This window comes from Nomascus leucogenys, chromosome 3 (genome assembly GCF_006542625.1).
Source record: "Nomascus leucogenys isolate Asia chromosome 3, Asia_NLE_v1, whole genome shotgun sequence".
NCBI lineage: Eukaryota > Metazoa > Chordata > Mammalia > Primates > Hylobatidae > Nomascus > Nomascus leucogenys.
Genome location: NC_044383.1, coordinates 19,154,511 through 19,381,499, shown reverse-complemented (window position 1 = coordinate 19,381,499; position 226,989 = coordinate 19,154,511). Strand labels below are relative to the sequence as shown.

At 46.1% G+C, this 226,989-nt stretch overlaps 3 protein-coding genes across 16 annotated transcripts; 2 read left to right on the top strand and 1 right to left on the bottom strand.

Moving 5' to 3' along the window:
• Positions 1 to 4,667: 4,667 nt before the first annotated feature.
• Positions 4,668 to 48,452, top strand: TDRD1 (tudor domain containing 1). Of its 2 annotated transcripts, XM_030806814.1 has the most exons (25): positions 4,668 to 4,989; positions 7,797 to 7,855; positions 15,971 to 16,115; positions 18,220 to 18,325; positions 19,064 to 19,124; positions 19,906 to 20,010; positions 20,235 to 20,414; positions 20,929 to 21,072; positions 21,578 to 21,749; positions 23,105 to 23,191; positions 27,419 to 27,586; positions 27,696 to 27,803; positions 28,706 to 28,876; positions 30,182 to 30,424; positions 30,798 to 30,935; positions 34,363 to 34,473; positions 35,229 to 35,399; positions 37,398 to 37,673; positions 38,188 to 38,307; positions 39,407 to 39,523; positions 42,880 to 43,047; positions 43,900 to 44,127; positions 44,734 to 44,780; positions 44,862 to 44,949; positions 48,421 to 48,452. In XM_030806814.1, exons 1-25 carry the CDS (start codon positions 4,668 to 4,670, stop codon positions 48,450 to 48,452), a joined length of 3,567 nt encoding a protein of 1,188 aa, XP_030662674.1. The 2 variants fall into 2 exon arrangements, with proteins under 2 accessions (XP_030662674.1, XP_030662676.1); XM_030806816.1 differs by lacking the exon at positions 48,421 to 48,452 and having other exon boundaries at positions 38,200 to 38,307; positions 44,862 to 44,954.
• Positions 48,453 to 56,113: 7,661 nt separating this feature from the next.
• Positions 56,114 to 113,184, top strand: VWA2 (von Willebrand factor A domain containing 2). Of its 2 annotated transcripts, none has more exons than XM_030806805.1 (14): positions 56,114 to 56,432; positions 65,523 to 65,584; positions 71,673 to 71,747; positions 72,942 to 73,075; positions 79,491 to 79,600; positions 90,995 to 91,189; positions 96,172 to 96,305; positions 96,974 to 97,106; positions 100,803 to 100,858; positions 103,243 to 103,350; positions 104,671 to 105,243; positions 107,655 to 108,206; positions 108,951 to 109,076; positions 109,933 to 113,184. In XM_030806805.1, the coding sequence occupies exons 2-14, from the start codon at positions 65,533 to 65,535 to the stop codon at positions 110,028 to 110,030; spliced, it is 2,346 nt and encodes a 781-aa protein (XP_030662665.1). In that variant the 5' UTR covers positions 56,114 to 56,432; positions 65,523 to 65,532; the 3' UTR covers positions 110,031 to 113,184. The 2 variants fall into 2 exon arrangements, with proteins under 2 accessions (XP_030662665.1, XP_030662670.1); XM_030806810.1 differs by lacking the exon at positions 56,114 to 56,432 and adding an exon at positions 56,477 to 56,734.
• Positions 113,185 to 113,517: 333 nt separating this feature from the next.
• AFAP1L2 (actin filament associated protein 1 like 2) lies at positions 113,518 to 222,880 on the bottom strand. Of its 12 annotated transcripts, XM_030806798.1 has the most exons (22): positions 222,557 to 222,838; positions 216,964 to 217,017; positions 158,898 to 159,026; positions 151,846 to 151,920; positions 150,430 to 150,524; positions 148,260 to 148,261; positions 144,494 to 144,653; positions 141,794 to 141,884; positions 134,190 to 134,395; positions 132,495 to 132,674; positions 129,019 to 129,108; positions 127,085 to 127,169; positions 126,464 to 126,568; positions 123,351 to 123,562; positions 120,969 to 121,114; positions 119,991 to 120,102; positions 119,101 to 119,349; positions 118,849 to 119,017; positions 117,914 to 118,069; positions 115,884 to 116,077; positions 115,642 to 115,764; positions 113,518 to 114,746 (listed from the first exon to the last, which is right to left on the bottom strand). In XM_030806798.1, the coding sequence occupies exons 1-22, from the start codon at positions 222,570 to 222,572 to the stop codon at positions 114,720 to 114,722; spliced, it is 2,676 nt and encodes an 891-aa protein (XP_030662658.1). In that variant the 5' UTR covers positions 222,573 to 222,838; the 3' UTR covers positions 113,518 to 114,719. The 12 variants fall into 12 exon arrangements, with proteins under 12 accessions (XP_030662658.1, XP_030662636.1, XP_030662608.1 ...); XM_030806776.1 differs by lacking the exons at positions 144,494 to 144,653; positions 148,260 to 148,261 and having other exon boundaries at positions 118,849 to 119,014; positions 222,557 to 222,880; XM_030806748.1 differs by lacking the exons at positions 144,494 to 144,653; positions 148,260 to 148,261; positions 216,964 to 217,017 and adding an exon at positions 138,234 to 138,317 and having other exon boundaries at positions 222,557 to 222,880.
• Positions 222,881 to 226,989: the final 4,109 nt, after the last annotated feature.

Here is a 226,989-nt window from a genome sequence, read left to right as displayed (position 1 = left end):
GTATTGAGGCGCTGACTGTAGATTGACAGCATGAGTTACTAAGTAAGGACAGCGTTATGAAAGACTCTCAGGTGTAACACACAGCAGCATACTGAGGATCCAACTCAGTGTCTTAAGAAGATGACTATATGCTAGTTTTATGGTTTAAATATTGCTGTGATCCTTTACTTGATTTAGAATTAAGTTACCACATTTTTGGAAAAAAGGTTTACTATTAGGTGATACTTCAGTCTTAAAAATGTTTTCATCTATAAGAATGATTCATTCAATATAATTTGGAAAATGAAAAAGACAGTGAAAAAGATATCCTCATCAACCCACCTACCCCAGAATACTCATTGTTATTTATAATGTAATATATTTCATTCATGTTTTTTTTAACCTGGAGTTTTTATTTTCTTTTGCAGTTATAATTATGTTGAATATGCAGGTTTTTTACTGCTTTTTCATTTGCCATTCTAACACATTTTACAGTGTTTCTGGAAACTAAGATTCTGAATGATAGTATAATAGGCTGTTTATTAAAGGCATCACAGTTAACTTTTTTTTTTTTTTTTTTTTTTTTTTGAGACAGTCTCGCTTTGTTGCCCAAGCTGGAGTGCAGTGGTGCAATTTTGGTTCGCTGCAACCTCTGCCTCCCAGGTTCAGGCAATTCTCCCACCTCAGCCTCCTGAGTAGCTGGGATTACAGGAGCCCACCACTCCTTGGCCTCCCAAAGTGCTGAGATTACAGGTGTGAGCTACTGTGTCCGGGCCTTTTTTGCTATTTTAAATGGGACATTTTTATATATAGGATTTTTTGGTATTTAGGATTATTTTAATGGCATGATTTCTAGATGTAGATGTACCAAGTCGGTGGCTAGGAAAGCTTTTAAAAAACCCCATAGATATATACGTATATATTTCTAAATTGCTTCCCAGAAAGAGCATATTAATTGATACTCCCTTCAATAATGAGTGGCTTAATTTTTTAATTGCACCCACTAGGCAGAAAATGCATACTTACTTCAATTTTAATTTTTTTTTACTGTAAATAGGGTTGAATGTTTTTCCCCTTATGTTTATGAACTTATCTTCTTCCTCTCTGCATTCTGTTCATGGCTTTTTGTCATTTATTTTACTGTATTGATTTGCCTACAAATAACAGCTTATTTGATGCCTCAGCGTGTCTCTGCATAGGCGAACCAGAGCTGCAGTGATGACATGAAGGAACTGCCGGACACACTTGGCTCTGCATTTTCTCCTTCACCATCCTCAGGCTGTGCTTATTACTCCCTGATTACAAAATGGGTGATAAGTCTCCAGGCCTCAGGACCGTGTTGCAGGAAGAAAGGGGTGAAGGCCTGTGCTAGCCACATCTGTCCCTGTTCTTCAGGGTAGGGAAGAGCTTTCCTAGAAGCCCCCTCAGGAGAACTCTGTGGCCAGTATTGTCGCTAACTCTAGCTGGCAAATCAGAGGTTGAATAGCGTTTAAGTCTGCTACAGTGTCTAGAGGTTCTTAATATTTATCCCACTTTTGAAAAGGTATCAAATTTGTCATCTTTGTGAGAGTATTTCCTGGACTCTTTACTATTTTGGTAAGTTTTAATTGTCCCATGGTTATGTTTGCTATCATTTCCTTTGTGATTTTTTTAACCACTTTTAAACTAAAGAAACCCTTCACCCGTGGCCACTGCAGGCTGATTCTCTGTGAAGCGTAATCTGAGATGGAGATTTGTGTGTATTGTGATGAGTGGATATGGCCTGTATAATACTAGATTTTTTGTAGTCGAGGTGGTTTTTGCAGTCCAGTATATACTCAGTGTTGGAAAAAAAGGAATGTTCTTGGTTGTATTAGTCCCAATTAGGTCAAGTTTATTGTTACTCATACAGTCTTCACTATTATTGCCTGTTTTCTGAGTAGTAGTTGTCTAAGATAGATGTGTCCTAATCATAGTGGACTGAATTTTTTCTCCTTCAGTCAGGTTTTGTTTTACACACCTCAAAACAACATTAGAATGATTCAAAGATTCCTGGCTGCTTTATCTCCTTCGAGTGTTTGTTTTTTGTTTTTGAGACAGAGTCTCATTCTGTTGCCCAGACTGGAGTGCAGTGGCATCATCTCAGCTCATTGCAACCTCTGACTCCTGGGTTCAAGTTATTCTCCTGCCTCAGCCTCCCGAGTAGCTGGGACTACAGGTGCATGCCACCATGCCCAGCTAATTTTTGTATTTTTAGTAGAGACAGGGTTTCACCATGTTAGTCAGGTTGGTCTCGCACTCCTGACCTCAAGTAATCCACCCGCCTTGGCCTCCCAAAATGCTTGGATTACAGGCGTGAGCCACTGTGCCCAGCCTGTATTTTCTTAAATCAATGTAAAATATCTTCACGTGTCTCAATAGTTTCTACCTTGAGTTTGATTTTATGTGCTACATTAACATTACATCTTTTTTTTTTTCTTTTATTTCAAGATAGAATTTTGCTCTTGTTGCCCAGCCTGGAGTGCAATGGTGTGATCTTGGCTCACTGTAACCTCCACCTCCCAGGATCAAGCCATTCTCCTGCCTCAGCCTCCCGAGTAGCTGGGATTACAGGCGTACGCCACCACGCCTGGCTAATTTTTTGGATTTTTAGTAGAGACGGGGTTTCGCCATGTTAGGCTGGTCTCAAACTCCTGACCTCAGGTGGTCCACCTGCCTTGGCCTCCCAAAGTGCTTGAATTACAGGCATGAGCGACCGTGCCCGTCCTAACATTACATCTTTTAGTTGTTTGCATAGTGCATATTTTAGTCCTTTTATTTGGAACCTTATAATATAATTTGGTTATATGTGTGCCTTTTGTGTCTAACATTTTACTGAATAATTTTCTCCGAGTTTATCTCTTTTTTCTCTTTTAACTAAGACTAACTCATTGATACTTGGATTACTTGGGCTTGATTCTGTCATCTTACTTGATGTTTTCTGTACTTGAATTTTTTTTTTCTGTTGGATTAAGATTTCCTGTGATTTTTAAGTTATGTATTCTGTTTCTGTTTGGGAAATATTTTAATGGACATTATTTGTATTTCTTATACAGAGTCTAAACTTTATTCCTCCCCCACCACCACCTGATTCCCCTGGAGTTTTTTTGTTTCTTCGTTTTTTTGAGACAGTCTCGCTGTGTCGCCCATGTTGGAGTGCAGTGGCGCAATCTCAGCTCACTGCAAGCTCCGCCTCCTGGGTTCACGCCATTCTCCTGCCTCAGCCTCCTAAGTAGCTGGGACTACAGGCACCCGCCACCACGCCTGGCTAATTTTTTTGTATTTTTAGTAGAGAAGGGGTTTCACCATGTTAGCCAGGATGATCTCGATCTTCTGACCTCGTGATCTGCCTGCCTCAGCCTCCCAAAGTGCTGGGATTACAGGCGTGAGCCACTGCGCCCAGCCTTATTTTTCTTTTGTAATTGAACAACATTGCTCTCTTATTACACAAAACATTGCAGTTCTCAGCCTGTCCCTTCAGTTTAGGCGTGCTTATCCATACAGTTTTACTTCCCCTGGCAGCTGCAGGATCTCCCCCATCGCTGCCCACCTGCAGTCATTCTGTTAGGGATCTTCTCAGGGTCTGGTCCAATAAGAGTTCCCTACCTTCGAGGGTGCCTGTATATTTTTGTTTTTATTTCATTATCTTGTCTGTATTCTCATTGGATTAGGTTAAGCCTAATTTAAAATAAGAAATGAGATAATAAGTGTAGGACACCAACTACTATTTATTTTTTTTTCTATTCAAGACCATGTTAAACAACATTTAGATATTACTCATGCCAGTTTCAGCTGCGACATTTTTCCTCCCGCTCAGCCATTTTGGGAGCAAAGCAATCAGTCACTACTTCAGAAAGAAGGGGTGTTTGTCCCTTTTAATTCCTCTGGGCAGGGCACTTAGAATTCTTTAAGAGTAACGGAAAAACAAGCCAGCATCTTTTCTGGATAGAGGTTTCTCAGAGACACTTTGTGGCAAATTAAACTTGGAAAGCTTGCAACATTTCCAACTTATTTTCAGAGAAAGATGCATAGATAGGTCCTTAAAAGCAGTAGGTGTAAATTACAATTTGTGGAAGTTCAGCTGGAGATGATCAAAGCAGAGGCCTTGGCAAAACGGGAGGGAAGAGGGGTCAGCTGAGATGGATTGTGAAGCCTGCGCAGGATGGTCAGGCAGTGAGCGCGAGGGCATTCTGGGTAGAGGGTTCAGCATATTCAAGGATTGGATGTAGCATAAAGTAGGAGAGGGTAGAGGGATTCTGAGAAGGTAGGTAGGTGACGACATGATTTAAACACACCTCTTCCGTTGCATTTTGCCATTAAGGTGTAAGCTTTAGGTTGGGAATATTTCTTTTAAAACATGAAAGACCTTTTCAATTAGTGTTGCCTCAGAAGCTTTTAAAAGTAAGGAATGGTGTTGAATGCTGAGATTTTTGATTTTTCATGAGTTGGTCTGTTGATTTCTGTTAGGGTTCATACTTACAGAGAACTGGTGTTTTTCTTGTGCCTTGTCGGCCAAGTTTTGATGTCATGGTTATATCTGCTTTGGAATCCTTTTATAGGCATTATCTGTTACATAAATATATTTGAGAGAATTCCTCTGAGCCTGCAGTTCTTCTGAAATTTTGAAATTAAAAGTTGTCTCTTAAATACATTTCTCTCCTTAGGCCTCGATGAGTGTTAAATCGCCATTTAATATAATGTCAAGAAATAATTTGGAAGCACCTCCTTGTAAGATGACAGAGCCATTTAATTTTGAGAAAAATGAAAAGCTTCCACCACATGAGTCTTTAAGAAGTCCTGGAACACTTCCTAACCACCCTAATTTCAGGCTGAAAAGCTCAGAGAATGGAAATAAAAAGAACAATTTTTTGCTTTGTGAGCAAACCAAACAATATTTGGCTAGTCAGGAAGACAATTCAGTTTCTTCAAACCCGAATGGCATCAACGGAGAAGTAGTTGGCTCCAAAGGAGACAGGAAAAAATTGCCAGCAGGTGAGTGAAAACCACAGGCTTCCTACTTCTTGATTCTCATGGTTTCTGTGACTTACCAGAAGTATATATAACCACACACCAGTGGGCTATTAACAGAACAGGCACGTGACTACCTTACCGTATTTGCATTTCATTATTAATTTAGAAGGAAAAACCAGATACTAAGTGGCTACCTTTGGCTTCATTAATCTCAGAAAAAATTCCTGGGGAGAGAATGAGCTTTTTTCCCCACAGAGGACTATACTAGGAATGTAGAAAGGAAACACTCTGGCTTTTTTATGGGTGTTCTAAAGATTGACCATATCTTAAAAATACTGTGCAAACTTTATGCATATATCACAAAGATATAGCCAAGATTTTAACTGATTTCATGTGATTTATTTTATCATTCCTTTAGTTCCAGTTCTAAAAACCTTTCTTGGCTGGGCGAGGTGGCTCAGGCCTGTAATCCCAGCACTTTAGGAGGCCGAGGTGGGCAGATCACGAGGTCAGGAGTTCGAAACCAGCTTGGCCAACATGATGAAACCCCATCTCTACTAAAAATACAAAAACTAGCTGGGCGTGGTGGTACAAGCCTGTAGTCCCAGCTACTTGAGAGGCTGGGGCAGGAGAATCGCTTGAACCTGGGAGGCAGAGGTTGCAGTGAGCTGACATCATGCCACTGCACTCCAGCCTGGTACAGAGTGATACTCTGTCTCAAAACAAAACAAAACGAAAAAAAAAAAAAAAAAAAAACCTTTCTAAGGAGGTTAGGACCTGGTAGAATTTAGCCTCTTTGAAGGTATATGAGATGTGGTCTTTTAACATGGTGATACAATTCTCAGAATGTGCCCTTGGGCCTCTGGGCTTCACCCAAGAGGTCAAAATTGTTTTCCTCCAGTATTTGCCTTTTCTGCTATGCCAACTTTATACTAATGGTGCAAAAGCAAATTATTAGCTCAGCTTAAGGCAGGAGCGCCAACCTGGGTGAGGGCTCATTGAGTTTTTCATTGTCATGCACTTACAGTTAAAAGAAAAACCAGAAATGCCAATTTCAGTTAAAAATGCCCTTGATTGAGCAGTAAAAAGTATTCTGTTAAATCTTGACCATTGTGTGCAGTATTTTTAGTATTTGGGTAATGAAATGGGAATTACTCCTTTTATCTTCTGAAGTAGGAAAAGCATGTGTGCAATTGAGTTGTAAGCTGAAGAGAAACTCTCTTCTTGGAACATACTTTTTACTTGAACACATGGAGGACACACTGGTTATTCAGACTTACCTAGCAAGCATTTTCTCAAAAATTAACAAAGTGAGCCCTTTACTTCAAGGAAAACAGCTGACAGTATTTTGTCAGTGACAGTTCAAGCTTTCAAGCAATTTTGGATTTTAGGAAACTTGTGTCTGCCACTTTGAGCTTAAGGACTTCCCAAAACAGACTTTTCTGGTGAGATGCATGGTGATATTAACACATGAATATTAATATTTTTATTTTTTTTAGAGACAGTCTCACTCTGTCACCCAAGCTGAAGTGCAATGGCACAATCGCTCACTATGGCCTCAAACCCCTGGGCACAAATGATCCTCCTGCCTCAGCCTCCCAAAACCCTGGGATTACGGGCATGAACCACCACACCAGGCCCTAACACATGAATTTTTGCTATTGCATAATGAAATGTGTCAACATTTGGAAATGCTGCATAACTCAATGAACCTGTCTTTTCCAAATGACCAATGCATGGTATTGCAGTCATGCATGGGCAGAAATCCAAAGTGCAGGATAATCAGTGAATTCTAACGTAACAATATGAGAAGTTCCTTGACGTGGTTTTAGAGTTCACGTTGCTTCTAACCCTATACCACTTGTTTTGGTGTACTATTAAAGGCAAATATCCACAATTAACAGAGGAGAACATTAAGTATTCCTCCTCCTTGCAAATACCTGTCTCTGGGAGGCCAGACTTTTTTTCAGATACCAAAACCAGAAGCAACATTTCACTGAGTGAAGGCAAAAGCTATATATGAATCCAGCTGTCTACTGTTAAGCCATCATTAATGATATGCAAAAATGTGTAATTCTTCTATATTTTGTTTTGAAAATATAGTTTTTAAAAACTACCAGCATGTAATGCATTTATTTTTAAACGGATGTTTAAATTTAGTTTTAATTTCTGATAACAGTAAATATTGATTGAAATAAGCCATGTAAACAAAAGCTCTGTAGGGTCCTCAGCTTTTAAGAGTGCAGAGGGTTTCTGAAACCAGAAAATTTGAGAACTGCTGCCTTAGTGAACGGAGAAAAGTTCACAACGAGAGGAGTACTAGTCAAGAAAATTTTGAACAAGTTCTTTTATTTATATATATATATATTTTTCAAGATGGAGTCTCACTGTGTTGCCCGAGCTGGAGTGCAGTGGCACTATCTCAGCTCACTGAAACTTCCGCCTCCCAGGTTCAAGCGATTCTCCTACCTCAGCCTCCTGAGTAGTTGGGATTACAAGCGTGCACCACCATGCCCAGCTAATTTTTGTATTTTTAGTAGAGACGGGGTTTCACCATGTTGGCCAGGCTGGTCTTGACCTCCTGACCTCAAGTGATCCATCTGCCTTGGCCTCCCAAAGTGCTAGGATTATAGGGGTGAGCCACCGTGCCCAGCTAAGTCCTTATTTTTTGTTGGGAAAAGTAGGATGTTGCTTATGTTCTGGTGTAGCTATAAGATCATTGTGGTATAGCCCTGTTACTTGAATATCACCTAATTACACTATTTTTCATTATAAGCAATAAAAAGTATTATTTGGCTTTTATTTGAAATTGTGTTTTTCCTCCCCAGGAAACTCGGTGTCACCACTAAGTGCTGAAAGTAATTCACCACCCAAAGAAGTGAATACTGTAAGTTATTTTATTGTGTGTGTGCTTGTTTGGGTAAAATATTCTAAACATGTTTTATTTATTGAATAAAGAAGTGTTCAATTGGTAGGTATCATTCAAAATCAAATATTTTTTCTTTTATGTACATTTTTTAAAAAAGAAAACTTTCTTAGGTTATTGTAGATTCACATGCAGTTGTAAGAAATAAGGGAGATCCTGTGTAGTCTTTCACCTATTTCCCCCATGGTAACATGCTGCGGAACTATAGTACAGTATCACAACTGGGTTAGTGATACTGACACCATCAAGATACGGAACATTTCCATCACTACAAGCATCCCTTATATACCTTGTTGCTTATGTTCTGGTGTAGCCAATCCACTTTTCCTTCTGCCCTTGCCCTCTTAATCCATAGCAGCCACTGGTATGCATATTTCGACTATTTTGTCATTCTTGAGAATATCACATAAAAGGCTACATACAAACAGTATGTAACCTTTTGGGATTGGCTTTTGTCATTTCACATAATTATCTGGAAATTGATCTAGGTTGTATCCATCAATCGTTCTATCCTTTTTATTGCTGAGTAGTATTCCATGGTGTGGACAACTTGTTTAACCGTTTACCTATTGAAGGACACCTGGGTTGTTTCCACTTTCTGGCTATTAAAACTAAAACTCTGTATCCATTTATGTACAGAATTTTATGCGAACATGTTTTTAATGCTCCAGGATAAATGTCCAGGGTACAATTTCGGGGTTGAAGAGTAGTCGCATACTTTGTTTTACAAGAAACTGCCAAATATTTTCCATAGTGACGGTATCATTTTACATTCTTACCAAGGGTGTATGAGAGCTTCAGTTTCTCTGCATCCTCATCAGCATTTGGTGATGTCGGTATTTTTATTCTACCCATTTTCATCACAGATGTGTAGTACTATCTTGTGGTGGTTTAACTTGCATTTCCTTCATGATTGATGATGATAAACATCTTTTCATGTGCTTATTTGCCATCTGTACATCTTTTGTAAAATGTTTTCATGTATTTTGTCTATTTTCTAATTTTTTTTACCGTTTTGAAAGTTCTTTATGTATTTCAGATATTAGTCCTTTGTCAAGTACGTGATTTGCAAATATTTTCTCCTAATCTGTAGCTTGTCTTTTCATCTTAATAAAGTCAGTTTTTCCTTAATGGATTGTTTTTGGTGCTTTTGGTGTCAAGTTTAAAACTCTTTGATACTCTGGATCCTGAAAAGGGTTCATTTTTTTTCCCAAAAAGTTTGATAGTTTTCCTTTTTTTTTTTTTTTTTTTTTTTTGAGACGGAGTCTTGCTCTTTCGCCCAGGCTGGAGTGCAGTGGTATGATCTTGGCTCACTGCAACCTTTGCCTCCCAGGTTCACGCCATTCTCCTGCCTCAGCCTCCCGAGTAGCTGGGACTACAGGTGGCTGCCAGTATGCCTGGCTAATTTTTTTTGTATTTTTAGTAGAGATGGGATTTCACCATGTTAGCCACGATGGTCTTGATCTCCTGACCTCATGATCCGCCTGCCTCAGCCTCCCAAAGTGCTGGGATTACAGGCGTGAGCCACCGGATAGTTTTACTTGTTACATTTAAGTTTTGATCCATTTTCAGTTACAGTTAAGACACTTAAGTTTTTGCCTATGGATATTCAGTTGCCCCAGTGCCATCTGTTGAAAATTCTCTTTACTGAATTGCTTTCGCACGTTTGCCAAAATTCAGTTGGACATACTTGTGTCGGTCTAGTCTAAGTTACTTATTTTCTGTAGATCTATGTGTCTATCTTTCCAGTACCACACAGTCTTGATTCCTGGAGCTGTGTAATAAATTTTGAAATTGGGAAAAGTGATTCCTTTCACTTGATTTTTCTTTTTTAAAAAAATTTTTAACTATTCTAATTCCTTTGCCTTCCAACTTACAGTTTAGAATAATCTCATCTCTACAAAAAATATTGCTGGGATTTTCATGTGAATTGCATTAAACCTATATATCAATTTGGGAATTATTGACATATTTGCCGTGTTGAATTTTCCAATCTATGAACATAGTGTTTCTCCTTTTATGTAGATCTCTGATTTATTTTGTAGTTTTTAGCTTACAGGTCCTATGCATGTTTTGCTAGATTTACACTGAAGTATTTGATTTTTTTGAGTAATTGTAAATACTGTTGTATTTCTGTCCCCATGTTCATTATTAATATGTGGAAATACGATTGGTTTTTGTATGTTTATCTTCTGTCTGTGACCCTGCTGAAGTCTTTTTTTTTTTTTTTTTTTTTTTTTTTTTTGGAGACAGTTTTGTTCTTGTTGCCCAGGCTGGACTGCAGGGCTGCTATCTCGGCTCACTGCAACCTCTGCCTCCCTGGTTCAAGCGATTCTCCTGCCTCAGCCTCCCAAGTAGCTGTGACTACAGTCATGCACCCTCATACCTGGCTAACTTTTGTATTTTTTAGTAGAGACAGGGTTTCACCATGTTGGTCAGGCTGGTCCCCAGCTCCTGACCTCAGGTGATCCACCTGCCTTGGCCTCCCAAGGTGCTTGAGATTACAGGCGTGATCCATCAGGCCCAGCCATTGAAGTCCTTTTAAGATCCCTTGCACTTTTCTACATAGCCAATCATATCATCTGCAAATAGGGACAGTTTTATGTTTTCTTTTTCGATGTATATGCCTTTGATTTCCTTTCTTGCTTTATTGCATTTACTGTAGGAACTTTCAACACTAGGTTTGAATCAGAATGACAGTGGACACCTTGCCTTGTTTCTAATCTTAGGGAGAAAGCATTCAGTCTTTTACCATTAAGTTTAGATGTAGGTTTTTGTAGATGTTCTTTATCAAGCTGACAAAGTTTTCTCTAGTCCTACTTTTCTGATCCTTTTTATCATGAATAGGTGTTGAATTTTGTCAAATGCTTTTTCTGCATTGATTGATATGGTAGTGACTTTTCCTTTAGTATGTTAATCTGGTGGATTACATTGATATTTTGAATGGTTAACTAGCCTTGCATTCCTGAAATGAACTCCACTTGGTTGTGGTATACAGTTATTTTTATGTATTGCTGAGTTCTATCTGGTAATATTTTGATAAGGATTTTTACATAAGTTTTCATGAGAGATTTTGGTCTGTAATTTTCTTTTATACTGTCTTTGTGTGGTTTGAGTATCAAGGTAATATTAGTTTCATAAAATAAATTGAGAAGTGTTCCCTCTTGTGTTTGCTGGAAGAGAAATTGTATAGAATTGGTGTTAATTCTTCTCTAAACATTTGGTAGAATTCTCCAGTGAAAACCATCTGGACCTGGAGATTTCTTTTGGGGGAGTTTTAAAGCTATGATTCAGTTTCCTTAATATTTATAATTAAGGTCTATTCAAATTGTCTGTTTCATATTGTGTTTGCGTTTTATAAGGAATTTGTTCATTTTGTCTACATTTTCAAATTTATGTGTGGAAGTGTTTGTTGCCAGTATTATTTTCATGTTAGTGGTGACTGTAGTAATGTTCCCTGTTTTATTCCTGATCTTGGTAATTTCTTTCTTTTCTTTTTGTCTGTCTTTGCTACAGATTTGTGTTTTATTGATCTTCCCAAAAAAAAATAGGTCTTTGTTTCATTTTTTTTCCATTTTTTAAAATTAATTGATTTCCTTTATTGTCTCTTCTGCTTTTGGGTATTTTTTTTGTCACTGTTGTTTGGGGTTTTTTTTTGTTTGTCTTTTTGGTGGTTGGTTGGTTGTTTCTTTTTTTTTAGACAAGGTCTCCCTCTGTCATCCAGGCTGGTGTGTAGTGGCACAATCATAGCTCACTACAGCCTCGTACTCCTGGACTCAAGCAATCCCACTTGCTGAGCCTCCTGGAGTAATTGGGACTACAGGTGTATGCCACCACACCTGGCTATTTTTTTTTTTCTGTAGATATGGGGGTCTTGCTATGTTGCCAGGCTAATCTTAAACTCCTGTCCTCAAGTGATCCTGCCACCTTGGCTTCCCGAAGCGCTGGGATTACAGGCATGAGTTGCCCTGCCCAGCCTCGGTGTATCTTTTATTTATCTTCAAATTTCATCTTTAACTCATGTATTATTTAGAAGTGTATGTTTTAGTTTCCAGGTGTTTGAAGATTATTAGTATTTTTTCTGCCATTGATTTCCAGTTTGAGTCTATTGTGGTCAGAGAACACCTTCTGAATCGTATCAGTTCTTTTAAGTTTGTTGAGGTTTGTTTTATGGCTCAGGATGTGGTCTTAGTATACATTCTCTTGGCACTTAAAAAGAATGTGCCTTGTCTGTTGTTGGGTCAGACGATCTATAAGTATCTAATAGCTCCTGTTGGTTGGTGATGTTGAGTTCTGTCCTCTTGCTGATTTTATATCTAGTTATGTCAATTGTTGAGAAAGTATTAAAGTCTCTATAGTCCTGGGTTGTCTATTTTCAATTCAGTTGGGCTTCATATCTTGTAGCTGTGGTTCATGCATATTTAGGATTGCTGTGTCTTGTTGGGTTGACTCTTCTGTCATCATAATGTCCCTCTCTCTGGTAATTTTCTTTCCCTGTAATCTGTTTTATCTGATATTAATGCAGCCGCTCATATTTTTCTTAACATTTACGTATTTTTCCATCTTTTTACTTTCGGTCTGTCTATATTATATGTAAAATGAGTTTCTTATAGACACCATATATTTGGGTAATGTTTTTTAATTCACTAGGACAGTCTGTCTTTCAGTTGGTATGCTTAGACCGTGTACGTTTTATGTAATTGATACTTGAGAGTTTATGCCATTTGTTTTGTTTTGTTCTGTTTGTTTTTCCTGCCTTCTTGTGGGTTACTTGAATACTTTCTGTAATTTTGATTTTTATCCAGTGTTTTCAAGTGTGTATTTTTGTATACCTTTTCCAGTGGTTGCTCTACATATGTCATCATGTATACACATGATAGTTATCATTTTACCAGTGTGAGTATAGTGCAGACACCTTACCTCCCCATACATTTCTTTGCCTTCACCCATTTACGTCTTACGTATTCTATCTCAGATTTAGAACTCCTTCAGACAGTTTATCATTTTTGCTCAAACTCTCAAACATGATTTAGAACGCTCAACAGGAGAAAGTCTATTGTACTTACTAATAGGTTTCGTTTATCGGGTCTCGAACTCCTGAGCTCAGTCCTCCCACCTCAGACTCACAAAGTGCTGGGATTACAAAGTGAGCCACTGAGCCTGGCCTATTGTGTTTTTCTTCTCTATTTCAGTGTTCCTGCCTTTATCATTTCTTTTCTCTTTAGAGAACTTCCTTAAGCCATTCTTTTAGGATAAAGCTACTGGTAACAAATTCTCTTCATTTTCTTTCATCTGAAAAGTCTTGATTGCCCATTCATTCCTGGAGGATATTTTCCTTGGATAAGTTTCTCAGATAACAGTTTTCTTTCAGAGCTTGAAAAATGTTTTGTCACTTCTGGCCTCCGTGGTCTCTAATGAGAAATCTGTCTTTTTAAAGATACCTTACTGCCATGTAGCTCTTTGGGTCTCCAGGTTCCTAGTCAGCCCACCACCTCCTTTCCCACTTTCAGATCACCTTATGTTTGTTTTATATATAAGTTCAGGGTTTTAGTTTATCTTAATAGAAGGAATTTTAAAATTTCCCACCCATACAGGTAAGGGATTATTTTCCTCTTTCTGCTTTCAAGCTTTTAATTTTCAGAATTTTAAGATGTGTCTTGGTGTTTAGTCTCAGTTTACTCTGGGGCTCACTCAGCTTCTTGAATTAGTAGATTTGTATCTCCTACCAAATTTGGAAGTTTCTAGCAGTCTTTTTGTTTTGTTTTGTTTTGTTTTTTGAGACAGAGTTTGGCTCTTGTCGCCTGGGCTGGAGTGCAGTGGCGTGATCTGGGCTCACTGCAACCTCCGCCTCCTGGGTTTAAGCGATTTTCCTGTCTCAGCCTCCCAAGTATCTGGGATTACAGATGCCCTCCACTACACCCAGCTAATTTTTGTATTTTTAGTAGAGATGGGGTTTTGCCATGTTGGCCAGGCTGGTCTCAAACTCCTGACCTCAGGTGGTCCCACCTGCCTCAGCCTCCCAGCTTTGGGATTACAGGCGTGAGCCACCGTGCCCAACCTCGGTAGTCATTTTTTGAATACTTCTCAGCCCTACCTTCTTTCACCTTTCTGAAGACATGAGTACTAGATCTTCTGTTGTAGTCCCACAGGTCCCCCAGGCTATTCATTTATTAATTCATTTTCACTCTGTTGTTCTGTGGTTCTATCTTCAAGTTCACTGATTGTTTCCTCTTTTCCCTCCATTATGCTAGTGAGCCTGCTATTGTGTTTTGTATTTTTGTTATACTTTTCAGTTTTAAAATACCCGTTTGGTTCTTTATATCTTTTGTTTCTTTACGGAGACTCCCTATTCATTTGTTTCAAGCCTATTCATAATTGCTTGTTAACATATTGATGACTGCTTTAAAATCTTTATAGATAAATGAACGTTTTTGGCATCTTGATGTTGGGCGCTTGATTTTTTTTTTCCGGCATTTGTTTGTGATCTTCCTGATTCTTGGTGCAATGAGTTATTGTCTACTGAATTCTATTGAAACTGGGATATCTTGGGTATTATGAGACTTTTTTTTTTTTTTTTTGATTGAGTCTCGTTTTGTTGCCCAGGCTGGAGTGCAGAGGCATGATCTCGGCTCACTGCAACCTCCGCCTCCTGGGTTCAAGTGATCCTCGTGCCTCAGCTTCCTGAGTAACTGGGATTATGGGCATGTACTACCATGCCTGGCTAATTTTTGTATTTTTGGTAGAGATGGGGTTTCGTCATATTGGCCAGGATGATCTTGAACTCATGGCCTCAAGACATCTGCCCACCTCAGCCTCCCAAAGTGCTGGGATTACAGGCGTAACCCACCACACCCAGCCTCTGTATCTTATTTAAACTTCCTGTTTTAGCTAGCTTCCTCTGACACTGCTCTGGCTGCTAGTTTGTTACTGCCAGGTTTGGGGTATATGTCCAGGTTCCCTACTCAGCCTCTGATAATCAATTGGAGAGCTCTTTCTGTTGGGTGAGGATGGGAGTTCCAGCTTCACAAGAGGCCTCAACTCATTGCTTTCTGGCTGACAGTGGTGAGTGCCTCATTACAGCTCCCCATCTGGTATCTAGTGACACGGGTGGAGAGAGGGCCGACTGAAGGAGAGGGTATTAGGAGGGACTAGTTAGTATTGAATGGTGGTGTAAAGTCTGGACTCTACACTAGGTCTTTTCTGACACCACCTTGGTTGGGGTGGGAGGGGGGCACTTCATTGCTGCCAGGTGGAAATCCACATTCCCCATGTGGCCTCCGCAGGGAGGGATGTCATCCTCCCACTTCAGGGATAAAGTGTTGGCACCCTATTCTGTTGGCCTTCTCTCATGCCACACTTGGGAGCAGGTTGGGGCACCTCATTGTAGCCTTGTGAGGGTGGAAATCTTGGCCCCATACTCTCCCTTTGTGGGTGGGAGTGGGGCCACAGTTTTGTCTGTGGTGTTTGGAGTAGAGCAGTTAATGTTAAGTTTTCTGTCTTGCTGGTCTGCCTCTTTTCTCGTCCTTTGGCTAGACAGAGCAGGTTTTTAATTTTTTCTTTTAAATGATGAAGGTCTCACTATGTTGGCCATGCTGGAGTGCAGTGACCATTCACAGGCACTATCATAGCTCGCTACAGCCTTGAGCTCCTGGGCTCCAGTGTTCCTGCCTCCTCAGCCTCGGAAGTGGCTGGGACTGCAGGTGCCCGCCACCACACGCGGCTAGAGAGCAGGCCTTTTCTTGTTGGAGCTTTTATCATCTCTGCCTTTTAGTGTTCCTGGGTTGCTGGCTTCTCCAGCACCCAGTCTGGTATATGTGAGGCAAAAAGAAAACCCAGACATCTTATTGCCATGTCGCTCTTTGGGTCTCCAGGTTCCCAGTCAGCCCACCTCCTCCTTTCCCACTTTGAGTCACCTTATGTTTGTTTTATATATAAGTTCAGGGTTTTAGTTTACCTTAATAGGAGGAATAAGGAAAAGTACATCTACTTGATCTTATCTGAAGTAGTCCCAAACCTAGTATGTAAGTGGAAAAGTTATTGCCAAATTCTAACATTGCTCCTCTTTGTTCTTAATAGAAGCCCGGAAATAATGTACCTCCTGCAAAATCAAAAAAACTAAACAAGTTGGTCGAGAATTCCTTGTCCATAAATAATCCAGGGCTCTTCACCTCCTTAGGACCTCCTCTTCGCTCCACAACTTGCCATCGCTGTGGCCTGTTTGGTAAGCATATTGTTCTTAGGTGTCTGAATTCTTGTTCTATGTATTTGCAAAACATTTTTATTGTGGCAGATGATAAAACATTAAGTGTAATTAGAACAGTGTCCCCATGCCACACACCCGTCTCAGCCTCAGCAGCTGTCAGCATCCTGCCGTTCCTCTTCACCCATCCCTTCCCGTTCTTCCTGCTTCCTCAGTGGATTTATAGCTTTTTAGAGGAAGCTCACATGCATTGAAATGCACAGACTTACATCCTTGTCATAATATAGGATGTTTCTGTCTCCTCAGGAAGTTTTCTCATGTCCCATCCCAGTCCCTACTTCTGAGAAGCAACCATTGGTTTTCTACTCATGAAATAATTTTGCCTGTCATAGAATTTCACATAAGTGGAATCATACAGCATGGACTCTTTTGTGTCAAGCTTATTTCATATACAATAATACTGTTGAGGTTAATCCATGCCGTTGCACATACCATTATTTTTTGTTTCTTGCTGAATAGTATCTCATTGTACGGTTATACCACAGTTGAACTGTTCTATTGATGAATATTTTGGCTCAGTCCAGCTTTTGTCTGTTATGAATAGAGCTCTCAACATTTTTGTACAAGTGTTCGTGTGGACATATGTTTTCATTTATTGTGGGTGCACAGGTAGACACAGAATGACTGAGTCAAAGGGTAGGTGTGTGTTTAACCGTATAAGAAGCTACCAAACCATTTCCAAGGTATTGTCCCATTTTCTTTTCCCACTGGGAAGGAGTTTTGGTTGTTCCACATCTCATCCACATTTGGTGTTTGCGTTTTTAATTATAGCCCTTCTCGTGGGTAAGTTGGAATTGTCATACGCCTCTCGAGTTCTAATTTTTCAGTACATAAGTCTTACTTGCATAGCATTTACCAGTTTACAGTTAAATTTGCAGTGCTCTTGTGATCAATGATCTTGAGCAGTTTTTTCTGTTTATTACTGGCTATTTGGATGTGTAACTTTTTAAAAGTTTATTTTAGGATGGAAGCATTTGAGGCCAGACTGGTTGGTGGTTACTTCTTTGTGGGTTTTTGTTGTTGTTTTTGTTTTTTAGATAATCTGTTTCTTTAGCATGAACACTGATGGGATTTTTTAAAAAATCCTTTATTTCAAGATCTCCCTGGGTTTTTCTAGGTGTGGTTCTCATTGGTTTTTTTTGTTGTTGTTTTTCATGATACACAGCCATTTCAGTCGCTTGTACAAGTCTGTTTTCACTACAAAAAAGTTTTGTTTACTTTGCTTGATCTTGGCTCACTGCAACCTCTGCCTCCTGGGTTCAAGCGATTCTCCTGCCTCAGCCTCCCAAGTAACTGGGACTACAGGTGCCCACCACCACACCGGGCTTATTTTTGTATTTTTGTAGAGATGGGGTTTCACCATGTTGGCCAGGCTGGTCTCAAACTCCCAACATTAAGTGATCCACCCTCCTTGGTCTCCCAAAGTGCTGGGAAGTGCTGGGATTACAGGCGTGAGCCACTGCATGTTTTTCACCATTACTTGCTGCTTTTTTTTTTTTTTTTTTTTTTTTTTTTTTTTTTTTTTAAAGACAGAGTCTCACTCTGTCACCCAGGCTGGAGTGCAGTGGTACAGTCTCAGCTCACTGCAACCTCCACCTCCCGGATTCAAGAGATTCTCCTGTCTCAGCCTCCCGAGTAGCTGGGATTACAGGTGCCCACTACCACGCCTGGCTAATTTTTGTATTTTTAGTAGAGACAGGGTTTCACCATGTTGGCCAGGCTGGTCTCGAACTCCTGACCTCAGGTCATCAGCCTGCCTTGGTCTCCCAAAGTGCTGGGATTACAGACGTGAGCCACTGCACCTGGCCACTTTCTGCTTTTATAACATGTATTCTGAGGTCTGTTAGGAAACTCAGTTATGTGACCCAGTCTGATCTCCCTTTTTTTAATCCTTGTGGTCCTTTTTTCTCTGTATTCTGAGAGTTTAAAAGCATAATCTGAACACCTAATCCTAAATAGCACAATTCTCTTCTTGCCATGGTTAACAGAATGATATTTGATAAAGTGTGGACTTTGAGAATGTCTTGATCTTCATCTGAACTATTTTGTGGGTGGTGTTCTCTAGGATCAATGAGGTGCTCTCAGTGCAAGCAGACCTACTATTGCTCCACAGCATGTCAGAGAAGAGACTGGTCTGCACACAGCATCGTGTGCAAGCCTGTTCAGCCAAAGTAAGGATTTATGATCTTTTTATTCATTAAGGATTATGTAAAAGGTTCTGATACAGTAAGCATCCAATTAGTTAAGCAGACCACAACCAAGTAGAAGTTACTTTTTCTTAAGCTCTATAACAAAGTGTACAAATCTGAAGTGAACAGCTCTATGAACTAATTTTCATGTGTATCGTTTTACCAGGTAGTACATGTGAAGATTTATAACCTTCAAAGGGTTTTTCTTTCATGTTTAGAGCTTTAGAATGCCTTACTTTTAATGATGTGACTTTCCTGGATTTTAATAAGTTTGGAACTCTTACATGCCTCGAGTTGTGTTTTTATTTGTAAATACATAAATTGTATGACATTTACCAGTTTACAAAACAGTTTCACATATGACCTCAAAATTCTGTGTAAGTAATGTAGGGAATTATCTCCATTTTACAGATAAGAAAACAGGCTTGGGGATATTCTGTCTGTCTCTGTCCCTCCCCTCCTTCCCCTCTCCCCCTCTCTCTGTCTCTGTCTCTCTGTCTCATTAGGTGGCTTTTGGAAGAAGCACACCTATGCACACACAGGGTGTGGAGCACTGTGTAGCCAGCACTGGGGAGTTTTACATTACCACTGTGATTCTGGAAGAAGCTGTTTTGCTCTTTCAGGATTTTGTTCATTGAGAATTTACCATAATTGTGGTTGATAGCCCCTATGTTAACTGCCTCTGTAGTATAAATATTGTAATCTGTTGCTTTGTTGCAGTTTCCACAAACTTGATAATAAATCATCTATTGAAACAAAGGATGTGGAGGTAAACAATAAGGTATGGTATACTTTGTCTTTAAATTTTGAATGACTCCTCTTTATTGAATTAAGAAGATGTAAGATAAATATTTTAGGCTTATTTCTGTATCTTATCAATATTTAAAAGCAAGTTTCCTATTATATAACTATGTACACCATAGTGATACAATCAGGGGTTTTTGAGAATTCATCTTTTTTTTCAAAAAGGATGTGGCAGTATCTCAGTGTAAAATCATGTGGATTAATCCTGCCTCTGCCGGTACAGGTTTTAGCTTTATGTGCTGTACTCTGATAGGGCCTAGTTATCTATCTAAGGATTTTTTCCTGATAGTAGTTCCCCATTTGGACAACAACATGGGCTGAATTATTTGTAATCCGAAAAACATCTGTCGTGTCCAACTCATATTTATGAATAATTTTTAGCTTGCTTTAGCTGCTTCTAGCCTCTACTTAAAAAAATGTGACTTCAAGTATTCATTCTTACAGAAAACATTAACAAGTACAGATTTAAAATAATACCTCCACCACCACCACTTTCATTTTTTTTTTTTTTTTTTTTTTGAAATAAAGTCAACCTTCTCTTCACCCGCGTGGCCTTATTCTTGGGTTATTCCCAGTGCTGTGCCCACTGCCTGTGGACAGTGGGTTTTAGTGACTCTTGGAGGCCTTCCCTATTTCTGTGTTCTTTTGTTCAAGCCTAAGAGTCAGGATATTGTGACTGCGGTTCCGGCATGTAGTAGCCATAGAATCATTGAAACGTGCTTTTAAGTAACTCACTTCTGTGGTATTTTTCAAACCAGAGTGACTGTCCACTTGGAGTTACTAAGGAAATAGCCATTTGGGCTGAGAGAATAATGTTTTCTGATTTGAGAAGTCTACAACTCAAGAAAACCATGGAAATAAAGGTATTTGTTATTCTTCAGTCTCCATAGACAGAGATCCAGAGGACTGTATTTATTCTCGTTTCCTATTTTTGAGTTCATGCGGTAGCTACAAAACATAATCTGATTAAGAAACATTGCAAAAACTGTCTACAATGCTGTTTGTGTCTTAGTTACAAAGCTTTAAGAAATTTACATTTCCTTGTGTGCCTTATGAATTATTCCTCTTTTTTTTTTATCTTTGAAAGGGTACAGTTACCGAATTCAAACACCCAGGGGACTTCCATGTGCAGTTATATTCTTCAGAAGTTTTAGAATACATGAACCAACTCTCTGTCAGCTTAAAAGAAACATATGCAAATATGCATGAAAAAGACTATATTCCTGTTAAGGGGGAAGTTTGTATTGCCAAGTACACTGTTGATCAGGTAACCCGTAATGAAATGAATTATTTAAAACGTTTGAGCTAACTTTGCTGGTATGAACTGAACACCAGAGCTTTTAATGATGCATGACAAGGCTTAAAGCCAGCCTCTGATCATCCTTCTGTTCCTCTTCAGTATCCCGTGCTCTGTTCACCTTGCTTCCTCCCTGTCTTACTCCTCTCCAACTCTGTTTACGGGTTCCTGAATTGCTGGTTGTAGCCCAATGGCTAGTCTCAGAGCTTGTGTTTGATTTGGGAAGCTGAGGCATTAGTGTGTGATAGTCTTATGGGATAGAAATAGCTTTGGAATAGTTGTGCATATTATTAATAACATGTCCTAACTAGACAATTTTAGGGATTTCTTAGCAAGATTCTTAAAAAATTAAGTTGGCTTATTAATTGAGTGCCTCAGAACAGGAGCCTTGCCTTTGCATGTTCTATAGATTGATTGAGGGTTTTTAAATCTAAGATTGTGAAATGCTGTTATGAAGCAGAGTACCATTACGTTTCACTTTCAGACCTGGAACAGAGCAATCATACAAAACGTTGATGTGCAGCAAAAGAAGGCACATGTCTTATATATTGATTATGGAAATGAAGAAATAATTCCATTAAACAGAATTTACCACCTCAACAGGAACATTGATTTGTTTCCTCCTTGTGTGAGTCTCTTTTACTTTCTAGATTTTTAATAGTGTCCCAAAGGAGCTGTTGTCAATGTTTTGATGGGCACAGTGTTTGCTTGTTCTGTTCTGCTGTGTTATTGTACCTGTACTGTGTAAATGAACACTCATGGGCTATCTTGACCTTACTTAGTTAACTACTGCCCAAGGTGAGAAGCTAACATTTTTAGGCACATCTTTTTAATTTGCTCTTCAAAATAATCATTTCTATATTATAGTATCTAAAATTGGTCTTAATTTATGTATAATTGAAGGATAATTATTCTTTCATAAATTTCTCAAGCTTCAAGTACCAAAAGTAAGCATTATGAATACAGTACTAACAGAGGCTAATAATAATTATACATAAAATTGTCTATCTGATTAGTACTTGAAGTTTTGTGGTAAGTTTTCAGCATGAAATACATTCTTTTATATACAAATAATTAGAAAAAATCATTTTTAAATGGTAATTTTTGTAAGTAACCTGCATAAAATTTTTCAGGCCATAAAGTGTTTTGTAGCCAATGTTATCGCAGCAGAAGGGAATTGGAGTAATGATTGTATCAAAGCTACTAAACCACTGTTAATGGAGCAGTACTGCTCCATAAAGATTGTCGACATCTTGGAAGAGGAAGTGGTTACCTTTGCTGTAGAAGTTGAGCTGCCAAATTCAGGTAAGATCTGTCTTTTTAAATTGAGTACTTAATAGGATACGTAGTTTCCACCTGTTTCTCAAGAAACAGAAACATCAAGTGAGGCCAGGTAAACTGCCCTCTGGAGTCATTCAGATTGTGACTGAACCCATTCTTGAAATTGGCAGTTTGTCAAAGATGTGGCACAAATTCATAGAATTAGGTGGCTGGCTAGATTTAGACTTCATGTGGGCGTAACAACTATGCCTTTAATAGAGCCGTTATAATATCTACTCCTGAATACTGGCCCCTTTATTGAGAAAACTCTTGAAGTTCTCTGAATTCATTCGTCCTTATATCAGTTCTTTTTCTTGGAGTAACCTTCACAGAACTGCATTTGGCTAGTACATAGTAGCTAAGCTGTAGAAATGGAAATGCTTTGGAATTCTCTTCTTCTCTTCTTGCCTTTCACCTGTTTGATAAATGACTTCTCACAGTGTGATGGGTGCCTCCCAGTTTCCAGGGTATCACCCCTGTGCTTTCAGAGATCTGGCATCATGGCTGATTTGGTAGAAAATCAGCTAATCCCTTGTGAAATTAAGTAAAAAATCTGTTGTTTGCTATGTTTCATGTTATGGTCTCAGCTTTTGGATGTTATTTCAGGGAACTTGAAGTTTGGGTCCATGCTGACCCTTGTTTCAGCCGTACTTATGTCTTAAATTTATTTCCCATAAACAGTGGTCATTCTAAGCATATTTGTGAGGTGGTAAACGAATCTTTCATGTTCTTCAGGATTTCAAAGTGAAATATTTTAGTTAAAATTTCTGTCAAATAGAGAGTAGAAGACTGGTTACCAGAGGCCGGGAAGGGTAGTCGGGGGCTGGGAGTAGGTAGGGATGGTTAATGGGTACAAAAAAAAAATAGTTAAAAAGACTGAATAAGACCTACTATTCGATAGCACAATAGGGTGACTGTAGTCAATAATAATTGTACGTTTTAAAGTAACTTAGACTGTAATTGGATGATTTGTAACTCAAAGGATGCTTGAGGGGATGGTTACCTCCTTCTCTGTGGTGTGTTTATTTCACACGGCATGCCCATTTCAAAACATCTCATGTAACCTATAAATATGTACACCTACTATGTACCCACAAAAATTTTAAAAATTATATTTCAGAGAAAAAATTCTGTCAAGTGACTATGGTAATTTTGCCTCAGTTTTTTTAAGCTGGGCATTACCATAGCTTACCCATAGGAACTGAACTGGCAAAACATATACCAGCCTATTAATAGCTATGAACGTGGGTTGTATGATTGACTTGTTTCTTCTTTATGCTTTTCCCATAATTCTTTGTATAGTTTCTCAATGGAGGCATATTTTCTTAATCACTTTTTAGGAAAACTTTTAGACCATGTGCTTATAGAAATGGGATATGGCTTGAAACCCAATGGACAAGATTCTAAGAAGGAAAATGCAGATCAAAGTGAGTATAGATTGATATTGAGTGGTATAGCGACTTCAGTTATTGAAGACCATCTACTTACTAAACAAAGGCACAACTTTAGCACTGTTAAGACTTGTTAACGATAAACATTCTATGAGCGATTTAAATATGCTATTTTATATTTAGTAGTATATCATTTCTAATCTCAATCTTCCTGCCTGTTCTCCTCCTCTGTCCATTTTCCACATGAATCCTTAACATGGTAATCATCAGATATGAAGTATTAAATATCATAGCACTTTAGAGTTAGGGCTTTTTTTTTTTTGAGATGGAGTTTCACTCTTGTTGTCCAAGCTGGAGTGCAATGGCATGGTCTCGGCTCCCTGTAACCTCCACCTCCCTGGTTCAAGTGATTCTCCTACCTCAGCTGCTGGAGGAGCTGGGATTACAGGTGCCTGCCAGCACACCCAGCTAATTTTTTGTATTTTTAGTAGAGACAGGGTTTCACCATGTTGGCCAAGCTGGTCTTGAACTCCTGACCTGAGAGTGATTCACCCGCTTCAGCCTCCCAAAGTGCTGGGATTACAGGCGTGAGCCACTGCACCCTGCCAAGTTAGGGCTTTTTAGCTCACATTTCTTAGTTTGTTTTTCTTCCTTCTTGGGTATTCCGCCAGTAATTAATAGGGCTGTAAAATTCTGTTCCAGTAGGACAGTGTTTCTGACGATTTTTTACTTCTGTAAAAACTTGTGTTTGTGGTTTATTTAGATAAACAAGAGAACCAAGAAATTTCGCTTTCAGTATTTTATTTCCTCATTGCCTAGTCACCTGTGTTTTGTATTATGTTTTTGATCCTTTACTTTGCTCCTATACCGATTGCTTTAGGAGTAGATATAATTCATTGTCTCTTACTCATTCATCCAGAGGTGGTTGCTAGATTGACAGTGCCATGGTTGGACACATCCGGTCACATAAGCACACTTGAATCATCCTTAAATCTACCTTCTTACCTCCCATCCTTTGCCCTAATTGGTTGCCAAGTCTTTGATTCTTCTTTCCAAGTATCCCTCATGTATGTCTTTTTTATTTCCTTCCCTACTACCATTTTCTTAGCTCAGGAATCCTAATCATGGACAATTGAAACATTTTCCAATGTCACAGTTTATCTCCCTATCTGTATTCTTAGAGTATTTGCCTATGTGATATGCCTGAGAACACATATCTTGGTGGGACAGCTCTGATGAAAAGCTTTCAGTTCTTTGTCATTTGGAGGAGGAAACCAAACAGTTAGAGGTCTAGTGGTAGTCATGGTTGAAACCGTAAGTTCTGGTGCAATAGAGTGAGGAAGAATGAGGAAGAAGAAGCTGGGGCCTGCAACATGGAGTGAGGAGCTATAATGGGAAAGGTGGGAACAGAATGGGAAAAACCTTGCCAGAGCAGCAGAGGGTACATGCTTCCAGGAGGGGGAGTCATCAGTAATATCATGCTGTGAAGGTAAATTCATGCTATGAAGGTATCCAGTGGAAGGAACAAGAAAACCACTGAGCAATATCTTCTTCACTTAAGGCACTGTGAAGGTGCCTTCATGAAGGCTAAGGCCAGTACAGACAAGCAGAAGAAATTATATGGGATAGAGAAATTAGGTGTGATAGAGAAAGTGCAGGATGCAACGGAGACAGGTGGGAGGGTACCTAAGACTTGCAGTGAAGCCATCTGGAACTGATGGTACACAGCAGGAAATAACCAGGTGCTGCCGGTGGGGAGTATGTTGCAAGAAAAGGAACATGTGTTAAGGTCTAGAGATGAGAAAAAGCATGATCAGGCCTGAGAAACTGAAAAATAAGTAGGGCTAGATTTGACCACTGGTGAAGAAGTATAGGATGGGGAGGTAAGCTAGAGCAGATCATTAAAGGTCACAGGAGCTGTGTTAAGGGGTTTGGACATGATTCTGAAGCCAACATAGAGAATGGAGGCTTGAGACACCTCTGGATTCAGCTTGTTGGATTCAAGTAATGTTGGTGGGTATGGGAGAATCAGATTTGGAAGTCAGAAAAGATGAGATATGGGATATTAAGAGTTCCCTTTAAACTGCCTTCTTCAAAATTTAGCTGTGCCTCTGTCACACAATTAAATCAGTCCTCCTGTCCTGCCCCTTCTTGACCTAGCCTGGCTTTAAGCCTTTACAACTTGGTCTCTAATGTCAGCATACCGAGCTAGTGACATCACCATGCTTTTGTCCCCTCTCCTCCTCCTGTGTTCCTAAGCCCAGCTGCACTCAGCCTGGCATTATGATTGTGCACCCTCTTGTGATATTTATGACACTGTAGCTCCTGATTGAACATCTTCTGTCTTCTACAAGATTTAGAATATCTAGATGCAAAGACTGTGGCCTTTTACTTAACTACTTCTCCCCATTGCTTAGTATGGCGTCTGACATACATTAGATGTTTAAGATACATTTTTTTTTTTTTGAGGCGGAGTCTCGCTCTGTCACCAGGCTAGAGTGCAGTGCTGCGATCTCAGCTCCCTGCAACCTCCGCCTCCTGGGTTCAAGTGATTCTCCTGCTTCAGCCTCCCAAGTAGCTGGGACTAGTAGGTGGGAGGTGCGCGCCACCATGCCCAGCTGATTTTTTTGCCTTTTTAGTAGAGACGGTGTTTCACCATGTTGGCAAGGATGGTCTCCATCTCCTGACCTCGTGAGCTGCCTGCCTCGGCCTCCCAAAGTGCTGGGATTACAAGCATGAGCCACGCCTGGCCAGATATAATTTTTAAAAGCTGGCACAGTGGCTCGCTTCTCTAGTCCCAGCTACTCAGGAGGCTGAGGTGGGAGGAGGGCTTGGAGACCAGGAGTTTGAGGCCCCAGTATGCCATGATTGTACCTGTTAATAGCCACCACACTCCAGCCTGGGCAACATAGCAAGACCTCTTAAACAATAACTCATGGAGGATCTTATGATGGACCCATGCAGCTGAATGGAACTACCCAGATCTCCCACTCCACCTATGTACACGTGAAGAAACAGAAGCTGACTGGTCCAGTGGGTTACCTTAAGCCTGGAGACAGAGAACCAGAATCTCAGCCCCCTTACTCCAGTTTAGTGCTCTTTCCACCATTATGCATCCTGTGCTGTGAAACAACAGGACAGTGGTTCATTTTGCATGCTATTAAGTTTTTCTCTTGCCTTCTTCCTTATGTTGTGATTTCTTTTGGAAACATTTTAAGAAATGGCTTTTAATTTGAGCCTATCTCTTAACTTTTACACTTGAGATCATTAAATTTACTTTGGCTACTGTTCTGAGCCAATTATCCATTTCAATGGGATTTCTAACATCAACAATCCATTGTAATACATTCTGAGAGGTCATTCCTAGATAGCAAATTCCCTCCACTTTCTGTGGTCTATCCCAGCCTCCCCTTGGTCTTCAGAGTCAACCTATAGGTTCACGGTGAGAACCATTTCCTTTAATGGTCTGTAAACTAGATAATTATTTTCTCATATTTCTGTGTTTAAAACAATGAAGTCAGCCTTAGTTTTATGTGAATGATATCTTATCCTTTAGTTCCTTAAAGCAGTAGTAGTTTTTGTCTTCCAGGATTCTGTTAAGTTGCCATAATGTCTCTAAGTCTCAATGCTAAAAATATATGAATAGTTGGAATTTTATAAACCATGTACTTTTTTCATTTCTGTGAGTTTTGTCTTCTGAGTTATTTTCCATTGTGCTTTTGAAGCCTTTCCTTCTTAAACTCTTAGGTTAGCCCTAATTATTTTTCTCTTGACTTGTGACTAATGTTGCTTGTATCTTTTTTGAACTGTTGAATGCATTTTAAATTTCTAATTATTTTATCCTAATAAATTGTTCCCTATGGGGTTTATCATTTTCACTTTACAGTGAGTAGGTCCTAATCTAATCTGATGTGTTTCTACTTGAGTATAATGAGATGATATGTATTCCAAATTACATTTTCTTGAACTCTTTTAGGGACTATAAAGAGTGTATTATAGAGTGTTTTAATTAGATCTGAACTTGTCTTTTATAAGTCGCTGATTTTCTTTCTTGGACCATTCTAGCTTTTGGTGACATCGAAAACTGCCCTTATTATAAACATTTATTATTGGGAAGAAGAAACACCATGACCTCTCAGACTGCCATCTTCCAGGAACCTTGCAGTCATAGTCATATTCTTTTTAAAATGATTAAAGCATGCATAATTTTTTTTACTTTGGATGAAAACAGAATGGCTTATTTTTCTGTTTTCTTCTGATAAGGTGATCCTGAAGATGTTGGAAAAATGACAACTGAAAACAACATTGTCGTAGACAAAAGTGACCTAATCCCGAAAGTGTTAACTTTGAATGTAGGTGATGAATTTTGTGGTGTGGTTGCCCACATTCAAACACCAGAAGACTTCTTTTGTCAACAACTGCAGAGTGGCCGTAAGTCAGCTTTCTTGATTTGCTCTGTGAAGCTAAAATACTTTGAGACTTGATATGTAGAAATAATGTATAGATATGTATTTCTTTAAGATGTGATCTTTATCTGCAGGAAAGCTTGCTGAACTTCAGGCATCCCTTAGCAAGTACTGTGGTCAGTTGCCTCCACGCTCTGATTTTTATCCAGCCATTGGTGATATATGTTGTGCTCGGTTCTCAGGTAAGGACAGAGTATTACTGATTTTTAAAATTTATTTTTATTTATTTTTTACTTACAATTGAGTAAAAACCATTGAAACAGAGTCTTTGGTTTGCACTGATGGCTGGATTTAAAGCTTGAATATTAGAGTGAACCAATCATGTTTTTAAATAGATCAAATTAAATTGGTTGAAAGGAGTGTGGTCTGACCTGGGTAAGGGCAGAGCACCTGTGTGTGTCAAGGAGGTGGAGATAAAAAGGAGGTATTTTTGGTTATTTTGTCAACCTTTTGGTTTGGGGGACTGGTAAAGATAATGCGGTTTAAGCTAATAGGTGGATGTGGAACCTCCACGGGTTCATATCTTCACCGGTTTTATTGAAATAGCAAGAGGGCCTGGAAGTGTGGAGCTGTCACAGTGCAGCTTTTGGACGGTACAAGTTCTGCCTTGCGATAACCAGGTTCTGTTACTCTCTGCCCAAGAGAGGCCCAGTGGCCTCATGGAAGGGGAGACGCAGTAATCCTTCAGTAAATTCATCACTTGGTTAGTGGAGTCTGGTTGACTCATGCTTGCCAGGTGTTTTAAAACTAGTCTTGCTATTGAATGCTTCATGTATTGATTGAGACCTTGTGATTCACATGATCAGGATATGTTCTCTATCCTAATGAGCTAACTCTACTGGAGAGACAAGGCATGTAAACTAATGATTACTGTGTAAGATGTAATTACTATAGTAAGCTATTCATATTACATTTTAGGAGTTGAAGGCTTCTGATAAGCAAAATTAGCAAACATATTGTTCTATAACCTTGATATCTATTAAAGAAAAATCTATAAATGACCATCTCTAAGTTAAGGAGGAAAGGTTTTTGTTTACAACTACAGTGGAAAAATCATTTGAGATTGAGTCTCTCCCTTTTTCAGAGGATGATCAGTGGTACCGTGCCTCTGTTTTGGCTTACGCTTCTGAAGAATCTGTACTGGTTGGATATGTAGATTATGGAAACTTTGAAATCCTTAGTTTGATGAGACTTTGTCCCATAATCCCAAAGTTGTTGGAATTGCCAATGCAAGCTATAAAGTGTGTACTAGCAGGTATGAAATTTTTATAGCCTCCATATTCTTTAAAAAATCTAAAAATGAAGAAACATGAAAAGATACATGAAATAGGGAAAAGCTGCTTCTCAAAACAACATCATGATCAGATGCTTAAAAGTTACTATATATGTCATTTATCCCAAAGAAATCAGAGATTTCTTTCCATGTCAGTTAGTTGGCTTCATTCAAACATACCATAATTTAGAAAGAATATCCTATCTCAGAAGGGTATTACATTTGCAGCATATCCAAGATCTTTTCCTTAGGCCCTGTTGAAAAATGTAGTTACATCCCAAAATACTTCCTTAGGCTACATTCCCACAGGTGGAACGGGTCAGTAAGTCTCCTTCTTTTCATGTTTGTGATACATATTGTACATTTTCTTCCAGAAAGGGTTGACCTAGTTTACATGCCCAACGAAAAAGTATGAGAGAGTCCATTCTTGTACACACTGGTGCATCAAAGGGATGCTTCTATATTATTTCATCCCGGCCAATTTTGATGAGCTAAAGGTGAAATCATTTCAATTTGCCTCATTACCAGTGAGGCTAAACATTTTTTTGTAAGTTACTTGGCCCTTGCATTTCATAAACTGACTGAAGCATAACTGTTGGATTGCTGATTTGTAAGTGCCCTTTCAGTGTTGAGTTGTAAGTGCCAGCAATGTTTCATATGTTAATATAAGGGACCAGTACTTCTTCAGAGATTGTTTTATACTTTTGTTTATGGCTTTCTTAATTTTATTGGGCTATAATTTTCCTACCTACCATAATGTTCACTTTAGGTGTTAACTATACAATTCAGTAATTCTCAGTAAACTTACTGCGTTGTACAAACATCACCGTAATCTGATTTAGAACATTTCCATCACCCCGGTATGGTCTCTCGTGCCTATTTATGGTTAGTCCTTGCTGCCCAGGTAATGACTAATCTACTTTCTGGCTCTGTAGATTTGTGTTTCTGGACATTGTGTATCAGTGGAATTACGTGGTTTTTGTTTTACATATTATAGAAGCTTTTTACAAGCTTTTTCTTTTTTTCTTGGTAGAGATGTGAGTCTGGCCATGTTGCCTAGGCTGGTCTCAAATCTGCCTTGGCCTCCCAGAGTGCTGGAATGAGCCACTGCACACCAGCAGGCTTTTTCTTTGTTAAGTATGCGTTCATTTTTATGTTCTTCTTAAGTGACACGTTTCCATTCCAGTGTTTGCCATAGGTTTCTAAAGTTTAACTTGGGGAAATTAGGAGCTAAATTTCTAAATGCTTTAAGAATAATTGTAACATTCATTCAAAATTCTTTGTTAGGAGTAAAGCCATCATTAGGAATTTGGACTCCAGAAGCTATTTGTCTCATGAAAAAACTTGTACAGAACAGAATAATCACAGTGAAAGTGGTGGACAAGTTGGAAAACAGTTCCCTGGTGGAGCTTATTGATAAATCCGAGACGCCTGATGTCAGTGTTAGCAGAGTTCTCGTAGATGCAGGCTTTGCCGTGGGAGAACAGAGTATGGTGACAGATAAACCCAGTGACGTGAAAGAAACCAGTGGTAAGTCAAATGTTTACTGGATAATGCCTGTTCTGGAGTTCAGATGGTTCTATAAATAAATAGTTTCTTGTACTTATAAAAATAATTTGTGTTGAATGCCTTTCATCTTTTTAAATCAAGCATTCATCTAAATACTTGTAAGAATGTTTGAAAAATAAGATTTTGTGGGGAGTTTTATAGGTTGCCAGCAGCTGATGATCAGAAATGTACATTTGAAATTTACTTAGATAATAATTTATTGTAAGACTGACTTTAAGGTTAATATTCCTATAAAGGCACTTAAAAAGTCAGTGGAAATTCAGTTCTTTAAAAGCAGATTCCTCGCTACATCCCTCCTCCACTATGTCCATTTAATGTTTAATTATTTTCACAGTTCCCTTGGGTGTGGAAGGAAAAGTAAATCCATTGGAGTGGACATGGGTTGAACTTGCTGTTGACCAAACAGTAGATGTTGTGGTCTGTGTGATATATAGTCCTGGAGAATTTTATTGCCATGTGCTTAAAGAGGATGGTAAGTTGATTCTTGTCATTTGTTTCTTTTTACAAATACATTGGCATAGATAATAACTTCACATGAGTTTGTTACTAAGTGATAAAATACCTCTTTCCAAGAAGAGCCAAGTGGGTATTTGTATTTCCAAGAAAGATTTGGTTATACTTAGTTAGCTTTTATTCTCTTTTAAGCCATTATTTCTATTTTCAACAATGCCTCCTTATATTTAAACCAGTTTACATTTCATAGAGTATCTCCTAAATTCATTTACAGAAATTAATTCGGCCTGGTATAGTGGCTCACTCCTATAATCCCAACACTTTGGGAGGCTGAGGCAAGAGGATGACGAGGCCAAGAACTCAAGGGTGCAGTGAGGCTTGATCATACCCGTGCACTCCAGCCTGGGCAGCAGAGCTAGACCGTGTCTCTGGAAAACAAACAAACAAACAAAAAACAAATTTAACTTGTGTTGAAGTATTAGTGTAACATATAGATACATGTGTATATAGGAGTACAACATAATGAATTATCACAAACTCCACACACTTGTATAACCAGCCTCTAAGTCAAGCAATAAAACATTACCAGTATCTCAGAAGTTTCCTTCCTATCCCCTCCCATCATTACCTCTTCTTTTTTTTTTTTTTTTTTTTTTTTTTTTTTAATGGAGATAGTCTTGCTCTGTTGCCCAGGCCTGAGTGCAGTGGCACAATCTAGGCTCACTGCAACCTCCACTTCCCAGGTTCAAGCAGCTCTCCTGCCTCAGCCTCCAGAGTAGCTGGGACTATAGGTGCGTGCCACCACGCCCAGCTAATTTTTTTTTTTGTATTTTTAATAAAGATGGGGTTTCACCGTGTTAGCCAAGATGGTCTCGATCTTCTGACCTTGTGAATCCACCTGCCTCAGCCTCCCAAAAGTGCTGGGATTATAGGCATGAGCCACTGCACCCAAGCCGCCACCTCTCTCTTTCAAAAGTAAACATCCTGCTTTCTAATAGCATAGATAAGTTCTTCCTGGTTTTGAACTTTCTAGAAATGGAATTACACACTATGCGAGCTTCTGAGCCTTGCTGCTGCCCGCTCCACTGTGAGATTGTTACGTGTATCTGTACCTTGTTTTTCTTTGCTGCATAGTGTTCCATTGTATGTTACATGTATCTGTATCTGGTTTTTCCTTGCTGCATAGTGTTCTATGAATTGTATTGCAGTTTCTCTACCATTGGACACTTGGCCTGTTTTGCTTGGGCTGTAAATTAGTGTTGCTGTGAACATTACAGCATATCTGGTGCACATGTGCAGGCATTTTCATGGAGTCCATACCTAGGAATGAAATTATTAGGTCATAAAGGGTGTGTAAATTTGCAGCTTCCCCATCTACAAAGGCCAGTTTCTGAAGTGATTAAGAAACATCTAGTTGCTCCACATCCTCACAAACGTTGTGTGTTTTCTTTTTCATTTGAGCCATTCTGATGAGCATCATTGATCTTAACTTTTCCAAATATTGGTTTTTCTTTGTCAAATAAGGACATTAAACAAGATAACTAAGGCCCTGTCTGACCCCATAGTTGTGAGATTTGTCAATTCTTCATTCAGAATCATCTGGTTGGTAGGCCACCATTCCATATAGGATAAAATTTACAATTTTGAAGTTGCTTTTTATTTTTAAAGGTGATTATACAAACATAAAACTTCTAAAGATGAAGAAGGAAACATGAAAACATGTTTCAAAAGTTACAAAAGTGTATATAGTGGAAAGTAAATTTCCTGGTTCCTCTTCTCAATTTTCCAAATATTTTTTCAGAGATACTCTATACATATGCTTGTATGAGTATATATAATCCTTTTCTATATCTATAAATAGTATAAAATGGTAAGTAATTTTTGCATTTTTTCTTCCACTACATTTTGGCTATCAGTTCACATACTGTTTTCTCCAGCCTCTTTTTAAATAACAGTTTTTATTTCGGAATAATTTTAGGTATACAGAGAGTCACAAAGATGGCACACAGAGTTCCTATATATGCCTCACCCAGCTTCTCCTGTAGTTAGCATGTGATCGTGGCACATTTGTTCCAACAAAGAGACCAACAGTGGTATATTACTATGAACCGAACCCCAAACTTTATTTGGTTTTTGCTAGATTTTCCACTAGTGTCCTTTTTCTGTTCAGGAGCCACTCTGTGATACCCCATTGCTGTTTAGTGTCTATTCTTTTTTGCGGCTACATGGTATTCCACTGTGTGGGTTTATCCTAATTTAATTAACCTAAGTTAACATCTGGTTGCTCCACATCCTCACAAACATTGTGTGTTTTCTTTTTTGTTTGAGCCATTCTGGTGAGCATCATTGATCTTAACTTTTCCAAATCTTGGTTTTTCTTTGTTAAATAAGTACATTAAACTAGATAACTAAGGTCCTATCTGACCCCATAGTTGTGAGATTTAACCTAAGTGTGGATAAATACAGGATTAGTGGTTTCCAAGCTTTTATTACTAAAACAAATCCTTGTACTATGATTTTTACTTTAGGAGTAGATCCCTGGGACAAGTTGCTAAAATTGTAATGAGAGTATTAGGTCAAAGGAATATGTGTGTTTGTGCTTTTGAGAGCTAGTGTTCTTCAGAGGCCAGCCAAACAATCCCCCAGCAACAGAGTGTATCATTATCTATGGTGTGTCCTTAAACTTTATTTAGGCTAATCTGAAAGGCGAAACTTCTGAAACATAAGAACTTATTTTCCATTTTAGTAAATGAGCCTTTGTCACATTCTTAAAAGGCATTTGCTTTTCTTTTACTCCTACTAAGTAGTTGAGATCCCTTCTGCATTCAGAAGCTCTCCATGGTCTGCATTTTGCAGAGACAGCTCCAATGTCTCTCTCCAGTGGCCACTTCTCCACTTCTGTGCTTCTCTAGCCTGCTGCCCACTTTTGGTTGCCTAATTTCATAATCCTGTCCTTTGTCTGAGAGCCATGTCTTCCTTCTGGAAATACCCTCTCCTTCAAATGTGACGTACTTTGAATTTCTTTATGAAACCTCCAGCACGCAGAGCTCATGAGCTCTGACTTCTTATACGTTACCTGTGCCATCCATTTAGTGATTATAGTCACTTTCAGGACAGCTTTTATGTAGCTTCTGTATGGGCTTGTATGCTGTTTTCTTATCTCCCTGCAAAGTTCATGCTTTAGTGTACTGATAATCATGCTCTAATTGTTTCTTTTTGCCCAGTAAATCGTTGGTGTTGGGTTTATTGAAAGTATTAACTAAATAACAACTTATTTGCCCAGTAGTTTTTTAATAAGGAAAAGCATTGGGTAGACTTAATAGTAGTTTAGGGAGGCACCTGTCTTGATCATAAAAATCACATTTTCTGACTTTAAAGGAAAATCTATGTTGTTTATTTTTTAATATGTTCTTAATTTTTTAATCCTATGTGTATTTTATTTTCAGCTTTAAAGAAACTCAATGATTTGAACAAGTCATTAGCAGAACATTGCCAGCAGAAGTTACCTATTGGTTTCAAGGCAGAGATAGGACAACCTTGTTGTGCTTTTTTTGCAGGTAAGTTGCAATTGATGTAATCTTGACTTTTAGAACCTTATATTTCTTAACATTCAACCCTTATTTTTAGTACACATTTTCTTAATGCTTAAGCAAACATTTTTCATGGCCAAGACTAAATGAATGCTTACGATGTCATGTGTTTTTCCTTCTCTTTGTAACAAGGAACCTCCAAGTGATGCTTTCTTGCCTAAACTTTATTAAACATTGTTTTAATGCTTTTCTTTCCAGAATTTCTGGTAATATTAAAATAAGTTAGCTCATGGAAGAGCTGTTCACAGCAGGTTCATTGTTTCTTCTGGTTACTATAAGTATTTACAGTATTTTGAAACAGTATTTGAGACATCTTCATTACAATAATTTTTTTACTATTTACTACTTACATTATTTTACCACATAACAAGTAAAATCATCTGAGCCATTAGTGCTGAGTATTATACATCTCCAAAACTGACAGGTATATTCAAGTCTTATCTTCACCTTCACACTCTGTTTATTGGATAGGTTATGAATGAAATCTTTAATTCATATCAAATGTAAAAGTATGGCACTATACATTTTGGAGATAGTCTAAAAATAGATTTTGAGAATTCATTCTAGAGATTTTCGAATTTTGAAAAATGAAAGGCATGATTTGGGAAAGTAAGCAAATTTATTACCTACTTTCAGACAAAGGGTGGCTTTTTTCAAGATAAGTAGTTCAAGTGTTGATAGAAAGGAAATGTTCCATGTCACAAACTGTGTGTTAAACCTAGGTGATGGTAATTGGTATCGTGCTTTAATCAAGGAAATCTTACCAAATGGACATGTTAAAGTACATTTTGTGGATTATGGAAACATCGAAGAAGTTACTGCAGATGAACTCCGAATGATACCATCAACATTTTTAAACCTTCCCTTTCAGGGAATACGGTGCCAGTTAGCAGGTATGGTATACAATAAGAAACTTTCTCAACTTGCTAATACTTGGGGTATATAATCTAAGTGTTAATATCTACAATGTTAACATTTTGTGTGAGTTAGAAGATCCTGCTTCATATTATAAAACTTAGAAATGTATTTACAATATTGACCAAAACGTCCAGTGTTGTCAGAGTAGGGAAGCGCCTGCTTTACTGACCATGGGAGTAAAAACTGCACGATCTTCTGGAAGGCATTGGCAGGATTCCTTAACAACCTCCAGTGTTCATACCTTCTGACTTAGTAATTTTGCTCTTAGTAATTTATCCCAGAGAAATCCAGGAATTGCACAGAATAGGTTACAAAAATAATTATTACACCGCTGTTAATAATGGCAAAATAACATAGTCAATAATAGCGGATTGGGTAAATGATCCATAAAATGGACAATGATAGTACTTATTTCGTAGGGTTGTTGGGAGGATTAAATGAAGGTTTAGGACAGGGTCTGGCACTCAGAGTTCTGCATGTTTAGCTGTCTATTGCACAGTCATTAAGATGATGTTAAATATGTGTTATTGATACGAAGAATTGTTCGTGATTTAAGTGAAGAAAACAGGTTATAAAAGAGTGTTGTGATGAAGACAGTAGACGTCAGAGCCAACTGCTGCTTGCTGTCTATGAGACGTTTAGGCAAATTATTTAAACTTCCTGTGCTTCTGTTTCCTCATCTGGAAATTATTCCTACCTTCCTCAAAGAGTTGTTAAGAGAAAAATATAAAGCACTTAACAGTTTTTGGCATTATACCTATAGTAGCGGTTATTATAAAAACTTTATAATAGAATATAAGAATGTGTGTATATGTGCATGTGTGTATTTTGGACATCTGCACGTAAAAATTATGGATGGTTAGATTCCAAAATGTGAACAGTGGTAAAGTCAGGCAGCATAGATGGATTTATTTCTTCTGCTAATCTGTTTCTATTTATTTTATAATATGTTTCAGATTATTGTTCTTTTTTAATTTTTTTTTTTTTTTTTTTTTTTTTTTTTTTGAGATAGGATTTCACTCTTGTTGCCCAGGCTGGAGTGCAATGGCGCAATCTCGGCTCACTGCAACCTCTGCCTCCCAGGTTCAAGCAATTCTCCTACCTCATCAGCCTCCTAAGTAGCTGGGATTACAGGCATGTGCCACCACGCCCGACTAATTTTTTGTATTTTTAGTAGAGATGGGATTTCTCCATGTTGGTCAGGCTGGTCTTGAAATCCTGACCTCAGGTGATCCGCCTTCCTCCACCTCCCAAAGTGCTGGGATTACAGGCATGAGCCACTGTGCCCGGCCCAGATTATTGGTCTTAATTACCATATTTTATTCCAGTGCTGCTTAAATTATGGCCCCCAAACCAGCAACATCAATATGGGAACTTGTTAATAACTGCAGATTCTCAGCCCCCACCCCAGACCCAGACCTACCAAAATTAGAAACTCTGGGTAGGGCCCCACAGTCTGTGTTTTAACAAGGCCTCTAGGTGATTGAGATACATGTTGAAGTTTGAAAATCGCTGCTAAGAAAACGGGTGTAAGCCAAAATTATCCAAGAAAAATAATTTTTGCTTATATAGTGAAAAACATTTTGAAGTTATTAGAAAACTATCCACAAAGATGGCAGTATATCAGCTGACATCTTCTACCAGCATAATGGTTAACTCATGATTTTATACATAACAGAACATGATGGTGAATTCTAAAACAGTACTCCTTTTTCTATTGGAAAATGCCCGGTAAAGATATGTTAGCAGAGAATGTAAGGAAAGATCCTGAGCCTCCTGAAACCCTAGAGTGTATTAGCAAATGCATTATCTCTAAGTCAGGCATGCAGGATGTAGGTGTATAATTGAATATTGAAGATACTCAGGATTGCTGACCTGAAAGTAAACTTGGCAAAGACCTGGTCCTGGGTACTACTAAAGCAAAAATGAAACTTGTTCATAGGATTCTTTTTACTGCTGTCCTTATTTTCCAGATATACAGTCTAGCAACAAACATTGGTCTGAAGAAGCCACAACAAGATTCCATATGTGTGTTGCTGGGATAAAATTGCAAGCCAGGGTGGTTGACGTCACTGAAAATGGGATAGGAGTTGAACTCACCGATCTCTCCACTCGTTATCCCAAAATAATTAGTGATGTTCTGATTGATGAACATCTGGTTTTAAAATCTGCTTCACCACCTAAAGATTTACCAAATGACAGACTTGTTAATAAACATGAGCTTCAAGTTCATGTACAGGGACTTCAAGGTAACATTTTAAAACCATTTATTTGTTTAAATGTGTTATTCTTTGCTCTCAGAGACTATGAAAATTTTTCCATCATAAATGACAATTTTCCTGTAGAGATATGCTTTACGGACATAGATTAGTAGGCTAATATTAATTGTATTATTATTAAATTATTGAAAAAACATTTCAATGTATTTATCAGATAAACATATACAGAGATATCTCACTTAGAAGCATGAGTAAATTTTAAGAATTATATTAAATATTTGACAGAGATGGAAACATACAGAAATATACTACAGGAGGGTAATAGTTCAAGGATTTCATTGTAGACTGGACTTTTTTGTACTGCCCACAAAATCCCTCAAATAGAGTAGATTGTTTTGTGAAAAAATACAGATTTTTATTTTGGGGATTTGGAAATGTTGATAATCAATTGATGAACAAATGATTGAATTAAATATGTTACTGAGGAAAACAACAGTAAATTTTTTTTTATTCCGTGTGAGACCTGTGTTTTGTATGTTTCCAGCTACCTCTTCAGCTGAGCAATGGAAGACGATAGAATTGCCAGTGAATAAAACCATACAAGCAAATGTATTAGAAATCATAAGCCCAAACTTGTTTTATGCTCTACCAAAAGGGATGCCAGGTAAGAAATCACAATTTGAGACATATTTATGCTCATCTTTTAAACTGTAAAACAAAAGTGCTGGTCTCGAATTCGTTTGGGAATGAAGGGGAGAAGAGGCTCACTGTTTTGAGGAAGAACTGATTATAACGCTTAAGGCAAATTTAGTTACGAAACACTAGCGGGAACATGAAGGGAAGCCCTACTACAGTCAGCACCTACCTGCCCAGTAGCCTGGTCTACGGCATTTTATAACAAAAGTGTCCTTAATTACTGTATAATTTCTTGTTTAAAAGACACATCTATATTGAATCATATTTACTGCTTTAGATATATCAAAAGACTTTGTAATCCATTCATAATCATAGCTTTACTACACCTTGGAGATGTAGAAAAATGTTTCACAGTAGAACGAATCTTGAAGAAAAGTAGCATATAAAAATTTATTTTTAATTTTCCTTTTGTTGTTTCATGGAAGTTGCAATTAAGGAATCTCTTAAATGTGTATGACTTTATCCTTGTAGTATCTGAAGTGCAAGTTGAGTGCTGTCTTTTTAGAATAATTTGCAGGCACTTTGAAAGCTGAAAAAATGAAACTTTTGTTACAAATTTTCAAAGTTAGAACTGTGGTAATGCCAATAACTGCTCTTAAATTTATCTCTAATACTACAAAAGGATCTTTGTGTACTAAAAAGCAGAAGCTTAGGGTTATTTGATCCTGACAACATGTTGTATGATGAATTGGAAATGCTATTAAGGATAATTTTATTAAGTATAACACTCACTGAAAAGTACACTAAACAATTGTGAAAATACAGCTTAATAAGTTTTCACAGAGTGAACAAACCAGTATAACCACCTTGATTAAGCAGTTGATCCACCGGAGGCTTCCTCCCTGCCCCCTCCCAGTATTGATTGCATCCCTTCTGCAAATGGCAACCAATAGTGGGTATATTTATTTTCAAGTATAATGTATATTTTATATACATGTATATATTTTAAATATGTATATTTTAATACACAAAGGGTTTTTGGATTGATTAACTTGCCATTCTTTTGTATACTGTTAATGGTAGCACTGGAAATTTTCTTCACGAAAGATTGCTTTTATATATTTTAGAAAATCAGGAAAAGCTGTGCATGTTGACAGCTGAATTATTAGAATACTGCAATGCTCCAAAAAGTCGACCACCCTATAGACCAAGAATTGGAGACGCATGCTGTGCCAAATACACAAGTAAGGTTCTTTTAGGGAAAATATTTGAGGAAAGGTATTTAGTCTGTTTTGTTCTACATGATACTATGTAGATTTTGGTATTTTAGCTGCATATTTCGTTTGGTTTAGGGAGAGAAATTAAGGAAGGCAGTGTTGTGGATTTAATTCATATGTTGATCATTCACCTTTTCGATTCTATGTAGATTATTTTTAGTCAAGGATATCGGTAGATTTCTGCAAATTTGTCAGTACTTACAGATAACCAGCTCGAGATAACCACACTATTCTAGTGGATCAGTCATGTTACATTTATTTATGGAGGGGTTGCAAAGAATTCATAGGGTTCCATATGTGAATGTAATGTACTAAAAGAAGGATGAAATGCCTCAGGGAGTCAGGCTCATTGATGAGGGTATACTTTGATCATTCTCCATTTTAATACCTCATTTTAACAAATTTCCTATGCTAATATAAATAACACTTGGATTTGCTTCTGGGATCAAGGTTAAGTGGGAGTGGAGCCAGGTTACAGTGCTGCTTCATGGTCCACAGTCAGGTCCAATTGGCAGGCCTGTTACTGGGGGCATGGATAAGCATGGCTCCTGCCAGTCCCTGGGCAGAGATGGCTAGTGTGGCAGGATGGCAGCCACGTGGGGCTACAGTTGAGTTCACCTGGGGACAGGGCTGGTTTCAGTCAGTAGCTGGGAACAAGGTCTTGAAAGTCTGCCACTGGGGCACGGGCCTGTCTTCTCAAAGAGCCTTCCTCAATCTTGGGCTCCAGTGGCGTTTGAAAACCCCCCATCTGGATCCCAAACCTCTCACAAAGGCATTTTTGTGGTTAGATGGGCACCAAATTGTTTTTGTTGGGGGGCACAAGTTGGGGACCTTCAAACTTCATGGTCTTGCAGATATTGCACACTAGTTTTGTTTTTCTTTTGTATGAGAACTGGATCTACACTTGCCCTTTCTTCCCAGGATAAATCACAATTTTTGGTTCTGTAAGTATTCTGCCTTACTTCATTAGGACTGCATAAGCACTGTTCAGAGCTGAGCTGTGTAGTGTATTACAATTACATTCTCTTTTGCCACTTTTGTTGTTGTTAGTGTTCTATAGACTGTCACTAATTATTTCCAGTGCTCTGCATTAGTGCAAATTCCCTCAAAGAACACAACATGTACTTTCTCAACTATTACCATATTGGAGGCATCTTCAGCCTTCAGTCTGCTCCTGTACAGGCTGTTTGTCCCCCAGACCTGAGCTGTTATCCTGGGTTTTTCCTCACCATGCTGAGATAGTTTCAGCCCTGACCCTGTTGTTTCCTGGACGGCGCTTCTGCCCCCCACACCGTGTTAGCTAGATTTCTTCTTCCCTCGTCCTACCTTGTTTTTTGGATCCCCGACTTCCCTTTTGATTTACTCCAGTATTTGGGTGGATCCTGTCGTCCAGAAGCTGAGAAAAGGTGCATGTAAGACAAATTTTCTGTTAACTCCCGTGTTTGAAAAGGTCTTTAGCCTAATAATTAATTGATAGGTTGCCTGGATACAGAATTCTAGATTGGAAATGGTTTTTCACTTAAGATTTTGAGGCACTGCTTTTATTGTGTTTTAGCTATTGGTGTTTCTGGTCAAAAGATTAATGTTATTCCGGATTCCACAAACTTCGTATGTTTTTTCCGCCTTTCTGGAACTATTAGTATTCTCCTCACCTGTTTTGAAATTTATGATGTGACCTTAGTATGGTGTTTCTTTTTCTACCATTTTGCTGGACACTCAGTGGGTGGACCCCTTAAGTCTAGAAATTCATGAGCTTCAGTTTGAGAAACTTTCCTGAATTAATGCTTTTAGTTCCCTTTGTTTTCTGTTCTGTTAGGAGCTTCAAGTCTTCTAATGCTGAATTTGAACTCTTCTGCTAAATGTCCTCATCTCTCTTTCATCTTTTTTGTTTTTAAAGAGATTTCCTCAATTTCACCTTCCAACTTTTTAAATTTAGGTTTTCATTTCTATCACATTTTTAATTTCAATAGCTTTTTTGTTTGTTTGGTTTTTCATGTATATGTGTTTTAATACTACCCTGTTCTTTCAAGAGTGGAATGTCATTTCTCCAAGGATGTTACTGTCAGTCTTCTAATGTTCATTATCATCTTCCTCCTTGGTTTCCTGCCTTGGTTTCCCTAAGGTCCTGTTTTGTTTTGGTCTCCTCTGTGATGTTAGAGGCTTTCTGCAAATCTCTGGTGATCCTGTGCTGTTCCTGTATTTAAGATGGGGCACTGAGAAGTTATTGGGAAGTTGCTTTGAGAATGGGCAGGGGCTTTTCCACTGGTGGCCTTCACTGTGGGTGATCTGGCTCTGCCATCTCACTGCAAACTCCCAGTGTCACCATCTTGATGGGCTGTCACATGGGCTGGTGGCCTCCTGTCTGGAGTGCACAGCTTGCCTGCCAGTGTTAAACTCTCCCTGGTCTGCTCTGCCTCATGTTCTCCAGTCCATGGCCTCTGTGGTTCATTCTCTCAGGAGAGGAAACCTCCAGTCTTCTGCCCTCAAGTAGCAGCATTATTAAAACATGGGAACATAAAGCTCACCATTCTCTTTAGCAACTTTAAAAATAGGTGTTATATGTAAATGAGTGTATGAACCAAAGCCTGTTGAGATGTCTTTGCAAGTAACTCTGCTTCCTTGGCCAATCTTCATTTCCAACTCCATCTTAACTCCTACTTTTGAATGTGTAGCACCTTCAGGGGTTGGGGATTTGTGATGTGAGCTGGGATGCTTCTTGGCTTCCCCACTGCCAACTGTGGTTGAGCTACCATGGCTCTACTAAATCATTTTCATTCAGGCATCTGCTTTCCCCCTTCCAATATTCTGTTGTCTTTTCTCTTGTTCTTTATTTTACGCGTTTAAAAAAAAAAAAAATCTGGCCGGGCGCGGTGGCTCACGCCTGTAATCCCAGCACTTTGGGAGGCTGAGGCAGTAGGATAGCTTGAATTCAGGAGTTCAAGTCCAGCCTGGGCAGCATGGCAAGACTATCTCTACCAAGAATAAAAAATTAGCTGGGCATGGTGGTATATATCTGTAGTCCCAGCTACTCGAGAAGCTGAGGTGAGAGGATCACTTGAGTCTGGGAGGTGGAGGTTGCAGCGAGCCAGGATTGTGCCACTGCACTCCAGCCTGGGCTACAGAGCGAGACCCTGTCTCAAAAAAAAAAAAAAAATTCTATTTTTCTAGGAATGTAGAGGTAAATGCTTGTATTTAATTTGAACTGTAACCAGAAATTTTGGCATGGATTTTTAAGGCTGATGTAAATATAACTGAATAACCATCTTAAAGTAGGAGGAGTCACTGACTGTAAGTTCTTACCTGAGATTTCATTCTATTTTCAGGTGATGATTTTTGGTATCGTGCAGTTGTTCTGGGGACATCAGACACTGATGTGGAAGTGCTCTATGCAGATTATGGAAACATTGAAACCCTGCCTCTTTGCAGAGTGCAACCAATCACCTCTAGCCAGCTGGCGCTTCCTTTCCAAATTATTAGATGTTCACTTGAAGGTAGACAGCTAAGTCACTTTCCAATTTAGGTTTCTGGGTATTTTTTTTTCCTCTTTATGTTTCATAGCTCTAAGTCTGAATCAAATGGATGGATATTTCCAGTAACTGCCTTAATGTTTTTAAATATTAAGAGTTTTCAAGTAAGTTTCATATTCTTTACTCTATATCGAATTCTCACAAAAACTATACTCAGTCAGTCTTTGTTTTATAGATTAGTTTCAGAGGGCCAGGGTTCAGAGATTCGGTTTTGCCTCTGGTTGCTAAGCTAGTAAGTGGCAGGGCCACGATGTGAAACGGTGTCTGGTGTCTGTGAACCAGGGTGTCTGACCTCTCATTTGGGGTCTTTCTGCTTTGTCACATCTCTCTTTAGGGACTAAAGGCATTCACATGACACCATTTTTGGCTACCTTATGAATGATAAATCTGCATATATTCAACTCCTTAGTTGGAATTTGAATAAAGTAAACAAAAATACTTAAAGTAGCTTTTTACTGTCGCTCCTGATGTCCTTATGCAGAGGACTTGCAGATAATACCATACCGATTGCTTCATGGTCCTCTCAGGTTTTGACTCAGAGTTGGAAAATTATCTTTGTTTCCCTGTTGGAATATATGAAGGACAGATGTGTCTGTTTCGTGCCCTCTGGTCCAAGATTAGGGCTTGATGCCTTGTTAGGTGATCAATCAATATGTATTGAATAAATTTGCCTTTTGTAATGCAACAGCAGTAGTACATCAAGACATACCTAAATCCAGCTGAAGTCCAGTAAGCCTTTTGCTTATTATTAGATAATTTATCTAAATTCTATCTTTTTAAAAGGGACTAAAATACTGTAATATCAATTTTTTCCAGGATTAATGGAATTGAATGGAAGCTCTTCTCAATTAATAATAATGTTATTAAAAAATTTCATGTTGAATCAGAATGTAATGCTTTCTGTGAAAGGAATTACAAAGAATGTCCATACAGTGTCAGTTGAGAAATGTTCTGATAATGGGACTGTCGATGTAGCTGATAAGCTGGTGACATTTGGTCTGGCAAAAAACATCACACCTCAAAGGCAGAGTGCTTTAAATACAGGTATTGTTTTCAAGTGTTATTAATAACAGATGTTAAGTGTGAGGAATAACAGATAATCAATTTAGTTGACTTGACCTTTTCTAACTCCCCATGCCATACTCTCTTCTCCTCTTCCACAAATCCAGTGGCAGGGTTCTGATTCCTGTGGCTGCCTGGGAGGGCCGCCTTGATGGAGGCAGTCCTCTGAGTCCAGATAGTCCTTAGATCAGACTTGTCAGCACTGCTGTGGGAATTGACACCAAGAGCTTTGAAAATGCCAGGCATTCTGTGTGCTCCTTATTTCCTATCTATCTATCCTGATCAAAATGAGAAGTCATATTTTTGAGATTCCATCTTCCTGGTACTTCGTAAGATGTATATTTGACAGACCTGGCCTCAATCAAAAAGAGAGATGATTGACAAGCAAACCCTTGGAGACATGGGTTGTTAATGTGGTCAAATCCAGACCATGGTAGTAGATAATCTCAAAGCCCAAATGGATCCATCCAGGTCTTTGTAGTCGGAACCCATGCGCAAGGGGGAGAGCTATCTTATATGTTTACACTCCCAAGTTTTTCTTCTTTACATTGTATGTTATCTAATGGCTTATTTTTCTTGTACTTTTAGAAAAGAGGTATAGGATGAATTGCTGCTGCGCAGAGTTACAGAAACAAGTAGGTAAAATTTCCTTTAAGTGAAGTTATACTCCTAACGTTTTTAGAAATTAAATCATATGGTTTCTTTTTCACCCACAGGTTGAAAAACATGAACATATTCTTCTCTTCCTCTTAAACAATTCGACAAATCAAAATAAATTTATTGAAATGAAAAAACTGTTAAAAAGTTAAGTTAAATTGTATGTTTTCGTCTCTTCTGTGATCACCAATAGGACATCTTCAGGCATGTTTTCAGGACAGAGCTAACGGAGCGGAACCTATTGTAAGGCTGTACTTTTGTGATTTAATGATCTGAGGTTTGGTCATAATGCTCCTGCTGTTTTTGTAGGTTTACCTGATCGTTTTCCTTTGCCACTGCTAACGGAACTGAACCCCCATGGGTATTCCAGTTGTAATAGCCTTTCCTTACTGTTGGTTGGTTTTGTGAATCCTATGTTATTGATATGTGGAGGGACTTGTAAAACTTGTTGTGACATAAAGCTTAGCCTCAGATTTTTTGTCTAGATCTGAAATTAACTCAGATCTCACTTATGCACATTGCTGTAAATATGTTTAGCACTTTTTGCGAGGGGTATCTAAGGGGCCAAGAACGGAAAGTGGGCTGCACTGAGGGTATTTTTCATTTAAAAACAAAACATACTCCCTGCTTTTGGCTGTGGTGATTCTAGTGTCTAAAGAACATACTGGTGAGTTTTAAATCAGTGTTCCTCCCCACCCCCATTTTTTAAATGTCTGGGATCCTTTGTTGTAAGACGGATCTCAGAAATAAATTTTTGATTAAGAGCCAATTAGAACTTCTGATCAGGCCTGGGGGTGGTGGCTCACACCTGTAATCCCAGCACTTTGGGAGGCTGAGGCAGGCAGATCACCTGAGCCTGGGAGTTCGAAGTCAGCCTGGCCAAGATGGCAAAACACTGCCTCTACTTAAAATACAAAATTAGGTGGGCATGGTGGTGCACACCTGTTATCCCAGCTACTTGGGAGGCTGAGACAGGAGAATCGCTTGAATCCAGGAGGCGGAGGTTGCAGTGAGCCAAGACTGCTACTACAGCCTGGGGGACAGAGTGAGACTTTGTCTCAAAAAAAAAAAAAAAAAAAAAAACCAACAACAAAGAACAACTTCTAATCTCAGAATAAAGTTGTCTCTCCTCACCACTTTGAGTTGTTAGAGTTCCAGCCAAAAGCAAAGGAACTTTGATTTACTTAATATGTGCACTTTTGTTGGTTAACAAGTTTATGTTAGACTGTTTGGAAATAGTTCAAGAGGTGGTCGTATTACTCTTCATGAATCTTTTATGGGTATAGTAACTCTCAAGTAGGAACCAACTGCCAACTGTGTTAAAACATATCTTTCATGTTGTAATAGACTGTTTCTTTGTTTTCTAAGAAAGGTCAACTGAATTATAAGCTAAATGTAATTAATGCAAGATCAACTATCTTGATTCTCATGTTTCGTTTCACAAATTTTGGGTTATGACAACTTTCAGTCCTTTCTAATATATTGTCTTAATACTGACTGTTTTGTATGTTTGAGCTTAAAATCTTAATCTTTTTTTTGGAGACGGAGTCTTGCCCTGTCACCCAGGCTGGAGTGCAATGGCGTGATCTCAGCTCACTGCAACCTCTGCCTCCCAGGTTCATGCAATTCTCCCACATCAGCCTCCCGAGTAGCTGGGACTATAGGCACACCCTGCCACGCCCGGCTAATCTTAAACTTAATGGTGATTTTGATTTCATAGATCAAGGAACATGCAATGACATGGATTTCTGGAATTTAGTCCTAGTACCAAGTCACTATATATATATACATATATATATATACATATATATATATACATATACACATACATATATATACATACATATATATACACACATACATATATATACACATATATATACATACATATATATACTATATATATACATACATATATATATACTATATATATATATATATATATATATATATATATATTTTTTTTTTTTTTTTTTTTTTTTTTTTTTTTTTTTGAGACAGTCTCACTCTGTTGCCCAGGCTGGAGTGTAGTGGCGCGATCTCGGCTCACTGCAACTTCCGCCTCCCGTGTTCACGCCATTCTCCTGCCTCAGCCTCCCAAGTAGCTGGGACTACAGGTGCCCGCCACCACGCCCAGCTAATTTTTTTGTATTTTTAGTAGAGACAAGGTTTCACCACGTTAGCCAGGATGGTTTCGATCTCCTAACCTCGTGATCTGCCCTCCTCGGCCTCCCAAAGTGCTGGAATTACAGGCGTGAGCCACCGTGCCCAGCCACCAAGTCATTACATTTTTAACCAAGTTGGTTGGCCTGTATGTTCTTATCTGTGTAATAGGCCTTTTTCCTAAGGATATTGAGAGTGCTTACACATCAAACTTAAAGTGAAATTTCATTGGTTTTTGATAGATTTAAGAGAGGGCTTAGTAGCTTTCAAAAGAAAACTTGATTTAAAGCATAGTAGTTGAACTGGATTTTTCCTTACTGTGGGAATAAATAGATATTGTATTTACATTTGAATACAGTGCAATACCTTGTGTTTGGGTAGTGCATATTTACAAAGCATTTTTACATCTACTCACATACTTAATCTTCACAATGCCCTTGAAAAGAAAGTAGGACCCATTCTACAGTTAAGGAAGCTGAGGCTCAGAGAGGGTTACATGACTGTCAAAAATCACACACTGGCTGAAACTAGGTCTTACGACTCAAAACAGTTGTCTCAACTTCCCTTAGCTGCTACGTGTACAGTATCCTTTTAGATCAGATCAGTTACATAGGGCATGAAACTAGAGGGTTACATTATTAGGAAAAAATGAAGTACATGGTTGCTTAAGCATTATTTCATTGTGAAAATAGAGCTGAATATTTACTCCTTTAAATTATTCTTTGAGATAGAATGGGTGTAAAAATGTTATTTTGGCTGGGCATGGTGGCTCAGGCCTGTAATCCCAGCACTTTGGGAGGCTGAGGCAGGCGGACCACATGAGGCCCGGGAGTTTGAGGACCATCCTGGCCAACATGGTGAAACTTTGTCTCTACTAAAAAAAAATATAGAATTAGCCAGGCGAGGTGGCGTGCACCTGTAGTCCCAGCTACTGGGGAGGCTGAGGCAGGTGAATTGCTTGAACCCAGGAACCGAAGGTTGCAGTGAGCCGAGATGGCGCCACTGCACTCCAGCTTGGGCAACAGAATGAGACCCTGTCTCAAAAAAAATAAAAGACAAACATGTATTTCATCATCTCTGGAGAAATTTAATTGTTAGCAATTTAATTGTAAAATTGCTAAAACAGAAGTGCTGTGGTGATATGAACATAAAACCCTCTGTAATCTGTTGCTCAAGTGATGTTTCAAGACACAAGTTAATGTCAGATATCTTTTATATATAAGGAGAGTGCAAACAACTATATGTTATATTTGTGAAGGGGAGTATAAACAGCTATATTTAGCATATATTATGCTATGTTACAGTGGTCATTTATTTTCTTAACTGACAGTTCTGACTTAAATGCGTAATTTCAGTTAAAAGTGAATATTTTGTTTGCTTATATTTGAAATTAAAAGCCATAGCAATTGAGTTTTTGTATAAGGCATAAAGATAGTTGGTTTTTTTCTTTTTCAGCAACAGCCTCTCTTGGAGGTAAACCCTTATGAGACAGGAAACAGCAAAGGCTAGCTTTAGGAGAGAAAGTACAGTAGCTGGTGTTTTTATTTATGGGAACCTTTTCTTTGTCCACTTTCTCTGTAATGACCTTCTATCCCTCCGTTTTTGCCTGCCTGCCCTTCTTCTGTTAGGTTGGTGGTTTTTATTTTCCTCTAAGTTCCTTCCACCAAATAAGTATTACATAAAAATTCATACCAAATCAATGAGAATACTGGCAAGGAAGGAATACATAAGGGATTTCTGCTATATATGTAACTTTTTATTACTTAAAGATACTGAAGGAAGGCCAGGTGCAGTGGCTCACACCCAGCACTTTGGGAGGCTGAGGTGGGAGGATCCCTTGAGGCCAGGAGTTCAAGGTTACAGTGAGCTATGATAGTGCCACTGCACTCCAGCCTGGGTGACAGATTTTGTGTTTAAAAGAAAAAAAAAAAACTAGTTAGTGGGTGAGTTTTATTTTCTGTCCATTTGAAATATTTTGTAATATTCCCTGCATTCTCTGTCATCTGCCTCTTCCATATAATGTCCTTTGCTTTTGTGTTTCTTTGTTATCTTTTTCTGTTCACTCGGAGGTCATCAATTTCTTTCTCTCCGTCCTTAATTGGATTATTTTTCTTTTGGCCTTTGGGCACAGAGTCTGACCTCTGGATCACTCTAACTGGAGAAGGAAATTTACGTTCCCTCTCCTGCTGTGTCCACAACCTTAGAAATCTGTAGCTAGATTTTTGTTGTTATAGATAGAATTTACTGTTTCTGAAACCCAAATACAGTTATCAGTTTAAGATTAAAAAAAAAAATGAAGAGTATTTATTTTTCCTGAAGCATATAAAATAATCTCAAATTCTCCTAAACCACACATATGCAGAATTATGGGCCGGCTGACTTTCCTGCCAACCCCAAAGTTTGAATTTTTTTCATGATTTAACTGTCAGACTATGAAACCTAAGATGTTTCTCACCAACTCATAGCAGATACTTAAAAGACTTTTTTTTTTTTTTTTGCTTTTACTGGCAGTGTATGTTGTCTAATCTGTTAAATGGGATATTTCCTCATGTAAAAAGTTGTTAAAACACTGATGTGTTTCTGTTAGATAAAAGTTCACGCTGCTTTGCCCAATAAAATTATTTCACTTCCCAACCAGCTTTCTCTTGTTTTCTTATTGCAGGCATTTTTGCCAATTTCCTTTTCTTTCTTGTACATACTGGGAAAATTAGAGGATTAATGTGTTCATACTGTCTGCTTTATTGTAACCACAGAGGAAATAACAAGAATATGTGATCACACAATTGCCGTTTTATTAAGTAAAATTAGGGAAACAAGTCAAGGAACACAGAAAAATCAGGAGTCATTGTTTGTCTTCAAATTGTAACATTTTATCCTATAGTACTAGACATTTGAATAGGAACTTTTAATTAAATGGAATTTAATATTATTTGCTGATTTAGCTAATTTGCCTTGTTCTCCAAAAGAGACTAGTATCTATAGCACTAGCCTCACAAATAGAGATATGGGTTAAATGTCTCTTGGATTAATTAGACATACTGGATCATCAGGTCTTCTTTCTGAGTAGATTTAACATGTTTCTGATTTTAATTCATGCATGTTTCATTTGTTCAATGAATATTTGAGCTCCAGCTATGAGTCTGACATTGAGGGTATGTGCCAGATTTCTTATTAGGGCCAGCATAGCTCTGTCATACCAGCTGATATGTTCTTCACATCCCCTCAGAATATCTGGTTTGGTCATAAATACAGTAGAGCTTCAGTTTTCAGATCCCCTCAGAATATCTGGTTTGGTGATAAGTACCGTAGAGCTGAGACCATGTATCTGAACAAATGATTTAGTCTTGGGTGGAGGCCTTGTAAATATTAAGATAAATCTTATCCAGTTTTCCAGGGAGGAGATTTCTATCATAAGAACAGTGAACTGCTGGGGGTTGACAAGGGGAAAAGGGGCATATTTGATATGCTTCTTGTTTTGCTAAAATTCTTTTGCTGCAGCTAGAAATGTAAAAGTCTCAAAATTGTGAATGAGGATTAATTACTATTCTGAAATTGATCTCTCTTGCTATGTAATAACAGCTCCGGAAACCAACACGTGAAGAAACCAACACGTGAAGATCCTCACCAGCGGGACCCTAAGCTGCCAAATTCCCAGAGAGAAATTAAGTCGTTGTGAGGCTCACTGCTGAGAGACTGTCAGCCACGAGCAATAGATCATTAGTGTTACTAATAGGCTCCTCACCACCACAGCTGCCTGGATTTGGCAAGTTGAGCTCTTCCAGGATCAGCCAAAGAGGACACCTGGGCTCCTCACCATGTAGGTGGTTTTGTGGCCCGACTTGCATCCAAACAGCTCTCAATACACACAAAATTGTTGGAGTGTTTTTTGCTTTTTCCAGATAAAGGGAATTGGAGGGCAACCTGTGGTTCTAAACATGCAGTTAAGAAAGAATGGTAGAATGGTTTTGCTTGCCGGAATTAAGGTGGTGAAGTTCTGTTAGAAGTAAGGTTACTGCCCAGTCGCACAGGGTGAGAACTGCAGATGGCTCACCCAGAGAACCAACCATTAACGTTCTGGTATTGCCCTGATGTATGCGCTGCAGTCTGATTTTCCTAGGAAAGTTCTTGCATTTTGGCTATAGTTTCAGGTAACCTAAAACTGGCTTCATTTAAGGTGTTAGCTAGCTGCCAAGCCTTAGCCGTTTTTTCCATGCTTGCTTGCTTCCCTTAACACCCCGAGGGGATGCTATTTTTAACACCTTGTGGTGTTAACCTTTTGATGAAGAGGCCCCCATCTCCTGTGATGAGAACCTTCCAGGAAGTGAGACAGACTCTGATGCTTATTATAAGGCAGGAGCCTACTCTGCCTCCAGAGTACACCCAGATGCCTCTAAATGTGTTCCATGAATACTTATGTTAAGGCAGACATGTGATGACTAAAATTCATGATACTGGGAATTTGGAGAGGATATGGAAATAACATGGAAGTATTGACAGTCTGAGGTAGAGCACTTAGAAAGTTTCATATGTTGGCTGAGTGATTATTACACAAGCCTGTGCCTTTGTTCCATGTTTACTTGATTCAGCCAGAAAGCACATTTCCCAAAAGCAAATCCAATACAACTTTGTGCATAATTCTCACTGTCTTAAGTAGGAGCTGGGATGGATGCATTAACCCTTAGAACAATTGCTGCCTATTCCATACCTAAGTGGCTTTGGCTTAGAGATGGCAGTATTTCTGCTCCTCATGTCCTGTGTCTCTCTCTGCCCCCAACTTTGTTCTCCTTGTTCTTGGCTCCACAGTTAAGAGACCACAGACCAAATGGAGCTCTGGCTTAATTTGCTGTTTGTTGAGCACTTCTGAGTCAGGCTCTTTGTTTCCTGGGGGATGGTTTCTTTGCTGTTTAGTAGGTACTGTTTCCTGTTCTTTTATTTCTCAATAAGAGGGCTCTGGTTAGTGGCTACTGTGTGGCTTCTGGAAAATATAGAACTCTTGCAGCTCTATTAAGCATCCTCCTTTTTGTCTGTTCCTTTTCATTTGAGGGACTGGATCAAAATTTTAGTTGGGATTCTAGAGTTAGGAACTGTTGTACCCATCACCCTTTATATGTCAGGAAACTGAGCAATCAAAAGTTATCTTTTCTGTGTTATGAAGCCAATAGGCAGGAGCCCCCTAATCTCTGAAGCCACAGTCACTGTACTACAATGGGTGCCTCTGGATGATGCATGTCACCGAGTACGGATGTCTCCATTTATCCCTGAATGAAATTCAGTCACCTCTGTGTTTACACTGTCTCAGTTTACACTAAGACTGTGTTTACACCTCTTGTGTTTACAACTGAGACACATGGGACAGGGCAACTTGAGAATTAACATCATAGAAGTTGTCAACTGAAGAATGAGAAAGTTCATGAATTTGGAAAGGAGAGCTTTATTTTTCATAAAGGGTGGCCACTGGCAGGGTAGCCATTGCTACAGTCTGGGAAGTGTAGCCTCCAGCCAAAAACCAGAAACACACTTCCAGGTTGGGAAAAATAAGGAATTTATGCTGAATGGAGTGGCCAAATACACAGTAAACTATAGGAGGAGTCATGAATATTTATGAAAGATGTACATGTGCAATTAAGCTTCATGCCTCTTGATGGGTTACATGTACAAAAAATGGTATTAGCATGATTCTGGGGTGGAGTTTTTGGCCCTCTTGGGTCAAAAGGTGAAGCAGAGGACACAACCCTCATGGTGCATCTTCTATAGACTAGCCAAAACCACTCCATGGTCCGTTGTCTCTTAGGAAGGAGTGCTGGTTGCTTGGTTTGTTGAAACCTTAAAAGGAAGGGGCAGCATCAGGTGGTTGGTTCGTATCAACAGTAGAGGCCAGGCGCAGTGGCTCACACCTGCAGTCCCAGCACTGGGAGGATTCCTTGAGTTTGAGGAGTTCAAGACCAGCTTGGGCAACAGAGCAACACCTCATCTCTACCCAGAACAAAAAAACCACCAGTGCAATGGTACATGGCTGTAATCCCAGCTACTTTGGAGGCTGAGGTAAGAGGACTGCTTGAGCCCAGGAGGTCAAGGCTGTGGTGAGCTATGATTGTGCCACTGTACTTCAGCCTGGGGGATACAGTGAGACCCTCAAAGATAGCAGGGATGGAGCAAGTCTCCCAAAGGGCCGGTTTCTGTTTAACCCTTAAGAAAGAAGCCTGGGTACTGTGGCTCATGCCTGTAACCTCAGCACTTTGGGAGTGTGAGGTAGACAGATTGCTTGAGCCCAGGAGCTCAAGACCAGCCTGGGCAACACAAGGAAACTTCATCTCTACCAAAAAAAAAAAAACCTGGTGTGGTGGCACGTACCTGTAGTTCTAACTACTCGGGAGGCTGAGATGGGAGGATTAATTGAGCCCAGGAGGTCGAGGCAGGTCTTGGCTTCAGTGAGCCAAGGTCATACCACTGTACTCCAGGCTGGGCAACAGAGCAAGACCCTTTCTCAAAAAAAAAAAAAAAAAAAAAAAAAACCTAACAGCCGATAGTGAAGGAGCGGGTATAACAAGCTATGTCCCACCTCCCTTCCAGTCATATCCGGGAACTCCGCTTTTAAGATTTGTCTGGATAATTTAAGGTCAGGAGGTCGAGACCAGCCTGGCCAACATGGTGAAACCCCATCTCTACTAAAAATACGAAAATTAGCCAGGCCTGGTGGTGGGCACCTATAATCCCAGTCACTTGGGAGGCTGAGGCATGAGAATCATTTGAACTGGGAGGCGGAGGTTGCAGTAAGCTGAGATCCAGCTACTGTACTCCAGCCTGGGCAGTAAAGCGAGACTCAGTCTTAAAAATATTTCTCTGGGGTCCCCTCGGACAAGAGGGGGTCCTTTCAGTCAGTGGAGGACATGGGATTTTATTTCTGAGGGCATTTACTGTGTAAGTTACCAGGCATTGGGCTGCAAAGATGAATAAGGCAAGCTCCTGGGAAGCAAGAAGCTTACATGCCCCTTAGAATGATGGTAATTCATAATAACTTTATTTTTTAAATCCTTGTAAATCTTCACAAAGGAAGGGATGTCATGGATGACAAAAGTAGCTACCCAGCTTTCTGCATAAAAAGCCTCCACCCCTGCTGGTCACCCACTCAGCACTCACCAGGGCCTGCACCACCTGCCTTCCCTCCTGCCAGAGTGCACACCCGGGACAGACTGATTATACATTGATGTGAAGAAGTCTGAAGCAACAGGTATCTTCACTGTATTTATACTTTCAGTTCTTCATAATCATGGAACGAAAATGTGAAATCCCCCCCCGCCCCCAATTAAAGACATGCCAAATACTTCAGGAACAACTAGGATTGAAATTTGGCTTCTCCAAGGTAAGCCTGATAAGGCCAAAGTATGCTGGTACCTGTTAAACAGCATAAAGGGTACAGGGAGAGAGTTGTCAGGTAGAATTTCCACTTCCTTGAGGACCTGGGATCTGCCCTTGTTGGACATCTCTTCTGGAGCAGCACAAGCCACTCACCCTATGTGACTATATAGCACTTAAAAATGCCTCGAGTCCAAATTGAGATGTACTTGTGAGTATAGAATACAACAGGATTGGCCAGGCTTGGTGGCTCACGCCTATGATCCCAGCATTTTGGGAGGCTGAGGCGGGTGGTTTACCTGAGGTCTGGAGTTTGAGACCAGCCTGGCCAACATGGCAAAACCCTGTCTCTACTAAAAATACAAAAATTAGCCGGGCATGGTGGCGTGCACCTGTAATCCCAGCTACTCGGGAGGCCGAGGCAGGAGAACCGCTTGAACCTGGGAGGCAGAGGTTGCAGTGAGCCAAGATCATGCCATTGCACTCCAGCCCAGGCAACAGAGTGAGACTCTGTTTCAAACAAAACAACAAAAAAGGACTTTGAAGACAGTATAAAACATCTTTATTGATTACATGTTGAGATAATGTTCCAGATGTTTAGGTTAATACTGAAATCCAGCTTGCCTGTTTCTTTTCACTTTTTATTAAATGACCACTACAACATTTAAAATTAGACACGTGGCTTGCTCAGTATTTCTCTGGGGCAGTGCTGATCTAGAGGCAGAGACCATTCCTCCCCAGCAGTTAGACCTCAAGACTAACTGCTGTCCCCTGCGGGGATGACATGGTGGTGGTACATTGTCTGCTGCTCTGGTGTGGCCCTGTTTTTATTTTTGGGTGCTCAGTAAATGTTACTGGGAGAAATGAATTACAGGAAAAATGAGTCCTTCCCTAGCCTCTTTCAATGAGGTTTGCAACATTAAAGTCACCATGGGCCACTTTCACTGGAAGCTGTCAGTGTCAGGAGGTTTGGAAATTTAACTGAGAACTACAGACTGGAAAGGTGTAAAGCAAATTATTTTCCTATCAAATTGACATTTACAAGAATAATGGGAAGGAGCATGGAAAAGAGGAAGCAGGTCAACCTTCCTTGAGGACAATTTGATAATATGCATCAAAAGTCTTACGTTGTATAAAACCTGTATCCTACAAATTTATCTTTTCGTAGTTTATTCTAAGGAATTAATTGGACAAAAGCACAGACATCTAATTGTATTGTTAAAATTGAAAGTTTAATATTCAACAATAGGTTAAATACATTAGGGCATTATGTAGTGGCTCAAAACATAGACATTCAAAAAAAGGAAGTGGAAAACCTGAGTAATGTACAGCTTGTGTGGAATGAACTAAAAACATATAAATTTTTGCATAGGTAGAATGACATTAGAAGAACATATACCACAATGTTAACAGTGATTATCTCTGGGTGTTGGAAAATGATTGATTTGTCAACTTTTTTACTGTTCTTTCCTTTTTTTTGCAATGAACAGGCATGCTCTGGCAGTTTTTAAATGAAGTATGGAAATTATGGATTGTGCAGTCACAGTCAACGTTCATTGAGAGCTTACTTTATATAAAGCATCATGCTCGGCATTGTGCTTTGTGGCATTTGAATTTTTAAAAATCAAACGCCCTCCAAACTTAAGGATGATAGCCAAAAGGTCCGCTTATTACCCAACTGCAATAATAGGAGGGACAAGTAATTAAAAGGCAATTGCCATGACAAATAGAAAAGATGCCAAAGTCAACATTTTTTCAAGGAGCTATAAAGCCCGCGGAGGAGTCAGCTGATGGCACAGTGTTCGCTGCTGCACCGCTCAGAGGCTGGGTGACCCGCGTGGAAGTAAGTACTTTTTTATTTGCAGACCTTGGCCGATGCCGCGTTAAAAAACGCGAGGGGCTCTATGCACCTCCCTGGCGGTAGTTCCTCCGACCTCAGCCGGGTCGGGTCGTGCCGCCCCTCTCCCAGGAGAGACAAACAGGTGTCCCACGTGGCAGCCGCGCCCCGGGCGCCCCTCCTGTGATCCCGTAGCGCCCCCTGGCCCGAGCTGCGCCCGAGCTGCCTGTGAGTAGAGCCGCCCGGGCCCCGAGCGCTGGTCGCCGCGCTCCTCCGGGTGAGTCCCAGCCCCGAGTTGGCTCTGGCGTCCGGGTACCCGCCAGTGCCGGCTGCCGATGACTGATTCACGCTCCCAGGACTGGGGCCCCCTCTGCCCGGCCACCCCTACCCAGAGCACCCGGGCTGCGCGGCCCCGCCGAGGGTGCGGGCTTTGTTCGCATTGTCTGCGCGCACCTGAGCGCGGCCTTCCCGGGACGGCGGCGTCGGGGGAAGAGCGCACCTGGCGCGCGCCTCCCTCGTAGCCACTCGCGGTCCGCCCCAGGTGAGCTGGCGGGGTTTTGGGAGGGGTGCGGTCTGCAGGTAAGTGAGTAGGGGCTCCGGGTACAGGGGTGGAGGAGGGCATGTATTAAACCCAAGCTGCCCTCCTGGCACAGTAGCGGGGCCTCCTTCCCTGGCGGCCGCGGAAAGGGACTCGCCCTTTGAATAAAGGCTTTGGTGACATGCTCGCCTCCACCCCACACCCCACTACAGGACATATACAGGTGTTAAGGGGACTTGGGGCAGTTTTCCCAGGCAGAACGAGTGCCCCCAGCGAAGTGTCTGCAAGCAGAACCTGAGAGGGGCCGGCTGCCCCTTGAGAGTCCTCGCGCTTGGGCAGTGGGAAGTCCAGGGGTTTGCCGTTCTGGTGACTTCCGCCACCTGGCTCAGCCCTGCTTCCTGCATGTCTCCTTCCCTTCCAGTAAGGCTAACAAAACTTTCCCTAGCTAAGCCGACCTTTCCCTCCCTCCCGCCTTGGGCCCTTGGCCACCTGCTGGGACGGTGAATGGGAGAGTCTCAGAATTGAACCTTGAAAACTTGCTGGGGGCACCAGACAGAAGAGAAGGGAGGAGGCCACCTTGTTGCTTGTGATTGTGGAATCAAGGGCTCCAGCTGAGGGGGGGCCTTGGTGATGGGGACCCCATGCCATGTGTTTGATGTCTTGGAAATTGGAATAATTAGAAAGTGTACACTTTTCAAATTATAAGCTGCTTTAAGTAAAACCCCAGAACCTCTAAGTGTTTTATAGATTCAGTCCCAAAAATTCAAGGTCTCTTTTGCTGTCAAGGTGACACTATATTAAGAAATGTCGATTTATTGAAGAGTCAGAAAAGGGAAGAGGTCAGAAAGGTACCACTAGAGTTGACAAAAGCCACAGGCATGAATTTGTCAATGCTGCTGGCTTTCAGCATGCTGAAGCCATCATCTCTTGTGACTGATGGGAGTTCAGAGCTCCTCAGGCCTTACTCTTCTTTTGTAGAAATCCAGCCCAGAGCCATCTCCTAGTAGTATAAGAATTTCTCAGACTAGGTCCCCAGGCAAATCCCAGGCTGGAGAAGAGGTTTGCTTTCCTCATCATCTCTGTCTGGCTGAAAACCATCAGTGTATTTTCATTAAATCTGGTTTTTGGTCTACTGTATAGAGATTACAGCCACTATTTCCCTCTCTTCAATAGGCACAAGCCCCTGGGATATCTGAATCATAGTCAGAAGCCCATGTTTTTACAGATGAGGAAACTGAGACCCAGTTTTAGAATGTTAAGTTCAAAGCAAAATTGAGCAGAAGGTACAGATTTCCCATATACCTCCTGTCCTCACCTATGCACAGCCTCCCCCATTATCAGCATCCCCCACTGCCGTGGTACATTTGTTCCAACTGATGAACCGACATTGGCACATCATTATGACCCAAAGTTCACAGTTTGCACTGGGGTTTGCTCCTATTGTACATTCTATGGCTTTGGACAAATGTAAAATGACATAAACCTGCCATTATGGTATCAAACAGCATAGTTTCACTACCCTAAAAATCCTCTGTGCATCCCACCCTCCCTACAACACATGGTAATCACTGATCTTTCTACTGTCTCAATAGTTTTACCTTTTCCAGAATGTCTTATGATTGGAATCATGTAGTATGTAGCCTTCTCAGATTGGTGTCTTTTGCTCAGTAATACACATTGACATTTCCCCTCCTGGCTTTTTAATGAGCATCATAAACAACAGAATAGTTATTTGGCAGTGATGGCATCATAAGCTCCTGGTGAAAATGCCTTTTTGTTAATAACTCCCCTGATGTGTGTGCATCTTACAAAGCATTGTCCTTGGATCCTCAGTACCTGGAAGGGTACTGGGCACAGGGCAGATGCTTAATAATTTTTACTGGATAAATGAAATTTCATATAATTATAGCAATGAGAGGGTCAGCAACACTATGAGGTTTTAGAACAGTGGTCCTCAAACTTGCAGTTCACATATCAGTAAATGAAAACCTAGTTTAATTGGGAGAGCTGCAGTGGAATTGCTCATTTTTAATTTTATCCAATAAGGCTATTTTAAAATCAAACAAATTCCCACCCCACCCCCCATCATCAAGGAGGCTACTGGAAGTCTCTTGGTGATTGTGTGTGTGCATTCCCTGCAAAATGTTTCTGTATAACCCCACGGCAGCACACTGGAACAGCTGAATACATTTGAAGCCCCTTCCTTTGTGTGCCCTTTCATCTTCTAAACAGCTCTGGACTGCTTACTTTTCCTCTTCCACCCACCACATTACCTGTTGACTTTCCTTGAATGTGACCCTCAGTCCTCCCCTTCCTTTGCTGATCATGAGTCTCTTCTCTTGAACTAGATTTCTCTGCTCTCAAATTAGGAAACTTTGCCCTTGCCCTGGGAGCCCTCGCATCATGGTTTCATGGGATCCTGGCAACAACCTTTCCAGGGAAACAGGATGGATGGTTTTACCTCCATTTTAGAGAGAAGGAAATTGAGAGACTGAAGTGGAGGAATTTACCCAGGAGGCTCATGCTCAGGTGTCCTGCCATCAGATGGTTGCTCTTTCCAGTGCATCTGTGTACCACATGCCTCCTAGTACCAGGTGCATCTGCATGCCGATGCCTCTGTGTACCACGTGCCTCTGCATACTGCAGTGCCTCTGTGTACCAGTAAATCTGTGTGTCAGTGCCTCTGCGTACCAGTGCATCTGTGTGCCACATGCCTCTGCATACTGGTGCCTCTGTGTACCGCGTGTCTCTGTGTACCACACACCTCTGTGTACCAGTGCATCTGTGTACCGTGTGCCTCTGGTCATAGCTGAGAAGTCCTGGGCTGGACTCTAAGCTTGGGTTTTTCTCGCTCTGTGGCCTTGGGTCTCATCTTCTCCAAGACCATTTCCTCATCTATAAAAATGGAAATGATAATATCTACCCTACAGGTTATGGGTGTTGTTAAATGAAATGAATATATTAAATGTAATGAGAAACTTTTAACATCATTTATTTAGAAAGCATTTTACTATTTAGCAGAGACTTCTCTACCCTGTCTCGCTGGATCTTTACAACACTGGGGGAGTTTATGAAACTGAGATTCTCCCCATTTGGCAGATGAGGAACTAAGGCAGGGGAGGTTGTCGCTTGCAGTCACCCAGCTGCTAGGAGCAGAGCTAGGTTGGAATCCTGTCTCTGGACTTTGGGTCCTGTGTGTGTTCTCCCACACCTCAGGGCTAATCCCATTGTCCCATACAGTGAAATCGGGTTGTGTACAATTTAAAGCATTTTCAAATATCATCCATCAAAACAAACATGAACTCTCTTCTGGCTAAAAATGTGTCTGCAGATGCAGAGAGTGTGGGAGGGCTTGTGATCTATGCCCATCTTCCCAGCTTTTCTCCCTAACCCTCCAGGGAGTTCGCAAATGGCATGTTGCCCATTCCTTGGTGCTGACTTTCGGTTGTCAGGACACTGGGTTCTGAAAATTTACTAATTCTTTTAGGGGGAGCATGACTTTTCCCAAGCAGCTTTTTAAATGCTCTCTCTGCCATATCAGACTAGAAATGTGTCATCTACATCCGTTGACACTCTGAGCCTGAGCCAAATATTTTGCCAAAGTTTACAAGGAAGATGATTGTTACAGCAAAGACTTCCCCACCGGAGATTTTTACCTCTGATTTTAGTCTTCCCATTCAGGTGTGTACTGTTCTTATAAAGGGCTCAGATTTCCATCCTGCTGATTTGGAGGAGGCTGCCAAGGGCTAATCTATTTGGGGTTGGAATTGCATTTTGTAAGGAGGTAGAAATGGTTTCCTCTTTTTCCCTACACTCATTTCATTTCCGATGGTAGAGAAGGCAGACATTATCCTGCAAAACTGCCTTCAGCTATCCCCAATCGGCTCTTCTTTTTTTAAAAAGTAGCTGTGTATTGGCTTTTATTTCTTCCTGTGTCACGGGAAATGTAATTCCTGGGTAGTGCACAGTGGAAATTTTTGTGGCATCCTGCAGCAGACTTCACATGCCTGCTGTCCCAAGTGCAGGTGGTGCTGCGTGGAACCAGGATCTGAAGGCCACACTCTGATGAGATCGGGGGCATGGGGAGCATCTACATCCATGGATGAGAACTCCAGAAGCCAGGAATAACACGTGGGATTAGCATGAGTAATGGAACAGAAGGGAACAAGGTGATGAGCGAGGTGTAATGGAAAAGGCTTGGCAAGGCGTACCTGAGAATGGGTGGTCTGTTCCAGCCCCTGGCTTGCAGATCACTCCCAACTACTTTGTAGGAAGCCAGAGGGCCCTGGTAACTCTCATCTTATGCCGGATGGAGTGTGGGAGCTGCTGGCAGGTATTAGCTGGGGGAGAAATTGCCAACGTGCAGGATTCAGGGTGGCAGATTTTTAAAATTATGCTTCTGTGCTTCTGAACTGCCCCCTAGTTCATAGCCTGTTTTCTGGATCCTGGACTTCTGCCAGAGTGTCGCCTTTTACCGGCAGCCCCAACACCTCTCCCTTGTTGAACGTTCTGTGGCAGCTTCCCCCAGAACCGGGAAGGTGACGCTAGGAGGCCAGAATGGAATCTGATCCACTGATTAGCTGTGTAAGCTGGGGCAGAACACTTCACTTCTCCATGTCTCAGCTTTCTCACCTGTGAAGTGGGGATAATACACCCTCCCTGGCTGGCTGCGAGGATTAGGAGAGAAGACATGAAGGGCGGAGCCTGGTGGCAGGCACACAAAAAATGCTCATTACATGGTAGTAGCTGTTGATTTTTATTGTGGAATTCACCCTTTAAAAAAAAAAAAAAAGCTTTCCAGGTGTAGGGCTGTATTTTGGAGGTCAAATTAGTATTGTAGGAAAATTTTGATATGAGAGGGGAATGAGCTGCCTATTTGAGATGACTGGATGGGAATAGAGTGCAAACAATACTTCACCAGCATCGCAATAGCGTTCATTTCATTAATCTTGGTATAAAAAAGAATGCAGTGAGCACAGTGAGTGCAACGATGCCCTGGAAGGGTCCCTCTAGCCCTCCTACAGGAGGTATTCTGGTGCTTTGTTTATCTAGCAAGCAAGGACCTCCCCTACTATACATCAGGCACATGCAGGTCTCTGGAGCTCCAGCAGAGATTAGATACAGTCTGTAGTCTCAGGCATTTGCCACCCGGCAGTCAAGACAAACGTATCACTGGGCAGTTTCAGCGTGGGCTGTGTGACAGTAGGGGTTGTATTGAGGGGGACGGGGAGGGAGGTGCTGCAGAGGTTGCAGAATCAACACCGTCTGATTGATCCAAACAGCTAGGAGAAGGCATTTGACATCCTGTGTGCATTTGCAGATTGCCAACATACATTCTATTTTAATGAGCAGAAACTTGGGCGACTCTGGAAAAACATGCAGCTGGGCAAGCAGAGGCACATAGTGGATCGAGATCAAGCTGCTTAAGTTGGTCTCATAGCACGGAGGGAAGGGGCCTGTGTTTACTGGGTGCCTTGCTATGTGGCAGGAACCTTCTGTACTTCCTTCTACTTTATCCTCACAGCAGCCTGGGGAGGTGGCTGCCAGAATCCTTGTTTTATAAATAACAGGCCTGAGCCTCAGTCTCCTGCCAGTGCCCAGGGTCGGAAGCTGTAACTCCATAAAATCATCCTGAACCTAAGGAATAGAGACAGCATTGAAAAGCTCTTCACCGCATCCTCGATGCCTTGCCGTTGCCTGACTCACAGGCGGCAGGTGGGGGCTTGTTCTGCCTCTGTGGTGTGGAGTAAGAGGGATAAAAAAAAATGTCCTTAGGGGAAAATGAGTCTTTCTTGCTGGCATGCGCAGGGCTGGAAGCTAGCAGGAAGTGTGTGCTGCAGGCCAGTATCCTTCCCGTCACCTTTCTCCCTTTGATCGTGTCTGGAGAGCTCCTGACATACTGGCTCTTGCCATGTTAGGTGTCTGATTTTCACTTAGATCAGGAGAAGACTTGAGCCTCTTAGTCATTTGAAGCAGGAAGACCCTGCACGAAGACGCTCAGCTGGCAGGGACATTTGTTTTATAATAGTTTGTTTTAGGACTGCTTTGAAATCCAAGGAGCTCTATAGACAGTTCCAAGTGGTGCATATTCTAGAATTAGGTAGAATCTGGTGGCATCATGGAAATAACCACACAGTCTGAGAATATTGGGTGGTCAGTACATGCTCCATCCTCCAGGAGGACCACTCTCTGTGGCACCCTGGCCTACCGGCCCCCGCCCCCCACCCGAGATGATTGGAGGTCGGATGCATGGTGAGAAGGTAGATTTCTGGAGCCTTGGTGTTCTTTGCTGTGAATTTTTAGTTGGGAAGCCTCCTTTTGAGGCAAACACACCAAGAGACCTACAAAAGAATATCATGGGTTGGGCTGGGCACGGTGGCTCACGCCTGTAATCCCAGCACTTTGGGAGGCTGAAGCGGTTGTATCACCTGAGGTCAGGAGTTTAAGACCAGCCTGATCAACATGGTGAAACCCCGTCTCTACTAAAAATACAAAAATTAGCTGGGCGTGGTGGCGCATGCCTGTAATCCCAGCTACTCGGAAGGCTGAGACAGGAGAATCACTTGAACCCGGGAGGCAGAGGTAGCAGTGAGCCGAGACCATGCCATTGCATTCCAGCCTGGGCAGCAAGAGCGAAAGCAACTCCATCTCAAAAAAAAAAAAAAAAAAAAAAAAGAGTATCACAGGTTGAATTCACATTCCCTGACTGTAACAGAGGGACCCAGGGACCTCATTTCAAGACTGTTGAAGCATAATCCCAGCCAGAGACCAATGCTCAGAGAAGTACTTGAACACCCGTGGATCACAGCAAATTCATCAAAACTATCAAATTCCCAAAACAGAATCAACTAGCAAACGGTCTTAGGAATCATGCAGGGGGAGAAATCCTTGAGCCTGGGCTGCTGTATAACCTGTCAGGAACATGCTACTGAAATTTATTTTACCATTGACTGCCGCCCTCAATCTAGAGCGCTACAAGAAATATTTGTTTTACTGAGCACCTGACAATGCCTCAACCTCCCTATTCAGAAAGCTCCACATCAATAAACATGACACTCTGAAGTGAAAGTAGCCACGAGAATTGTGCTACTTACACTGGTTCGTAATCTGGAGGCAAGGTTCCACTGCAGCCGCCCCCTCAGCCTGTGCCACACATGGTGTCCTCCCAGGAGACAAATCCAGAGTGTGGCTGTGGGGAAAGTGACCACTTTGCCCTGACTCGATCGGTTAAGGAGCTGTGCAATAACCTTCCCAGTACATGAGTGTGTCACTTATTGGGTTGGCCAAGCCTAGTAAAGCTGTTGGAATGAGAATGTGATTCTTTTTAAGTGTGAAAGATTTTTGGACAGATTTGTATTTTTTCTCTGGTGGCATTCCCTTAGGAGTGTTCTGTGTCTGTCCAGCACCCCGGTAGGCCTGGTTGGGTTTCCAGTTCTCCTTAACCACTTATCTCCCAGATGAGAGTGTATGAAATAGGAACACATGCTCTACCTCCATTTAGGGACTTGCAACCTCTGCATCCCGGGTTCAAGAGATTCTCCTGCCTCAGCCTACCGAGTTCCTGGGATTATAGGCACCCGCCACCATGCCTGGCTAATTTTTTGTATTTTCAGTAGAGATGTTGTTTCACTGTGTTGGCCAGGCTGGTCACAAACTCCTGAACTCAGGTGATCCACCGGCCTTGGCCTCCCAAAGTGCTGGGATTACAGGCATGAGCCACCATGAAGGGCTTATTTTTTTAAAAAAAAAAAACATTGGAGTTATGGCATGTGTGTAAACTTTAAATATGCAAGTAAGTATGTCAAAAAAAAAAAAAAAAAAACCACGGAGCTGGATGTATCTTGAGGTCCAAACATCATAGGTCCACGATGGAGGCAGGATCCAACGGGACTTTTAAAACCATAAGACAGCTTAGCCACGTCGGGGCCCTTCTCTTCACTTTGTAAGGGAGGAAGCACAGCCTCTCTCGAGGTCACAGGGCACCAGGATGAGGACTAGGGCGCCTGGGTTCATGTAGGCTCTCTGCCACCATGGGGCAGGTGTGGCTCCTGCCTGGGTGGTGAAGTTTTTTTTAAAAAAAAACTTCTTAAAAAATAATTTTTCTTGGCCAGGTGTGGTGGCATGTACCTATAGTCTCAGCTACTCGGGAGGCTGAGGCACAAAAATCACTTGAGCCCCGGAGGCGGAGGTTGCAGTGAGCCGAGATTGCGCCACTGCACTCCAGCCTGGGCTACAGAGTGAGACTCCATCTAAAAAAAAAAAAAAAAAAAAAAGTCCTCCTCCTTCAGCCAGATTACGATTTATAAATAATTTAGATGATTAGTGGATAATTTAGATAGTGCAGGCTTTCTTCAGATGTTGTCTTCTTAGCTAGGGGAAGGTTTGTTAATAGCATTAGAAGGTTTCAGGAGATGAGGACATTGAAAATCAGGTCTTCAGCCTGTTGAATTCTAACTCCTCATGAAGAAATGGAGACCCTGAGAAAGGAGTGACTGCCCAGGGTCACGTGGCTAGTCAGGGCCCAGGCAGAGCCAACACCCAGGCCTCTTAACTCTGGGGAGAGCAGGAGAGCACACCTTCCCAGGGCCTGTGGAGGGCTGGGGTGCATTTGGGGGTGGATGACAGAGGTATCTTGGGGAAGATGTTAGATTGGTGTTTAAAACCAAAGTAATTGGAGTAAAGTCTTCCAGGCTACTGTAGTTATTGTGCTGAGGGTTTCTAGGGTTATATCTGTGACCTGGAAAAGGCTGAGTTGGCATCTTGTTTGGCCGTGTGACTTGGGGCGTTCACAGAACTAATTGCTGATTCTTTCTTTTGCTGTCCCTGTAGTTATATCAACATGCCCCCTTTCCTGTTGCTGGAAACCATCTGTATTTTCCTGTTTTCCAGAGGTAAGATGTGTTTATTGGTGATGGGGAAGTACTGGGGTGTTGGGTAGGGGGGTTGCTTGCTTCAAATCCTGTTGATTTTCAATTGTAAAGGTCTCTTGAATCCACCTGCATCTCCCCTCCGTGGCCACCTCCCTAGTCCAAGCCATGTCATCTTGTGCCTGGACCACTGCAGTAGCCTCCTGCCTGGCCTCCCTGGGTGCCCCGGTCCTCCTCCAACCCATTCTCCATGCAGTGGCTATTTCTTTTTTTGTTTTTGAGTTCCAGGGTACATGTGCAGGATGTGCAGGTTCATTACATAGGTCAATGTGTGCCATGGTGTGTGCCATGATGGTTTGCTGCACCTATCAACCCATCACTTAGGTATTGAGCCCAGCATGCATTAGCTATTTATCCTGATGCTCTCCCTCCTCCACCCCACCCCTCGACAGGCCCCAGTGTGTGTTGTTTCCCTCCCCGCGTCCATATGTTCTCATTGTTCAGCTCCCACTTATTTTATTTATTTATTTGAGACGGAATCTCTGTCACCCAGGCTGGAGTGCAATGGTGCGATCTCTGCTCACTGTAACTTCCGCCTCCCAGGTTCAAGCGATTCTCCTGCCTCAGCCTCCTGAGTAGCTGAGATTAGAGGCACGCACCACCACACCCGGCTAATTTTTGTATTTTTAGTAGAGAAGGGGTTTCACCATATTGGTCAGGCTGGTCTTGAACTCCTGACCTCAGGTGATCTGACTGTCTTGGCTTCCCAAAGTGCTGGGATTACAGGCGTGACCCACTGCGCGCAGCCCTCAGCTCCCACTTATAAGTAAGAAAATGCAGTGTTTGGTTTTCTGTTCCTGCGTCAGTTTGATGAGGAGAATGGCTTCTAGCTCCACACATGTCCTTGCAAAGGACATGATCTCGTTCCTTTTAATGGCTGCATAGTATTCCATGGTGTATATGTGCCACATGTTCTCTATCCAGTCTATCATTGATGGGCATTTGGGTTGATTCCGTGTCTTTACAGCGGCCATTTCAAAATGCAAATCGGATCATGTCTGGACCCTTCTTTACCCCCAACTAAAACTTTTCAGTGACTTTCTGTGGCTCTTAAGAGGCTTTGTCTCATCTTACCCTGTGGCCATCATGAGTCCCCTCTGCGCCCTCTGCACCACAGCCCACTCTCCTTCCAGTTCTGCCCTGCATCCTTGCTCCCTGCCACCAAAAAGTTTCTGAATTATGTTGCCCCTCTGCTTGGATCACCCCCTCGCCCCAACACTGCCACCCTGGCAAACTCCTCCCCATCCTTTGGCCCCAGCACAATTCCCCTGGGACCTCCTGATCAAGTCACATCCCCCTCTTCAAACCCCTTGTAGCCCTTGCTCTGTAGCACTTAACACAGATAAGAGTTTCGTGTGCATTTTTTAAAATGACATCTTTTCCATAAGATGTAAGCTCCTCAAGGAAAGAGACTGTACATTCTTTAACATTCTTTATTCACCACTATATTATTTCAGGGCCTGCACTGGGCATGGCTCATGGTTTATGCTCCAGAAATAGATTAATGAATAAATAATGGAGCAAATCCACTTTCTTTTTACTTCCCACTTTGTCCCTTTCAAGTTCTAGTCTCTTTGAAATATGAGAAGGTAGGAAGGAATTGATGTGTCTGCAGATTGTTGTCTTACAAGTAAGAACAGGTGGACTGGGCGGCCAAGCTGTCCCAGCCTCCTGAGGTTCGGGGTCCCCTTCTGTAAAGCCAAGGGGTTGCACAGTGGCCTCTGGGATTCTTTCTTGCAGTTCCTCCCTGGTCTGTGTTTCCATGAGTAGGTATTTGTTCTCTGCTGAATTGGCTACTGTTAATACCTGCCCGTTTCCTGGAACCTAGCGGGGATCAGAAAGGCTGTTGGAAGTTGAGGGCTGGTGGCTCCAGCCTGGCTGCCCAGCCCACCTGTTTCTCTCTGTCTCTGAGCCAGGTGGGGTGGATGGGAAGTGTAACACAGCAGCTTCATGGCCAAGGGGTTGGGGAGTGGTGAGATGTGTTTGGGGCCAGGGCCTGAAGAAAGTCTCTGGAGTCCCGGGCACAGTCCAGGTTCTGTTCCAGCTTGTCATGGACCTTTGCCTTCTGTGGCCCTGTCCAGCCTCCAGATTGCGATCACATGCACTTGTTCTGATCATCCTTGGGTTGTACAGATGAGGCAGGGGAGGCCCAGAGAGGCCCTGTGACTTGCCCAAGGTCACACAGCTATGTAGCAGACATGAGACTAACACCCAGTTCTCCCTACTCCTGGGCTGGCTGTACCACTCAGCTTCTCTGGAAAGATAAGAATGTACAAAAGTTCTCTCTAAGACTTGGCTGTCACATCTGTAAAGTGAAAGAATTGGACTAGATTAGTGATTCTCAACCCTGCCTGCTCAATAGCGTCACCCATCTTGCAGACTGAAGTTCCGGAGCCCAGGCAGCTGGTCTTTAGAGGGGGCTGCCGACTTGGTTGGAAAAAGCAACAGCAATCATACATGAAGCAGCTGCCTGTTGAGGGGGAGCCTCTGCAGTCCTGAGGACATTTCACAGGGAACACTGGGGATGTCACCCAGGCTCAAGGTGAGCTCACCTGAAGCCTGGCACCTGCCATGACAGCTGAGCACAGGGCCCAGAGGCACAGTTAGTTAGCTGAGTAACATCTTTAGTGAGTGGTCTCTGCTCACAGAGCTCCCCTGCCTTCCCATCCTGGGGAGATGGCTGGCCTGCCTTCAGCTGGAGAGTTTGCTGGTAAGATATTTAAAAAGAAACTGTATTTTTCTGTTCTCTGTGGGGTCTTTAGGATTCCTCGGCTACAGGGCCCTTTGTCAGGAGAATAATTCATGGACTCAGCTCAGGAAACCTTAGTGCCTGTGTGTTTATGCAGAGGGCTGGGCGAGGCTCTGTGGAGGACTGGGTGGAAGTGTTTCTGCCCTCAGGGAGCTTCTAGGCAGCAAGGTGAGGGGCTCGTGGGAACAGCACTGCATTATGGGGTGGGTCACAATGGGCCCAGGAGTTGGCTTGGTCGTGATCTCTGAATGCAGTGAGCAGAAAGCCTGTAATTTTTTTTTTTTTTTTTTTTTTTTGAGATGGAGTCTCGCTCTGTCACCCAGGCTGGAGTGCAGTGGTGCACTCTTGGCTCACTGCAACCTCCGCCTCCGAGGTTCAAGTGATTCAACTGCCTCAGCCTCGCAAGTAGCTGGGATTACAGGCACCTGCCACCACACCCAGCTAATTTTTGTGTTTTTAGTAGAGATGGGGTTTCACCCTGTTGGCCAGGCTATTCTGAAACCCCTGACCTCAGGTGATCCCCACCGCCTCAGCCTCCCAAAGTGCTGGGATTACAGGCGTGAGCCACCCCGCTGGCCTGTTTTTGTTTTTAATGCTGGCCCTGCCTCTGTCCCAATAACTGGCATTTTTTTAATGCAAGTAGATTTTTCTTTTCTTTAATTTTGTCTACTGTCTTTCTTTCTAGTCTAAGTCTTGTTTCTGTCTCTGGTGGCAAAACAGCTGCGGCAGACTGTGCCAGATCTAATGAGAGAGATTTGTCTGGCAGCTTTTGGCTGTGGAGCTGACTGCTGGCTTAGCACATTAACTTAGAATCTCTATGAGTAGAGATTGAGGGGAGGAGGGAGTATTAGGTGAGCAGGAACTGTCTGCTCAAAGAGATGGTATGGGGAAAGACTAGTTTAGTTTGCATGGGGGACTAGTGAACGGGAAGGAGCCGGGAAAGACAGAGCTGGAACCAGCCGAGGGGGTGCTGAGTTAGCAGGTTGACCAATAACGTGGGTCATTGGTGTCACTCCCCCAGACTGAAACCCTCTTTTGGCATCCCTCTTGTCATCAATTTCCTGGCAGTTGCAAACCTTGAGACCAGGTGCCCTGTACTGTGTGATTCCTCCTGGCCTCCCTGCTGAATCTCCTTCACCTCTCTCCACAGCAGCCCCCATGCTCATCTGCCACTCAGGTTCAAGCAGTTCTCCTGCCTCAGCCTCCCGAGTAGCTGGAACTATAGGCGCCCACCAACACACTCGGCTAATTTTTGTGTTTTTAGTAGAGATGGGGTTTCACCATGTTGGCGAGGCTGGTCTTGAACTCCTGACCTAAGGTGATGGGCCCACCTCGGCCTCCCAAAGTGCTGGGTTTACAGGTGTGAGCCACCCTGCCCAGCCTGCTTGTGTTCCTTCATCTGCCCCACTTCTGTGACCTGGCCACTCCTGGTCTCTGCCCCCCTAACTTTGTTTCCTCTGTGCTTAGTCACTGCACATTGACATTTACAAAGCATCTGAGTGTACTTCTCTTCTGCCGCAAGACACATACCAGGTGCGGTTGCAGAGAGGATGTTGGCTTTTCCAAATGTCCCTTCTGGGGACCCCTTATTGTCTTCAAGACTTCCATCATGGTTGGCTCACTGTTCAGCAATCCTGTGGCCTCCTCAGTGTCTTACCTCCGCCCTCCAATTTCATTTCCCCTCCCCTCCCCTCCCCACCTCTCCCCCCTCCCCTCCCCTCCCACCTCTCCCCCTCCCCTCCCCTCCCACCTCTCCCCTCCCCCCTCCCCCTCCCCTCCCCTCTCCCCCTCCCCTCCCCTCCCACCTCTCCCCCTCCCTCCCCTCCCACCTCTCCCCTCCCCTCCCTCCCACCTCTCCCCCTCCCTCCCCCCTCCCCCATCTCCCCTCCCCCCCCTCCCACCTCTCCCCCCCTCCCACCTCTCCCCCTCTCCCCCTCTCCCCTTCCCCTCCACCTCTCCCCTCTCCCCCTTCCCCCTCCCACCTCTCCCCCTCTCCCCCTCCCACCTCTCCCCTCTCCCCCTCCCACCTCTCCCCCTCTCCCTCTCCCTCCTCCCCTCTCCCCTCTCCCCCTCCCCCCTCCCCCTCTCCCCTCCCCCTCCCACCTCTCACCCCTCCCCCTCTCCCCTCTCCCTCTCTCCCCCTCTCCCCTCTCCCCTCTCCCCCTCTCCCCTCTCCCTCTCCCTCTCCCCTCTCCCTCTCCCCTCTCCCCCCTCTCCCCCTCTCCCCCTTCCCTCCCCACCTCTCCCCCTCTCCCACTCCCTCCCCCCTCTCCCCTCTCCCCCCACCTCTCCCCCTCTCCCCCACCTCTCCCCCTCTCCCCTACCTCTCCCCTCTCCCCTACCTCTCCCCCTCTCCCCTACCTCTCCCCTCTCCCCTACCTCTCCCCCTCTCCCCTCTCCCCCCCCTCTCCCCCACCTCTCCCCCTCCCTCCACCTCTCCACCTCTCCCCCTCCCCCCACCTCTCCACCTCTCCCCCTCCCCCACCTCTCCACCTCTCCCCCTCCCCCCACCTCTCCACCTCTCCCCCTCCCCCACCTCTCCACCTCTCCCCTCCCCCCACCTCTCCACCTCTCCCCCTCCCCCACCTCTCCACCTCTCCCCCTCCCCCACCTCTCCACCTCTCCCCCTCCCCCACCTCTCCCCCCTCCCCCCTCCCCCCTCCCCTCCCTCTCCCCTCCCCTCTCTCCCCTCCCCCTCTCTCCCCTCCCTCCTCTCCCCTCTCTCCCCTCCCTCCTCTCCCCTCTCTCCCCTCTCTCCCCTCCTCCTCTCCCCTCTCTCCCCTCCCTCCTCTCCCCTCTCTCCCCTCCCTCCTCTCCCCTCTCTCCCCTCCCTCCTCCCCCTCTCTCCCCTCCCCTCTCCCCTCCCCTCTCCCCTCTCTCCCCTCCCCTCTCTCCCCTCCCCTCTCCCCTCTCTCCCCTCTCTCCCCTCCCCTCTCCCCTCTCTCCCCCTCCTCCTGGTTATTACACCTGACCTGACACCTCTCCCCCCTCTCTGGTTATTACACCTGACCAGGGACAAAAGTTTTCAGAATCACAGGCTCTCTAGAACCCCACTGTGTGTTAGTTTTATTCTTTCTCTTTGAACTACTCACATTTAAATACAAAGATATCTCATAGAAGTGAGGTAATTTGGGGGGTTTCTTTATGTTATCCGTCTGGTAATTTTTGAGATGCAAGAATCATCACTCCCCCACATTCTAGGTTTCTCTGCTGTTCCCTTTTTAGTCCGGTCACTTAAGGTGGAGATTGAGCCTCCTCCCCTCTCAGCATTTTAATGGTTGCTTCTGGTGTTTTCTCTCCTAGTGCCCCCATCTCTCCCTCTCCAGGAAGTCCACGTAAGCAGAGAAACCATCGGGAAGATTTCAGTTGCCAGCAAAAGTAAGCCCAGGTTCTTCTTAACCCTCCAGATGCCCACTCAGACCTCTGTGTGATGGACTGGATGAGAACCGTGTTCTCCCAGAGAGTTTCTGCCCCTTTCCCATCTTCCTTTCATACTCTGGCCAGAGTCATTTTCCCCAAACAGGGATCTGACCAAGTCACTGGGTTTAAAAACAAACAAAAGTGGGTGCCTGTAATCCCAGCTACTCGGGAGGCTGAGGCAGGAGAATTGCTTGAACCCAGGAGGCAGAGGTTGCAGTGAGCTGAGATGGTGCCATTGCACTTCAGCCTGGGTAACAAGAGGGAAACTCCATCTCAAAAACAAAACAGCTCAGTAAACCTTTTTTTTGTTTTGTTTTAAAATCAGGGTCTTGCTCTTGTCACCCAGGCTGGAGTGCAATGGCACAGTATCAGCTCACTGCAGCCTCGACCTTCTGGGCTCAAGTGATCCTCCTGCCTCAGCCTCCCAAATAGCTGGGACCATAGGCATGCATCACCATGCCCGGCTAGTTTTTGTGTTTTTAGTAGAGATGGGGTTTCACCATGTTACCTAGGCTGATCTTGAACTCCTGAACTCAATCTATCCGCTGGCCTTGGCCTCCCAAAGTGCTGAGATTCCAGGTGTGAGCCACCATGCCCAGCCTCAGGAAATCTTTATTATTGAATTACTTGGCCTGTGCCTCAAGGTTTTCTGTTATCTGCTCACCAGGTAACAGGGGGTGACTACTTGCCATGTCCATCTCCCACCATATTCCTTCCTCTTCCACCCTCATCAGTATCCCTCCACATGGCTGCTGTTACTGCTACTGAACTCTTGGGTAACATGGCCTCACATATCAGGGTGCCTGTGTCCACACTAGATTGCGGTCCCCCGAGGCCTGGGACCAAGCCTTTTCAGTGCCGCTCACTGGCCTAGCAGACCCCCTCAGAGAGCTTAATTGGTATTGTTGAACTAGGTCCTTCCATTATTATAATACAAAGGCTTTCATGTAAGGGCCCATTTGTGAGCTTCACACCCATGGTGCGTGTGCTGCCTGCTTCAGAGGAGGGCTGACTTCTGCAGGTTAGTTCTCCCCTTTCATGCTAAGAGGGGCAGCAGCCTGGCCCACTACAAGGCTGTTTGTGCCTTCACTCTGCTTCAGAAGTGAGACCGACTTGCTACTGGTTGTCACCTGTCTGTCCCGCTCTCCCTAGTGATGTGGTGCTCGGCTGCAGTGGACATCCTGTTTTTGTTAGATGGGTCTAACAGCGTCGGGAAAGGGAGCTTTGAAAGGTCCAAGCACTTTGCCATCACAGTCTGTGACGCTCTGGACATCAGCCCTGAGAGGGTGAGTGCAAGTCTTGTGGGTGTTTGTGTTAGGGCGTCTTCTGTGACAAGGGACAGAAACCAGGTCTCAAGCAGAGGAGGCATCTACTGGCTTGTGGAGCTGGGAAGATCAAGGGGCTGAATACTGGTTCTTGGCATGGTGGGATCCAAGGGCTGAGTTGAGGCTATAAGGCATCTTTCTCTTCTTTTTTTTTTTTTTTTTCTTTCCTTCTCTCAATTTTGTTTTCTTTTCGTTGACTTCCTTCCCAGGCAGGTTTTCCTGACCTAGCCAAGTTGTCCTGCATTGTTCCTCAAACTAGTGACCCTGGTAAAAATTAGGGGCACTCCTTACTCTGTAGAGCTGGCCAAAGTCCCAGGGAGGGCTCTGATTGGGCAGGCCTAGGTCACATGATAATCCACTAACCAATCACAGCAGTCAGAGGGAAGAGAGTTTCTGGCCAGACCTCGGTCAAGAGCTCCGCCATGTTTTGGGGGTAGGGAGTGGATTTGACTTTCCTCTAGAAAGAGAGGTTGGATTGTGTTTGCAGAACAATGGGAAAGGGAAAGCATGCTAAGCAGACTAAAGCTGTTACTACCTCAGCGGACTGAATATGAAGCACAGCTCCTACTCTCTCTTGCACTTGAGAGGAACTACTCCTGCTTGAGTGGATCCAGCCGGTATCCTAATTTCTTGTTCTTCAAATATAGGTCTTAAATATAGCAGAGTGTGGTAGCTGTGGCTCTTATTTCTAAAAGGGGCATTTTTTTTTTTTTTTTTAACAATCCAGTAGAAAAATGGGCAAGGAACACAGACAGTTCCCAGAAAATGAAACACGCAAGGCCTTTAGGCATACGAAAAGAAGCCCACCTCACTCACTCAGAGGGTCAGCAAACCCTGTGCCTAACATACAGTTTTTCACTTACTGAGTTAGCAAAAAAATCCTAAATTTGGTGAGGTGCTTTATTGGCAAATCTTGAAAAAAAGTGGTGTTCTCATACGCTGCTGGTGGAGTGTGAAATGGTGCAGCCTCTAGGGGGGAGTCCAATAGTATTCATCCCAGTTACAAAGGCTCGGACCCTTTAACCCAGCAATTCTACATAAAGGAATTTTTTCTACAGTACACACGCCCATGCAAAATAGTACCCATACAGAGTTATTCATTGCAGCATTATGTGGATAAACTGTAAAAGATTTCAGAAAATCCAGATGTACACTGAGGGGGGACAGATAAATCCATTATGATGCATTCATATATTGAAACACTAGGCAGGTCCAGTGAGTGAGTGAGGAAGCTCTCTGATATGGAAAAACACCAGAACAAGTGAAGTGTCAAAGTAAGGCACAAATGGTGTGTATAATATGTTACTTTCTATGTAAAAGATAAAGGGGGATGAATGAAAATCTATCTTTGTTTTTTTTTTTGTATCTGTATACACTCTGGATGGATTTGTAAGAGGCTGAGGACAGTGGTTTTCATTAAGGGGGAGGTTGGGAAGTCAGTTGACAGGGCACAAGGCCAGAGGGAGACTCATCAATACAGACTTAAATATTTTCTGGATTTTGAATCACGTGAACCTACTCAAAAGTCAGCTTAAGGCCGGGCGCGGTGGCTCATGCTTGTAATCCCAGCACTTTGGGAGGCCAAGGTGGCGGGTCACGAGGTCAGGAGATCGAGACCACGGTGAAACCCTGTCTCTACTAAAAATACAAAAAAAATTAGCTGGGTGTGGTGGCGGGCGCCTGTAGTCCCAGCTACTCGGAGAGGCTGAGGCAGGAGAATGGCGTGAACCCGGGAAGTGGAGCTTGCAGTGAGCCGAGATCGCGCCACTGCACTCCAGCCTGGGTGAGAGCGCGAGACACCGTCTCAAAAAAAAAAAAAAAAAAAAGTCAACTTAAAAATTAAGAGAGGTCGGGCACGGTGGGTCACGCCTGTAATCCCAGCACTTCAGGAGGCCGAGGCAGGTGGATCACGAGGTCAGGAGATCGAGACCATCCTGGCTAACATAGTGAAACCTTGTCTCTACTAAAAATACAAAAAATTAGCCGGGCATGGTGGCACGTGCCTGTAGTCCCAGCTACTCGGAAGAGTGAGGCAGGAAAATCGCTTGAACATAGGAGGCAGAGGTTGCAGTGAGCTGAGATGGTGCCACTGCACTTCAACCTGGGCGAGAGTGAAATGCCATCTCAAAAAAAAAAGGTGTAGCCTGGAAAAGCTGTCATTACTTGGATGAGAGACCGGTTGCATACAGGTTAAGGAAGGAAGTGGTTTTCCAAGATAACATTCCTAGATTAATCCTAGTAAAACCTCTAGGATTTAGGAATATACATGGCTTTTAATGAGGGCCAGATCTTCTGCAGAATGGTGTGTCATTTGGGGAGCTGGAGCACACTCCCTGGACCTTAGACCATCTTGCACCTGGGGACACCATAGCAGGCATCATTTAATCTAGGCACAAGCAGCCCAGAAGATTTCTAACCATGATGTTAACCCAGCATAGACCCTAAAAGGGCCAGGCAAGAAGTGCCATTCCCCCACCATCCTCTGCACAGGACCGTGCTTTTAAAAGGGTTCCTTATCAAGTGTCACTAGTTACTCACAGAGGAATAACATAAAGACAAGTAGCATGAAGATTAAATACTGTTGACCTTGGCATTGATGTAGTGTGTCCTGAAATGAGTAGCCTGGAGACCCTGGGGTTGGCTAGTTGGGAACGAAGGGTCCTATGGATTAGTAGTACATGTTTCACAGATGAGGGAACAGGCTCAGAGAGGCTAAGTGACTGCCGAGGGTCACACAGCAACCTCAGGAGAGAGCTAAGTATGGAAGAACTGGGGCTTTTGACTCACAGACCAGGACTTGCTCCATTAGGCCATTTGTCTTGACCCTCAGAATTGACACCCTGTTATCACACAGCAAATGGCCAGCAGTGTGGCAGTGTATGTGTGTGTGTGGAGGGAGTGGTGTAAGAAAACCGTGACAGGAAATTTCCTGGCTGATGCTATTGGGAGCAGATCCCAGAGTTCAGGAAATTTAACCTGGGCATTGCTGGACCACATCTAGAAAGTGTCATTGAGTTCTGGGGGCTGACTTCTTGGTTAGACATGGGCCAAACAGTCAGTGCCCATGAGAGGGAGCCAGGACAGCCAGAGGCCTGGAAACCTCTATGAATGAGGGAACATGATTATCATTTTCAAGTGAAAGAGAGCAGACAATGGCTCTGTTTTTTAAGGGTAGAATCTGGGTGTTCAGGGAGTTAGATTTGGGCTTAACTTGAGAAAAGCTTTCTCGCAGCAAGACTTGGGAAGCAGAGGAATTGTTTACTTGGGTGAGTGGATTAGTGTCTTGACCTCCAAGGTCAGATGGACCCCTTGGCATGCTGCAGAAGGGTTTTTGCATGAGGGCGATTTAAGATGGTTTAGTCTGACTTGTAGCTTCAGGCTTTATGTTTTTGCTGCTGCATTTTTTTGTATTCTCTTTTTGTTGTCTCCGTGTACAAGGGATTTCATTTGTGCCGTGTTTTACTTCCTTTAACTTTAGTTTTCAAGAAGAAATATCAAGTAGCTGTAAATTAAGACTTTTATGGATGCTGTGTTGTTAAGGTGGATTTAAGGTGTTTGAAGTCTTCCTCTTAACACTTAAAAGCTGAGAGGTTCACTTCCTGGCTCTAATGTAGTGACTGGGGCAGAGTGATTATGGCTGGTGAGATAGCTGGGCGGGCCTGTTTCTGAGCGTACAGTAAACTGAAGATAAAAGGCAACTATTTTGTTCCCAAGTCACCAATTAAACAAAATGCTTTAACTACTGACTTAAGCTGCTTCCTTCTTGTTTTGAAGTTCTGTTTCTTCCTGTTTAACTCAAGTAAATACACCCAGCTGTTGGTCTCAGGGGAGGTTATTTTTTCAACTAAGTAATTCATTCACATGAGTTCAATAAAAAGATGTACAGTGAAAAGTCTCCCTTTCACCCACACATTTTCCATTTGCTCTGTCCCTCAACTTGTGTTCTTGAGTCCCCTCCGGAATCACTTTGTGCAAATACAGGCAATATGAATAAATATTCTTCTTTCTCCCTTACTACACAAAGGGTAGCCTACCATACACATTATTCTCTCATGCCTTTTTCCTCCTCACATTTTCATGGAAATCTTTGCATATCTGTATACAGGTATAATTTTTTTACAGATCATTAAAATGTTTCATCATAAGGATTTATCGAGGTCTAATTAACCCCTATTGATGGATATTTGATGTTACAAATAAATTGTGATCTTGTAAATAACATCATTTCACACATAAAAGTAGGATACATTTCCAGTAGCCCTATGCATTTTTTTAAATTTTATTTTTAATTTTCAATAAATATTTAAAAATTGCCTTCCATGGATGTTGCACCAATTTACATTTCTACAAGCAATGTTTGAGAATGCTTGTTTCACCCTGTAAACATTGTATATGGTTTTTTGCTAAATGGATGGGGAAAAATGCTATTTCATTATGGTGAGGCCAGGTATCTTTCCATCAAAGAGTTATTTGTATTTCCTGTTCTGTGATCTCTGTTCAAATCTTTTGCCCATTTTCTGTTGGATTGTTGGTCTTTTATATGTTGATTCCCACACACTTTTTTATATATTGAGGAAGCTAACCCTTTAACATGAATTGCACACAATTTCTCCATTTTGTCTTTATTTTTTTATGCCATTAAGGTATGTTTCGTCCTGCAGAAGTTGTTTTTTTCTTCATGCGATCACATTTATCAATCTTTCCTTTATGCCTTCTGGATTTTAAGTAATAGTAAGATCTTTTTACACGTTGAAATTTTAGAAATTCTCCTGAGTTTTTTTTAGAACTTTCATATTTCGATTTTTCACACCAAAATCTTGAATTCATTTGCAGTTTATCCTTTATTTTTTGTAGATTGCTCTCCAGTTGTCCCAATATCATTGACTAGATCATCTTTTCCCCCTGGTTTGAGATGCCCCTTTTTAATCACACACTAACTTCAAGGAAAACCTAGGAAGCACTTCCTCCCAGAAGCTTCTTCCTGAGATCACCTACTGGTCCGTCTTCCTGTGTCCGTCTCCCCCATGTGTCCACTGAAGACTGAGATTTCTTTCTGCTTAAGGTGCCCAGCAGCTCCTCCCCAGAGCATCCTGCCTGCAAAAGGGAACCCCACCCAGCTGATCCGGAGCAGATGCAGCCGGCCTGGTGTGGCAGGGCGTTTCCGTCATCTCCCACGTCCCAGGCCTGTCCAGGGAACGGCAGCGAGGGAATTCAAGTGGGGAGCAGAGGGCAGCATCATTGCTTAAATATGACTCACTTGGCCTATTTGCACTCTTGGTCAGAACTAGGGTTAGTTTTGAGAATAGTAACAGAGAATGTTGTTTCTCCAGGGGTTTTGGAGAACCAATGATTAGGAGCAGGCCTTGGGCCCTTGGGAGGAAACCTGAATGTTTGTAGCCTTCTCTGCTCAAGACATGCTAGTGCCTTAAGGATCCAGAGAGCGACTTTATTCGGTTTCCTTTCTCCAGTTTTGCAAGGTATTAGATCTCCTATGGCCTCCTCAGTTAGGACACAAAATCTATGTGGATTCACCAGTGTTCTCTTTCATTACAGAAGAACTTCAGCCCCCGTACAGGTCGTCTCAGTTGTAGATGCTGATTGTCCCCCAAGTCTGACTGTGGTCTAGAGACCTGGCCATTCTCTAGCTTGGCTGGGGCAGGTCTGGCGGGGCTGACCACCCAATGAAGGACCGGGTTGTGGGATGGCTGTGGTTAGTGATGAGTTATCAGTGATGGTAGCTGTGGTTAGCTTCTGCAGCAGCCCCAGTTGGGTCAGTAAGTGTTTTGCTGCTGGCCTGTGCTGGCTGCTTAGAAGGCAGGAGGTATAACTGGGCCTTAGGGAAGACTATAGGCACAAAGTCCAATGGCCTGGCTGCCTTTCTTACTAGTCCTGGGCGAGTAAGCATTTGCCTTGGGCCAGAGGTATATATTCTCCACATTAGGGTTTCTCCAACCATCATATGGGTGTTAATAGTGCCTCTGTGGATTAAATGAGATAGTGCCTGAAACTGCTCAAGACAGCACTTGCAGCTAGGAGGCAGTTGGTAAAAGTGAGCAGAGACCCAGCCCTAAAGATGCACAAGCTCAGCTGAGAACACTGCCAGAATGTTCAGCTGCCTAGCAGTAGGTAAGTCAAGAAGATTGAATTGGGGGTCATCAGTGCAGAGCACAAACAGATTTGGCTGTTTTTTTTCCAGGTTCTCCAAATGGGTCTTTGGAACCTCCTTCTAGGGAGACTGGAGAAAGCTCTGGCACTGGTGTTTGTTGAGTGGATGGGAAGCAGGGTTGTTAACCTTTCTTGCCCCTTCTTTCCTCTTAGGAATGTTTTTGACTCAACCCCAGTCTTGGGGCCCTGAGCCCCGTGTCTCCTACTGCAGGTCAGAGTGGGAGCGTTCCAGTTCAGTTCCACTCCTCATCTGGAATTCCCCTTGGATTCATCTTCAACCCAACAAGAAGTGAAGGCAAAAATCAAGAGGATGGTTTTCAAGTATGTATGATCAGATACTGCTGTGGTTAGGGTGAGGCCAACTGCTCTTAAAATTGCTCCCTTGAAGAGTTTGGTCCTGCTCCGGGCTCACAGAGAGGACTGTGGGCTGCTTTCAGGAGTCCAGCTGGGCACAGCTGGTCACATGAATTCCATTCTCAAGGCTGCCCCTCCTTATTGCATGATAATGTCCCAGGTAGGAATTTAAATGCAAGTTAAAAAATTGCTGCTGTGATGTATAGTTGTCAGTTACCTGGGAGAGAGTGCTATTGAATGTCACAAATGGGGTTAAGAGCCTGGAGGAATAGGAGGAACACTGAGTCTTAATCCCATTTCTGTCCCTTGTGACCACTGCAGCTTGGACAGTTCACCACACTTCTCTGAGCCTCATTTTTGTGGTCTAAAAAGAGTAAGTGCCCCCCTGTTATTGAGAGTGCTTTAAAAATTATGAATATCTGGTTATGTGCTCATACATATACACACCTTATGTGTTAGTCTGTTCTTGCATTGCTATAAAGAAATACCTGAGGCTGGGTAAATTATGAAGAAAACTTTTATTGGCTCATGGTTGTGCAGGCTGTACAGGAAGCATAATGCCAACATCTGCTCCTGGTAAGGGCCTTGGGAAGCTTCCAATCATGGCGGAAGGCAAAGAGGGAGCAGGTGCATCACATGGCGAGAGCAGGAGCAAGAGAGAGGAGGACGTGACACACATTTTAAAACAAGCAGATCTTATGTGAACTCACTCATCACCAAGGGATGGTGCTATGCCATTCATGAGGGATCCGCCCCCATGATCCAGACACCTCTTACCAGGCCCCACCTCCAACACTGGATTACAGTTCAACATGAGATTTGGAGGGGACAAACATCCAAACAATATCACCCTCTAAATATATATATAGTCATATGTTTACTTACATTATAAGTTAGCTGACGTGTACGTCTGAATATGATGTGTGTTTATGCTCATATGTTTTTATACACTTATATTTTGTGTATATTTTATGTATTATATATACATATAATCTATATGCATGTGATACATATATGCATATATACATATGCACATATTGACACGTACATGTATATACATACACACGTATATATAATGTTCTTCACAAGCCCTCACAGAATAATGACTTTGATTTGCCCCTTGCCACTCTGGGCTCCTGCTGCCCCTTGTACTAGTGTCCACTGAAGTCCATGGTCACAGCCATTTATGGCTGTCTCCTCCCATTGCAAAGGCTCTGAGCTCTGAGGGCCTTTTTCCAGTTGCAAGCCTCTGTAGGTCTACCAGTGCTCTCAAAAAGCCTGAGGCCCCGCAATGGGTACAGCAGGGACTCTGGGAGCCCTGCAGGCCTCAAGAATGTCCTAGTAACCCTCACTGACTTTTATCTTAGACTATCTATCCCAGCCCTTTCCTCTGCCCTTGAACAGATTAAGGGGCAAATCATCATGCAAGAAAGTACAAAAGGAAAGAGCTCATTAATATGTGTTTATAAAATACAGTAGTGCACATCGGCCTTTTCTTCTTCCCCTGGAGCCTTGTGCCCCTGAGGCCTCCAAGAATTGGCTTCTTACAGAGAATGGTCTCAGCCTTGCTCCATATCTCTGACTAAGACACACAGTGCAGGGGCTTCCTCCCGGGTTTGTGGAATCACTCTTTGCTCTTCGTATATTTAGGAATACTCACTCTGTTTTCGAAGCACAGTCTTACTCTGTTGCCTAGGCTGGAGTGCAGTGGCACTGTATTGGCTCACTGCAACCTCCACCTCCCAGGCTCAAGCCATCCTCCCACCTCAGCCTCCCAAGTAGCTGGGACTGCAGGCATGCGCCCCCACACTGGGCTAATTTTTCTATTTTTGTAGAGATGGGGTTTCCCCATGTTGTCCAGGCTGGTCTTGAACTGCTGAGCTCAAGCAATCCACCTGCCTTGCCCTTCCAAGGTGCTGGGATTACAGGTGTGAGCCACAGTGCCTAGCCAGGAATCTGCCCCCCCCCTTTTTTTTTTTTTTTTTGAGACAGAGTCTCACTCTGTTGCCCAGGCTGGAGTGCAGTGGCACGATCTCTGCTCACTGCAAGCTCTGCCTCCTGGGTTCACACCATTCTCCTGCCTCAGCCTCCCGAGTAGCCGGGACTACAGGAGCCCCCCACCACGCCTGGCTAATTTTTTGTATTTTTTAGTAGAGACGGGGTTTCACTGTGTTAGCCAGGATGGTCTCGATCTCCTGACCTTGTGATCTGCCCGCCTCTGCTTCCCAAAGTGCTGGGATTACAGATGTGAGCCACTGTGCCCGGCCAAATCTGCACTTTTAAAAGGCCTCTCCCCACCCTCCCCTGTGACTGTTATACACACTAACTTTTTGAAAACAGCTTTATGGAGATATATTTTATATGCCATAAAGTTAACACATTTAATGTGTACAATTCAGTAGTTTTAAATATATTTACAGAGTTAAGCAACTTTTACCCTATTCTAATTTTTGAACATTTTTATCACCTCACAAAGAAACCTCGTAAGTAGACATTTTTCCAAAGAAGATAGACAAATGGCCAATAAGTACACAAAAAGACTGTCAACATCATTACCTGTTAAGGAAATGCAGATCAGAACCTCAGTGAGCTACCATGTCGTAGCCACTACAGTGGCTCAGAGACTGACAAAAACAAGTGTTGGTAAAGCTGGGGATAGGAAGTGCAGCCCTCATCCATTGCTTGTGGGATTGTAAGTGGTGCCTGCCACATTGGAAAAAAGTTTGGCAGTTCCTCAAAATGTTAAACATACATTTAGCATATGACCCAGCAATTCCATTTCATGAGAGTTAAAAACACATGCACGCAAAAATAGTTGTATGCTAATGTTCATACCAGTGCTGTTTATAGCAGCTCCAAAACAGAAACAATACAAAATATCCAACTAATGCATGTATAAACAAAATGTGGTATATCCCAAACAATGGAATACTATTCAACTGTAAGAATGAACGAAGTACTGATTCATGGTACAGCATGGAGGAATCTTGAAAACATTAGGCTAAGTGAAAGAAGCCAGGCATAACAGGTCACATACTATATGATTCCACTTTTTTTTTTTTTTTTTTTTTTTTTGAGATGGAGTCTTGCTCTGTCGCCCAGGCTAGAGTGCAGTGATGCTATCTCGGCTCACTGCAAGCTCCGCCTCCTGGGTGCACGCCATTCTTCTGCCTCACCCTCCCAAATAGCTGGGACTGCAGGTGCCCGCCACCTCGCCCGGCTAATTTTTTTTGTATTTTTAGTAGAGATGGGGTTTCACCGTGTTAGCCAGGATGGTCGCGATCTCCTGACCTCATGATCTGCCTGCCTCAGCCTCCCAAAGTGCTGGGATTACAGGCGTGAGCCACCGTGCCTGGCCAACTTTTTTTCTTTTTTTGAGATGGAGTCTCATTCTGTTGCCTTGGCTGGAGTGCAGTGGTGTGATCTTGGCTCACTACCACCTCCGCCTCCTGGGTTCAAGCAATTCTCCTGCCTCAGCCTCCTGAGTAGCTGGGACTATAGGTGTCCGTCACCACACCTGGCTAATTTTTGTAATTTTAGTAGAGACAGGGTTTTGCCATGTTGGCTAGGCTGGTCTCGAACTCCTGACCTCAGGTGATCCACCTGCCTTGGCCTCCCAAAGTGCTGGGATTAGAGGCATGAGCCACCATGCCTGGCCACGATTCTACTTTTTATAAAGTGTCTAGAATAGGCAAATCCATGAAGATAAAAAGTGAATTAGTCATTGCCAGGGGCTGACGGGAATGAGCAATGGCTGCTAATGGTACAGGGCTTCTTTTTGGGGTAAAGAATATGTTTTGGACTTAGATAGTGGTGATGGTTGCACAGCTTTGTGAATACACTAAATATCAGTGAATTGTACACTTTAAAAGTGTGAATTTTATGTTATATAAGTTATATCAATAAGGTAGTTTAAAAAAAAAATTTACCCATTATATGCAGTATGCATTTTCAAAGGAAAAAGGCTGTTGGTTTAAGTTTAGGGCTAAAAGTCAAAGACCATTTGAGTGACTTTGACTCAAAGAATTCAGCTCTGCTCTTGTCTGAAAACCTAACCAAATCTCAAAGAATTGGTACAAAAAGGAGCAAGGAGCATTAGAGATCATCTAGTATGTTTTCCCTCTCTTATTTTACAGAGGAGGATATTGAGGCCGAGAAGAAACAGGGGCCCTGGCCAGAACCAGTGGGTTACACTGCCAATCCAATAGGCCCCACCCAGCTGTCCTTTCCCACCTCTCACCACGCTCCCTCTCCTACACCCCCCAGATGATTAGTTGAGCTGCTTTTCAGCTGTGTTGAGGTCATAACTAAGGGCTTGAGAGCATTATTTATGGCATATGAAATGGAGAGACACACTAAGATTGAGGACATTGAGGGTGGAGAATGAAGACTTCTTATGTGTCTGAACAAGGTCAGCTCTTCTGGGGCTGTGTATGATTAGCACTTACGTTTCCTAGGACAACTGTAAGTGACAACAAACAAGGAAAGGAGGCACTGATTTTTGGCCCCAGTTGTGGAGTCACTGAGGACACTAAAAATGAAGACAGGCTGTTATGAATCAGAACGGAGGAACATGGGCCAAATGGGAGTGATGACCTCCCCGGGGCACTTTGTTCTTTTCCTACAGTGAAGTTTTGTTTTTAAATTTTAAACTTTTGGCCGTGCGCGGTGGCTCACGCCTGTAATCCCAGCACTTTGGGAGGCCGAGGTGGGTGGAACACAAGGTCAGGATATCGAGACCATCCTGGCTAAAACGGTGAAACCCCATCTCTACTAAAAATACAAAAAATTAGCTGGGCATGGTGGCGGGCGCCTGTAGTCCCAGCTACTCAGGAGGCTGAGGCAGGAGAATGGCGTGAACCCGGGAGGCGGAGCTCGCGGTGAGCCGAGATCGTGCCACTGCACTCCAGCCTGGGAGACAGAGTGAGACTCCGTCTCAAAAAAAAAAAAAATTAAACTTTTGTAGGTACATAGTAGGTATATATACGTATAGGGTATGTGAGATGTTTTGATACAGGCATGCAATGAGCAATAATCACGTCAGGGAGAAGGGGGTATCCATACCCTCAAGTGACAGTGAAATGTTAGATGCTTGACTGATTAGGACAGCTTGACCCAAACCCAGGACACTTGCTTTCCAGACCAAGGCAGTCCCCCAAAAGTATGTTTTGAGGTAGTTAAGAAACTACTCTGACAACCACCTTATTGCTACTTTGCAAGAAGTTTAAAAAACATTGCAGTCAAACCTTCCAACATTGCACCCCACGATGACATAAAATCAAGATAAGACCTGGCTGGTGATTGGTTCCTGAATGCACAGAGCTCCTGGCCTGCTGGCTGCCTGGGCTTGCTCATTTCATTAATCTCATAGTAACACAACCTTGTGTTTACTGTGACTGAATTTTTTGGACTCCCTCCATAGCTTTGTCTCCACTTTACCTTGGCACAAAACTGTTGATAGCCTTCCCTGGCCCCTTTCAAACCACATTAATGTTTAAATATGGCTTTTAGGTTAGTTAGAATTACAAAGCATTTTGTCCTTTTTTTTCCCCCTTAATATTATTTGGTATGTGCTTTTACATAAAGCTGTATTATTTTTCATGTTGATCGTTTTTAATGATTATTTAATAATCCAAGTTCAGCTATCACAATATATTTAATTATTCTCCTAAAAGGTAACATTTAGGTTGATTCCAGAATTTTTGTCTATTGCTGAAAAAAAAAGCTGTAATCAACATCCCTGTACCTACAGTGGGTTTTCTTTTCTTTTTTTTTCGTTTTGAGATGGAGTTTCGCTCTTGCCACCCAGACTGGAGTGCAGTGGCTCGATCTCAGCTCACTGCAACCTCTGCCTCCCAGGTTCAAGTGACTCTCCTGCCTCAGACTCTCCCGAGTAGCTGGGATTACAGGCACCTGCCACCATGCTGGGCTAATTTTTGTATTTTTAGTAGAGATGGGGTTTCACCATTTTGGCCAGGCTGGTCTTGAACTCCTGACCTCAGGTGATCCACCTGCTTCGGCCTCCCAAAGTGCTGAGATTACAGTTGTGAGCCACCGTGCCAGCTGGGTTTTCTGACGAATTATTATTATTGTTATTGTTAACAGGGTCTTTCTCTGTCACCCGGTCTGGAATGCAGTGGGGCAATCTCAGCTCACTGCAACCTCCGCCTACCTGGTTCAAGTGATTCTCCTGCCTCAGCCTCCCGATAGCTGGGATTACAGGCCCCCGCCACCACACCTGGCTAATTTTTTTTTTTTTTTTTTTTTTTTTTTGTATTTTTAGTAGAGATGAAGTTTCTCCATGTTGGCCAGGCTGGTCTCAAACTCCTGACCTCAGGTGATCCGCCCACCTCGGCCTCCCAAAGTGCTGAGATTACAGGCATGAGCCACAGTGCCTGGCTTCTTATGAATTATTTTTCATAGCCTGTTTCATGGCCTGCTGACATCAGAATGACCTGCAGGGAGGTGAGGGAGGAGGGGAGGGAGTGCTGGTTTGAAATCTAGATTCTCAGGCCAGGTTACAGACCCACCAATTTGGACTGTCAGGGAATAGGACCTGAAAATCTACATCATTAAGTCTCCTGAGAGATTTTTATGAACACTAGAACTTGAGACTAGACTCAAAAGATAAACTTCTTACAGTAGGCCGCTGTGGGTTCATTTTGGTAACAGCCACCCACTAGGTCCTCAGAGGCGCTAGACCCAGCATTTCATCCTCTAACAATACTATTTATTTCCCCTTTTAACATGGAAGGAAACTGGGACTCAGGTCAAGTAACTTTTCCAAGTTTACCTGCTAAAATGTTTCAGAACTAATATTTGAGCCCCTCCACCTCTGGAACTCATGTTCTTAATTGCTTGTCTGCACTGATAGCAAAATGTTTTGATTCTAGCCCTCCCACCGCCCCCCTCCAAAAGTTCATGCATGGCAATCATAACCCCCAAGACAGTAGCTGATCTGTGAACCTTCAACTTGCAACCTAGTTTAGTTCAATTTGAGAGAAATTAGAAAAATTCTGCTGACACTCTGGTCTCGGAGCCCCCTGTCTGGGTTCAAGTCCTGCCTTCACCACTCATGAGCGGCATAACCTTAGTTTAGACTGTTCTCTGGACTCTCCTATTCCAGAGAGCTGTGGTGAGAATTATATGAGAATATGCTGAGCATATATAGGTAAACATAGGTTGAGCACAGCGCCTGGCACACACTAAGTGCCCAGGAAATATTAGCAGTTATTATCACTATTCTCTGAGTGGGGTTTCCTCGTGTGTTAAATGTAGAAGTAGACCCTGAACTCAGAACAGACTCTTAGGCAGAAATGCTTCCTGGAGTAAGCGAAGGGATTTTTTTTTTTTTTTTTTTTTGAGACGGAGTCTTGCTCTGTCTCCCAGGCTGGAGTGCAGTGGCACGATCTTGGCTCACTGCAAGCTTCGCTTCCCAGGTTCACGCCTTTCTCCTGCCTCAGCCTCCTGAGTAGCTGGGACTACAGGCACCCGCCACCACGCCCGGCTAACTTTTTGTATTTTTAGTAGAGATGGGGTTTCACCATGTGAGCCAGGATGGTCACGACCTCCTGACCTCGTGATCTGCCTACCTCAGCCTCCCAAAGTGCTGGGATTACAGGCGTGAGCCACCGCGCCCGGCTAAGCAGAGGGATTTCTTCTCACTTTTCAGAGGTCAAGGCATGGGGAATCTCACCTTACCTTGGTTGCAAGCCAGCAGACAGTTTTCTTGTGGGAACCCTTAACAGGGTGCTGAGGTAGGGAGGGTGACAGCATTGGTATCACTGTGCTGAGCAACATGAAGGGTAAGTACTGTCAGGTCTGTGCAGTGGGCAGCCTGGGCTCTCATGTCCCTGAAACTTAATTTCTCCATAACCACAGGCTGATGGTTGTGAAGAGGGAGGCCCAGACCCATTAGAAAATCTGGATGGGCCAGGCACGGTGGCTCACGCCTGTAATCCCAGCACTTTGGGAGACCAGGGCGGGCAGATCACCTGAGGTCAGGAGTTTGAGACCAGCCTGGCCAACATGGTGAAACCCTGTCTCTACTAAAAATACAAAAATTAGCAGGGCATGGTGGCTGGCCTGTAATCCCAGCTACTCAGGAGGCTGAGGCAGGAGAATCACTTAAGCCCAGGTGGTGGAGGTTGCAGTGAGCTGAGAGTATGCCACAACACTCCAGCCTGGGTGACAGAGTGAGACTCTGTCTCAAAAAATAAGAAAACAAAATCTGGATGGAATCTAAGCCTTCCCCTGAAGGTGGTAGATGGAAAGGAAAAACAGTTTAACTCTGAAGGGGCCAAGGGCCCTGTGAGAAACAGAACAGAGTATGGGGAACAAGTACTTTTTCTTTTCACTCCTGAAGCTGTGAGCCTGTAGGAGTGGTAACGATCAGATGGACTACAAGGGAGGGGAGGCTTTGGGGAAAGAAGGCAAGGACTGGTTGAGAACCTCAGGATCTAAGAACATAGCCAGGAGGCCATAGGGCTCACTGGCCAGTGGGTATAGGCGCAGGTTGCTTCAAAGCCACCGAAGCACCTTGGCTTTGGATGAGAAGAAAGTCTTGTGAACATTTAAGCAGGACAGTGTAGAACAGGGGTTGGCAAACTTTTTCAGTAAAAGGTTGTATAGTACATAATTTTAATCTTCAGGCCAATGGTCTCTTTGTAGACAGTACATAAATCAGTGCGTGTGGCTGTTTTCCAATAAAACTTTACAAAAATGGACACCAGGCCAGATTAAGCTGACCCCTGGAGAGGAAAGAGCATCGGCTTCAAATTCAGTGAGACTGGGCTTAAACTCCAGTTCCGACCTCCACTAGCCAGATGAGAGTCAGGTGCCTTCAAGAGTATGTAACTATCTGTTTAAGAACTTGGGCTTTGGAAGTGAAGGGCCCTAGGTTCAAGTCCTGCCTTCACTACTCATGAGTGGCATAACCTTAGTTTTGACCCTTCTCTGGACTCCTCTATTCCAGAGAGCTGTGGCGAGAATTATATATAATATGCTAAGCATATGTAAATAAACATGGGTTGAGCACAGCGTCTGGCACATGCTAAATGCCCAGGAAATATTGCCAGTTATCACTATTCTCTGAGTGGGGTTTCCTCGTTTTTTAAATGTGGGTAAGATTAGTACCTTTTACCATGGATGTAGGGATTACATTCAGTAACAGGGGTGTGTGTGTAGTGTCTGGCACAAAGTAAAATGTCAGCACTAATGTTATCCTTTAGAAATGGAAGCCATTCTGCCCTGCCAGGAGCCCTGGAGGAACACTCTTTTTAAACACAAGAGCTCTTTGGTGAAGGAAACAGTATTAGTGGAAATCAGAATCGGGTTGGTGGTCTTGGGTGTCTAATGTGTGATCCAGCAAGGAGTGAGAGGAGTTGGGGGCGCTTGGGAGTCAGTGGCGTGGGTGTAGTCTTCCTCATCGAAGATTCATCCATGTTGGTATGCTCTGTTTTTCTTTGATAAGCCCGTTGCCCAAGCCAAACTCTGCTCGCTAGCTCTAGAACACAGGTTGCATTGCTTACCTGTGTCTTTGCTTTAACCCCTTCCTGTAATCAGAATGGCCTCTTCCTTTCCTCATCAGCTGATTCACTGAGACCCCATTTAAAAGCTTTTTCCCCTCTGAAGCCTGTTCCCTGACAGCTTCACCCCACAATGAATCTGCTCCTCCGAATTCCTATTTGAGTCCTTGCATTCCTGTTTACTTGCTGTCTTGTAGATCCCATTTCTTCAACTAGACTGGGAGTTCTTTAAGGGGCGGGATCGTGGTTATACTTCCTGGTCTCCATTTCACTATCTAGTGGATCCACAAGTAAATACTCACGGGTTGAAAAAAAGTAACTGAATTTTTAACCCATGCAAATGTCAATATATATATTGTAGGCAAGACTGTTAGTTCTAGGAGTTGTCAACTCTTGTTGACATTTTTTAACTTTATGGAGCATCGCAAAGAAAACTGTCCTTTAAGGGCTTGCTTAAGTTAGAAAGCAATAAAAGCGAAGAATATTCTAGGCCTGGTCCATAAATCCTTCCCAAGCACAATCTTCATGCTCTTTCCTTGTCTTCCTGCTGAATGGAGAGCATTTTGAGAACTGAGGAGAAGGTGGAACCACAACATGAAGGGAGTCTGGATTCCTGAGTAGCTGCTTGGAGGGGAGCCAACAAGGAGAGATGCCTGGGCAGGAGGACTCATGTCAGACTTGCGTGAGAAATAAAACCACACACACGTGCACACACACACACGCACGCACGCACACACACAACAGGTAATGCCCATGCCTCTTGTCAGTTGGATGTTTTCACATGAGAAGAATGACCATAGTTAGGGCTGAATTAAAGGTAGGCATTGCCTTAATTTATGGTTAGTACAATCTGAGTGTAAATGTGTCCCCCATCTAGAGTCTGTGGTTAGTCACTATTTCAGAATAATGCTCCCACAGAGTTTTCTCTGTGTGTACAGTTGATAACCACAGTAATTCCATCAGCCTCGCATTGTTGATCATGTTTGCATGGGCTACCATCCGCTGAATGGTTTGGCTGCAACAGGGACTGACTCAAAATTCAGTAACCTAAAATCCACTGTAGTGAGTCATTATTTTCTGTCCAGCTGACACTCAAAGCTTGCAGTCCTCTCTCTGACAGGACGCTTACAGGAGCCTCCTAATTTGAGATTTAGCAGAGTTCCTGCTCTGGGATTCCAGGATCGGTCAAGAACTGAGCTGTGAGGATGAGAGAATCTCAAGCCACAGCAAATAGAGGACCATTGGCATCCCAATGAGATGGGACCCCTGTAACCTGCCCTGATCTGGAGGTGGTCAGACAGCTCAGCCTTCCAGCTCCCAACCCTGAATTTGGACATGGCCCACAAAGGCCTGGATCACAGAAAAGACTCTCATCACACACTTGCCTTGAAGCCCTGTCTTTCACTCTTATGGATCCTTCCTCACACAGTTTTCCTAAGCTCATTTATCTGTTTTCCCAACCCAAGATGTTGAGCCGTAACAAGAAGGAGATGATGCAGGGATGAGGAGATGGGAGGCAGGTGTTAGACAAATGACAAGAGCTGTCAGCCCAGGGTCGTCACTCGGGGAGGAGAAAAACACACCCAATACACAATGACATTATGATAGAATACAACAGAGATGTACAGGGTGAATCTCAAGTGTATGGAAAAAATAATTTCTGTTCATTGTTGTTGTGGTTTAGATGGTAGAACTATCACTTTCAGCCTCTGCTAGGAGAAAGCGACCTTTCGCTAATAACGGAAGAGCTCTTCGATTTCAGACTCTCATCCCAACTTCACCTCCCCACATCATTCACTTTTCTTCTTTCTTTTTTCCTTCTGGGTGTGCACAGAGGAGGGCGCACGGAGACGGGACTTGCTCTGAAATACCTTCTGCACAGAGGGTTCCCTGGAGGCAGAAATGCCTCTGTGCCCCAGATCCTCATCATCGTCACTGATGGGAAGTCCCAGGGGGATGTGGCACTGCCAGCCAAGCAGCTGAAGGAAAGGGGTGTCACTGTGTTTGCTGTGGGGGTCAGGTTTCCCAGGTAAGAGCCTCAGTCACCCTGGATCAGCCCTCAGGTGGTCAGCCTGGGGATCGTGACATGGCCATGGGAAGGGAGGGGACTGGAAGAGCCGTCCGGGTCCTTCCCCGGATCTGTCTTTTCCTCACTTTGCCATTTTGGCTCCAGTGCACAGGAAGCTCCAATCTTTGGGAGCCTAAGCATTTGCATTGACTTTGGTTTTGTTTGAACACTTGGTTGCAAGTACCAGAAACTGCTGAAATTTATTTGGGCAAAAATGGAAATTCATGGAGTGATCTCATTCACTGGGTGGGATGGGGGTCCCTTGGGGCGTGCAGGAGCCAGGGACTTCAGTGTCATCAAGATTCTTCCACATATCTCTGCTGTTCTCTGCCTGTTGCCTCCTCTCTTACCCTGACTTTATTAGCAAGCTGGAACTGGAGCTGTGGACGGTGCCCAGCTCACGTCTTCAGAGCTCCACCCTGGAGAGAAAAGACCCCTTTCCACAGTTTAACAATCCAATAAAATATTCTAATGAGCCTGAGGCAGAGCCCACCCTTGGGGCCAAGGGAGTAGGAGTCTGGCTGGCCACTCCCCCTTTACCCCATTTGTCTAGCTGCTGGGCAAATAGGTTTTCCTAGAAGAGAGGAGGGTACAGATCCTTAATGCTCTCAGACCAAAAAATGGACGGCACTTATGCCATGGACCAATAGTTATTGTGGGTGTTAAGTGAAATGACTCTGGTCTGGGCACTGTGTTTGTGCACAGAAATCTCTTTATTTTAGTACGTTATTTAATTTCTCAGTTAATAAATCCAGGGTTGTCTTTCTCATGCTGGGCATTATTCTAGTTGCTTAGAATACAGAGACAGTAATACAAAGTCCCTGCCCTCATGGAGTTTCCATTCTCGGAAAGGAGCTAGATAATAAATAAATACATAATATAATTTCAGGTGGAAGTAAAATGCAAAAGGGAAAAATAAAGTAGGGTAAGAGGCTAAAGAATGATGGGGAATAGAGAGGAAAGCTATTTTAGATCGGGAGGTCAGTCAAGGCTTCTTTGAGAAATTGATTTTTGAGCAGAAACTTGAGTGAAGTGAGGAGTAAGCCTTCCAAATATCAGGGGAAGGCAGGGCAAGGCAGGCAGGTGGATGGCAAGTGCAAAGGCCCTGGGGCAGCAGGTAGGCTGGTGAGTAATAGGAAGGAACAGCCAGACGGCCAGGGAGGGGTGGAAGCCCAGCAGGCAAGTGGCAGAAACACAAGAAGTAAGGGTGGAAGAGCCAGGAGTCAGCCACGGAGACTTGGTGGGCATGGAGAAGATGTTAGAGTTTATTGTGAGTAGGATGACAGCCTTTGGAGGGTTTTAAGCAGGGGAATGATATCTTCAGAGAATCACATTGGCTGCTGTGTATGAAATAGACCGACAGGATAGGGGTGGGAGAGGAAATAATAAGGGGAGAGGGGAAACTGATTAGGAGGTCTTTGCCGTGGCTCACGAAAGAGATCATGGTGGCTCCTAGAGGGAAGCAGCTGCAGCCTCACCTTAGGATATGTTTGTTTGTTGTTTGTTGTTGTTTTTGAGACAGCCTCGCTTTGTCACCCAGGCTGGAGTGCAGTGGCGTGATCTCTGCTCACTGCAACCTCCGCCTCCTGGGTTCAAGCGATTCTCATGCTTCAGCCTTCTGAGTAGCTGGGATTATAGGTGCATACCACCACACCTGTGCACACCACCACACCTGGCTACTTTTTTTTTTTTTAAATAGAGATAGGGTTTCACCATGTTGGCCAGGCTAGTCTTGAACTCCTGGCCTCAAGTGATGCACCCGTCTCAGCCTTCCATAGTGCTGGGATTACAGGCGTGAGCCACTGCGCCTGGCGTTGGCTTAGGATATGTTTTGAAGGCAGAGCAGTGAGCGGCCGCCACTGAATTGGAGGTGGGTGTGTGAGAGAATAATTGAGGATTTTGACTTGAGCCCCAGAGTGAATAGTGGTGCCATCTCCTGACATGAGAAAGATGACAACGGGGGAAGAGCACGGGACATTGTGTTCTGTTTCAGACAGAGGAAGTTTGAGGTGCACATCGGACAGCTCAGTGTGGGAGCCGAGCAGACAGTTGGGTGTGAGAATCTGGAGCATGGAGGAGGGGACGGGCATGGAGATTGAAGTTTGAGGTGGTTTTTAAATCTGATATAAGGTCATCTAGGTAGTGGGGACAGGGAGAGATGACCAACGGCCAGCAAGTGCAGGTCGGAGAGAGGAAGAAGATAGAGTGATGGAGACTAAAGAGTGGCCAGTAAGGTGGGGACATCCAGGATTATGCCATGTCCTGGAAATGGTGATGACATCATTGTCATCAATCATTGTGATCAGCAAGTTGGCATTTAACACAGCCTGCCTTAGCCTTCATTGGCTCGTTTTGTCTTCTCAAATATAGGCAATACAAACTCCTGGAGAGAGGAGAGAGGGACTTTGCCTCATGGCCCTCTGCCCGCCGTTTCCCACATTGTGCCAGACACAGTGCCTTGAGCATAACCATTGCCAAAGATTCGTCCATGAGGGTAGAACCTACCACACGGTGGGAATCCCTGTCTCCTTCCAGTGCTTTCTTCTTCAGCAGGTAGCTGGAACAGTGCCTCTCAAACTGTCAGGACCAGTCCACCCCCCGCCACCCAGATATACCATGGACTGATAACTTTTTAAAAATACAATAAAAATGAGGCCGGGCATGGTGGCTCATGCCTGTAATCCCAGCACTTTGGGAAGCCAAGGAGGGTGGATTACTTGAGGTCAGGAGTTTGAAACCAGCCTAGCAAACATGGTGAAACCCTATCTCTACTAACAATATGAAAATTAGCCAGGCATGGTGGTGGGTGCCTGTAATCCCAGCTACTCGGGAGGCTGGGGCAAGAGAATCACTTGAACCCGGGAAGCAGAGGTTACAATGAGCCAAGATTACGCCACTGCAGTCCAGCCTGGGTGACAGAAGGTAACTCCGTCTCATAAAACAAAAATGAATTAATTAGGGGAAAAATGAAATAAACACAATATAAATTCAAATGTTTATTATTTGATTCAGCAGACATAAAATGACGGTCTCATCGCTGTCCAGTTAGTTTGTCAGTGCTTCCTCTCAGTGTCTGCACTTGTCCCCTGTGCACCAGCATTTAATGCTAAGGAGCTGCTCTGCCCACCCATTGCCCTTTGAGCAGCCCTGGCCTGGAGAGATGAGAAGCCATTCTTGGGAGGAGGATGGGCTGAGCTGAGAGCCATGTAGGGCTCCCAGGACCACCTGACCCACCCCTCCCAACTCCCACTGAAGGGCTGAGTCACTGTTGCCCACTGGTTCTCAGCGTGTGCTCCCTGGACACAGTATCTTCATCACCTGGGAGCCTGCTGGAAACGCACAGCCTGGGGCCCCACACTACTGAATCCGAAACTCAGAGTCAGAGAGCCTTGGTCTGCCCTTCATCCTGCCTTCAGTGACTCTGATGCCCACCAGAGTTTGAGGGTCACTGCCAAGGGCAGCGTGAAACTCTACAAGCAATAAAGCAAAAAACTGATACTGGTTCAGTCTCTTTTCTACTTTTATTTTTTTTTTTGAGACAGGGTCCCGCTCTGTCACCCAGGCTGGAATGCAGTGGCACGATCATGACTCACTGCAGCCCTGACCTCCTGGGCTCAAGTGATCTTCCCACCTCAGCCACCCAAGTAGCTGAAGTAGCTGGGAATACAGATGTCTGCCACGACACCCAGCTATTTTTTTTTTTTTTTTTTTTTTTTTTTTTTTTTTTTTTTTTTTTTTTTTTTTTTTGTAGAGACAGGGTTTCATTGTGTTGCCCAGGCTGGTCTCAAACTCCTAAGCTCGAGGGATTCTCCCACCTCGGCCTCCCAAAGAACTGGGATAACAGGCATGAGCCACCGCACCTGGTCTCTTTCCCCCTTTTGAGCCCCTTCTCTGACAGTTCTCAGCTCTGGCTCAGCATCTGAATTACCTGGCAGCTTGTAAGAAAGTCCATTGCAGGGCTGGGGGGCTCTGGGGCTGGCAGCACTGCCTACAGATCGTGGCTGTGCAACGCCTCCCCTGTGCACATGTGCCCTCAGGGCTCAGTCCTGGGAGGAGAATCTGTTTTATGTGCATTCAGAGGAGAATGGGAAGTTTTACATACCTGAATTTTAGAAATGAATGGGATTTTTGCCCTATCGTCAAACCTTGGTCCACCCTGATGACTTTTCAAGGACAGCATTCTTCTAGATGCATTACTGACATTACTGTGTGTCTTTTTTTGGGGGGTTGGGGGGACAGAACGTCACCCTGTTGCCCAGGCTGGAGTGCAGTGGCACAATCTCAGCTCACTGCAACCTCCGCCTCCCAGGTTCAAGTGGTTCTCCTGTCTCAGCCTCCCAAGTAGCTGGGACTACAGGCGCCCACCACCACACCCGGCTAATTTTTGTATTTTTAGTAGAGATGGGGTTTCATCATGTTAGCCAGGCTGGTCCCAAACTCCTGACCTCAAATGATCCACCCACCTCAGCCTCCCAAAGTGCTGGGATTACAGGCGTGAGCCACCACACCCGCCCTGCCTGCGTGTCTTCTTAAAATGAGGTTTCTCAACATCACTTAACCCTTTCTTCATGTCCTAGTGTCACCATCTGCACATCATTTTCCTCCTGGCACAAACAATGCTGCCCTATGGCTATCGAGGTGTGCTGGCCGCTTCCTCTAGATGGCCTCCTGTTGCTGGCCTTGGAGTTCTTACGTCCACTGTTTATCATTCTTCAGTGTTTTTTCTGTTACCAGCTGTGCTTGTTTGTTCTTTGCGTGCTGTCACCTAGAACCACTTTCTTTCATTTCCATTCTGGTTAACTGTTTTCCTCACCAGCTATGGGTCTGACAAAACCAGACACTAAATCTGTGCTGCCATCCACAAGGAACCCACGGCCTAGGAGATGAGCGGGCAGGAGGAGGGTGGGTACAGGACCACAAGCTGTCACAACCCCTTGGCACAGGTGGGAGGAGCTGCATGCACTGGCCAGCGAACCGAGAGAGCAGCACGTGCTATTGGCTGAGCAGGTGGAGGACGCCACCAACGGCCTCTTCAGCACCCTCAGCAGCTCTGCCATCTGCTCCAGCGCCAGGCCTGGTAAGACCTTCCAGCCCGGAGGGAGTGGAAGTGCCATGTGGGGTCGGAGAGGGATCCCTGAGGCAAGAGGTCGGGACCCAGGAGCCTTCCAGGGAGGGAGAGCAGGCAAGAGAAACAGACCAGCAGCCTCCACCCTGGGCGCTCTGCATCTCCCTGTGCCCTGCCCTGTGGGTTTCCCAGCTGGGAGCCCCGAGCTTGTCTTCGTGGAGGTAGAGGGCCCAGGGCTTGAGACCCAGATTTAGTAGGTTCCCTGTCCCCTGCTCAAGAGACAGAGCCAAGTCTCCTCCCCCTGCCTTGGACCACACAGAGGAGCACAAGGAGGCTTTGTGCTTGGTGCGAGATCCCTGCATTCTAGTCATCCTTGTCAGGGTCCACCCAGGAGCCAGAGTGATGACGTTATGTGGAATGTACATGTGTGCACATTATGTAAAAACTGTGTGGGATGGGGCCCAGCAGAGGAGATGCTCAGAGACTGGATGCCCCGCTGAACAGGCAGAGCAGGGCCCCTCACCCGGAGATGTGCCCAGACCTGAGAGAGCAGAAGGTGGCCAGCCTGGGGGTGTGGTGGAACCTCCCAGGAGCGGGAGCAGCTGCTGGGGAAGTGTGTGTGGCGGGAGGAGGTGGAACCCTGTCTCCTCCTTGGGTGCGGGTGTGTGTTGTATACACAGAATGCAGGGTCGAGGCTCATCCTTGTGAGCGCAGGACGCTGGAGATGGTCCGGGAGTTCGCCGGCAATGCCCCGTGCTGGAGAGGATCGCGGCGGAGCCATGCGGTGCTGGCTGCACACTGTCCCTTCTACAGGTTTGTCTGCGCGGTCTGGGCTCGGCCTGGGTGGGGATGAAGGCCCCCCACCCCCAAGCTGCGGGGAGGATAGCACTTTGGGGCCCTGCCATGGAGATTGTGACGGGGATCGAAGGAGACCTGGGAGGGAGCCAGGGACATAGCCATGGGAGAATAGGGAGAGGCACAGCTACTCAGTGTCAGCATCCCTTAACACAGCCCAGGTACCCAGGGCGAGCGCCAGTGGCAGGGTCACAGGCATTCTGGAAGGCTGGTGAGTGAGCCAAGCGCTGGCCCTGCAGGACAGTGGTCTGCACTTGTGATATTGATTTGGCAATTTCGTTCCTCTGAGCACCAGTTTCCACATTACGGGGGCTGAGTGAGGCAAGAGGATCGAGATCCTCAGATGAATTCCAGTCAGGGAGGCTGTGGGATGCTGGGTTCTTCGGGATTGGAGCCCAGGCACCCAAGAGCACCTGCTGCCCAGCCGCCAGCTCATCCCTCCCAAACACCCCCCGCACTGTTCCTGGGCACTTTCTTTAGACTACCTGCCATTCAGCACCTCTGTCCGGAGACCGGTGACCCTGACACTCTCCCTTTCTGGGGGCCTGGGGCAGTGTTGGAATCAGCTACATCTTTGCCCATTGGTCCTCCCCCAGCGATGAGCTCACAGCACAGCAAACAGCAGTGAAATGGATTGGCTGAGAAGCCTCAGGGCTGTGCTGGGCTGATGCAGAATCCAAAGACTGTTTCTCTGGGAAAGGCCAGCCCCCTACATGAGGGTCAGAGGAGATGAGGCCTCATGCCACGCCGGGGCCACCAGAGGCTCTCCTCAGAACCCAAGCTCTCAAGTGAAAGGAGGAGTTGATTCGAAAGGAGGAGTTGATTGATTCCTTGGTGGCCACGTTCTAAGCGCCTGCTCAGAGCCAGGCAATGTGCGATAAGGAGACAGTACAGTTGCTGCCCCCAAGGAATCGTGGTCTAGAGGGGGGCATTGGAAAAGGAGACCAGCAGCCACCCTGAGGCATCCTAGGTGCTGGGATGGAGTCTGTCCTCTCTGGGATGTCACAGAGAAGGGGCTGCTCGAGCAGTTTTGCAAGATTTGGAACTGTGGCAGTGGGCAAGGCGCTCAGAGCCAGGAGCAGCTGGGAGAGGCTGGTGGCTGCAGTGTATACTTCCTGGGCCTTGCATTCAGACTCTGCTGTCAGGCTGCTGAGTTTTTAATCCTAGCAGCACCACTAGGGAGCTGTGAACTTACCATTGCATGTTTCTACGTTTGAAAAGGGGTGTGATAATAATCATACTTGCCCTACAGGGTTGTTGAGAGCAGGCGGTGATTTAATAGGTAGATGCGTTAATATTGCAGGCTCCTAGAATGAAGCATTTGGGAGCTTTTCACCCATTTCTTCACTCAAGAAATACCCACTGAGGGCCTCCTGTGCCCCCGGCACTCACCCAGGTCCTGGGAAATCAGAACCAGCATCTCAGAAACACATCTACCCTCACAAGTTGACACTCCAGTGATGGAAGGCAGGCATTCCAAAATGAATACAGAAAATAAAAGTGGTAGCAGTTGCTGTGGAGGAACACAACAGCAAGATGGGGATGCGGTGGGGTAGGCGGGGGGTTGGGGCAAGGTCACAGTTTGCAATGGAGTGGCCAGGGAGGGCCTTGCAGAGCGTGTGGCATTTGTGTCCAGACCTGAGGGAGGTGGGGGGCAAACTGTGTGCAGGTCCCTGCAAAGCCCTGTTGGTAGTGTCTGCTCTATAAATGCCGATTCCCAGGGAGGCCTGAATCAGGGAGGGGGAAGGGCCCAGGGAGCTTTCTGGGCTAGGACTTGTGGCTTTATGAGGTCACTAGGATAGACATAGAAGAGAAGACGATTCCTCTTGAATGAGCTGGCAGTTTGGCAAACTTTGTCTTTATTATAATCATTTGTTTCAGATAAGGTCTTGCTGTGTCACCAGGATGGAGTACAGTGGCAGGATCATGGCTCAGTGCAGCCTCAAACTTCCAGGCTCAAGTCATCCTCCCATTTCAGCCTCCTAAGTAGTTGGGACTACAGACACACACCACTGTGGCTGGCTAATTTTTTAAGGTTTTTTTTTTTTTTTTTTGTATAGATGGGTCGCACTATGTTGCCCAGGCTGGTCTTAAACTCCTGAGCTCAATTCCTGCCTTGGCCTTTCATAGTGCTAGGATTACAGGCGTGAGCTACCACGCCCAGCCTTGGCAACCTCTATTTCAGCAACTCCATGAGCTCTGAATTGACTTGGCGTGTACTCCATTTCACCCCAGGGAAGACCCTGTCCTAGAGGAGCGCCTGATTGGCCTGCCCCTGTGTGGGTAGCCCAGGGCGGGATCTTGTTGGAAGAAGCCTTATTTGGAGAACTTTAGGGAATGTTTCTGCCAAGGCCCAAGAGTCTCCTCAGGTGAGGCCATCCCAGGAGCTGCTGCCAACCCAGAGTGGGGCTTTCTGCCCCCAGATGAGGAACTGCTCCTGTGGCAGCAGGGCACATGGCCCCGGAGACTCAGCAGAGGCGAGGATGAGGCCCACAGGGCAGAGTGGGGGGATTTGGAGTCATGGGCAGGGTTGGGACCCCAGCTTTGCTGTGTTCCAGTAACTGTGTGACCTCAGGGGCCCTAAGTCAGCCCTCAGAACCCATTTCCCTATCTGGAACATGGAGGGAACCATCTCTTCAGGTAGTTGTGGTTCATGGAACACCGTCAGGTGGAAGCCACCCCAGGAATGGTGGCTGCTGTGTTATCACAGAACATTAGTTCTCCAGCAGACCTGAGAAGTCATTAAGTCCAGTGGCTTACATGTCTTGACCTGCAGAGCCTCGTGTGGACACTTGTTGTGCAGACCAGATAGAAGCAGCACACCTGGGGTGGAGGGGGCGGGGCTGGGGCACTGTGGGAGGCCTGGAGCCTTGTTCCTTCAGTCCTCTTCTCTCCGCATTGAAGCTTTAAGGAATACAGTTGAAAACTGCAGATAGAATTACTATACAAAGAGGAAAGTGAAGACCAGAGGAGGAAAGTAACATGTCTGTGGTCACACAGCCAAAATCCGGTTGCCCAGTTCCCAATATTTCTCTCCCTACTGCATTGTGAGCCTCAGAAAGTAACTTATAATAAAAAGCTGTTGCTACAGTTTGGGGTTTTGCCTGTGGATGTCTCTAATTTCAAATGTGATAGCCAGCTTATGTTACCTTTTTTTTTTTTTGAGATGGAGTCTTACTCTGTTACCCAGGCTGGAGTGGCAGTTGTGCAATCTCAGCTCACTGCAATCTCAGCCTCCTGAGTTCAAGCGATTCTCTGGCCTCAGCCTGCTAAGTAGCTGGGATTACAGGCACACGCCACCACGCCCGGCTAATTTTTGTATTTTTAGCAGAGACGGGGTTTCACCATGTTGGCCAGGCTGGTCTCGAACTCCTGACCTCAAGTGATTTGCCTACCTTGGCCTCCCAAAGTGTTGGGATTATAAGCGTGAGCCACCATGCCCAGCCTATTTTTTTTGTTACTGGATAGTTTGAAACATTCCCTACTATATGTGCAGAGAAAAGTTAGGGTAGAACCAAGAAAGAAAACCAGGAAGTCTTTCTTATTTCTGCATTGGAATCTTCTATCAGCTTTTGGTGTTGTAAATCATCTTCTGTTTTCTGCCCTCCCCTTACACCTCTGATCTGTCTATAATTCTGTTTCCTTGGATTGTAGCTGGAAGAGAGTGTTCCTAACCCACCCTGCCACCTGCTACAGGACCACCTGCCCAGGTATGGTCTGCCTCTTGGATTTACCGGTTCTTTCAGGGCCCTGGGCCCAGGCTGCTTTGTAAAGTGGCTTTTACAATCCTGGGACAGAGGGTGGGGTTGTGACTGGCTCCAGGGCAGAGGGATGGGGCACTTGGGGGGCAGAGGAGAGTATGCTCTTGACTCCCTCAACGGTGTTTGCTCATTAAGAATGGAGTAGTGGCTTTGGGATTACTCCCCTGAACCAGTGTTGTGTGCATTGGTGAGAGGCAGAGAGGCAGGCATCGAGCACCAGCTTTGCAGATATCCTCAAAGCCAGCACCAAACTCAGGGCAAGATACCTGAGTGATTTCCTCCTCTATAAAATGCAGTGATGTTTGTCCGATGTCTGGAAGCCCATTTCCCTCCTCCATATGAAAGGGGGGCATCGTATATGATGTCCTGGTGAAGATTCAGTAGATAATGCCCGTGGAAGTAATCCCTCAGCTGTAAAATCCCAAATTAACGTGAGGAATCATCGATGCCATTATGCATCATTCAGCATGGTTCCCCAGTGTGCCCTCACTGTCCGTCACCATCCCTCACCTGGGGTGCTAGTGACCCCACTGACCTGGGAGCTCGAAATTGCACTTGAATGTGTAGGTGTCAGTCCTGGGGTGGATTCGCTACTCCCGATGAGTAGGCCATCTCCCGGAATGCCAGCAGTTAGACACACAGGCAGGGTAGCGAGCAGTTAGACACACAGGCGGGTAGCGAGCAGTTAGACACACACACAACACAGGCGGGGTAGCGAGCAGTTAGACACACAGGCCGGGTAGCGAGCAGTTAGACACACAGGCAGGGTAGCGAGCAGTTAGACACACAGGCGGGGTAGCGAGCAGTTAGACACACAGGCAGGGTAGCGAGCAGTAAGACACACAGGAAGGGTAGCGAGCAGTTACACACACAGGCAGGGTAGCGAGCGTCCCTATTTGGGGTTAGGTGATCCCTTCAGTATGTTCTCAAGGTTTACAGTTCCAGCACCACGGCCTCTAAGCATAGGAGAATCTGAGAGTGGAGCTGTTTCTGCTCAGAAATTAGGGTTTGAGAACTTAGGGTTTAGAAACTAGAGTGAAATGGCTTTCAGTCCCAGCTTTGCCTCTTACCAGTGATCTGACCTAGGGCATGTGACTTCTATTCATTGAGCTTCAGCTTCCTCATCTGTCATATAGGGTTTTTATAGTTCCTACCTAAGGTTGTGACAATGAAATGAGACCATGCGTGTATTGTGCTTAGCACGGTCCCCAGCACATAATAGATGCTCAGTTAAAGGCCACTGTTGTCAATGTCAGTGAGCCCCCAGCTATTTCCACAGTCTTCTGGCTGATACAACAGTAGCCCCAGTGAGGTGCTTAATCTTAGCCTTAATCTTTTCTGCCTTTGAAAAGTCTATACCTTAATTACAATGATGTGGCCATCAAGAAACAGATTAATATTTGTAAGCAAAAAGGACAAGAAAATGCCAGTCCCAATTGTGACCACACTCAGCTGCTTATCCAGCCCTTGGAATACACGATCACATGAAGACTCTGTTTTGTTTTCTGTAACCCTGGGAAAGAGGTCATGTGGTTTTAGCTGCATTTTGTAATACTTGATAAGGAAAGTGGTGAGATGCTCAGGCATGGACCACAGGGAATCATAGATCAGACACTTCAGAATGGGCCAGATTTGACACAGGCTGTGGTTTCCAGTGTAAACTTTCAGCTTTGAAGAGGACTTGCTCATAATTTGCGTCTCACATCCAAAAGTCAATACTGTCATTAGCTGCTGGGGAGTGTTTTTTTAGTGCTGAGACTTTCTGCGGATTCATTCATTTAATCCTCACAATAACCCCACAGAACAAGTTCAGTTCCCATCACTCCTTTTTAGATGAGGATACGAAGATGGGAGAGGTTAATTAAGGTGCCGGAGGAAGTGCAAGAGGCCATGTTCAGTGCTGAGCAGCCTGACCGCAGGATCCGAAGGCTGGTGTGTTTTGCTGTGCCAGGTGCAGAGGCCATTAAGACAACCCTGTGTAGAACTTAGAAGACAGGGCCCCATTGGCACCACAGCTCTCTCTCAGTCTTGAGGCAGCCACACTTGATGCTACGGGGAGCTTCCTCTTTGTGAAGCTCCAGTCTAACACCAGTTCATCACACAGGGCCTTACCAAGCCTGCTACAGAGCATCCTTTACCACCTGTGCCCAGCCCCTCATTTATGAACTCGGCAGTGCTTTCCCCTCTCTGCTACAGGTTTCCTGGTGGACTGTGGGGGAAGGGAGGGGCTGGCCACTGCTAGAACAGGAAGCCAGCTGCACCCACACCTCTGGCAGTCCTCTCCACTCCTCTGTGCTGTGGTGCTTAGCGGTTAATAGGCATCTCTCTGATAGGCCCCTGTGACTCGCAGCCCTGCCAGAATGGAGGCACTTGTGTTCCAGAAGGACTGGACGGCTATCAGTGCCTCTGCCCGCTGGCCTTCGGAGGGGAGGCTAACTGTGGTAGGTATGCCCCGGCACTGCAAGACTGACCACTGGGGAGCAAGGAGAGGACGGGCTCCCCTTTTCACTGCACACCCTTCCAGCTGCTGGGTACAAACTGGCCCTCGAGCCATCTGCTTTCCAATGCACCACTGGTCTGCAGTTCACATGGTGCAGCCTCAGTGCTCCGTGAGTACATAATTGGGGTGGCTGAGCTCTGGATGAGACAGTGGCTCCCAGCTTATTAGCTGCAGAATGGTCATTGCTCGAAGTTTGAGTGCTGCCCAGCCCAGCTGAAGGCAGGAGTCTGCCCAGCCCAGCTGAAGGCAGGAGTCCACCCAACTCTGGCTCCCAGTCCTGGACAGAGTCTTTTCTTCTCTATTCTATGAAAGCAGAGCAAGGAGCCCCAATTCCTTTTGATTTTAGAGGTGTGAAATGAAGATGATAGTAGGCTTTACCTCACTGGGTGGTTGAGAGTTTTAAATAAGATTATGCAAAGTGCTTAGTACCATGCTTGACGCATATAAGGGCTTGCTGAATAATAACTTTTTTTTTTTTTTTGAGACAGAGTCTCACTCTGTCACCCAGGCTGAAGTGCAGTGGTGCAATCTCAGCTCACTGCAAGCTCTGCCTCCTGGGTTCATGCCATTCTCCTGCCTCAGCCTCCCCAGTAGCTGGGACTACAGGTGCCCGCCACCACTCCCGGCTAATTTTTTGTATTTTTAGTAGAGACGGGGTTTCACCATGTTAGCCAGGATGGTCTCGATCTCCTGACCTCGTGATCCACCCGCCTCGGCCTCTCAAAGTGCTGGGATTACAGGTGTGAGCCACCATGCCCGGCCTGAATAATAACTTTTAAAAACGTGATACTGGGTTAGTTGAAGATCTATATGAAAACAATTGATCTTGACCCTGTACCTCACAACCCTACCAGAAGTCAATTCTAGCGTGGCTATAGACCTCCATGCAAAAGGCAAAGCAGTGAAGCCTGTAGAAGCAAATACAGGAGCATGTCTTCATGATCTTGAGGTAGACAAAGATTTCTCAGAACACACACAGGACTAACCATAATGGAAAAAAGTGATAATATAGATGGCATTTTTCTTTTTAAAAAGTGGCTAGATGGACAACCTTAGTGCCAGGAGTGCCATGTCTGGCCTTGTCTCTAACTCTGTGACGAGCACCAGTCACTTAAGCTCAGGGGCCCACAGTTTCTGTGCCCCATCTCCCTCCTGGGAGGGAGTTTCTCCTGCCCTGCATGGTAGTTCAGCATCTCAGGTGGGACAGATCGCAGGCCGCATGGCCATGGCTTGACAGTGGGTGTTGCTGTGATCCCCGCAGCCCTGAAGCTGAGCCTGGAATGCAGGGTCGACGTCCTCTTCCTGCTGGACAGCTCTGCGGGCGCCACTCTGGACGGCTTCTTGCGGGCCAAAGCCTTCGTGAAGCGATTTGTGCAGGCCGTGCTGAGCGAGGACTCTCGGGCCCGAGTGGGTGTGGCCGCGTACAGCAGGGAGCTGCTGGTGGCAGTGCCTGTGGGGGAGTACCAGGATGTGCCTGATCTGGTCAGGAGCCTCGATGGCATTCCCTTCCATGGTGGCCCCACCCTGACGGGCAGTGCCTTGCGGCAGGCAGCAGACCGTGGCTTTGGGAGCGCCACCAGGACAGGCCAGGACCGGCCACGCAGAGTGTTGGTTTTGCTCACTGAGTCACGCTCCGAGGATGAGGTTGCGGGCCCAGCGCGTCACGCAAGGGCGCGAGAGCTGCTCCTGCTGGGTGTAGGCAGTGAGGCCGTGCGGGCAGAGCTGGAGGAGATCACGGGCAGCCCAAAGCAGGTGATGGTCTACTCGGACCCTCAGGATCTGCTCAACCAAATCCTTGAGCTGCAGGGGAAGCTGTGCAGCCAGCGGCGGCCAGGTAAGGTCCCAGTGCCTGACCCAGGGCCGCTGGTCAGTGGGCAGGTCCTTCCTCCTTTTGGCCACCACCTAACCATCATTCTCTGCCAGTTCCTCTTCTAGGGGCTGAAACCACAGCCCCACTCTTTCAGGTACCAGTCACATAAATAATTTTCAGTTTACCTGTCAATAAAATGGGACTAATAGTAGTACCTCCTGAGAGATCTTTAGTGAGAATTAGGTAAGATGGGCGGTGTACATGCTTAGTACAGAGTAAGCACTCAGCAAACTCTAGGTGTTGCTGTTATCATTATTAATCACGATTTTATTATTGTTGTTACTAAGAGCTCTGAATCTACTAAGCAGGCTCCAGAGCAGCAGCTTCCCAGCCCCTCTGATGGCAATCCACAGAAGTGCATTCCTGGTGCACACATGCAGATGTACGCACACACACACACGAATGCACGTGCATGCGCACGTACTGGTGCAGCCACACACAACTGAAACAAACGCTTCCTGAGAGGATACTTACCCTGTCTGCCTGGGATGCATTCTGACATTTTTCTCTTCTGTTCTGTTTTGCAAGCCATGAAGTTGATTTTTTATGACCCCTATTGGAAGGCACTCTAGAGAACACTGTCCCCATGCAGAGGCCTGGCCCGTGGCCAGAGATGTAGTAGCTGAAACACGTCCTTTTTTTCTTTTGAGACAGGGTCTCTCTCTGTTACCCAGGCTGGAATGCAGTGGCACGATCATAGCTCACTGCAGCCTTGAACTCCTGGGCTCATGTGATCCTTCCACCTCAGCCTCCAGAATAGCCAGGACTACAGGTGCACAACACCATGCCCAGCTAATTGTTTTATTTTTTATAGAGAGGTGGTCTTACTATGTTGCCCAGGCTGGTCTTGAACTCCTGGGCTCAAGCAATCCTCCCACCTCAGCCTCCCAAATTGGAGGGATTACGGGCTTGAGTGAAATGCGTCTTTTACAGGGCTCCTGGAGTTCTCCCTTGGTAGGTGGGCGTGGGAAGCTACAGATGTGATTCTGCTTCTCAGCCCTGATGCCACCACTCTCTCCAAGGCGAGAGGCTTTCCCTCCTGTAAGGGGGAAGGACAGGGATTGGCTGCCCACTCCCACCCTGCCCCTCCAGGCTGGTCTAAGTGGTTTTGTTCTGCTTGTTTGGTTGGATTTTTTAAAAAAAATAATAGTTGTAGATTTATAGGAAAAAAAGTTGACAATAGTGGAGAGTTCCCTATACCCCACACCCAGTTTCCCTCCTATTAACACCTTGCATTAGCATTAGCATGGCACAGTGTTACCATTAATGAACCAGTATTGATACATTATTATTTAGTGAATCCATGCTTGATTCATATTTGTTTAGTTTTTACCTAATGTCTTTTTTCTGTTCCAGAATCCCATCCAGGACCCCACAGTACATGTAGTCAGCCGCCTTCCCTGTAGCTGTGATAGTTTCTCAGACATTGCTGGTGTGGGAGTGGTTTTAAAAACCAATAATCAGAGCATCAGCTCCTCTAACTCCATACTTAGAATTTCCAGTGGTTCCCCTTTGCACTTGAAATAAAACCCAAACTCCTTCCCCTGGCTTCTGAGAGCTCCCTGTAGCCTGGTCCCCACAGGCCTCTCTGCATCCCCTGCACGGGAGAGGCCTTCTGGCTCATACTTACTTGTCTTTCAGTTCTTAGGTGAAATGTCACCTCCCCAGAGAAGCTCTGAACCCTTCTCCCAGTCTTGTTATGTTACCCTACTGGTCTCTCTCGAAGTCCCCTGCTTTTCCCTCCACGCTGCCGACATCATTTGTAATTCTGTGTTCATTTCATGTCTGTTCCCCTAGACTGTCAGCCTGTTGACAGCAGGCATGGGCCCATTTTGTCCATACAGCATCTAATTAGTGCCCTGCATACTGGGGATGGATGAAGGCACAGGTGAAGATGTTGTCACAAAGGGTTGCCCACAAACTCCATGGGTTACATAAGACAGGAACTTATTTCTCTCACGTACAGTTCAGAGGTGAGTGGCCTGGGCCAGCAGGTCTTGGTCATCTTATGGCTTCCTGAGGTCCAAGGTCACCATTTCTCAGCCAGCAGGAAGGGGGAGAGGGGAAGTGGAAGGTAAGCAGCTTCCAGCTGCATGAGTTTGAAATTGATCAGGTCCGTCAGCTAGAACTTAGACACGTGGCCACCCTAGCTGCCAGGAAGGCTGGGAAATGTGGTCTGGCAGGCACTCATCTTCCTGCTAATATTCTAGGAAAAGTGCTGTTCTGTGGCTAAAGGAAGAAATAGAGGGTGGATTCTGCAGTGAACAGAGCACCCTGGCTGACCTGGGCCCTACCCAACCTGGCAGTCCCTGGGTCCCGTCGAGGGGCTCTCACTGGCAGATCCACTGCTGAAGCCCCTCTGCTTGCTCCTGCAGGGTGCCGGACACAAGCCCTGGACCTTGTCTTTATGTTGGACACCTCTGCCTCAGTAGGGCCCGAGAATTTTGCTCAGATGCAGAGCTTTGTGCGAAGCTGTGCCCTCCAGTTTGAGGTGAACCCTGACGTGACACAGGTCGGCCTGGTGGTGTATGGCAGCCAGGTGCAGACTGCCTTCGGGCTGGACACCAAACCCACCCAGGCTGCGCTGCTGCGGGCCATTAGCCAGGCCCCCTACCTGGGTGGGGTGGGTTCAGCCGGCACCGCCCTGCTGCACATCTATGACAAAGTGATGACTGTCCAGAGGGGCGCCCGGCCTGGCGTCCCCAAAGCTGTGGTGGTGCTCACAGGCGGGAGAGGCACAGAGGATGCGGCCGTCCCTGCCCAGAAGCTGAGGAACAATGGCATCTCTGTCTTGGTCGTGGGCGTGGGGCCTGTCCTAAGCGAGGGTCTGCGGAGGCTTGCAGGTCCCCGGGATTCCCTGATCCACGTGGCAGCTTACGCCGACCTGCGGTACCACCAGGACGTGCTCATTGAGTGGCTGTGTGGAGGTGAGTGGGGGAATCCACACCCTCAGGGCTGCCCCCATGGCAGGCCCTCAGCCTTAGCCTTCACATACATCATGACAAGGATGGCAGCTCTTCCCAGCTACTGAGCACTTGCTTCCCAAGTGCCAGGTTCTGTGCTAAATGCCTTGCTCACATAAAATCCTACAGTAGGCATAACCATCCCCATTTGACATTTAAGGTACAGAAAGTTTAACTAACATGGATACTCCCTCCCAAACTTGAGAATGTATGCATTCCCTTTAAACAGAACACACTTTTAGAATATCCACAAGCTTCCTAAGGTTCTAAAGATCCCACATTGACACTGACTTGGGCAGTGACAGAGCCCAGAGCAAACAGGACCAGGCCAGCCCAAATCCAGTGACCTCCTCTTCACCTTCTTAAAAGAGACAGGAGAATCACTTGAACCCGGGAGGTGGAGGTTGTGGTGAGCCAAGATCGTGCCATTGTACTCCAGCCTGGGCAACAAGAGCAAGACTCTGCCTCAAAAAAAAAAAGTCTGCCATGTGTATGGCACATCTGAGCAATGGACTCTCCATGAGTCTGTAGGAGAGCTGGGTCTTACTAATCTAGCCAAGTGGCATGCAGCACCAACCATGAGCTACCAGGGCAAAGGGAGACATGACTCTAGTAGCCTTGCACCTCTACTGGGCTTACTTAGGGTAGGGGTCTTCGGGTCTAACCCGTGCCTGGCCGGCCTGGTGGGTGTGGTGTTTTCCATTGTAGAAGCCAAACGGCCAGTCAACCTCTGCAAACCCAGCCCGTGCATGAATGAGGGCAGCTGCGTCCTGCAGAATGGGAGCTACCGCTGCGAGTGTCGGGATGGCTGGGAGGGCCCCCACTGCGAGAACCGTGAGTGGAACTCTTGCTCTGTATGTGTGAGCCAGGGATGGTATTGCGAGTCCTGCCAAGTCCCACAAACTCAGCTGAAGGCAGGTTCTAAAATATTCGTTCAGTGGAAGGAATTATTCAGTCATTTACCCACGAAACATTTAGTGAGTACCTCCTGTACCCCAGGCATTGTTCTCAGTGCAGGAACATAGCAGTAAACAAATGAATAAAACTTCTGCCCTCATGGAGCTTCCATTCTAATGGGAAGACAGACAATAAGCAAATAATACAACATGTGGTGTGGTAGACGGTGCTAAGCACCCTGGAGAAAGTCATGACAACTAGGAGGGAGGCCACGGTTAGGAGCACAGTGGATCCAGGGGACAAGGATGCAGACGGAGGCAGGGATGGGTAAATGCGGTGGTGGGAGCTGCTGGAAGCTCTTTTTGGGGTGCTTTTTGTTTGCTCAGTAAAATGGGAGGAACAGCTAAGTGAGGACGAGGAGGCAGTGCTAGAGGTTTGAGAGAAAAGAAGTGACTGTCAAGGGTAACAGATTAGGACCTAGGGAGTGATTGTTGGGAGGCATTAGAGGTCCACTTATGGCTCCTGTTCATGAGTTTGAAGTTAGAACAGCCAGAAATGAGAAGACAAGTCCAGTCGGAGCCTTGGTTTTTTGGCCATGGGCAGAGGTTGGCTTCCTAAGGCCAGAGAGAAGCTCTGGAGGACAATCAGATGGGGTCTCTGATCTGGCATCTTCTGCTGGGGGCGAGGTGGGTTGTAGAGTAAGAGCAGGACCTGAAGGGGTCCTTAGAGGCTGCTGGAGGGCTGAGAAGGGGATGCAGACACTCCTGTCCTCAGAGTTCACTTCCTTCCCCAGGATTCTTGAGAGGAGATGCCCCCGAGGCACGTGGCTCCCGTGCAGGAGGGCAGCAGCCGTACCCCTCCCAGCAACTACAGAGAAGGCCTGGGCACTGAAATGGTGCCTACCTTCTGGAATGTCTGCTTCCCGCTGTGGCCAGGACCACTATTCTCACTGAGGGAGGAGGATGTCCCAACTGCAGCCATGCTGCTTAGAGACAAGAAAGCAGCTGATGTCACCCACAAACGATGTTGAAAACCTTTGATGTGTAAGTAAATACTGACTTTTTGCACCTGGTGTGCCTTGTTGAGGCTATGTCATCTGCCACCTTTCCCTTGAGGATAAACAAGGGGTCCTGAAGACTTAAATTTAGCGGCCTGTCTGACGTTCCTTTGCCCACAGTCAATGCTAGCCAGAATGTTGTTGACACAGTAATGCCAAGCAGAGGCCTTTACTAGAGCATCCTTTGGACCGCGAAGGCCACGGCCTTCCAAGATGGAAAGCAGCAGCTTTTCCACTTCCCCAAAGACATTCCGGATGCATTTGCATTGAGTCTGAAAGGGGGCTTGAGGGACATTTGTGACTTCTGGCGACTGCCTTTTGTGTGTGGAAGAGACTTGGAAAGGTCTCAGATTGAAATGTGACCAATTAACCAGCTTGTTTGATTATGGGGGAGGGGCTGAGTGTGCAATTGGCCCAGGTCTGGAGGGGCCACCTGAAATTGTTCTGAGTCGTGAGCAGTGTCCACTTGAAGGGTCTTCCTTTCAAAAGAGGCTACGGCCAGAGACTGTGGCTCACGCTTGTAATCCCAGCACTTTAGGGGCTGAGGCAGGTGGATCACCTGAGGTCAGGGGTTTGAGACCACCCTGGCCAACATGGTGAAACTTTGTCTTTACTAAAAATACAAAAAGCAGCAGGAGGTGGTGGCGGATGCCTATAATCCCAGCTACTCGGGAGGCTGAGGCAGGAGAATGGCTTGAACCTGGGAGGCAGAAGTTGTAGTGAGCTCTCACCACTGCACTCCAGCCTGGGCCACAAGAGTGAAAATCTGTCTCATAAAGAAAAAAATGTACTTAGGAGGGGTTAATTGTGGCGTGTTTATGGAATTCTTTCCTTATTCTGCTTTTAGTGGGGCAAAGAGAAGTAAGATTCTTAAACTCAAAAATACAGGATAAAGAAACTTACAGAGATTTTGCTTTTTAAAGCATTGATCTTATGCTGTCTAGGTTTTAGTTTTGTTTTGCTTTGCTTTTCTATACAGTTTTTAAAGAAATATTTCAAGAAATGTTGGTTATTTATTAAACAGGGATATTTGTACCTATGTGGCAAAGAGGCATATTTGGAATATTCTCTGGTAAACTAGATACTTACTTACCTATCCCTGCAGTGTTTAGGAATTACTTCTTCTCCTTGGTTATGTTGTTTAGAGTTGGATTTTCAGTAGAAATCTTTCTAGAGCTCTGACATAACTCCAGACACTTTATCATTTTTCTTTTTTTTTGAGATGGAGTTTCACTCTTGCTGCCCAGGCTGGAGTGCAGTGGCACAATCTCGGCTCACTGCAACCTTTGCCTCCCAGGTTCAAGTGATTCTCATGCCTCAGCCTCTTGAGTAGCTGGGATTACAGGCACATGCCACCACACCTGGCTAATTTTTGTATTTTTAGTTAGGGTTTCACCATGTTGGCCAGGCTAGTCTCGAACTCCTGACCTCAGGTGATCCCCCTGCCTTGGCCTACCAAAGTGCTGGGATTACAGGGGTGAACCACCGTGCCTGGCCCGTTTTTCTTTATAAATATTTTAACATAATGTTTTATAGACAAACATTCAAGGGTACTTTGGCTTCAAGAACTTCAGGATTTCTGGTGCTAGAAAAGTGCTTGAAGCAGTATCACCATGATTTTAGATATTAAAAAGTCTGGTGTACCAGACATTGAGTCATAATCATCTATATTCAAGGGATACTTTCATTGATAACTTTGTTATTATGCTGCCCTTCACAGAAGACAACGTCTGGGGCAGGATCACATGCTCCCTAGCAGATGCTGATCAGTGATGTTATAGAAATTACATGAATGCATTGTCTTTAAACAGCAGTTTAACGATGTTATAATGTAGGCTTTTTGTCTTGTTCCGGGCTGGTATTTGGGTGCCCTGATTGAATTACTTGGATTTAAACAGCAAACTGTGGGCTCTGGACTTACATAGTAAAGGCTTTTACTATTTCTTTGTAGGAAATGGGTTTCTTGCCTTTGAAACATTTTTTCCCCTTTTGTAGTGACAGTGCCACTGAATAGTTCAGCTTTTGTCAGTCCCCCAGGAAAGTGCTATCCTATGGCCTAACTAGCCAAGCCTTTTTTCTTTCATTTAAAAGAAATTAGCTTTAATTTTTACCTTTAATTACTTATTCAAATAAGACAGAAATATATTTTCCTTGCAATAATTAAAACACTGCATATAGGCCATAAATTTCCTTATTTTCTCTGGACGATCCTGATTCCAGTCATCTTATTGAATACCCTAGTTCTAATAATTGACTCTTGCTTTTCTAGAGAAATATTTCCAAATGATGCTAGTTTTGTCTCTTCCTTTTAAAGTTGTATATCACTTCTTTTTCTTGTCATTTTGCATTGCCTGGGACCTCCAGAATAATGTTTCATGAAGTAGCATGTATCCATATCTGGTTCTTGACTTTTTCATCATTATAATTGTTTTCTATGGGTTACTTATCAGTTTAAGAATGCTTAATTCCTAGATGAACTAAGAGTGTTTATTATGTGTTGAGATTTATGGTATGCTTTTTCTTCTTCCTTCAAGATAATGCATTTTTTATATTTAATCTGTTAATGTGATAGGTTATCCATTTGTGTATTTTCAGTCATTGAACAACCCTTGATTTTTTTGGATAAAACTCTATTTGGTCATTATGCATCATTCTATAAACCTGCTGAATTTTTCATTTGCCAACGTTTTATTTCAGATTCTTTTAATCTGTGTCCAACAATGAGATTTGTTTTCTTTTGCAATTTGTTTTGAATTTTTGGTATCAGAGCTATACAAACCTTTTATAATGGAAAATACATATTTCTCAAACTTTTACACTGATATAGTCATAGTATTTTCTTATAATTTGAAAAATCTTGTCAGTATCTGTATTAAGGCCTCCATTTCAGTTCTGCTATTTCATATTGCCTTAGGTTGTCTATTTGTCTCTTTAATGAACCAGATTTTGGTTTTGTCATTTTTAAAATAAACACATTTATGCTATAAACTTCCTTAATTACTACTTAGGCAACCTTCCCAGTATTGGTATGTTTATTTTTTCCCAAGAATTCTTTAGGAGTATATTTAACTTCTGGGAGTACTGATTTTTCATTCACTTATATATGATCAATTTCTGCAGATGTTTCCTGTGTCTTTGGTATGTTGTTAACTGTACAACTAAAATTTGCTTTCAGCCTTATCTGTGCTCTTTGATTCAAGGAGGCTGAGTTTCCTGCTAGGATCCCATCTTGTAGTTCAGTGTGTAAATAACCAAAACATTTCCTCCCTTGAGAACCCCCCAGGCCCTGCCCCAAGTCATTTCATGAACTACAAGGAAAACTTCAAATACAATGAACATTTTATTTTAAAAAACCTAACTCACCACTTGGTAAAAGGTCACCAAATGTTATGAGAGAGGAAATAAGAATAAAAAAGACCTTTAGTTCTCAGGAACAAGTGTTAAAGAACTGATACACAACCCTTCAGAAATGAGGCAGAGATAATAGATGAAATGTTTCAACCTGTGTTAAAAAAAAAAAAAAAATGCCATCAGAGGAAAAGACAGGGGCAGCACAAGGAACAGCACTGCCAATTTTAAGAGGGCGATCACCCTAACCAAAAATCACCACTTTGTTCTTGGAAGGGGAATGAACATTAAACAGAACTTAAAATCAAGGACTATTTATATTAAATAACTCGTCCCTTAAAAATGGCCCGACCACAGCAATGAATCTGTAAACACAGTAATTTTTTTTCCCCTACAGTAAAGAGTCAGTCAGTTTAATCTCAAAAGATACTTTTCACTGTTCTAAATGACAGGATTTTAAGCATTTTTTTCCTATATATAATACAGCATCACTTAAAATTTTATTTAAAGACAGTTGATTCAGGCCTGCCTTGGACTGGAAAGAAGTCTTTAACTTAGTGGGATCAGTGCTTCAGCTTGGTCCCAAATATTTTCCCCCATTATTGTTTCTCAAAACTCATGTCATAGATGGTTTTACAGATGATGTCAATGCTGTTTAAAATCACTGAAGACTGAGTTGGGCCTGGTAATATTGGAGAGAATTGAAGGCAAGGATGGTTTAATCCCCAACGGCTAAGTATTGGATAAGAGATGATGGCCAGGAGTTTAGGTCTTCTCACTCACCAAAGCCACGTGACCCATAAGACAGGGCCCTGCTCCCTTGATTCATCTTCCACCAAAGTCTAAACACGAGGTTTTCACTATTTAAAAATCTTAGTAAAGCAATTGATGACAACTTGAAAAAAGAAAGAAACACAGAACATCCCTAAATACAACATCTTGTTTACATCCAATAGACTTAGGTCTCCAAAGAAGCCTCCTTTTTGTTGTATTATTTCCTTTGGCTCTGAAAAGGGACAGAGCCTCCTCTTAGCCAAAGCTCTCCATTCACAGTACCTCAGTCTTTGCTTTTTCTTCTAAACAGACTCACCCTTTCGCAGAGTTTTTGCTTTAACAAAGCAGGATTGTCACCAAGGTTCACATTGACATGAGAGTCTTTAGATGAAGCTTGTTTTCTAACTTGCTCCTTTCTTCTCCCATTCCTAGGGTACCATTCAAATACCAGCACCCACCCCCCACAAAAAGATAGTTAGATATCCACTGTAACAACCTTGATATACATGGAAAAAATGTGAGAAAAACTATTTTAGGCATAGAGGTGACAAATGTTTCCAACCCTGTGTGTTCATCACTGCTTAGAGTGCCTATTCAGAGATTTTGAGACTGTGGCACAACAGCGAGTGCCTATAAGTGATGTCTCTCACAGCAACAAGGGAATGGAGGTTCAGATGCTTGCATGGATTTATTGGCTAGCCATTGTTGTGGGACTTCCAAATATCTCCAGCAGGTAAGGAGGATAGGAATAAAGAGCAGAATTTTCCAAAAGCAAAGGCAGCCCTAGGCATGTTCTTTAGTGTACAAATGAGTAAATGATTAATGATACTTTTTGACTAGCCATCAGGGAGAAACCCCATCATAGCATGGATTCCTCATTCACAACTTGCTGAGAATTTTGCCACTAGTTGGGTGGGCAACTTTGGGCAATTCAAACCACCTATGTGAGTCTGTTTCTTTAGTTTTAATGGTAGAAGTCCTGTGGAGTCACTGACTTTTTGGTTTGAAAACTCAGTCATAATCTGTCCCTGAGCTGCAGCTGTCCCCCTGGAATCTACCCATAACTGTGTGGAGGGCAAGAACTGAAGCATCCCCAAGCTCACGGGGAAGGACACTTGAACCAAGTGCAGGCACCTTTCTGGTTGGTCAGTGCCAGAGACTGAGCCGAAGGCACAGCAAAGCCACTGCCCCTCCTTGGTGAATGCCAAGCCCTTGCTCAGAGCTGGTGCCAAAAGCCACAAAGCACCACCTGGGTCAGAAGATGGGCCCCTACCTTAGTGACAGTTCTACTGGCCCCAAGGGAGGCTGGGAGTCACTGCTTACCTTGGCTTTCTGGAGGACAGTGCCTTTGCCTGTGACCATGACCGAGAGAGGCCTGTTCTTGAGTGTGGTTGCAGAGTTGACTGGGGTACAGTCTGGGGCAGAGGCGGGTGTGACAGCTTTGGGCTATGGTTACAGGAGGAGAGCAAGGGCTGAGTCAAAGGGAGGGAGATGTGACCCACCTGCCCCAACCCATGTCCAGGGAGCCCTGCAAGCAGCCCAGAGGCCTTGGCTCTAGCACTTACACGGGGGCTCACGTTCTCCAAGTGGGTGGTGTCCACGGTGGTGCCTAACGTCACAGGCCCTGCCTCAGCCTTCTTCAGGTTGTCCTTCACCTCCATGATGCTGAGCTCCAGGTCCACACGCCTGCTCTCCTCGCCCCGGCACTCCTCGTCAATTTCCTTCAGCTTCTGCTCCAGGCTGGCCAGGACTTCCTTGTCTGGAGAGAGAATTATGCAGGCGTCAGAGAACAGCATCTCAGCCCAGGCCAGGGAGCCCTGCTGAGTGGAGGCAGGATCTACATACCCCACCACCCAAGAGGGACCACAGGTCTGGCCCCAACACTTAGAGCCAGGAGGGGCCTGTATGCCAGGGCAGCCTGGAGGCCTGCTCTAGCTAGCATTCTGCAAAGGCTGGGAGGCTCCTGGGGAGGAGAGCTCTGGCTTCACTAAAGGGCATGAGTCTGAGGCCTAAGTCCATTCTTGTAGGTTCTCAGAGACTCTTGGTTGTTTTGACAGTGATCCAAAAGGGTGAGGGGCTTTATTCATGGCCCGTGGAGGAGGGCTGGGCAGCTTGACCTGCCCCGCCGAGTTCCCTCAATCCTCTGGCTTCCCTAGGCCTAACAGAGCAGGAGTCCTCAGCCCTGGCTCCTCCTCTTAACCCTGGACCTCTCAGGTTGATGCTGCCACACCATGAAATGATGCCTAGGGCCTGTATCTTGGAAGCTCACAGCTGGAGGAAAGGATGGTGTCACATATGTACCACATAGAGTCCTGAGCACAGGGCCACTGTTTAAGAAAAATTCACAGATGCTATTGAAGGACCATCTCTAAAGAGGGAAGGAAAAGAAAACGTATACTAATAATGTTTTGAAGATTGGGAGTTTAAAAAAATACAGTTCAAGCTGGGTGTGGTGGTTCATGCCTGTATAATCCCAGTACTTTGGGAGGCTGAGGCAGGCAGATCACTTGAGGCCAGTTTGAGACCATCCTGGCCAACATGGTGAAACCCCCATCTCTACTAAAAATACAAAAATTAGCTGGACATGGTGGCGGGTGCCTGTAATCCCAGCTACTCAGGAGGTTGAGACAGGAGAATCGCTTGAACCCGGGAGGCAGAGGTTGCAGTGACCCAAGATCACACCACTGCACTCCAGCCTGGGCAACAGAGCAAGACTGTCTCAAAAGAAAAAAAGCCAGTGGGTGACTTTGCACCCTCAAGACCTTCCCTCACCAGTCAGCTGAGTTTGTCCTCAAACCTGCACTGCTGCTCTTGCTTGTTCATACACCTCTACAATTTAAATAAGCACAAAGTTACTCCATGAAAACTAAGTCAAATACTTTGGAAAGGTTCTAGAAGAGGACGAGGCAGGTTGCAGCTGGGAATGGTGGCTCACACCTGTAATCCCAGCACTTTGGGAGGCCAAGGCAGGTGTCCCTTGGGCTCAGGAGCTCTAGACCAGCCTGGGCAACACTGCAAGACCCCATCTCAATATTTTTTTAATTTTGAAATTTTAAATGCAGCAGATTGCCAGGAAACAGCTGTCAAATGATATGAGTGTGATGTGGAAGATAATCTAGAAAGACTTCTTGACACGTATCTTACGTTTTTGTTGACTTTAAAGAAATGAAGGCTGATGCGTTAACAGGTGTAGGTAACGCATGAAGGATGACATGAGACTCCAGTCAGCTGACCAGAGCTCAAAAAAACTGCAGTGCCAGGTCCTCAAAAGATGGGCCAAGGAATATGCACTTAAGTGACAATAAAACACGGCCTATGCATAATCCTATAAAACTTCCTCCTATAACTAGCTTTTATGATGACCTGCTGGTCCTATTGATGTTCCGTCAGAGGCTTTCTCTCTGTGTCCAGGAGAATGACCTTTCAGACAGGATTGGAACAAAGGACACACAAGGGAGCACCCACCCAGGCCAAGGGTTGAAGGGGCCAGGGCCCACTGATTGGGAAGGCAGGTGACAGCCAGATCTTCCGCCAAAAAGTTAAGCCTACACAGCCCTCTGAGCTGAGGGTCCCTCCCCACTGGGGGTTCCCTTACCTGTGCATTTCAGTAGGGTTTCCTTTAGCTCTCGTTTCTCTTTCCGGAGCTGAGCCAGGTGTCCCCGGATTTCTTCCTTCTTCTTTTCAAGCCTCTCCTTCTCCTCTGTGTACCGCTTCACCTCAGCTTCTGTCCGATTCTTGCCAAGCTTGATCTCTACAGACCCAGAGAGGGAAGCCCCAGGTCAGCACAGCTGGATCATGAGGGCTGTCCCCAGTCTACTCCCCAGGCTCAGATAGAACCTGGGGCTTTGGCACAAAGCCCTGCTAGGCTGGATGCCAGACCTGGACAGGTCCCTCCACCTCTCTGAACTTGTTTCCTAATCTGAGAAGAATGGTGTGATGGTTAATATTGAGTGTCAACTTGATTGGATTGAAGGATGCAAAGTATTGTTGCTGGGTGTGTCTGTGAGGGTGTTGCCAAAGGAGATTAACATTTGAATCAGTGGACTGGGAGAGGCAGACCAGCTCTCAGTCTGGGTGGGCACCACCTAATCAGCTGGCAGCGTGGCTAGAATAAAGCAGGCAGAAGAACGCGGAAGGACTTGACTTGCTGAGTCTTCCCCAGCCTTCATCTTTCTCCCATGCTGGATGCTTCCTGGCCCTTGAACATCAGACTCCAAGTTCTTTAGCTTTTGGACTCTTGGACCTACACCAGTGGTTTGCCAGGGGCTCTCAGGCCTTTGGCCACAGACTGAAGGCTGCACTGTCAGCTTCCCTACTTTTGAAGTTTTGGGACTCAGACTGATCCACCACTGGCTTCCTTGCTCCTCAACTTGCAGAAGGCCTATTGTGGGACTTGACCTTGTGAACGTGTGAGTCAATTCTCCTTAATAAACGCCCTTTCATATATGCATCTATCCTATTAGTTTTGTCCCTCTAGAGAACCCTGACTAATACAGATGGAATCGGGCTAACTTCTCCAAGCACAAGTACCTGCACTGGTCACGCGCAACCTGTCCTTCACAGGTGGGCTGGCACCAGGTGAGGTGGCCACCACGGCCTCCGGGCAGCTTGGTGGGAAAGAGATTCTCTGCTGTTCAGTCTGGATTTTGATGGTGGTGATTCTCAGGGAAGCCTCCTCTGGCTCCAAACTCTCCAGCTGCTTTGGGGGAAAGCAGACCTGACTCAGCTGACTGAAGGGGCATGGGAAGGTGGTCTGGCTGTCCTGCAGGGGAGGGCCTGTACCTGTTCTCCCAGATTCTCTGGACACTTCTTTACGCAGGGCTCATCTGGGGTGGGACCTGGGCCTGGGTCTGCAGGGAGGGCCTCGGTCGCATTGTCCAGGCAGGACAACGTCGGGGAGGAGGCCTGGGCCTGTGCACTGCTGGGGCCGTGCAGAAAAGACTTGACAGGTGTGAGGTCCAGGTACACTCGGTCAGATTCTCTCTCATTTGGGTCATCCGCAACAGGGGTGGCTTCCTCGGTAGGCTCCACCTGCAGAAAAGAGTGAGTCTGGGGCATTCACCATTACCTCTACTCCCTCAGCTGTGGAGGGGGCACCAGCCCTGCCTCACAGCTCTGGTGCCCACCTCACAGTGTTCCCAAGAGATCTCCCTCCCTCCTGGGGGGAGCCCACTGGTTAAGTCCTAGATATGTCACTCGAGGTGGAAGACCCAGACAGAGCACTTAACTTCCCTGAACCTTATTTCCTCATCTGTAAAGAGGAAAAGAGCAGCACCTTCCCAAAAGGTGATTAAGATTCAAGGAGATCATCTGCAAGAGGTCCTCAGCTCAGCACAGGGTTCAGTGCCCAGCACATGGAAGCTGCCATCGGTGTGATCATCCCACTCAACAATCGATTTGGACCTGGAAGCCTACTGGTGCCTCCACTCCCAATCCCACCACCCACTCCTAGCCCTGACCAGAGTGGTTCACCGGTGTTTCATCTAGCAAACTGCACAGCCTCACATATAGGAGACAGCCTTGTTGCGCTTAGGTGTCTGCGCTAATGGCCTGGTAGGTGACTCAGAACCCACTCATCTCAGGGATACTCTAATGATCTCTGGCATCCAGGCATTGAGGTTTGTAGGAGGAGGGCTGGAGAGCCCCAGGCCGCTGCCTGGCCGGGTCCTTACCGCAGCTGTGAGCTCCGACAGTTCCACGTCATCATACAGCTCCTCCTGGAGGTCCTGGCTAGGCAGGCCATCGATGTAAGTGTTGGGCTCTGAGAACTTTCTCTGCATCAGTCTGGAAACAGGGCAAGGTGGCATGCATGAAGCAGCCGGGGCAGGGCGGCGAAAGCACCAGACTCAGGATTCCCAGTGATGAGTGGCTGCCGTGAAAGTGGTGGCCACACAAGAGATCTGGGGGCTGACACTCACCTCCGTGGATCTGAGGGCACCTCCTCCCTCTTTTACCAGTGCCTTCCTCCTGGAATTCTTGGTTCAAGATTTTCCTCCCAGAAAGACAACCTTCCCTTGCCCATACGCCTCATCTTAGGACCCCTTTGCCATCTTCTCCCCGATTCCTCCCTTCTAGGATCTCCTTCCAGGAACCACAACAAAAAACCCCTTCTCATTTCATCTTCACCATACACTTGGGGTGGCGCAGGCCAGACACTGTCCCTGTTTGGTCCATGAGAAAACTGATTGTGTTTCAGTGGCTCGGCCGGCTTCCACGAGACTGGCTCTACCACCCTGACCAGAGAAGGCCTCTCCCTCAGCCCCAGTTTGCTCATCTGGAAACAGAAGCACTACCCCCTGACCTGCTTTTCTCCAGGGTGTGCTGGAGACCCAGTGAGGGATTCACTGGAAGGACAAGGAGGAGGTCAGGAAAGGTGACAGCTCTGCCTGGAGGAGCTGGAGAATCTAACTGCCTCCGAGGACGCCAAAGCCGCCCCCGGGGCCCAAAGCCTGGCTCGGCTCCTTGCTCTTAGCTCAGCTCCTGGCTCTTGGCCAGGCCTCCCTGAGGGCCACTCCTTGGCTTCACATCTTCCTGCTGGTGGGCAGAGTGGGGTGGGACCCTGTGCTCCCTGCTGCCCCTGACTCTGACCCAGGGCCTACAGCATGGCCAGGAATAAGACAGTGTACAGAGGAAGGGCCCAAATTACTCACAAGAGAGAGTTTTTGGCCGCACTCACAATACAGGAAACCCTATCAGCATCCACATAGTCGTAGGTGAACTCTTCTGGGTCTGTCTTGGAGCCTGACTCGGAGAGCAAGAGACCCAGCCAGTGGCCCATTTCCTCGGAAGACTTGGCCTGGAACGAGGCCGAGAGAGACATGAGCAGGGCCGGGCAGTGCTGCCTGATGCCAGCCCCTCCCCACCAGGCCATGACCGTACCCCTACCCCAGAGCCTGCCCACGAAAGCCTCTGTAACAGCCCGGGGCTGTGCTCCTCCTGTTCACCAGCCTATCCCACCCCCCAGTGGCCCCAGATAATATTTCCTGTCAGTGACATCTTGATGCCACCTCAATAATGCTGTGGACTTTTGTCCCAAGGGCCATGTGAGATGTATATACATTGTGTTTCTAGGAGGTGAAAACATCACCAGGTGGTCGCTATTAAAAATTGTTAGTGACCAACTGTTAATAGTTTTTAAAATGATTTTTAAGTTGTATGTCTTTTAAGTTGACACTTGTATTTTATGAACAATGCATGTCATCCCCCTAATCCCATATACAACAAGACTTCCTGGATCCCCCAAAAATAACAACATTCAAATTTATTTTTGTTCGTGGCTTCAGTAAAGTCGGGACATCTTTTAAATGCCTTACACTAGCTCAGCTGCTAAATCGTGATCAAAATCCCAGTGAATTTGGTTTTTTTTTTTTTCCCAGGGGACAATGCATTCTAATCAAATTCATCCACTAGGTGCCTCAATTAAAATGTCCACATTGTTTCTTACCTTTATAATGAGGAAAACTGCCCATTTAATCAAAGCTATAGGTTTATTTTCATGAGGAAAATCAGCCCCCTTTGGTATAACCCATAGCTCCATCACATTTGCTGCTACATTCTCTTCATCAAAGAGGCCATGATGAGCAGAATTTGACAGTTTGTTTCCTTTTCCCAGTTTTTTTTTTTTTTTTTTTTTTTTTAAGACAGAATCTTGTTCTGTCACCCAGGCTGGAGTGCAGTGGTGGGATCTTGGCTCACTGCAGCCTCTGCCTCCCAGCTTCAAGCAATTCTCCTGTGTCAGCCTCCCAAGTAGCTGGGACTACAGGTGACCACCACCACACCCAGCTAATCTTTGTATTTCAGTAGAGACAGGGTTTCACCATGTTGGCCAGGCTGGTTTCAAACTCCTGACCTCAGGTGATCCGCCCGCCTCAGCCTCCCAAAGTGCTGGGGTTACAGGCATGGGTCATCACGCCCTGCCCCCACTTAGTTTCAACTGGATTCTAAATACAGCTTTTCATGGGCCTCCCCTAGTCCAGGCTGCATCTCTGCCCTGGACAGCTGTGACAGCTTCCTAACACGTCCCTTCTTGCCCCCTCCCATCCACTCCCACCCCAGTAGCTGGAAGAAACATCTCAAAACCCCAATCTGAGCTTGCCACCCTCCCCTGAAAGCCATCAGGGCTCCGTTGCTCCTAGGATCAAGCCCTGTCCCTTCCCCTCCAGCCTGTCACCCAGCCACCAGTACAAATCTATAGCACCCTCCCCACTTCTTTCCAGCCATTGTAGCTCAGCGATTGGCTGGGTAATTTGCTCAATAACATCACACTCCCAAACTAGGATGTAAGTGCCACAAGGACAGGGAGCCCACATCGCTCTTGTCCACCATATTCCTGTGCTGAGGAGATATTTGTTGATGGGGAACCTCTGAATGGATGAATATAAGCTACAAGCTGGACCCTGGGAAGCAATTGCGATGTGGGTCTTTCAGCCACCAGAGGGCAGGATTGGAGCAAAGTTTGGATGAGGACCTCCTCATCAAAGACTAAGTGAACGGGCATTCACGCGCAAGTGTGTGCTTCCATGCGTGGAAGGGACTCGATCTCCGCCTGCCGCAGCTTGCAAGGCATTATGTCACTTCTTATTTTTGTAAATGTAACATCACATCAAACGGAGGATGGGGAGTGAGAGGAATGCAATTGTATCACAAAGCGGATTTTTTCCCCCAGATAAGCTCTAACAGTGTGGTTTTTACGTACTGGGCCTAGAAGCTCTCCCAGCTGGTGATACCCAAACAAAACAACACCCACTTTGAATCCCCAGCAGCTTTTCCAGTAGCTCGGGGAACTAAAAATACTCCTCCTGCCCTAAGTGCAGGAAGTAGCGCATGGTTCCACTCTTACGACGCAACCACTCTGAGGTCAGAAAAGGAATGGAAATTTTTAAAAATGCAAACAATCTCAGGCAAACGAAGTAAAAATAACACGCGGGGACACTGATTCTCCCTTAGTAGGATTACAGTCCTGGAGACTGGCAGCAAACAGCCACCATCGCCACACCCTGGCTGGCCCTGCTCCCCCTGCAGGCCGGCGGTACCTCAAGCTTGGCCAGCTCCTCGCCCTTGTGGAGGATGCGGAAGGAGTAGAGGTGGTCGGGGCTGGGATCTGGGACCACCTCGCAGCCCACCAGGCTGAGGGGTTGCTGGGCCACCTTGCTCCGATTCCGGTCCTGGTAGAAGTGCAGGTGATTGTCCCTGACAGAGCACCAGCGAGACTTCCACTGGCTGTTCACCAGCACGTTCAGGTAACCTGCAGGAGGAAGTGCAGATGCAGGAGGGGACAGGGCTGCAGGAGGGGACAGGGCTGCAGGAGGGGCAGGGCTGCAGAGGGGACGCAGATGCAGGAGGGGCGGGGCTGCGGTAGGGCATACAGATGGCGGGGGCGGGGCTGCGGGAGGGGACGTGGATGCGGGAGGGGACGCGGATGCGGGAGGGGACGCGGATGGGGAGGGGACGCAGATGCAGGAGGGGATAGGGCTGCAGGAGGGGATGGGGCTGCAGGAGGGAGCGGGGCTGCAGGAGGGAGCAGGGCTGCAGGAGGGGACGGTGCTGCAGAAGGAGATGCTGATGCAGGAGGGGATGTAGGTGCAGGAGGGGATGGGGCTGCAGGAGGAGATGCAGGTGCAGGAGGGGATGCAGGTGCAGGAGGGGATGCAGGTGCAGGAGGGGATGCGGGTGCAGGAGGGGACGGGGGTGCAGGAGGGGACGCAGGTGCAGGAGGGGACGCAGGTGCAGGAGGGGACGCAGGTGCAGGAGGGGATGCAGGTGCAGGAGGGGACGGGGCTGCAGGAGGGGACGGGGCTGCAGGAGGGAGGGCTGCAGAAGGAGATGCAGATGCAGGAGGGGACGCAGATGCAGGAGGGGACGCAGGTGCAGGAGGGGACGCAGGTACAGGAGGGGACGCAGGTGCAGGAGGGGACGAAGGTGCAGGAGGGGACGCAGGAGCAGGAGGGGACGGGGCTGCAGGAGGGGACGGGGCTGCAGGAGGGGACGGGGCTGCAGGAGGGAGCGGGGCTGCAGGAGGAGATGCAGATGCAGGAGGGGGTGCAGGTACAGGATGGGTCGGGGCTGCGGGAGGGGACGCGGATGCGGGAGGGGACGCAGATGCGGGAGGGGACGCAGACGCGGGAGGGGACGTGGACGCGGGAGGGGATGCAGATGCAGGAGGGGACGGGGCTGCAGGAGGGAGCGGGGCTGCAGGAGGGAGCGGGGCTGCAGGAGGGAGCGGGGCTGCAGGAGGGGACAGCGCTGCAGAAGGAGATGCAGATGCAGGAGGGGATGTAGGTGCAGGAGGGGACGGGGCTGCAGGAGGGGACGGGGCTGCAGAAGGAGATGCAGGTGCAGGAGGGGATGCAGATGCAGGAGGGGATGCAGGTGCAGGAGGGGATGCACATGCAGGAGGGGATGCAGGTGCAGGAGGGGACGGGGCTGCAGGAGGGAGCGGGGCTGCAGGAGGGAGCGGGGCTGCAGGAGGGAGCGGGGCTGCAGGAGATGCAGATGCAGGAGGGAGTGCAGGTACAGGATGGGTCGGGGCTGCAGGAGGGGACGCAGATGCAGGAGGGGACGCAGATGCAGAAGGGGACGCAGATGCAGAAGGGGATGCAGATGCAGGAGAGGTCAGGGCTGCAGGAGGGGATACAGATCCAGGAGGGGACACGGGTGCAGGAGGGGATGCAAGGGCAGGAGGGGACTTGGGGGCAGGAGGGGATGCAGGGGCAGGAGGGCTGGGTGTCTAGGTGTGTCCTGGGCTGGCACTGCCTCCGGGCTTCCTTAGAGTCCCCCAGAATCTCAGCTTTAGAACCCATCAGACACCTTCCCTGTCCTAAGGGATTGGAAGCTGCCCTGAGCTTTGGCTGGCTGAACCAGGCAATAGGGCGAAAGTGCACAGCTACCTTCCTGCCTGGCCCAGTGCCAGACACACAGTGGGGATCATGCATATCGCCAAGCCACATTAACACAAAGTGGAAGAATTAGGGACCAGGACTGAGATGCCACACACACCCATCACAATCCTCTGTACCCAAGATAACTTTGGATCATGAGAGGTGGGATCTCAGATCTGTTAAGCACCCCCAGTCCTGGGAAGGAGAGCAGCTGTGTTCTCTCTCAGCCCTCCCCTAGCCGCAGGGAGCATGCTTTACTGCTGAGTAGACATCCAGCAATCACCCAGCCACATCTCTTAAACAGTGACTCACAGGGACCGAGCTCCCAGGCCAAACATCATGCCCCCTGAGGCCACTGCCTGGCACCCTGGCTGGAGAAGCAGGAGAATGCAAAGACACACCTCCTAGCCCACCCCCACCACCCTGCCAGCCTCAAAACACAAGAAAACTCAACTGGGACTCAGGAAGGGAACCCAGAGATGGGACAATAATGGGCTTCAGGCCCCTGGAAGGATGATCCCCAATGTGGGACCAGCTTGGGGATCAAGATACCAGTCCCATCCCAAGATATTTCCCAAGAAAGGCTTATCGCTCCTCCTAACCTCAGTTTCCGCAAGTATGAGCGAAGGCTGTAGAGATGACCTCCAAGAGCCTACCTGCACCCATACCCTCTGAACCAGTACAGGGTTCTCACTGTCCCCTTCATAGTCTCGGTTGTTCCCATTTCAGAGTCATTGCTCCTGTCCACAGGCATCATTCCAGCCCATTCCACTCCTACATGCCCCTCAAGGCTCAGGTCCACAAAGCTATCTCTGACCACAGGGCAAGAAAAGTTCTCTCTGTCCCTGAGTCCTGATAGCTACGAAGATGGCACAGTGCGTGCTTGTGGGTATAAAATCATCACCTCCCCCAGGCAGGCTGTGAGCTCTCAGTACTGTGCCTGCCATCCTTCTGCTTGGTCCCCTTTTAACCTATACCCCGTGAATATAGATCAAATGAACATCATTTTTAAAAGAATACTAGGAGGACACCAATCAGTTACCCTTCACTTCCACAAAGTCCCCAACATTGCAGCAAGAGAGTTGGATCGGGCATAAAGAACTGCCTGCAGTAACAACAGACGGGAACCTAAGGACTGCAGGCTCTCCATCCCTAGAGATGTTTACGGAAGACCTAAAACCCCCTGCCTTCACTGTCTGAGCTTGCCTTCCTGCAGGTTCCAGCCCAGGGAATGAGCCTGTGGTCCCGGAGGTAGCTACAATTCTTACTGGACGTCTCGAGGGACCTCTCCACAGGCTCCAGTGAGGTGGATTTCTTCCTGCCCAGATTCATTAGGTTGCTCAGTTTGAGGCCAGCAGAACATTTCTTCTTGACTGTCAAGATGAGACAGAAAGCAATTCGTATTGCACGTGGTCCACCCATGTGCCCACGAGAGATGGAAAACATAGCAAACCCATTTCCACTCCATCCACCCATCCCTCCCCGCTACTATGCGCACACATATGCACACACACACACACATCTCCCCAAACCAGGACCCGCAGGCCAGAGTCAGGTGTCCTTAAAGTCACACACTCAAGACGGGTACATAGACTTCTTATAGAATATGCAACTACTTGAGAATCTTTACACACTACTGGCTCAAAGAGATTTGAAATAGGGTTAGCAAACAAGAAGAGATGGAAGAACATTCTATCCCCAGCATTTCATGAAGCTTAACTTCAATTTGGCTGAGTCTCCCTTTTTCCTGGATCTATCAGCAATATTTCCGAGTGGTTTATTAATGGGAGGCCATGTTAGAATCAGCTGCTAAAACCCATTAGGGCTGAGCCTGACAGCCCAGCCTCACAGCCTGGGACACCATTCCCCTCCCAACCACACGATGTTACCGTCTTTGGTTTCTGGGACCTCAGGGTGGCCATCCACGGAGCTCCCATACTCTGAAGCTGACAAGTACTTCTCAGCTATATCTGGCTATGGACAAAAGAGACATGAATGGGGATCACTGGCTGGAAACAGTTACCTTGGAGACCACAGTTTAAGGGAAAATAATAGATGGCTCTTGGTTGTATGCCAGAAGGCAGCTGAGCAAACCCCTGCCGGCCACCTAAATGGCAGAATCCAGGTCACTGGTAGGACATTGGCCCACCTTCTAAATGGCTGCTCAACCTGATGTGACAGTGACCCTGTAGCCAGTGGGCAGGGCGAGCAGGCTGCTCAGGGGTGGCATTAGAGTCTGCGTCCCCGATGACGTTAACTGTCAAGCTAGAAACCACTCATACTGAGAGTGTGAAGAAGTCTTTTGAGAGCTGACTGTTCTAGCAACGTGAGCTGGTTCGTCTGCACAGGAGCAGACCATGTGATCTGAGTCCTGGCTGGAGCATTCTGCTGCCAGGCCGGTGCCCGAGTTAAATGAGCCTCTCTGAGCCTCACTCTGCATGTGTCACATAGGGATGACATCCCTGTCTGCTCACAGGGGTGTTGGGGACTCAAGATGATCCCTAGAAAAGTGTAGCTGCTGCTACTGTTAGAACATGAAACCCTCAGAATATTCCAATCAAGCTGCGTTGAGAGAGTCACTGACTCCAGACCTCTAGAAAACAAGCTGACAGTCTCCCAAGCAACAGGACTGGCCTTAGGCAGGGTCCAGGGCCAGCAGTCCCTGGCCAGGGAAGCACTGCATGCCAAGTCTTTGAAGAAAACCCATATTCGTTCCAACTTTTGTTTTCTTGTCAGTGGCCAAGGAACAAATGAGACAATGAAAAATGGCCCCTCCTGAGTCACTCTGGAATCTGGAAGGACTGTGGGCTATTTCTCCGTGTGGGATGACCCGTGCCTTCTGGAGAGTAAGTGGCCTCCTTTCTGCTCGAGCCCTCTGTGTGCCTCTTGCTTTCCTCCCTGCTGGGGTGGGGACCCCAAGAGGAGCCACAGTGACATTCTGGCTGTTCTGCGTGTGCCGACGCTTCAGGACACCTACCTGCAGGTGCTCAGGGACAGGAAATGTGACCCCACAGATGACAATCCTCCTTTTGGCCAGAACCTAATTCAACTTTTTCAGCCTTGACCTTTAAGCCTAAAGCTCCCCGCAAGCACCATGCAAATGAGGACTACAGCCCTTTGGTTGCAGTCAGCCTTGAGACAGTGCCCCAAGCCCAGAGGCGCTACTGAGGAATAAGGGGGAAGGAAGTGCCTCATAAAATCAGTCTCCCTACTTAAGAATGCAGGCCAAAGTGACTTTTGTTCCAATAAAGCTTCCCCCTGTCGCCCCACCCACCCACCCCCAGCACCTACAAGCAAGAAAACATTTTAGGTCTGTATCCGTTCCTCCATCTTCCTGCCAAGCTAGAGTTACTCCTCTTTTCCAAGCAGTGTACATTTCTTTTTCTCTTTTTTCTTTTTTTGAGATGGAGTCTCCCTCTGTCACACAGGCTGGAGTACAGTGGCGCTATCTCAGCTCACTGCAACCTCCGCCTCCTGGGTTCAAGCGATTCTCCTGCCTCAGGCTCCCGAGTAGCTGGGATTACAGGCACCCACCACCACGCCCGGCTAATTTTTATATTTTTAGTAGAAACAGGGTTTCACCATGTTGGCCAGGCTGGTCTCGAATCCCTGACCTCAGGTGATCCACCCGCCTCAGCCTGACAGCCTGTAATCCCAAAGTGCTGGGATTACATGCGTGAGCCCACCCTGCCCGGCCTCAAGCATTGTGTGTTTCTTATTAATTGGACTGAAATATAAAAACGAAGCTCCCAATTTTACACTTTTAATTTTTACAGAGAAAACATGGAAGGGGACTCTCCCTCCAGGCAGGGCAGAGGCTTACTTTCTGGCAGTTAAAGCGCTGGGCATCCGGGGTGTACTGGTTTCCTTCAGATGCTACTTCGGAAGGCAGGCCGCTCACTTCCTGGATGACCTGAGGCGAGAGGGAAGCCATCAGCAGAGGCTGAGGTCCTCTGGCCAGCACTCACAGCCAGGCCGAAGCCAGGGCTCCTGCAGGTCAGGGGAGAGCGGGTGGAGGTGAGAGAGAAGATGAATTTCCAAGGAAGAGGACTCACCCCTACCCCAGCCCCAAGGCCTGCATGTGGCCTCGGACCCAGCTGGGCAGGCTGCAGTGGGGAGGGCTCGTTGTTCAGGCTCCTTTCTGCAGGTCCCACACGTTCATGGGCATGCAAGGGGGGCCTTGGCAGCAAAGGCCAAAGATGACCACAGCCACCAGCCCAGGGCTCCGCGAGCCCCTTTCCTGCCACCATTCCAGGCAGGGCTACTGTTCTGTTGCAGGCGTGACGAACAACTGCCTTGCTAGACAGTCCTCTGGCTTTTCAGAGGTCATGCAACTCTCTGTGGAGTCTCCACGCTGCCTGAGGAGCAGGCCTGCAAACTGCCTTGTTCCAACCACCCACTGGCTCTCCCGACTCGCCTGCCGCCACCCACCCACCACCCTCCCTCCTCTGGGAAGGGACCTCTTCACTGGCTTCATTGACCAGTGGAGGAAGAGGGTCTCTCTGTAAAGGCTGGACACAGAGAGGCTGTGCCTTCTGAAAGCGTTCTTGTCTTTGAAACCCCGAGCAGAGGCTATGGGGCAGGGGTCTCAGGAAGAGGGCATGAGACTCTGGGAAGGGAGGCTGGGTCCGGAAAAGGATGGGTGGGATTGGGCAGTCAGAGGAACAGAGCCTGGGCTGGTGGCAGATGCAGAAAGTCAGCAGTGGCTCTGACTAGGCAAAGCATTGCCTCAGTCTGAGCCAGGGGCACTCCCTTCTTCCCGGGGGAACTCCCAGGGCGACCAGAAACACACTATCCACCTGGAAGCCCTTTGGAAATGCAGAATTAGTTAGAGTGACTTCAAAGATCCCCCTCTTTCAGTCTATGCCTAGAGTAGTTTGTGGAAACGGGTTTCAAATCAGAAGAGCCCAAGAACTCCAGTTCGAGACTGTGGTCCACACCGAATATGCAACCCAGTGTCACAGGAAGAGCACAGGCACTAGAGTTGGCACCTGTGTGACATTGAGCCCGAGCCTCAGCCACCGCATCTGTAAGCTGGGTCAATACCTTTGCCATGGGCCAGCTGCGAGCGCTTGTGTGTCAAGTACCCAGCACAGGGCAGGCACATGGATTACCATCCCTATTAGCTTGGGCCAAATACATGGATGCCCCTGCCCAGGGAAAGTGCCACTAAGCCAGGAGGAGTTCAGGAGTGGGGTGGGGGCAGGGTCATGCTTCCCGGGAAGAGCCCTGCCTTGTGCCTTCCTTTACCGGGACCCTCGTCCCATAGTCAGCATCTCCCGTTTACTGTCATATGCCTGTCTTACCCTGGGCATGGGTGTCAGTATGCAGAATTGGGACACAGAGGCCCAAAGAAGGTCGATGGGCTTCATAAACCCAACGCAGCTAGGTGGAGAGCCCATCAGACAGGTGGACCAGCCCCCACTGCCAAAGCGCAAGAGTGGGCGGCTTCTCAGAGCAGGCGTTTCCAGCCAAGTCCACCTCTGTACTTATCTGGACAGGGGAAACGGTCTCTCTGTGGAGGCCGGACACAGAAAGTCTGTGCCTTCTGAAAGCGTTCTTGTCTTTGAAACCACCAGCAGAGGCTATGGGGCCAGGGGTCTCAGGAAGAGGGTGTGAGAGTTTGGGGAGGGAGGCTAGGGGCCAGGGAGAGGATGAGTGGATCTGAGCAGTCAGAGGAACAGAGCAGGGAACTGGGGGCAAGAGCAGAGTGTGTGTGTGTGTGTGTGTACACACATGCGCAATGCATGCATGAGCAAAAATGTGTATGCAAATGTGCATACGTGTGCATTTGTCCATGTGTGTATAAATGTGTACATGAATCTGCATGTGTGCATGTGTGTGTGCAAATGAGTGTGTGTGTGTAGTGGGTAAGGCAGGAGACTGGGGTAAGAAACCAACAGCCCAGAGCTCTGGGTCCTAATCAGCTCTGCAGCCCAGGACAAGCCCCCCACTCCCTCTGGGCCTCAGTGGTCTTACCTGTACTATCCAAGTTTCATGGAGCACTCAGTATATACCAGGCACAGTGCTAAGCACTTTGTGCACATTAAAGGATCCAGCCCCAAATCACTCAGCTAAAAAGGGGTGAAGCCAGGATTTGAACTCAGAGCCCTGGCTCTTAAATGCCCAGGGCTGGCCTTTCAGAGCTTGTTAGCTGTCTCAGGAACCCCACCCCAAGTGGAGATCTGTGAAGCCAAACCATAAACCTGTCTATGCAGTTGCCTTTCTTTTTCTATATACCACTGTCTTTCACCACTTGAAGACTTTGCAGTAAAGATGGAGACACCTGTCAGCACCTTCTAGAATCTTGGTTAGGACAGGCCTGGCATTTCCAAAACAATTAGTGGGTTTACAAAAACAGCCTGCCTGCTCCAAATCTAGGGTACTCAGCCTAGGGGTGGACCAGTGCCTCAGGCGGGTACATTTTGGTCATGTTTTACCAAGGTGGTCCAGATCTGTTTCTGACAGGCTCACCAAGGTGGTTATGTTTAGCTGGGTGGCAGGTGGAGTGGGGTGGGGTGTGAGGTGGATAGAACGCTTCTGGGCTGAAGTGGTTGTGATGGGAGAGGAGGCAGCAGGAAGGAGGGGAGGGACAGCAGGAAGGAGAGGAAGGGCTGCTCTGGCTCTCACTGGCCTCACCAGGGTCCCTGCTCGGTTTGGAGGTCCCTCTGGAACTGGGGATCCATTCCTGGTGCACACTTTACACCTGCTGGAAGCATCAAGCCCAGCTTTCACCTGGGGCAGGCAAGCCCCTCCCCAAATGCCTCATCATCACACCCGGGGACGCGTGGGCAGAGTGGGCCATGTGCATTCGTGGTGGGAGGAGGCACAGCACTGTGTCAGATGGGCCTCGGTCTGAGAACCAATGCTGCCACCACTTGGCAGACGACTTTGATCCATCACCTCCACCCTTTGAGCCTTAATCACCACTACTGTAAAATGGGGACATTAACATTCCCCAGCCATCCCCAGTGTGGTTACATGGGCTAAAGTTGCTAACAGTCCTTGGTCTATGGCAAATATGTGGCAAATGGCAGCGACGTGTACTCTTCTTTAACAAGGAGGAGGGGGAAATGGATTTCAACTGCACCCAAGTCCAGGGTACTGGGGATTCAGAACTAGCAGCAGCATGCTGTAACCCATTTGCAGAAGACAGATTGCTACCACTTAGAACACAGGAAGCCCTGCAAACTTGAAGGATCACAAATCCTCTACCCCTGACCCTATCATCCATCCCTTTAGAAAAGCTGGGGGCCACAACTCTAGGAACCCCTCCAAGTGGCTCGGTGTCCCCCTCACCCTGAGCCACTGCTCAGCCTGGTCCTTGCTCTGCAGGCCCAGCACAATCACGTCGGCATTCATCGGCGTGATCTTCAGCTTGTGCTCCTTCTTCCGCACTTGCTTCTCCTTGTGAATGACACTGCTGCCCAGTAGGTTCACATCCAGCTGAGGGCTGTGGTCCTTGGAGGATTTGTAGCACTGGAAGGAAAGAGAGAAGATACACCACTTTGCCGTGGGTGCCGGGCAGAGGTGATGTCTGCAAAGGAGGGGCCGCTGGACGTTGCAGGACTCACCAAGAGCCTGACTTTACCCAGCAAGACTAAGAGGCTGGACACCCCGAAGCAGGCCTGGAGCCTTAACCTCAAATATCAGCAACTCCTGTTCTTCACATCAGATTGTCCCTGTCTCCCCTCAAGCCTCCTTCTCACTGGCCTCAGCCAAGAATGCTCCAGGATGCTGCTATCCAAAAGGCTCAAACTTGCCCCAGGCCCTGGGGGGCCTAAAATACATCCTCTGTGTTCACCTGTCAGTTCTCCAAAGTGGACAGACTTCCACCGTTTCTCCACCTGTCTGTATTGCTTGCTTGGCTCCTGGAGTAAAGGGTCCATAAGGCACAAAAACTAAGCTTCTTATCTGCCTAGTTAGGAAGATGATGTGTTAACAAAGAAAGGAAGTACTCTCTTCCCCTACCAGAGAAAATACTTTACCCCTTGGCTTCCCATTTGTAAAATGGGGTTACAGGGTTGCTTAAAAGGATTACTTGAAATAACATTGGCACGGAGCAGGGCCTGTTGTAACCAGGCAAGAAAAGGTGTTTATAATAATTCCGTGGAATTTCAAATCAGGACACGCAACTGGGAATTTTAATTTAAAATAGCAGGAAACAGGACTGTTGTCAGAGTAATATCTGGTTCCTTGCTGGGTCTGGTCTTGTAATCAGTAATTCAAAATATTGTTGCTTCTGAGAAGATACCTAGCATTCTCATGCTGCACAGATAAAAACAGTAGGCAGGGTCGGGCGCGGTGGCTCACGCCTGTAAACCCAGCACTTTGGGAGGCTGAGGCAGGCAGATCACAAAGTCCGGAGTTTGAGTCCAGCCTGACCAACATGGTGAAACCCCGTCTCTACTAAAAATACAGAAATTAGCCAGGCATGGTGGTGGGCACCTGTAATCCCAGCCACTCAGGAGGCTGAGGCAGGAGAATCACTTGAACCCAGGAGGTAGAGCTTGCAGTGAGCCAAGATCGCACCACTGCACTGCAGCCTGGGCGACAGAGCAAGACTCCGTCTCAAAAACAACAACAAACAAACAAAACAAAACAACAAAAAACAGTAGCCAGAATTGGTGCTGGGCTGGAGGAGCCTGACTGGACTCCAGCAGACAGGATGTGAAAAAGGACCAGGGGACAGAAAGATGTATCTGTCTCACAAAGAAGAGGAGGATGGGATGGGGATGGGGGAGGCGGTGGTAGTCACAGCCGCCTTTGAGAACTTGATGAAACTACTAGACCTTTCTGGCATTCAGAAAAAGTACATTCATCCATACACACAAAATCCTCTATACAATTTCAGATAAGGGAGAAGTTCAAATCTCCTGATACAAACAAGATCGAAACCTCTGGGGTCAGGGACCATCCTGTCCCTCCTTCCCTGTCCCTGCCCCTTCCCCAAGGAGAGGAGCCAGGGGACAAGACAACGTGAGGCAGACCTACCAGAAGCCTGTTGTCCTTGATGACACAGAGCTGCTTGGCCCACTGTCCCAGCCACTTCTTGCGCCACAGGAAGGCGCAGATGCGGGCGTCGCGCATCAGCTCGATGCCGGCCTCTGGCGAGGGCCACTGGTAAGGGGCCGACTTGCCCTTGCTGCCATCCTCTTCATCGTAGGACTCGTAGGAGCTGCTCACAGCCTCTCCGTCCTCTGCAAGGAAGACCAGCTCGGTCAGGGCCCCACGGGGCAGGGGACAGTCCTGAAGCAGCATCGCTGGGGAGGGCAGCAGGCAGGAGCAGCAGCAGCCAGACCACAGCCCTTGACTCTCCCTGCCCTCAAACCAGCTCCACAGCCACCAGCCAGATCCCAGGGCTGGCTTTCCTGCCCCCAAACCCCTCAGCAAGGCTTCTTGGATGCCGCCTCTGGCCACAAAACACAAATAACTTAAGACCAAAGTCTCCCTTTTCTTCCTCAAATCCTGTCACTCCCAACTCCACAGAAACCCTGAGAAGACACTGCCCCACAGACCAACTGTCTGCTCTTGACAAGGCCAGTTCTCCTACTCGGGGCCTCTAATTCCTCAAATGAAAGCTGAAGGGCATGGGGTGGGATGTTGCCAGGCTCTCCCAGGCCTGGCCTCTGGCAGTCCAAGGCCTCAGGAGGAAGAGAACGCCATCCACGCTCCACCTGAGCTGTATGCGAGGCAGTCCTCTGATGGCCGCTGGCCTGGCTGGGCCTGGCTCAGTCCTAGATCTGGGGAAGGGGCTGTGGCTCCTCAGAAATAAAAGTCCAAATAAACTACAGCAGGAAACACTTTCTGGGGAAAGGGGCCACCTTCTTACTCCCAAATACCCTCTCCCAGTCGTAGCCCTTCTTCAAACCTCCACTCATATCCTCCACAGACACTGCTTGCCCTCCCTCCCTGCCTAATACCTCCTGGCACAAATGGAGCTCCTTTTACTAGTTTCTAACTTAAACCCTCCCTCTTTTGTTTTGAAAGAATCCCAAAACTCATCAGAGCACAAATCATGCACGATTCTACGCACACCCCAACTGCCTCAGTTTCTAGTTTCTGCCCCCACCACCCTGCAAGAGCTGTTCTGTTCCCAAGTCCCACTGCTCTATTCAAGGACAAAACAAAAACCATGTGAAGAAAAATCATTAATCAGTTCATCTGTCCATCGATTGATCGATCTCTCTGTCTCTCTATTCATCCATCCATCTATCCCTGAAAAGCAGGGCATGGAGGAAAGGGAACCTCAGGATTTCAGTCCAACCCCTGGCACAGGAGTCCTGTCTATCATAACCTTGATGCTCTGCCCGAATTTCCTGCAGAGGGCTCACTATCTCCCGATCCCTGGATACTCCCATTCCCGGCAGCCCTGTCAGTTAGGAAATGGACTCAGCATCTATTTCCCTGACTTCTGCATGGCAGTCCTTGTTCTGTCCCCTTGAGTCAGGCTGAATGACACTCTGCCTTCATTCCCATGACACCCTTCCGCAGAGGACCAGCCCATAGGCCCGTAAGTCTTGGCAGAAGAATCCAGAAGCCCTTTCTCCTATCTGTATAGCTAGATAAAATATTGCTGATTTTACTAAGAAGCACATTTGATTTTACTAAGAAGCACGTTTGATTTTACTAAGAAGCACATTTGCATTAGAATATAGAAAAATGGGATGAGGCCCCTGCAATAGTTATTCTAGCAACAGTGCCAGTGAAAATGTGTTTTAATATTTCTAAAAACAACATTTTAAATATTTTAGTATCAATTTTCTTTAAAAGCCGTGTGACACTACTTCTCTTAATGGCTTAATATAAAAGTGTATAATTTATGCCTATTAAATAAGACTGAAAATAGCAGTATTACCCAGGATGGAACCCTGAACTCTTAGATTACAGGTGACAACGTAAATTAACACAGGCTTCTCAGAAAGCATCCTGGCAGCCTGTCTAAAGAGCCATAAAAAACACCCGTACTCTTTGATCCAATAATCCCAGTCCTGGTATTTTATCCTAGGAAACTAGTTTTTTAAAAAGAGAAGGGACCAGGCGTGGTTGCTCACGCCTGTAATTCTGGCACTCTGGGAGGCCAAGGCAGGTGGATCACTTGAGCTCAGGAGTTCAAGACCAGTCTGGGCAGCATGGCAGAACCCCATCTCTACAAAAAATACAAAAATTAGCTGGGCATGGTGGTATGCACCTGTAGTCCCAGCTACTTGGGAGGCTGAGGTGGGAGGATGGCTTGAGCCCAGGAGGCGAAGGTTACAATGAACTGAGATCGTGCCACTGCACTCCAGCCTGGCAACAGAGTGAGACACTGTCTCAAAAAAAAAGGTGGGGGTGGGAAGGAATGTTACATGCATTAGGATATTCATTCAAATGCTGTTTAGCAGTCAGCAGAAGGCGACTGGGTAAGTAAAGCATGATTTTACCCACTTAGTCATGTCCATGCAACTGTAATCATTTAAAACTCTGAAAATTAGTGTGCAGCTGGATAAACTCCCTAAGGTATGATAAGGGAGAAAGCAGAATTAGAACTATACATGCAAACAGATCATCACTGCAAGCAACATAGAAAAAGCTCAAAATAGTTGATTTGATGGGTGGTAGGATCAGGGTGATTTAAAAATGTTTTTCCTTATTGCCAGTATTGCATTATCTGTATAATAAGCGACATTTAAAAAATGATATAATGTCATTGGGATTCTTCCTTCAGTAACAAAAATTAATGGAGGAGGCTACAGAGTTTAGTGTGAAGAATTTGGGTAAGTCTCCACTGTTCTGTGCTTCTGGGGTTGCCCCACATGTTTCATGAAGAATTCTAACATCTGCCCATCCTCCTCCATGGGGGTATTAGGAAACTAAGAACAGCAAATCATCAACAGGACTAGATATGAAAGAAAAAACATTGAGAAAAAAAAGAGGCTGGGCATGGTGGCTCACACCTGTAATCCCAGCAATTTGGAAGGCCAAGGCGGGAAGATCACTTGAGGTCAGGAGTTTGAGACCAGCCTGGCCAACATGGTGAAACTCTGTCTTTTCTAAAAATACAAAAAAAAAATTAGCCAGGCATGGTGGTGGATGCCTGTAATCCCAGCTACTCAGGAGGCTGAGGCAGGAGAATCGCTTGAACCAGGAAGTGGAGGTTGTGGTGAGCTGAGATTGCACCACTGTACTCCAGCCTGGCGGCAGAGTGAGACTCTGTCTAAAAAAAAAAAAAGAAAAAGAAGGAAAAAAAAAGAACAACAAATCATACTCCTGGAGTAGCTTGGAGGAAATTTAGAGCAAATATATTAATAATTGTTTTTACCCCTAAGAGGGATCATAGCACACCATAAACATTGGATATTCTTGGCCAGGCATGGTGGCTCATGCCTGTAATTCCAATACTTTGGGAGGCTGAGGAGGGCAGATCACTTGAGGCCAGGAGTTTCAAACCAGTCTGGCCAATATGACAAAACCCCGTTTCTACTAAAGATACAAAAATTTGGGCACGGTGATGCACGGTGATACCAGCTACTTGGGAGGTGGAGACAGGAGAATCGCTTGAACCTGGGAGGTGAAGGTTGCAGTGAGCCAAGATCATGCCACTGCACTTCAGCCTGGGTGACAGAGCCAGACTCCGTCTCAAAAACAAAACAAAACAAAACAAAACAAAAACAGTATGATATTCTTGAAACAGACACTTTGCTTCTAGGAGGTTGAGGGTGAACAGGAATGAGAGGCAGGATGCTGAGATAATTCCACCCCCATCTGCCATCCCTAGGTAGACTCTACCTCACTGTGTCCTGTGGAACTGAGGGCAGAACAGCCATACACACTGTGGGTCTTTTAGCCATGTGTTTTGATACCACATTGGTGGGGGGTGGGGGCTGTGGAAAGCCTAGTAGGTCACTCCTCTGGAAGATTGCACACAGCATGCACATGCAAGACTCATGCACAAGATCAGGAAGAAGACAGTGGCCACCCTTGGGGCATGCACACATCTTTGAGAGCCAGGCAGCAGGCAAGAATCACTGGCATTCCAGCTCGGGGAGTAGGCAGTACCCAAGGTGATCGTGGCATAAATGACTCCTTCGGGCACCTGCACCCATCTGGGGACTCCAGTGGGGAGAAATCCGCCAGAGTGACCTGCATAACATCCAGGAGCACAGAGGGAAGAGAAGAGAGACAGAATGAAGAGAGGAGCACGCCCAAGGGCAGAGACACAAAGAGACCCAGATGTGGCAACTCGGCTGCCAGTCCACCAGAGGTTAGTGCTTGCCCATCAGAGGTGTGGGCTGTTGGGTGAGGCCACCGCTGAGCCAAGGACATCATTTCCTAGATCCAGACCCCTTCACATCCAGAGATGACCGTGTGACTACTTGTCACCAAGGGACTGTGGGCAGAAGTGATGTGCATGACTTCTGGCTGGCGCTGTTAAGAAGCAGATAGCGGTTCTCTGCTCTCTCTTTGCAGAGGATTTTGTGGCCCTCAAGGGTGGCCGAGACAAACATGGAAGGAGCCTGGGCACCTAATCTACATGAGGATGAGTGATGCCTCACACTGAAATACCCGAGTGAGAAACAGGTTTCTATTGCGTTACTATAAACAGGAGCTGCTGGGTTATTTGTTACAGCCGCTAGCATTACCCCAGGGTGAGACACCATCAGTGAAGAACCTGGTATCTCTGGCAAGCAGGGCAGATCCCGGTATCCCTAGCACAGGCCAGCAGGGCACTCATTACACGTGTGCTCAGAGAGAGGGACATGACCCAGGGGAGCGGTGTGGGGACAGGGCTGATAGAGCAGGTCAAGAATCCGAGCAACTGGCCTTTTGCAGGAAGTCAGCAAATCACTCTGGCCATCAACTATAGCAAGGGGCTGGGGCCCCACGCCCATTCCTCCAGCCACAACCTGCATGTCACACTGTTTGACCAGGCAGGACCTGAGGTCAGGCCAGCTTGTAAGGCAGGTGAAGGCCTCCCTCTGTGCTGACCGTGACTGCTTCTCCCCAAGTCATCCCCAGGCCTCTGCCTGGCAGGACAGGCAGGGCTATATTCCCTCCCACCTCGCAGCTGGATTTCCTCCATCTCGGAGCTTTCCTGACCCACTCCACACAGCGAGTTCAAGCTGTCCTCGGGATGACCCCTAGTCGCGGCTACAACCAGTATGAACTCACAGTTGAGAGACAAAACCAAGAAGCACTGGCCTTTCTGACCACTTGTTTGTGTCGAGATGAAGCGTCTGCCCCACAAAACGGCCCCCTGGTGCGTCTGGCAGGCAGGCCCCTGCTGGCCTGGCCACACCTGAGAGCAGGGAGGTGCTCACCACGGTGAGTCACTGTTTCCACCTTCAACGCGCATCCAGACAGCAGCACCGCACCCTCGCCTTTGGTCTGAAATCACAGCCCGACTGGTGAGTTGGCACCACCTCGCACACTCAGTGGGTCAATGCTAAGTGCTGGCTGCCCACAAAGCCAGCGTCTTAGAATAGACTCAGCCCAAACAGGCGCTCACCTCCCACAGAGCTCCCAGCAGGAGGCGGCAGGTAAGTGTGAAGGAAGGGCAGGGGAATCCCATCTCGCTCCCAGTCACCGGTCCCATCTCATCCCTGGTCCTGTTCTTTTTTATTTTTATTTCAATAGTTTTTGGGGTTCAGGTGGATGCGTTCTTTAATGATGATTTCTGAGATAGTGCACTGTCATCTGAGTGGTGTACACTGTACCGAATATGTAGTCTTTTATCCCTCACCCCTGCTCCCAATCTTCCCCCACTAGTCCCCAAAGCCCATTATATCACTCTGCTGCCTCTGGGTCTTCATTGCTTAGCTCCCACTTATAAGTGAGAACATAGGATATTTGGTTTTTCATCCTGAGTTACTTCACTTAGAATAATGGCCTCTAGCTCCATCCAAGTTTCTGCAAAAAACATTATTTTATACTTTTTTCTGGCTGAGTAGTATTCTGTGGTGTGTATGTACCACATTTTCTTTATCCCCTCATTGGTTGATGGCACTTAGGTTGGTTCCATCTGGAACCAACACCTTCCTCAGCCTAGTTCATTCCCAGCCCCAGGGGCCCTAGCCTTTCATATCTGCTGATTGATTTATGCTTTGAAAGCCCTTTCACTTACAAAGGAAGGAAAGAGAAGGAGGCCAGAAGGGGAGGACCACAGTCCAGCTGCCCCAGAGATGAGGGTCACAACCACCTCTTCCTGAACCTCAAAGCCTTCCTGTGTAATCAAATCCCCAAACCAAGAGCACTTTTGACCCAGCTTCCTCAGGCTGAGAACCATGAGCCAAGGACAGAGGGTGTTAGCATGAGCCCTGCCTGCAGAGCCGCTCACACAATGTCCAGGGCAATCTTTTCAATACCTAAGTGATATAGTTTGGCTGTGTCTCAACCCAAATCTCAGCTTGAATTGTAGCTCCCATAATTCTCACGTGTTGTGGGAGGGACCTGGTGGGAGGTAACTGAATCATGGGGGTGAGTCTTTCCCATGCTGTTCTCGTGATAGTGAATAAGTCTCACAAGATCTGACAGTTTTATAAAGGGGAGTTTCCCTGTACACGATCTCTCTTGCTACTGCCATGTAAGAGTTCTTTGCTCTTCATCTTCCGCCATGATTGTGAGGCCTCTCCAACCATGTGGAACTGTGAGTCCATTAAACCTCTTTCCTTAATAAGTTACCTAGTCTCGGGCATGTCTTTATTAGCAGCATGAGCACAGATCAGTCCCTAAGTAACCCTCTGGAGGTTTGCAGTCTTTCCTCATTCAGAGAAAGGCCAAAGTCATTCCTGCGGCTGGCAGCCCCATCTGCGTCCCCACCTCCTGTCACTCTCCCCTGCCCCTGCCATGCTGGCCTCCTTGTTGTTCCTCAGACACACCCAGAGCTCTCCTGCCTCGGCGCTTTTGCAGATACCATGTTCTCTGTCTGGAAAGTTCTTCCTGCATGTATCTGCCTGACTCACTCTCCACTTCATTCAGGAATCTGTTTAAGTCATGCTATCAGAGAAGCCTTCCCTATCTAAAGTAACTCCCCTGTCCTGCAGAAGCCCAGCTCCTGTTCTGTTTTCCATCCTCTCACTTATCACCACCAACACATGCTGTTTATTTGTTGTCTGTTTTCTCTCACTGAATGTCAGTGCTGGGACGACTGGGCTCCTGTCCCTGACACAGCGGGACCACCATAACTATGAGTCCAGCGAAAGAACGTGGAAACTGGGCTCAGACTCAGCCTGACTGCCACTTCCATTGCTGACCAGGGCCTTGGGCCTGTTGGCCAACACTCCTCTCTTCCATCACCTTTGTGCTGAAATCTCACAACTTGCAGGCAGGAACCACAGAAAACATCAGACGCAGTCAATCTATTTGTTGTGTACCATCCCTCATTCCTCCTTGCAGGACAGCTAGGTCTGCTGTGGGTCTTGGCTCCCCATTCAGACTAAAGGCTGAATGCTCTGTGGCCAGTTCTCAATTTGGACCATGCTTTCCTGTCACAGCAGCCCAGACTACCCTCTGTCACCCAGCCCAGGATGAGCATATCTGTTACCCCCAGGTAAGTCTGCACCAACATCTGTGCAGGAAGCAGTAAGTCACCCTCCCAAGCCCTAGCCGCTGGGATGTACCATTGAGGGATGTGTCATATGGCTCAGCCTCTTCATAGTAGCCCTCTGGAGACTCCGTCTTTGGGATGGCAAGCTGTTTCCGTTCTGGAATCTGTGGTATGAACAAATAAGACAAACATTTGCAGATATGGTACACTGGGAGCAACTTGGAAATAACTCTTTGGGTGGAAGTCTAGAAGACAAAAATGCCCAGCTGGACTTTAAACTTTAAGCAAGTTGGGAGGGAGAAGATGCAATGTCATGAATCCCATCAGTCACAGTCCATAGTGTTTGGTCGGTAGCCACGGAAGGGCTGTGGGCACATTGTTTAACCTTGCCAAGACTCAGCTTTCTCCCCTGCAAAATGAGGCTCAAACCTCCTACCACACACACAAAATATCATTATGTACATGATATATCATGCACTTAGCAGTCCAGAGAGTGCCAGGCTGTTGGAATAGCTATTGCAGCTTTTAAATAGAATATATTTTCTAAAAAGACAAGTGCTAATCAATAGCCCATGGAGAAAGAGGACCAGGTTTCTAAATCCTACACTTTTACCATAATGTAGTTCAATCACTCATTCAGCAAATATTGGATGACTTCCATATACTAGCTGAGAGGGACACATCGAAACTTCAGGAGTCAGTCCTAAGAAAAGCTTGAGTAGCTGGTAGATTTTTAACAGCTCCTGGTCAAGTGCATTGTGATACAGTAGTGCTATAATGGACAAGGTCAAAGTTCTGTGAGAACCAGAGGAGGGTGTGAGGAATATTTAGGACAAAGGAAGGATGCCCAGGGTGTGTGATCTTTGTGCCGAGTCTCAAAGATGACCCTGAGCTTATGTGGGATGAGGATGAACGTGTGCAATTCGAGTAGAATAAAAAACACCTGCAACTGTGTCGAAAGCATAGAACGTGAAATCATTCTGTTCCTCCCTTATTCCACCTGCATAGTAGGCACTAGACTATGAAGCTATGCTTCAATAAGCTACCTTTATAAGCAACCATGGGGGAGAAAAAGAGGTAATTTGTTGCATTACTATTATGAGAGACAGGTCATGAATGTGTAAGCATCCTTGAACGTGGGTCTCCACTGTCTTTTGTTTTTCTGACGGAGTCTCACTGTCTCCCAGGCTGGAGTGCAGTGGTGCAATCTTGGCTCACTGCAACCTCTGCCTCCCAGGTTCAAGCAATTCTCTTGCTTCAGTTTCCCGAGTAGCTGGGATTACAGGGGTGCACCACCACACCCAGCTAATTTTTGTATTTTTAGCAGAGATGGGGTTTCATCATGTTGGCCAGGCTGGTCTCAAACTCCTGACCTCAACTGATTGCCCACCTTGGCCTCCCAAATTGTTGGGATTACAGGTGCGAGCCACCATGCCTGGTCCCCAGTGTCTTTCTGAATCATGAAACTCCATGGGAATATGCATAATGAGTTCACAACAGAAGTGGCAGAGCTGGAAATGCATTCCCTCCCACTCTTGATTTTGAGAAGTCCTTGTGCTGGGCCGTCCGCATAAGAGGGAAGGCCTGGGCCTTCAAGGAGGCTCCACATGAAAGCACAGGCAGGCTGTAAGGTGGGGGAGGTTGTAGGGGGAGAGGATGGAAGCAGCAGCCAATGGAAGGACCCTGCAGGGCCCTGAGCTCAGGCGGACCCCTGTGCTTTGGGGGAGAGGGTAACGCTAGGAATCCAGAAACTCCTGCCATGAAAAATGGATTTGGGGGACCCAGGATGGAGGTAGCTCCCCTACTCCTGGCCCAGGAGACAGTGGGAGGACAGGCAGCCTGTGCTTAGCCCCTGTGGGACAGTCCTCAGCCTGGGCTGCAAGAGTATCCCTTCCAGCTTCCCCAGGGTGAGGATACCAGGGTCCCCAGAGCCCAGTCCTGTGTGGTTTGGACTCTACAGTCTGTTTATGTAGACCCTGGAGTTCATGTAACTTGATTTCAATCCAGGCTTTAGGACCTTATAGATTTAACCTTGGGTATGTGACAGCTTCTCTGAGCCTTGTTTTCCTTCTTTATAATACTCGGGTTGTTTTGAAAATTCAATGAGACAAAACGTGATAGTGTTTCCACAGGGCCTGGCCCATATTAAATACAAGGAGGCCATTGTTATCACTGTCTGGGGCCCCTCCACAGTTCCAGGGTCTGTAGGTTGGGCAGTGAGGGCAGTTAATGTGACAGGAGCCAAACTACTAGACTGTTGTCCTACAAGCTGAGATGAAGAGGATCGACCCTGTCAGGGCATCACAGAGGGTTGGCTGAGGCCAGGCCACAGCCTGGGTCCAGCACCAGTTCTGGTCCTGTACCAACAGAGCTGATACCAGGCACAGGGCAGGCACAGAACAGCCTTCAGCCCTCCTCTGGCATGTGGCACCCCCTACAAAGGAAGGAATCAAAGAATTTGGTCATTTCATAAGCAAACCTGACACTGTACTGGGCTGACAGACGCACTGCTGAGGGAGCCAGGTTGTACACCTCTGCCCAGGCTCCTGCCTGGCAGCCAGGCCCTAGCAGACAATGGGCGTGCCATTGGTAACTTCTAGTGTCTGGTCCTCCCTCTTTGCCAGCCCCAGCCTGGTGCGATATCTTTGCTCTCTCAGCTTTCCCTGGTCCCCTGGCCAGCCAGCAGCCTGAGAAAAGGCTGAGACAGTGACAGACTGCCCGTGGTCCACTAACAACGAGCTCCCTAGGGTCCACAGGGAAAGGGTCCTCTCGCCTTTGTGGCAGTAAGGTCTCCCCAGTGGGTCCCAGGGCTCATCAGCCTGATCTGGCTGGGCCTCCAGCTCCAGCCTCCAAGAAGCTCCATTCCCATCAGGTGGGTCCCATCTGGAGAAAAGCTCTGGGCACCCAGGATCTGGCCCCCCAAGGTCAGGATTCTCGAGAGTCGAACAGGACAAAGGGAGGAGTGAACCCTTCTGCAGGAGCTCCCCGTGGGTCATCATCACCACAGGGTGTGTCCCTGGGGGCCTCCTGTCCTGTCTAGGGTGGAGCCAGGCAGTGTTTTCTGAGTGTCTCCTAAGCTTCTGTTGAGAAGAAAAATAGCTCAGAAGAGTTTGAGCTACGTGAGGTGTGCAAAATGTATCAAGCCCAGAGAGACAGGAGTATGGGGCTTCCGGCACCGTTTTCTCCCCTCCCCATTCCTGGGGGCAACTGTTTAAAGGCATTTTATTCCTCACTAGCTGCCTCATCCACTATCTTCAGGTTCCTGGAATTTATGATACAAAGAACAATGTTTAGCTGATCGATAGCTTACAGTATTTGAAGATAAAATATTGGTAAACAACTTAAAAACTGCCTCTTCTTTTTCCTTTGAAAACCCACTTGTAACTGCTGCCAATAGGAACATGGATTCAGGGTAACTTGAATCTGTGCTCCTGGGCTGCAACCCTCAAATTTGCTCAGAATAAACTCTCTACTTATATTTATTTTGTCTCCATTTTTTGCCTGTAGGTTGACACTGCAAAATCTGAAAATGGCTCGCTATGCAGAGACAGTGCAGGGCAGGAGTGGAGTCCAATCTCCAGAACCAGGCTTGAATTCTGACACTGAGACATCCTTGCTGTGTGACTCCGACCAATTCGCTTGACCTCTCTGGACTTGGCATAAGAAGGGGAGAATAGAAATATCTGTCACATGGGGTTGCTGTAAGGATTGAAGTGTGCCTATCACTATTCAATATTCAATACATATTAGTTTTTACTCATCTAAAAAATAAAACGTAAAAATAAGAAAGGGAGAAAAGTTTTGCATATATGTGTTTGGTGGAGGATAAACCAGTGTACTCTGGGGGTGGGTACAGAGGACACCATAGGATGGAATCCCGGCTCTTAAGAATGCTGGGTTAAATGATGAGTCACATGATGAAACAGACACAATGACCTATTATCAGAGCTTCAAGGAGACAGATCCTCATCTCACAGGGTTAAGGAGAAAGGACTATTATTTTAATTATTATCATTATGATGGTGAAGACTGTGAATTATATATATATTTATATATATATATATATATATATATATATATATATTTTTAGGCAGAGTCTCGCTGTGTTGCCCAGGCTGGAGTGCAATGGTGTGATCTCAGTTCACTGCAACTTTCAGCTCCCACGTTCAAGTGATTCTCCTGCCTCAGCCTCCTGAGTAGCTAGCTGCGTGCCACCACGCTTGGCTAATTTTTGTATTTTTAATAGAGACGCGGTTTTCACCATGTCAGCCAGGCTGGTCTCAAACTCCTGACTTCAGGTGATCTGCCCGCCTCAGCCTCTCAGAGTGCTGGGATTACAGAAAGACTGTGAATATTAAATGAAGATCCAGAAGAGATTTAACATCAAAACCTGAAAAACTTTTGACTGTTTGGAGGAAGGGACTGCGTGAGCGAGTCAGGCTTGGCAGGACTGACCAGACCAGAGGTCCAGAGGGCCGCAAATCTTTTCAGGAAAGGGCCAAAAAGTAAATATTTTAGGGACTTGTGGGCCACTCGGGACCTCTGTCTCATCTCAGCTATTCAACTCTATTGCTTGCTGTAGCTCAGAAGTCCACAGACTAATACAACTAAATAACGTTGGCTGTGTTCTAATAAAACACTGTTTACTAAAGCATGTTGCAGATCAGATTTGGCCAGTGAGCTACAGTTTGCCAACCCCTGGCTTAGACTAGACACAAGGGCTGATGAGGGCTGTGGCTCAGAGGACCCAAGGCATCCTCACAGCTCTAACCACCCTGCCCCAGAGTACACTGCAGAACGCTCCCAGGTGGGGGTGAGTGGACAGGCCAGGCCCGGCCTCCGAGGCTAGCCATGGCAACGTCCTTTTAGGGATTAAGTGGTTTCCCCCACAGAGCAGCTCATGTAAGAGCAGGCCAGCGCATGGCCAGGCCTCAGAGGGATGATGGGGTGGAGATGGCCATGCTAGCCAGACCATCAACCGTGGCCAACAAACATCTGTTTCGCCTGCATGCAAGGACCACGGCACCTGGCTGTGCAGACAGCAGCCTGGAGAGGCCACAGATGCCTGAGTCACTGTCCACACCCACGAGGTTGCTCCAAACCCCTGGCTGCCCCTTCTATCGCTGGACAGACCTACTCCCTACTGAGTCTGTAGGGGTTGGAGTGAGGACATCTGGGCTCCTGGCCAATAAGCATCCCATGCCTGTGACCGAGGCATGATCCTGGCCCAGCCATAGGCCCTGAGGACCCCAGGTGGATGTCCAGGTGCTGCTGCAGGTGCCAGTGAGCCCAGGGCCAGGCATCTGTGCAGGGCCCAGCCCTCAGGTGGAGAAGCCTCCCTGAAGTTCTGGGATCAAGGGAGGAAGGGCGGGTTTTCTGTCTGAGGAAGAGAGGCCACAGGGCACTCCAGGCTCAGGGTTCCAGCCTGAGCTGGACAGTGACTCAGGCAGCTGTGGCCTCTCCAGGCTGCTGTCTACACAGCCAGGTGCCGTGGTCCTTGCAGGAGAAACAGATGTTTGTTGGCCACGGTTGATGGTCTGGCTAGCATGGCCATGGGGTTCCAGCGGCCACAGCCTCTCCCTGCTGTGGTTCTCCTCCTCCTTCAGAGCCACAGACATGGCTCCACCCTGACGCTGCTCCTCTGGGGCCCTTGGACTAAGAGTGATGGCGGCTTCAGCCTGATTCAACCAGAGAGGAGGCCTGAGGGAGTGAGGATGTGTGCTCATGTGTGTGGGCAAGGACAGGGAGAGTGCCCGGTGGACACCACCTACATCCCCACACCACATCTGGAACCCCCTGGGGTAGAGATGGGTGCCTTGCACAAGACCAGGTGGGACCTAGCCAGGGGACTCGCAGTCCACACCCGTCTCTTGTCCTTCACAGCAGAGAAAGTCCACAAAGTGGGAGGGAGCTGCCTTTTCCTGTCAAGTCAGCTGGCTTTGCTAGAAGTCTCCCTGGGGCCTGGAAACTGTCCACAGGAAGTTACCACTTGGCTGAAAGGCCTCCTTGGGATTGTGCCATTCCTGGGTGCTGATATTTTCCCCAACTGCAGCACCAGTTTCTTTCAAACAGGGACACAAGCCCTAGTCACAGACGACAATCCAGGAAGTCTACTCTAGAGGGGGCCACGTGCCCTTCCCCACACTCAGTGTCTGAGGCACAGGGCACTGGACGAGGAACAGAAGCCAGCATCAGAATCCCAGGGCCCGCAGGGACTCACCGTGGCCCAATTAACTTACAGCTGTAGCCAGGTCCCAGACCCTGGGCCCCTCAGACCATGCTGTGTTTGTAAAACACAATTTCTAGAACACTCACACAGTACGCGGTGCTCATGAAACTCTGCCCCTACCCACCAGGTGGGGACCCACCAGCAGCTGCCCCTGGTGGGGCAGAAGATGGCACTTCCACTAGCAAAGCCCAAGGTACCTTGGTCAGAATCAGACACTGGATTTAGGATAGAAAATTCCAGCCATGGCTCAGAACAGCCACCTTTCCACGCCCACCACCCAGCAAGCAATGCCTGGGCCACACCAGAAAACCTCTGGTTAAAGCCATCAGCCAACAGATGGGACAGCAGAGGGGCTGTGCTCTTCCCCAAAATATCGGGGCTGAAAGTGAGGGGAGCCTGGCGCTGGAGGGAGCATAGCTTGAGCCCTTGCTCTGCTACAGAGAGGAGCAAATGTCAGGGAGGCCCAGGCTGGGGGAGGAATTGGGAACAACAACAAAAATCTGCATTTAAATCCTGGCCTAGTACCTCCCAACTGTGGGACCGTGGCCAGTGGTTTTTAACTCTGAGTCTGTTTCTTCATATGAGAAACAGTGACGAAAATACCCATCCCTCGATGGGTGGTGGGCGGATGGTGTGTCTGCATGGGATGGGGTTGAGGCTCAGGGTGTAGCAGTCGCTACATTGCCAGCATCACAGGGACACCAGGGACTCAGGTTCAGTCTTGATGTCAAGCCTCACTCAGCCTGAGATGAGGAGTCCCCACCAGCTGTCACCCAGCTCAAGGGACAGCATGCAATGGGACACTGTCCCAGGTTCTCCAGAACTGCCCACCCACCCAACATGGTGGAGTCAGATCCTCAGCTGTGGCCCCTGCCCCCCAGGAAGGCACGAATAAAGGGGCCAGTCCAGAGCCATTCTGGGGCTGGGACCCCCTCCACGGAAACATGAGCCCACAGATCAGGTGATGGTCAGTTGGCAGGAGCTTAGCTTCCTGCTGGCGCTGACCCAAGACCCCCTGGCTACCCATATAAACCCTTCTAAGCTGAGATCCCAGTCCTGCCCCAGGATCCCTCCCCAGCCATGCCCTAAGAGGAAAGAACCTCGGTTCAAATGCTGACTCTGTCGCTTACAGGCTGTGTGACATTAGGTTTCCTCACCCTTAAAATATAAATACTACCACTTACCTCACTGAATACTAGCACAGTATGCCACACACAGTGGTGAGGGGCTGCCAGCCTTAGCCCATTGGATAAGCCCATCTGACGAGGCAGATGTGAGCATTTCTTCCATATAAACCAAGAAATAGAGGATTAGAGACTTTAAATAACTTGCTCAAGGTCAAAGAGCTAGTGGCATGCAGAACTGGGATTTGAACCCACATCCATATGATTTTACAACTCCATCCAAATTAATGGATATTTATATATGGCCTACATCTGTCCATGTCTGCAGATACTGGACACAAAATAATAAACAAGAGACAAGTTCCTTGTCCTCAGGAGCTGACATCAGGAGAGGAGAAAGTAAACAAGACTGTTCCAGTAGCAGGTGCCATGGAGTGGGTAACTGGGTGGTGGGTAGAGAGCAACCCGGGTGCAGATGGAGGAGGGATGTCTTACTTAGCCAGGTCAGCAGGAGTCTCTCTTAAGAACCCTGGAGAGATGAGAAATTGGTAGGGGCCCAGGAGGTACAAAGTCCCTAAAGCAGTTCTGACCAGAGTGACAGAATCCAGGGGCAGAAAGGAGGCCAGTGAAGACCCTGTATGAGGAGGCAGGACATGCAGCGGAGCCAGGTCATAGGCCCTGAGGCCATGCTAAGGAACGGGATTTTTTTTTTCTATGTTTAATAAGAACTACTGGTAAGGTTCAAGCAGGTAGTACAGTGTGATATGATTTATGAATTTTTACTTTTCCTTTAAACTCCAGAACAACGTAGGGGAATTAAATTATGTATTTATTTATTCACTTATTTTATATGTTAGAAATGGGGTCTTGCTATGTTGCCCAGGTTGGCCTGCAGTGGCTACTCACAAGTGTGATCACGGTGCACCACAGCCTCAAATTCCTGGCCTCGAGCAATCCTCCTGCCTCAGCCTCCTGAGTAGCTGGGAATACGGGTATGCCCCACTGCACCTGGCTATTGCAAATTTTTTAAAGATCACCGTGGCCTAGGCTGGTGACCACAGCTGTTCATGGCCCTGTTCACATAGTGCTGGATAAAGAGCGTGAGTAGCGTCAGGTGGCAGTCAGTCAAATTTCCCCAGACCCATCACCCTCAGCATCCGGAGTACTGTGGCCCCAGGCAAATCACCTGTAGGCAGGTTTCCTTTTGCTCTGTCCCCACATGTGCCTTGTCCCAGTCCCTGAACACAGTAGCTGCTCAGAAAATGCCAGACACTTAGTGAGCTGACACCTGTGAGGACAACTGGAAGTTCAAGGGGCTCATGTCAGGGAAATCAGGGGTCCTGGACTGACACTTACCATCTTGGGTGGCGGCAGGTCTGGAAGGCTCTTCTGAGGGGCCGAGGAGTGCTGGCTGGGCTCCCCATTTGGCAGCAGGCCCTGCTCCTCAGGCGCTGTGGGCAGCAAAAGGAAAAGGCTTTGGTGAGGGGTGACCAGCCTTACACAGGGTCTCCTTCCTCAGGAATGCCCGGTCACATGCACCCCGTGAGTTCTTTTTGAGCAGGTGTTAATTACCCAGGCAGGCGGTCCCTGGAGCCGAAGTTGTTTTCCCTCCCTCCAATAATAGGGTGCAGGAGTGCCCCAGCCATGTGCCTGGGGTTTCTGGCAGCCTCTGTACCTGCTCCCCTACCCATCCCATGTCAAAAAAATGGTCTAGCCACAGAGCTTCGGCCAGCAGAGGAGCTGCCTGGTGGCCACTATATTGAGCCACTCTCAGCACAGACCCTGTGATTATGGCTCTTTCCTCCCACAGTTTACCCGGAAGGCAAGTGACCCCCGCCAGAGTGGCCAACCTCATCTGGATGAGCTCTGCCATGTCCCAGGCTTGGTGAGGGGCAGGAAGTGAAGGAGGCATGCTGGGGAAGTGAGGCCACCAACCCTCGGTGCACTTGTAAGGAAAGGTGCCGAAGACACTTCTGAGCCTGTCCATTTCAGCCAGCCCTGGGACAGACAGGCTCAGGCAGGCCCGACGTCGGGGATTTGGTGGCTGATGTCTCAAAGACAAGCCTTCAACAGGACTGAGTGCTTTGCAATGCTGTGTTCCCACCCCTCTCTAAGCCTTTGTGGTTAAGTCACAGGTTTGGGAATTAGGAGATGGAGCTTCTTAGCCTGCCTCTTCTGCAACTAGGCAGCTCTGCATACCTCTGGGCCTCCCCGGGGTCTTGCCAGGCCCCTCCCTGGAGGTTTTAAGGGAAAAGCAGAGAGCAGAACAGAGCAGAAGAGTGAGGCACCATGGAAGACAACATATGTCCTTCCCATGGGAGACAAAACATTCCACCAAAGACAGCACCTTTGAACATCATCTTTGACTATTAAGGCAGTTGCTGACACCACCATTTATTTCTCTCTCCTCTTCCTCAAAACAGACTTCTATCAAAAGACATAAAGGCAGAACCGTGGGATCAGCACCACACACAGCTGCTTTCTTCGAACATCTGAATTATGACTTCCTGTTCCTGGGATGATGCTGGGAACAGCCAAAAAGTTTTAGGGCCAGATTCCTTATCCAATGGGCAAGGAGGGGGTGGCCTGTTGAAACATCCCAAAATACATCAACCCAAAATACGACCAACAAAAATGTGGCTTCCAAAAATAACTCCGCCAGGCGGTCTGTGTGCCGGCTGGGAGGAAAGAGAGGTGGGACAGAACCAGCTTGGACCTTCCCCCATCCCAGGAGTGGCCATCATACCCGGTTCAGTGATCCCAGCTTCATACCTTTGCCTTGAGACTCTGTATTCTGTTGCTTGTTGATGGTCACTTTGTTCATATAAATGTACTCCTCATCAGAGCCTGCAGAAGGAAGGAGACACAGGCTTTGTGTGACTTCATGAAGAGAAAGGACCCCTAGCTAGAAACCCTGTTACCCCAGAGCCGTTTCCATCTGCCTGGGTTCCAGTAAAAGCACACAGCATTTTCAGTGGATTGAAAGAATAGTCCAACATGGAAAGAGCTGACAGATTTCCAAAAGAGAAATGACAAGTTGCTGACTGCTAGTTTTCTAGCCTGGCCGAGGGTGTGGGGGCAGGTAAGATACAGAGGGAGAGCTTAGGGTATAAAAATCCTGCACTTTGGGAGGCTGAGGTGGGTGGATCACTTGAGGTCAGGAGTTGGAAACCAGCCTGGCCAACATGGTGAAACCCTATCTCTACTAAAAATACAAAAGTTAGCCAGGCATAGTAGCTATAATCCTAGCTACTCAGGAGACTGAAGCAGGAGAATCACTCGAATCTGGGAGACAGAGTTTGCAGTGAGCCAAGATCGCACCACTGCACTCCAGCCTGGGCAACAGAGTGAGACCCCATCTTCAAAAAAAAAAAAAAAGAAAAGAGAAAAGAAATCTTAAGTTCAAGATCTGCCTTGTATCCCACCAAGTAGAGATGTCTCTGGGCTTCCTAGCATTTCATTTAAATTGTAAAATATTTCCTGTCATTCTCACCCTAGTCTGAAATTACTTGAATGGGCTGATCCAGTGTGTATGGATAAGCCAGGTCACACTGAGGACCTGGAAGTTCAGCTCGCAGGTCTCTAGGTAGGGGGCCACTGGATGGGTGAAGGGGACCTGAATAGCCAAATCACATGAGTTCTGAGTTTAAAGGGGTGAGTATCCTGAGAATAATAACTGAAGAGCCACCAGCCACCTGCTCTACCCTATAGATTATACCCTGCAGTGGCACAACACATGCCCTCCTTTAAAACCACTTCTGTGCAGGTTAAGTCACCTTTCCCATGCCTGCCTGGGCAGAGAAAAGTTGGCCTCCTAACTTGCTCCATTTCCAATCCCCCAAGGACCCTTTCTTCAGAAGTCTTCAGAGGAAGCTCATTCTAGTGTTTCTCTTCATCAAAATCCTCTCGAATTTCTTCTGCCGCATTAATTTGCATTTCCTAGAAACTTGTGGCTGATAAATTCCAGTGGTTAGAGACCGCATTACTGAGCCAAAGGAACCAGTTCTAACCTCTGGCAAAGGAAGCAGTTCAGCGTCACTCTGTTCCGTGGCCACAGACCGCCCAAACTCCAGCCAACAGGCCTGCAAAGGCAGGGCCCCGAGAGCCAAGAGGAACAGGAGGGGGTTGGATACAGCCTCAGTGATCAGCACCTGGGGTTGTCATCTTAGTGCCTTGCCCTGCCAGGACAAGAAATGTCACCCCTGTGCCAGGGACTGCAGCAGTTTATGGGTGGGAGCTGTGAGGTACAAATGGAGTGAACAGGAACTCACAGACTCCCACCGGACTCCCACTGAGACTCAAAGAGGGCTGAGTCAGTCCCTTCTCCAGAGCATGGCAGAGTGGAAAAGTGCCCTGCAGGGAGAGGCAGGAGATGGGGTCTCAACCAAAGCTTTGCCATAATGGCATAATTCTGGGCAAAGCACCTAACCCTTGTGCCTCCGTTTTCTTGTCTGCATGACAAAATACTGCCTGTTTCAACCAAACTCTTCAGTTTTCAAGAGTACAAAACTCAGATACTAGGGAGTTTGGAAAGGTAAGGTAACCTTACAACTAAGATGAAAAATGACAGCTTAAAACATGGGACATGACTCAAAGGCTCAACAATAGGAAAATGGTAACAAACCATGGCACATCAACATATATAACAGCAAGTCACCTTTAAAAACTAAATGGATTACTGAAGAGTGTATAAATTGGCATAGCCATTCTAGAGATGATTTTGGAGGATACATTTTTGTGTTCATATTCTTTGACCCAGCATTTCTACTGCTAGAAACTTATCCTACAGATAAACTCTAGCATTTAAAGAAAATTGTATTTGAGGACATTCACTACCATATTGCACAAATTTTTTTTTTAAAAAGAATACAACATATGGCCGGGCACAGTGGCTCACATCTGTAATCCCAGGACTTTGGGAGGCCAAGGTGGGTGGATCACGAGGTCAGGAGATCGAGACCATCCTGGCTAACATGGTGAAACCCCATCTCTACTAAAAATACAAAAAATTAGCCGGGCGCCTGTAGTCCCAGCTACTTGGGAGGCTGAGGCAGGAGAATGGCGTGAACCCAGCCCAGGAGGTGGAGCTTGCAGTGAGCCGAGATAGTGCCACTGCACTCCAGCCTGGTCAACAGAGCAAGACTCCGTCTCAAAAAAAAAAAAAAAAAACAACTTAAATGTCTACCAATAGGTTAAACATTAGGATTCATCCAGCATTGAACTCTACCCAATCGTGAAAATTAGCAAGGTAGCTCAGTGTCTGTTTACAAAGATACCCAAGACCTAGAGTTTAATTGTAAGATCATGTTTCAGAATAGCAAAAAAAGACAAAGTATATGAATTGTCAACACATGGAAATGTGTTCATGCAGCAATTCTAAATATAAAAATAATGTAAAGCAGAAACAGAGGCAAACCACAGCTACTCCAAAATATTCAGATAATGCTGATAAGGATCAAAAAAGGAACTGGAAGAACATAAATAGTGTTCAGTGTTCATTTTATTTTTTTATATCATTAACTAAGTTCACATACCTATACAAAAAAATAAAAGACAAGATGTTATTGTTTTAAATGTTGGATTCTGAGCAGGTGTTTTCTCTCTAAGATGATGATTTGTAAGTTGCAGAGAAAACTCACACTGGCCACTTCATGAGAGTGCATCGGCCCACCTTGGGTGGGCTGCAGGCTGAGGCTGACTTGGTTTTGATTCTCAGAGGGTTGCTAATCTAGGACTCTCCAGGTTGGGAAGTAAGAGGCTCCCAAGACCTTCTGCAATTGCGGGGAAAATACAGTAAACCTGGCCCTAGACAGGGAGGCTGCAGACAGGAAGGCCAGACTGCTCAGTCCTGTCTGGGAGGCAGCAGCCTTGGGCTAGAGAACTTTCTATCATTCACTCAACTATCTAACAAAGTGCATTCAGCATCAGCACTGTGCTAAGTATTGGGGATACAGCAGAAAACAGATGTTACCTCTGCCTTTGTGAACACCACAGTCCGGCAGGAGAGACATACCTGAATCTGACCATCACACAGTGGGTGGGAAATGACTACGGCCTGAAGGTATTGGGAAGATGAGCTCGAAGTGCTTGGAGGTCTGCAGAGGGTGGTCCTTCCCAGAGAACTGGCGTAGGGTGGGGAGGAGGAACATGAACCTCTTTGCTACCACTGGATACAGAACATTTGAAGTGCTTTTGACCAGAGGGGCAGCCACTGAAACGTCCCTGGAGCCTCTGAGGGTGGGATAGGAATGCGAGGCAGGAGTGGGGGCTGGTATGGTGGGGACACAGCTGTCACTGGTGAAGGCTGGAATAGACAACAGGGAGCCAAGCCCTCAATAAACAGATCTTAGTCTATGCCTGGACCTCTCCATCCAGACAAAAAGCAAAGAGGGTAGAAAAATTTGTGTTACATTGAGAAAAAAGAAACAAAGATCAGAAAACTCAGAGACAATTCCCTTTGCGAAGTGTAAATGCACACATACACATCCTGCCCAAAATGTGTGGAAGTCCCAGCAGCTCGGCCTGTTGGACCACGCCTATCTTGAGATGATCACCTTGCCTCCACTTACAAGTCTCAACAGGCTGAGCTAATTTTTGGGTCGAGGTGGGCCTGGGAGGCCGAGGGAAAGAATGCTGTCATTTCAGGTGCGGTATGTGTGTTTACGATTCTGTCCTGTGCGACACAACAGTTAACTGCAGGGCAGTGGAGCAGGGGGAGATAAGGTTAGGTCCACCTGTCCATGTCCAAGCCCTGGCTCTGCCCTTACAGCCGTGTGCCCTCAGGCAAGTGACTTTCAGAGGCTTGGTTTCCTTGTTGGTAAAATGGGAATATACTTTGGGATAAAGGATGATGTCATCCATGTCATTTACTGCATTAAGTACAGGGACACAGAAAGTACACAATAAATGTTGGCTGCTATTGTACCCACTCTACAGTCTAAGGGGTACAAAGAGGACCGGAAGGGAAGTTCCGTTAAACAGTGGCTATTAACAAGTGGGCTTTGCTTCTGAGAATAGGGCCCCAGGCCTCAGTGTGGCTGTGCATGGGTGGCACTCTGGAGGTGATTCACCTTGGGGAACCCATGACCATTTCTCAGCAGCTTCCCACCCCCTACGAGCTGCAGAGTCCATGGAGAGGGGAAGGCCTGACTTCATAAGAGCCGATCAAGGGCAGAACAAAAAGGTCATCCTACAGGAAGCCACATCACAGGTTAATTCAAAAAAGAGACCACATGTAGGAGGCGCCGCCAGAGTGGTTAGCACCAAGATCCATGGCTCAGACTTATCACAAACAGGTGGTTTCCAGTTCCCAACACAGGTGTTTTTTATCATTGAGCGTTCAAGGTGGAGCATATCGAAGTGGTGTGGGGAGTGTGCTTTTTAGAGGATTCCACTGATGAATCCTGCATGGAGTGAACCATCCCCCTCCAACTTTCCCGCTTTGTAATGTGGATTTCCCATCTGCGTTCCCACGATGGGCTGCTTTGATTTGCTGCTGACCAGCACTCGCGGCGGCAGGCAGGCGGACGCTCCCTACAAAGCCTTTAGGAGCATGGGAAGCTGCAAAAGCTGAAGAAAAACACCTCTGATGAGAGCCTAAGGCAGATGATTCCTCCAGAAGAGAAGACAGATGGGCATATAGCAACATGCCTCGGCTTTACGACTGCTTATTCAGAGAATAGAAACTAGTTCCACAGGGAACAGGGAAGGAGAAAGTCCTTGAAATGTAGCCTGGCAGATTCAGGTTGGACACAAGGAAGCATTTCTGGACTGTGATAGCCGGGGCAGGTGGAGACTTCCCTTCCCTGGCAGGACCTGGCCTCTTCCTGCTGGGAGGCAGATGGATTAGATGCCCTCACACAGTCCCTGACCGTCCCCAAACAGCATTTCCAGTTCTCAAACATCTGACATAAAAATCAACTGTTATGACTTCACAAAAAGGGTTTTCCTTTTTTAAAAGAATCTGAATTTGCTAGAAATAAAACCATATGTCCACAAGACGACTTTTTCAAGAATGTTCCTAGCCGCCTCATTCGTAATAGTTCAAATCTGTGAACAACCCAAATGGCCATCAGTAAGTGAAAGGATAAACAGATTGTGATGTATTCACAGAATGGAATACTACTCAGCAGTAAAAGGAACAAACTACAGACACACTCAACAGCATGGATGAATCTCCAGAGAAGCCAGACATATAGTACACATCATATGAATCCATTTATACAGAGCTCCAGCACAGGCAATATCAATCAGCACAATGGTTGCTTGTGTTGGGCAGCTGGGAATGGCCAAGACAGAACTTTCTGGATGATGGAAATGTTCTATATCTTTTTTGGGTGATGAGGACACAGGGGTATACAATTATCAAAACTCACTGAATTATTTCACATATGTGCACTTTATACGTAAACTATCTCAATTTAAAAAAGACAGAAAAATTATGGACTCAGGGTTCTGTAATTTACAAAGTCTTCCAACTGTTTTCCCTTGGGTTGTATAATACTGGGCAGGTTAAACTCTCCAGGTCTCAGTTTCCCCCTCTATAACAATAGCACCAGCCTCACAGGGATGTCTTAAATATGAAATGGGTTATTCCATATGCTCGTGAGAATGCTCAGTAAGCCCTAGCTATTGTTATAATTTATTATTCCATCTCTACTTTCAACCAGCATGGAAGAGTGCTTTGAAAATACTTCATTTAAAACCTCACTCGTGGGCTGCTGTGTCAACTGACCAGAGATTTCTGGGGCTCTGGCCCAAGTCGGGTCAGTCCTGCACCATTGTTATGGGGTGAAGTCCCCTCAAAATTCATATATTAAATCCTAGCACCCAGTATATCTCGGAATGTGATTGCATTTGGAGATAGGATCTTCAAAGAGGTAACTAAGTTAAAATAAGATAATTAGGGTGGCCTTAATCCACTATGACTGATATCCTTATAAAGAGAGGAGATTAAGGCCAGGCATGGTGGCTCACGCCTGTAATCCCAGCACTTTGGGAGGCTGAGGTGGGTGGATCACCTGAGGTCAGGAGTTTGAGACCAGCCTGGCCAACATAGTGAAACCCTGTCTACTAAAAATACACAATTAGCTGGGCATGGTGGTGGGCGCCTGTAATCCCAGCTACTCCGGAAGCTGAGGCAGGAGAATCGCTTGAACCTGGGAGATGGAGGTTGCAGTGGACTGAGATCATGCCACTGCACTCCAGCCTGGGCAACAGAGCAAGACCCCGTCCCCCCCCCCCCAAAAAAAAAAAAGAGAGAGAGGAGATTAGGGTTAGGCACAGTGGCTCACGCCTGTAATCCCAGCACTTTGAGGGGCCCAGGCAGGGCGGATAGCTTGAGCCCAGGAGCTCAAGACCAGCCTGGGCAACATGGCAAAATCCCATCTATACAAAAAAACAAATACAAAAAAAAAAAAAAATAGCTGGGCATGGTGGCATGCACCTGTAGACCCAGCTACTTGGGAGCCCAGGAGGTTGAGGCTACAGTGAACCATGATTGCGCCACTGCACTCCAGACTGGGTGACAGAGTGAGCCCCTGCTTCAAAAAAGTTAAATAAGAGGTGACTGGGACACAGACATAGAGGAAAACCCATGTGAGGACACAGGGAGAAGACAGCCATCAGCACGCCAGGGAGAGAGGCCTCAGAAGGGACCAAACCTGCTGATCCCTTGATGTTAGACTTCTGGCCTCCAGAAGTGTGAGAAAATAAGTGTCGTTTATAGCACCCAGCCTGTGATCCTTAGCTATGGCAGCCTGCACTGACTCACAACCATCTCTGTTGGCGTGGAGGCCTCTGCACCGCCCGGGGCCCACACTCACTGCTGCTTTTGGTGTAAAGCCGGAGGAGCTCCGCCAGGCAGCTCTTCTTCACCAGGGCTGTGCTGCTCAGGTTCTCCTGGTCAAGAATCTTGAGGAAGTCATCCAACTCCGTCAGCAGCTGTTCCAGGGCTAGGGACAGGAAACAGAAGAAACTTATAGTGGCTGCTCTCTCTCCAAAGCCCAGCTTAGATACACCTCGAACCCTCTCGTCCCAAGAGGAAGGGTTTGGTGTGAGGTCTGGCAGCGTGTTGGGGGGACTAGAAAGAAGATGGGATTCTCAGCTCCAGGGCCACAGGGAGAGAGAAACAGGCCCTTGGCTTGGAATGAACAGCCTCTGCTGAAGCCCCAGCCCCACCAGGTGCTGGAAGAATGACAACAGCCTCATCCGCCAACTTTCTATCTCCTCCACTGCAAACGTCTGCCCTCACAGAGCTCTTGTGAAAACTAAGAGAGCACCACATCCAAAGTGCTTTGAGGACTGTTGAGCTCTGCTCTTAGAGCTGTGGCTAGAATGAGGGTTACTCTCATCTTGATCCTCTCTGGGTGGCTGTGGGCCCATTTACTTCTTAAGTCTTTTAGGTCAAATGCTTTGTAAAGTTCCTTCCAGCTCTGAAATTTTATGGTTCTAAGCCTCATCTTGGCTTGGCTGCACGGCTTTAAAGTACCAATCTGTTCACAGGTTGTCCATGATTAACAGCCACACCTGAGCCGGGCGTGGTAGCTCACACCTGTAATCCCAGCACTTTGGGAGGCCGAGGTGGGTGAATCACAAGGTCAGGAGATCGAGATCATCCTGGCCAACATGGTGAAACCCCGTCTCTACTAAAAATACAAAAATTAGCTGGGCATGGTGGCCCGCGCCTGTTGTCCCAGCTACTTGGGAGGCTGGGGCAGGAGAATCGCCTGAACCCGGGAGGTGGAGGTTGCAGTGAGCCAAGATCACACCACTGCACTCCAGCCTGGTGACAGAGCGAGACTCCATCTCAAAAAAAAAAAAGAAAAAAAAAAAGAAAAAAAAAGGCCACACCTGGTTCCTCAGAGGCCCTACCTGGCCTCCAAAGCCCTGCAGACTGCAGCAGCCTCCCCCGTGGTCACTGTCATACTCCACGGCCCAGACACAGCACCCCTCTTTCCTTCTCTGGCCTTCACACATGGTCTTCTCCCCCTCTGCTAAATCACACTTGTCCCTGTGCTAACAGTGGTAGTTATCCGTACAGATCTGCAGCAACCTCAATTCTTGCCTCCTCAAAAGAAAGAATTTGAGGGACATAAGGCAGAAGGGGAAACTGAGACAAGTCTCAGAGCAGAAGTGAAAGTTTATTAGAAAGTTTTAGAACAGTAAGGAAAGGAAAAGAAGCAAAGTCCAACTTGGAAGACGGCTACGTGGGTGACCTGAGAAACCAAGTGTGAGGCTTGACTGCTTGACTTGGGGTTTTCTACGCTGGCATACTTCTGGGATCTTGCCTTACTTCTCCCACTCCTGAGATCTTATTGGGAAGCTGCTGATTGCTTTCAGGTGTTTTCTATGAGGAGCCTGCCTTTCTCTGGCACGAGCTGTGACCAATCATTCCTTTAGAGAAATAGTTAACAACTGCCTGACCATCACCTGGTGGTCATCGAACACTCCTAGTGTGTGGGGCGGGGTGGGGAGACCTCTCCTGCCCTGCTCATACCTAACTAGCTATCCGCTGTAACACCTCAGGTCTTGGTCTAGATAACATTCCTCCTTACACACCTTCTCTGGGCCTCTTTAACAGATCCATGTTACCAGCACTGGCCTCTGTGGTGAGCTAAATATTGGGCCTCTAATGATATCCATGACCTAACCCCTCGAATCTGTGAATATGCTACTTGACATGGCAAAGGGACTTCACAGATGTGATTTAATTAGGAGATTATCCTGGTTTGTGCAGGTGAGCACAGTGTAATCACAGTGGCCCTTATAAGGGGGGAGGTAGGAGGGTAAGAGTCAGGGAGATAAGATGCTACTATGTTGGCTTTGGGGATGGAGGAAGGGACCATGAGCCAAGCAACACAGGTGGCTTCTGGAATCTGGAAAAGGTGAAGAAGTAGATTCTTTCCTAGAGCCTCCAGGAGGAATAGAGCCCTGTGGCCCCCTCTCAGATTCTGATCTCCAGAACGGTAAATTAATGAGTTCGTGTTGCTTTATGTCACTAAGTTTGGTAATTTGCTACTGCAGCAATAAGAAACTGAGACATCCTCTCACAGCTCTGACTGTAGCATAGTGTAGCTGTCTGTGTCACCATTTAGCTGCAAGCTCCAAGGACAGGATTTGTGCGGAGCTCACATTTCCAGGGCCCAGCACAATATCCAATAAATATTTGTTGACTAAATGAGTAAATGAAAGCAAAGCAAATCTATCCACTTACTTTGTACATGAAAGAATTCCATGGCTGAATTATAAGAAAAATAAATTAGTGGCCTGGATTAAGAGTAAAGAGAAGTCCACTAAAAATCCAGGTATCTGGCAGGTCCTATCTAGCCAAAATACTGGAACAGATGGGATTTTAAAAAGCATCTCCTCTACTTATCTAGCTTACATAATACAGTCACAACACTGAGAACCCAAACAATTCTTCCCCCAAATGGCCTCCATGAAAACAACTCCTAGAGTTTACTGCATGAATGAGCTGTTCTGAAACCTGGACCCCAGCAACTTGCCTCCCATCCAGAACCCTTGGCACCTCCTGCTTTCCTCGTGATCACTCTGCTCCAGACCAGCATGAGCTCCCCACCTGCATGGGCAACCCTTCATTTGTGTCACCCTAGGGGCAAGTCAGTGGCTCAGGAGAAACGGGCACTTTGTGGGAAGCCTGCATTCATTTGCTCACCTCACCCCTGCTCCTTTGTCTCCCTGGCATTGCTGGTCAGCCCCACCATGACACTGAGCAGATTTACAAATAACCAGCAAGGAGGGAGGGAGAGAGGCTGGCACTGGGCACACCAGAGTGCAGGGCAGAGACTAAGCTCTTCCAGGTAGTTAAGTGTTTGCCCAAAGAGCATGGGCCACAGGAGCTTCTCAGCAGACAGAGAAGCATCGGCGGGATCAGTTACTATGGGCATCACTAGAGGTTGCCCCTGGCAAAAGTTGCCCTGTTGACCTTGACCTTAACCAGTAGGGCCTCCCACCATCTGACCCAGGGGAGCTTCTCTGCTGGAGCTGGAGGCCTCAGCCCCACGCCCTGCTGTGACCAGACTTGCTCACCAAGGGCCAAGAGCCACACTGCCAGCATCACCGCACCCTCATCCAAGGCAATGGTGCTGCTGGGCCTGGATGACTGAGCCGAACCGGAGAAGAACGGGAGACAACACCAAGGCGGAGAAACTGAATTAAACAAGGAAATGAAAGCAGCGCGATGATGGCAAAATTCCAACTCTTGTCTGAGATAAAGTCAGGAGGGACCATAATCCAGCTTTATAAATGTGAGCCCTGATGGTCTGCAAACAAACATTTCCTACTATGAAGTCCACGAGCATTGATTCAGCATCTGCTAGGCTGTCCCACAGAAGCATTTAAAAGAAAGAATAAAGCATGTTCTCCCAACTTCAAGGGCTTAGCTTGCGTTGCGTTTTGTTTCTAACAGCTATTCGTGAGTTTCCTGTCGGCCACAGGAACTCAAAAGTAGTGAGCTTAAAGAAGCCAAACCAGGGAAAATAAATTGAGGACAACGACAGTGAGCCTTGAACTCCGCTTCAGGGGACAAGGGAAAGTGAAAGGGCCTTGCAAGGCAATTGGGGTCTCAAGCTGCGTTTTTCCTGACTTCTGAACTTCTCAAGGCTGTCCCTCTGCTGCCACTTCAAAAAAAAAAAAAAACCCCATAAAAACTGTAAGTATCTTTTCACTTCCGCATCCTTGGCTGTTCCCAAAAGCTGCCCAATTCCTGGAAAATAGCCTTTGTTTCTATTTCACGTGAGCCAATATGTACCAAGCCAAAGGGTGGAAAGTGCTGGGCCTGGCCCTGGGGAGACAAAGGTGACCCCAAGGGGTCCTCAGCCCTTCCAGGGGCCTAGTGAACCCAGGGTGAGAAGAGAACTAATCCAGGGATGTCTCCAAGGACCAGCAATGCAATAAGGAAAGTGAGGCAAACTCTGAGTTTATCAGGGAAAGGAATTGTAGCTCGTCATTGAGGAATGCATAGGAGCTCACTGGAAAGGGGCAGAGGCATTTTAAGAAAAAGGGATGGCTGGATGCAGTGGCTCACGTTTGTAATCCCAGCACTTTGGGAGGCCAAGGTGGGCGGATCACCTGAGGTCAGGAGTTCGAGACCAGCCTGGCCAACCTGGCAAAACCCTGTCTCTACTAAAAATACAAAAACTAGCCAGGGGTGGTAGCGTGCACCTGTAATCGAAGCTACCTGGGGGGCTGAGGCAGGAGAATCGCTTGAACCTGAGAGGCGGAGGGTGCAGTGAGCTGAGATCACACCACTGCCCTCCAGCCTGGGCAACACAGCAAGACTCCATCTCAAAAAAAAAAAAAAAAAGGAAAGAAAGAAAAAGGGATGAGATGCTCAGAAAACTTGAGCCCTGAAAGTAATGTGTGTTTGGGAAACCACCCAGTGGCTCTGTGTATCGGGGGAACATGGAGCATGGAGGTGGGTGTGGGTGGGCCTCAAAGGGGAGAAGGTGGGCTCCGAGGCCAGAACTGTGGTTTGGGGGTGATGCAGATGAAGAGGGTTTTATTGTTCTGCTCAGGAGTCAGTGCCTTATTCTGCAGGGCCATGCAAGGCTGTTCTTTAAGCAGACTAGAGAGAATAATCCTGAAGCTGTGGGTCCTCAAGAGGAGGGATGGAAGGGGACTGGCAGCGGAGGCAGGGAGGCCAGTTAGATAAACTCATTAGTGCATACGGAATGATGAGGATGTGAGCTATTCACGGCAGCTGGGCACCAAGCCATCAGCTGTGCCCCTACCACCTCAATTCTCACAACCACCCTGCAAGTGCACAGCTGTGGGAATGGGCTAAGGAGGCTGAATTACAAACCAATTTGGCCACATCCCTGATGAGTAGTGGCATGGGGGATCAAATCCAAGCATATCCAGGTTCAAAGCACTTGTGTCTGCCATCCATCCGTCGGCTGTAGTCATTCCCAGGGAGCCAGGAAAGTGTATCTGAGTCATGGCCCCTGCCCATCAGTCCTTCATACTCCACAGGGCAAAGGGTGTAGGGATGAAGAGAAAGAGTGGACTGGAGACATGAGACAGGGAGAGCCCACAGGACCTGCTGATGTAGGCACTGGGTGGTGGAGACGTGGAAAGCCATCAGACACCGTGGTGAACCAGGCAGCCGTGGTGCCTGCCCATCAGGGAGCGGGTGGGCCAGCCAGATGTGTCGGGGAGAGCAGCTCTTGGGTGCTGTCTGCTGAGGACAACGTGGATACCCTCCTTTTCTTCTAGGCTGTGGCAGGTGAAGGGGAAGCCCCAGGGTTGAAGGAGCACAGGCCCAAGGATGAGAGAGAGTCAAAAGGGAAGGATGTTCCTTCCCTTCCTCTCTGGATCCATATCATTGTTCCAGGTCCAGCCAGGCCCCTTCTCCATAGAGCCACTGTGACCAGCGGCACTCAGCTCTCTTGCTGGCGTCTGACTCCCTAGGTTGTGGACTATCAAAACCAGTTGCCCATAGTCATCTGGGTGTGTGTCTATCTCCAGGGCAGAAGCTCTTTCCGGTCAAGGGTCAAGATTTATAGATTTGGGTGTCCGACAAGGTGCTAAGCACACTGGAGGCCATCGGCGATTCTCCTCCAGACACACCCTTTCGGGATCCAGCCACAGGCTTGGGGAAATAACAATCAACAAAGGCAAGGCCCCAGTATGCCAACCTCAGTGACATTTATCAACCCTCAGGGCTGGGAGGGGTGGGCATCCCTTAGAGGAATCTGGCTATTGCCCTGAGGCCCTGGAACTTGCTCACCACATTTCCTTTCTCCCCCACCATCCCCCACACTTTCATTTTGGTCTCTTCCTCGTCCTCCCGTGGAGGGAGGGAGAAATAAATGTGTTGTTCATTCTGGAAACTGTAGGCCCTTGTGCAGGCTTTCCATCCCGGCTCTGTTAAAGTTCAGGGTTGTCTGCTTAGGGTCAATAAGATTCTTGTTCGAGACTTCCAAGGCCCACGCAGGGCTGGGCGGTTCAACTGCTCGATTCATTGCCCTCGGCTGTGGTGAAGCTCTTCCTCCAGATGACCTCCTCCCCCAGCTTTTCTCATCTTGAGGCTGTCTTGCTTTTTGGTCCCTAAGTTCCCAACCATAAGCGTCTTCCCAACATGCCGAAAAAGCCACTCTTCACGGTTTCCCTGCTGTTTTATGCACACATTTTTATTTATTCAGCTGCATTTGCTGAAGACCTGAGATGGAGCATGATTTTCCTTCCCAATGTCAAACTGAGCAGACCTGCGCTTTATATAGCAAGACTGCACCCCTCTGCCCCAACAGTTCCCAAGATCAAGCCACTGGGTATATTATCCTCATGAGCCCAACTGCTGGGGAGCAGTCAGAGTTAAGGAGCCTCGTGAAGCTTTCTGCGAGAAGCAACAGCATCCTGTAGATGCCAGGGAGGGTGGAAAATGTCGAAGGTCTTCCTCCTGATCAGAGACAGCTCTCAAGTTCTCAAGATGAGCTTCTGGAAAAATACACTCCTCATACCACTTAAGAAGGGTGACCTCAGAGCAAATGCCCCTTGTCTTCAAAAATGTAAAACACTGAGTCAGCCTTTACCACGTACCTACTATATGTCTGGCCTGTTCATAGAAAGTGGGATTTTTTTCTTATTTTTATTTTACTTTACTTTTTTTTTTTTTGAGACAAGGTGTCGCTCTGTCATCCAGGCTGGAGTGCAGTGGTGCAATCATGACCCACTGCACCCTCGACCTCCTGGACTCAAGTGATTCTCCTTGAGTAGCTGGGACTACAGGCATGTACCACCACGCCCTGCTAATTTTTAAATTTTTTGTAGAGACAGAGTCTTGCTATGCAGCCCAGGCTGGTCTTGAGCTCCTGGCCTCAGGGGATCCTCCTGCCTTGGCCTCCCAAACAGCTGGGATGGCAGGCGTGAGCCACCACACCCAGCCTTCTTTGTTTTTGTGATGGTAAAATACAGATAATATAAAATTTACTACTTTAACCATCTTAAAGTTTACAGTTCAGTGGTGTTAAGATTCCCAGTGTGTGCAACCATTACCACTATCTAGTTCCAGACCTTTTTTTGGAACTACAGTTCCAAAGGAGAACTCATTAGGCAGTGACTTCCCTATTTCCCCCAGGCTCAGATGCTGGCAACCACAAATCTGCTTTCAGTCCAGTGGATTTGCCTACTCTGGGTATTTCATATACATTTTGCATTTGGCTTCTTTCACTTAGCATTATGTTTTCAAGGTTCATCCATGTTGTAGTAGGTATGGCTACTTCCTTCCTTCTTAAGACTGAATACAATTCTATTATATGGATATACTACATTCTACTTACCCATTCATTGTTGATAAGGCAATGGCTTTTTTAAACAAAAAACTTTTTTATTGGGATATAATTTAAATACAGTAAATGCTCTTGTTTTTACTGTGCAATTCTATTTGTTTTGACAAACACCCTCAGCTGTGTTAGGCACAGAACCTTCGCACTACCCGAGAAAGTTTCTTTGTGCCTTTTATAGGCAGCCCCCTCCCTACTCCCACAGCATGGCAGGAGGAATAGCTTTTGGAATCTGACTTCTTTTACTTAACATAAGGCATATGAGATTCATCCAGGTTGTAATGCATGAGAAGTTTGCTCCTTTTTCCTGCTACGTAGCATTCCATCATGTAGATGTAGGAAGAATCTTTATAGCCCCTCTGCTGGGCACTTCTGCACAGAACAGCAGTTCCTGCTTTCCCACACCAGATTGCCATGCTCTCAAAGGCACCTCACTGCTGACTTTACAGGGCGTGCTCTACTTTAAGTTCACGTAATGTGTGGCCACTCAGAGACATGCATACAAGAGGTAAAGCAGTGATTCTCAGCCCGGGCTGCACACTGGAATCACTGGGGAAATACAAGAATCCTGATGCCTGGGTGCACCCCCAGAGATTCTGCTGTCATTCCTCTGGGTGTGACCTGGGGCAGCACTTTTCAATCTTCCCAGGTGAGTCTAATGCACAGCCAAGTTCAAGAACTACCTAGCTAAAGTTGTGATGATTTGCTTTATGAAGTCTTTTTACCTAATAAAATTATGTGCAAAGTTCCTTAAAATGCAAACTTTCAAAGTGCTCCTATATGATCCTTCTGACCTACATGTAGAACTTTCTAGGCTCACGCCTGTTATAGAAAGTCAGATATACTTCAAAATATGTTTTCTCCTAAAGTCCTTTTCCTTCTGGACAGTAAGAGTGCAGAAGGCCAGGCTGGGGCTGGGTGCGGTGACTCACACCTGTAACCCCAGCACTTTGGGAGGCCGAGGTAGATGGATCACTTGAGGTCAAGGGTTTGAGACCAGCCTGGCCAACATGGCAAAACCCTGCCTCTACTAAAAATACAAAATTAAGCTGGGCGTGATGACACACACCTGTAATCCCAGCCACTCAGGAGGCTGAACCATAAGAATCACTTGAACCCAGGAGGCGGAGTTTGCAGTGAGCCGAGATTGCACCATTGCTCTCCACTCCAGCATGGGCAACAAGAGTGAAACAAGGTCTCGAAAAAAAAAAAAAGAAAAGAGAAAAAAGAAAAAAGAAGGCTGAGCCAGGTGTGGTGGCATGCACCTGTAGTCCCAGCTACCCTGGAGGTGGGAGGATTGCTTGAGCCCAGGAGTTCAAATCCAGCCTGGGCAACATAATGAGAGCTTGTCTCTTGAAAAAAAAAAAAAAAAAAAAAAAAACACAGTGTAGAAAGCAAGGGTCAAGATGTCTCAAGATATCTATATGTTTACATATCACTGTACTCAGTTTTTTGTCCTGCTTAAGCTCTTATCCCTGAAAATCAGCACCCAAAGCAGACTGTAGTCATTTCTGCCTGCTTGAAACCCAGTAAACTGAGCCAGAAATGTAAATAACTTTCTCCAGTGTAAATACTCAAGAAGTTTTTCTTTATCTCCATCTCCAAGAAATGGCGAGGGGCGCGGGGGGGTTTGCTTCACTTGCTAGCACTGTGAATGCTCTGCTCCCGCCAAACCTGGCCTGCAAGGGTCATCTTGCCATCATTTTTGCAAGATCTGCTTTTTCTCACCTATCTTTGAGTCTCATCACTTCAAACACTTTCCCCAGAACAGCCCACCCTCCGCATTCCCAGATTAGCCGTTGAAACTGAGATGGGACAGATGCTGGGCCGTGGCTTGCACTACTGGAAAAACAACTCGAGTTGCTCACTGCCGACCTTTCCAATGGAACAAAACTCCCCAAGAGCAGAATTCCAACCCCAGACTAGGAGCCAGCTGGAAGCAGAGCTTCTCAGATAGGGCCTTTGAAAATTCACACAGGCACAGCTGAAGACACGAAACCAAGCACAGAGGAGAAAAGACCTCAGTCCTACCAAGGGCCACATCCACTCTGTCTGGAACTGCCCAGAAGCACTGCCTGTCCATCCAGCCCAATAGCACACAGGGCTGTTACTTGACGATTCAGTCGTCTTTATTGTTCTCTGTTGTCCCATGGATGCAAGTCCTTTGTCCCCAAATGAAATCGAAAGCTCTGTGTGGGTAGGGACCATATCTTCTGGTTTGACTTCCTCCCCCACTGTGCCTAGATAGTGCTTTGCTAGGGTCAGTGCTTGGAGAACATCTGCTGAACATAAGGCTTCTAAACAGATAGACACATACCACCTGCCTTCACTAACGAAAGCTCCCCTATTTAAAGGGTCTGGGCTGGTCAGTCCAGTAGACCTGGGCAAAGGGCTCACAAGTCCCATCTGGGCCAGTTAACATCTCTAAAATGAGCCACCAGAGGCAGCCCCTGGCAGCTGATGGGCTGGAAGGACAGGAGACATCTCACTCTTGGATGGTGCTCTGGTGGGAGAATTTTCTCAAGGGTACAGGTGGGAAGGGCATGGAGGTGGCTTGCTCCCCTAGGGATCAGAAGCAGAGAGAACCCGGGGTGAAAGAAACCTGACCCCTGAGGCACTCTAGCAGTTCAGAGGGCACGTGAGGGCAGACTCGAGACACTCCAGGTTCCAGCGGCCACCAGGGTCCAGGCCAGACAAAGAGGCTTTGGGTCCCGGGAGGCCTTTGTTCCTCAGCCCATTTAAGACATTCCTTAAATGCAATCTACCAGAAGAGTGGCTTCATTCAGAGCCAGCGGGGGCCAGTTATGCGGGTGGGAGGCACAAAGGTTTGCCTGGGTATCTCCCTGCGCAGCAAGTCCCACAACCAGCACAAACCATTTTAGCCTCAGAACAAGAGGCTGACGGGGGTCACTCGAGTTCACATTGGAAAGGCTGTGTTGGATAGGAAAAAAGAAGGCTGGAAAATGATAACGGCAATTATCTTTTGGTGGAGGGGCTATGGGAAATTTTCACTCCTTTATAGCCTCCCCTGTTCCTCAACACAGAAGAGCATGGAGTTTTTACGCAGAGAAAAGAAGTTGTGCAGTGGATGCTATGTTTTCATTTGGAGCCGTAAATCTAAGGTTGTCCCTGTTTACTTGATATTTGTACCAGAGAAAAAAGACACATATTAAAGATGGATGGAAGGGGGAAAATCACCGTATGTCCAGATTTACTGTTTCCTTCCAGCATTTGGCAAAACTAATGAGATACCATTGGACTGGTGTGCTGGTCGGGACCTTTTCATCCTGTCCAGGCCCCTGCCTCCGAGTAGGTCAAAATCAGCCCCAGCAATCCAAAGTGACCACCACTCTGACATTGGGGTCAGCCGGGGGGAGGCACATGAGGCTGATTAGGTGCCCACCGGACCACCAGGCAAAAGCCCTTCCTTGGGGCTTCAAGGAACCTGGGCAGGAGAAACAAAGGCCTCCTGGGCCACCCTCCTGCCCCAAGCCTCTTTGGCCCCTGGTGGCTGCTGGAACCTGCAGTGTCTCTCAGCTGAACTTATGCTCCCTCTGAACCAGAAGTGCCCTAAGAGTCAAGTTCCCCTTGCCCTGGGTTCTTGATCTTGCAAGAAGCAGCCACCTCCACCCTTCCCACAGGTACCACATTCCAGATTCAAATTGCCTAAATATTAGTTCCACATCTCGGCTCACTCTTGGCTGCACCATATACTGGCTGCGTGGCCTTGGGGAGCTTAATGAGCCTCTCTATGCTTCAGTTTCCTGGTTTGTAAAATAGGGCTAATAATAGTACCTAGGGATTAGTTCGTGGGATTAATGTGAAGATCACCAAATAACCTCCTAAAGTGCTTATACTAAATTAAATGTTAGTTGCTAAATAAAATCCTCATTCCTCCTATAAGAGTGGTAGAAAAAACTCTCCATAGACTCTAAATACACACACACATTACAATTCTAGCAGACAGCTTTGAAAAAGCAGCTGTAAGCTGGGTGCAGTGGCTCACACCTGTAATCCCAGCACTTTGGGTGGCCAAGGAAGGCAGATCACCTGAGGTCAGGACTTTGAGACCAGCCTGGCCAATATGGTGAAACCCCATCTCTACTACAAATACAAAAAATTAGCTGGGCATGGTGGTGCAGGCCTGTAGTCCCAGCTACTCGGGAGGCTGAAGCAGGAGAATCGCTTGAGCCAGGGAGGCAGAGGTTGCAGTGAGCTGAGATGGAGCCACTGCACTCCAGCCTGGGTGACAGAGCAAGACTCTGTCTCCAAATTTAAAAAAAAATAATAATAAGGCAACTGGAGATGTCCTGTTTGATTTTACAGGACTACTAAATTATGTCCTGGTAGACAGCAACAGGGGCAGGTGAGGAGGAATTTGGGTTAAACCCTTGCAGGAAACCACCTTCATAGAAACACACAGTACTGAGAATGAACGAGTGAAGGTTTTCAAAGTTTTCTGTAGCTTAGCCCAGGTTTCAACAGGTTAAAGCCAACACTAGAAACAGGTCGAAAGAATGAGAGTCAGCTCGAGGCTATGATTTGAGAGGTGGCTACCAGGTCCTTTGGTGTTTTTCTCCATCCTTCTGCCTGTCTGCCCCCTTTCCACTCCTCCGATAGCCACAACAGGCAGCGTTCCTTTCGGCAAACAGCACGGCACTATCAACACTGCCCTGGAAGGAATAATCCATGAGTGTGTACAGTGGATACCTGTTGCTTTTCCCCCTTCCCCCTCATCCATTCACTCATATTTGGAGCCAAATTTCCCTTGGGAAACCCCCTTTCCTTACTGTCTATACTTGTGGAACTAAAACTCCACACCCAACTCCATGGGCAGTCACATGACCTTGGACCTAACCAGTCAGAGCATTTCATTCCCCAGCCACAATGATCGGCTTAGAGACAGACCCATGACCAGAGCCAAGCCAATGAGCATCAGCCCTGGGACTCTTCCTGGAACTACTAGGAAGTGGGCTTCTCCTTCCTCAGGGTTGAGCTTATAGAATGTTGGCCTGCAACTTCTGTGGCCATCTCCAGAAACAGTCTGCCTGAGGAGGGAAACGGGGCCTGGAGATTCCTGACAGCATCATTTCAGCACTTAGATTCAGCCATGACTCAAACTAGCTATTCTTCTATACCACTCAGTAATATGTGGCCAAAGCACCCTATTTGTTTGTTTAAGCCAGCCTGAATTAGGTTTCCTTTGCTTGCAAACTCAGAGTGAACTACTAGGACATTGTTGGACCCCAAAATCTGGACCAGGCAGTCTGCAGATCCAATTCTAGTTCATTCTGTGAAGTAGGTATTACCATCCCCAGATTTGAAGCCAAATGAGGCCATGTGGTTCCACCGGGGTCACACAGCAAGTCTCAGAGCTCAGAATCAACAGGTCCTTCTAGCCCCAAGCCTAGAGTTTATTCCATTACTCTGAGTCGACCTTACATTGGTAAAGATTTGCTTATTAAAACAGACTGTACAGAGAGTGGACTTCAAAAACATTCTAAGGACAGCAAAGTGTGGGAAAAGATCCAGATAAAAGCAACTTGAGAAGCCTGGGATATAATGTCACCAAGTCCTGGGGTGGGGGACAGAGGATAAGTGGAGAGAGGACAGCGAAGACAAACTTCCACCAGCCTTAGGAAAAAAAGGGTGGAAATGGAAGGGGGAATTCCAAAGACCCAGGAGGCCAAGTAGAGCAGAGGCATGGCATCTTGGGAGACGGAAGGATGTAAAGAAAGACCTTCACTTATTCCAGGGAGTGCTGACGGATTTCAAGATTGTGGAGCCCTCTGGGGTAGCCTGATGGGAGATACAAGAGTGGAAGCTGCAACTCTTGGCTCATGGAGAAAGACAGCTGTGGAAAGAATGCCATCCCGGAACCTTCGTGACTGAGTCCTCAGTGCCAGGGGCCAGAACCTAGAGGCCAAAATAGCTGATGAAATAGATGGAACTTGATTGTTAAATTATGAGGCACCACAAGAAAAGGATCTGCCTAAAATGATCCTTAATATTAGGAAGTGTGGAAGAGCAAAAGCCGCCACATGAAGGAGCAATTTTAATATAGCAGGTGGTTCTGAATGGCTGTCAAGCTTAGACTAACTTGCTTCTGCTGATCGTAGCACCTCTAATGGACAATAACCAATAATCAGGAGAGAGCCTGTGTGTAATTCCTTTATCTGAACCACATCAACTTGAAACCAGTCCTCTTAAGCCTTGAAGAAGTCAGAGATCAATATTGAGTGGAAATTAATCATTTGGTCTATTTTTCTCCTTCTTTGTATAATGAGAGGACCTATCCCATATGGTTCAGATTTGAATGGCCCCACCTAAGCCATAGGAGAATGGGATGTAGTTGAGGTCTGGCCATCCCTCACGCCCTGGTGATGAGTTCAACTAATTCAAGCAAGACTGTTGTCTGGGATTTGCTATATGGGCTTTGGGAGAAAGAGATCTTTCTTCTCTTGGGATTGCAAGCCACAAGGATGCATAATTGGAGTTAGAGGAAACCGCTCTTTTTCCAGTCTAAGGATTAAGCCAGTGCTCAGAAGGAACAAAGCTAATAACTAGAGAAAGAGACAAAGCCCTGACCACATAGCTAGGGTCCGTAGGTCCAGCCATGCCTGAAGCTAACTTCGCACCTGCCATCTACAAGAACCAACAAATTCCCTTTTTCACATAAGCTAGGCTTTAGTCACTGACGACCAAAAAGCCTTTTTTAATATAGAAGTGAAGGTTGAACAAATGGTGGCTCCATATAAACCATTCCCTATATAAGGCATACCCCAATTTTTCAAGGTCATACAATGGCCCCATAGAATCTAACTTTCTTGCTCCCTTTGAAAAGTCCAAGCACAAAATCGACAGGACCAGGTAATTATCCTGGATAAACCATGGCCAAACCACTAGAAAACTGCTGACGATGGTCAACAAACACCGAGGGGTATGGCTGTAATAGGTGCTATTTAAACCACAGTGGAGTATAGCAGGCCTAGGGATGGATGCGGGTGGGGGGAGGTTGCCTCCCCCGCAGAAGCCTTTCTCTTCTCTCTCTCTCTCCCTCTCTCTTTTTTGAGACGGAGTCTCGCTCTGCCGCCCAGGCTGGAGTGCAGTGGCACGATCTCGCCTCACTGCAAGCTCCACCTCCCGGATTCACCCAAAGTGCTGGGGTTATAGGCATGAGCCACGGTGCCCGGCTCTCCTCTCTCTTTTTTCTGACTGACGCTCACATCCCTGTGCGACTCTCCATGGTCCCCACTACAGGGCCCACAGCAGTGCTTTGGAAACTATGGGCATAGTCTTTTAGGTGGGCTGTGCTGTTAATTCAGTGCATTAGCATTGGTAGCTTTAAAAAAAAAAAAAAAAAAGTTTTGCTGAGTTTTGCTGTGAACTTAAAACTGCTCTAAAAATAAAGTCTTTTAAATATATGTAGTAGAAAATATTTGAATGCATACCATCTAATAAAGGCACATACTCTTTCAAAAAATTTCTGTCGGGTCTGGGCACAGTGGCTCATACCTGTAACCCCAGCACTTTGGGGGACCAAGGTGATCGGATCGCTTGAGCCCAGGAGCTTGAGACCAGCTTGGGCAACATGGAAAAACCCTATCTCTACAAAAAATACAAAAAACTAGCCAGGCATGGTGGCACATGACTGTGGTTTCAGCTACCAGGGAGGCTGAGGTAGGAGGAGAATCTGAGCCCAGGTGGTCAAGGCTGCAGTGAGCAGTAATTGCGCCACTGCACTCTAGCCTGGGTGATAGAGTGAGACCCTGTCTTAAAAAAAAATTGTTTCAGGTGTATGTGTGTGTGCATCAGTGTGTGTGTATGTGTGTGTGCACGCCCTGGGAAACAATATAAAATACATTTCTTACCATGGTCACAATCGAAAAGTTTGAAAAACATTTATCTGAAACTCCCAAAGCCAGAGATATTTTGAAATTCAGTGTATTTTGGAAAAGTAACATGGTGCATATTCCCCCAGCAGAGTCTGGGGAAATACTCAGGAATAAAGTGCATTAATATTTCTATAATAAAATACACAATTATTTATAGTAAGTGGGATAAACAGATAATGAGTCACCTCACATCATTTCAGGGCCGTTTTTATCTCCAAATTAGCTTGTGCCTGCTTTACAAAAAACTTCTGGTTTCCAAGAAACTTCTGGTTTCCCCCACCAAACAAACAAAAAGAATGTAAAATAAACATTTTTTAAATATTGATGACATGTTGAAATGATGATATTTTGGATGTGTTGAGTTAAATAAAGTCTATTCTTAAAATTAATTTCATCTATTTTTCAAGTTTAAAAATGTTAAATGTAATTTAAATGTGTCATTAAAATTATATATGTGTTTTAAATTTTATTTCTATTGGATAGCACTGATCTAAAACATCAGAGCATTTTTAAAGCATTTTTAAAAGTCATCCCTCTTATTAAAACAAAACAAAACAATGTTCAGAGAGAGAAAGGGACTTCAAGTTGCACAGAAAACCCAAATTTCCTACCCCTGCCCAAGGCTTTCTAAACCCAATTTCGAGTAGTTTTGTATCCTAGAGAGCAAAGGAGAGAAGAAAGCTTATTCTTGAATGAGAATTCCATGGGAGCAGTGAGTAAAGCTTGGAAAAGGGCTTTTACATGTGTTGGTCACGATTTACTAAGGTGAGAAGGCACTAAAAAAGGAAAGTTCTCTCCTCAGGAAAACAGCTGTGCCCTGGATGAAAAAGATTTGGTTACTCCGCGCAGGCTGTACTTTGTTTACATGAACAAGAGCCAGTTATTCATCACAGAAATATTCTAAATTAAGCCCTTGAAGCCCTATTATATAAACAAGCTAAAGGTATCACAGAGTTTTGAGTTGGACCATTGTTTTTGTTTAATGTTTCAGCCAAAATTTGTCAAAAGAAACTGCTGATGTACAATTTCAGACTCTTCCAGAGCATTTCATTTGGGGAGTAGTTTGCATTTGGCTCTTTAATCAACTTTTCTCTTCCCTTTCTGGCCAGTCTCAAAAGGACCCTCGGATCCTCACCTCCCTGCCCTGCCTGTGCTCCTTGCTATAATTTTTCCAACACTGTGGCCTCCAACTTCAAACACCCTGAAATTGTCTTTAACTACTCTTTCTCTGGTGTAACCACATTCTCTAATGCAACACCCACGCACACTCATACTCACTCTGAACTGTTATCCTCTTGACCTTGAAACCAGGCTTTAACAAGGGCCCAAGGTGTGGTCAGCATTTCAGCCCCTCCCTGTCCCAATCTCACAGCACCCCTGTCTACCCACAACAATTACTCCACAAGCATTTCCCAGGTGGCGACTGCACTTCCAATATTCCATTGAAAGCAGTGGTGAGTATCGGCTCTCTCTCTCTGCCTGGGTCTTGCTAAGCAGTGCAGTGGAGAAGATAAACATGAACATTCCAATTTCCCCATTTCTAATTTACATGTATTCCTTGAAATCATAAAAGAAGAACGCGTGTTGCAATTCTGTTTGCATTAATATAGTTGTGTCCCTCAAATAGGGTGCTACTAAAAGAAAATGTTTCTTAGAGTCAGTGACATTTTAGAATCAATCATTAGTCAATCAGCTCCTGTCCTTCCAACCACGGTTATTTTCCATTCCCTCACAGGGGCTTATTTGCAGTGTGTTAAGTTTCTTTTGACAACACACACTTTCTAAGTGTTTTTAAGGGCCTTAAATGCTAAAATTGTGTCTGTCTCAAATCTCAAACCAGATTCCCACAGTATAAGCATCAGGTCTGAGAGTTCAGCCTCCCCAGAACAATCCTGGCTCTGAATCCCAGTGTGGTTCAGGAGTTGCTCACTTCAAAGTGAAGTCGAATCAGAAAAACCTAGGAATAAACAAGCCTCTCTTTTGTTTTCTGTTGTTCTGAATATGATTTGGCATAAAGTAAAGCAAAAATTCAATGACCTCTAAATTCGGCAACAAGGATTAATAGATTTTATGATGGGTAATTTTCTATTGAAATAAATAGGAAGATAGAATTACAGTTAAGGAAATAACACAAAATGCTATCAATAATAAAGCAGTCAAAGAAAAATAAGTCTACAACCCAAACAAGGGAAATTGCTTTTATTAATAATAAAGTCAGCCAAATGATGACAAAGGATATCTCACTGAACTCAGACTCATAATAAAACTATATGGTATAGCTCATCATCCCTTAGATGAAGAAACAGACTCAGGGAGGTTAAACAACTTGGCCAAAGTCACACGGCCAGAAAATCCAGATCTGAATTCAAATCACTCTAACTCCTTCCACCATCACCTCAGCTAGCCTCCCTTACATTTTCTTCTTTCAATGACAAATAACAATAATAATAATAATGATAATAAAAACCAGAGTCATTTGAAAATAGAGCCATAGGCTGGGCATGGTGGCTCACACCTCTAATTCCAGTACTTTGGGAGCCCGAGGTGGGTAGATCACCTGAGGTCAGGAGTTCAAGACCAGCCTGGCCAACATGGCGAAACCCCGTCTCTACTAAAAATACAAAAATTAGCCGGGTGTGGTGGCAGGTACCTGTAATCCCAGCTACTAGGAAAGCTGAGGCAGGAGAATCGCTTGAACCCGGGAGGCAGAGGGTGCAGTGAGCCGAGACTGCACCACTGCCCTCCAGCCTGGGCAATAGGAGCAAGACTCCATCTTGAAATAAAAAAAAAGAATATAGAGCCTTAGCAGAGAAGGTATATCTAAGACACGATTGTTTGCCTAGATTCATATATACATACAGGAGAATTATGGTCCATTTTGACCCTGGTTATTAGTACAAGTTGTCAGTGATCAAATCATATCCTCTGAGAACAAACAGTAAAAGGAAATGGTAAAAAGACTCAAGAAACACATTACAAGAGGTAATGTAAGAACTGAGACCACTGTTATTAGGATTCCTGGTGTGTAACATTGAGTTGTTCAAACACTTGACAAGTTTATGAGCAAACCCAGCATGGTAATGATTTTGTTAGTATAATATTTGTTAAGCATGGGTGGCCAAACCGCAAACCATAACAATGTTATAATTGGGTTTAAAATGACTTTTGGTATTCAAAAGGCTATATGACTTCTGATGAAGTTAGCTAATAAGAAAACAAATCCACCACTCAAATGCATTTTGTGAGCCCATGTGTAAACTTTCCTTGTACTTCTTAATGGAGCAACTGGGAAATGAAAGATGGCGGGAAGGAGGCTGAACGAACATCCACAGACCAGTACTGCTGGTGTCATTCATCTGAGTCATCTGCAAATGGATCAACATTCCCCGCACTCTGCAGAGCAGGTCTACTCATCAGAATGAGTTCATGGGGAGTTAGAACTGCTAAAGGAAAGGTAAAGGTTGGCTGGCAAATAATGTTTTCATCAGAGCCTTTTCCTCTGGATTTTAGGCTTCAAACAAGTAATCTGTTGGCTTAGTATGGACCTGGACAAAGAAACCCAGATAGTTCTTGGTACATTGTAATAGTACATCCTATCCATCATCTCTTTCATTCATTTAACTAAAGGTGCTGACGTGGTCAGGGCAAGAGGCAAAGGAAGCCAGTGGAAACTCAGAAGGCTAAGTAAACATCCCATCTTAAGGGCTCCTCTTTTGGATTTCTGCCTTGGCCCCTCCAATCCTGTTTTAACTGGTGTCCTTCACCAAGGACACCAAAAAGGGTCATGTATATGACATTGCCACCTTATCAGAGCTCAGGACAAACATTTGCCCACAAAGAGAGTGTGACAGTTAATTTTATGCATCAACTTCACTGGGTCACAGGGTGCCCAGACATTTGGTCAAACATTCTTCTGGGTGTGCTGGTGAGGATCTTTCTGGGTGACAGGAACATTTGAATCAGTGGACTGAGGAAAGCAGATGGCCCCTCTAATGTGACTGGCCCTCATCCAATCAACTGAAGACTTGAATAGGACCAAAAGACTAAGAGGGAATTCCTCCTGCCTGTCAGTCTGATCTGGGACATCAGTCTTGTTCTGCCTTTGGACTAAAAAGTTGGCTCTTCTTGGGTCTCAAACCTGCAGGCTTTCAGACTGGAACTCTGATCGGCTCTTCTGGTTCTCAGACCTTCAGACTCAAACTAGAACTACACCATTGACTCTCTTAGGTTTCTAGCTTGCCAGCCACAGATCCTAGGATTTCTCAGCCTCTATAATTGTGTGAGTCATTTCCTTATAGGAAATCTCTTCCCAAATAGATACCTCGATATCTCGATAGATAGACAGACAGACAGACAGACAGACCGACCTATTGGTTCTGTTTCTCTGGAGAACCTGACTAGTACAGAGAGCTTCTGCAAACCAAGGAGATAATCTGTTCAATTTGAAATACATTTTTTTAAATGGCAAGAAAAATGTTACACAGTTGGAAATTAAACCATTTACCACTATTATTCTGAAACCTAAAACTTCCTAGGTACTTTTCTCTCCCAAATTTATTCCAATGAACATAGTTCAAAACCCCACAGATCAGGACAATATCTTGGGGTTGAGGCTCAGAAGTTCTCAGAACTTTCCACATGCATTTTCTTTTTCAAGCAAAATTCCTGCATCAGTACAATGATTTCCTCCTGCATTAGTCCGTTTTCATGCTGCTGATAAAGATATACCTGAGACTAGGCAATTCACAAAGGAAAGAGGTTTAATGGAGAACTCGCAGTTCCACATGGCTGGGGAAACCTCACAATCATGGTGAAAGATGAAAAGCACGTCTCACATATCAGCAGACAAGAGAAGAGAACTTAGCAGGAAAACTCCCCCTTACAATAACCATCAAATCTTGTGAGACTTACTGTCACAAGAACAGCATGGGGAAAGACCCGCCCCCATGATTCAATTACCTCCCACTAGGTCCCTCCCACAACACATGGGAATTCAAGATGAGATTTGAGTGGGGACACAGCCAAACCATATCACCCCCACTTACATATATTCTCTTCTGGTGGAATCACAGGACCAAGGGTCAGAAAATCAACATGAGCAGAAAAAGGTGGGCAAGTTTCTGTCTGGGAAGGTGTGGAATTCAGTAGCATTCCTGTGATGCCTTAACCAATCCCAGTCCAGAAATATCAATGAGAATGTCTGGAGATTGCTCCCAAACTCCGGGCACCTGACTTTTAACACAGACTCCTACCCAGAAGGTACCCTGCAAAACTTTAAACCGAAAGCTGGGGGATAGTACTCACTCCAGATCAGTGCTCCCATCAGACACAGGAAATCTGAACAGAGAGGCTAGGACACCTCTGGTGTTGGGTTTGCAAAGTGATGGAAACAGCTCAGCTTCCCTTCAGCAACTAAGAGGTCACATCCTATAGTGGAGTCCTGTCCCAAGCCAGCTACATCTTTGTGCTTCCCACGGCTTCATTTCCTTGGGAACTCACTTCTGCACCAAATATGTATGGAGCACCGAATATGTATTAGACCCTTAGATTTTGCCACTAAATAAAATGGGTATGGCCCTCTTGGAGTGTACATCCACATGTCTCAGTATAGGTTATCCTGCTATAACCTAGAATTAGGTTATATTAGCCTTTCTGCACCTTTTGGATGAGCCTCCATGCAAAATTTCTGGTATTCTTCTGTGATTCTCTATGCAAAAATGGCTGGTAGGATATTTTACTATCTTACCATGACAGCTATCCAATTTTTTCTTTCTTATGATAAAGGGTGGACCCTGTATAGTGGGGACAGCTGGATTGGAATTTAGGAGTTTCACTAACAAGTGCTGTGAACTTCAACAAGTTTTATCGCTTCTTTCAGCTTTGGTTTCCATACCCATAGAAGGGAGGGAGAAATCATATCTATGTCTCAAGGTTGGTATGGGAATTAAATGCAATGACACATGAAAATTGCCAGACACAAAGCACTATTCAATACATGTTATTATTGCCCACTGCAGTGGGTTGATTTGTGCCCTCCCCAAAAAAGATATGTCTAAGCCCTAACCCCTAATGCCTGTGAATATGATCTTATTTAAAGTTGGATCTTTGCAGATGTAATTAGATTAAGGATCTTGAGATAAGGTTATCCTGGGTTTAGGGAGGGCTGTGCACCCAATGACTGGGGTCCTTATAAGAGAAAGAAGAGGGAGATCCAAGACAGAGAGAATAAGTTCTTGTGAAGACAAAGGCAGAGATGGGAGTGATGCCACCCTGGCCAAGGAACACAGGGCACTCCCAAAAGCTAGAAGAGGCAAGGAGGGATTCTTCCCTAGAGTCAGCAGAGGGAGCATGGCCCTGCTGACACCTTGATTTTGGACTCTGGCCTCCGGAACCATAAGAGAATAAATTCCACCTGTTTTAAACCAACATAAGCTGTCATGGTTATTTGTTATTGTAGTCCCGGAAAATTAATACACCCCCATCAACTCACGGAGCTAGAGTAGAAATAGGGGTCCATAGCTTCAGGAAGAAAACAAAGAGCCCCTGTGAGGAACAGACTTACAAAAGATTAACCTCATCAGAAAAAATCTGATTTTCCACTGGATTATAAGAATTTGATTATGTTTCAAATCAGTCAAACAAAAACTTCTGATTTGAAAACATTCACTCTGCTGAAACAAGGCCCTCCATCTGTGCCATAGATAATTATGAATGACACTCACGAAAAGCTGACACACAGTGGGCCGGGGAATTCCCTGGTGGGAGTCCGACAGGTGGGGAGGGACAGCTGCATGGAGCCCACCAGAGAGGACCGTGCCCAGGCTGCCCTCCGCCGGGGTGGGCCCCTCACTTGGTGACAGTGGGATCTGAGGCTCTCAGCACTGGGCGGCGGCGTCTTGCAGGAGCAAGTTCTGAACACATAAGCAGCAAACTGGGGAAACGGGTTCCTGGGAATCAAGGAGAGGCAACTCTTGAAATGCACGCCGGACTTAGAAATTCCAAGTTGCATCTCTTGGATGGTCCTTGAGCCCACCGGCTTCTTTGCTGTAACACGTAGCCTGCAGAATTCGCCACACATGCTCTGAGGCAGCATTTCACTGGCCCAGAATCAGGCCAGCTGTCCACTGTGCCATTGTTGAGAGCTAGTCCGCTGGGCCCTCACCAGTCCCAAGCAGGAAGAATGAGGATCTCTGATCCTGGCCCCTGGTCCTTGATGCCCTATTGTGGCTCCAACCAACATTTACCAAACGCAGAGGTGCTGGGCTGGGCACTTGTGTAGTTTAATTAAATTTCATTTAATCTTCCACAAGCTTGTGAGATGAGATGAGATTTTATTATCCAATTGTAAAGCTGAGAATGCTGAGTTAAGTAAGTTTCCTAAGGTTATGGAAGAAACAGGTGCCAGAGTTAAAATCAAAGCCTAGATCTGTGGCCTGGCATTCGTTGCTCACCTACCACCTCTGGGAGGCCTTCCTTGATCAGTCCATTTGGCTTCTGTCCTCCAACATTCAGCCGGTTCTGTTCATATCACGAAAGAACAGTGCTGTTGTGTGATGGCCTGCTATGCCCATCCTACTCACATTGTTTTATTTAATCCTCACCACAACCCTATGTGAAATATAGCATTATCCCCATTTTACAGATGGCAAAACTGAGGTCTCTGACAGAGAAAGTGCCTTGCCCAAAGACACACAGCTAATGTGCAGAAGAGGATTTGAGCCAGGATCCCAAAGCCCATTCCTTTTCCCCAAACAGAACCCTGTCTGTGCTGCTGACTCGATACCAAGGCATCTTTGAGCAGCAATTGTTGCTGTGGGGCTAGTTAAAGGTTAATGTCACTAACATTTCATTCTTTGAGTCCCTCTTCGCATGCTGACATTCTCCTGTGCAGGCCGCCGCTTTGTTAAAACTCAGTCACAGCTGTGACAACTGCAGAGAGTCTGCCCCTGGGCTCCTGCTGCTGTCCAGGTCAGGGGAGGAACCTGGCAGTCACCCCTCACGTGAGCTGAGATCCTGGGGGCCTGTATCCACATCCCAGGGCTGACACAACAATGTGCCACAGATTAAATGGCTTAAAACAACAGACGTTTATTCTCTCGCAGTTCTGGAGGCTGGAAGTCCAAAAATCACACATTGACAGGGTCCCACTCCCTCTGGAGTCTCTGGGGAAGAAGCTTACTTGGCTCTGCCTGGTCCCTGGATGTTGCTGGTCATCCTCAACATTCCCTGGCTTGTGGCTGCATCCCTCCCATCTCTGCCTCTGTTGTCACACGGTATGACATGTGTCTCCCTGTATGTCTCTGTGTCCAAATTCTCTTCTTCTTATAAGGACACCAGTCACGGGATAAGTGCCTGCCCTAATCCAGTATGACCTTATCTTCACTTGATTACATTTGCTAAGACCTTTTTCCAATCACATTCCAGGGCTTAGGACCTGAATATGTCCTTGAGGGGAATACAGTTCAACCCACAACAGGACACAGGGAAGCCCAAATTAATAAAGCCCCTTCTTTGAGCCCTCTCACCTGTGGCCCCTGCAATGAGCAAGGTCCTTCCTCCTCCGCTACCAGGGGCCGAGCTGATTTACCAGGCTGGCTACAGAGGGCCAGGAATGGGAGGGGGAGCCTTCTGAGTCCTCATGCTCCTTCTCGGGTCATGAATTTTGTTTTGTTTTAACATCCATGCTCCAGACCAAACCTACCTTGGAGGGGTTCAAGTACCTGGAGACCTCCTAGTTGAGTCAAATAACATGACAGGATGAACAGCCAGAGTCCAGGGGCATAAATGTGCTAAGTCATTGGTTCAAGACAGGTGGTAAGTCATATGCAGCTGAGGGCTGGCACCCCTGTGCACCATGCTTCCAGGCTCTCCCCAGCTCCGTGTCCCCTAACATTCCTTAGCAGTCAAGGTCTGTTTAAGGCCTGCCTCTCCTCTCCTACTCCCCCTGGCCCAGAAGTGTCTAGGTATGGACATTGTTCTCTTCTGGTATGGACATTGTTCTCTTCCATTCCCAACCCAACACATAATGAAGGAACCCCCAGGCATAAGCTCGTGGCTCCTCCGGGGGGTCTAGTTGGTACTGTTATTCTTGGTGATCCCTGGGCACCAACCTGAGAGGAAATATAAATGAGGCACCAAACTCTCAGTCATTAGGCGGCCATTAAGATGATCCAGAATATGTTTCAAAATTTTTTTTTAAAATTTTACTAGAATGAAAAGATAAAATTTTAAATCCTCATAGAGAATTCCTAGAAACAAATAATATCTAGGATCAGGTTGAGAAAGATAATCTTTATCCTGTGTAGAAAACTGCCTACAGTAGCCCCAATGAACTGGTCCCCTTCCTCAGTGATACTCCCCATGAGGCTCACGGACCCTACAAATGCCTTTCTAGCCCAATTTCTTCCAAATCCAGTTACCACGATAGATCTAAGGGGCAGCCTTTCTTTGACCACCCTTAATTTTCTTTTTTCTTTCCCTTTTTTTTTCTTTGTTTTTCTGAGACAGGGTCCTGCTCTTCTGCCCAGACTGGAATGCAGTGGCATGATCATGGCTTACTGCAGCCTTGAACTCCTGGGCTCAAGTGATCTTCCTGCCTCAGTCTTTCAAGTAGCTAGGACTACATACAGCATGGGCCACCATGCCCAGATAATTTTTAATTTTTTTGTATAGAGATGGAGGGTCTTGCTATATTGCCCTGGCTGGTCTCAAACTCCAGGCCTCAAGTGATCCTCCTGCCTCGGCCTCCCAAAGTGCCGAGATTGCAGGTATGAGCCACTGCACCCAGCCCATCCTTAATTTTCTAGATGCTCATCATGTACTTATAACCATCTCTATCTTTGGGGCTGCAATGGATAACAGAAGTAAGTGTGTTCCTAAGATAAATATTTAGTGAGTAGATTCATTAATTACAGAGAAGAGCTGTGTGCCTTTATTCCTAGTAACAAGATGTTACTTCTAACCAAAAAGCCAAGATTGTCATATACATGTGAAATACATGAAATACGCAATGGAGGCAGGCTTGGCTGTAAAAGGCATGCTCGGTAGGGATTCTGGGAAGAGGAATTCCATAGCAGACACCAGTGGATAGTGCTGTACAGAGTACTCAAGACCCAAGGGTGGAGATGATCAATGGAAGGGCAGTGCAGGACCCACTGGCTGTGACCATGTTATTTATTTGTGCCCTACACACTTCCTAAAGGATTTCTGAAAATGGAAACCGAAGACCAAAACCTGAGCCTGAAGAAGGAGGAAGAAAATATACTCCACACTTCAACTAGAGTTGTAAAGAATATCAAATGGAGCTCCACCTTTCAAGGCAGTCAAAGAAGGGAGGTAAAGGAAGGGAAGTAGTTATTCTTATCTGATAAGAAGAAACCTACCAGTTCTTCAGGGGTGGCCGACTATTTTCTTTCTGATACTCAGTTGTAAGAAGAATTCCTCGGCCGGGCGCGGTGGCTCACGCCTGTAATCCCAGCATTTTGGGAGGCCAAGGCGGGCGGATCACGAGGTCAGGAGTTCAAGACCAGCCTGGACAATATGGTGAAACCCTGTCTCTACTAAAAATACAACAAAATTAGTCAGGCGTGGTGTCGCGCGCCTTTAGTCTCAGCTACTCAGGGGGCTGAGGCAGGAGAATCGCTTGAACCCAGGAGGTGGTGGTGCAGTGAGTTGAGATCACGACACTACACTCACTCCAGCTTGGGTGACAGAGTGAGACTCCTGTCTCAAAAAAACAACAACAAAAAAGAATTCTTCACATTTGACAAATCGAGCCTCCCCCATGTGTTTTCATATTAACGCAGTGTCAGGGCCGGGCTGGTCAGCTAAGATGGCTGGGCTGCACCACACCAATGAACAAGGCCCCAAATGTGTGGGAGGTGAAGGCCAACACATCGCTTACTGGCTGAGCTGAAAGGAAAATAGAGCTTTGGGTGACTTCCCATCTCTTCTGTGTAACAGGAGCCTTCTTGACAAAAGGCAAGAAGACAAATAGCCCTTCTGGAAACACCCTGTCTATACCAGGGCAAAACCTCACCAGCTGTTTGCAGACAGGCATGTGGGAATTTAGATTTGTATCAGGCCAGCTTCATGTTCTCTGAGAACTTGTTCCAGAGAGCAAATTTGGGGGTGTATTCCATCCCTAAAATGCCAGGGGAAATATTACCCAGGGATTTGGCCCATCTTTCTGGGGCTGTCTTCACTGCATATCCCTCCCCTACTTCAACATAGGGCAGTCCAACACTGTACAATACAGGATGTGGTTGTGGGCAAGAGCTAAATGTGAAAAGGGTTGTTTGCAGAGCAGCAAGAAACTGACCAATAATGAGTCCAGTCCTCGAAGCAGCTGATAACAGGGGACTGAGGCCCAGCTAGAATGCAACCCCCAGTAAATCACTGTTAATTGCCAGTAAGACAGGAAAGAAGGCTCTGCTTGAACTTGCAAGTTTATTTCAGGTTATTCCAAGCTTTCCCGGGCAAGGAGGCAGAACGGGCAGAGGCGGTGGAAGAGAGACTGCTCCCCACCCTTTTCTAACTGTGGGATAATGTTTTGCAACATCAACAGCAGCCGCTGATGGCTATGGGAAGGCGCACACAAATTTAATTTAATACAAACAGAAAGTTCGCTTATTCTTCCCACTTTTGCAGCCTGGGCTGAAGCATGGCATTTGGAATAATTAACTACATGAACACATTAATGTACACCACGCACAGACAGGGAGCAGAGATAAGAAGCCTGAGTCACCAGGAGTGGGATTCCACGAATGGCTGCTAAAAGTGAGTTGATGCAACACTGTCCTGCTTGGCACTGTAGATAAGAGGACATGTAAAGCAGATGGATGGGTAAAGAAAATGTGGCATATATACACAATGGAATATTATTCAGCCTTAAAAACAAGGAAATCCTGCCATTGGCAACTACATGGATGGACCTGGAGGACATTACGCTAAGTAAAATAAGCCAAATACTGCATGATCTGACTCATATACAGAATCTGAAAAAGGTAAACCCACAGAAGCAGAGAGTAGAATGATGGTTGCTGGGGGTGGGGGAAATGGAGAGATGTTGGTCAAAGGGTGAAAGTTTCAGTTATAAGATGGATAAGGTCTGGAGGTCTAATGTATAGCACAGCAACTGACTATAGTTAATAATAACAGTGTATTGGTTTAGGGATTCTGTTTGTTTGTTTGAGACAGGGTCTCGTACCATCACCCAGGCTGGAATGCAATGGCAGGATCATGGCTCACTGCAGCCTCCACCTCCCAGGATTAATCAATCTCCTGCCTCAGCCTCCTGAGTAGCTGGGACTACAGGTGCCACCAAAACTGGCTAATTTTTGTATTTTCTGTAGAGATGGGGTTTTGCCATGTTGCCCAGCCTGGTCTCAAACTTCTGAACTCAAGCAATCCACCCTCCTCTGCCTCCCAATGTGCTGGGATTGCAGGCATGAATCACCACACCCAGCCAATGTATTGTTTACTTGAAATTTTCCTAAACATGGATCTTAAGTGTCCTTACAACACACACACACACACACACACATGCACACAGTAACTACATGAGATGATGGCTGTGCTAATTAGCTTGATATTGGTAATCAAGTCACAATGTACATGTATATCAAATTTTCACATTGTATACCTTAAATGTATACAATTTTTATTTGTCAATTATGCCTCAATAAAGCTAGGGGGGGAAAGATTGCACCTGCCCTCAAGGAGTTGGCCATGGCAAAACTGATGCCACTATTTAATAACTATAACAAAATTAGAAAAGGAACAAAATCCTATCTTTCATAAAATCCAATTATGAGATTTTTTGGGGCCAACTATGGGTGTTCCTCATTGACAGTGGTTACCTTGGCTGGGTGTGAAAAATCACTTGATTTTTAAAAACTTTTTATTGGCTGGGTGTAGTAACTCACGCTTGTAATCCCAGCACTTTGAGAGGCCAAGGTGGTGGGAAACATTGAAGTCAGGAGTTCAAGATCAGCCCTGGCAACATAGTGAGATGCCCGTCTCTATTTAAAAAAACAAACAAACAGGCCGGGCACAGTGGATCATGCCTGTAATCCAAGCACTTTGGGAGGCTGAGGCAGGTGGATCACGAGGTCAGGAGATCGAGACCATCCTGGCTAACATGGTGAAACCCCGTCTCTACTAAAAATTAAAAAAATTAGCTGGGCGTGGTGGCGGGCGCCTGTAGTCCCAGCTACTCGGGAGGCTGAGGCAGGAGAATGGCGTGAACCCGGGAGGGGGAGCTTGCAGTAAGCCGAGATAGTGCCACTGCACTCCAGCCTGGGCGACAGAGTGAGACTCCGACTCAAAAAAAAAAAGCAAAACAAAACAAAACCCAAAAAAACAAACAAAACTTTTTATTACGAAAATTTTCACACATACGAAGTAGAGAATAATGAACCCTCATGAACCCATTTCTGAGCTTTATCAGTTATAAACATTTTGCCATTCTGGTTTTACCTATGCCTCCACATTTTGAGCCAAACTACTTAAAACAAGAACATTTAAAATATAATATGTATACGTACTGCGATATGTATAAATACTTCATTGTGCCTCTACCAGATAAAACCTTTGCACTTCAGTCCAAAACCAGTGACCACACCCAACAAAATTAACATGCACATTGTATTCTTCTGTTATTTTGGGTTCTACCTGCCCACATACAGGATGTAGAGGGTAGTAACGGGAAGAGAGTCTTTTCTGGAGTTGAAATACCCAGTTCTCTTTTGCCACCACCAAGCAGGGTGACCCCAGGCCAGCTGATCCCCCTCCCTGACTCTGTTTCCCCACCACTAATAGAAAATTAGAGATACTAGTGTCTCAAGTTTTCTCCAATTCAAAAATTCTCCAAATACTGTTTATAATTCACTTTAATTCTCCTCTTTGAATAGTCTAATATATATGTGCCTACAGGTTAATTAAATCCACTCTGCAAGACTGAGGAGCTCATAGTTGAAGTATCCTAATCAGATCACACACACCAGAGGCTGCTGGTTGGTTGAAGGACTCCAATCAGAAGTCCACACCCAGAAGCAGCTACTACAAGCCTTCAGCTATTTTCGTCGTTGCTAAAAATGTTTCTTTGCTGAAATGAGTGGTGCTCAGGATAAATGGAGTGGCTGGAAATACTGTTCCAGCACTTCCACCCTCACATGAACAGGATTTAAGAGTCTGGGTAAGCCCAGCAGGCCATACCATTCACAGTTGTATCCTAGGCTCAGGACAAAATGCAGTGCAGGGTCCACAGAAGGTTGGAAGATTCTGTTGCCTGATCCACTAGGGTAGCTAAATCCTGCCCCTGGTATTTTCTTGCACTTACCTTAAGCCAGGTGTTTTTTGGGCAGAATACCTAAATGCCAGAGAGCTGGGGCCCAGAGGATAAACTGTAAGACTGTTTTGGGGCCTGCTTGCTAACAGATTTTTGGAGTACAGCTAAATTTGGTCTGAGACTTGCTCTCATTTGAACATCAATTGGGGATGAAATTCTGTGGAGGGGACCTGTGCCCCCCTTCTGTATCTTGCCATTGGAGGTCACTGCGTTCATCGAAAGCACCTTTGGTATGGTTATCCACTTGCACTATTTCTCTCCATCTGGAATTCCTTATTTTTCCCCACTTTTCCATAAATCCCATGTAACCGTTAAAGCCCAGTTCAAGTCCTGCTTTCTCCAAAAAGCCTTCTCCAACCATTGGGACTTAGATGACAGCAAGACGATATTAAACGGAACCTTAAGTCTCTCATGACCATGACATCTACTTGGGGACTGCAGCAATACTGTGAGTCCTCGCTGTGACAGGCTGGTGTCCACTGGGCCACCTGCGGGGCCCATGGAGAGGACACTCCCTAAGTGCCTGGCCACTGGCTGGCAGGGCCAAGCTGGAGTTGCTCCTTCTCTCTCATCTCTCCTCATCAGCTGCTGGACAGAAGCAGCTGAAATCATGCCGAACACTTTGTTCAGCCTGGTTATTGATACTCAGTTCTCAAAGGAGAGAGCCAGGTGGGTTTGTGCTGAGAAGGTGATGGAAAGGAGAAAGGTGGGGATTTGGTCACCATCCTGGAAAGAAGAAATTCAGCTCAGCTGGGAAGAGGCAAATCAGGGAAGGAAAGGCTTTGAGGTGTGTAGTTGTAAACACTGATTCTGAAGAAAGTAGACTGGCAGGGCAAAGCCCCCTCATCAGTCCCCCCACCAAAGAAAGATGATTTACCAAGCTCAGAATTTGGGCCGTGGAAAATCTCCTATGTTTACTTTTTCTTTTTTAAAAAAAAACAAAAACAAAAACAAAACAGCACAAAGAAAACCAAACACCGCATGTTCTCACTCATAAGTGGGAGTTGAACAGTGAGAACACATGGACACAGGGAGGGAACATCACACACCGGGGCCTGTTGTGGGGTGGGGGGCTAGGGGAGGGAGAGCATTAGGAGAAATACCTAATGCAGATGACGGGTTGATGGGCGCAGCAAACCACCATGGCACGTGTATACCTATGCACGTGTAAACCTGCATGTTCTGCACATGTATCCCAGGACTTAAAGTATAATTATAGAAAAAAATAAAAAACAGCACAAGAGCAAAGGGAAGATTTTTTTTGGAGGGGCGCGGGGGAAAGTCCCTTTATAGCTCATATACCTAGTGAACTAAATAAGACTCCAGTGTATGGATAATATGGGTGAGTCTTCTATATTTTATCAAGGAAAAAAAGATAAAATGGAAGGCCTCTCTCCATGGGAACCACTACATTAACTTCTCCCCAGCAAGTCACATCTTGCAGAGAGAGCAGCAACAAAGGTTCTTTCCCTTAACTTGGACGAAACAGCAAAATTCTTGACTAATCTGTCCCAAATTGAAGTTTCTTCTTGGGCTTGGGGATTGATGCTCTAAATCGTTTGGTGGAGAATCTCAGGATAGCTGGAGAGGTTAACCCCAGATCGACCACTGCTGGTCCAGTCCCTTGGTCTCTGGGGATGCCCTGGGAGCCCCCACTTCTAGCCAGGAGCTTGGGATGCCATTCTTCATTCCAACAGTTCCCAGATTTTCCCTCTGTAAACACCAAGCCCAGCCTTGGGCTGACTTGCCATTGTGTGTCTGAGAATTTATGGCTCAGATAAGGGAAGCTGCACAGGGCTGGGCCGGGTGGGAGGGGCAGGGTTTGCCACCCGTGAAATGACCCAGTATTGTCTTTTGCTTCATTCTCCATATCTCAATGTCCAGAACAGGCCAAGGGTAGCCAGCTCCGGAAGCTTCCATGATGCCAAATACCTTCTTAATGACTTCTTTTGTATATTTCCTTCTATTTTTATTAAGCTTTTATTGGAAAAATGGAGTGTATGCATATGATGAAAACATATTTATACATACATATATAATATATATACACATATATGTATACATATTTATATGCATATATATGTGCATATATAAAGCAACAATTAAAACATATGCAATGAAAATTTCCCCCATCTTAAAACCCTCCCAGCATCAGCCCCTTCCTGGCAATGACTATCAATAAACTGTGCATCCTTCCAGGAATTTCCTATGCATAATATTCTCTATATAAAATATTCATAGAAAAATACAGATAAAGTTATTTTATACAAGTACGCTCACACTATTCTAGCATCCTGTACCTTGCTATTTTCACTTGCTAATGTGCCTTGGAGGCAACAGACAGCTGTGCCCCATTCCTTTTACCAGCTACATGGTATTCCATTGAATGGATGCAATGTATGTTTTAAAATATATCCTTTTCTTCATAAAATACTACATAATTCCATCCCGGGCAACAAGGTGAGACCCTGACTCTATAAAAAATTTTAAAATTAGCCAGACTTGGTACCATGAACCTGTGGTCCCAGCTACTCAGGAGGCTGAGGTGGGAAGATCGCTTGAGCCCAGGAAGTCAAGGCTACAGTGAGCCGTGATCATGCCGCTGCACTCCGGCCTGTGTGGCAGTGAGACCCTGTCTCAAATTTTTAAAATTCCTACATAATTATTATTTTGCAAAATTTGCATTACAGGAAATGCATGTCAACGAGGAAAATCCCTTCCTCTCCACTTTTTTAAACTTTTGGCTGAGTGCAGTGGCTCACGCCTGTAATCTCAGCACTTTGGGAGGCTGAGGTGGGCAGATCACCTGAGGTCAGGTGTTCAAGACCAGCCTGGCAAAAAGGCGAAACCTGTCTCTACTAAAAATACAAAAATTAGCTGGGCGTGGTGGTGCATGCCTGTAATCCTAGCTACTTAGGAGGCTGAGGCAGGAGAATCTCTTGAACCCAGGAGGTGGAGGTTGCAGTGAGTGGGGATTGTGCTATTGCATTCCAGCCTGGGTGACAGAGACAGATTCCGTCTCAAACACCACCACCAATGACAAAAAAAAACAAACAACAAAACAAAACAAAAAAACCTTTCAATCTTAGCACTTCGAAGTCCCCTGACCACAGGCTTCCCCAAAAGGAGGACACTGAGACATTCACTTGGTGGCCAGCAGAGAGAAGATCAAGGCCACGCCCCCAGAGCTCATCTCTGCTCCCTTGTCTCCCTCTTGAAGTCTCCAGGCCTTTGTCACCATAGTTACCTGCCAACCCCTTATCCCCCAAGTAGCGAGATAATCTCGCCCCTTCTCTGCCCATACAATCAGCACAGCCTAGGTCCACAGTGGACAGAAGATGCTGGTTGGGATGCAGCGAAGTCCCAAGACCACCCCTTCCTAGGATATGTACAGGATACAAAAAATAGAGCCCCTGCCTTCATGGACCTTCTGTGTCATATCAAAGAGTGACAACACACAGCCCCATAAGCTAAAATCATCTCCTATAAACTCTGCGAGCCCAGCTCATTCTCACTCCTCCTCTGTTGCTTCAGCATTCTGGGCTTGGGAGGATATTTTGTCTGTTATTTCATAGACTTTAACATGTTCACCCCTTAAATCTCCCAGGCAACGCAACCCCAAACATCCCAGCTAAAATTACAGATTTGAAACGCCTGCACATTATCATTGGATTTTTCTGAAACTTGGTCATTCAAGCAGAAAGGGAAAAAGTGTTTCTGGAAACTTTCTTCGTGAGACAAACAGCACAGCTGGCTAAACCTCTGGCACAGAACCATAATGCCAGGGGCAACAGGACTGACAATCAGGACAGTGGTCTCATTGAAGGAGCCACAGATGTGATCCTGCCCTGGAGCCTCTTCATGGACACCCAGCTGAGCGAGAGAGACTCCCCTTCCCCAGCCCTGGCCTCAAAATAAACGCAGATGCTTGGAGCGCTGGCTTTGATGAGCCATTCTCCCTGGTTTGGGAGCAGCAGCGTTTGCTCCGGATTTGTGCTGTCTTTAGTTGCTCAGCATTTACACAGGAGCTGCCAGAGTCCTGAACTCACCCCCTCGCTGGATGATTCTAGAAGAAGAAAAAAAAAATGCAGCTGTTTCAGCTTCTCCATCCTTGGAAAGAGCTTCCAACTAAGAGCTGGAAGGGGCCCAGCGCTGATGCTGCATCCTGAAGAAACTGTTTCCTAGACAGATTTTAGAGAGCTAGGCGTGTGGGATGGGAAGGAATGGAGGATGGGGGCAGGGGGAGGGAGGGAGTGGGGGTGGGCAGAGAGGTGGTTTAGGTCCCTTAGGGCCATGGAACAGGGGCATGGCTTTGGTGAGAAGGGAGTTTGTCATTAGACCAGACATAACCTGCATATTCTTCCAGGTTCACTAGAGTGTCTGAGCTAACCTAGTCAGGTCAGGCATTACTCGGGGCTACTGCCTGATCCTCTAGAACAGGGGTCAGTGAACTATATACCTAAATCAGACTCAACCCCTGTTTTTATATGGCCCTCAAGCCATACAAATGGCTTTTACATTTTTAAATGACTGGGGAAAATCAAAAGAAGGATAATATTTCATGATGCATGAAAATTATATGAAATTTCAACTTTGGCGTCCATAGATATTTATTGGAACACAGCCATGCACTTTTGTTTACATAGCATCAGTGGCTACTTCCAGGCTACGATGCCAGAATTGAGTCATTGCAACACAGAATATATGACCACAAATTCTAGAATATTTCCTATCTGCTCATTACAGGAAAGCTTGCCAGCCCCAATTGTAGAGCAGGCCAACAGGCAAAATCAAGGTTATTATGCAGGTACTCCTACTATAGCCAGAGAGAATACAAATGTCCACAAACTTTTTATTGACAAAATTCAAAATATAATAATAATACTTTATTCCAATGCTTTGGAATACAGATCTACCAATGGGCGTGGAAATTTGTTTTAGTGGGGGTAACATTTTGCTTAATTGGGGTTCAACATTAGCACTTCCTGTCATTAAATCAATTGCAAACGTTTATTCGTAAAAATCATTCTTAGCTTGAAGGCCATTGGCTGAGGTAGTTTTCCAACTCATGCCCTAAGACAAAAAGAAAAAGTGGCTAGGCATCAGAGCTCACACCTGTAATTCCAGCATTTTTGAAGGATGAGGAGGGAAAGGATTGCTTGAGTTCAGGAGTTCCAGACCAGCCTGGGCAATATAGCAAGACCTTGTCTCTAGTAAAAATTTTGAAAAATTAGCCAGGCATAGTCCCAGCTACACGGGAGGCTGAGGGAGAAGGATCACTTGAGCCCAGGAGATAGAGGCTGCAGTGAGCTATAATCACACCACTGCATTCCAGCCTGGGAGACAGAGTGTGACCCTGTCTCAAAACAAAAAATACCAAAAAACAAAAACCAGAAAAGTGACTTCAATTTTCTAATTTCATACTCCAGTCCTCTAAGAGTCTAATTAGGAACAAATATAAAAATTTTAAATGGAATCTGGGACAACAAAATATTACATGACCAGTTGTAGTTTCCTCCTACCTCTGCCATAAAACCACCCCCTTAAAGGAACTGCACACACTAAACCTTTTTGGAGAGACTGTGAGATCTTCCAGGGGAAGAAATATGTTTATTCATTGCTGCATAAACACTTTGACTTGTGAAATAAATCAATATATGTGGAGCATTAACTATGACCAGACCTTGTGCTTGGATCCAGTGGAGGTGGAATAGGGGTGGCAAATGCAATACAAATCAGCATGAAATGTCATCTACACTTAAGGACTTCCAATTTAGTGGGGAAGAGAGGGAATCAATGCCAATTAAGAGAACTAGACTGTGATGCTGATGATTCTACTAAAGTAGCATCTGACTAGCATATAGACAGTCTGGATTGGATCCTATAAATGCACATTTGTTTTAACATGGGGTAGAGCCTATTCAGCTTCTCTTACTCAGAAGAATCACTGCTCCCATTGGAGGAGAATTCCAGCAATTACTTAACTCAAAAGAATCTACAATCACTGCTCCACTTGGAGGAGAATTCCAGCAATTACCTAACTCAAAAGCCACAAGGAAGAGCATTTTGAAATGATCACAGGGGCTGAAACAACACTGCCAATTCAGACCCTGATAATGCAGTTGCTGAACTTGTTACATCCAGAACTGTCGACACTCAGTTAAAAACACACAATTTCAACACTATCCAAGGGATAGAAATACTGAAGACTTAAGAATAGAGAAACATGGGAAGAATAATAGACCACCCAAACAGAATCAGCTAGAGACTGAGAAACCACTGCAGCTTTTGGGCCTCCCTAGAAGTCACCACCCACAGAGCCATGAGCTAGGAGGGATAGGAGCAAGATGCAGTAGAGACCCCAGGAGACTGGGCTTGGCATATCCCTCACCTGCTGACCCAACACAGGGAAGGTGAAGGGCACTCAACTTGGTGTTTTCAAATATCACTGGGGGCATTGTACAAGACAAGGTCATAATACATGTGAAACATCTCCTTTGGTCCATGGCTTACTAATTCACACTCACCCATCTCCTTCCTAGTCCCAGACTTCCCAAGTCAAAGAACACTTCTGAACAACCAAATATGAGATACTATGAACTCCATCTAACGTAGCACACAAAGAGTTATCACACAAGTGTAGCAGAAGGAATGTTTTACCAGAGTATCTGGAAAGCCTAGTAGAGATATTCTGCCTTAAGACCCTTCAGAGAGGCCAGTTCCAAGGCAAGAATCAAATGTGGCTCAAAGCATGATTTGTAAACTAGATGACTCTGGGTCAAGTCTGATCAAGGACAGTGAGGTGCTTCTTGGAAAGAAGTCACCACCGTATCCATCAAGGTGTGGTGGGGTGGTGGATGGGAAGGACACAAACATTTGTTGACTGATTGCTGTATCACAGACACTGTACCATATGCCATATGTACTTAATCAAGGGAGTATAACTTAGGCATCAGTGGTCAATGTTGCTTATGGAACCAAGGTCTTGGCAAAATAGCAGTCAATGGTATAGAGTGGTTATTCGACTTCCCCAGTGTGATGATGCGGTTTATTCAATAATTATTTATTGAGCTGTCATACTTCAAGACACAAAAATGAGCAAGATGCATTTCTGCCCTCAAATGCCTTAATTTCAACTCAGCAAGATATCTGTGAACCAAGTGCTGAGAAGCACAGAGGAAGGAGGACCTGTTGGCCTGAGAGGCTTAAGGAGAGAGCATCACATAGGTGGTTCATTTCCGAGGGAGACTGAAGTCCTCCATATGTCTGAGGGATTCTACAGAGAGCTCAGATGTGTTTTCTACACTTCTCAGGAGGACTTCCCAAGAAACTGTATCATGGTTTTTCTGGGTCTTCACTGGTGCCACCCCTACAGTAGGCTGTGTCGCTATTTGCCGTAAAGGCTCCCAAGCAAGGAGGGCTGCCACAGCAAAAACAGAACCCATGTTAAGGGAAAAGACCTTCAGAATGAGGGTACCAATCACCAGGTGTTCTGCCACCTGCAAGTGGATTGCTCTGCTTGGAAGAACCTCAAGAAGGATTCTTCTTTACCTTATTCACGGAATTCTCAAGACAGCTGCTTACAACTCTTTCCGGCTTCAATGCTAAGCATGTTTCTAAAATAAGCATTAGCTCTGTATTGACACAAGAAATTGACTGGGAATTTTCAGTCAATCAGGGACAAAACTGTGTCATCCTACTGAAGCTTATACCTATACCTTATTATTCTATTAGCTCTTTCCAGCTGACACACTTGTAAATGCCTGGATGGAATCCAGAAAAGGTGGAAGACACACCAAAATCAGAGCCCCTTCCAGGATGAGCTGATACACTTTCCATGGGCAAATGTTTAAAATATTGCCATTGTCCTCATTATATCCTCAGAGGCCAAGAGATTTAGAACATAAATGAATGTCTTCTAGTACAGTGGACTATAATTTCTATGCGAGAAATGGTCTGTCTCCCTCAAGCAATGGAGTCTTGCTCCTTCTGCAGTGGTATCTCGCTTCTTCCAGATTTTCAGTGCACCTCTAAATCTAAGATAGTGACGAAATTAAATTAGCTGTCCCCCAAAATATCAAAGCCAAGAAAATGGCCTAAAGGAGGAGAGGCAATGGTTCCCCATCTTCCAGCTCCCTAAGACAGTCCAAGAAGTTTCCAGAGAGAACCCATGGAGAAAGAAGCTTGTTCCAGGCCATGCACCAGATAGAGAAGTGACTCCCTATCCAGCTCCTCCACCACAGTGATGTCTAATACAAAGTCAACAACATTGGGATCTTCAAAACCAGGTCACTCCGATCTGGACTAAATACACTATTTTCCGACGATAACAGGCACGGCAGCTCATGCCTGTAATCCCAGTACTTTGGGAGGCCAAGGCGGGCAGATTGCCTGAGGTCAGGAGTTCAAAACCAACCTGGCCAATATGGTGAAACCCCGTCCCTACTAAAAATACAAAAAAATTAGCCAGGTGTGGTGCTGGGTGCCTGTAATCCCAGCTACTCAGGAGGCTGAGGCATGAGAATTGGTTGAGCCCGGGAGGCGGAGGTTTCGGTGAGCCACGATCGTACCACTGCACTCCAGCCTGGATGAGAGTGAGACTCTGTCTCAAAAAAAAAAAAAAAAAAAAAGGAATAACCTGATCATCACTGGCCATCACTGAGGGAGTCTGGACCAGAGAGCCCCAGACCTGTCAACCATAAGGAAACACCTGCCCTGTTCCAGGCTATGCACCAAATAAAGAAGTGACTACCTACCCAGCTCCTCCACCACAGTGATGTCTAAAACAAAGTCAGCAAAATTGGGATCTTCAAAACCAGGTCACACTGACCTGGACTAAATATACTATTTTCCCATGATAAAAAATAATAATAATAAAGAATGAGTCACCCACCACCAGATGGAATAGTTAAAACTTTGGAAAAATGCATCCCATAAAACAAACGGTCTTGAGGAATGATAGAGAGAGGGAGCAAGAAGACAGACAGATGAACATTTTTTTCCCTTAGAGGAAGTTTTGAAATATTAAGACAACTTGGATTGCATGTTTATTGCTAGTTCCAGGCAAAATCCTTTTGAGGTTTTATGTTCCGCATGGTTTTACCTCACATTCTTACACATGAACACTTCCAGGGCAGTGATATGATGCTGTACTAATCCCATAACCCCCAAACCCCAAGTGTTTGATAAGTCTGAGGATATGAAAGTTAAGCAGGTCTTTTCCTTGAGTGAATCAGTTTCCTTGCCTTACGACTCCCAGAAAGTGGAAATTGGCCAAGGTCAAAGACTTGGTCTGCCTGGGAAGAGATGATGATTTCATTGGTTGGGACTTTATGGGGCTTTGTATGTTTTATGTGGCAAATACTTTTGCTATCCCTTTGCGAGGCAGCAGGGGCGAGGGAATCTCAAACTCCATCCCTGCCAGGGATCTTGAGTTACACAATCTGAGAAGAGAATATAGCCAAAGTTAAACCCTCACTTCCTTACTATCTAGGTTCTCAATGGCAATTTAGCACTGGGTGATGACCATATTTATGTCCGAGAGGCTTTCATTCCAAGATGTGGAGCTGTCCTCACAAGACTCACTCACCGCAGTCCTTCTACCATGAGAAAGCCAATGGCTCCAGTGAACACATTACATGGAATTTTCCACCACACTTCCCTGGACTGTTCCTCTCTTGACAAGGTGCACAAGAACACCTGAGGCAGTTGCTTTTTGAAAAGCAGTACCGTAGGTTTCTGTCTCCAGATTTGTCTCAAAGCCTGAGTTTCCTTGTATTTAGACTAGGAATGAAAAACTCTACCTTTCCTCATAGACTTGTAAGGATTAAATAGGGCAATTTATATAATGCATTTGTCAGAGGTCATGGGAGCAGAACTAGCTTTTATTCATTACAAGCTTCTAGGCAGCAGGAACAATGTTGGGTTTGATTTACACAGTCTCTACCCCTGCACTATATATAAAGGTCTAATAAATGCTTATGACGAGTGTGTTTTTCAAAAGTAAGAATGGGGGAACATATCATAAAGCTACAATAATTAAAGCAGTACATCCACAGCACATGAATGGACAGAGAGATAAATGGAAAAGATTAGATTCTACAGAATAGACCCTAATGTGGACAGTGATCTCATTTATAATAAAGACATTGAGAAGACATTACTACAATGGGGTAGCCATCTGGAAAAATACAAATTTGGACCCTTGTATCATACATTAGGAAGAATTTTAGATGGTTCAAAAGTTTTAAACATGAAATATAAGATTACAAAAGTACGGAAGAGAACACAGCTAGTGGGTACGTAAAATGGTGCAGCTGCTTTAGAAAACAGTCTGTCAGTTTCCCAAATGATGAAACATAGATTACCACATGACCCAACAATTTCGCTCTGAGGTGTGTGTGTATGTATATGCATGTGTGTTTATTTCACACCCAAGAAAAATGAAAGCATATGTCCATTCAAAAACTTGTACATGAATGGTTACAGCAGCGTAGCAGCATTATTCATAATAGCTAAAAAGTGGAAACAACTCGCATTTCCATCAGTGGTCGAACGGATAAACAAGAGGTGTTATAGCCATACAACAGAATATTATTAAGCCATGAGGCAATGAAATACTGATACAGGCTTCAACTTGGATTGAACCTTGAAAACATTATGCCAAGTCAAAGAACTGTCACAAGAGTCTACATAGTATATGATTCCATTCAAAAGAAAGTTCAGAATAGGGAAATCTGTAGGAACAGAAAGTAGATCAGTAGAATTGTTTAGGGATGGGGATGAAGAGAGGAGGATGTAAGGATGAAGGGGTGATCACTAAAAGGTACAAAGTTTCTTTTTGAGATGACAAAAATGTTCTGAAATTAACTGTGATGATGGTGGCCCATGTCCGTGCATATACCAAAAGCCATCGAATTGTACACTTTAAATGGGCGAATTGTATGGTATGTGAATAATACCTCAGTAAAGCTGTTTTTTAAAAACACAAAGAAAACACAGGAGATTTTTTAAAGTATAATTCTAGGGAAAGACTTTCTAAGTATAAGCAAAACCCAGCGCCATAAAAGGAAATAAATTTGACCACAAAATAATTTTTAAAAAATCCTATTTCAGAAAAATAAATATAAAACAAGTCAAAAGACAAGAAACTGGAGAAATCTTTGCAACTCATACTTAAAGGGTTAATTTCCTTTACACATAAAAAACTCCTAAAAAATTAAAAGACCAACAATCCAACAACAACAAAAAAGGATAATGCATATGAAGAGAGTGTACACACACACACACACACACACACACACAGCTCTTCAACATATGGAAAGATGTTCCATTTCACTCATAAAAAAAGTATAAATTATCAGGAAGAGATCCCATAAAGAGATAGCTTTGCCCCTTCTCTGGGGCAAAGATGACTAAGTTTGATACCATTTTGTTGATGAAGGTTTGGGGAAACAAACAAGACATTTTGCTGATGAGAATGAAAAAGGACACAGCCTCCCCAGAAAGCAATTTGGTAACATCTTTGCAAATTGTAAGCACACGTATCCTTCAATCCAGCAATTCTATTCTGAGATTTTATGCTACAGATATTTTTTATGTGTCTGAAATAACCTACATGCAAGGCAATTCATGGACGTGTTGTTTGTCATAGCAAAGGATTGGGGGAAAATGTAAATGCCCAGTGATTATATGAACTGGTGCTTGCCATATAAAGGAAAGACAGAGCAGAAGTACGAAGAACACAGCAGCATATCTATCAGGAATGAGCTCAAGACAACAGCCTTGACTTAAGAAAGAAGGTCCACCCTCACTTACATGTGGGAGCTAAAAAAGTTGATCACATGGACATGGAGAATAGAGTGACAGATATCAGGGACCGGTCAGGAAGGGTGGGTAGAAGAACGGGAAGGACGAAGAGAGGCTGGCTAATGAGTTCAAACATACATTAAGAGAAGAAATAAGTTCTAATGTTTGATAGCACTCTATCAATTTAGCAATGCTATTATGTATATTTCTTTTTATTTTTTTTTTCGAGACCGAGTTTTGCTCTTGTTGCCCAGGCTGGAGTGCAATGGCAAGATCTTGGCTCACTGCAACCTCCACCTCCTGGGTTGAAGCGATTCTCCTGCCTCAGCATTCCTAGTAGCTGGGATTACAGGCATTTGCCACCACACCTGGTTAATTTTGTATTTTTAGTAGAGACGGGGTTTCTCCATGTTGGTCAGGCTGGTCTCAAACTCCTGACCTTAGGTGATCCGTTCGCCTTGGACTCCCAAAGTGCTGGGATTATAGGTATGAGCCACCAAGCCCAGCAATATTATGTGTATTTCAAAGTAACTAGAAGAAAGGACTTCAAAGGATACTAACACATAAAAATGATAACCACTTCAGGTGATGGATACCCCAAATACCCTGACTGGATCATTACACTTTCTATGTATGTAACAAACATTCACATGTACTCCATAAATACATAAATTACTATATAGCCATGAAAGAGGAAAAAAAAGATCAACAGTGGTATGCTTTGTTTGGGAGAAAGAAAAAAAGTTGTACATACATGGCTGCTTATATGTGGACAATGTTTTGAAAGATACATAAAATCTGGGGAAGTGTTTGCCTCTGGCAAGGGCAGGTGAATGAACCTGGCTCTGAGGGGCTTCCATTTTGCTGTGCTCTGTTGCTTTTCAGAACTTTTTACCATAGAGGTTGGAAAGAAGGAGCAGGCAAAAAACAGGGACAGGAGGGGAGGAAAAGGAGGAAGGGAAGGAAAGATGGAAGGGAGGGAACAAAAGAAGGGTGAAGGGAGGGAAGGAGAAGAAAAGAGAGAGGAAAGGAGCTTTTATATTACTGCAGAGAGGAGAAAAAGATCTGGAGAGTGTAACACATCCCTGACAGATATTATCATGGAGGGTGGAATTCTAGGGATTTTCGTATTCTATATTACAAATTTCTGCCACATATGCATATTTTCTAATAAGCATGTATGACTTTGCCACAAAAATATAGATGTAAAATTACTACACTGAAGTCCTTACAGAGTGAAATAGCAATTTGAAATGTGTAGCTGTTGTGTATGCTATTTTAAATTATTTAAAATAACTCCATCTGAAAACCAAAAACAACAAAAAGAAGAGGAGAAAGGAAAACTAGATTTACCACACTAGGTCCAACCAACTTGGAAATCTGACCCTTTCTCTTTGCCCTGGAAAGTTGGGGGAGACATAACCAGGGAGGGAAATGGAAGCAGAGCTTGGTGGAAGTGGGGATTGCCAATGCGTAGCCCGGAGGCTGACAGAGGCTCTCCCTCTCTCTTCCTGAACCCTCGGTCCATCTTCTCTTCTTCTCAGTCTTCCCCCCCCACCTCCAACCTCATCACAGGAAGAATGAAGCAGGCCCCGCCTTCTGGTCCTGCCCCTAGCGCTTCTCCCTTGGCCCCAGTGCCCTTGTCCATTCAATGACAATGGATGCAACAACATGGTCTGCCCTAAAAGGACTGGACCCTCTCAAACCCCATGATCCAGTGACAACTGCAGAGGGTTTTACAGATATGTCAAGAGGAGGAGCCATCATCCCATAAGGAAGCTTCCAGAAGACAGTACGTGAGAGGCACCATCATTCACTCTGATTATTCAGGACCTTTCTTGGCAGCCATGAATCCCATCCTTGCCTCCGCCTCTGTCTTCAGCTGCACTCTCTCCGAGGCTGCTTGGCCTTCCTTGCTTCATCAATGGCATCTTGTCTGTCGTCCCCACCCTGCTCCAAGTGATGAACCAACTTCACTGGAGCGTCTGCTGCAGGCTTTCTGAGAAGGGCCATTGTTCCCCCCACACTTGTCGAAAGCCTCCATTTAGGGCTGCTGTGAGCGTGGATGGAGGACATTCATCACTGGGAACATTTGCCAACAAATGAGAGACAGCTGTTGGGCCCGAATGGCATGTGGCTGAACGTTGCCTGGGGTGAAATTTATTTTTCGAGTGAGAACAACCTCACTTATTTTTCCTTCCAAATTTTAAGAAACAGGAAAAATACTCACCTTCCTTTGCCAAGCAAGAGTCCAGGGCCATCCCACTAATCACATAGCACGTAAGGCCCATGGGGAGCCCAGCAGCACCGGTTAAACACCTACTTCCAGAGAGAGGTACAGCCACAGCCTAGCCCACGGCCTGCTGGGGGCTGTGCCCTGTGGCCAGGGACCACGCCTCACCTCCTGTGATCCTCCATGTGCCCGCAGCAGTGCGGGGCCCACACACTCAGCGGGGACTTCCAAAGGCTGCAGGCCTGGTTGAGAGGGGCAGATGGGAAACTCAACAGAACCTCCTGGGAATGATCAGGAACAAAGCAGATGCCCACCTGTGTGCCAGACACTCTGCAGCACATTTTAGGAGCTGTAAAACAGAGACACCAGGAACAGAGACCCACATAGGCCAGGGGCATGAAGCACTGACTGAGCCCCATATGAAGTATAAGCAGCAGGGGCCAGAGGTGATCAACTAGGGCTGGCTTCCAGGAGGAGGCAGGGGGGCGGTGAAGGTGGGTGTGATCGGGAAGGTGAAGGGATGGAAGCAGGTCCCTGTCATGAGGAACAGCATGAACAAAGTCCTGGCTGGACCAGCAGGGACAGGACATGGAGACAGGAGGGCTAGAAGCCCAGCACACAGAGAAGCCCCATTTTAGGAGAGGCTATTTCATCAGGCCAGGGATCTCTTCAGAGATAGCCATAGAGTCCCAAGCTCAGCTGTGAGTGATGCTGGGGCACCTTCTTCCCCATCCTAAAGGAATGCACCAAGATGACTTGACTGCAGCTGGAGGACTTGACGCCCCAGTTAACATCAGATCCAAACATGGCTGCAGGTCAGGGTCGAAGCCATCTGAAGATAGAGGTCATGTCCAGCTTGATCAAGCTAGACCAGGCAGCAGAATGTGCCGGAGAGTCAGATAGAGCTGGGTTTGGATGCTGCCAGGTTGGCTGTGGGCTTTTGCTGGGGTTGCCTCTGGCCTCAGTGTCCAGCCTCAATGTCTTCCATCCTCAGAATCAGGATAATGACAATTACCCCTGGATGCCTGCCTCCCTGCCCCCACACCCCATTGTGATTCGCCAGCCTGTAATAAAATGAAAGTGTCTGACAGAAAAGCCTTGGGAAGCCTTTGATTAACATTCTTAGCTCAGCCTAGCTCAGACAAACATGTTCCAGCATTCCAAGGGACATCTCCCTGAGCAAAGCAATGAAAAGAACGTCAGTGAAAGATTCTAAGAGGCTTTTCTTATTGTAACCCTTCCAGGTGTTCAGCCACTCCAGGGAAGCTACAGGTACCTGGTGGAGGGTGGGAGTTGAATAGTTCAGGTTCTCACCACCCCCCCTCTCAGGAGTCCCTGAGGATTCACTGAGAAAATGAGTAGAAAATGTCCAAGGAAAGAACGAGAAGCCAGGCAGCACGGTCAATACCAGATGTGGGCAGCCAGGCCGAGACTCGGCTGAGAGTCTGAAAACCCACCATCTGGTATTAACAGCTTCCCAGTCTGTTGCTGTGAGACAGGTAAGTTAAGGTCCCAGGCCCTCGGTAACCTCATGGAGAAAATGTCTATTGTAGGACTTCTGACACCTTCAATGGGATATTTGTGAGGGGAAATGAGGGAAACGATGGAACATTTTTGAAATAAAAAGGAAACGGAACTGGGCATGGTGGCATGCACGCGTAGTCCCAACTACTCAAGAAGTCGAGGTGGGAGGATCACTTGAGCCCAGGAGGTCAAGGCTGCAGTGAGCTATGATGGCACCACTGCACTCCAGACTGGGCAACAGAGCAAAACCCCGTCTCCAAAAAAAACACAAAAAAAGAAAAAAGTACTAGCATTAATTATTATTTTTAATAACTGCTCTTGATTGTGATGCCCTGCTTAATATCAACAAGGCAGCAGCAGCTGCAAAGCAAGGAAGATGAAGAGAATCAGGGCTGACAGGTGGGGGCTCTTCCCCCGGCAGAGATGGTGCTAGAAGTTAGGAGAGGTGAGATGAATGTGTCCCAAGCAGCCCTGCCCTACCCAGGCAGCAGCCGGAACTGCACCTGCTCCACAGCAGCTGCCAGGAGGCCCAGGGGTTCCTTAGGCCCAGCAGGCCCTCCTGGCCAGGCTAAGGAATCAGCAGCCAGGGAGTGACCAAACAAAGCACACCCAGCAACAGCACGTCCCCAGGCAGATGTCCTTCTAGAGTTGCAACTCGTGCTCAGGCCATGTGGGCCTCGGTCCTGGGACTGCAGAGGGCTTACCGGCCTCCATACTTTGCAAAATGAGGGCACTCCCATTGCAGACAGGCACCCTGGCATGGAAGGGTCCATTCCCTGCAGGACTGGAATGAACCTCACTGGCCTGACTGAATCCCTTATTGAGCCTTCACTTCCCTGTCCAAGTGATCCTGTATCTAATTGCTCATCTCATCAGCCAATCTCAAACACAATTCCACCCAACCCTGGGTCTCCATGGCCAGAGGAGTCTGCCTTCTGGCCATAAATACTCTAGAACTGATCATTAGTCAGGAGCAAATTAGCAATAGCTATGGTAGCACTGCAGGCTTCCCTTAGCCTGGAATTGCAATTCCTGATGCAATGGTGGAGAGTCATCTTACACATCTGTTCAGTGATTTCCAGTTTTCAAAACACTTTTATGCATAGTTTTTCATTGATCTTCCCAGCATTCTGCATTGTGAGGCAAGTGGTGATTATTAAAGATGGGGGAAACTGAGGCTTAGGTGATAAAAGACTAATAAGTTTTCCACACTGATGGGGTCAGAAACAGGAAACAGCTCTCCTTCATGATTCAGCTTCCCCTGCCCCACATAGAACCTAATGGCAGCATTACTGAAAGCAAAGGCTGTAGGCATCAGAAATAAACATGGCAGACCCATGGCACATTCAGCCCAATTCCTTGTTTCACCACCACTGGCTAGCACTACGGGGCTCTGACCATGTGCTGAACCTACTGCCAAGCTCTCTAAGTGCGAAATTTCACTCCAACCTTACAAATCCCCAAGGAAGAAGCTATCAACCCTTTCAGATAAAGAAACTGAGGTTCAGAAAGAGTAAGTAATTGCTCATGGTTGCAATGTCCAAGCCTGATATGAACCCGATCTGCACGAAGCCACACCCTGCAACTTTCAAACAGTATTCTATTTCCTATAGCTAAACACAGACCTCAGACAGTCTGAACAGTGGGGGATGAAGCATTCATGCCTCATGGAAGGAAGCACTTGGAAGACTCTGGGTAGGTCAGGGATCAAAAAGCTCCTTTCCTTCCTTGGCTTTACCTGGTGGGAAGGACACAGGACCACAATGCAGGGATCTCAGGCAATTTTCCTACCCCTACCCCCAGTAAGTACGAGCATCCTTCATGACCTCTCTCACCCCAGTGCCCCCTTCAGTGAAAAGTGGACAACTGCAATACGTTTGTGGCACCTTGACCTCTTGGGAGAAAGATGAAGGAGGATATTATTTTAGGATATGCTCAAATTTTTCCTGTGGAAAATAGATGGATCCAAGGTGGTCTACCTGGTGGTGACTTTACCCATTTGGAAGGGACAGTGGCCACTCAGATGGGTGGCAGGGAAGCTCAGTTTCACTGCATGAAAGCTCCCTCACACCATCCTGCTCTCCCACTTCATCTCTCTCTACATTCCCTCTCAATGACGAGCCTCTCTCAGCCCTCATGAACATGAACACACACACACACACACACACACACACACACACACACACACACACCCATTCTAGCTTGGGATGGCCTCAGAACCTTTGCACCTGCCACTGCCTGGGCCTGGTTCTCCCCACGGCAGGCTCCTCCTCTTCCCTGAGGTCTCAACCCAAATGTCACCTCCCCAGAGAGACTCTCCATCACCCCCAGGCTAATGTTGGACACCACCCCCCACCATTACCAAGTTACTCCCACAACACCCTGCTTTCTTTCTTCACGTGACTCATTACTCTCTGAAATTAACCTGTTTTAGAACGGTGCTTACATGTTTGTGGTCTGCTTTCCTCCACTAGAACACAAGCCCTGTCAGGACAGGGGCCTCGTCAGTGTCAGTACTGCGTCCGGCCTACCACTGCACTGAGACAACGCTTGGCACAAAGTAAAGCTTAGAAAATGTCCCTTGTGCAAATACCTGGATATTCTCCCATTTAAAGGGGCTAATTAAGGACATCAGCACATTCATTACAAAATCACACATCCTTTGAACTGGAAAGGACCCTGGGGCTGATACTTGAGCTTGAGAAAATAGAAATGAGGATTTCTGTTGTCCCCTCACTTAAGATATCAATATTCCAAGGGACCCAGTAATTGGAAATGCAGGTTCAGAGACATGGGCAGAAACTGAACACTGTCAGTAAAGGATGGACAGGTTGGATGAAGAACAGCTAGAAGGAAGAGGCATCAATAAACAACGGCCAGGGCATGAGAAAGAATGCTGGGAAAACAGTGACACCACCAGAGCCAACCTCAGGGGTTATTTCTATGTTCTGGAAGACTTAAGCTTTCGTTACTGGCTTTAAATGCAATTGGAGTTGCTGCCCACACCCTGAGCCCACATCCAAAAGGGTTAGCTCTTCTCTTGCCCACACTTGCGAGACCCCAGGCAGCACCAGGTCCTGCCTCTGGGGCCCAGGCAGGACACAATGCCAGGCAAACAGGGACTCTGGTCATCTGTTCTACATGGAACTTTGAATCTCAAAAAAGGATTTTTTAAAAAAGAAAGTAACTGTTACTTCAAGTAGAAATAGAGATGATGGAACAAAAAAGATCAGGGGCCAACTCTGTCCAGATCAGATCAACGCAGGGTGGGAAGCGGGGAGAGGGAGTGTATCATGCTTGGATACAGTGATTTTGAGTGAATCTCCTGAGTGAAGAGGAGCAAAATGAACCCCCTAGCTCAGAGTCTAGTGATCTTGTGTCCAATCAATCAGGTACTAGAAAAATCTAATTCCACTGCATTTTACTCAGTGTGATAAACATTTGGACGCTGGCTCTCAGCCATGACCTGTACTTAGTGATGTGAACCCAAGGATGACTAAGAGCTCAGGCACTCAGAATGGCTGGAGGCGACTGAAAAAATACACAGTTATGAAAAGCCAGCCCTACCACCCCAGGCTTATTCATGCATCTCCCCTGTTCTGTGACAATGGTGGACTGCTAACCACCACTACAGCCCTTGCAGTCAAATACAAGCTTTAGAGTCAAACGTAGGGATAGTCTGTTATCACAGCTTCATGAGAACTTCTTGGACAGTTCAGAAATTAATATGATGGAAAATGGCCTTTCCATGACTCCTCCATAGGGTGAGGGGTGGTGGGGAGTCTCCTCCCCATCCTTTCACAGCACATTGCTTGAGCTTCTAGTATTGTTCTCACTATGTCAAATTCTGCCCCAAGTCAGAATTATTTGTAGGCTTCTGGCATTGACAATAGGCTACAAGCAAACTCATGCAATTTCCTTTTCTTCCCCGTACCCATTCTCCTCCCACAACAACGATGACCTTCCTAATATGCACCTTTTTGTTTGTATGTGTTTTGCTTAATGTAGACTGCTTCGTGAATTTTGAATAACTGTAAATGCTATTGTCAACCGTCCTACTCTGCTTCCTACCTTTCCGTCAGCACTGTGTATTAAAGATTCATCTATGCCGTTGGATGTGTATCTCAGCCATTACTTCTACTGCTGCATAATTCCCTAAGACATGTTATCTATCAGTTCACCTGTTCCCTCTCCCAAGTGACACCTAGACTGCTTCCCATTCTCCACCATGACAAATAATGCTGCAGAGATCATCCTCAATCCTGCCCCCTATGGACCCATGCAGACATTTCTTTGGGAATTGCTAGATCATATGGTATGTGAATCTTCAATGCAATTAAGAAAAATCAGCTAGCTGCGGTGGCCCACACCTGTAATCCCAGCACTTTGGGAGGCTGAGGCGGGCAGATCACGAGGTCAGGAGTTCAAGACCAGCCTGACCAACATGGTGAAACCCCATCTCTACTAAAAATACAAAAGTTAGCCAGGCATGGTGGCACACACCTGTAATCCCAGCTACTCAGGAGGCTGAGGCAGGAGAATCCCTTGAACCTGGGAGGCAGAGGTTGCAGTGACCCGAGATCATGCCACCGTACTCCAGCCTGAACAACAGGGCGAGACTCTGTCTCAAAAAAAAAAAAAAAAAAAAAAGTCTACCTTCCAGACTGGCTGTACTAGCCTATACTCCCTCAGCTCTGCATGAAGATGGTTGAACCCAGCATCCCTGGGAAAATGTGGCATTGTGCCACCTTCTCATTTCTGCCAGTCTACTGGGTGGTGGTTTTGGTTGACTTGCCTCTGATGACTAAAGGAGCCCAGGCATTTCTTCAGACACTTGTTAGCCTTTTGGCAGCTTCCTTGACTTGTAAACTCCTGTTCATACCCTTGATTCACTGTCTTTTCTATGTACATTCCTGCCTTTTTCTGGTTGATGTGCAGGAGTTCCTTGTATATCCTAAATGTTAATAGAACAGCTTTTAGACATTGTAAATCTCTCTCTCCTTTCTGCCAGCTGCCTATTAATTTTGTCCAGGGTGTCACTCAGTGAACAGAGCCCTTAACTTTGATGTAATCCAACTCTAAGAAAACCTGAGGACAGCAAACATTTCTCATTCAGTTCCTGTTTCTTTATTTTCTTTTTTTTTTTTTTTTTTTTTTTTTTTTTTAGACAGAGTCTCTTTCTGTCACCCAGGCTGGAGTGCAGTAGTGAGGTCTCAGTTCACCACAACCTCTACCTCCTGGATTCAAGCGATTCTCCTGCCTCAGCCTCCCAAGTAGCTGGGATTACAGGTGTCTGCCACTACGTCTGGCTAATTTTTGTATTTTTAGTAGAGATGGGGTTTCACCATGTTGGCCAGACTGGTCTCGAATTCCTGACATTAGGTAATCCACCTGCCTCAGCCTCCCAAAGTGCTGGGATTACAGGTGTGAGCCACTGGGCCCAACCAATTTGTGTTTCTTGACTACTCACAATACACCACACGTGAGATTAGTGCCGTGAACACCAAAAATACTGTCCTTGGCCCTTAAGGAGCTTACAGCCTACTAGAAATATAGACTTCCATCAACCATAGCACAGACACAATGACCATGGCCATGAGGGTTGTAAAAGATGAGGTGAGGGTTAAGGGATCCAGTGGGGGCCAGGGTCAAGGTGTCAAGGCCCAGTGAGCCTTGACAAACATGCTTACCAGGCAGCCCTGAAGCATTTCAAACCAATGGACCAGCACATGGAAAAGCCCAAGTTAGGGAGCTACAAGGAGCCCAGCATGACTGTGGCATAGAGCCAAGTGAGGAATGGCTGCAGAGGCTGGAAAAATAGGAACGAGCCAGGTACAGAAGGGGCTCAGGCTTTCTCCAGAGCAGTATAAGGAACAGCACACCTCCTTACTCTCCCCACAGCCACTGGTGAGCTGCCCTAGATGCCGCCTGCACTCAAGGACAGGTCCTGGTTCAGGGGTCTGGAAATGTAGGCTTATCTTAGCTAGGATAGCAATGTATTGAAGTCTCAGAGAAACCCATAGACAGAATCCTAGAAAGAAGGGCACAGGGGCTTACACTTGTAATCCCAGCACTTTGGGAGGCTGAGGCAGGAGGATCGCTTAAAGTCAGGAGTTCAAGACCAGCCTGGTCAACATAGCAAGACCCTGCCTCTACAAAAAAATGAAAAATAAATTAGCCAGGTGTGGTAGTGTGCACCTGTAGTCCCAGCTGCTCAGGAGACTGAGTCAGAGGATGGCTTGAGCTCAGGAATTTGAGACTGCAGTGAGCCATGATAGTGCCACTGCACTCCAGCCTGGGTGACAGAGCAAGACCCTGTTGAAAGAAAGAAAGGGAAAAAGAAAGAAAAAGGGTTTGTGTGCATCCAAGTTAAACTATCAAGGTGGATAAGAGATATCCATTGGATAGGTCTGGATTGTCCTGAATGAAATTAGGACTTTCCCTCCTTCACCTCAGTTCTCAGCCACAGAATTCCCAAACTCTCAAGCGTGCTTGTGTCAGAAATATACCAAATCAAGTCATTAGTGACACCGCAGAATCTTATCCAGGAACTCACCAGGAATGCTGCCAGACAGCTGTTTCCTCCTAAATCTAAACCATTTTCACACTCATAATGGTAATTTTTTTTAAAGCCATTTGGGGAGAATATTTGCTGCAAGCTATGTGACCACCTTTATTATTTTCTCCAACCAGAGAAGAAATCTATACACACAGACACAGGGCAGCCAAGCCTGAAAGTATAGAGGAGGCCTGCAAGGAACTGAAGTCTCTCCACTCCAATAGAACACGGTCCTTTGCACTCTCACTTTCTCTCTTCCAAGCAGCCTCAACCTTGCCTTGGCAGAAAAATAAATCTTGTAGGACAAGTCTTACGCTTTGAGGACACTAGGTAAATAGCTTTAAGAAATTTTAAGAAAAAGGGGCTGATTGTCATCCCACATCTCCTTTCCCCCAACATGCATGTGCCCCTATCATACCTGATACCCGGAAAGTAAATGCTTAGGGCTGCAAGGAGAGGAGGAAGCAGGAAGGCCCCCAAGATAGGAGCACCCCATATCCTTTGAACCTACCAAAGGCATTTTCCAACACAATCCTTGGATCACTTTCACTCTGAGATGATTCCCAACTCTATGGCTAGGCAAAGGGAGGTAACTAAGTGCCCCAAAGCCACCAACACTCTCCTGAGGCTTCCTGCTTAGCACAAGAGGCTTTCACTCCCATACTGCCATGACCTGCACCAGGGCTGAGGCTGTAGCCAAGAAACGAGGCTGACACAGACCTGAGCCCACACTCTTGCCCTGATTGGTGAGCCCCTGTTCTCACACAGGGAATGCGGGCTGCTGGTTTGCTCTTACGCTCAACAATAAACATGCTCGTGGCTCCCCGCATACCTGAGGGCACTCAGTGATCCACACTCTTACCTCCGGGTCAGAAAAGCAAAAATCCACAAGCTAAGGGCTTCATTCATGAAGTAGAGTCCCCGAAGCCTCTTTCATCATGGGTAGAGACCTGGAGGCTGGGGGCAGGGAGGGAAGTTGGGGGTGGAATGGGAGAGTGAGTCAGGCTTTGGAAGGATCCGATCTCAAAAGCAACAGCCTGAATTCTCCCTCTGAGAACAAAACAGCCTTTCCACTCTCAAGGGAACCAGTGCGTGGTGAGTTGGGAGCGACACCTGAATCCCGTAACTCTTGGAGATTTGCTGCCAGCCAGGGCTGTTTACAATTACATACACCAAACCAGCCTCAGAAGGGCGGGAGATGGGCGCTTGCCCGCTGAGAAGCAAGGAGGTCAATGGGAAAAAATTATTTCAGTCAACGTTGAGCCTTCATGCTTGGAACTTTTATCCAAACAATGGACACATTCTCATGCTCCCCCTGGGAGGACACCAGTCCCTCCTCTGACAGTCAGTTCCAGGAGACTTGGGATGGCAGTGGGAGGAGCCCCTCACAGTGCAGGAATTTTGATTCCACCCCTTGGTGGTCAGCGAGTCATAGCACTGTTTAAGGACCCACAGAAAGAGAGTAAGTGTGCCCTTTCCTGGGACCCTAATCACCGTGACACTAACCTGCACTGTGCCAGGGGGGACCACCGGCAAAGTCCCAGGGTTAGCAAGTAGCTCTGAACCTGAGGATTGTGGAAGATGCCATTTTTTGCAGCAGGCCATGAGAAGTGACACCTTTTAGGGCTTGAGGAAGCAGCAGGAGCCACAGTGAACAAATTCCATTGAGGCCTGCACTTCTAGGAGGGAGTAAGATACTGAGAATAAGCCCCAGTTTCCCCACCCTGACTCTGAGGTCACCTGTCCCTCCTGGGGGAAGCCTGAAATTCAAGCCACGGTTATTTGAAATGACAGCCTGAGACCACCAGAGGCCTGGGGAGCAGGAGAGAGTGGGCGGGTCTGACTATCCTCTGTGTCTTTGTGGCCTCAGGTTCTCAGTGGGAATCCCTTCTTTGGACTCAAGACCCAGGAGACCTGGAGACCTGAATGGAAGTGGTAGAAAGAAACAGAGTGAAAAAGTGGGAGAAAGTCAAGAGGGGAACAAAAGAAGAGAGGGGAAGAGGAGAGGGAGGGAGAGAGGGAGGGAGGAAGCAAGAGACGCAGGTGCAGGAGCCAGTGTGAGCCTGTGCGTCCAAGAGGCGTCCTGAAGCACCCATAACTCACACTTGTGCGTGTGGTTTTGAGATCCACCCTACCTGCTTTGCCCCAGGCTACTTTCAGAACATCTGGGATATTACTGACTTGAACCAGAGACAAGCTTCCATCGACTCCTGGGAGACATGAGTCTCACCCAGCTCAAGCACCTGCCCTTGCTCTCTCAGGAGACTTCCAGGGGCTCCAGACATCTGGAACTGTCACAGCACAACTGTGTCACAGCCATACAGAAACCGTGCTTGACCACCATGCACGCCATGATCCTCAGCCACAATTCTGGTAACATCAACAGTAGGGACCCCATCTCTAAAACACGCCAAAGACATATGATCCAACTCTGCCATGTCAGTCAAGGACCAGCTGCCCTGCACTGGGCATTCAAGCAGTAGGTGCCACTTCACCACCCTTTATTCTCCCTAAGTGTACAGGAAACTGCCAAGCAGAAGCCACAGGGGGCTTCTGTTAACTGTAGTACCTAATGTTGGTGTTCATCTTTATTCAAAGAATGTGCTAGAATTAGGTGCTGCAAAAGTCCTGACAATGCAAAGGGCGGTAGGGTGTTGACCATTGTGAGCTGATAAGGAGTCTAGGATAGTAACAGAATATTTGCCTCCAAGGAGACCCAAGACCATGAAGATGGCCCAAGCAAACTTGCCACCCAGTAGGTCCCAGCTCTGATACCAGGGACACGAAGCACCCTAGAAGAGTTCCTTCCAAAGGACCACATTTGAATTTTAGTAAATCAGTTCAATATGTTCTAGGACTGTGGGTATTAAATAAAAGAAGTCAGTGAAACCTCCAAACAATAAGCTCATTCAACAATCTTTTTTTTCTCCCCCCATCTGGGGACTTGAATACAGTGAACATGAATAAATCCTGTTGTATAAAAACTGGGGGAGAAAAAAACGGGGGGTGGAGGATGGAAGGAAATGGCAGGATTCCCACTTGTTGGGCTAACAAGAAGGCTAAGACAGTCCCCCAAACCCAAACAGATGCCAGTGTGCCCAGGCAGCCCAGGGGAGATTGTGGCAGAGGTGTGCAGCCCAGGGAAGGAAACATCTGGAATCCCGCACTCATAAGCTCCCAGCTTCTCCCTTGCACTCAAACCAGACGCGGGCCTTGGGGCTGCCCCAAACCCGACCCTTCTTAGGTAGACCAGCCACAAGCCAGGCCTGACCCTGCATCAGGGAAATTTCACTTCAAATATGCACAAAAACACTGCCTGCCTCTCTAACATCAATGCTTTCCCCTAACAAAGCTAAGACCATTAGAACTAAGGACTGCACTGGCTATGAGTCTGTAATTCTTCCAGAAAACCCTGGAACAGGTGGAAGAGACCTGCCTTTGTGGGTGACTAGTGGCTTGGATGTGTTTGTGATTTAAAAGAGTTGCATGTGGGAAATACTCCTGTATAATTCATGGTTGAACATGACCTCAGCCCAGGTAGTCCTCACGGATGGAAGTTCCACAGCCTTCCAACAGGCTGTGCTTAATAGAGATGCAGACACGGACCCGGCTCCCCAGGGTACAGAGCCAGACAAAATTCACGTGAAGAACAGGCAAATTCAACATGGGCTTTGATAAAAAAGCAAATAAATAAATAAAAAGGAAACCACCAAGATCTTAAGATTCCATTAGGATCACCAGAGTGATACTTCTTCCTTCTTGGGGACTTCCACATCCTGTCCGCTGGCCTGGTGCAGCGATGACTGGTAATTCTGCCCTTGCAGCAAAAGGCTTCTCCCTGTCTAGAAATAAGAGGACTGATTCCTTACATCAAATGCAACTGGGTGTGTTATTTCGATAAATCATGGGTTCTTCCCCTCAAAATCAATCCTAGCTAGCATAGACAAGCGGGACTGCCAAAAACAAAAAGTCAACCAGGAAATAATTAGCCTGCAGACTTGAGTACTCAATTCTAATACAATAACTTTATTGGTGGAAAAAAAAGACTTGCAGACAGGCTGCCAAAGCCAGTACATTAGATCCATGTGTGGGTAGCAGCAGAGTTCCCAGGGTGGGAACCTGAGTCTAATGCTCTTATATTCCATGGTCCTCCTGGGCTTGTTGGCTGCCTGGCCTTTGGGGGAGCTGCTTTTGCCTTTTCTCTAAACAAAGGGAGAGCTTCCACTATGACGCTGATTGTGCCTAATGAAAAAGTCTCTGACATTTAGGATGTCATCAGGCATGAGCCCTTGGCCTTTTTGTTTTGTACCAAATTTCTCACCCTTTTCTGCTGTATACACCTCCAGAACCATTGCAGGCACACCCACACCAAGACTCAGTTGCTAATTACAACCCATGATACCCAACCTTGACCTTGACCCTTCCTCTTATACCACAGCATCACAACTGCTACAGTGTTTTTAAAAGTCAGCTTTATTGAGGTTAATTTACACACAGAAAAAAAAGCCCTTTTAACTACACAGTTCTGAATTGTGACAAGTATGTATGGCTGTGTAACTACTACCAAAATAAAGATATTGAACATCTCTATCATTCCAAAAATTTCCCTCACACCCTTTGTGGCTCACACCTTCCCCCAGTCCCAGTCCTGGCAACTACTGATCTGTTTCCCTATAGTTTCACCTTTTCCAGAAAGTCATATACATAGAATCATTCAGTGTGCAAGCTTTTGAATCTTGAAAGCAGTATGTTTCTTTCACTTAGCATACTGGTGTGTATCATTAGTGGTAAGTTACGATCTGCCAGTTTTTAAGCCTTGGACTTTCACTTTCTTGTCAAAGAGACAAAATAATTGGTTCTAGCTCATCTTTGCTATGGAGAAATCAAACTCTTGATTCAGAAGCTTTTACTAAAGCTTAGGTCCGGTAATAGGGCAACTCACCATCTCAGTTTGCCCAGGACTAAGGGGTTTCCTGGGACACCAGACTTTCAGTGGTAAAACCAGGAAAGTCCCAAGCAAGCCGGGAAGGCTAGTCATTCAATTTGGGAAAGCTACCTCCAAGGGTAGGACTGTACATTCACCCAGCTTGGATTCTTCCTGGTGCACGGTGGTTGCTGTCTCCAAGCTAACAGCTGGCTAGCCTCTCTTGGTTTAATCTCCAGCAGAAGGCTGATTTGCAGTGTGCTAGGGCTGAGCTTCCGTACAAGCTCACCACAGTCCATCAGGACTGTGTCTGCCTTTGAAGTCCTGGGAGGAGCTCCACGAAGTGAGAAGAGAACTCAGGGGTCTGCTTAGAAAACAGCAGAACAGGGCTTCTATTGGCATGGGTGCCTCTCCCCACTCCTCCCTAATACCAGACTCCCCTGAGAGATGTGAGATCCATGTTCCCTGGCCTCACTGTGTTTTTGCATCACTCCAATGCAACGCGTCCAGGGGGAGCCAGGCTCCTGTTTTTCTACACATTCTCCCTTCTCCACGCTCAATGCAGTTTGTGGTTAGTTTGTTTGTTGAAACTAACTGGGGCGAATATGAGAGTCAAGTGATAGAAAATTAGGAAAGGGCTCAAAGCTACTATTTGAATTTAAGGGTCTCTCCTATATGGACTTAATGAGACATCAGAGAAAAGTCAGGCAGGGCTAGGATGTAGCTCTACACATAAGGAATGAGCAATTCCTCGCCTATCTCTTTCCCCACTGACATGAAGAATACACAGATGCTATCTCTGAGAAGCTAGGATGCCTAGAGGGTGAGAAGCCCCGACTTATATCTCTCAACAGCATTGAAAAGCACACAGGGGGCAGAGCCCCAGTGAACTGTGGAAAGGCAGGAACTGGTGGGATCAGAACCACATGCCAGAGGTTTCAGGGTATCTGCTCCCCTGCATTAATTTAACATTCTCTTTCTCGAAGTCTTTACCAATAGCTCTTACAAGTTATTCCACCAAGTGGCCTGCAAGGTAGATTAGTAATCATTATCCTCACTCATACAATGAGGAAACAAGGCTCAGAAAGATTAATTGACTTGCCCAAGGTCGCATAGCGAGTTAGTGGCAAAAGCCAGATTAGAATCCCGAGCCCCTGAGTGCCCAGGCCGGTGCCCAGCTCCTTGATCTCCCTCAACCATCCACCCAGAGCATGGGCAGAGCCAGGTCTGCGCCTTCGGGAGCCCTGGAGGCCAGGTGAGCTGCTGCAGAGGGCACAGACAGGCTCATACTCACACGCAGAAACCTGCCGGATCCTTCTCTGTACCACCAGACAGCAACACCCCTGTGCTGGAACAGACAGAAATAAGGCTCAAGTCGGGAAAGCCAAGGGTGGCCATTGTAGGCTTTCATCTCCATTTCTGGAATCTGCCTTTGAGATTTTGCTTCATTTCTTTTTGTGAACCAGGTCTGTTCTCCAGAGCTAGAGCACGGGAGAATATGTGATCTCTTTGCCTGGAATTTGTTCATTTCCCCATTCCCTAATCATGTCCCAGACACCTACTCTGCAGCTGGCAGTGTGCCAGGGGCTGGAGAGGGACATAAGGAAAGACAAAGTCCCTGTCTTGAAGGAGTTCAGCCTGGCAGGGAAACAAACATAAGACATGTACAATTATTAGACAAATGTGACACTAATTCCACAAATATTTGTTGCATACCTGCGATGTGCTAGGCATTAATGAGGCTACCCCAAGAGTAATGAGGGTACACAGTGGGAGTCAGGGGAGGCTTCCTGGAGGAAGAGACATGTGGGCTAGGTCCTGAAGATTGAGGAGAGTTTAACCGAGCAGCTAGTCCCTCTCTGGCTGAAGGGACGCTGATAAGGAATGAATCTGAAATTGCTTTGAGCACTTCTTTCCTAAATAAATCCTTGAAAAGGAATTCTACCATGTAGAGACTCAGTTCTCAGGGCTATTGTATCCTATTTCTGGCTGTCTGGACTGTTGCTTAATCTCCGTAGGCCTCAGTTGGCCTGTCTCTCAAATGGGAGTGAATAATGCTCCGTGTTGCAGAGGGTGGTTCTGGGCTGGATGAACAATCTTTGGAGATACGGTCACACAAAAGTCCTTGAGAAATGAATTCCTCACATGGCCTATGACATTCTCTTTCCCACTAAGTCTGCTACTCTCCAGCTCTCGACAGGAAATTGGTTTTATTTATAAGAATCACAATCCTAAACTGACCTTTGCTGGGCTACCCACCCACATTCCCTCCCTCATTTCCCTCTCCTCCCCAAGACACATCCTCTCTCCAAAGATTCCTCAGTGAGCACAGAACAACTAGCATCGAAGAGCCATTGGAAAGTCAGATAGAGGAACACTGCGAACACTGGAGGTTGTTTTCCAGCTGGGGAAACTGAGGCCTGGAGAGCTCAGCAGTTTGCCCAAGGAAATGAAGCCCGTGGGTCTCCAGGTTCCTGAGCTGCTACTTTCTTCATTGCACCATGACTGCCTTCATGTCTCGGCCAGGGCTCTGGACAGAAAAAGCCATCCTCCCTTGGCTTGAGCAAAATCTCCCTTCTCTGAATGACAGAAGCCTTTAAAGAAACATTTCCCGTTATTAAAGAGAATTGGAAGAAAACTGGCACAGCTTCCTCAGCTTTGAAGCTCCTTGGCCTTTCCTGGCCCTTTAATTGTGCTGGAAGCAGCCCAGCTCCCAGGGCTCCCACCCCTTCAGAAGAGAGGAAGGGCCCAAAGCAGAATTCCCCCACTCTGCTTGGCCTTTCAGCACCAAAAGTGACCTCTCAGTATTTCTGTTTCAGACCATTTCATTGCCACATCATCCAGGGCTCCCACGAAACTTCAAAGTCAGGGAGCTCAGGGTCAAGTACAAGGAGCAAACCCTGAGCTTAGAATTTTAAGCACCACATTTGAGATCGTTTTTAAGCAACGTTCCCATAGCTTTTTAAAGCCTCTAATAGCTGAAGGTGATTACAGTAGATATCTGCAGGTATTACAAGATTTGGTTAAGGCACATCATGTGCGTATGGGGGGGCACCCCTTTCACCCCACACTTGCTTTTACTTTTCCAGGTGAGGAAAGTGTATATAAAATTACTGATCTTTTTTGCTCTTTTGACATTTCATGTTTTTGGAGGAAATTTGGTTCCCAACTTTGGCTGCACATTGGAATCACCTGAAGACCTTTAAAAAATACAATGCCCAAGCTGTACCCTAGACCAATTAAATAAGAATGTCTTGGGTGGGGCCTTGACATCCATATTTTTGAAAGCTCCACAGATGATTCCATGCACAGCAAAGGTTTAGAACTACTGCCTTAGATAGAACTTCAACACAAAAAAACCTGAGGTCGTAGGCATTGAAAAATAACAAATACAGATGATTCCTGAAGGCAGCATGCCCATCTCTTTTAATTTGCTTTTCTTTTCCAGACCTTCCCTGACCACAGATCTCAGGATTCCCATACAAACTTTGAAGTTATTTTACTGGATTGACTCTTTGCAGTTCATATCTGCCTCCAGCGCTCTAGAGCTAAGTGGGGGGACTGGATGATCAAATTCAGAAACAAAAGAACCACAGAAAAAGAACGATTACACTTTCAACCAATTACTGTGATCTAAATTGAAGCTGAATATCTCAACCAGGCCCATCTGTATCCAAGTATGATGCAATTTCAGGAAGCTTCGGCATGGATGTTCCAAGCACAATCCACAGATAGTAGGTCAGTCACATTTGGCCCAGACTCACTCACCAGCTGGGAGAGCAGTCAGAACCAGAATGCGTGACCACATTGGGTGAGTTCAGCCAATGGGCTCATGCACAGCGATAAAAGGATGCTCTTATGAGAGTCATAAATATATAAACACATAAGGATGGGAACCTTCTCAAAGCACCCTGTAGGACTTGGCCCCACATCCTGACATTTGTGAGAGTCTTACTGCTTATACAATGCCAAAGAGATTCACATACAAGACATAGCCACTTTACCATCACTATTTATGGCAACTCTCATAAAAGTGCCATCTCTCTAGGAAGGGACTCCCACATACTCCCCGATCCCTTATTTTTGCTTGGGTGAGTCATGGCTATCTAGCAGAAATCTTGGAAGGGACTGGGAAGAAAGTCTGGAAGTGTCTCTGCATCAGGCATGTCACATGGGTGATATTCCCACCACCCATCATCTCCAGACCTCACTTTACATCCTACAAGACAATGGCAAATCCACTCAGAGCCTGAAAATGATAGGCTATTTTTGGAGGATGTACAGTATATATAACACGCAGGCTAAGGAACATGGAAAGACAATTTCTCCTACATGAACTGCTTTATAAGATTTGCAAATTAGAGAAAACATTTTGAGACTCTGAAGACAGCCATGAGGCATTTCCACCTACCTGAGAGAGGGAGAGCTCAAAATTGGAAATACGGAAACAGAATGAAGAGGCATTTAAATAACACATTTAAAAAGTGTCACACACAATAAGAATTTTTCTTTACAATTTTTACTCAGGCTCCAGGAGCCCAACTAAATAAACCTGCTTTTTCCATTTAACTTTGTTGTTTAAACTACTATTCCTAGTTATTCCAATAACTATTCAGTCTCAACTTTAAGTAGATGGATGGCCCCAGGCTCTGAAAAGCAAGAGGAGACTACTGATTCTAGTCAGTTACACTGGTTAATCAGAGATGGGCTTCATTTTGTATTTTGCACAGATGAACTTTTCCATTTAAAGGGTGTTCAAAGCACAACTTATCTGCCTCTCAGGAGAATGGGGAATTCTATATCCTGGGGCTGGGGGATCCCCAAATTCCTCAGTGAAAGGTGTAGTAAACCTGTTAGCAGCATGACACCAGCGAGACAAAATAAAGATTTTTCTCATGACTCAAACACTGGAATTTGAGTTGGATTAGCCTCTGAAACCTAGATAATTCTCAGGTTTACCCACTTATCACTCTGTGTCTGATTTACTGCAAAATGATGAGGCAGATACATGTGTTACCAAAAACATAAGCACCCTGACCTGGAAACTAAGTTCCCTTCAGTTGGCAAAAACTGATCCTCTTCGAGGGTGGGAGGATTTTAAGCTCCTGAGAGAGAAAGATAACTAAGAAGACTTTTATCAGGTCAAGGGCCAAGTCAAAAGTTATTAATACAAAAGCCTTCTGAGAATAACTGGACATTTGGAAAGAAGACCCCAAATGTGATTTGCCCTGATTTACAGAGATTAATATGCTGATTTGAGAAAGTAGCTTGCAACCTACAACTAACACCACCCCCGCCTCCATACACACACCCCAGCTTTGCAAGTCAGGGAGCTGGAAGGCACCCCAGAGGCCAACACTTCCTGTCAGGCTCAACTCAAAGCCTGAATTCCCAGAGAGGGTCCCTCCCAAAGGGCGGAGGGGCCCCAGTGGGGGAGGGAGTGCAAACGGCCATGTTACAAGGAGCGGGACTGTGGCTTCCTCAAGTGTCTGAGACAGCATAAGCGCGCATTCAGTCATTCAAGCACAAAACTGACGTGATCCCAGTAGAATTTGAGACGAAGAAAACCACCGGGTTACAAATGCGAGAGAAGCTCCAGGGAGGGTTCACAGAAAGAAATCAAAGGTGGCCAACTCCTTTAACCCTGTCCCCCCCGCCGGCTCCCTGCTGTCGGCAAAGACCCTTACTGAACATGTGAAGCTCTGTCTGGGACTTGGATCTTTTGCCTTCACCAGTAACCAGGCGACCCAGATGAGAAAAAGCAATGAGAAAGTGAAAGACATGACTACGTTAGGGAAGCCGGTCCCAACAGGTCCCTTTATGTCAGTTTCAGGGATCAGAGCCCGCCGGCAGTGAGATTCCTGGGAATCTGAGCGTTCTCTTTTTATTACTCTCTCCCAGGGGAAAACAAATATAGAAGCAGCATTTCCTCCCGCAGGTTTGGCGGAGACCGGTCCAGCAAAAGAAAAGGCAAGAGGCTTTTCCAAAGAGAAGGGGTCTGCCGGGGGATGGGGGAGGGGAGAGCGCCCGCAGGGTTCCTCTTAAGGGGCAACTCCCTGTACTCCCTTTTCAAAAGAACCGCAATCGAGACTTGTAGACCAGCTCCGAGGCTCCGAATGCTGGTGCTAAGCTGGGCGTCCGGCGCACCCGGGACGGCCCGCCCACCAGAGTTTGGCGGAGATCCTGGCCCCCCGCCAAACCCAAAGCTCGCCCAGCTGCTCACTGAGCTAAGCCCTCGGGCCGGGACGCCTCCAGGAGCTCCACCTGCCGGGCACTCCATTCGGCCCCCAACCCTCGCATCCCTCCTTTCTTGGGGTGAGGGAGCAGAGAAGGGATTGGAGAGAAACGACGACCCGAACGGCAGGACGTTTGGGGAGGCCCGACCTAGCCCGGGGAGGGTCTGCGCGCCCACTCCACTGCCCAAGCGCTTTGCCGGGAGCAGGAAGCCCCTAGCCCGGCGGGCGCCCGGGAGAAAGGACCCAACAGCCCGCCCCTTTGCCCCCAGCAGCTCAGCACGGTTCCCACCTTCTTCGGGGCTTCCTCGGCCCCAGGCATCTTTCCTGCGCGGTGGGACTGAGGGTGGAGTGGGATGTCGGGCGCACCCTCTCTCCTGCAACAGGTGAGAAGCCCCGCCACGCCCCCCACTGACGACCCCCTCTTTCCGCGCCCGGGAGGATCAAAGGGCTCAGGCCGCGGCAGCCACCTAGGAGCCCACCCGCCCAGTCCGCGGCGCCGCTGTCGCCCCCCCTTAGGCCCAGGTCCGGGCTGGGTGGGGGCAGCGGGCTCTGCTTATCCCGAGTCCTGGCGAGACCAGTCCTAGCCCTGCCCTCCGCGTTGCTGGGCGAAAGGGAGTGGGTGTGCGCCGCGCGAGGAACCCGCGCCCTCACCTTTGTACCGCTCCATCGGGGCCACGGAGTGCGCTCCTCGCGGCTCGGCTTCGGCGCTGCTCTCCCGGCGCTCGGCTCAGCGCCCAGGCCGCCGCGCTGGCCCCTCCCCGTGAGGTCACGCTCGCGGCCGGACCTCCTGGCGGGGCCGCCGCGCCCCGGATCCTCGGACCGGCCTCCGCCAGGGCGCGCCCCCAGCGCCCCTGTCCCCGCGCCGGCGAACTCCAGCCCGCCGAGGCTGACAGTCGGCGCTTGAGTCGGTGCGCACCCACGGCCCCGCTCGCCGCCCCCGAACGCCTTGGCACTCCCTTCACGTCTTGGCTCCGGGGGCGTCGAGAGGGAACGAGACTGGGACGTTCCCAAACTCTGGGGGAGGCTCCGGGAGGCCGGGCTTGGGTGGGCCTCCAAGATTGTTCCCCACCCCGTCCCCGCCCGCTGCAAACCCAATGCCTGGAGGAGGAGACTGAGATCCAAGCTAGGAGGTTGAGACTGGCTTAGAGCTCCTCGCGCTTGACTCCCGAGCCAGCGCGCTTTTGTCCTAGGCCTTCCTGGAGGGACGACGAGGGCAGTGGGGCGGGCAACCAAGCCTGCTCCGGGTTCTTTGGGGATTGCTTCCACTCTCTTGGAACCTCTCTGAGCAGCCGCTGCCAATCGCGCACACTTTAGGGTGTGTGAAAACATCTGCTTGCTGCTTTTTACCTTAATTTCCAGGGCCAACACCACAAGTCAGGGAGTGCCGTTTCCGGGGCGCCCAGTAAACCTGACCGCCTTGGAGGGGTGGCACCGGTTCCATAAGGAAGCTCGGCCATGGCTCTGAATCTCCACGCTGCACTGCCTCCATCCAACAAGTGCCACACTTCCATCCTTTACCTTTTGCCACCGGTCCTTCCAGGCCCTTAATGCGACCAAGTCTTCTCCATCCTCCCCCCAGAGATCTATGTGTTCTTTTAAACTTTTCAGTTTTCACTTTAAAATCTCAGTCACGGTTTGTGCTGGGTGCCTGGTTGGTTTCTTAAGTTCCCCAGCTTCCTTGAAGGAACACTTAAGGAAGATTTGGCAGTGGTGGTTTTCTAAAAGACTTCTTAATTCTTCCTTGGAATCGAAGATTTCGTTTTGATGTTTGGAGACCTCCCAACAGCATGTAGAAATATTTTTCTTAGTTATACTAGCACCTAATGTGGATGGAGCCCTCCCCACAAGCCCGGCACGGCGCTAAGGGCTGTGCATCACTGCCTTTAGTTTCCCCGATATCCCTGTGACATGAGTATTATTATGATCTCTTTCATAGGGGTGAAGAAGCTACAGCTGGGCGCGGTGGTTCACGCCTGTAATCCCAGCACTTTGGGAGGCGGAGGCGGGCAGATCACGAAGTCAGGAGTTCGAGACTAGCCTGGCCAACATGGTGAAACCCCATCTCTACTAAAAAAAAAAAAAAAAAAATAGCTGGGCTTGGTGGCAGGTACCTGTAAACTCAGCTACTTGGGAGGCTGAGGCAGGAGAATAGTTTGGACTCGGGAGGTGGAGGTTGCAGTGAGCTGAGATCGCGCATTGCACTCCAGCCTGGGTGACAGTGTGAGACTACGTCTCAAGAAAAAAAAAAAAGAGGTTAAGCAATTTGCTCAAAGTCACACAGCTAGAAAAGAGCGGAGTAGGTGTTAAACTCGGATCTGTCTGCTTCCAAATGTGTATTTTAATTTTTATTTTTTTAGAGACAAGGTCTTTGTTGCCTAGGTTGGAGTGCAGTGGCACCATCTTGGTTCACTGCAGCCTCAAACTCCTGGGCTTCACACTGATCATTACAGAAATGCAAATCAAAACTGCAATGAGATGCCATACCGTCAGAATGGCTATTATTAAAAAGTAAAAAAAAAACAGATGCTGGCGAGGTTGCAGAGAAAATGGAATGCTTATACTGCTGGTGGAAATGTAAATTAGTTCAACTATTGTGAAAAGTAGTTTGGTGATTTCTCAAAGAACTTAAAACAGCACTACCATTCAACCCAGAAATCCCATTATTGGGTATATACCCAAAGGAATATAAATGGCTCTACCATAAAGACATATGCACATGTATGTTTATTGCAGCACTACTCATAATAGCAAAGATATGGAATCAACCTAAATGTCATCAACAGTAGACTGGATAAACAAAATATGGTGCATATATACCATGGAATACTGTGCAGCCATAAAAAAGAACAAGACCATGTCCTTTGCAGCAAGGAAGAATGGAGCTGGGGGTCATTTTCATAAGCAAACTAATGCAAGAACAGATAACCAAATACCACATGTTCTCACTTTGAAGTGGGATCTAAATACTGAGTACACATGGACACACAAAAGGGCACAACAGACACCACAGCCTACTTGAGGGTGGAGGGTGAGAGGAGAGTGGGGACTGAAAAATTACCTATTGAGCACTATGCTTATTACCTGAGTGATGAAATAATCTCCACGCCAAACCCCTATGACACACAATTTACCTATATAACAAATTTGCACATTTGTCCCGAATCTAAAATAAAAGTTTAAAAAGAAAAAGAATAATAATTAGAAAATTAACTATTTTTAAAAATATATTTAAGGTAAAACTGGAATGTGTTGTGTTAAATGAAATAAAATATTTAGGCCAGGCGTGGTGGCTCATGCCTATATTTCCCAGCACTTTGGGAGGCCGAGGCGGGCAGATCACCTGAGGTCAGGAGTTCGGGACCAGCCTGGCCAACATGGTGAAACCCAGTCTCTACTAAAAATACAAAAATTAGCTGGGCATGGTGGTGCACACCTGTAATCCCAGCTACTTGGGAGGCTGAGGCATGAGAATTGCTTGAACCCAGGAATTGGAGGTTGCAGTGAGCTGAGACCATGCCACTGCACTCTAGCCTGAGCAACAGAGCAAGACTGTCTCAAAAATAAATAAATTAAATTAAAAATAAAAAATTAAAATGAAATAAAATGTTTACAAACTAACAACAATAAAAAACCCCCCTGGGCTTCAGTAATCCTCCCACCTCAGCCTCCCAGGTAGCTAGGACTACAGGCACATACCATGACACTTGCCTAGTTTTGTTGTTGGTATTAATTTATTATTTATAAAGATAGGGCCTCCAACTCCTAGGCTCAAGTGATCCTTCCACCTCGGCCTCCCATAGCGCTTGGATTATATGTGTGAGCCACTGTGCCAGCCCCAAATATTCACAAAACTTCTTGGCACTCATAGGAAGTGCCAGGCTCTTTGTTACCATCTCACGGGGCACACAGACAAGTGAACAACACAGCACAGTGAGGTAGATGCTCTGATAAGACAGAAACATGAGGGATTCTGGGAACCCACAAGAGGACACTGAACCAGCAATGGCTGCACTGAGTTCCATGAATTTGAAGAGTGCGATGAGCTGGCTGAGTGTGATGAGTTCGAGTTAGTGAGGTGACAGGAAAGGTACAGTGAGCACAGCTTTCCAGGCAGAAAGGACAGTGGGAACAGAGGCAGGGAGATGAGCCCTTTCAGGGTCAAACAGCTCTGTTGCTGCAGCAGAAAGGGAAAAGCCAGGAATGAAGCAAGTGAGGCTGGAAAGGTGGGTGCAGCACTGCTCCAGGGCCCAGAGTGCTGAGCTGAGGTGATTAGATGGCACTGAAGAGTGTGGGTGCCCTGGGGATCCCCCAGGGGCTGAGAGCAGAGGGAGCACAGGAGGCAGTTGTACCCACCAGGTGAGAAGCTATGGGGTGATAGAAAAGCAGATGGGGAAGAGAGGACTGATGGCAGCAACCTTCTGGAAGTTGTGCCCGAGCAGAGTGTGAGAGAGAAGAGCTGAGGCCGACTCTGCAGTTTCCAGCAATTTGAGTGGTTAGGTGAATAGCACCATGCAGCCCTCAGAGGTGGGGCCTGCTGCGTGCCGGGTGTCTCCAGGAACTGCAGAGCATGAGGAGGGCAAACAAGTCCTGCTCTTCTGGGCTGCTTTGGGGGTGGGGATGGGGACAATGAGCAGGAAAAGAGTCACACTCAGAAGTGGCTGCAGGGACCGGGCGCGGTGGCTCACGCTTGTAATCCCAGCACTTTGGGAGGCCGAGGCGGGCCGATCACGAGGTCAGGAGATCGAGACCACAGTGAAACCCCGTCTCTACTAAAAATACAAAAAATTAGCCGGGCATGGTGGCGGGCGCCTGTAGTCCCAACTGCTCGGAGAGGCTGAGGCAGGAGAATGGCGTGAACCTGGGAGGCGGAGCTTGCAGTGAGCCGAGACTGCGCCACTGCACTCCAGCCTGGGCGACAGAGCGAGACTCCGTCTCAAAAAAAAAAAAAAAAAAAAAAAAAAAAAAAAAAAAAAAAGAAGTGGCTGCAGGTTGGGGAGTTGAAGGGAGAAAGTGAAAGGCCCATGGTGCCCCCAGGGGAGTTAGAACTCTGGGTCTGAGCCCTGGAGCTCAGCCCCTTAAATCAG

Excerpts from the sequence above, each read along its gene's own strand:
- TDRD1 (XM_030806814.1), top strand. The coding sequence starts at position 4,668 with ATGAGTGTTAAATCGCCATTTAATATAATGTCAAGAAATAATTTGGAA. Across the intron at positions 4,990-7,796 it reads CAGGAAAAAATTGCCAGCAG|GAAACTCGGTGTCACCACTA; the intron begins GTGAGTGAAAAC and ends TTTCCTCCCCAG. Across the intron at positions 27,587-27,695 it reads TCAACAACTGCAGAGTGGCC|GAAAGCTTGCTGAACTTCAG; the intron begins GTAAGTCAGCTT and ends CTTTATCTGCAG.
- VWA2 (XM_030806805.1), top strand. The coding sequence starts at position 65,533 with ATGCCCCCTTTCCTGTTGCTGGAAACCATCTGTATTTTCCTGTTTTCC. Across the intron at positions 79,601-90,994 it reads ATCAAGAGGATGGTTTTCAA|AGGAGGGCGCACGGAGACGG; the intron begins GTATGTATGATC and ends GGGTGTGCACAG. Across the intron at positions 105,244-107,654 it reads GTGCAGCCAGCGGCGGCCAG|GGTGCCGGACACAAGCCCTG; the intron begins GTAAGGTCCCAG and ends TTGCTCCTGCAG.
- AFAP1L2 (XM_030806798.1), bottom strand. Across the intron at positions 141,885-144,493 it reads GAGACCTTACTGCCACAAAG|ATTCCAGAACGGAAACAGCT; the intron begins GCGAGAGGACCC and ends TTCATACCACAG. Across the intron at positions 132,675-134,189 it reads TCAAGGACAACAGGCTTCTG|TGCTACAAATCCTCCAAGGA; the intron begins GTAGGTCTGCCT and ends CTTTCCTTCCAG.